The sequence below is a fragment of the Anguilla anguilla genome, chromosome 11 (genome assembly GCF_013347855.1).
Source record: "Anguilla anguilla isolate fAngAng1 chromosome 11, fAngAng1.pri, whole genome shotgun sequence".
NCBI lineage: Eukaryota > Metazoa > Chordata > Actinopteri > Anguilliformes > Anguillidae > Anguilla > Anguilla anguilla.
The window spans coordinates 32640056-32928413 of NC_049211.1; the positions used below are offsets into that span (position 1 = coordinate 32640056).

A 288358-nucleotide genomic window follows, 5' to 3' on the forward strand; every position below is an offset into this window, starting at 1 on the left:
AACAAACGTTTTGGCAGGAAGCTGTCTGCCCATCTGCACTCAAAAATGATCAGTGTTAAATCAACTCGAACAGATACCATATGCAATTTTTTATAGTCTGAAGTACCCTATGAGGGTTGCTTTTACATATTTTATCATGTAGGTTAGTCATTTTGCCTACTGTCCAGAGAGCATCCAGAATTGTATCATTGTGACATAGGTATAGGCCTCAGTTTAAAGCATGCCCGTTGGCTTCCATGTCAAGTCCTGACAACCTATTCAATGCTATTCAACTACGCATGTAGGCAAAGAAAAGGCCCATAGCACCTGCTCGTTAAGTTCAAATATCTGACTAAATATTCTTTTTTAAAGTGCTTTTCCCCGTTTTTCTCGTCAAATCACATTAATTGGCAGCACTCATTGTTGAAACCTATTGATTTTGGAGAAGGCAGTCAAGCATGCAGTCTCCTCTGAAACACAGCCACCACCATCACCACCGGTTCCCACAGACATGAGTCGGAGGAAGACAGTTACTGTAGGGCCAGATGTAATAAGCCTTTAGCGAGCTGTCTCAGGCACAGATATGACGCATTCTACCCAAGGAACATGCGTCTTATGTGTTAACAGGCATACGGGGCTGGAAGCGCTGTATGCTTAAAATCTACGTGAGTCAACGTGCGCTTCTCTTCTTAACACATAAGCATTTGCGGGAGGACACAAATAACAGGCAGAGATATTATATGTGTGGCTGATTATGTATTCTGTTGAATTCATTAAAGGTCATGCAATTAATGAGAATCGATTTTAGCATGAAATTTCTCTGCTTCCAAAGAGCAGGCGTATGTCAAGGCGCTAAACGGAGACAGGTATAGGCCTCAAAGATGCGCTAAGAAAATTACACACAGTAAAATGTGCAGTGTCAAATCAACTCTTACAGTGTACATATGGTCCTTCTCTGATTCAGAACCATATATGCTCTGTTTAGAGTTGAATTAACGCTGTACATTTTACTGTGCAGTATTTAATAATAATAATAATAATACATGTTATTTATAAAGAACTTTTCCCTTGCTCAGAGCACTGTGCAGCACTGCAGATACAGTGAAATGACCATAAACATAGGTAAAAACTAACATGGAGCAAGAAGAAATGTACACAAGTGTGACGTTAAATTCAGCGACAATGAATGGGTAAACACAGAAAAGACAATGAGTCTGCATTGTCGACCCATTTAAACAGATGAGTTCTTAGTTTCACCTTAAAGGTTTGTAAAGACCTGCCCTCCGTAGGAAGGGCGTTCCATATCCTGGGGACCGCAAAGCAAAAGGCCTGGTCACCCAATAAGTGGAGATTGGCAGAAGGGACAGTGAGTTTGTCAGAATCAGAAGCGCGTAGAGGGCAGGCCTTTTGGAAGTTGGCAGATATAGTTTGGGACGTTCTATTTCAACTCCCTCAGCAAAAAACCATCAAACGGTACCCTTAAGCAGCCACACCATAAATAAGGCTGTGCGGTGCTGAGTGTTTAAAAAATGTATTTATTAAATTAACCAATGCACAGCACTGGGAAATGATTGAAATACCACGTGGAACTGTAGTGACAATAACAAGTGCTTTTAGTTTTAAAGAATCAGTGGGCAGTTGCCAATAGTAAAAAATATAAGTAAATGCATCGATAGGCTTGTGCATTTAATAGCTTTTGTTCATCACAGCAAGAGAATGCCTTTTAACCTTTGAGAGGACATTGTTAGAAACAGAGCATGCTCAACTTGCATTACTAAAATACTATAAAACAAACAAACTAAATAACGACAAAAAATACCGTACTAACTTTAAATACTTGTCTGTCGGTTTGGGATCTGTAGGAGACAAAACATTTAGCGATATGTTTTTCTATAGGCTATGCTGATTGAAATCGATTGAATTTGAATTGCATTTAAAGAAAGAAGACATTGAAGACACGTACTTGAATTGATAGAACTTCCATTGATCTTCAAAAGTTACGGGCAAATCTGCACTTAATCCAGATCTTTGCATTATGGGTAGTAACCTGATTCTGCATTCTTGTGGGAAGAGGAAAACAAATCATGATAATGAAATGCAGATTGCAGAAGTAAAGAACTTCTTTCAACATACTGTAACAGGGGTATGGAAAATTTCTGTGCTAAAAATGTCTTTTTGCGGCACAACAATCAACAGCATGTACGGTAAAGTATCCTTTTTCATTTACTTTGGTGATCTAATTTCTGCCTATGCTCAGAGGAGTGTATATACACTGGAAATACAGTATTTCAGTATGAATACATCTTTGGTAGGGTAATTTTAACCCTACAGGGATACTACATGGGGTCCTGGTAGGCTCATATGAACTTGTTAGAGTTGATTTAACACAGAATTTTGCTATAAACATAAGATATGGTATATGTTAAGCAAGCAACATATATCCTTGCTAACATGACATCAGTCTATTTTAATGTAGATGCACACAAATACCTGCCCCCAGTTTGGCAAATTTAATGAATATTCATACTCATGAATAATAACAGTGGTCTCCTGTGTCAAATTGCCACGGCCATTTTGTTATCAATATTCTTACATTGCAAATGTGACGCTATTTTTTTGCCTGCATCGCATACATTTAGTGACAAATACACAAATTATGACTTCAACCATTAATAACAACAATCCACAATACACAACACGTTATAATACATAGTGAAGCACTCTTCTTCAGATAGTAAAACCATTTTTTGTTTTTAGTTTAGCTATACGTAAAAGACAAGCCACTTCACGCTCGATGAACCGTGCTCATATGAAAATGTTCATATTCATGTTCAAAAGATGTTCAAGCACGAAATATGACAACTTTATTTACGATTATGTTAATCAGCCCAATTACTTGTACAATTAGGGATGAAATTCCTAAATAGATCTCTGATATAGATAGAAATACCCTCAAAATAAAGCGAAGGGTTTTCACTTAAACCTCATATTCGCTGTTCGATCTCGAGAACAATGCGATACAGAAGAGCCAAAACAACAAAAATTGTGTCACTGTCCAAATACATACGGACTGCACTGTGCGTGTGTATGTGCACTTTCGTGCGTGCGTATGTGCGTGTCTCTGAGATATGTCTTCCTTTTAAGTCATCATCCGTATCTTTGATGAAGCTCAGCAGGGCTCTTTGAGCCCGGTTATGTGTAGCTTTAAGGAGTGAATAGGAAATCACCCTGAATAGAATGTTTTGCAGGAGGGGCTTGTGTTTATCTAAATTACCTCAGTCTGTTTCTCCCCCAGATGAAAACTCTTCTGATTTCCACTGGCTCAAAATTGCTCTTAATTGCTTGCGTCAATAGTACATAATTGACTGCTCTGATTTTTCAATACACTGAGCAATTATTATCCCGGTCCTGCACATATACTTACACAAGGAAATTAAAATGCTTTACCTGCTGGCTGCAATCGCCTTCGCTAAAATGTTTTTATGGAGAAATACAAGTGCTTAGGTATGGGCAAGGTTGTGTTTACTATAAGCCGAGTGGTAATAGCCATGCCATTTACCCCCCGAGACTGATGCACAGTGACAGAGTTTAGCACTGGAGTCAGAAAGATAATTCTGAGACGTGCTCTGGTCTTCAGATGTACTAAGCTTAGAGTGATTCGGTGAGTGGTGACTCATATTCTCTCTTGTCTCAGTTAAGTCATTTTAACAGCTGTAATGTGGATGGAATTGAAGATTAATATCCATACACAACAACATGTGCAGTGCTAAATCAACTGTGATAGAGTCAATATTTCTCTGATGGAGAACATTTTATCTCATTTGCACTTACGTAAATTCCCTTAATACTGAATTAGCATGGACATTTTACTGCATGTCATTTGTTTGCTTATCAGAAATATCTACATTCAGAAAGTCTTATTTTATACATTGTATTTCTTACATGTTATCTAGAAACAGTGCAGGTGTGCATTCACTGCTCAAGTAGCTTGAATGAGGGCACAGCAACTGTGGATTCGAACTTGCAGCCCTTCGGTTAGAAACCCGGTTCCTTGATCAGATCTACAGCGATGGTGGTGATAATGATGATGACAATAGTGTACTGGTACTGGTAAAAACAATAAGGTGATGATGATGATAGTTATGATTATGATCCTTATTATCTCTAGCTGTAAAAATTGATTTTATGTTTAAAAAAAGTGTATGCTGTGTACACTCATGTCACTCCGGATAAGAGCATGTGCTAAATGTTGAAATCTAATAATGATTATTATATTCATGGAAAAACTGAGCTGATGAAGATGTGGATGATGATTATGATCATGATGACGGTGGTGATGGTGAAGATGATTCTCATAGAGGTTGATTAAAGACAAATGGAAGAAGACAGGTGTAATAAAAATCAGACGTCCCACAATTTTTCCATTTTGCGAAGACTAATATGGAAAAGGCCTTTGACAGAGTCTGTATTCTTTATGTTTTGTAAAAGAACTCCTTGATTTCAATGGCAGATGCAGAAAATACAGTTGTACGAATCCAAACCTGTCCATCATGCATTGCGCCTAATAAAAATTCCTGGGCTGAAACATCACATGAGCCAGTGCTTGCTGCATTGGGGGGTGAGTGCATTCTTCAGTTCAGGCCAAAGGGATTATTTTGCAAATACTGCTCTTGCAAATTTGGGATGATGGATTAGTCACGGGACTCATTTGCCGTAGACTGATGTACAAGGAGACCAGTTAGAAGATATGGGTTCCTTTCTCTGAAAGATTTTTTTTTCAGTCGTGTATAGTTGCCTGAGTTCTACGGCACCTTAATCTTTGACAGGTGTTTGGGCTCCAACCAAATCGGCCTAAATTGTGATATGATATAAAACAGCCATGCACGCAGTGTAGGAATGTACATGCATAGCTTGGGTAATAAAGGGCTCTCCTTCAGTCAGACCCTGCAACTAAGAAACGGGAGACCGGGGTGGGGGGGGGGGGGGGTGGAAGGGGGTGGGGGCAGCCTGTTTTAATTGAAGGCCTGGAACTCTCCTGGTACCACCGAAAACAACATTCCATGTAATTGGATATTTTCCGACATCAAACGATCTGATAGAGTTTGTTAACATGTAGCTTGAGGCCTTCTCTCTCTACCAAACCTCCAATGCACCCCCCTAACAAACCCCCAGACAGATCCTCCTCCTCTTCCTCCTCCTCAAACCCCCCACCCTGCCACTCACCCCTATGCGGTTTACCAAATTTCAAAGTCTGATTGAAAAAAATGTCATTTTAGCATCGATCTGATTCTGCACAGCACCAGTGAGATCTGCACAATAAATCAACTGGACATGCTTCTTTGAGACCTTACAGCACGACAATGAGCCCAAACATACGCTAAAGCTAGGAGTTTTTCCAGGGCTAAAACTAGGAACGTTCTTGACTGGCAAATTCAATCACCCGACCTGATGCCCAGCGTCAGGCAATGCCTATGGGTTGCAGACTTCAGGCGGTCATCGAATGCAACGGATTTGCAACCAAGTAATAAATATGACAACTTTATTTATGATTATGTTAATTTGTCCAATCAGTCCAATTTTGTCTTCTAAAATGGGGCGGTAATTTCTACATGGATTTTTTAAATTAAAGCTGACAGTCCGCATTTCAACCTCATATACATTGTTTCATTTCAAATCCAATGTGCTGGAGTACTGAACCAAAACAACACAAATTGTGTCACCTTTCGAAATACGTATGGATATAAGACCAAATACTTATATCTACTATGGATGCACTGTAAATATAGATATCAGTATATAGTGATGAGGAGTGAAATTTTTTTAAATGAGAATATTAAAGATTTTTGTCTGGAGTGGGTAGTCTTTTTTTATTTGTAGGTATGAGACAAGGTTTCAATGAAAGACAAGTGTCTGGCATTCTCTTCACAGAGAAAATTGCTCTCAGATTGAGGCCAACATCATTTGTGCTGTGCATCATGGGATAGGATGGGAAAAATCACTTTAGTACATCGTGTTCCATAGCATCTGTGAGGCTCAGCCCCATTTGCCATGTGCACCATAATGGCTGCCGTAATGTGTATATGGAAACAGAACCTACAGCATCTGTGCAGCACAGTGCCCCTGGCGGCCATGTTTATCCTGCCGTTGGTCTAGAAGCTTCTCTGATGAAGCCCCCTTAGGTTTTGGGGAAGTAGCAGGTTTTTCGATAATTACCTGGGGATCGACGAAAACTCCCTCACTCTCATATGAAATCCTATGCTCCCAGTGTTTTTTCTCTGACAACTTTGGGTTTGTTTCCATGGTGACCATTTTATGGGCTCCTGAAATAAATGAAAATTCTTCGGTTTTTTGTTTTCCATCTCAAACATTTTTGTTTACATCTGTACAATGTAACAGAAAAAAGGCAAGATCAGAAAAAAATAAATTAAAGGGTTTTTTTGTTTCGTTTTTCTACAGGAGGACTTTTGATGCGCACAGAGCTTTCACTGTACAAAACCTGTGAAAACACAGTGCTGCCAGTCACATAACAAAGGCTCTAAGAGGACTGTCAACACATTGCTTTCCTCCGTGTTTTCTTAGCATTCAGTGTAGCCTGGACAACCACATTTTTAAAAAATCACACCCATCACACTCTCTAAGATTGTCAACTAAAGGCCTCCTCCCCATCCCAGCCACACCCCCACCATGCACCCTTAGACCTTCAACAAGAGGGGACTAAGTAGTCACAGCCAAGGCACCCATTTTATGGAATAATATCACAGATTGTATTAGGGCCTCTGACTTTGTGTTGTCTTATAATGTATAAAGATTTACATTTCTAAAACTTCTGTAAATGTTCTTCATTATATATATATACGAAAAGCCACTCTGAAGGCCAAGGTTAAAACAGCAATGCCCTACCTGGGTCATGGAATTTATATACTTTGACTGAATATTGATGATAAAATTGCACATTAATTAAAAACTAAAAATGTAACAGAAGTTCAGTTTTATAAGACGTGAGCATCTTTCCCAGCCTCATGTCTGTGCAAGCTTGGCTTTTGGGCTACGGTGTAAAAACAAGCAGCTGCTGACATCACATGCTTCAGAGGAGAGCACATGCTTATCTACACTCTCCCACATAGGCTGTGGAGACGACAGGAGATTGGGCATTCCACACTGGGGAGAAAATGGGGGGGAGAGGCATTAAAAATGTGTCCTTTGTAAAGACATTTCAAACATAGCTTTAAATACCAAGCACTGTAAGTTATGCTTAAAGTTTCAAATAGCCTCATCTGCTGAATAATCAGAGCCTCCTTGTTAGCATGGCTCAGTCTGGGAGAGCAAATCCTGGCAATCTGACTACAGGGAAGATTTTATTTTATTTTATTTTATTTTATTTTATTTTATTTTATTTTATTTTATTTTATTTTATTTTATTTTATTTAAACAACTCTCTCTCTCTTTCTGTCTCTCTCTCACACACAATCACATGCACACACACAGGCACACACACACACACAGCAAAACATGGTGAAAATCAGTATGACCACATCTCCCTGTGTCCAGCTATTCCGTCCATCCCAGGGGTGTCACCTAGCTCACAGGTTCAAATCCCATCAGTGAATGGTCATAGTACCTAAATATCTGACACCACAAATGGATAACGTGCAAGCTGAACGATAGTATAACAAATATTATATACACTACCGTATATTAGCTGTTTGTTTTTCTCCTCATTTATGACACATTTTAGGGTATTTTACAGACTCAACGGGCTGCTGTGTAGGAAGCTAAAAAAAGGAACCGAAAGTTCATTGTTAGAGCTTAAATATTTTTAGTGATATAGTGGTGAACTGAAGGCAGAAACTCAGCTAACAGAACATTTTTCAAGGAAACATCCAACAGGGAACATTCCATTCAAGGCCTCATTCAATTGTTAGATAACTTTATGATGCGAAGCTTCTACAAACGGTCTTGGAACATACTCATTGTTCAGAGGAAGTTCTGTCACAGTCACAGAAAAACGTTCCTGGTATACCAAATCTAAACTTGACTGGCAACTTCTCCTCGTGGTTATCGTTTAGTCATGAAAAAAGCATCGAGGAGGACGTGACGTTTTAGGCATGAGCAGAATGTGTCAAATGCATTTTAAGAATGTTCTGAATGAAAGCATTGGAATGGCAGATTGTTTAAGATGGCTAACATTCCTGATAAAATTAGCATAAATGGCCATCCACTGTTCAAGTTATTTTTGTTCAATATCAAGAAAGTTTCTTCTGACGTTCAATCAATGTTCAAAGAGCATCCAAGAAATTGGACAAATGTACACAGGCTGCACACTGTAAACCAAGAAGGTTCAGTTTGCTTGAATGGTTTAGGGAAACTTGAATTGTCTGAGTAGGGTAAGTTGATGTGTTCAAGTATTCACTGCTCTTTAACAAGCAAGTTAAACTTTTTATTACTCTTTTTAAATTGTTGAAAATACTCAGTTTGTTGATTAAAAGTGTATTTTGGTTTTACAGTGTGGTAACACTTACACATTCCTAACATTCTGGGAAAAGTTCACTGGGAATGTTGCTGTTGTCTGTGAGTCAGTGACACTACCGTCTCTAGGACTGATTACTCCCAGACAAAAGCGTGACACACAATGCAAATGAAAATTCCTGAGTTAAAAGTCAAGTAAGAAGCACACTGTGTTGAATCTGGACCTCTGCCAATCAGTGTGCACATGAAAAGGGAATATGTCTGTGGGCCATTATGTCTGTATGTTTCAGCTTCTTATGTGAGCTCTCAGTACATTCTTCTGTGCAACATGAATCAGTAGGTCCTTATGTACAGTGTCCATAGACCCTCATGCACAGAATCAGTAGATTTCTATGTATATTGTCAGTAGACCTTTGTGCACAGGATCAATAGATCCTTATGTACAGTGTCAGTATACCATTATGCACATAATCAGTAGATCCTAATGTACAGTGTCCTTAGACCCTCATGCACAGAATCAATAGATCCTGATATTTGGTGTCAGTTGACCCTCATTCGAAGAAACAGCAGATCTGTATGAATAGTGTCAGTAGATCCTCTAGCACAAAAATAAAATATCCTCATTTACAGTGTCAGTTGATCATTACTGTATACACAGAATCTATAGAATCGGAGGGCTTAAATCCCAGCACTGCACTGAAACCACTCATTCATTCAACATATATGCTCATTTGTTCAATGCTTCTAATTGAGGCTTACTAAGAGCAGTGATGTCAGAAAATCATCACCCATAACTGAGACTTACTAAGAGCGGTGATGTCAGAGCATCAGTGCTCGTAACTGAAGCATACCTAGAGTGGTGACATCAGAGGATGTCATAACTGAGGCTTACTTGGACAAGAGATGTCAGAGGATCAGTGCTTGTAACCAAGGCTTACTCAGAGCGGCAATGTCAGAGATTTGGCCTTCATAACCGAGACTTCCTCAAAATGCTAATGTCAGAAGATCGGCTCTTGTGTGAAAGTTTAGGCCACCGTAGCTCACATTTTAACTCCTGTCATTCATCCCTAATTGAGAGTCTTCAGAAAACACATCAGACTCCATCTCTGGATTCACTGAGACACTTGTAAACACAGCGAGAGTTTGTTTTGGAATTGTTATCCCACTGAAGACTTACACAAACAGAAGATGGCCTCGGTCTCAGTACACTGGAGATCCTTTAAATAAACACGTTGCTGAGATTTGAAACGAAAGCTTCTGGTCTGGATTGCATTTAGACCACATCAGGGGAACTGTAATTAAATTAGCATTGGATGAATATATTTTGATGGTGAATCCTACAAAAGTGAGTCACAAAAGTGACTTTGGGTAATTCAATACATATATTTGTTGTTTTTGCATAGTAACAACTGAGACTTATTTTCGACAAAGATTGTTGTAAATGAACTCCCTGTTTTCAGTGACCTGTAACAGAAAGATCAGTCAAATGAGTCTTGACTAGTAAGTTAAACATTTTTGGAAAGGACAAGAAATTTTTACAGAACTGCTTTAAATTCAATTGTTTGAAAAAGCAAACTAGTGAAACTAGTTTTTGGAGCCATAATTGATTAAAAATGTATAACTAATTTTCATTTTTTTATTGGTTCAACCTAATGATTCAGTTCTGTCATTATTTATTCACTTATTATTTACTAAAGGCTGATTAAGGCCTGGTTAAACCTTACATTTGTTTACTTCTGCCTGGAGAATTCAGTCACTTGTTTGGCTGGTATGTTGTGTGATATCCTTTATCAAACAGTGCAGCAAAGCGAAGTGGTCGAGATGGCGTGTAGGATTGAATCATGTCCTGTAAGTAGGTGAGGGCTGTCCTGTCGGCTGCAGTGTAGGCGAGGGCCAGGACTTTGAACCTGATCTTGGCAGTGACCGTTAGCCAGTGGAGTGACCTCAGCAGGGGAGTGATGTGACAGAACAGGAAACTTGAAGACAAGTAAGGCAGCAGCATTCTGAATCATCTGTAGTGGCTGTATGCTGTAAGCTGGCAGGCTTGCAAGGAGGGAGTTGCAGTAATCAAGATGGGAGGTCACCATAGCCTGGACAAGCAGCTGGGTGGAGTGCGTAGCCAGGTATGATCAAATCCTCCAGGATCAAATCCTGTTGTACAGGAGGAATCTGCAGGACCGCGATGTTTCCTTGATGTGTTCCTTGAGGTCCAGCTGGTCACCCAGGACCACCCCCAGGCTCTTTGCAGAGTGAGAGGCAGTCACTGTGTTGCCATCGATAGTGATTGTGGGCTCCCATAGTAAGGAGGTCTTGTAGGGGATGAACATCAGTTCAGTCTTGTTGAGGTTGAGCTTCAGGTGATGCCTGGCCATCCAACTTGAGATGGCAGCCAGGCAGGAAGATATTCTCTCATTGACCTGTAGGGCAGAGGGAGGGGAAAAGAAGAAGAGAAGAGAAGCCGTGTGAATTAATGACTGAACCAAGAGATTTAGTGTACAGCAGAGGCCCCAGCGCAGACCCCTGTGGGACTCCCGTAACAAGGGGGTGAGGAGCAGAGACAGTCCTCATCCAGGTAACCTGGATGATCCACAGAGGACCTGTGCACCAACTGCACATGAAGTCTGCTCGTATGCAATGACTGTGTAGCTCAGCCGACGGACTGCAGTGAGTCAATCAGCATTTGCGTGTAACCTTTTTACGGGCAAAAAGGTAAAAAGGTTACAGGCAATAAAACCTTTTAAAATTCACACACACTTGTAACTTTACATGTTCTGTGATTCCCAAAATTTGGGATTTTTGAAAAAACAACAACAACAAAAAAAAACCAAAAAAAAAAAACCAAATCAAACTCACTAATTTATTCCCATTAGTTCATTGTGTATTTAATGAACTGAATCCTGTAAAGGATTGAATCCAGACCACACTGATTAGTCTCTTTGAAATTAATTCCAGGCTTGTGAATCAGACAAGAGCCTCTATAAAAACAAAGCCATATGTTTATATTAATATGAATGCATCAATGTGTGCTGCGGGTTTGTTCAGGAACCCAAAAACATGGGAAAAATGAAAACAGGAATGGACTGTGAAATGGCAGATCACACAGATCATTAGAAGATCTTTGCTTAAAATATATTGTGTGGCTGTTTATTTTTCATTTTAATGTTTACCATCCAGTGAAGCCAGGTTGATTATAATTCCCAGTTCATTACCCAGGCACGTTCTGGCTTTAAAAAGAAGTGCTATTTTATGTTTCCATTTTTCATAATATTCCCCTTCCTTCTCTGGCAGCTGTGGCTTTTATTGTGGCAATAAAAAGGAAAAGTGTTTTTGTTCTGCTAATTGCCAAAGAGGTTCCATAATTAAAGGCTAATAAAGCTTTAGCAGTAATTAGTTTCTGTTGTGCAGTGGTAGTCCATCAATTGTTCTTTGATAATACAGATCATTAGCATTCAGCGGGCCTTGTTTTTTAGCACTGGGGGATGCTGGGAAGGGAGCGCCACTCAAGCACCACCACATTCCATTCCCATGAAGCCACGGAGCCTGGCCAGGAGTTAACCCTCCGCTGCCCTGGGCGCTGCCTCCGCCCATCGGGCCGACCCCGCTCCGGGGCTGGGGGGGGAAGCCCATCTGCGGCCCCCGTTTAGCGGGTTCACGCTCCGGCACCGTGCCCGCACTCCGGGTAATAAGCACTTTGATAGATGGTCGGCCCTGGTGGGGGCGGGGCTGGCAAGACCGCACATCACGGTGACAGTTCACTCCATATCCCAGGACTGTATTATTTATGTTTCTTAAAAGAGGTACAACAGCTCATTCTCACTCTCTCTTTCCCTCTCTCTTCAGCCTTCCCTCCATCTCCCCATCCTTCCTTCCTTTTACCTTATCCCCCTCCTCCCCCCCCTCTCTCTCTGCTCTCCTGCTTTCTCTCTTTCTCTTTATTTCTTTCTCTCGCACATACCCACACTGCCCGTTCCAAGAGCAAGGCTAGGATACATTTTATTTTTTCCAGTTTTGTTCAGGCCAAAAACAAGGTTCTGTTTGGGCACTGCTTCTAAGAGTCCAATGCACTGCTATAGAGTGAAATCCACTCTCAGAGAGTTCAACATTTGATTGTGTATATGAGCTCACTAGTTCTCAAGTGTGTCACCCACATTAAGCACTGCAGCTGAACACTTCACTGATTCAGCCAGTGCTACAGTTGAGGCCAAAAGTTTAAATACACCGAGGCTAAAGATATTCAAACTCAGTTTTTCAGAACTATGCTCATGTTCATGTTACTATAGATTTCTTTTGGCACATCAATTAGGGCATCTACTTTGTTCACATCAGAGGTAATTTCAAAACAATCGATTAGAGACAGATTTATTTCAGCTTTAATTCACTATATCAGAATTTCAGTTGGTCAAAAGTTTACATATGCCAAGTTGATTGTCTCTTTAAACGATCTGGAAGATTCCAGAAATTGATGTAATGATGTTTTAGAAGCTTCTGATTGGCAAATTGTCATAATTAGGAGTTAATTGGCACCTGTGGCTGTATTTAAGGGCCTGCCTTCAGAGCCACTGCCTCTTTGCCCTTGATACCATGGGTATCATGGGAGCCAAGACCTCAGAAAAACAATTATGGACCTCGACAAGTCCAGTTCCTCCTTAGGAGAAATTTCCAAACAACTGAAGGTACCACGAGCATCTGTACAAACAACTGTATTCAAATATAAAAATCTTGGGACCACAGAGACACTGCTTCCTTCGAGAAGGAGGCACAAATTAACTGCCAGGGCTGAACGAACTTTGGTCCGAAAGGTTCAACTGAACTGCAAGACAACAACAAAGGAACTGGTGAAGGAGTTGGAGGCATCAGGTACCAAAGTATCCACATCCACCATTAAAATAATCCTACATCACCATAGCCTGAAAGGCTGCTGTGCAAGGAAAAAGCCCCTACTCTAAGACTGGCATAAAAAAGCCAGAATGGAGTTTGCAGGTGATTACTAAGATGAAGACCTAGCTTTTTGGAGGAGTGCTCTCTGGTCAGATGAAACAAAATTTGAACTGTGGCCATAACGATCAGTGCTAGGTATGGAGGAAAAAGGATGAGGCTTTTAATCCGAAGAACACCATCCCAACTTTGAAGCATGGGGGTGGCAGCATCATGTTGTGGGGGTGTTTTGCTGGAAAAGGGACTGGTGCACTTCAGAAAATAGATGGCATCATGAGGAAGGAGTATTATCTAGAAACACTGAAGCAACACAGCGACAGAAGCTAAAAAGTTAAAATTTGGTTGCAACTGAGTCTTCCAGTAGGACAATGATCCTAAGCATACCTTCAAAATTGTAACAAAATGACTTAAAGACAACAAAGTGAATGTATTGGAGTGGCCATCACAAATCCCTCACTTGGGTCCAAGCCATAACTCCCCCTGTGACAACTAACACACCAAAACTGGACACATAAGATGTGGAGTAAGGTTTTATGGACCGAAGAATCTAAACTTGAGTTTTTCAGAAGCAAGAGAAGGCAAGGGAAGGCTTCTATGCCTTGGACCCATGTCTGCAACCATCAGTCAAGCATGGTTGAGGATGAGTGCAAGATGGTTTTGATTGAAGGCATCATGAATGCTGATAAATAAAAACAAATTTTAACATATCATGCAATACTCTCTAGACAACATTTTGTTGGGAGCAAATTCATTCTACAGCACGATAATGACCCCAAGCACACTGCCAAGACGGTCAAACTGCTGATGTTCTCAAAACAACAAACTGGCCAACCCTCCAGACCTCCACATCATTGAAAGTGCTCGGGATTACTTTGATCGAGAGATGCAGAAAATGCATCCAACTTCAAAGTCTGAACTTTGGAGGTGTTTACAAGAAGCACGGAAAAACATTTCTACAGATTTCTTCAGAAAACTGAAAGCAAGTCCCTTGAAAGAATGGAAGCTGTAATAAAGGCAAAGGGCGAGCACAAGAAATAAAGAAAGACCTGATATTGCACAAGGTTGTGGTGAAATTTGGTGTTAAATATATGCTTGCTACATTATTTTCTGACCCTGAAAAATACATAACATGCACTTAATAGCTGGTTTCACTGGAAAGTAAATAAAAGGAAGGGTGGTCTCTGACTTTTGCACAGTACTGTACATTCAGTAGATAAAATAAATCTTTTTCAAAACATTTCCACTGCAACATGTTTTTTTGTGGAAAAATCTTATATTATATATAAAAAATACTTCTTTTGCTGTGTTTCGGGAGCTCATGAGAGTGTGTCTCTGTAAAAAGTGGTGTACAAATTAATAAAATTGAAAGATCATATTCGATTTCCCGGCATGGGATGATCGAGAGGAGAATAACATCATTTAAAAAGCTGATGATAAAAAATAAATACAATAACTTAATTGCACTTACTTAGTTCCTGTTTATTGTAATTATGCTTGTTCATCAACTGTTGCCACGTTGCTGTTTCTGCTGTGACGTTTTTAATTTCTCCTGTCATGCTAGCACTTTAAGTCTCAGTGGATGCCAAATCAGTCAATGAATCAGGCAATGTCTCTCTCTTTCGAAATGTTCTAGAAATATACCACAATAAATAAAAAAAATAAAAAAATCATTATCTGCTGATCTTACATTGTAGCTGTGCATGTCTGGTGCAGGGGAACTTGACCTGTGCACACAAGAGTTGCAGGCTTAAATCCCAAATGAAACAAGCAGTTGGTCACTTGAATAAGTCTGTTAACCTAAAATTATACAGTGAATATCAGGCTTGCTTTTATTATTATTATTATTATTATTATTATTATTATTATTAATAGAATGTCTGTTAAGAATACAAGTAATACAATGTAAAAATCTCAAGACCTGGTTGGCTGTGATTTTTCAGGTTTCTTCACTTTAGTACGTCCTGAACCTTACATTGTAATTTCTTTTGAATTCCACACAAGAACTGAATGGAATAGAAGGTCTTTGCTGTCAGCTCTTGTGGACTTTTATTCACTGTTTGCTATGAATGTAAAGTGGCACATTAAAACACAACTGAACTCTGAACTGGACGGAGAAAGATAAACCATAAATGTCATACCGTTGAATACTGTTCACACACAGCCTGTTGAGTGTACATAATAAGAGTTAGACATAACCTACACTCTTTAACCTTCTCCTGATTGGTCTGAGATAAAATGAAAAATTGCTATTGCTAATCTGTGTTGGATTTATTTAAGTGAAGCCGGCTCAGTCCAACTGCATAATGCTTGATTGAATCTTTAGCAAATTATGGATCTACTGGAGCCTATTATTGAATTAACTGAAGGTATGTATATGCGCAGACTACTTTTATGTTTCCATTTCTGCCATTATTTGTTGGGCAGATGTGACGAAGACTTTATGACAGGAATGCAGAATTATCATCAAAGAGAAAGTACTGCATAGCTGAACAACTGCGGTTCACCCATAGGCAACACTGTAAAAAAAAGAAAAAATAGAAGAAGAAACATTTTATCGTAAAATGCAGGTTTTATTTATTTAGTTAGTTAGTTATTTATTTATTATTTTTTTTGCCGTGTAGCCTACTCTTACGCGCCATTAGGTTCACAACACCTGCATTTAAGGTGTTTTTTAATCAACATTTTCCTTTAATTACTGTAACCATCCAATGCCTTAGTGAATACGAGATGATGGTGTACTATTGAGTTGAACTGAATGAGTCGATACATTATAGATTATGCTTTCTGTCCGCTTCGTGCAAAAAAGTAGTCTTTATGCGGTATTGTGCTGTGATCACGTGATACACCACAAGCTGTTGTGACGCGAGACTCTATTCATAAAAGAAAATACACAATCTGCACAAAGAACTCTTGAACAGGGTGTCTGTTCGTGCAAACGTAGCCACTCTAAACGACTTTGTAACATGCCTATACACATTTGTTGTTTTTACATTCAGACCATTGGTGAATCTATCACCGAAAGTCACGCATTAAAATAATGAGATAACTATTGAACAAACGAGCCCCCTTAAGGCCTATCTTTTTCTTCCCTGTGAAATCATGTCATTACACGCTGGCGGAACTATCATATAAACAATATTCACTAAACAACAGCCACACAGCTCCTGTCAGCCTTATTGATATGTACCGAATGCTTTTATACTGTATAGCACTTAAGGGTTATTGCTGTGAAATATGACCTGTCCTGCTTTGAAAACTTATTTGCTGCAATTGATACCACCTGTCGGTGGTCGGTATATAGAACTGAAAATGATGAAAATGGGTTGCTATTATAAACATGAATTTCTTATACTAGAACAATGAAAATATGCTAGGCTACGAGTCTAATTTTATGTAAGGGAAACAGAACATTTGAGTCCGTTCAGAGTGAGGTTGCTTGCACACAAGCCATTTATTTGACATAACTTTTCCGTGTTCCCAAACAACTGAGAAAAAAGCCACAAGAACAGCGATGGCAAGACTTGCAATCTAACAAAAACATCTTATATGAAATAGTGCTCATGCATGCTTACATTATAGTGGGAACGCACGGTCCTCCGTTCAATCTGGCCCCAATTTACTTTGATCCGAACGCTGAGTATAAATTTAATTTAAGCACGCGAAGAACAGGGTGAGTTCGATTATCGCTAAATGGAGCCAGTCTTAATAAAAGCGTTTAAAAAATACATGTTTAATGAAACGCGTGGTAAATCAAGGAATTTGTCCATTAATTGTTTCCTTTAAAAAGAAAGCTTGCAGTCTTATTTGTATTGTATCACACCGAACAAACTTTTTGAACTGACTTTTTTTGTTTGTTTAATTCCACAAAACAATTAAAAAAGCATATACTGTCTTCACACGACAAAGCCTACATACACTAAGCTACACTACATTATCTCTGCTTTTATGAATTGTGTGTATATACGTCACAGCATTTAAAATTCCCCCATAAATACAATATGCACGACAGTGGCAGCTTTCTTTGGCGAACAACCCAGGTTTCTCGCATTTTTAGTAACAGCAGTACTAAATCCGTCAGGCTGAAACTGGCGCGATGCGCGGCTGTGTGCTATACCGCCATGCCTCGGCTAATCTCAAACGCACAGTAACAGAAACTAGAACTGTTGCCAAGGCAGCTACCTACGTCCCCTCCCCCAGAGTTCCCCTGTTCCCTCTATTATCAGTAGAGGTCCCATGGCATTTAGCACGAATGGGACAGTCCAGCTATGCTCTCCTCTGAACTGAACGCACGAGCAAACACTCCTGCATGAAAAAAAAACGAAGGGGGGGAGAGTAACCGCAGCAGGGGGATATAGAATCGAAAGGAACATAGGGAAAGCGTTAAAGTGATAGTTTTATTGCTACAAGAGGATCGCGAAAATTTCCATCTCTGGAAAGTGTTGTTGTCAGTTTTCATATTTTTTTCCTTATTTAAATGAACGAATTAGCTAATCTGAAGAAAATATCAAGAGAGTCTTGACGAGCATCACCAAAGCTAGTTGGTGCTGAAGTTAGACCGCGAACGGATGCGAGGAAAGGGTGCACTGCAAGACTCAACCCCCTTTTTCTTTCTCTCCCTGTTTCTTTTTTGTTCGCTTAAACAAAAGAGAGAGCGAGTCAGAGACACTGAACCTGCTTTCATGCCGTCAGTCTTGCAGACTCTGAGATGGATGTAAGGTTTTATCCAGCACCCCCTTCAAGCGTGGGTTCGTGTTCTTTACAAACTGATCCAAATTGCCTGAGCTCGTTGGACTATTACCGCTGTAACAAGGTAATTAGCATCACCGTTTGTGCTGTACACGTGCGAGTGTCCGAGTGTTTCACGTTTCCACGTTAAGTCGCATATCATTTTGTTGCTGTGCTAGTGTACCGAAAGAGTTGCTTAAACAAACTGTTATAAGAGGTGCGAGGTTTCAGTTGTGTTTTTTCAGTATTATCGCAAATATGCTATTGTTTCCTTACTTCATGTCGGAACCCAGTATGGGCTACACCGAGCACATCGTAGGCGCGCTTACCTCCAAATATGACAGACTTAAAATTCCTAAACTTTGTGGGATCTTATTGAAGGAATCCAAAACTGACAGGGCACAACTAACAGGTCACCACGGCCTCGTTTAAGTAGTTACCATGTCCAAGTTAGTAGGATTTGGGACTGTGGAACGTCCTGAAGCGGGAGAATAGTTTGTACATTAAAATGATTGTTTCTGAAACAGGAATATGGGACTGCAGTTTAGCACAATTTCGAAAGGTGGACAAGTATCGCTGTTATCCTCTTGTCTGGTTTCATTTGTTTGTTCATTTAAAAATTGTGATGATTAAACTCAGTAATTATATCAAATTGTAAAGACAAAGGACTGTTTTCATAATATGTTCTAGGTTTTTCTTGGCTGTTTCTTGGTTCAACTTTAAGCTACCGATTTACTCCAACGATGACGCGAGTTACAATACTGGAAAAAGAAGTGAAAGACCAAGAGAAAGCTAGTGCAATAATATCTCTAATTTGCCAAGTCAGGAGAACATCCCTTAAAATGACTTGCCAGCCAGAGCACAGTCTGAAAACAGAAAACTAGTTTTCTGGCGCACAGTACTTGTTTTCCAGTAGCGCATCCATGTTGCTTTTCCATACTGCTGCATTTATATATATTGCTAGATCGAATGTACTACCCCAGTAAAATGTTTGTGTTATAGAGCCAAACCATGCACGCGTCCTGGTCACCATATCGCATAGGCTTACTGTGCGTTAGCTGTCGCTGGTGATTTGAATATTTAAAGCATTTACAAGGCATGAAAGGGATCGTCATTATATCGGAACAATCCGGTTTGCATAAACGGGTATGTTCAAGAGCACACATGGAATAGGTTTCATGGTGGGGGAAAAATAATCTGTGGATAAAATGTGTTTAGAAGTCCTACTGAGCAATTTAAGAGGTTCGCGTTTATCAAATCAACGGAAACGTGTCAAAACATTAAATGAGATGCGCGTTATTTCCTCGCATATAATAAACTGGAATGGTTATAACAGGTTTTGACAAAGTAGTTCAAGGTAATCCAAATAAATCCAGATTGTTAACTGACGGTCGCTTAGTTTATGTTGTAATATCATGCGTTGTAGACGGCAAGAATCGGTTTTACTTTATACGTAGATACTTTTTCCCCCTGAGCGACAGCGCAGCTGGCTAATAGCACTAGCAGCGGTACCTTGTTTTTACTACACTTGCGGACTAACCGAGTGGTTGAATGGTGAAGTACAGGGTTACTTCATATATAGGGCTGTATTTTTGAGCAACATTACACAGAAATGTAAGTAAAATAATTATTTCTTGTCTTCTACTGTTGCCATGGCTTATTCCCGTATAATAAACGACGACCTTTGTTAAAGACACGCTGGGCTATAGCAAAATAACGTATCGTGAAGCTGCAGATAGCTAAATCGGCGTTGAATATTGAAGCTATTTCAGTTAACTTTCTTATAACGTTCACCTGTCTTATATTAAATAGTATTTCAAGCCCACGGCACGAAGACTGAATCAGTGTTTTGACATTGTTGAGCAAGCGTTCTGAAAAGCGCAAATGATGGACACTATACGTTTACGCGTAGAATGCGCCGCGGCTATTCTGGATTCCATCAGTCGGTATTGCAGGCGGTCCGCTCAGATCAATATCCACGTGAAGGGGTCTAAAGTATGTTTAGTTTTAGGGAAAACTGTGTGTCAAATATGAGATTTCAAGAAAGGAAAGTAAACTAAACGTAGTGAACGTGTGTAGATAATGGATAATCCCCAGAAATATTTTTTGCAAAATGCTGTCATTGTCGAAAATAATAGTTCCCGAAATTATCAGTATGTGTAGGCTACCCAGTATAGATTCCCGTGGAACAGTGAAAAAGATGACACCCGATAAAGATAAAAAATAAAATAAAAATAAGTGGGCTATTGGCCTTTGAGAAATCGTGGTTTTAGGACGTGGATGTGAATATCCGTTTTATCCTAATTATTTGATCATTCAAGAGACGGTTTTATACAGGATATCAGGTGTTTTGTGCTGTTAAACACGGTTGACTTTTTGGAACTTTTCAAAAAATGGGCACAGTCGTATTCAAAGTCGTATTTTAAAACTGAGTCTGTAGAAAAGGGCTCCAGACTTGAAGTGATTTTTTTAGACATAGGCTATAAACAAATCTGCTTGGCTATACATTTCAGTAAGATACTAAAGTGAACTGAAGTTTCCTTGCTCTGTGCAAATGCAAATTTCCACTATTCTTAACTGACATTCCATGACAGTCATTAGTAATTAATAATTTTAGGGGAAAAAAGATTTCTTTGTGTGAAATGTTCCGTTTGTGAAGTCTTTTGTGGACAGTAGTCACTGACGCCTGTCTAAAGACTGTTTATGATCTGTCGGACAGATGCTTGGGGTTTTTTCTTCATTATGGTGATAATTCTTTGGTCAATAACTGTAGAGCAACTGTAGTCTTCCTTGGCCTACCAGGCCCTTTGCAATTACTGAGCTCACCAGTACTTTCTTTCTTCTTAATGATGTTCCAAACAGTTGATCTTGGTAATCCTAAGGTTTGGCCTATGTCACTGACAGTTTTTTTCTTATTTCTCAGCCTCATAATGTCTTCCTCTCTTTCATTGGCACAGCTCTAGTCATTATGTTGAGAAATGCAAATAAGAGACTCAAAGCAACCGAAAGCCTAGAGTCGAGACTAGATACTGAAAGCTCTCTTATACCTGCACAAAGGAAACAAGTAAACACACCTAAGTAATCAGAAACACCTGTCAAGCCATTTGTCACAAACATTATGGTCCATTGAAATGGGGTGACTATGTTTAAAAAGTCATGTAATTTCTACATGGTGAAGCCAAAACATATAAAAATACCCTTTAATAAAAGCGGAGAATCTGCACTTTAACCAAATGTGAATTGTTTGATTATAAATCTAAAAGGGTGGAGTACAGAGCCAATAAAAATGACTTTGTCCAAAATATTATGGAGCTCACTGTACATATATATATATCAATGTTTGGGACAAATGTTTAATTAAGGTATCTTTGGGACACACACACACACACACACACACACACACACACACACACACAATCCCACCATCTCCTCTCTGTTTAAAATAGTCACTTTAAAGAAATGTTGGGTTCAGTTTGGATACTGTGCTCATGAAGAGCCCTTTCTAAGGACTGACAGGCTGTACATGCTGCTATGTGAAACTTTGTTTATTTATATTTCTGTCTAGTTTCCTGCCTTCGTCTGCGGAATATGGTGGTAATTGACATAAATGACACACAAGGCCTCAGGAGCTTGATCCATCAGTGCTTCAGCCCCCCCTCACCCTTTTGTACCAGCGGCTCATGCACTCTTTACTAACAAAGACACTGTCAAGTCAGTGCCGAAACAAAGATGTGGAGTAATTAGTTCTGCTGAACAAGTACTAAGTGACACGCACAGTGCACAGTGGTTTTAGTTTCCACGACCCCAGCGAAGTTAGTTGCATTGATAATGGGGAAGCTGAACTGCACATTACCTCAGGAAGCTTCAGGGCTCTTGGCAGAAACAACACTTGTATTTACGCATTTCCGTCCTTGTCACGGTGACTTTTCGATGGTATGTTATGAGCGGAAACCAGCGGGGGGCGCTGTCCTGTGCTGCACCTGCTGTGCGTGGTTTCAGTGTCTTTACCTTCAAAAATCTTGGGGTACATCACACTGGTGGATGGGTCAAGATGCACTGAAATGTGGGCGAAATGCCTGGTGTGTGATCGCTGTACTGTACACAGCAAGGTTCCTAGTGTTAAATCAACACTAACCCTGTCAAATCAGCACCAGTAGTGTTCATTGAATTAATTTGCATGTAGTATGGACAATGAAGGTTTATCTCACTGTTAGAACCACTTTATCAGTGTTGATTGTACACTGCATATGTTTAGCTGTCTATGAAAGACAACAGAACCCTTTTTTCAAGGTGCACATTTCCAATTACTCACAGAGTAACATGTTAAGTATGAAATCTCACAGAGTACATATGTGAGAAGTTTTTGATTTGGAATGATAGACCTGAGTTGATTGTCTGAGGTGCTTTCACAAATGTCTGCTAAAATAAAAAAGTATGATAAAGGTTGATTCTGAGGAGGGCAGAATTCGATTACAGTTTAACGTTCCAACAGCTGCAACGTCCCGCTAACACGTTCGCTGGCCCTCACGGCAAGGCCGCCGAAGATTTCGGGACGCCGCCGCGTTCGGGATCCGCCTCACAACGAGGCGACGCCGCCATCGCGTCGCGTCGCGGTATAGGCCGACGCCTGGGAACGCGAGGGCGCCGCGCCGGGGCGAGCGGAAAAAGAGGATCTAAAGAGGAGATCAGCCAAAACCCGGACCGGCGTTTGCGGGGAATTAATCGGACTGTGAAACAGGTGGCGGATCGTCCACACGATCCGCGCCGAAATTTACAGTTAATTAGGACGATTTTAGGAACCCCTGACGCACGGACTTGGCTCTGTGGCTCCGGAGGCCAACCTAACAGTTTCCTAGGAAGAGACCCGACGCCTCACATGTGGAGAACTCGGCCATAAATTTTAATGAGACTTTCAGTGCTGAGCCCCGTGAATCTTTTCTAGTTTTTTCTTTTTTTTTTTTTTTTTTTTAAAGAAGACATTACAGAATTATTCATCAGACGACGGCGAACGTTCCGGACGGGTCTTGAGAGGAGTCATTAAATCATATCGGCCTTCACAGGGATGCAAATGAGCGATCGGGACATCAGGATCATTGGGGTTCGTGTTAACAAGGTGTTTTGTGATGGCATTTAAAAAAAATTAAAAAAAAACATCTTAAAATCACTGTCAAATTAGGAATGCAACTGCAGATTAATTAAATGTAATCATTCAGCTGGGAGTCGATTGCTAAGCTCCTAAGAACGAAGGCTTGGCTCAGACTCCTTTAAAGTGAGAAGGATGCGGCCTTGTTTAAAATATACCCACCGCAGTCCTTTGGTTCTTTTCAATTCATGTTTGGCGAGGGTAGTAGCTACTGCCAAGGGTGTTGGTACCATGCGCTATTACAGAAAGATATAATGAACTGCGGGGATCTGCTGCGTGGAGTCACAGTTCCCATAGTGGTAACTAACAGTGTGGAACTCCACTGAGGACATGGGGTTTTCACACAGGGGGGCGTTTTGGCCTAATCTCCCAGAAGCCTGCTTGTTCAAGAGTGCGTCCTCCTCTTGCAGCCACGCTGAAGGCCATTTCTTATTAAATGCCTGTTTTTGGCAAGAGTGATATATTTGCTGAATGCGTAGCTAGTGCCAACGCCCTGGGCACTGTCAAATTCAGATTGTCTTCCGGCAACATAAGAAATAAGTCAAGCTTCAATAAGGTTGGCGCTGGGATAAATTAACAGTTTAAATCCTCCTTTAAACCCCTCCCGTATTCTCAGATGGTAAAAATGTGAGGTGTGAGACGAGTTTATCAACCCTGTGAAAGATTTCCTCACACACGCACACACACACACACACGGACACGTGCGGCCGTTTTTTGCCGTGTTTTGACAGGCGGTGCTGACCCGGCAGACCGGACGGTGCGCACAGGGCCTCTTTTTAAACGGCTTCCCCCTCGGGGGCTAATTGGATTACACTAATCAGGGTGGCAACAAAGGGCCCGGCCTTTAGGGCCGCACCGCGTCGCGCCTCGCGTACCGTGCCTTCTCGATGAAAACGCCGCGTATGCCAGCGCCTCCAGTTCTGCGGAAGCACCCGGAAGTCATTCGCCGCCATCAATTATTCATAAGAGGCCTGCAGCACCCAGACCCACGCAAGCAGGAGTGTTCCTCGCTTGATTCGCATCTCGGAGCTGTTTGGTCAATGCGCTTACAACCTTGATGGCTGCGGGTTCAAATCCCAGTGTAATTTTTCGGTAGCACCCTTGTGCATAAAAATGACCAGAAATAGATTCATTGTTTTGTGAAATATCCTGCCTATCTGTGCAGTGACACTGTGTGATGAGTCACTCTGAGCGAGAGTGTCCGCTAAGTGAATAAACACGCAGACAAACGAGCCCGTCTGTAAATATGAGACTAACGCTCGGCAGCGTGAAACGGTACAGGCGTTAAATGCAGAACGTGGTGGAACTGAACCTGACCCGGACCCGGTATCTTCTGACGTGCCGCCAAAGGGACGGAGCGAATGGAGAAAGGCGGCCATTTTATGGCGGCAAAAGTGTGGCTCTGTTTTTGGAAAAGATTTGGTTCTGTCTGCGTGTGTGTGTGTTGTGTGTGTGTGTGTGCGTGTGAGTGTGTGTGTACGTGTGCATATTTGTGCGTGCATGCATGTGTGTGTGTGTACATAGGTGTGTGTGTGTGTGTGTGTGTGTGTGTGTGTGGTCCATGGGCCTGGGTCGTGTCTGGAGTCGTCTGGTCCTGTTTACTGGCTCTCTGCATGAATCACACACCTCACAAAGAGCGGGGGATGTGATACTTTTTTCCTTTCACAGTCATGGCTAAATAAGCCGTAAAAAAACAAATGTCCGGCCTTGTAATCGCCATGAATGCTGTGCAGAACACCTAGAAGAGGCAGACTAGGTTAATAGCAGACTGGTGGGTCAGATAAAACAGGAGAGAACCCTCCCTACCTTAAACGAGTATGACTACCAGACAAACCGAAGCACTGTAATGTGAATGTCTTACTATCCAATGAGTGAGGGAAGGCCAATGAGGGGTTTCTTGTGGTGTAGCCTGTAAAGCACTGTCCACATGGTCATCGCCGTGACGTCAGCGGTTTGAATCTGGCCGTGTGGCCTTTCATGATTCTCTCCCTCTCTCCATGCACTGCATTCTTCCTGTCTCTCTACACTGTCCTGTCCAGTGAAGCAGAAAAAGCCCTAAAAATATACCTTAATGGAAGGCCAACGACACAAGCACATGTCTCGGGCCTGACCACAATGTGCATTGCACAAAGTAAAACATTTCCTCAAGCGCCATGTTTTTTTTTCAAGTCAACGCCGAGGCCAGCTTCCTTCCTTTTCTTCTCACAGAAGAAAAAGCTCATTTCATTTTTGAAGACAGTCGCCGCAAATGGGATTTTCCCCCACAGTATTCTGAAATAAAGCCAATCGAGGGCTCATCGGTGATTGGCTAATGAATCTGCCATTGTGCACACATACGCAACTCTCTGCTCTGTAGGCCTGTGCACACCGGGTAGCTATTTGCATGAATTTTCCCTCTCTGTACCCATGAGTGGATCTCCTGCAGGCTAAAGTAATCTCGGCGTGTGAGGTCATCTTGTTTGCTTATTGCCATCTTGTCATTTTATGCAGGGAGAGCAGCTGAAATGATTTCTCTGGCAGTTGAAATGGAAAACCTCAATTAACGGTCCCACTCAGTATAGCGTGAAAACCAACTGCGGTTGCACCACAGAGCTTAGCGTAACGGGGTAATAATTTTGGTCGAACTGTGGTAAAAAGTCATAATTCCCAATGTTTGAGCGGCTCATTACTCAAATGTGGTGTGCGGAGTAGAAAAAGCATTAAAATCAAGGTGTGTGTAGCAAAGGGCGTGGCGGTTTTGGGTCTGCAGAGAACCCGGAAGTTCATTAGCTGAAAGGTGTGGAGGTGGATGAGCACATGCAAACCTACTGCTAACGCGGGTAACCGAAGGCCCGGTGATCGAGCTGCATCACTTGAGTCCAGATCCCGTAAAGCACGGTTTAACACAGAGGTGGACGACGAGGGCCGCATCCGTTTCTGGTTTTCATGCCAGCCTCCGACTGCAATGATTTAATTAGCCCTAACATTTATGCCATCTGACACCTTAGCTACGTCTCTTGATAAGTGCACGAATGCCAGCTAAACAGTTCTTGTGTCCCTGTATGAAACGTTTTACTGTGACCTAAAATACGAGTGGACCGGTGTTGGTGTGTAGAGCAGATTAGCGTATTTAGCCAGCTTAATTGGCGGAAATAAGAACCTGCGCGCACGCCGGCCCTCCAGGACTGGAATTTCCCGCCCCTAGTTTAGCGCGATCCGCGGTCGGACGCGCGATTTCCAGCATCGATTCCGCAGAGAGCGGCGCACGGAGCGGAGCCAGCCTTCTCCTCGGGCCAAATCAGCGCCGCCATGCTCCCCCGCTGAGCTAAACACAGCCGGCATGCTCTCACAGTACGCCTTTACCCGCGGCTCTGAAACGATAAAGCCAGCTTACGCGCCGAATACGGATTCACCGTTACGATAACGCAGGAATAAAAAAGGGGTCTTGAAACGATGTTAGGTTTAACGTGGATGTGATGATTTTTCAGGCCGTGCGTGTAAACAATTAAATGTTTAGTGCTACAGTAATTAAACTAACTGTTTCCGTCGGAGTATGAACATGATTAGACGTACTTTGTGAGAGTAAAATGAATCAGGTTTAGCACGTGGCCTGTGCGCACATTTGTTTTGGAGTGGTGACCCAGGGCTGTGAAGCACGCCAGGGCTGTAGAGCGCACCGCGGCTGTGGCGGGTTTGGGGTGGATGGTAATTAAGTGTAAATTGTGGGCCCGGGGGGCTGGCGGAGCGTGCTCGTCTCAACCACGGCCAATCACACGTTCCGCTGACTGTGAAATCCCAGGAGGGCTATCGCTGCACTCTCTGGAAACCAATGGGGGACCGAGCGTAGCAGTGCGGGAAAGGGTCGTTTCTGGGGAGGAAAAGCAGGGAAAAGGCAGTTAGCCTATGCTAATAAAGCTTGAAACTTGTAAAGATTTTATGGAACTCCTTACACATAGTATCACTGGCATATGTATTTGTTTTTGTCGGCCTTAACTTCATGTCCCCCACACAATAAACTACTCAGCATTTAAATCAGTGCTTAGGTTTGACAGAGTAGATTTTACTCTTAATAGAGTACGTTTAATCCCTGTTGAACCTATATAAATTCTTCAAGAGTTAAATTAACCCTGAGGGTAGTACTGTGTATGTGTTTTAAACACAGCAACACATACACAGCTGAGGTAGACACAGCAACACATACACAGCTGAGGCAGACACAGCAACACATACACAACTGAGGCAGACACAGCAACACATATACAGCTGAGGCAGACACAGCAACACATACACAGCTGAGGCAGACACAGCAACACATACACAGCTGAGGCAGACACAGCAACACATACACAGCTGGGGCAGATGGACTGCTGCACCAGCTGAGCAAACGGGCGGAAGGTGCCCAGTTCGACCGGACGGGGGGGGGGGCTTTCTTGAGAGTGCCCTGCTGACCAAACTGTGCTACCTGGGTCATTTCACTCAAATGTTGCTCAAAAAGCTGAATTTGAGGGATTTGCTGATATGCTGCCTGTGAGGTGTGAATGTGAGAGATGTGCTGATATGCTGCTAATAAAGTGCTGATATTAGTCGAGTTTCTCACTGTGCCTGAAGTAGTGATGGCAACTGGCCAGAGAAGCAGGCTGGAGCTTTAAATGAGCTAAATGGCAGTTATTTCTGTGGTTCTCTGATGTGGCTCAGAAGACAGTGTACACGATTTGCACCTCGTACTGTCCGTCACTGCTAAAAAAGCACACAATGTATCACCTCTCATTAGCTGCACCTCGTACTGTCCGTCACTGCTAAAAAAACACACAATGTATCACCTCTCATTAGGTGCGATGATGAATTCTCAAGTTTTTTTAGGTTCCTCACTGTACTCACACATAAAACCCTGCGGGCGTTCGCTTTTGAGCAGAACCGAGATGCAGAACTGCAGGCAGGCCACAGACTATTTCTAAGGACAACCTCGGCGACACGGATGAATGGAGTCCAATGTGGGGTCTCATTAAATCGGCTTCAGTTCATTCACTGCCTGGTTACTTCACAAGACCCCCGCGCAACACATGCTGTTTGCACTGCAAGCTGGAGAAATACACCGGGAGTAGGACTGAACATCTGCATGCCATGTAATTACAGCTGCACTGAGCTGCATAGACTTGCGTGTGTGTGTGTGTGTGTGTGTGTGTGTGTGTGTGCATATAAAAATCATATATTGCTAGATTCAACCACCGTGTTTGAATTTGTTCACAATGAGCCTAGTCTGAAACAAGGTGCCCATATACTGAGCCATTGTGTTTGCGTTCATTCACTGATTGGCTTGTTTTCCCAGGCCTCTGCCAACCATCTGCTGTCAACTACTGCTGCAATATCCATTACAGCCAAAAAAAGCTGCATTAATGTATTAATTGAAAAGGCCAACCACTTAATATGAAGCCAGGATTTCAATGTAATCATTTCAGCAGTTACTATATTTTGAAAGATTATTCATGATTATTTATTTGTTTATTTATTTAGCCATTATTTACAGTAGCCATCCCCACGAGGTGTAAAATCACTTTTATAAGCCTGGAGAAAAGGAAGCTACATAAATATATGTACGATATCTGATAGTGAGTATAAATTAATGGCTCGGGTTATGTAAAAAAACAAAAACATTTCCATGCGTTGAAGTTACAGATTCGTAACACATAAGTTTGAGTGTACTCTGTAGTCAATAAAAATATAAAACTACTAGCATGTGTCATTTTTTCCCCCCAGTCCAACTCCTCTGACATGTGGTGCTAGATACATCTCCACATTTACTGGGAAAACACTAGCTGTTTCATTGATGTGTCTGTGAATCTCCCGATTGCTGGAATCTCAGATTCCTTTGCTGAAATCTCAGGTTCCATTGCTGAAATCTCAGATTCCACTGTGTGTTGGAATGCATTTCAAGATCAGAATGAATTTCTTTCATGTTATCAACAGAGATGCACCACATATCAAAGATCAATCAACCTTTGCCCTTAACATTGACTTAAAATTAAATGAAAAACATAAATTATATTAAAAAGTATTTTTCTGGGCGAGAAATTTGGTGTGTTAATTGTAGTAGTTGGTTTATTTAAATTGTGTCAGTGATGGAAAAAACAAAAAACACATTCCTTTAATAGTGCGGCTAAGGATGACATTTGAATGAATCCAGGGGAAAATGTTGATTGAATCCCAGAGAAATGTTGATTGAATCCCAGAGAAATGTTGATTGAATCGCGGAGAAATGTTGATTGAATCCTGGAGAAATGTTGATTGAATCCAGGCCATGGTCTCTCTGGGGAAGGGGGCAAGGTCAAACTGTCGGAGCTGCAATTGGTTGGAATAAGAGATGAAAAAAAAAAACATTTCCATATTTCCTCTCTCCTCTCAGAGGTGTTCCCTGTGTGTGCATGCATCACCCCCCCCCTCCCACCCCACCCCCCAAGCCTGCATTTGAAGGATGAAAAAGTTCGGAACATGGCATATTGGGGAGGCTGGAATGGAATTGCATGGAATTATGCTGGGGGAAAGGCTTCATCCATTGCACTGAAGTGCAAGAACTGTTACTATGAGAGAGGATGGGAGAGGTGGGGTTCTGAGCTATAAAATCTATCAGAGAGCGAGAGAGAAAAGGGGGGAGAGGGGGATAAGGTGGAAGAGTGTGAGTGGGGGTAAAAGGAGGAGAGAACAAAGAGGGTGTTGAGGTGTGGGGGTTTGTTATTAATTTCTCTATGTTTTAGTACATTCACTCATGCGAATAAATTATATTTGAATTTATATTTGAATTTGTGAGGGAGAGAGGAGGAAAAATAGAGATGATGAGAAAGAAATGAAAGGGGGAAATAGAAGGAAGGAGAGCAGGAGAGTGAGAGACTGAGAGAGGAGAGCGAGGAGGAACAGAGATGGGCCAGAGAGAAAGAAATGAGGAGAGAGCTTTTTAAAATATACAATTCAAAATGTGAGGACTGCATTCACTTTCTGACAGCAGTGTAGAGAGAGAGAGAAAGAGAGAGGGTGAGAAATAGTGAGTAGAAAGAGGCAGAGAGGGGGGAAGAGAGAGACAGAGAAAAAAGAGGGAGAGAGGAAGGAGGGAGCAAGAGAAAGAGAAAGAGGAAAGAGAGAGAAAAGAGAGAGCACTAATTAGTGTGACTGGCAGAGGGAGAGCTGTCTGTGTGAGCATGTTGTGGGGAATGGGACTGTGCTTTGAATGGGTGCAGGCATAATTAGGAGTGGGAGACTATTCCAGGAAGGCTTGCGGTAAATACAAATGGGATTCCTGGGGGTGGGGGGGGGGGGGGGGGGAGGGGTGGGAGATGGGGGGTGGGAGTATTGCTAGGGCTCTGATATAACCCTCAGCAAAGAAAGAAAAATAGAAAGAAAGCAGAAGGAAAAAAAATGATTTCACAGGAGCAGCCAACACCTGCTGCGGATGTCGCCAGTGGGTATTGCGCTAAGTGTTGATTGTATTTGTTAATAGTTTCGAGCACCAAGAAGTTAAAATCTTAAATTGCCAGGAATTAGCATATTATTAACCATCTGCCTCTGTTGAAAAAAAGAAAAATCTTTTTTTTTTATTTTTTTTTTTACCTTCACGATACCACCGCCATGCATAGCAACAACAGGAATAACAAGCTTTGGCTTAGCAGTAGCATCATTTCCTACTGTCATGCCTGGAAGCAATATGGCCCATATTTCCTGGGTCAGACTTTATGATAATGAGCTGCCATGATTGATCTGCACTAATTGACCTCTGACTACAAATTAAACTACTTCTATAATTACAGCGAGTATAAAGGTTAGGTGTGGGGTTGACTTAAAGGATGGGTTTAGGATTAAAAATAATAATAATAATAATAATAATAATTCCAAACCGTGTGGACCATCCATTCATTGGAACACTGCTTTAGCAGGGTGTGCCACCCAGCAGCTCCTAGTAGATCACTCATTTTCAGTGAATCTAATAAGTGACTGTAAACTGCAATTCATAGTAATAACACATGTATTTAAAATAGGGTAATACTGTGTGGTATTGGGATTGTGGTTCTGCCTGCTAAGTATGGTGTTTCCAAAGTGAATTAGATGATATTTGTTAGTTTATGACAATATCTGTTATATCCAGCTGTGAATTAGATCAGACTGTAAGCAGCACATAAAAGGATGTGATCAATGCTTCTTTGGACATGTATTAAATAAGTGAGACTTATCAATGCTAAAGTCAAGGACCTAATTTCATTTGGAACTGGCCTAGCATGGACACATACCAGGCAAAGACAATGGTGCAAACAAGCTATTTGGCAGTAGAGTGTCAGCGGTTTGACCTGTGGCTTGCGACTTTTCACACAGGTTCAGCCCTGTGAAGCCGTTCTCTCCCCTCCCAAGTGCACATCAACACGCGTTGCCTGATCTCTGAAATCAGACCACAAGGCCTGCCCTAACCCAAACTGAATTTAACTGCTCTTTTACTCTGCTCTTCCTGTTTTTCAGCCCTCATTTATGGAAAAGAATTTAAACAAGACAAATCGACAAATTTCAGCGAGACAAGCCATCTTGTCTCTTGTTGTATGTTGTATGCTGTATGTCGTATCTTCGAAAGAGAGAGAGAGAACTTTTTAAAGGATTCCTTTATATCTTTGAAATGACTTCAGGAAGAGTGGAGCACTAATGCCCAAGTTCATTTCATAATTATTTGAAAGTTGTCCTGCAAGAATTTCAGCCAGCTTTGAAGCAATAGCATGTGCACACATATTATTAAATATACTGTCTATACAAGCAGTAGTTTCTAGTGATACAGCAGTGTACAGCGTTGTGACTTTACAGTTCCTAGTGATTCAATAGTCTACAGCAGTGGGACTTTACAGCCCCTAGTGATTCAGTAGTTTATAGCGGTGTGACTTTACAGCCCCTAGTGATTCAGTAGTGTATAGCGGTGTGACTTTACAGTTCCTAGTGATTCAGTAGTCTACAGCGGTGTGACTTTACAGCTCCTAGTGATTCAGTAGTGTATAGCGGTGTGACTTTACAGCTCCAAGTGATTCAGTAGTGTATAGCGGTGTGACTTTACAGTTCCTAGTGATTCAGTAGTGTATAGCGGTGTGACTTTACAGTTCCTAGTGATTCAGTAGTCTACGGCGGTATGAGTTTACAGCCCCTAGTGATTCAATAGTCTACAGCAGTGCGACTACAGTTCCTAGTGATTCAGTAGTCTACAGCAGTGCGACTTTACAGCTCCTAGTGATTCAGTAGTCTACAGCAGTGTGACTTTACAGCTCCAAGTGATTCAGTAGTCTACAGCAGTGTGACTTTACATGCCCTAGTGATTCAGCAGTGCATGGCAGTGTGACTTTATCGCTCCAAAGCTTTACTGCTCAAGAAGCACTGAGTGATTTATCAGCCGTGCACACGACCAGCCCAATTCCGGGGGGCCATTTTTAAACCTCCAAACTCCCCGGGAAGGAGCCTAGCTGCCGCGCGCGTTCTGACGGGGGCTGCGGCTTAAGAAAAACCGCTGTTTACATTCATAACATGGCCGACATCCAAACGCGCGCAAGAGGCTGGTGGGCTGGTCTCCCCTCCCCTTTTCCCCTTTCCCAAAAAAAAAGAGTAAAAAAATCAGCAAAACTCAGCAGCTGGGCGCTTTTTACCCGTTTGCCCTCTCTTCAGCGGCCGAGGGGGGGGGCTGGGGGGGGGTGCGTGGCCACCGCACAACGGGGGCATTGTGCGATAAGCAGGCGCTGGAAACGGGATCCCTCCGGGTCCGCGGGCTGTGCGGGACAGCCGAATTTGCATCGACGGACGGATCAATCCGTGCTCCAGCGGGTTTGGGTCCATTTCCTTTAATCGCGCCGCAGCATTTGAGGGCCCCCTGTTGCTTTTCACAAAACAAACACCCGCTATTAGCTTTGCAAATAGCACACAGTCGAATTTCTTCATTTTACCCACCTTTTATTGTTGTTTTATTCAACTGGGTGTGCGTTAGTCTCTGAATCCATTTTAACATTTTATGTTTTGTCAATCGCTTGTAAAGCACTTTGAATTGCAATTTGATTTGTCTGAATATATAAATAAAGTTTGATTGATGATTGATTGATCTTAATGTCTCTCAAACTGAGTTTATGTGGGTCGGAGAAAGAGTGAAATGTCCTTTATCAGAGTAAAATGTGTTCTGTGAAAGTAAAATGGACTCTATCAGAGTGAAATGTGGCAGAGTTGCTGCACTGAGTACCGTACCAGTATTTTATGTAGGCTGGTGCAGTAAAAAGGTCCTTCCTGTCAGTATGGTGTTCATTTGTTTCTAACTTTAGCTGGAAGTGGTTAGCCGCTTAGCTTAAAATAGAAATCTTAAATTGTGTCTCTAGAATGGGGTTACTGTTGTTGGCTTGCATTGACATTCAATGTGGTGAAGATTTCTTGTCTTAAAGCCATAGTATATTTGACTCTAAAGGGCTCACAATATACTTAGTTGTCAAACTGCACACCTATTATGAAATGGCCACCGTCAGCTTGCTGCCAACAGGCAAACCAAAAAGGAGATAAGTGGAAAATGTATTTTCAGTTTATTTCTGCATAAGGGACTGCTAGAATACTTTCTTAAACAACACAACAGAGGTACTCCATGTTGCAGGTTTTGTGTATTTAGCCAACGATGAATAAGTCCCAAGGTTGGAAGAAGGGCAACCAAATTGGTTCCTGGTATGAAAAATAAAAGTTATGAGGAAAGACTTAAAAGGCTTAATCTCTTCAAGTTTAGTAACGAGACTCTGGGGTGATTTGTTTGAGGATTTTAAATTCATAAATGGTATTAACAAAGTGAACTACAAGAGATTCTTCAGGTTGAGTTCTGTCGGTAGAATGAGGGAGCATGGATGGAAATTAGCAAAAGGTAAACTTTGCATAGACATTAGGAAGTATTTTTTCACACAGAGAATAGTCATTGTGTGGAATCGCTTGCCATGTCAGGCAGAAACATGGGGGTTTTCAAGACCGGGCTTGATGTGGCTGTAGATACTATCTAGTCCGTAGGTAAACCGAGCACTAGGTACACTTTGGTGGTAGGAAAATGGTGAGCATTGTTGGGCTGAATGGCCTGTTCTTGTCATTATGCTATGTTAAGGCGATTCAAATAATCAAACCGTCATTGATCGGTTAATTATTTAAACACAGAAGAAACACCTAAATGTTGATTATTCACTCAGCACTGCTGACGTCTGACACAGCTTTAAGAAACAGCTGCCTTTTTCACTTTTTATTTGAAAGTAATGATAGTGCAGAGTCTACATTTAAGCCCATTTAGATTTGTAAGCATAATCCGATACTGAAGGGAGTTCAATCCTGTATGTTTAAGGTTTTCATAACTGGGAAAGAAGAGCCTGTTTTGAGCAGGGTAGGGTTTTAGATATCAGTCTGATCCAGGAGGCCCCCTGACCCCTCTCCAGATTCCAAGAACCAACCCCCTCCCCAGCTCCATTTAGGTGTGACAGTCAGCACCCTCCATACAGAGGCATGGCGTTTATGTGTAAAATGAGTGCGTGTGTGTATGTGTATGTGTGTGCGTTTGTGCGTGTGTGTCTGTTTGTGTGTGTGTGTGTGCATGTGTGGATGTGTGCGTGTGTGTCTGTGTGTGTGTGTGTGGGCTCGTGTGTGTGAGTGTGTCTATATGTGTGTGTGTGTGTGTGTGTGGACATTTGTGTGTATGTGTATGTGTATGTGCTTGTGCTTGTGCTTGTGTGTGTGTGTGTGTGTATGTGTGAACGTCTGTATGTGTGAGGATGTCTGTGTGCTTGTGTGTGTGTGTGTGTGTGTATGTGTGAAAGTCTGTGTGTGTGTGTGTGGATGTCTGTGTGCGTGTGTGTGTGTGTGTGTGTGGGTTTATGTGCTGTGTATTCTCTGAAACTGACCCATCTCGCAGTGCTGGGTTGAGGCCTGTCGCAGGCCTGCAGTATGTCTGATGTCTCTGTGACTTTTATCTCTTGCCCTGTCGGGCTGGAATGCGTATTTATTGGCTGTGACATAACAGACCCAGAGATAATGCCCTGAGTGAGGTGGTGCAGAATGAGTCTGTATGGAAAAGCCAGTGCATGTCCTGGCCTGGGCTGGTTTGGGCTGGTTTGGGCTGGGCTGGGCTGGGCTAGGATAAGCTGAGTTGGGCTGAGCTTGCCTGTGCTTGGCTGGGCTCAGCTGGGCTGGGCTTATTATGAGGCATACAGTCAAGGGAATGAATGGGTGAGTGAGTGAGTGAGTGCATGTGTACGTAGGTGCATGGCTGCATGGGCAGATGTACATGTTTGTATGTGTAAATGTGTGCACGTATGTGTGGCCTTTTGCATGCATGCATGCATGCATGAGTGTGTATGTGCGTATATGTATGTACACATGCATGTATGTATATGTGTATGTATGCATACGTGTTTTTTTGCATGTGTGTACAAGAATACCTGGTTGTGTGTATATTTTTGTTTGCAGCCTTGCGCGTATGCACAAATATACTTATGTATGTGCGGCTATATGCGTATATGCGCATGTTTGTGCGTGCGCGCGTGCATCTGCGCATACGTCTGCATGCACGCGCGTGCGTTTCACAGTAAAGCCGGCGTGAAAGGAAGAGGAAGGTTTCTGCTCTTCGGAGCGCGTCAGCACGCCACTCTGTACTGATGTGTAAAAGAAGCTGCGCACCTGACATTTGGCTTAATTAGGTCTGCTGAAATGGCACCGCCCCTTCAGAAACGACCATTCTCCGAAGGCGGCCTCTCGTAGCTCGAGTGAATTCCTGCTAATCTATCGCGGAGTTGTGAATATCAAAGCGAGCGATGATGGAAAAACACTTCCCCTGCCCAGGGCTTCGCTCGCTCACATAAACCATGTGACCAGAGAGAGACAGGGAGAGGTTGGGGGGGAGGGGAGGGGAGAGGGAGAGGGATAGGGAATGAGAGGGGGGAAGGGAGAGAGAGAGAGAGAAGGGGAGAGGGAGAGAGACAGACAAGGGGAGAGTGGCAGAAAGGGGAGAGTGTGGTGTAGAGAGAGAGAAACGGGGAGGGAGAAAGAGCGAGTAGAGTGGTTATAGGCTTAATTCATGCTGCAGCTCTGACTGCAAGTGCTTTGGGCTATAAAGAAAGACTGAGCAAGACTGAGACAGTGAAGGAGAGATGGAAAGAGAGAGAGCATGAAAGCATCTTATTTTACTTTCACATTAACGTTACGTTATTATTAACAGGCTATCTGTGCGCAGACTCAATCGTGTTGGCATTCATGCGAGTTAGTGGATTTCATTTTGAGCATGAGAGAGAGTGAGATAGAGAGAGAGAGTGACCGAGCAGGACAGATAGAGAGAGAGAGAGAGAGAGAGAGAGAGAGAGAGAGACCGAGCAGGCCAGATAGAGAGAGTGAGGGAGATGAGAGATGGCATAAAAGCAGGACTGAGCTAGAGAGCTGAGCTCTGAGAGTGAAACAAAGAAAGTGTGTTAGAGAGAGAAAAAAGCGGGGGCTGGAGGGGGAGAGGTTCTTGAAGGAAACATACAAAGAGCTCTTTCAGCGCTCTCGTCAGCCAGATTCGCAGTTAGACCTGAGAGGCTCCAGCACCAGCGCACCCACAATCCATCCACTAATGATAACCGGGACCCAAAAGGTGTCTTTGAACACATGGAGATGGCGCCCCCTGTGGCCGTTTGCTGCCTGGGCAAGTGTTTGGACTGGATTGCTTGCCCATGTCTTCGAGGCTTCCTGTCTTAACACTGCAATTTTAGCTCCTATTCTGTGCTGAGCTCCGTATTGGTGGGAGTCTGCTACGGACAGTGATGTCATCTGATGAGGTCATAATGAGAGCACTCCCTGCCCTGCCCCATATCCTGGACCTGGGTCTTTTGCATTTCAGACTTACTCCTGTCTCTTATTAGCAGTTAAACCATGTGGTTCAAACTCCTTCTGGTGTCCAAACCTCTACTGGTTTATGGACACTGTTTCACTCATATTGTATTACATGTAGGAAGTCGGCCTAACATTTTCAGAGCCTGTGACTCTTTGCTGTTGTTTGTATAATATAGTTAAATGCTCATTGGGGTACGTTTTGTTCTTGTGTATGACTTAGTTTCATGTTCAATAGGGTAGTTGACAATTTGTCAATCAAGTCTGCTCCTCATGCACTTGCTGCCTCTTGGGCCTACCATCTCTCTAGGGAAGTACTGCACTACAACCTCTGATCTTTACATTTGTGTTTGCATTGCAAGTCCTTTTGGATAAGTGCACCAACTACAGTGGCAACTAGAATGGAGCTGTTAGCCATCAACTTGTTTGAACCAATCAAAAGATTTTTCTCTCCACAGCACAACAAAATGATTGGTTGAAAACACAGAGCGGCTGATAGCATGTGTTGCTTGGTCATTTTTAGCTTTATGACACCTCACCGCCATTAAGAGTACCTGTATGACAGTTAGTCCATTTCAGATACACTTTGAAAACAGGGGCCACAGGTCCTCCCTCAGCTACGCTGCTGCTCAGTACTTTTCAAAAAGGCTTTTTCCTGCTCTGCACAAAGGTTTGTCTGATAGACAGTGGAGTTATGGGCTAGAGTTGGGTAATAAAAGATCCTTCAGGAATTTCAAGCCCGTGGGTGAGCTGCCGTGAAGCCGGCCGCAGCTGAGGGCCCTGTTTTAGCGTTGCGTTCGCGCTAGCTGCTATTTTAGCACTTTATTTTTTCACACTGGAGTCCCTCACTGCTTTCGTTGGTGGGCTAGCGTTTGGAATCAAACGTCGACTTCGGCGATCGCGAGTGAGAAAACGCACGGGTGAGCGAGCCGCATAAGTTCGAAACCACCTCTCTGGGCACCACCTCTCCTGGTCTAAACAGGGCACCACGCTGCTTCTCAGCTTCAAAAACACGCGATCAGAGAGAGACACATCGATGTTTAAAATAATAAACACGTGCTCGTGGACCACGCAAGACACGTGAAGCAAGGCCAAGCAGGCGATGTGGACGTTAGTGATGTGGAGCATCGACGATGTTTGTTTTTGTGGGTGTTATCCAAGTCTGTATGAACTCCACGCTGATGGTCCAAACCCAGGGGTAAAAAGAGTGTCTGACCTTGGAACATGGATGCGGTTTTTATCTATATTTGAAACTGTGCAATGTCCGTTTCACACAAGTAGAGCGCTGAGGTTATGTGGCTGAAATGTTGGCCTCTAAACAATACACAAATCAGGGATTCAGAATAAATGATGCATGGAGTTTTTAATGTTGTATGCTCTTTATGTATTGTAGTGGCATGAATTTGGACTGTCAGAATTGACTGCAAAAAGCTGCTTAATGGTGATGATGCTAATGAAGACTGCTAATGAATACTCAGAGAGCTAGAACAGGGGATTTCAGATTTGATCCTGGGGACAGACTCTCTATGTTGGTCTTCATTCCCACCACAATTACAACTGCAGAACAGTGATGAGCTGTTAATTGTCCTTAATTCGACTCTTTTTTGATTTGTGCCAGATTTATGTACATGAAACTCGCGGCACAGATTGTGGCCTGGTGAGGTTATGCTGGTGCGTATGCAATCTGCGTGAAATGAATGTGTTTACTAAGGCTACAGGTAATTACACAATCAGAAAATGGGACTGCCTTCTAATCACATTTTGCGCATTAAGCAGAGCTTAAAAAGCATGTTTCTTTCATGGTGGACAGAAGCAATTAAATACACCAATCCATCAATGTATTTACTTGTATAACTGCCCACTGATTATTTTAAACTTCAAGCACTTGTTATTGTCGCTACAGTTGTGCATGTTATTTCAGTCATTCCCCTTTGCTGAACATGAGATCTATTGGTTAATTTAATACATACATTTTCTGAACGCTCCACGATTTCTGTCTCTTTTTTCAATTTTCTGTGATTTTTAACAGCTTTGCCGCAACTGCTCCGTAACTTAAGCCAATATATTCTGCGCAAAACACCATTACTGCATGGCTGCCTCATCTGTACCGTTTGATTATTTCTTGCTTGGGGAGCTGAGATAGTGATTCTCTTCGAATTCATCTTCGAGGCCTGTACCTGTGTCTCCATCTTGCTTGCACCTTGATTCATGCCTGCGCTTTAGAGGCAGAGGAATCTCACACAAAATCTACGCTTTTTAATTGTGCATAGAACACATGGAATACATAATCGGCCACATTCATGATATCTCTGCCCGTTGTTTGCACGATCCTCCCTTAAATGCGTATGCGTTAAGGAGAGAAGCGCACCTTGCGATGACTCCAGTATACCACGCATCCTGTAGTTTCAGCCCCCGTGTGCCTGTTTGATACATAAGATGCGTGTTTCTGGGGCAGAATGCGTCATAGCCGTGTCTGAAAAAGGCTGAGTACATCTGGCCTTTTATGTCCATTGAAAGGTTATTTACCTTCATAAGACCACATTGTGTCAGAAATAGCTGCGTATGCCATGAAGAATAAATATTCAACATTGACATCCCAGGATTTTTAATCAGTCTGATCAACAAATGCTTTCATTTGCTGTAATGACCTGCATGACAAACTATTCATTTAGAAAGAATTTAATCATTTTTTGAATAGATTCAATTATGAACAGGCAAAATCACTTGGGTTCTAATTGCTGAAAGTGTGGTCACCTAGTCACTTAAACTAAACTGTTGCTAAAATTTTAATTTAAGAGTTTAATGGGCAAATGGAAATGAGTCAGAACTACATTATGTTGGAATAAGTCTAAATTAACACATAATTAAAACGAGTAGTCCAATTATTTGGAATAAGTAAAAAATTATGGTAGAACATAAACACGTTTTTCATCTTAATTGTTCAAGATATTGGCAGTGAAAAGACAGGCTTAACCAGAGGCCCCATGGACCGAGTGTGAAAACCACTGGTGTGGAATGCATCACGTCCTCTGGCGAAAGACATTAGCAGACCGCAGGGTAGCACAGTTGTCTTTTCTAGTGAGTTCCGAATCGGTGTGGGTGTCTCGCGCTGAAGCGTCTCAGTTAAAAATAGTTCCGGGCAGCGTTATCGCCGTTCCCTTCGTTGGATCCCAGACGGGATAAATGACACTTCTCGGAGCGCAGATCCGTTTTGGAGGGAGAGCTTGTCGGAGTGCGAGACAACAGCGTTTCATCATACGCTAATGACTCCAATGTTTCTTCGCCTCCGTCGTAATACGACCGCGGGCGCCGTCGCCCAGGAAGAGTGCGTTTCGAACCCGGCTCCACCCCCCCCAAGGACTGGAGAGCGGCTTCGGGGAAGCTTAGCTGCATGCTAAGTGAATGTTTGCGGTATTACAGGTCATGTAAAATTGAGTGAAACCCAACAGCGGCCTTCGAAAGATCGTAATGTTTTATTAAGTGAGGCGCATGATTCTAAGGTTACCCAGAGCTGGGCAGGTAATCTTGTATGGCCAGGTTATTAACAAATATTTTGGGGGTTTTCACCTCATGAAGGTTTTCAGAAAAGAATAAAATGCTCTATATCCATTATGAAGCATATACATTTGCCCCTTATGATGGTTTAGGTTTAGGGTTAGGGTTAGGCTTATCATGCTTGTCTCTTGTTCATTTGTTGCCATTTATCGTTGCTTTTCTAAACAATGCATCAACGGTGAAACGATCTGCTTGACTTGTCATTTTAGTGTAATTAAGACGGAAGTAGCCTATGTGGGCCTGAGTAATCCATTTTCAGTATTACCAGTTTGACTACCAGTTAAAAACGAAATATTTTCAAGGTAGGGTTTTAGCCACTTCACATGTAGATACACTGTCTATAAGGGTAGAGGCGTGCATCATTTTGACCAACACCTCTAGCAAACTGCACTTTTCGTTGCTGCTGTCTTTCGTTGTCGATGTGAGTTAAGTGTTGTTTTGCGGTGGAATTCCCCTTTGCATTCGCTGGTAAAATAGGCAGTCCAAGCAGAGGGAAGTGTAGTAATGAGAGATTCAGAGGAGAGCGGTGATGCTTCTAGGCCTCCAGGTTGTGTCACGGCGTGGGACTGAACCTGGAGCGCCGTGCAAACTCAGGGGATTACTAAGACTGCGTCACCTTGCCTTTTAATGATAGCAGTTAGCTGAACAAATTAAAAGCGCAAGATAAGGCTTTATGAGAGCTGCCCCACGTTGCGCTCTTTGTTAATGTGACATTTGGCCTTTTAAAATGCAGAGCAGACAGAATAATTAAAGTGTTACTGCTCTAAGCTCACAGCTTCTATAGTAACAAGCCCAACGGTGTATTTACTTGGCTCCCACTAAATAATAAGAAGGGAAAAGATTGTGTTTTGCAGAATCACATTTTAAATTCCCCTCACAAAGCCTTGGATTCTTCTAAGCTTTGACTTACAGCCAAATCCAAATATTGCTCTAATCAAAGCAAACACAACTCTTTTATTCATTTTGTTGATTGACAAACTTGCCCTGGTGTGATAACTGTTTTTCTTTTTTTTTTCCTATTGTGTGTATAATCTGGTAAAATGTGTTAATATGTTTTCCCTTCTGACAGAGTTAGAAATGGTCATGGTGAGTGTGATATAGCTTTTGAAAGGCAGGTCCATGTGGAAGACCAGGCAACCCAACCGCACAGCTGAGAGTAATTATGATATTTTAAACCCTTGACTGAGCCCGGTGAGCTGCTAATTGTCTCTGCTTCCAGTGTAAGGCCGGGGAGAATATGGGTTTAATGATGCGTGGTCGCGAAGGTGTCTCGTGAACGCGTCTGCTTTGGGCTCCGCCGTCGCGGCAGGCGCTACAACTCCAGCCTCGCGGCTCAGCGGCGACCCCTCGTCACCCGCTAATCCCGCCTATAAATTGCTTGTAAATAGATCAGGAGATTGAGGCAGTGTCATAGCCCTTAATTATCAGATTGGTGGCGGCACTCTCGACCCTGCCGTCCGTGCCTGTAAACTACAGCCCGCCCTACAGCTACACGCACACCGGTTTTTTTTCAAAATAAAAGCCTCCCTGCCAGCCCGTACCCCTCCTGCTTCCCTGCAGCTTTCGAAATGTACCGCATAATATTGTACATATTTTGAAGAGCTTTCAGTGGGTTGATGTCATAGGCTAGCTCCACCCACATAGACAAGATTCTTAACTGAAGCCGCAATTGCAAGGCCTTGATTTGGCTGTTTAGTCTTGTTGGGGGGTTGGATGGTATCTGATACACATTCTCTGTTCTGAGTGGTTGTGGTATAGGTATAAAAAAATGCTGCTGCCCTTTTTTTGTCCATAAAGAAACTTCTGTGCCCTCAGAACCCCCCCCCCCCACTCCACCCCACTGAAGCCAGGAGGAACTTGGTAAATAATAGCACGAGTTTGACAAACTGCGGAGAAGACATTAGTAACGCTCTCCCACGCTCTGTTTTGTGAGTTCGCTCTGAAACCCTCCCCATTTGTCTTGGCAATTTGGAGCTGGCACAGTTATTAATTGCCTGCTACAGCCGTTATGAAAACACGGCGATAAGACTTTAAATCAGTGTTGGGAAACAAAGTGCTAGCCCCAGCAGCTGCTGCAATCAGCACCCCGCACACCGCTGGCAGCGAACAGCGCGCAAATCCCGCCAAGCTCCCCGCGCCCAGTCAGCCCTCCGCAGCTCCTGGAGGCAGGCTGAGCCGCTAACACCTCGCTCCCGCGGCCGGGGACGCGGGGCGGCGCCTGGAGGCGGTTTAAATCTGAAGTGGCCCGCGCATCGAGCCCCATTCACTGCAGAAACACCGAGTGGAAAAACTCACAATGAGACAGGTGCTCAGAGACAAACGGCCACATTTTAAGATAAGCTCAAAAGCATAAAGCTGCGTGAGTAATGCACTACTGTTACTCACACGCACACAGACACACACGCACACACATGCACATAAACACACTACACACACACACACACACCGCAGCCTGGTTTCAGAGCTGACTGTTGTGTTATTCTTTGTCTTGCTACTTTTGTATGTTTTAAAAACACTTTAACTGAGTCTGCGACATTCAGACAGGAAACACAAGGAGACTGTCAGATATGAACCCCCCCCCCCCCCCCGGAAAAGGAGGCAGTTCCAACACCACACTTTCATTGTGTCATTCTAAGCGAAAGAGCTGTTCAATTAAAAAAGTGGAAAATACCATTATGGTGACCATAGACCATAGTGTTGGACTACAAGTGCAACAATATGGTCTACGGTCAAAATTTGGTCTAAATTAAGGCCAACCTACAGTAGAGGGAGTGAATATATCCCTTATTCTTCATAACTAAAATTCCTTTAATACCTGTGACACATGCATTGCATATATTTGTGACAGTAAATGGAGCATATAACTATTGCATGGGGAATTTATGAAATATTCTTTGACATGAATTAAAACTAGTTTTTTTTCCAGTTTTGACTCATATACAAACACAATGAGCTATATGCAATATTGTGGACATTTAACCACAACTGATGGTTTTTGTTTTTTTGTTAATTTCAGCAACAAATATAACTTGTATCATACTTGTGAAAGCACCAATAAGGATATATGCTACATGTGTTTGTGTGTATGGAATTCAGAGACAAAGTTCATTAGTGTTCAGTTCAGTCTACTGAGCGAAGAGGGTGCTGAGGAGGAGCACGTATCCGGAGGTCCACAGGAAGTGCGGACGTGTGCGAAGGCTGTTTTTGCTCTTTCAGTAGATGCTCTTGTGTCACACAAACGAGACGTGGCTGCTTTCCGGTGATGCGCTGCGACTTACCGCCGCCTGAGAAAGCCGAGCCGGGCCGCTCTCCGTGCGAATTAAACTTTGATGCGGCTCGCCTGCAACGCCGCCCTTCCGTGATTACAGCCATCATGTACTATCGATTTATTTGACCGGCCAGAGGAGCTAACAAAGCTGTCATGGCACGGATGTGTGAGCGCGCATTACGGCGCGGACGAGGCCTGCTGCATCCTTGCTTTGGAACAGCAACTGGTGGACATCAAGCTAGGACACAGCTTCCCTGGTTACATTAAGAGTAATAACAGACTGGATACAAACTACAGAAGCTGTTTTTTTTTCCATATTCTGTTGCGATGCATTGAAATTAGTGCTATTTTCCATTGAGTTTTACACCTGGAATGTGTAAGTGTTTTAGGGTAGAAAGTACACAGCATAGGATAGGATGTGTGCTGTGGTTTAGCTTCTGTAGGTAGCTGCAGTAGGGTACAAAGTGCTGTGCTTTAGCTGCAGTAGGATACAGAGTCTGATATGGTTTAGCTGCAGTAGGATACAGAGTCTGATATGGTTTAGCTGCAGTAGGATACAGAGTGTGCTGTGGTTTAGCTGCAGTAGGATACAGAGTGTGCTGTGGTTTAGCTGCAGTAGGATACAGAGTGTGCTGTGGTTTAGCTGCAGTAGGATACAGAGTGTGCTGTGGTTTAGCTGCAGTAGGATACAGAGTCTGATATGGTTTAGCTGCAGTAGGATACAGAGTCTGATATGGTTTAGCTGCAGTAGGATACAGAGTGTGCTGTGGTTTAGCTGCAGTAGGATACAGAGTGTGCTGTGGTTTAGCTGCAGTAGGATACAGAGTCTGATATGGTTTAGCTGCAGTAGGATACAGAGTCTGATATGGTTTAGCTGCAGTAGGATACAGAGTGTGCTGTGGTTTAGCTGCAGTAGGATACAGAGTGTGCTGTGGTTTAGCTGCAGTAGGATACAGAGTGTGCTGTGGTTTAGCTGCAGTACGATACAGAGTGTGCTGTGGTTTAGCTGCAGTAGGATACAGAGTGTGCTGTGGTTTAGCTGCAGTAGGATACAGAGTGTGCTGTGGTTTAGCTGCAGTAGGATACAGAGTGTGCTGTGGTTTAGCTGCAGTACGATACAGAGTGTGCTGTGGTTTAGCTGCAGTAGGATACAGAGTGTGCTGTGGTTTAGCTGCAGTAGGATACAGAGTGTGCTGTGGTTTAGCTGCAGTAGGATACAGAGTGTGCTGTGGTTTAGCTGCAGTAGGATACAGAGTGTGCTGTGGTTTAGCTGCAGTAGGATACAGAGTGTGCTGTGGTTTAGCTGCAGTAGGATACAGAGTGTGCTGTGGTTTAGCTGCAGTAGGATACAGAGTGTGCTGTGGTTTAGCTGCAGTAGGATACAGAGTGTGCTGTGGTTTAGCTGCAGTAGGATACAGAGTCTGATATGGTTTAGCTGCAGTAGGATACAGAGTGTGCTGTGGTTTAGCTGCAGTAGGATACAGAGTGTGCTGTGGTTTAGCTGCAGTAGGATACAGAGTGTGCTGTGGTTTAGCTGCAGTAGGATACAGAGTGTGCTGTGGTTTAGCTGCAGTAGGATACAGAGTGTGCTGTGGTTTAGCTGCAGTAGGATACAGAGTGTGCTGTGGTTTAGCTGCAGTAGGATACAGAGTGTGCTGTGGTTCAGCTGCAGTAGGATACAGAGTGTGCTGTGGTTTAGCTGCAGTAGGATACAGAGTGTGCTGTGGTTTAGCTGCAGTAGGATACAGAGTGTGCTGTGGTTTAGCTGCAGTAGGATACAGAGTGTGCTGTGGTTTAGCTGCAGTAGGATACAGAGTGTGCTGTGGTTTAGCTGCAGTAGGATACAGAGTGTGCTGTGGTTTAGCTGCAGTAGGATACAGAGTGTGCTGTGGTTTAGCTGCAGTAGGATACAGAGTGTGCTGTGGTTTAGCTGCAGTAGGATACAGAGTGTGCTGTGGTTTAGCTGCAGTAGGATACAGAGTGTGCGGTGGTTTAGCTGCAGTAGGATACAGAGTGTGCTGTGGTTTAGCTGCAGTAGGATACAGAGTGTGCTGTGGTTTAGCTGCAGTAGGATACAGAGTGTGCTGTGGTTTAGCTGCAGTAGGATACAGAGTGTGCTGTGGTTTAGCTGCAGTAGGATACAGAGTCTGATATGGTTTAGCTGCAGTAGGATACAGAGTGTGCTGTGGTTTAGCTGCAGTAGGATACAGAGTGTGCTGTGGTTTAGCTGCAGTAGGATACAGAGTCTGATATGGTTTAGCTGCAGTAGGATACAGAGTCTGATATGGTTTAGCTGCAGTAGGATACAGAGTGTGCTGTGGTTTAGCTGCAGTAGGATACAGAGTGTGCTGTGGTTTAGCTGCAGTAGGATACAGAGTGTGCTGTGGTTTAGCTGCAGTAGGATACAGAGTGTGCTGTGGTTTAGCTGCAGTACGATACAGAGTGTGCTGTGGTTTAGCTGCAGTACGATACAGAGTGTGCTGTGGTTTAGCTGCAGTAGGATACAGAGTGTGCTGTGGTTTAGCTGCAGTAGGATACAGAGTGTGCTGTGGTTTAGCTGCAGTAGGATACAGAGTGTGCTGTGGTTTAGCTGCAGTAGGATACAGAGTGTGCTGTGGTTTAGCTGCAGTAGGGTACAGAGTGTGCTGTGGTTTAGCTGCAGTAGGGTACAGAGTGTGCTGTGGTTTAGCTGCAGTAAGATAACTTACAGAGTGTATTGTGGTTTAGCTGCCACTGTCCTATTAGGTGAGTTTCACAAGTTAGCCCCTAACAACTACTGCAGGTATTGTTGACCACTGGTTTTTGATTCAGTGGCAGATGTGACATACGGCACTCTCTCGGAGCGAGGGGATGCGGCCGTGTTTGCTCAGGGCTCGGCACAGGGACACCAAAACAAACATGGCCGCCATTAAGGGCTCTGTTTGCCCTGCCGAAAGCAAAGAGGCTCCATGGCTGTGATGGATGAAGCTTCCGCTAACACCAGCTATGTTGCACTGTCTCAGAGACGGGTCAAATGCAAGCCACTTTCCAGTGAAGGGAGACGGGGGGGTTCACCTGTGTGGGTGGCACCAGGCAGCCATTTTCGGAGACCGCATCAGCTGAGATGGGGAGGGAGGAAGCTGCGCGGGGAAGAATTTGGTGGACAAGTTGAGAGAGCTGGTTAAACATGAAGCTATTTGTAAGGAAGTGATGTGAAGGCAAATCAAATATGAGGCTATTTGTCAGAATGTAAAGTGAAGTGGAGGCAAATCAAACGACTGCAGCAGCGCTTGTGATAAGCATATTTATATAAAGGCAAAGCAGACTTCACCATGTCTTTCAGAGGGTTTACATAAAGTGACTTTTCAAAGTTTCAGGGTGGTTTTACATGAGGAAAAGCCCAACTCTGTCGTGCCTTCAGGTGATGTAGTTTAAAAATGTGAAGTCCACTTAAAAATGAATTTTTATGAATTTAGTAGCAGTTTGTACAGGTGTCTTTGTATTGACCCCAGGCAGGTTTAGGCTTGTAGAAGCATTGCTTTCCCCCGTGTAAATGGTCTGTATTTATTCTGCTGTTTTTCTCTTGGCCTTCAGTTGGTTGCCCACTTGTACACAGTGGCTCCTAAACTTGTGACTGGCACAACGGTGTAGCCATGAATGAATGAACAAATTTCAATAAACTGAGGAAAACAAAGAAAGAAATGTCAACAAGAAAGCCTGATACCTGAGGACTTACAAAGCAAGTAAAGAATGAAAACTTTGAGGGGAAAAGGGACTGACCCGCAGGTAGTGTGATACTTTATTGAGGTCTTTGTCAAGATAGAAAATCAAATTCAGCTTTCACTGCAGTTGAATAAAACCCTTACTGAGGACAGATTCATCTGAACAGTAATGCAGTAATCAAACCCACCTCATCTGCAGGTATTAGAGTTGCATGGCTGCAGAATGAAACCAGACCCTATCAGCATGTGTGTGAGAGCAGGTGTGCGTGAAAATACAATTTTCGTACGTTGACATCTCTAACATATTATCTTTGCAGTTTTAATTTTTGTCGATGGTGTGGGAGCCTGAAAGGGTTTCAGTGTGTCAATGCGTCTGTCTTAACCACAGATTATTGTTGTTGTTTGCTTTTATAATTAGAATATGATGGAATTTGGGGGCGGGGGCTTTTCTGCTAAGCTCCTTAATTCACTGGCTGTAATCCAACTCTCCTGTGCCAAAGTGTAGTAAGGAAGGGGCAGGTCTTTTAGCACATATGCTTTAATGCATATTTAGTGTTGGGGGGGCATACACAGGTTTTAAGAGTCCTAGACCATTACAGCCACTGCATGATTCACACATTTAAAGCAGCGTTCCCACACAGTTCAATAGATATCAATTTCTTTACCTGTATCCGCATATATATGCAGATTTGCTTTATTTTTAAATGCAAAAATGATCAAAGTTTCCATCCATGCCAGTCTTAGGGGTGGGGGAGTGGCTTGCGGCGTTTGCGTGCAAATTTAAATCTTTTTATTTTGCGCATATGATCCTGCATCCAGTGGCAAGTGGGAGATAATTCTGGAAAGTCTGGAAACAGGAGAGCCCTGAACCCCTGGGCTAACCGTCTCAACAGCATGCGTTTCATTGGAAAGGAACACAGTGTTGACTTTGCTTTATGAGTACTCACTGTACTCTACTCCTGAAAGCAGAAGTTTCAATTGAAATAATTATTTAGATGAAGGGCGGGGGTTGCTATGTGTGTGACATTTCTGACCTGAACAGAAAACCGAACTGACAGGGAAGTTTGTTTGCTTTCTGTTAATCATTCCTTCTTTTGTTTCATGTTCTGACATCTTTCACCTTTTTCAAAGCTAAATGCCGTTATTCAAAGCTTCGGTTTGAATACTTAGGTTTGAACAACAGTGAAATTGTCTTACATTTAAAAACATTGCCAGGATTCAATTAATATTTGCCCTTATCTTAAAAATACTTAAGGACAAATGTTGATAGTCAAATCATTAAACGCATTCATTTCGTCCTTATTTCAAGTTCAGCAATCACCAAAATGAATGTTCAATAGAACTTTTAAAGGAAGAATTAAAGAACTGTTTTCAATTTTGAAAAAGTAACAGCAATTTTTTTAAAGACAAAATTAAGCACAAATATTGAATGAATTCATGCTTGTGTGTCGATAATGAAAGTGTACTTAAATGGCTAAGCAAGGAGCTGTTCATGTACTTCTTCCTGGAAATGTTCTGTGTTAGTTAAGGATTTTACTTTTTAGCATACACAGAGGGACCTGAGAGACCTGACAGAGTGCATAAACTGTTTATCTTTTTGCCCTAGTTATACACATACCCCGCAACGCTGACATGTTTACCAAATGGAGTTCCACATGAAAGTGGTTTTCTGTTCTCATATCTGTTGACGTAGCAGAATTCCTGCATGCTGTTTATCGTAGCGTGCCTTGATTTATAGAATTTGGCCAACAGAATCTAGAGTAAAAGCCAAAGGAGTAGGCACTATACTTAATGGAAATACGGAAAGTAGACAAAGACCATTGAAGACAAAGGCCATTTTATGTAGGTAGTGAAGCTGCAGACCTGATATAATTAATCAAAACAGAGGTTTGAGCCATGGAACTGTCTGTTATCTTCAATGGCAGGAAGTCGTAATTCATGCAGGAGAATGGTCTGAAAAATAAGTAAATATGGGGGACGTGTTAATTCTTGGACCGGGTATCGGGGCAGGCCACGTGCAGGAAGTGTGCTCATGCTGGTTTCGCATTGTTAACATTTGTAACATTTCCCCCGTCCTGCAGAGTTTTCCATCCTTTTTCAAAGGCAGAGACTTTTTAAATCTGTAGACCTCCCACCGGCTGAAGGTGCCTTCTTGGGGATGCTGGTCTCTCAACTCTTTTAAGCGGGGACTTAGGAACGCGTGGATTGGCTGCTTTTGGGTGTTTGTTTATTGCCTGACGGTGCTGGTTTGGAAGATGTGGTAATGAGTCTGGAGGGACAGCCTTTTGGCTCCCACCACTGTGCATGTCTAAATCATTTTTGATTGTTTTACTGAGCTCTCTGCTAACACGGTTGACTTGTCAATCCAACTCCATCACAGACACGGCCTAAGATCTGTTTCATTTTTTTATTATTAATCTAGCTTGGAGTAGTTTTTTTAAAAACATTTTTCATTCTGCATAATTTGGTCAGATTCTGTTTGTATACTCAGAATTAAGTGTGACTGCAATGTGCTTTGCCTTCAACTTCGATTTGAGAACATTTTAACGTTTTTTCGATATAATACTGTTTTGTTAATGTTTGTCGTTTTTCTCAGTGATACAAAACTCCATTGTGTGTAAGTAGAAAAGAAGAGTAATTCCATGCTTACATTTTAACTCAGATTAAAGCCAGCGTGCACTGTGGGCAGCGCCTATGGGCTTTGGTTCTTAGGTCGTGTTGAAACACGTCCATTTTCTTCAGAGGAGAGCTTCCAAAGTGAAAAGTGTGTGCCAGTTGGGTCAAAGAGGAAGTGGAGCACGCCCCCACACCCAGCATCTGTACTCTTATGATTTATAGAGCAGCGATGTACACATTGCCCAATTTGTGTACCGAACCAAGAGGGCATTATGCTGTTCTTCCCTTTTTCTGAAGTCACTCCCCTTTCACAAGTCACATGCAGTGCTACCATATTGACCAGAGGGTACTGGAGTGTGCGAACTGGGCGTGTCACCACCTGGACTTCCTCAAGCATTTGTGGAAGCATTTCTCGACACACCCGACCATATAAGTGACTAATATACCAAATGTGAGCCTTGGATTAGGCTGTTGGCCGAGCAAACAAACTGCAAAAACAGAAGGTGGTAGTCTGTGAAATGGGTGGAAAGAGAGTTTGTGTGTGATGAGTTTGTCTGAGTATGTGCGTGTGTGTGTGTATGTGTGTGTGTGTGTGCATGCGTGCATGTGGGTGTGTATATGTAAATGTGTGCAAGTGTATTTGTGTGTGTGTGAGAGAGTGTGTGCACGTTTGAGTGAGAGAGAGAGCGAGCGTGCGTGCGTGTGTGTTTGTATATGCGTATGCATGTGTGAAAAGTGTGTGTATGTGTGTGTGAGTGAGAGAGAGAGAGCGAGCGAGCGTGTGTGCCTGTATGCGTATGTGTGTATAAGTGTGCGCATGTGTGTATGTGCGTATGAGAGAGAGTGTGTGCATGTGTGAGTGAGAAAGTGTGTGTGTGTGTGTGCGTGTGTGCGTGTGTGTGTGAGTGAGAGAGAGAGCGAGCGTGCGTGCTTGTGTGGAGCTGATGGCCTGGTAGAGAATGTTTGATCAGAGTGTTTACCCAGGGAAGAGGAGGAAATCGATGTGCACTTTTTCGCTGGCTGTGATATTTTTTTTGTTTCCCTTGCTGTGGGAAGCTTTGGGCAGGCAGCCCAGCTGACTCTATAGGGACACAGACCTCTGAGATCCCATCCAGCTACCATTACCTCACCGAGGAGACAAAAAGCACACACGTCTGCCGGGGACATTTTAAGGTGAATGCTACGCTAATTGGGGATTATCACTTAATAGTTTTGGCTGGGGGTTGATTGAGAATAAACCCTTGTTTGTAACTATCCCAGGGTGCTTTGCATAATGGGATACGGGCTGAAATGGCAGAACTAAACAGCCGTGACAGAATACAAGGGACTCCCCACTCCCGACTGTCACAGATTGATTCAGTTATTAAACTAATCTGCTGTGATTAAAAATGCAAATGTCTCCAAATCACCGGTGAGTTTACATGTTTTTTATTTGAGCTGATTTAATTACACGGAAAATGAAACAGGGACGCGTGATTGAATTTTTCTGCCGATTGCCACACTTTAATGAATATTAATTTGTTCCCCACCGTAGGGGGAAACGTAGTTAGATTACTCTATTCAGAAGAATCCCAGGGCAAAATTGACGGAAACAGAAACAGAAAAAAAGATACATTTTCAAAAACTGCCGTGGATTTGCAGAAATTATCCTCTTGCGTTTTGAAAGAGTAAAGGATGCTTTCAGCCTGTTTACAATGAACAGTTAATTGATTGCGCATTTAATGGCCAGGCTACTGGCTCCATTATGACATCATCACTTTTCATATACACCCACCCGCTGTCTCTGTGATTCAAAGTTTACTTATCAAAGAACAATTGCTGGGGCCGAAAACAGGAAGTAGAGTCCAATTGGTAAATCTCTAGCGTCCTGCTAACAGTATAAAAAATCCCAGCATTTAAAACCACAGCCAGGGCCAAGACTGTCGAAACAGGAGGTGCTTTGCCCTTAATGTTCGTTTCTGACAAAACATTAAATGGAAAAAATTGTACTGGAATGGAAAAACCGCATCACTGGCTTTAATTCACGACACAAACTGAAAGACAAACTCTTACTGCCAGATGCATCATGGGAGGCCCTATTACTGTACATTAGGGCTCTCCAGCCCTGGTCCTGGTGGGCCGCAGGGTCTGCTGGGGTCCCCAACCCTGGTCCTGGAGAGCCACAGGGCCTGCTGTGGTCCCCAGCCTAGAACTGGTTGTGGACCACAGCACAATCTGCAGCTCTCCATGACTAGGTGATCCCTGATCCCTGATCCCTGATGTGGTGAGAGCCAGTGGGTGTGGTCAGCATACATTTGTATCAGAGGAGCGATTTTACTTCGTGATTTGCTGTCTTGTTTTTCGGCTCTTTTAAATGGTCTCTTTTGTCTTTTCCGTATATTTTTTTCTTTTACATAATTACGTTTAAAAAAAAAAAGTTTCATAATTAGTTTGCATTCCATTATATCTCACATTGAGTCATTAGGAGCATTTCCCCCGTGATCCTCAGTGCAGACCGTGCGGCGAAAGAAGCTGTGTGAGGTAATTATCTGTAATTTGCGGCTGCGTTGGCGCGGGGCCTTCTGTGAGCGTGCGTGTTAGCGTAGCCCTTTATTTCCGCTGTTTTAGAACGCGGTGCGAGCTGCGGATTTGCGACCGGCGCTGCTGCGAGCATTCCACTAATCTGCAGCTTCTCCCGGGATCTTGTTTTTTTTTCCCCTCGCGCGTAGCCGTAGCGCGGCTTCAAAAGTTCCAGCGTCGCTAACAAAGACCGGCTCTCCGGGGCTCCTGCAAAAATCCAGCGGGTTTCACACGCGGAGACGTAAACGAAAGCCCCGTCGACGCCTTCCTTCGGCGATTCCGCACGAATCGGCTCTTTTCTCGTTTGCCGCGCGCCGCTCGAAGTGAAAAAACACGTCCGTCTGTCAGTCAGTGGGCCCGATATATTTTTATTTGAATCGAATGGACGAGGCAGCGTGGTTCGTTGCCTTGAGCCTTCTAGCCACCCCCTTAGACATAACAGACCCTCGTCAGCTCCTTGCCTGCGTCTTAAATGGGTCATTCCGACAGTATCTCGCAGTGCAAACAACGGCCCCACTGTTCGCAAGCTATTAGATCTGGCCAGGTGGTTCCTTCTGAAAATAAATGCAATCCATCCTCGAGAACCAATTTTAAAGTGAACTTCTCGGAAAAATGTTTTCTTAGCGTCAATCCACCGGCATATACTGTATACTTAACGAGGGAAAGTGGCCAAGGCGGCAGATGTATGGGGATATTATCGTCTCAAAAAGAAATAAATAAATAGCATGAACATTCCACAAATAAAATGGGATTCACAAAAAAATTGTAACTTACAGTACAAATGAAATAATTGGCTGGCAAATCAATGTGAGTGACCCATAACTCCATAATTGGTCATGTTGATCGTAAGTTACAGTATTTTTAGTCAGCGCCTATCGAATGCTAATGGGATACAAATATAAGATGATATGGTTTCACTTTGGCTCTAGGTTTGAAGGCTTCATTCGTTGATCAAAGAGATAGCCATTAAAGCAATCTTCCCGACCGAGTGGTTGTCTTGTCAATACAACCCTGAAGTGAGCACATACATGCTGTGATTGGTTGAAGTAGTGGGGCCATTTTTTTTCTCAGTGAAAAAAATCTGTGGGTTTTTTCACGTCTTGCTCTGAGGATTGTGTCAAAAATCCACAAATAAATGCAAGCTATTCCACACACACCAGGCAATGTGTAAATGCACATCGAGCCATTTTCTGATTTGTTCATCAGTGCAAAAACATATTTGTGAACCAATTAGTTTTATTTATGAACAGTTCCATTTATTTGTGGATCAACTGCATTTATTTGCGGGTTAGCTACATTTATTTGTGGATCAGTTACATGTATTTCTGAACCAATTATTTTATGCGTAAGTTTTGAAAAAAAAAAATATGTGACTCATTTTATTTGTGGATTGTTCATACTATTATTTTTTTATTTTGAAACAATAATACCTTTATACATAGACCATGCAAATCTGCCAATGAACCTTGCAAAGTTGAGCGTGTGTAGCGTTGCACGTATAGCCTGTAATTCTGCGTGACTCAAATGTTAAATTCACATTCTGGCAGATGTATGGTAACACCTCCCACAGCACAGTCACTGCCCAGGGACGTGAGTTGACCTGTAACCACGGCCCTTATCCCTGGTCCTGGGGCGGGTTCTGCTGCTTTTTTAGCAATTTCAGGCTAGGGGAGCTAGGCGAGGTGAGGAGCTACCCGGGTAATCAATTGCTTTAATGACCAGTTACACTCTAAAGATTGAAAAAAGAAAAAAAACAGCAGACCGCTGCTCTTCAAGACCAGGGCTGCGGTCCAGGTTGCCATTGGCTGTCACAGATTTACGGCGAATTTGAAAAACGGCACTATTCAGAAACTAGCCATTTGAGAGAGGATGTCGTGGGGATCAGAAACACAGCTGGGCCAAATTTCTGAAGAAAGCAGAATTGGGGATAAAAAATGACGAAGGCTGATTTCTCACTGAAAGATGCAAGGGGACCGAGTGGATGATAAGAGGAGGAGGAGGAGGAGGAGAGTTTGGGGCTGTATGTATGGACCTGCTGCCTGACAAGCGCCTATTCAAATCAGTAAATGCCTGTTGGCACGCATTTCCTAATTCTACCCAATTACAGGCGCAGGACAGGCTAACAAGGCACAAATGCACTTTGCATTAACACGCACCTCTGTGATTAGCGGTAATCACGTCTCCCCATCAAACGGCGGGCTAATTAGTGTCATTTAATTATTGTTTGCTGGAAATGCCGAATGCTCGGAGTGAAAACGAAATGATTGCCCTTTTTTTCTCTCGCTGTTTTTCGATGTGCGGAAAGGAGAACGGACATTTCACGGAGACCAGTCGCCGGTGTGCTTTTTAAGATGAGGCCTGCAGATACATGACATTACATTGCAGATACATTGCAGGCCTGCAGATACTGTAGCAGCAGTGCGTGGCCACATCATGTAATGGCCTGTGCCCCGTGAATAGATACCGCAATCCTTTAATGTGAAAATATTTGTAATGTCAAAAACTTTTGACAGAGATTTATTTTATTTGTTTATTTATTTCGTTGCTTTGCTTGTGTCATGTAAGACCATTATGTTGGTATAGATCTGTTTCCTGTCTTCCAAAATGGGAAAAAAATGATATTTTGATGAGAGCATTGAACAAGGTGCAGATGTGTGGTGTAGTGGCCAGAGAGCTGGACACGTAACTGAGAGGTTGCAGGTTTGAGTCTCATGTGGGGCATTGCCACTGCACTCCTGACCCTAACCTGAATATCTTCAGTAAAATGACCTATAGTTATGTAGAACAAAAAAACATTTACCATGTGCGTTCACCTTTATTTCACAGAAGCTTCAGCTGTATGTAACATTGAGCTTCACAGCTGAAACTGAGACTCGGAGAAAACTGATCCACAGTCCATGTCCACAGTTAATCGGCAGCTGTCTAGACACTCGCTTCCCAGTATTTCCACACGTTGCCGTTGCTAATGTTGCAAATGTAATTAGCGCTGAATTTACGTCAATCTCTGCACACGCAGGAACGTGGTTCCAGTTATCTCATTCAGTTACCGAAGAGGCTGTTCTCTTCACTAATATATCCCTGTGCTGATATATGCCGCCATGCACATTTCAAAGAATTAAAAATAAAATGTAGGGCATTCAATTTACATTACAGGCACTTAGCAGTAAAGTTTTGTGTTCCCATGTTTATTGAAGCTTGTGTTTTTTAAAATTCGTAGTATCATCTACGTCACTGCATCAGACAGTCTGCAGCTAGCCGAATCACACCCTCCCCAGGACAGCCTCTGCAGGGCGGCCAAACTTTTGGCTGCCGCTGTTGCCACCGGCACAGCCAGGATCTGTCAACCGCCCACTGACTGACTTTTCAGACCAAATGGCTACGCACGGGATTACAGTACAGTACATCAAGGAGAAAAAAAACCCAGCCTGAAAGAAAATGACAGCTCTGCTGCCTCTTAATTCTATTTGATGATCTGGGTCTAAGTGATGTGCCTTTTCCCCCGTAAAACGAAGGTGGCAATATTGTCAGATTCCAGCCCGGTCGCCATGGGACAGATTTGAATTATCAACGCAAATTCCTAAAACGGTTCCTGCAAAGGGAGAGCAGGAGGATTTCTTTCAATTAATAACAGCATCTCAAACGCTTTATTTAATGTAGCCCTCGATGGTATATTTTACGCTCATTTCACCTTTAGGGAGAAAGAACAAACAGTTACTGTGCCAAGCTTTGTATATCATTATGTACATTTTAATGTGAAAAGAGAATTGTGGTGTGTGACGGGTGCCATGAAGCTAAATGCAGTACACAGGAAACTCATTGTGAAGCAAAGGAAAGTGCAATATCACACAGAGTCAGAGCGCAATAAGGGAGGGGGGCCATAATGCGATGATTTATTTGGGCCGCGCGATGAAAGAGGAAAAAAAGAGTTCGTTCCAAGAAGCCCCGGGGATTTTTCAGACCAAGGGGGTATGATACGGACATAAATAACGCAGAAATTATATAATAACTCTCCTTGTCAGGAGGTAAAAAAAAAAAAGAAAAGCTTCTGTGGTTCTCGTAAATGTACCAATGTAAAATGTACGTGTTTTACATATATTTCAAACACTGCCCTGTGTGGGCATGTTCTGTATGTTTCTGTAAATGCATAAATGTAAAAAAGATGCAGCTAGATGAAAGCGTATTGGGACGTTGTTGTTGGTTTGGCGCTGCGATCCAGCACATTGGAATGTGAAATCAAACAGTGAAAATGGGCTGTAATTGCTACACGGACCATCCGTTATGGATGCAAATATTCTCAAATTAAAGCCGACAGACTCAAATTAACCTCAAATTCTAATTAAATTTACTAGAATACAGAGCCAAAACAATAAAAATCTGTGTCACTGTCCTAATGCTTTTGCATTGAACTGTATGTGTGTAAGTGTAAGGTTTCAAACACTGCTGCTATTTCCAGAACATTGAGGAGCTCCTGTTTAGATTCTCATTTGGATAACGTTACAAAGAGAACGTTCCACAAACAGTGTGAGAACACTGTGAAGCAAACAAGGTCTGCACAATGTCCCTTCTGAGTTCCTTGAGCTGCCAGTCAAATCTCCAGCCAACCTGTCTTGCTAGACCAGGGGGTCAACGTTGTTTGAAGCACACCCCACCTTCCCCCATTTTTCAGATGGGTTGGGAAAATAAAAGCCATTGACGCTGGGTAGTGAACGTGAGGTAGCGTGACGTAGCTGCTGCTGGATATCAGTGAGGTCAGCGACATCGTCACAGGGAGGGCCTTGCTCCTCCTCCTCCTCCTCCTCTTTCTCTCCTCCTCCTCTGGCGTGAATAGCGCTCAGTCGGACAGGCTGCTCTTTTGGTCCGGGCCCAACTCCCCCGGGGTGCCCCGCCGCGCTCGTCTTTAACCCTCTTAAGCTTTAAGCGAGTTTCTTGCTCACCGCTTTTCCCTCATCGGGGGAAAGGGGGGCATCTGCTAACCAGCTGCACCCCAGTCCAGGTCATCAGACCTGGTATGATTGGCCGGTTTGCATTGATGACATCACAGCAGTACTTTAGGTGGTCCTGTTAGAAAGTGACACTAAAGGATGTCTTTAAGACGTAAAGTGGGGAAGAAGGAACCTCTCGCACCTTTAGCATGGGGGGAGGAGATTGATGTCATGTATTATTCAGCTAAAAAAAAAATCCCAACAGTCTGGTCTTGTAAACTTGTGGGAGCATCACTTCCAGAAGGACTGAACTTGGGTACGTTCTTTTGGAATCCACAAGCAGTGGGCACTTAAGTCTAAAGATGATTTTTGTTTAAAGCATTCATCATGTCACAAACCACAATATCAAAAAAACAAATAGGAAAAACGTAACCTTTTGAATTCACTGTCATTGCTGATTCTTCCTATTTATGTTTAAAAAAACAACTTCTTAAAGCTTAAAAAAATAATGACTTCAGTGGAAAAAAAGGGGAATTCTGAACTGGTCAGACAGAAGTTGGGGGGGACGGAAAGGGGGGATGTTACAAAAAAACCCCTCACAAAAAAAGCAAACATATTTTCAATCTGATGAGTTCAGCAAAGGTTGTGATGGAGAAATGGGGTTTGTTTAAGAGGCAAAAATGCAGAAGCCTAAATGTCAACGCCAGAATGGCAGGAAGCCTGTGAGAGACAAGGAAAAAGCTGTCAATGTTACTCTCGGGGAGACGGAGTATAAATAGGCCATTGAGCAAGAAAGCAGGAAATCAGCGGACTGCAGCTTCTAGTAGGAATTTCTCCTGGACTCTGTAGATAAGAGCCTTAACTCTTTCCTGTCAGGAAACGGGGCGCGAGGGAGCGTGCGTGACCCAGGTACGAGGTCGGGCTGGGGGGGGGGGTCCGGGGGAGGTCCAGGGTTCCCGCGGCTAAACGCTCAGGTTCTTCTCCGCGACTGACATTTAGGAATACGCCGTTTGATTTCAAAGTAACACGACTCTGGATCCATTTGCATGGAGTCCGTGGAAAGGTCGGTCATTGAGGGGCCCTGTGTCCTTCTCTCGGCTTCTGAGCATGGGCCTCACCAGCGCAGACGGGCACCCCAATGCACCCACCATCCAGGGGAGATCTTCAGACCGGGAAAGGCTCTGTCCAAAGACTGTTTTTTAGCTTCTGAGGATGGACCAAAGTGCTGGCTCTGCCCAAGAGAGAACACTTTTTTTGGCTCTCCTGCAACCAAATGTGGTCAAGTCTCTGCAAAGGGCTACTGCCAAACTAAAAAAGTGTACACATCTTAAAATAACCTTACACGCTCCTTTACAGAAAAATCCAAAAGGAGACATTAGAGACATTAAAGGTATGAGAAACTGCATAATCATACTTATTAAAGCTTTGGCTGCGATGTGGAGGCAGAGGCAGAACTTGGAGTCTTTACTGAATCAGTAAACCAGGATCGGCCATCTTTAAGCAAGACAGAAAACGTCAATTACCAAACCGATCATAGCCAAGTTTGAAAAAAAGTTCAAAGATTACTTGAAATCCTGAAAAAGACTTTAAGACCAAGAATAAAACTAAATTTTGGGGTTAAAAAAAAAAAAAAGACTGGTCAGTTTGCATTTGAAGTTGTACGTTTGGAGTCACATGGAGCACTACCCCTTAAGAGATCTATTATTAAAGGGAGGAACAGAGGAAAATGTGCTTGCTGTTCACACACTTTTAAGACCGAGGGTCGGCTAGTGATAAAACCCAAAGAAGCAACCGTATCTGTTTCCAGACAAATCTCCTTAAACTCCGCTTTGCTTAATTAAAGCAGAATTACTGTTTTGTTTAAAGCAGTGCCCTCGAAAAGTAAAGGTTCCTACGCGTGCAGTAACAGCATCCGTGCTTCAGACTTGATAGTGAAACAGATCACCGGGTTCGAGCAAAGCAGTAGCATAAAGCATATTTGATTTCATTGTGATTGATTTCATATTTTAAAAAATGTGGTTTTTTTTAACACTGGGGAACTGCTCAGGCGCTTGCTTGCAGAGAAGAGTAGCTTCTGTTTTGACATATCAAGTAATAAGCGTAGGAGGAAGTATCCACAGATTCTACGGATTCTATGAGGAAAATGAAAAAGATTAACTGAGGAGAAATGTTGTCTTTCTCTCAAATGAATTCCACCATTATTGCTGTAGCCAGGTTCATGGTTCTCGCCACCGTGTTTGGCTAACTTTGAGGGTGAAATGGCGGGTGAATTGTGGGCGGTGCACTGCGGAACCAGTCGGACACAGGGTACGGTGCAAAATGTCCCCATTAAACTGGAACAGTCTATTCAGAACCCCTGCCTTACAGTCTGTAACACCCCTCCCCCATCTTTAGAGTATACTGAGCACCATTTCAAACCTACATTTCCATCATTATATTTTTGTTGGGAGTTCATTGCGCAACAAACCAGAGACAGAGTCTTCTATAAGCAACCCAGGACAAGAAATAGTCAACAAATTTGTCTTTTAGAAAAACTTATGTGGTAATGCTGAGCAGTTCCCGAATGAGCAAATCTTCAAATGAATCTTTCAAATGAGTAAACTGACTCGAATCTGCACCGTCAAAGATTCATTCCTTTGGCTCTCCCCCCAAGCACTCACATATCCGGTTCCCACTCTTTCCCCGTCTCCTTATTGCACAAGTCCTGCATTTTAGTCACTTACACAGAGGCCAGTAGCTAGCTATCAGGCCAGCATCTGTGTGAATGTCAATAGGCGTACTGAAAAGCCAATCAGATAGCTGCAAATGAATGACATCGTGTGTACTTCAGTGTAGCCGAGTGGTGCATACTTACGTCAAGTGAGTCGTTGACGCCAGCGAACGAGCAGTGAAGGGCCGACGAACGAACAAGTGCCGGCGAATAAGAAGCTTGTGCGTGGGCACTCTTTGGCCAAGGCGCCCATTGGCTGGGCAATTTTTCATAATGCCAGCCAAAATATCCGTCAAAACGGACACAAATGCCACATTGAAGCATCAATCTAATTATATTTAAGTGCACACATTTTGGGCCGCCCACTATTGTATTCGGCCATATAATTTGGAAAGTGGCTACGCAACTGACTAGAAGTAGACAAATTATGGAAAGCCATAAAGGTCACAATTCGCCAGGCTTTCCCCCAGCACCTCAGTTCTTAAAATTTGTTGGGTGTTCTTCTTTCACAGCTGGCATAATTAAACGGTGTTTAATTATGCCCCCCCCCCCCCCCCCCCTCGCTGCAGACAGAGAGCCACGGTCGAGCAGTTTCCGTCGGTTGGGCCGTGAGACCTCATTCGGCGGGTGGCAGCCCTCCCGTGCGGAGGGGGTGGCCCGCCCCTTAACCCCGAACCGGCGACCCCGTGTTAATTTCATTTACGCTGTGGCCGCCCCCCCCCCCCCCCCCCCCCCCCCCCCCCCGCGCCTCCACCGTCGCCAGCCGCGGGAAAGGGAGCTTTTATTACATCAAAGCCAATAAATGAAAAGATGATGGGAGATGGAGTTTTTTTCCCCTTTTCTTAAACTGCAGACTTAATGTGGCCCTGTGGCAGTCCATTACACGGCTAATAAGAGCTGTCTACAGGCCACCGCCGGTGAGCAGCGGGTCTGCCGCTAACAGAACCTGACAGATTCATTAGGGGGCCGGCACTGCGAGACTCCTGGTGCTATGCCCCCCCGCCCCCCACACACACCCCCGCCTCCTCCGGTCACCGAGCCAGGCGTTCGTTCACACTCCAGCTCCCTGCCGGCCCTGGTTGCCGTGGGAATACGGTTCAGATAGGAGGAGGGCGGTTGGGATATCGTACAACGCGTGCATGATCCTGTGTGCTGTGCAGACGCACATGTATGCACGTGCGCGCACAAAGACACACACGCAAACACACACACGTACACACACATACACAATGCATATGTTTCATGGCATTGCTCAAACTGAAGTAAGGCTTGGCATGAAGCTTTGCCAACAGAGGTGACGTTTTGATCATGTTTTGTCTTGTAGACTCAATCATTCAAACCATGATTTTTTGTTTGACAGCAGATTTAGCACATGTTCTGTATTCCGCGTGGCACCTTGTAATTGAATATAATATTGCATAACCTGTGACACCTGGCACTAGGCTATGACTAATCAATGTCGTTCAACGTGTTGCTAAACGCGCGTGTTTACATAACAGACTAGCTGACATGCTTGGAGCACATGTCTGTGTAACAGACGTGACAGATCTTCTCTGCACACACACCTTCCGGCCTTGCAAGCAGACCACATGGCATTTGTGAAGGTGATATCAATAACCCCGCCCCCCCCACAAACACACACACACACACACACACACACTCATACACAAAACAGATACCGAATGTCAGGTTTCTGAGTGGAAAGGTCTCCGCGCGGCGTCTCCGGGAACAGAAGGAGAGGAGAACCCGGTCGAGCGCTTCGGGGACGCGGACGGCGGACTCGGTGGGACGGGCGAGGGTTACGCCGCGCGCTGACAGGTTTCGCCGCCGTTCGCTCGCGATTAGCCTGAGCGTCTCCCGCGAGAGCTGGACCGAGGGTCGGCTAACACAAGGCGCCCGTCACCTTCGTTTCCCTTTAAAAAATGATTTAAAAAAAACCCTCATGACCTCTTGCCAGCGTGTTCTGCTAATTTAATATCGCTGCATTTACATTCTGCCTGAGTAGAAACCGCTAGTGTTTCCCATTCAGGGTGACGCTACAGGCCCATTCAGGGTGATGCTACAGGCCCATTCAGGGTGATGCTACAGGCCCTCTCGCGTAGCCGTCTCTGTTAGCCGACACGCAGCGCTAACGGGCTTCTGATAGCCTGTTTGGCTCCGCTCTGGGTTTTTTTTTTTTACAGCACGCTTGTGTCGACACCATGCCCTGCTAAAGAGGCAGGCCCGGGGGGGGGCGCACCTCCCCGTGGGGGGCGCGGGGTGAAAGCTCCGGGAGAAGCGGAGCTGGAAGGGGCTTCCTCGCTAAACGCTCTTTATTCTCTCCGCGGGCTCCCGCGTCCCGGGGCGGCCGGCGGCTTGCGTCGCACGTCTGAGCGGTTTCCCTAACCGCCGGGTGTTTCTCAGCCGAGGCGAGGCGGATTTAAGCACCTCGCTCAGGGGCGCGCTGGCAATTCCCTACGTGGGATTCAATCCTGCAACACCCCCTTCCCCCCCCTCACGCACGCACACACACACATACACAACCGCTACTCCAGGCCGCAGCCCTCTCACAGTGTGTGTGGCGAGTGGAGATTTGGTGAAGGATCTTGTCTCTCTGGGATGGAAATGGCTCTCTGGGACAGGTATTAACCAGAACCCCAGCAGAACGGGCGGGGCGTGGTCACAAAAGCCACACCAAGAGCCGCGTGGAGAACCAGGGGTTTAACAAGAAACGCTCGCGCTGAAGCGTTCCTATTGGCCAGGCCGGCTGACCTATCCACCAGTGAGCTGTTCTCAAAGACCCACATCGCGTGGCTCTCCAGGACCAGTGCTAGGGATCCCAGCTCAAGGGGAGCAGCAGATTGGGAAAGGCTCCGGGATGCTGTTTTTGTAGTGGTCTCCACGGAGATGACACTGTCTCAACGCTCCGTACAGAAGGTGTGAGAGCGCAGTTTAGCAGCAGCTATTTTCGTGCCTCTGGGGGATCCCTGTGAGTGTTTTTGGGAGAGATTCGGACAGTTTATCACATAGATGCATTTTGCTGGTGTGTGTGTGTGTGTGTGTGTGTGAGAGAGAGAGAGAGAGAGAGAGAGTGGAGAGCCTCAGGCCTAGGACCCATTAGACTTCATTACTGCTCCTGAGTGCTGCAGCAGCCCTCATATGAGAATCTTAAAGCATGATCCTCTTTCCCTCCTAAACACACACACACACACGCATGATCATAAACACACACACGAACACATACACGCATACACCCACACATGTATGCACACACACAAACACACACCTGCACACACACTCATTCCTCGGTCTGTTGCACGTCCACGCGCTATCACCGTGACGACCGACCGGGAACGTTCACTCTCCTAACGAACGATACTCATGCACAGCCTCAGCTGTTCTCTCTTCGTACAGTAGCTGCCAGCTAGCCGACCGGGCTCTCCACTGCACACAACGGTCCCGGGCACCAGCCGCTGACATTGAACAAATCTGATGGGTTTGAATTGTGCATTCAGCAAGGATTCACTGAGAGAACAGATGGCAGTAGGAAGATGGAGGGGGCGGGGGTTGGGTGGGGGTGGGGTGGGAGATGTGTGTATGTAGAGGGGGGGGGCGGGGGAGTGTGTATAAGGGGGTTGGGAGGGGGGAGTCCCTTTTCAAAGATAAACCATGCAAATGGCGGATTATTTTTGCGCAGTTTTATTGCGGCGCTGAAGACATAATCCCTAAATCAGTTTGAAAAATGACAATAGCTTTTTTTCCATCCTCACAGATAAAACTCCAGCTCGATCGGAATTTCCAGCAGCCAGCTGTCTAGGAATGAAATCCGCTGACTTTGGCTGCATTTTAGCGGAGAAATGAATAACGTTTTTGAAAAAGGCCGCTTTTGTAACCGTCGTGACTCTTCTGCGATGGACCAAATCACGTGTAGTGGTAAAACAAAAGGGCTCAAAACGGCAAGTAAAACTGAAGAAAGGGCAAAGAGGGCCAACCTTATGTCTTTGGAAGACTGTATTTACAAAATGGAGTATACAAAAAGTATTGCAATGGTAATACCTTCTCGGTCTGAAGAAGTCTCTGGAAGAAATGCTGCTAGCACCATTTCCCTTGCTTTATTTGTTTGTGACTTGTATTTCACACCCCAGCACTCTGTAAGAGTTTGTATGCTCTATTTTGAAAATACCGTCGGTTGGCTCTCTTCTCCTTTCTTCATCTTATATGATGGAGAAAGGGAAGGTTGAGTTTAAGAGGAGCATGTTGGAGCACACTTTGAGATGGCAATTCTGGGAGGTTCATACCCACACCGAAGACAGAATATGGCCTCTTACATTGCACTGTGTTCCAACATAAGCACACACACTGATATTTTAATTACTGAGGAAAATAATCACAACGAGATGTTAGATACTCATAGTTTATGAATCACAGATGCACCCTTTTAAAAAAATTAATTCATAAAATTTTATTTATTTATTCATAATGCCTGCGTCCATGGCGATAATATCAATGGTAGTGATGATCAGGTTTGGTTTTCGAAAACAAGCATGGGGCGATATAGTGGCCATTCCTTGTGTGAACATCAGGCTTGAGTTTAACTGGTTGATCCATGGTGGGGTTAGAACCCAAATTAGGCAGTTTTCTTATTAGGCACATTTTGGGCCCCCACGTGCAGCACCTTTTGAAAAAGGATGGCCTTTCTGTTTCCCCCACCATGGATGACGCGCTAAACAATTCTCTTCGCCGTCAGTTGCTGATGTCAGCTGGATTCCCTTGTCCTGTGTGATTCCAGCCGACAGCCAAACACCACAGGACAAACACAGCCAACACCACCGCACATAGTCCCCTCCCCACTCCCTACAAACCAAATGCAAAATACATGCAAATAGATCGAGTAGATCCTGAACCTGTGTCTCACTCTCTAATCGTGTCACAAACACACACACACACACACACACATGCACACGTTCCCAAATGTGTGCATGTGTGCATCACACACGTTAAAATGTTCCCAATTAATGACAGTTGGGCTTGTGCGTACAGTCACAATGCCAGTCTTTTCCACAATTTTACTCTCATTAATATTTTAATTTTGCACATGTTTCATATAAAATCATCTTTTATCTGAATCCTGCATATGTCATATAGAAGTGATCTGCACATATAGGGTACGTATCCGCACACTGGTGCGCGCGTGTGTATGTGTCAAGATGGCTGATTAGAGCTGATTCTAGAGATTCCTGTTTGCACTGTTGCTATGGCTTCTGTCTTACTCTGCTATTTCCTGCTAATTGACCCGGTTCACTTACTCATGTTCTTAATTTTATCACTTACTCTGAATAAGACAAACCGCTAAGTGGCTGTGATGTAATATCTAAGCGTCACGGGCGCCATGTAGGGTAGAAACCGGAGCGCTCGAACGCGCGTGACCATGTCCCCTCGGGCGGCGCCTCCCGCTGGTAATGGCGGTGACCTGCGCTTACCCGCGCGCCGCTGATACCTGCCCCACACCCCCCAGTGGTCCAGGTTATTAATGCCTCCTCTGACCGAGCAAAATTCAATTTCCATAATTTGCATGACCATATCTCAGAGGGCCTCGTCAGCAGGTAGCAGGGAGACGAAATGCCCGGATATTTTGGGAACGGGCCAAAAAAATATAGGTGGCCTCTTTCATTGGCTGGTGGAACAGGACAGTAGGAGGAGACAGGAGTCAAAAATGAAAGACTTCGTCTGTATGGACGGACGCTTTTAAAATAGTTTTTTGTATGTACGAATGGCAACAAGTTACATCGGGTGAATATTAAAGTGAATAGCTACTTATTCACAGAGGAAATTCTGAAAATGTTTATTTCAGGAAACGAATGTTGAAGAGTGCAAATGTTTCTGAGCATTTTACACACTGATAATTTGCTGGCTTCCTGTGATCTCCGAAACTTAAAAATGTTTGCTGGAGGCGATTCAGAAGCTGTAAATAATTAAGTTGTTTTTAGCGCGAGAGCATTAGCGGCGGGGTGAGAGTGCTGTTATCGTTGCACAAAGTTTACCGGTCCCTCGGGGCTCCGCAGTTTAGAAAACAAGGAGGCGCCCGGCCCTTTTATTAGCTGCTCACCAGAGCAATTTAATTGTAGCAATGATGATTATCCATTAGAAAAAAGGCTTAAAACACTTGCATTTTTCCTTAATATGGTTCGGTGCTAATTGCCTGTGCTCTACAGTACATTTGCTTGCTGTTTGCCATTTGTACTTGCAGGGACATTCTACGCTTATATTAAGTGACTTTACCGGAGGCCTGTAATGTAAATGGAGGTTAAATGTGTGTGTCTATAATTCCACGGCCTTTTAAAATTCATTTTGAAATGTTAAAGTGGCGGTGCATTATGGAAATCTCTGTTTCGGTTCTTCTTTTTAACTGGGACCTTCATTTTGATACTGGCCTCCAGAATTTTAAAACAACAAAAACAGGAGACCTTTAAATCTTTACAAGAACTGGTGTCTGGCGCAATTTGAGGCAAAAAAAAGGTGATTAAGCGGTAAACACACACATGCTATCTTTTAGCGTCCTCTCCCAGAACTGCGCAACACGGAACAAGCACGGAACAGGGCATTGCGATTTCCCAGAATGCCCGTGGTACGGTGCTCCCAGGCTCCGAGCGGCGCGTCGTTCCTGTCGGAGCTGACGGACGCGGCGCTGAGGAGAGAGCCACACAGACGCGGCGGCCCCAGAAGCGTGCCGGTTGCGGCGCTTGGAGGCGGCGGGCTGGGGGGGGGGGGGTGAGGGGGGGGGCACAGTGGGTTTAATAGACGCGGTAATTTTCCTGATGGGAGATAATGAGGTCGTTTCATCCGCAGCTGGGGGAGGGACTGACGCTCCGGCGGCGGGGCTGGCGCTAAATGACTAGCCGAAGCTCCCGGGGCAGCCTGGCGCTGGCAGAGACATCTGCTCCGTGCCAGCGCCGAGTGCGCCGACCTGTTAAATATAGCGCGGCGGAGCGCTTGTTTACATTAGCCGCCGCCAGGCTAATTCATCACGGCTCCCGCGCCGCGCTATTTACGGCAGCGGGCAGCCGCTTACACAGCCGGGCCGCCATCCGGGGACCGAGGCGCCGCCAGTTACCCCCCCCCCGCCTCCCGCTCCTTTTCATTATTTTTATTTTATTTATCTTATTTTTTTACTTCTTCATCTCGTTCCATGCCGTACCTTTATCTGCCCGTCGTAACTGAGATCAGCGAGCGGTGATGCAGTTTATGTGCGGGATGAGGCCCGGAGACCTGCAGGAAGCCGGGTAATCTCAGGGGGATTCTGGGTAAAGGCGGGACGGCGGGCCCGAGCGGCGGCGGCGGCGCGGGGGGGGAAGCGTGCCGTGGCGGTGCACACCGACCGCTCGCAGCACGCGTGGAGTAGCGCGCGTGCGTGTGTTTGAGCGTGTGGTACATTACGTAACAAGCTCTCTTCGGATAAACGAAACACCTGCAAGTTAGGAATGAAAGCGCAGCATCACCGTCGCCATGGTGCACGAGGTTGCAGCATGCGACACACTATACTGAACAGCAGTGCGTTTCACCTGCATTGTTTTACCTGCATGCAGGTGGGGGAGGTGGGGGGAGGTCAGCAGCGTTTGAGTTCCTTTGTGAAGGCCTTTCCGGAAGAATCAAAACAACAAAACGACAGCGGGCTTTGTGAGTGCCGAGAGTGGGGGTAGGGGTGGTGGGTGGGAGTCAGGCGTGCGAGGGTGGCTGTTTCTCATTGTTGCTGAACCTGTCCTGTAGCTTAGCAGTCTGTCTGTAATCTGATTCCCCGGTCTGTGCGACTGACTTCTAGAAACCAGTGCTCTAGGACTCTGGCCAATTGTTTATCATGATAAAATGCATATCAAGATACAAGGTAGGTTGACATTGCAGTAGGTATCGCAATAGGCCACAATGTACAATACCAGTAGATGCCTGTAAATGGAGCAGGAGTGATGCTGTGCTTCATTTCAAACAAATGGCAACTAGGGCTGGGCAATATACTTTCCTTTCTTTTCATCTTTTCTCTCTTTAATTTTACCTGTTGCCATACTAAATATCCGAACTTCAGAGGCCGTGTGAAATGCTTCTGGAGAAAAAACGTTACCACTATTGGATGTTGATAAGACAGCCAATCAGCAGCAAGGTCATAAATCTTCAGTGTGATTATGGGATGTGTTTTTGTTATTCACATGGAAGCTGCAAGGCCTTGCTGCTGATTCGCTGTCCTATCAACACTCAATAGATAACAGTGGTAATGTTTTTTCTCAGAAAATATTTCACACAGCCTCTGAAATTTGGATGGCATGAGGTATAATTAAAGAAAATAAGATGAAAAGGAAGGCCACGCACCACACAGTGGTGATGATCGTTATTGCATTTGATAATTACCCTTGCAGTATATCGCCCAGCCCTAATGGCAATTATAAGAAAGACAATGAGGCGGGAAATAAAGGTGTGGTCCGCAGGCCGTGTCGGTGGAGGGGGGCGTGGCCTCTCAGAGAGTCCACGGCGATTGGCAGGTGCACACCTCCGCCATTCGCCGTCTCTGCAGAACTCGTGACCCAAAGCTCGGATCAACATGCCTCCCTTCAAGCCAAAGGCCAGTGCGAAACTGCCTTTTTTCCGAGGGAGGAGCCAAAGTGCATGTTGCCGTGGAGACTGAAGGCCCGCCCCTCTCTTCTCTCCCTCTCTCTGCAGAGCAGATACGGAGCCGGTGAGCGAGGCGTCAGCGTTCGGCTTCCTCCAGGCGCCAGTCCCGACGGGAAAAGACTGCTGTCAGCTGGGGTGAGCTGCACCTTAAACTCACTGAACTCTGAGCTCACTATGAGCACACTCTGAGCACACTCTGAGCTCACTATGAGCACACTCTGAGCTCACTCTGAGCACACTATGAGCACACTCTGAGCTCACTCTGAGCTCACTATGAGCACACTCTGAGCTCACTCTGAGCTCACTATGAGCACACTCTGAGCTCACTCTTAGCACACTCTGAGCTCACTATGAGCACACTCTGAGCTCACTCTGAGCACACTCTGAGCTCACTCTTAGCACACTCTGAGCTCACTCTGAGCACACTCTGAGCTCACTCTGAGCTCACTATGAGCTCACTCTGAGCACACTCTGAGCTCACTCTGAGCTCACTCTTAGCACACTCTGAGCACACTGAGCTCACTCTGAGCTCACTCTGAGCTCACTCTGAGCTCACTCTGAGCACACTCTGAGCACACTCTGAGCTCACTCTGAGCTCACTCTGAGCACACTCTGAGCTCACTCTGAGCTCACTATGAGGACACTCTGAGCACACTCTGAGCTCACTCTGAGCTCACTCTGAGCACACTCTGAGCACACTCTGAGCACACTCTGAGCTCACTCTGAGCTCACTCTGAGCACACTCTGAGCTCACTCTGAGCTCACTATGAGAACACTCTGAGCACACTATGAGCTCACTCTGAGCTCACTATGAGGACACTCTGAGCTCACTATGAGGACACTCTGAGCACACTCTGAGCACAATGCACAAATTCTGAGCACACTCTGAGCACAATGCACAAATTCTGAGCACACTCTGAGCACAATGCACAAATTCTGAGCACACTCTGAGCACACTCTGAGCAAACTCTGAGCACACTCTGAGCACACTCTGAGCTCACTATGAGCACACTCTGAGCACACTCTGAGCACAATGCACAAATTCTGAGCAGACTCTGAGCACACTCTAAGCAAACTCTGAGCACACTCTGAGCACAATGCACAAATTCTGAGCACACTCTGAGCTCACTCTGAGGACACTGCGCAAACCCTCACTAAACTCACTCACCACTTTTAGGAGGTGGGCCACATCCAGATTGGCCATCTGCTAACTTCCCATTTTGTCACATAGAATCTGTTTTTGGGACAGTATTGCTTATGTATGTGCTCAGAAGGGCATTATGTATAACTATTCCAACCTCACACCTTACCGAAGGCATGCAGTCTGTCCGCAGTCTTCCTTTCTTCTTAACTTTTGGTTACATATTTCTGGGTGAATTTTAAGGATTTTTGTATTACAGGTTCACTGAAATATCAACACAGCTATGCTTACGCTGTGCAAAGTTAATTACAGTGTAGAACCACGACTGAGATTGAATGAACCCTCCCAGCACACACAAGTACAGAAGGCCTACTGTAAAATGGCGGACAGCCAAACAGCCTTCAGACGCACTGCAGGCTGAGTACAGTCAAAAGGCATAACAGTTATATGCCTAAAAGCCTGCTGATATACGCTCATGGTTCTGCCTGCTCACTTATTCATTCTCGGGGGGGGGGGGGGGTCTGTGTAAATTCATCTGTCAGCCGTACCCTCTGAATCAAATCTGAATTGTGCAATACTGTCGGTCATGCTTTTTTTTTTTCAAAACTTTAATTACAATGGAGATTGTATTGATTGTATTTGAGACCACACACCCTGAGTCGTTCATCAAGTGGTGGGCTGCTAGCGAGGCACTTCCACAAGCCCATCTTGCTCCCGGAGCCAAAGACTCATCCGTTATCTAAAGTGAATATTACACCACTTTTCTGTGCAGAGGGTGCATACAAATCATCAAAACGAGCTGTGTGGGAGCCAGGAGCCAAGGCTAGCAAATGTGTCCTCCTGTGCGTTTGCTTAATATTTCATCTGCTGAGTAAGGCAGACGCTGGTAAATTTGGGTCTGCGCCTCGTAATGTGCGTAATGGCACCACCATGCGCGTGACGCGCTAATGCTAGCTATCGACGGAAGAGACAGAAAACACACTCTATGATCCAAATGCAGTACCGATACACGAGGGCCAGAGTTGTTAAAGGCTAGTTTGTTACAGGCCCTTTACCTGGTTGAGCTGTGTGTTTTTTATCGTGATTCTACACTTTCAGATCCCTTTTGAGAGTATATCCTGCAAAGAATAAACATGCTCATAAAAAGCAAGAAAGCGGAAGACGCGCGAAAGAGAGAACTGAAGACCTGTTTCCATTGTTGCGGTCGTAAATATCTGGCACGGCGCAGCTGAACTAACTTTCCTTCGGCGCGCCTCCTCCTCTTCTACACCGTGAAGGAAGGGAGACGGGGCGGCAGACCGCAGTACAGTACGCCAGTTACGCGCGGAGAGGAAACCAGAAGTTTTTCCACGGGGGTTTATCAGATGCTGCGGTGCGCAGGGGGGGGGGGGGGGGGGCGAGGCTCGCTAACCGGCAGTCACCTGGCGCGCTCCGTCTGCGCTCAGCGGCGCTCAGCGGTGTTCAGTGGTGTTCAGTTCAGTTAGCGCTGGCTCCCTCGCTGCGGCCAGGCCCCTTGGCCGGGCTGACCTCGCCTTCCTCTGCCCGCTCTCTTTCATTCTTTTGTTCCTCCGCCCGCCGAAGCCTTTCTTTTTTTCTTTTTTTTTGCGCGGAGACGTTCGCGGCCGCTTTGAAAGCCGGGGGGAGCGTGCCCGTGTCACTTCCTCTCGCCCGTGCCCGCGAGTGAAGAGAACCCGCGGTTGGCTTCGGTTGGTTAAACTGTAAAACCGGCCGCCCAGGTGTCCGCTCGCTGTGAAGGAGTCTTTTTTTTTGGGTGAGAGGTCGTTTGGGTGAATAGGTGGCTCGTCGCAGGTGCAGCTCAAACGTGACACCTTCTCAGATTACAGTGGGGGGGGGGGGGGGGGGGGGTGACCAACCCGTTTTCACAGTGAACCCTTTCAGGAACACTAAGCAAACAGACATGCTCATTGTGCACCAGCATTTGTAATGTAAAGCATTTCAGTACACTAGTTTGCCTGTTCATAAGGCAAGAAACCCCACCCTGAAGACACGGCACACCTTAAACTGTACACATCACATTGTACAGCTGTGCTTGCTGACACAAGTCAGGTTATGGACACTATTTGAGGATTACACAGCACTGTTGTAACCCCTCACATTCCAGGCAGAAACACATGACCTTCCCCCTTCAGAGCCAAAACTACACAGCTGCTCTGCATTTACACATCGAGTCAACCGTACCGAGTAATATCTACTGGATTACTCATCTTGAACAAAGCAGAGGTTCTATCCTGTGTAAGTTGCATCATTGGCAGGACTGCACTGTATGTTCTCACTGCTGTAATTAAAGCTTTGCTGTTGAGGTGCTTTTGGCAGAGAGTTTAAAATGGGGGCTGTCATCATATTTACTGGCATCTGGCAGACGCTCGTATGCAGAGTTACAGTGCAAACGCAAGTGCAAAGATCAGGGATCGAAGTTCAGTGATTCCCTAGAGGAGAAACATCATGTGAACACTACACTAACCCTTCTGAATTCGTTCTGACGTGCTTTAATGGAAACTGTGTTATTTAGGGGCATAATAACAGACTCCATTAGGCCTCGCCTTGACAGTGAAGATATTAATGTATTAATGTGCTCTCCATGGAAACAAAACTTTGTCCCGCTGCCCCCCCCCCTTCACTCAACCCTCCATTTTAAGAACTCCAAATCACTTTGTTTTTCATCTCAGTATGCATCTTTTCCAGTCTCTCTTTTTTGGTTTTGATATAGTACCTATGCTGAAAATGGGTGATTCGTGAAAATACCGGTTGTATATTACTCCAGTTTATTTATACTCTCATTGGATTTCACACACCTTCTCAGAAAACACCAGGTGGTGGAGCATTGCTCTCTGAAAACTTTGGGGAAACTTTTGCAAGCTTAAGTTTTGTCGGAGCTTGCGTCAGTTAAATCCTCTCCCCTCTTGAGAATTGCCTGATATGTTTTGCTGCTCCACTTTGTGGGGCTAGAGAGACTTAGCACGTCGAGAATGTGGCTCCACGGGCTAATGTCGTATTTTGGCACCATCAATCAACTCCGCATGCAAATGGTATCAGGGAGTATCTCAAAAGATTTTATTAGAAAAAGCTCCCTGTTATCGAACTGGGAGTTTTAGCCCGTCTGGTTGTCCGATTTCAGGATCAGCGAACGCTCGTAACACAAACAGACTTCCTAGAAAGAAACAAACAGACGGGGAAAAAAAACAACAACAATAAAGTGCCTTGGTAGCGAGAAAGCAGTACGTACAACAATCACTACTGCTAGCTGCGCTGCGCAGCATCACAGAGAGCTCAACCATCCAGGCAGGATTTGGCCAGGATTCCTTATCTAACCGTAGCAGATCCTCAGCTGTTGTGGCCGATGATTGCAGCTTTTACGTGCCCGTGTGCCGTGTGCATCGGAGCAATAAAAACGCTAGCAACAGCGCCATTGTTTGCTTAGGGACCGTCACTCTTTAGTTGCCCTGGTTCCTGTTCCTGCTTTTGGACAAAAACCCTGAAAAGCGCAGTGATAAGTTCTGCTCCCTCAGGATTGAGCAAGTTTTTATTGTTCCCGGTTTAAGTGAGAACCCGTTTAATTATGTAAAAATGACTGTGGAAAAGGCTGTGTGCCTGTGTGCCTGTGTGTGTGTGTGTGTGTGTGTGTGTGTATGCATGTGTGTGCGTGTGTGTGAGGGGAGGTGTGGTTTAGGGGATGGGGAAAGGTACTCAAACAGTCATAAATATTGCATGAATCCGATTCTGCACAGAATAACTGAAGTGCCTGTTAATTCCGCTCACTGAGAATGTTATTTTTAGAGGGCTGGCAGAGGCTTTTAAAGTTGCAAGGAATTCGTATTCTCCAGATATATTCCCTTACACCAACCGACACAAAGCTCAGACTCTCATGAAAGGATTCTTTAAAACTGCAACCTGCACAGCTCACTAATACTGTCAGAATCAGATATGCTCGGGCTTCCAAGACACTGTGATCAAATTGAAAGGTCAATGCACATCAGAAAGTACTTGCAGGGTTTCATTAAGAAGTAAAAAAATGCAAGCATTCACAAGCATATTAAGTATAGGTTTAAGCTATCAAACTGAAGCCGTCCGGCATTTCAAAAGCATATAAAATGGTTTTAAAACTTCTTTGGGATGGCAGTTTAGTCAAGCTCTCTAAAAGTATGTCGATGGAAGCAGCTGGGTGGGTGGCATATATTCTTCCTAGTTATATATAATGCACCTGGCTAATCAGAAACCCCTGTGAAGCCATTTGTCCCAAACATTATGGTGCCCTGAAATGGGGGATCTATGTGTAAAAAATGTTATAATTTCCTATATGGTGAAACCAAAATATATAAAAGTAGCCTCTTACAAAAGCTGAGAATATGGACTTCAACAACATGCAAACTGTTTGATTACAAATCTATAATTGTGGAATACAGAGCCAAATCAAGAAAAAATATGTCTTTATCCCAAACATTATGGAGGACAATGCAACTGGCTCTGAAAATTCATATTATGTTTTGCTCTTAAAAAAAATTTTCTCACAAGAACAATTTGGCGACTTCTATAATCATCAATATTACTTTGCCAAATTGCGTTGGTGTCGAAAAATAACAGAAGCCTGCATTCATCTGTACGCCGAAGTTGAGGACAAATTTAATTAATCCACCCAATAGTAAGTGGAAGAATAAATGCACAAGTACGCAAAGAATAGAATGCAGGAATCTTCGGAATGAAGCCAGAAACGTCCTCTGAGCTCCTCTTCGTTCCTAAAAGTATTTTCGGGCTTAGCCACGGCGCTAACTTTGACAGCCATCTTGAATTCCATCTCCTACGCTGACCCCTCTGGCACTTGATGGTATTTAAAGAACTCTTTGCAGGTGACACGGAACAACAGATTCCGCACAGTCTAATGCGGCGGATATTAAGGTCTCTTCCCCTTTCTCGACCGGTAGATCTGAATGTTTAATGAAAATAAACAGCCTGTCATAAAGCGAGCGGCTGATGTGTGTCTCGCGGTGGGTCTTCGTTATGGGGTAATTCCGCTCTAATGAGACGCGATTGTCACGACGGATGAGCGGGGCATTAAGAGCATGTTAATTAATCAAATCGCAAATTATTCAAATCCAGCCGACGGAGCCCTCCGTAGTAGGAAAGGAAAAATAAACAGCATCGCGGCTGAACGCTTCTGTCCGCACGCTCCCTTTACGAGGCACTCCAGGGCGGGGCGTTTCGACGGACGTGCCAATCAATCGAACCTGATGAGGTCACAAAGCTGTGATGTGATGTGACTGGCGTGTCCATCCAAACCCTGCACTATATCTGCATATAAAAATAACTTTTTTTAATATGAATATTTGTGCTTTTTTTTAATGAAGCCATTAAAAAAAACGTATAATATGATCATTTTGACAGGAATTACTTGTGAATTACAGTGAAATGTGCTACAATTGGACCAAGATGGCATAATAGGTGCAACATTGCTATGGCCCATGTTTTAGACTATTGTCAATGTACAAAAGCCTCTAATGAACATTCAGAACCCAAAGCGACAATCAAGATAAACGCTGTTAGCTACCCAGGTGGATAGCTAGTGAAACGCTATCTCAAACCTTTCACTTGGATCTAGAGGGGTAGTACTGTTTTTCAAGTTTCCTGCTTCCTTGCTTGTTTTTAACCTCATCTGTCTTGAATTAAGACTGATCTGGATTCCATCAATTTTTATTTTTAACTTTCACTCAAAGTTTCAAGGTTTAGTTTTTATCTTTGCTATCACAGTTTGGAAACTCCAGAAGTCATCAAAATTTACCCACTGGACTGTGTTTGAAAAGAACTTGCATTTGAAGATAATTTAAGTAAAATTTAAGAATTGTTGAGTAAGTCACATCTTAAATCCATACATCTATATGTATGTGTAGATGTATGTATGTATGCATATATACGTGTATGTATGTACAGTATGAATGTATGTATGTTTGTCTTTCTGAAAGTGAGACAGATTTTGTTTGAATCATGCTGTATTTTGCTTTACACAGAAAAAACCTGAACTGCAATGTCCCTTTTTATTTGCAGTACTTGGTTCTCCGATATCTACAAATAAAATAGAAGACAAACTAGGATGAAGCTGAGTGAGAGCCACAGAGAGAGAGAGAGAGCGAGAGGGAGAGGCAGAGAGAGAAAGAAAGAGAGACAGAATTGCATCTATCTATTAATGCGGCATACATATTGCATGAGCTCCAGCCCCACTAAGTAGATGGCATTACTTCCACTGTGCGAGTATATTATTTTTGAACTGTGTCTTGTTTATGGTGAGGCGTGACCTTGTTCCAGTCAGCCTCTCCCTCCATCACGGCCAATCTGGGAAATCTCCGGGCTGCGGTCCCCGCTGAACAATTATAATGTAAAGCAATCCAAATGGAGATGTTTGTAGAAAACAACATGTGTGTAATTAAGGCTTAATGAGCTGTTGTCCACGGTGGAATGCGCAATTAGATTTGTAATAGAAAACTCTGCCGGCATGCCAGGCCTGCTTACAAAGCAGAGCGGGTGAAAGATGTGTGTATATATATATATATATATATATATATATATGTACTTCTCTGTGGTGAGCGTGAAATAATGCCCATGCTGACAGCAGGCAGCCAGGGATGAGTTTGGCGGTTATACGGATGGGCCAGGAAGGGCCGGTATGCACCTAACGCAGAGCGGAGTAGGAGGGTTTAGAGTGGGTGTGCTCCCTGATGTAAATTCAGTACATCGCAATATCAAAATATTTTGTTATCGTGTATTTTTTTTTTTTTTAAAGCAAGTAGTACATTCTCTGTATATTTCCTTGGTTAAAAGGAATACGGTCTGGAGGAGAGGTGAGAGCTGCTTAGTCCCAGGTAGCGCCCTCTGCTCTGAGCTCACAACTGTAATCCAGTTGTGACTGTCGTACCTGTGTGAACGCAAACCGCCATCACGTTGAGAAAGGGAGAGGGAGAGAGAGAGAGAGAGAGAAAAAGGGAGAGACAGAGAGATGGACCGTGAAAGGGAAATTAACAGGTATGTGACACTGTCATTTTTTATAAGGGGGGGGGGGGGGGGGGGGCGTTTCCATCTGTGTTCAGAGTTAGCGGAAGCCTCATGAATAAATGGAGGCAGTAGCTTGGTTGTTCCTCCCCTTCAGGTGAACGGCGCCTCCACACCTCGCTAACCTCAAGAGCCAGAAAGGCTACCTGTGGAAGTATGTGGTTTGAGAGCCAAGACTTCCTGTCATAGGGACCCCACCTGACTAATTTAGAAAAAATAAAACAGCCACAGATTTGAAATGACAGGGAGGTCAACAGAAAAATAAACAGAGCATGAAATGGAGAGACAGGGAGAGAGAGGATAGACAAGTGAGAGAGTGAAAGAGAACAAGGTGTGGAAGAGAGAAAGGATGAGTGGGAGACAAAGAAAGAGAAGCAGTTGGAGATAAACCGATGGACAGGGAGCAAGAGAGCAAAATGAGACTTGAGAAAGTGGGATAGAAACAGGAATGAAGGAGAGGACTGAGAGATGGAAAAAGAGAAGGAACAGGGTGACAGGCACACAGGAAGAGATGTGGAGAAAGAGGGAGAGAATTGATTGCAAAGATGCCTGCCTGAGAAGGAGTTGCTTCTCCAAGAGACTGCCCTTGGAATCCACCCTTTGAGTGACACCATGATATAGCGCAAGGGCTTGTAACTGAGCTAATGGAAGGAGGGGGAGGCGTTTAGAGGCCTTTATATCAGCGGGGCTACTCCATGACAGGCCCACTGCGAGGAGCACGGCGCTTAAATAAATGAAACAGTCCACGTGTTGTCAGAGCCAGGGTCGTCGTGGCGGCCAGTGTAAAGGGTGGGTTTGGAAACAAAAGAAACTCCCTGTCAAAAGGCAGAACGTCCCTCTGCCCTTACAACCCCCCGAGATATGTGCTTACCGTACCCTGGAAACCGTGATTCCATAAAAGGGAACAACATTCTGGCCTGGCCTGGCTCGACTGGTCCACGTGAAAGCTTCGGTTTCTGTGTCCCGTATCCACGTACCCTTAAAAACCGAAAGGAACATTTAAGAGAGGGGAAAGGTTTCTTCATGCACTTTGTGTTTATCAAGACCAATGTGTCTGATAAATGATATTGTGTGAGGGAGGTGGTGGCCATTCATATTTAATCCTGTGTCTCAGTGCTTCTCAGTGGAAACTTCGGGCTTGATGAGGATGTAGCATTAGAGCAGAACTCTTTGGGTGTGGTGAGGGTGTAGCATTAGAATGAGCGAGCAGAACTATTTTGGTGTGATGCGGATGTTGAATTAAAAATGAGCTAGCGGAACTCTTTGGTTGTGCTGAGGATGTACCATTGTAATACGTGAAGAGAGCTCTTGGATCTCTCAGCTGTGTCAGTATACTCTGCCTCTGGTAGCTGTAGATCTCTTCCTCTTTATTACTGCAGTAATCTTATGGAATTTGCCAGTGTCTCTCTCTGGCCGTTTCGATTGAATGTATTTGCCTTTTAAGCACGACCAAGCCTCGCCCTTGCTCATCCATATTTATTTTTTATTTTTTACTCATCTTCTCTCGGCAGGGAAATTACTGTGTGACCATCCTCGAATTGCAGCCTGGGAAAATCAGTGGTTAGCAGAGTCCAGTGGAAAGAGCTGAGTGTTAGGAAGGACCTGTGTGCATACGCGTTTTCCTCCCAGCACTGTCTGTGCTCCTAAAGGCAAACCCTAAAACTCTCTCTGTCCCCCTGATTAAACGCTCTCCAATGTTAAAATGGCGGCAGTTGAAATTCGATGATTAACATGTGAATGCTTATCGCTGGGTGAGACTGAGGACCAGACACAAGGCAGGTGGACTTAAATCTGATGGATCAGGTGGACTTAAATTTGGTGGATCTGGTAGATTTAAATGTGCTGGAACAGGTGGATTTAAATCTGGCCGATCAAGTGGACTTAAATCTGGCAACCATTTCATGCTGCGCTTGGAAGGTTAGAAGTCTGTGTAAAAGTCTTGTGGTTAAAAGACTGTGATTGGTCAAGATGTCAGAGGTGGGAGGGGTCTGAGGTTCGGCATTGGAAGCGCCCTGATCCCTGCTCTCACACTGCTTCATTTCACTCAGAACAGCTGTGTTAAACATCAAACTGTTCTCTCCTCAGGAGGTGGGTGTTGCTGCCTGTAAGTTTTAATTTTTTGCTGTCTGTTGCTTTGAAGCAGCCTACTCTGTCACTTGTTTAATTGAACTGTGCTACAGTAATAAAGGTGAATGCTCATTTTGATGTACTTTTGTGGGGTTATTTTATTTCTTTTTTCTGTTTTTTTTATGCTGTTATCACTCATGCAGGGAGAGAGAGAAAAAGCAACAGAGACAGAGGAAGATAGAGAGGTATAGTGAGAAACTACGGAGCCTCAAATGTACGTCAGCTAGAAAAGTAACCTAGAGCAGACACAGACGAGCAGAACTGATTTGCTAGCATCATGAGTCTGTATGTCATTTAACAAAGTAATCTAGTATTTACGTATTTTAGACTTGTTCTTGGTTTGAGAGGCGATGTGGGCACGTCTAGCGATGGAACTTCTCACTTGACGTTGATAGCATTATGCTAATTCGCCTGCACACGGAACCAATGTATCTATGTTGGGCTAAATGTTCTGTTCTCGTCATTATGTCACATTATGTTATCATAGCCAAAAAACTTTTTGCCAGTCTATTGCAGGGCACACACACCATTCACTCACCATTCACTCGCACATACCTACGGGCAATTTAGAGTCTTTTAGGTCCTCGCGCAATACTGATATTCAAATTTTATCAAAATGTTTAATACATATGTTTAGGAAAAATCGGGAAGGGGGAGCCATATTTATGACAGCAAATCCAAAGCGACAGCGTCTTTGAGAACTTGTTCCCACAAGAAGCAGATGTCCTTCCCACAAGATTCAGATCTCGCACGCACAAGATACAGATGTTGTTCCCACAAGATAACATCTTGTGCGCACAAGATAAAAAAATAACATTTTAGAAACAGAGAGAGAGAGGTAGAGATAGTGTGGTTGAGAGATGAGAGAGGTAGAGAAATAGAGTTGGATACATAAGTAGAGAGTGAGGGAGACAGAAAGAGAGATTATAGGGAGGTAGAGAGAAAGAGAGGTAGATGGGGTAGAGAGAGAGGTGTGGAGAGATGGATTGAGAGGTAGAGAGAGATAGAGAGAGGAGTAGAGAGATGGATTGAGAGGTAGAGAGAGAGAACCCCATTGTGTTCTCTTGAGCTCATAACATGTGACCTTTGTGCTCTCACAGCTCAACCCTCAGCATGCTCTCATTATGAAGCCATTCAGATACACACACATTGTCTCTCTCACACGCACACACAGAGTACACACACACTACACACACACAGAGTACACACACTCACACACAAACACAGTACACACACACACACACACATTGTCTCTCTCACACGCACACACAGAATACACACACACTCTCTCTCACACGCACACACAGAGTACACACACACTGTACACACACATTCACACACAAACACAGTACACACACACAGAGTACACACACACACACACACACACATTGTCTCTCTCACACGCACACACACAATACACACACACTGTACACACACATTCACACACAAACACAGTACACACACACAGAGTACACACACTCACACACAAACACAGTACACACACACACACACACATTGTCTCTCTCACACGCACACACAGAGTACACACACACTGTACACACACATTCACACACAAACACAGTACACACACACAGAGTACACACACTCACACACAAACACAGTACACACACACACACAAACACAGTACACACACACACACTCACACATTGTCTCTCTCATACGCACACAGAGTACACATACACACTCATACACAAACACAGTACACACACACCCAGTCACACACAGTAAACACACACACACACACAAACAGCACATATTCACTCACACACAAACCCAGTACACACACACCCAGCCACACACAGTAAACACACACACACACAAACAGTACATATGCACTCACACAAACCCAGTACACACACACCCAGTCACACGCAGCACACACACACACAAATGCAGTACACACACACAGTACACACATACAGCCACCCACACGCAGTACACACACCCACGCACTACACACTTACGTGCACACACACAGACGCACACCCCACGCATTACTCCCGCGAAACACAAAAGCAACACGAGCATTCTGCAGTAGGCCACCTTTTTTTTTTTTTTTTTTTTTTTTTTTTTACAGCATTCCATCGTAGCTCTCAACTGAAGTGCTTTTATTTTACTCAGAATTCAGCACCGGAGTGTACACACGCCCCAGTGCAGGAAGACGAGGAGGAAGATGAGGAGCTGATTGCACAGAAATGTGAATCAGTAGAGTCTTTCTGATGAGCCAGCGAACAGGGGGCATGATAGGTTTGGATCCCACATTAGATTGTACTCGTGAAGCCTGCGTTTTTGGATGGCAGCAGTGCAATCAAAGCGTCGAGGGGGGGAGAGAGGGCTTCGCCTAACGACTTGGACTGATGACAAGTGGACCTCGTGATCAGAGCAGGACAACAAAAAAAAAACAAGCAAACAAACAAAAAAAAAAAGGAACGCGAATAAGAAAAGCTGGCAGAGATACGTTAGCATAAATAGCTGTTTTATTTAACGTTACGCATTATTTCTAATCAGCCTCTGAGCATTCATGCCAAACAAGACTCTGGAACACTGATTCCTAATGGCAATCATCTTTTTTTTTTTTTTTTTTTTTTCAAGCCTAATTTATATCTCGATTGTTTTAGAACGCAGGAATATTTTGCTCTCATTGCAAGCGCACTGCCTGGTTTTGGAATGTGACCGATATAATGCGTGTCTGTCTCTTTGGCGTGTGCAACAAATGATTCCAGAGACGCGCTAATGGCTCCTTATGAAAAATACATTCAAAAAAAGATGAAACAATAAAGTCTCATCCGTGAAACTTTGAAAAAAAGGAAGATTAGAAAAAAAAAGAGATGAGAAGGATGGGGACGAGCCAGACAGGGCGGTAGAATTTGACAACTGCGGTAATGGCTCCCCCCAAAATCACAGCGATGACAACTGACAAGCGAAAAAGGGAAGAGAGGCGGTTTTTATCAGGAAGCTGGATGGGGGAATTGATTAGTTAGCATTCAAAAAGGATATGATTGTCAAGGCAGGCACTTGACTTTCAAAGGCGAGGGACAAAAAGAAAGTTCAGATCTCGTGTTGTGGTTGCAGGGGGTGGGGGGAGGAGGAGGGGGGGAGTTGTGGGAGGGGCAGCGGAGGTGGGGATGACGGCTTTGTGAAGCGATGACATGTGAACGCGAAGCCTCGTTTGTGAAGCCTCGGTCTATTCGGTGTCAGTTGCTGAAGTGCTGGGTGGCTAATCAGTTTTGCACTTCGGTCTGCGCTGTGGTAGTTCTCTCAAAAAGGCGCCCCGAAAATGTGGATCTGCCAATTGTGTCCCTCCCCTCCCCCACCCTCCACTTCTGATCCGAGCCCGATGGGGCTCAAAGGTGTATTCTCTCATTTTGTTAGGCATTGGGCCTATGTTTACCTCTGTGATGAAGGGTCAGATTGGGTACGGGCCTGCTGCCAAACCGGAAGTTTACAATTAGTAGCATAACAACACTTCTGCCTGCTGTCAAGAACAGTGGTCAACAATGGTGCAAGGTTTCCTGTTTTTGTAGTGTTTAAACTCAGCTAGCAAATTAAAACAGCTGTATTTGGCAGTCAATGAGCAACAAACTTATTATTGTCACATTTAAGAAATGATCGACTGATAATCGGTGCACCGATATTTATTGGCTGATATCCAGCATTTTTAACATATTAGGTATCAGCCACTTAATATCGGTATTACCGATATCCCTGTACAAAAGTAAACCGCCAAAATGATACTCACTACTGGTCACAGAGTGAAACAGTGCAAGAGACGACTCTGAGCCACACACCTCGTTTTAACCATGCTGTCTGGCTGGCAGTTCAAGAGAGCTTGCCTTCTCCGCAACCGCACATTTCCTAAATAGTAGACCAAAAAAACCGCCACCCGCAGCTATTTATTTTCTACCCGTAACTAAGTCTAAAAACTATCCCAATTTGGCGTGAAAACTGCAAACCTGGCATCCCTGTATTCAATTTAAAAGTCATCGAGCCAGCTGCAAAAAGAGACAGTTGGATATGCAAATATGCAAAACAAAGCAAGAAGGGCAGTCTTGCTAGGTGTGTGACGTGACTTTGAACAACCACAAGCCTTCAGCGCCACGTTGTGGATATGAGTCAACTGTAGTGTCTTTAGTTTAGTTTACCCCATCTCCTTTTGTGGCTGGTTAAATGTCTTCCGGCTTGTTTTGCTTCAGATGGAGGTGTGCCAGAATGAAGACTACGTCAGCCTCCTGTTGCACTGTTAGTAGCTAGTATTTGTCATTATTATAATCTGGTAGCTGACTGGAAGGACAAACAATAAGTCTACTCTTGGAAGACCTAGCAAGAAGGCTACATTATAATAGTCGCGCGATGGTGGCTTCACATTGCAACTAGTGATGTCCATCACGCTTGTTATTTCCGCTTATCGGAATCTATCAGGATCTTCAAATTTGGCTAGAGCTTGTCCGGCAGGTTCAGATCGGGCTTCGATGGGCTCTGGGTTCTTTTCCAGCCCGATGCAGATCCTGTTAGTACCTCCAGGTGTCCCCTGAAGGGCAGTTCCTCTGCCCACCAGTTGTTTAGACTGTCTCTATGAGCAGCATTGGTTGCTGAGGGGCATGATTAATGCTGTCATCTAGCCGTCTTTATCGCTGCCCGCATGGCAGACATGCTGCTCTAGGACCCCCACACGCCCTCCTGTTGTGAAAAAAAGCTGGTCATTACCTAAGCCTGGCTGGTTTAATTACATCCTCTTACAGATTGGAATCACAGACACCAAAGGAGCAACTAAGGTGAACTAAGAGCCTGAGAGACAGTCATTAGATGTATGTGTTTTGCTCCCCTGGATTCATTTTTTTGTACCTTTTTTTTTTTACAGCAAATTTCTTTTTCACAAAATGTTTTTCTTATTTTTTTTTTCTAGTTTGACTTATTTCCTTTTTTGGCATGAATGGAAATGACCGGGGGTTTCTTTCCCCGAATCGGGTGAGCGGGTCAGTTTTCTGGTGGGCCGACCGCCTGCCGTCACTGCCTGGGACTGAAAGGAACGAGCCGATGCTCACGGATAGGTCAGCCGTCTGAAGCGGGTTCGTCAGGGTTAACCATCAGCCTTGCGATCGGTGGGATCGGTGGGGGTGGGGCTCTTCTGTTGAGAATGCGGAAGTGGGCGTTTTATTCGAGGGGAGATGGGAGATTTTTTTCACAGCTGGGACGGAACACATGGTCCAACATATGGTTGTGTTTGAGCTCCAGGATTTGCTGAAAATGTGTTATACAGTAAGGGAAGTTGCCAACTCCCCCCTGTCCCCCCATTTTTTGTTAATACCAGCATATGCACCCCCACCCCCCACCCCCGCCCACTCAAACCAGCACGTCAATGCACATTTTGGATTTTTAGCTGTGCCGTTTGGCTGCAGGGGCGCACCAGCTCTGGACTGGTCAGGTGTTGGGAACTTCTGTTAGAATAACAGCTTTGGTAAGGAGATGATCACAGAGAAGCTGGAGATTCTGGCCTCTCAATAGAATAATGGCAAAACGGATTTTCAGAGGGTCATACCAAAGCACTGTATCCGTGCGGAGGACTGCTTGGCAGAACACGGTATGATTCTGTGGGAACTTTGATTCAGGGGATCAAGGCTACGGCTCGTTACCATGTGCACGCTCAAGCTCGCATTTGCTGTAGCCAGTCTGGGCCAAGCGCGTGTGTGTGTGTGTGTGTGTGTGTCTGCTTCCTCACAACGTTTTCATTGCTTCCAGCCACAGATGAGCTTGTGATGTGCCTCAAGTATTGATAAATTGACAGTTTCTTAAAGGATTTTCTCTCCAGCTAAAGAACAAAAGGCATTGCAGATAGGTCACATTTTGGACTAGTATAGAGCAGAGTGCAGGCCTGGTGTGATTCCTTTGAATATGTTAACTTTCTTGTAGTTTGTAGTTCTTACGAAACTTCTTGAGTGTAGCGGTTGCGATATCTCAGAGAAATAACTTACTAGAACTGCAAAGTGCCCTTTTTCACCGAACATTAACTCCTTGTGTAATGCCCCCTTTTTAAGGGGCAAGCCTGCAACTGGCATACCAAAAATAAAATGGTTGCTATTCTTGTACCCTTTTGACAACAGGCATAATCCTGGTCCCTTCTGAAAGGTAACCCTTGGGAGTTTGTTTACTCTCTTACTACATTGGTAACTTTTAGTTCTTGAGGCATTAAGTGTGTAGCTTGTAGGTGGGCTAATTTTGTTTCAGCGAGTCTACACAAGCTGGGATAATTACATACCTGTGTACACAGGACTTTAGCCTGTAGCAAAGCGCACAACAATGACGATTCCTTCAGAGAACTGTAAAGTAAAGAATGGACATTCTATTGATGTTTCTCACATTTTTGGGACTAAAAATTACTATGGACTTTGGTCATTGGATCCTTGCTGTGAGGATACCGACTTTACCATGATTTGTGTTGTCTGTGGATTTCCAAAACTGGAATATCCAGGGATACTGTAGTTGGGCTAAATTACAGAGGCTATAATATATATTATAGTATGTGATCTACACAAGGTCTGGATCTTACTTTTTCACAGAAGTGGATTTTCATTTGTTCCTTCATGTTTAAATTCTGGTGCAGCTGCTCTTAGTCACAAGTGAAATTAAAATATACACTGTCTATTAGACATAGCCTTGTTTTATAAATGAAATTACAATAGTGAAGATTAATAGTGATTGTGTTTAATAGAGGCTGCAGAGTAGTGCTTATTAGATGGACCTTTGTTCTGTCGGTATTGGCTAAACCTTGTAAAGTGAGATTGAAATTCTCATTTGAATTTTATATGCGAATGAACTTTGATCTTTTTTCTTTCTGCGAGCGTACATTCTGTCCTTTTGATTATTATTTTCAACCAGTTTTCCTGAAGACAGTCTGCTAAATAATGATCCAACAGAATGATTTATAGGGGAAGGGATATGATTTATAAAAATTTACATCACAGGCATCTTCTTTCCCTCGGTAAGCAGGAAGCAGTAAATATAGTGAGATAAATGTGTCTGGGACAAGGTCCAAAGTTTTTTCAGAAAGGAGAAAAATCATGCTTTGAGGTATAGTGCAGGCCCTTATACAGCTTAAAGTATTTGAAATGGTGAAACTGTTCACTGTTGCTGTTATGTTGATTCCATTACTGATGCACTAATTGGCTTACAAATTGAGCCAATTGCGATGTGATTGCTGCCTAGGCGCTCAGATGTGCATCTTGTGTTTGGCGCACGCATTGGCTTGGCTTCAGCATAAACCACAAATACAGCCTGTTTCCCAGAGTGGCTCTCCTGTACGTGTTTCTCCTTATAAATAATAAAAGTTAAAAAATGGCTCTAAAACACAGACATGTTGACTTGCGCTCACAAACAGAATGGTGGCCATCTTGGGTTCTGTTGCATGATGGGAAATGGTGTTTCATTACAATGTGGTAAGGTTCAATGTGATCCAAATGAATACTCCCAGTAGCTGCAAGCTTCAGGCCATTGCCTTGAGGCCTCTCTGCTGGAAATAGTGCGGCTGGCTGGCGAGCGGCACTCGCTAACGTCTGCGCGCGTGTTTAGCTGCTTCCCCGCGCCCCGCGCCCCGCTGTGGGGTGGGGCGCAGGCCTCAGGCTGAAGGCCAGCGAGCCAGGTGGGCTGATCTGCGTTATCGGCCGTGACGGCTGAGCTTGTTTAACTCCGAAAGCCGGTGGTGTGGGAGGACCGCTGGTGCGCAGGCAGGCGGCGATCGATACGGGCAGCGTACGCCGACAGGAAGCATCGTCGATACCGGCTGCACCGCCCGCACGTGCGCGCTGCTGAGAGGTCGGGAGCTCACGCAAACCATCCCACTGCAGTAGGCAACAAACCCCTCCCCCCCCGGCGCCCTCCCCCACAGCCGGGACAAGAGAGACATTAGCGCCCGCGGCTGGGGTGCTGGGAAACACCCCACGCGTGCCAACAGCGTTTGTGGGCGGGGTTTTGCGCCGAGCCCTCAACGGTTTCCACCGATCCACCAGCGAGCGGTGGTGAGGAGGGGGGGCGGAGTTGCTCTTGTCAGGCCCACACACGCTGCCTTTCAGCTCAGAATAACTCCACCCCAACCCCCCCCCCCCCACCCGCCCTCCACGAGACCCCTTTCCTTTTCTGCGTGCCCCTGCCAGAGTGAGGATGTGGGGCCGCCAACCACAGGAGGGACATAAAGAACTCAGGAGGGGTTTGCGCTAAATTAAGCCGCTAATAAAGCAGCTTGAATCTTTTCAGTTATCCTCCTTTTTTAAAAATCCAGAAGAGAATCCAGAGGGTCATTTTTATTTCACAGGGTTTTTTTTCTGTAAGGTGGTTTTCTGTTTGTATTAGTATTTGATACAGCACTTCTGATGATTCCAGACAAAAAAAAAAGATATCGACATCCGTGTGTTGCAGTCGTATTCTTTTTGTCCGTTTTGAAGAGCCAGCGTGGCTAACGGACGAATCGAGACCTTCGGTATTCCCACGCGATATTCCCACACGGTATTCCCACACAATATTCCCACACGATATTCCCACATGGTATTCCCACACAGTATTTCCACACGGTATTCCCGTATGGTATTCCCACACAGTATTCCCACACGGTATTCCCGCATGGTATTCCCACGTGCTGTTCCCTGGTGTCCCGCCCTCTCCTCGGCCCGGCCCGGGGACGCTGGGGCGTGTAACACGCCGGGGTCAGCCTCAGGCGGGGCCGGGGCAAGTCTCGGGTCTGCGGCGATCATTAGCGTGCCCCCCCAGCTCCCCCCACCCCCCCACCCCCCCCGGCAACCCTCGCCGTTCCCGGCCTGCCCCGGCGATGACCCCCAGCGGCCGTCGCGAGCGAGGCGGAGAACCCGCGGCGTGAAAGCGATTAACCCGGGTTAACCCCCGGTCCCCGGGAGGCCCAAATTACCCCCCGTTTGTAGCGCGACTTGACCGTATCGGGCGATTAATTAGAAATACCATCGCCGGAGTAATCGTGATTGACTCCTCCGGGCAGCCGGAGTCGATTCGGTCTCTGGGCGAAACGCTCGGCTGTAACGACGCCCGGGACAAAATCAATAAATTAGGAGGCCGTGGCTTTCTGTCACGCGTTACACGGGATAGCCCTGATTCAGCGGGGGAGATAAAACACCGGCGAACGGCGTAAATGATAGCGGCTAACGCCGCCTTAAATTAATTATCCCTTTCGCTGCGGGTTCAATTGGGCCCTACATCAAGGTCCTCCCTTAGTTTAAAGCGTTCGGCTTCACCTGTCTGCTCAGATCAGCCCGAGAGACGCAGACGAGAGAGAAGCATCAAGTAAACCGTGATGATAACAATAATTCTGAAAACGTCACACATGCAGGCCCACTCAGTAGGGTGGCAAGGAGAGGAACGTGAGTGCATTCACAAAGACATTCGACCCACCAGAGCACAGTTTCAGGAACATTATGGAACGATCTTCTCATGGAAGCCAGCGATTGGATATTCCACACTGGCAGGACAGGGCGTGCCGTCACCTCCGCTGCTATGACAAGGCTCTGCCGATTCCTGCAGCCCTACGGCAGACCGTCTATCGCTCTGGTGTCTCCTAATAGAGCCCGCCAAGGCCAGGCAGCGTGCCACCGCTGGATATTCCTAAAGCTTTACTTTCAGGGGTGGGCCACAAAGCCAGGTACTGCATTACGGCCACGGGGGCTTTTATTTAAAAAATGGCTGTAAACCGAAGCAGATTTCAGCTTCTGCGCCCTGTCAATAGGTTTGCTTCCTACCGCAGTCTCGCATTGCAGGAAATGCGCGAAGCTGGCCGGTTCAAACACCTGTCCCCGAAGTCAGAAATCAGGCCCTTGATGGAGAGCGACAAGCCGTGATTTAGCGTGTACCGCTTGCGCAAACACCGCCACACCGGAACGGGGGGTGGGGGGGGGGGGGCTCGTTCTGCCTGTTTGCTTTTAACGGGTCAGCAGTGGCCGCTCCAGACCCAGATCGCTACAGTCGTAAGCCGTCCCACCTGCACTGCTAATGACTCAACTGAAGTAATTATCTCACGCGTGCAGTTTCAGCTGTCAATCACCTGCACGGCCCGGGATTGGCCGTGGGAAACGGCCACTACCGTGATCGGTAATTACTTACAATGTAAAAAAAAAAAATGACAACAACAACAGAATCTTCCATCTCCAGCTGCTCTTTAACTGCCAGGCTGCAGATATGAGTTTCTTTTGAAATGCAAACTGGGAAGGGAGCCTTGAATGCAGCCGTGCGCCCCCAGGAGAAATCAAACCTCCCCGGAGGCCAGCGGAGACCGAACTCCCCCCGCGAACCGGAGCCTTCAGTGAAAAAACCCCCCGTTCACTAACGCTGAGTGACAGGCCGGCTCCTTTACCCGTGACTCACCGAATGAAACAACCGGACCCATCTGCTTCCCATCAGCCGGGGCCCTGGGCCTCCACTCAGCCAGACCGCCACGTGATTGGTGCTTTGAGTTTGAGTGACTTATTAAAGCGAGCGTCGCGTCTGCCGGGTCACATGGTTTGTTCACATGGTATGACACTTAAAATGGACACTTGGACAATGTAGGGAACTTTGTTGTGGGGCTCTGGAACAGGCTACAGTTGTCTGGTTGTGCACGAGGTCTACTGTGACTGACAGGAACATGCTCTGACTGGACCTTGAATACATTCACTGATTAAAGACCAGAAGTGGCTTTGTGTGCATAATGTATGCGTGTGCATGTGTGTTTGTGTGCGCACGTGTTTGTGCGTGTGATGCATGTGCGTGGGTGTGCATGTGTGTGTGCGTGTACATGTGCGTGTGTGTGTGCGTGTGATACGTGTGGGAGTGTATGCGTGTGCCATGTGCGTGTGTGCGCATGTGATGTGCGTGTATGTGTGTACCCGCATGAGATGTGTGTGCGTGTGATGCATGTGTGTGTGTGTGATGCATGTGTGTGTGCGAGTGCAGGTAAATTCCTGTCGTTTTAGGTATCTTGCTTGCTTTTTCCCCTGCTGGTTTTCATTACAGTGGAGTTTCATGGATCCGATTTACCACTTTCTCCTGCTGCTAGATTGGGCTCATTTTGTTGAGGTAGACAGATCTCTCTCTCTCTGTCTCTCTCTCTCTCTCTCTCTTTACCCGTTCTCTCTGTCTCTGTCCATCAGATGCAGTACATATGAAAAGAAACACACAAGCATTGGTCAGAGCTGCAGTGGCCTGTTAACAGTAATAACATCAAGCGTGATTTACCTCATCTACACAATAAAAACCAGGGGTTCAAATCCCTGATGTTATCTGCAGTCTCTCACCAGTTGTGTTAAATGCCCACACACACACACACACACACACACACACACACAGGCACACACACACACACACAGGCACATACACACACACACACACACACACACACACACACACACACACACACAGGACGAGGTGGCACCGAATAGTGAATGGAAGCGACTGTCCCCTGCTCCTCAGCAGTGGAAGTGTAGTCACTGAACGCTGGTCTCCGCGGAACAGGAGAGTAACAACACTGCCCTTCGCTCACATTAGCATTCCCGTACACGCTTCCACAGATCAGTGCGTCTTCCTGTTGGGGGAATCCGTGACCCTGTGAATACACGCCTGTTTACACTGCGCCTCGACTCAACGAACTACTTTATTCTGGGTTCAGTAACCTCACCAGTGCCACATGTAACACTGCACCCCCAAACCCATCTGCTGCTTGAAGTGCTGCAATCTCATTGTGTTGTAGGCTTATGCACTGAGTACTGCTACGGTAGTTGCAATGATAGTAGTGGCTGTCCATTTTAAGACGTTCAAGAGTTTGATTCCTGGGACAGTGTGACTGGACACACCGATCACACAGTCCTGTTTTTACATCACCTTGTAACCTTGGTGCCCGTTAGACCCAGAGAAAACACACCCAGGGGATTTGTTTGAAATGCAAACGCCATCTTGACACAAACACAAAAAAGAATGAAGTTTCAGGAGTCACCGATGGGAATAAATACGAAATAAATTGCTTATCCCAATGTCGATGGAATTCTGTGGCTGTTTCTCCATATATAGGTCAGTTTATGCCAGGCAATAAGTCCAATTACAATCCTCAGCTGAAATGACAGTCCCCCCCCCCCCCACCCCCACCCCCCCGACTCCAGTGCCATCTCCACGGTTACGAGCTACGCACGGTTATATAACCTGAGCGTTTGCGGCCATGTTTTTCTCCTCTCTCGCACCACACCGTCTCCCTCTCTCTCTCTCTCTCTCTCTCTCTCTCTCTTTCGCAATGCCATTACGGACAGAGTGCCCAGCACGCTCTGCGGGATCCATTTATTTCCCATAGATAAGGAGAATGGAGGGAGAAGGAGGAAGTACGGCAAAAAACCTACGCACGATTCATTTCGTAAGCTGAGGCCGCCCCCCAGCCCCCCTCCTCCCTCCTCCCTCCTCCCTCCCCCACCCCCGCCCAAGGTCCTGGCTGACACGCCCCAGCACCCCTCGGAGTAGGCCGGGTGCATTAACACGCCATTAAGTAATAACTGTAGCGCTGCTCGCAGAGTAAACGTTTACTTAATCCAGATTGATTTATGCCCTATTTACGTCTGCCTCGCTTCACGTCCAACCTAAAAGGAAATTTCCCGACCGTCCAAAGGCCTCTTTTATTTGTTTCCACACCCCCCCCCCACCACATCCCCCCTCCCCCCGTCCTTTTTTTCTGCTGGCTGTTCTTTCGTTTGAGACGTTCGCACCCTATTGTCCTTTCCGCCCCAGCGTACCGCGATGGCGGCGCGTCAACGTCCTCTTTACGTCGCATCGCGGCGCCATTAGGCTACGAGGGGACGGCTCGGGGCGGGACTCGCGCGTGATTGGATGAACCCTCTCGATGATGCGTGGGGGGGGTGGGGGGGTGGGCGGGACCCGCGGTGCCGCCACGTGCCGTTCCAGATTACTCGCTCAGCGCCAGCTGCCTCTTTGCAAAACGCATTAGAGCGCCGCTCAGAGCTCTTATAGCCCCGGGGTAAACACAAATTACATCATTCTTGTCAGCCAATCAAATGAGGGCGACCCCGGCGACCCCGGAATGAGTCAGGCCTGGGATGATATACGACGTGGCTCAGAGGCCCTGATTTTAATCTGAGGTGACGTCTGATCAGATGAAGGTGACCCCTGACCTCCTTCAGGAGTGAAGTGCGCGTAGAGTGACTGAGAGAGAGAGAGACGGGCTGAGGAAAGGAGAGAGTAAGACTGAGGTGGAGGACGAGAGAGAGACACGTGGGGAGCGAGAGAGTCTGACACAGGGAGAGCAAGAGACAGCAAGAGAGAGAGAAAGTCTGACACAGGGAGAGCGAGAGAGCAAGAGAGAGAGAGAGAAAGTCTGACACAGGGAGAGTGAGAGAAAGTCTGACACAGGGAGAGCGAGAGAGAGCAAGAGAGAGAGAGAAAGTCTGACACAGGGAGAGCGAGAGAGCAAGAGAGAGGCTGACACAGTTCGAGAGACAGAGCCATTTTTAGGAGCACAGAAAGATGCTGCTCTGTTGATTCAGGCACATGGAGAGAGGGCCCTGTCTCGAAATTGAGGTTTGAAATGCTCATAATATTTATGCAGAGGCACACAGTGGTGTGAAGCACAGGGCAGACCCCTTAATGAACGCTGCGATGCTTCTCCTCCTCTCACAGTCCTGTGATGTGTACCAATGATTTAAACACGGTCCAACCCCCCCCCCCCCACACACCTCCTAGAACGGGACATTTTTGGCCCTGCAGATCTCCACAGGGAAAGATTCCAGCTCCAGCCTGATGAGGCACAGCAGATATTCCAAAAAATATTCACATATTCCGAGTTTGAATCCTTCACTCCTGTGAATCCGGAATTAAAGGTAAACGGCGCAGTAATTCACGTGGTGGCCTGGCAGTAATCCAGCATCTCAGCAGTAGCTTTCCTCTCCATTGATCTGACTTCAGAGCACAGCCGAGAGTAACATCGCTTCACCGAGAGGGGAGGCTGGGAACGTACCGCCACAGACCAAGCGTCGGGTCCTGAAAACATCGTCAGTCGATCGGACGCCCGGCGACAGAGTTCCGTGATGTCATTTCGCTCGGCTGAGTGCACTGGAATGCGCAGTTGTAATGTGCTGAATGCATTCAGATGGTTAGATCAGAGCTGTGTTTCAACGTCCCCTTGGATGCGCTGTTCCTGCAGAGTGTGTGACTGTTCAAGGGGTGTGGCTGGAAAAAACATTTATTTTTTTATGCTAAATATCCCTTTTGTTTACTCTTATTGTATCTACGGGCCACTCAAATGGCACATTTCACTACTGAGTGACTCATTGTGTTACGTGCACTGTGTGTTTTCTTAACCTTAACCTTAAAGCAAATTTCTCATCTAGATTGACTGCCTGACGGATTGATTGATGGTCTAGGATATTACACATGGTGAGAGCGTGCACATATTAGTGAGTCTCCCCTTGCTCCGCGGGTACGTGGGCATACATGCCCACGCTTCTTTGATGATATTTTTATTTTAACACAGACCTACCACTGTTAAAAAAATTACCTGACTTTTAGATTTAATAATACTATTCCACAGTCAGCATTTCACTGTGAAATGAGTGGTTCCCTGGATTTTACAGTAATATTTCACAATGCAGTCAGAATATTACTGGGAAATCAATGCAGGCTAGGCAATAATGCTGCAAAATATGGTGAAATTGGAATTTAACTGGACCATGCAGCATTATGGGATATGGCGGCTGTGGTTGAAAACTAGTGAAGCAGCACTGACAGCAAACTCGGGAGTCGACTACCAGACAGATACAGTCAGTATAAAGCAGTATTTTAAGTTTTATTTCAGTGTCCATATAGGTTTACTAATAGTGGTTTCCCCTTTATGACTGTTATATGTATAGCTATATTTTTCAGTCTTGTAACTTGTATGGTTGTGCTTTCACTTGTTTGGCTTTGTAGCTGGAGTGTGTTGTGTCAGATTGTGGAGGTAACTGCTAAGGTTAACTGCGTGTTAGGCTAGCTAAAATCATAAAGTAAATGAATGGATTAGCAAATTAATTATCTTTTAGGTCAATTAATTTGCAATAAGTTTGCATACGACTTAGCTTTGTAAGCACCCGATATCTGATATTAAAGTGCTAACATAAAACAATTTGGGAAGCAGGCACCGCATGATTTAATGTTATTTTGTACTGAAATTATTAGCCAACTTGTCAGTTCAACTGAGCGTTTTAAAACAATGTGTCTGAGGAGCCATGTTTATCAAGCTGTGTTGTTGTGTGATAAAATAAATGTGACGTCAGTCTCTCTTGGCTTTCCGTAATTTTCTTTGTTGTCGAAGGAAAGAGGCATTATTGCGTGTACCTAATGCGAAAATGTCTTCGAAGCTGAAGGCTTTTGTCTTATGCATTTTGTTTACAGGTGCTTCTTGGGCATCAACCCAGAGAGTTTGTGCTTTTCTGAGAAATCCAGTTGATTTCGAGTGGATTTTGAGTGTAGACATAATTTTCTGACTGGACTGTGTACCGTGATTACACTGGAGGTTTTATAGCTGCATAGTTGTTTATTCACTCCCTCTCCACCTTAGCTGAGGTGTGGTGAGCGTTCTGGTGCAAAATGGCTGCCGTTCATCACCCAGCTGGGTGTTAGACATTTGTGGTGGTTGAGAGGAGTCCCCCCCCTTCAGTGTATAGCACTGAGTGTCTGGAAAAGTGCTATATAAATCTAGTCCATCCATTAATATGTAACCAGCTTATTCCTGGTCAGGGTCCCGGGGCAGGCAGGAAGTGTTATATAAATGCAGTGTTTCATGAATTCATTCATTCATCAGAGGCTTTTAAATTGTTGTTTTTCCATTGTTGTTGAAAATCTTTACTGAAGGTTTCGGTGTTATTGCACTTGTAATTTACATTTAAAACGGATGTTTACATCGTTTTACATAATAAAAATATAAAAAAAGAAATTTTTGATAAATTTGTCAAGGTTTTCCAATGAAATTAAATTTTGGTAACAAAAAAATACCTTAATATGTAAAATGGATATTATCTTTGTTCTTATTTTAATTTACCCGATTACACTAACTATTTTTTACTGTAAATGTTACTGGCTACTGAGTTGCATTACATTTGCAGTTAATATGTGAAAATGCAGGTGATTACTGTAATTTAGAAACAGCTGATTACTGTAATTCTTCAGTAGCATGCCGCTATATCACAGTAATCCATGGTTGCTTACTGTGAAATCGCAGTATATGGTTGTCATTTGATTGTAATTTACTGTGAATATGATACAGTAAAATACTATCGGTTGGTTAACAGTAAATCATGTGAAGCTTAATGTAGAGGTACCGCAACTAGTAGCCAGTATTCTACTGTAAATATTTTCAGTCCGTTTTTTACGGCGGACTTCTTATCGCAGTACGCTTGCATTCAGGTCTGGAAGTGAGCAAGGGCGGTTCACAACCTCTTGTCGAAACAACCGCACTCAGGTCAGAGCTCCTGGTACTGTTGGCTGGTTACGCTGAGGTTAATTGAATCATTTAACAGTAGGCTAAAAGAACGCGTGACATTACTGTATGTGTCTGCCAAGTAGCTGCTGTATCCAAAGGTGAGTTATATTCAGCCTGCTCTCCTTTTTTTACAGCTGGGCAGCTGCTGCTGTGCCTCAGGTTAACTTCTGTCCGTGAGGCCTGAGATTTGAGCCAGCAACCCTATATTATCCTGTCCCAGTCCCCATTTCACCCTTCTTAAGCACTTCACTGGGCAATCTGTCAAACTACAGTGGCTCTATATTGACAGTATTATATGGAAATACTGTATATTTTCTGCCCTTGTGTTGGATTGTAGTATTATTCATTATTCATTATTAATGAATTATGCTTAGTAATTGTGCCTTTCACAATTTCAAGTGCTCTACAGTGAGGGAAGTTCACTTCAACCTGCTCCAATGTCTTTTTTTTTTTTTTTTTAAACATACCTGTTTTCACCCTTTTAACAGAAGTGAGTGTCAGAATTTGACTGGTCTACAGGGCACTGTTTACCAAATGACTTGTACACATTACACATGTAATGCTGGGTCTAAATATCAGCACTGGTGTATAATAAAAAAAAGAAACAATGTCATGCACAGCATCTTTATATGACGATAAATGTAATTGGTGCACCGAAGCCACAGATCATATATTCACATTTTCATGTGTGTACCTCACCTGACGAAGGCCTCCCTGGTCAAAATGCTGAGTCTCTTTGTGGTGCATATAGCTGCCTGTCAGGAAGAACAGACTGTGGGATATTTTCCCCCTTTTATCTACTGACTCCAGCTTGAACATTAGGCCCGCACTTCAACTCACAGAGAGAATGGAAGGTCAGCTTATCACATTAGGGGGGTTCGGGTTTCCCAAATTTGCAAATAGCATGAAAGGGTATAAATAATGCAAGCCTCGTTCGCTGGAAGGATGAGAACGTGACTTGAGGCGCAGGGTCGCTGTAACAGGAGATCACCTGTCAGAGCCAATCCTGAGGGGGGCTTTGTGATTGGCCCGTCTCTCCTGACGCGATTTGGCATAAAGAGGGGAGGTTCAGATGCCTATCGCAGGCTACTTCAGGGGTTTTGGGAGTCGGAGAATTTATGCCATTAAGGCAACGTAGTTAGAGGAATGCTGAATCAGAGTTACATGTAGAGGGAAATGTATTAGCAAACAGTTCTGGCGCTGCTGTGGATACTGAAATGAAGTGTGCTTTGGGTCCAGGGGAATGTGTAGCGTTTAGGACTGAAGGTTTGCCAGCAAATGAGATGACGTGCTCTCTAGCAACTTGAGGAGTCTTGCACATCAGAGTATCACATTTCCTCAGTATAACTGGACTTATAAGTAATATTTTATCTGCAATATTTTGCAGGAGATCATTTTACCAATATTTAGGTAAGATGAAGCGCTGATATGGGCTAATGTTGAAAATATTTTATAATGCCATTTATGACGAATACAAAACTTTGGGTTTTGATAGGCTTACAGTATATAAAACCTGCATTTCATGCCAAGTCTCTGGTCTTAATCTCTTAATCTTAATCTAGCTGTATATTATTCTGAAACCTACACTAGGATATCGTTAAAATCGTTCAAGCGACTTGTTTTCTTTTGTTTGTCAAAAGGAAAAGACACTGCTAGTCACAAATCCAAATCCTGTTTGTATAATTTCAGATAAATTTGAGTTTTCAGGTAAAAGTGGCACAGGGGAGGAAGGAGAGAGATGAGGGACAATGGTATTTATTAATTTTAACTCTGTTAAATCTGACGGAATATGCAGCCACATTTCCATGTGTTTCCATGTGTTCTATCTCCAAATGTAGGGGTGGGGGCCAACTGCTAAAATCACAGTTTCTGAGAGATCTGGAGTCCTACACAATCACCACTCGTGCCTGTCTGGGATGGGGAATGGAGAACTGTCTGCAAGGCCCCCATGCTAAAACTCCTTAAACACCCCCGTCCCCCACCCACCCAACCTAAAGTCAACACTGTAGGAGGAGGGCTCACAGTTTGGTCTTTAGGGTAATTTATGTAGGGTCATGCACTTGGTTAGGAATGTCACACACACGAACGGGCGAGGCACCCAGTGTCTGGCTTAGATAAACTATGAAAACATGAAGCAGAGGGAAAACATCTGAAAACCGTGGTCTGGGCAGGGCCTCAATCTTAACCAGGCCCCTTCGGTCAACAGATAAGTGAAAATTAGCCATGATGCTAATCTATCACTGTCCACAGTGCTGCATTTCGCCTCATGTTATACATTAGCACGTTGCCTTAGCACCGACATGCGCGCAGTGAGAATTTGCGGTTCCTTTCGCTAGCCGTACCGCTGAAGTGCACGACTGAGCCCCCCTCATGGTACGATCCATACAGCCGTTGATGCCAGGGTCGTGTGGATCACGGCATCTAATGCCCTCAAATCGTCCGGCTGTTATTTTCCATCATCAGGAGAGAAATACTAAAAAAAAAGTTAAGCTTAGACGGACGAAAGCGCCTTGAACTCTCCGCAACGCCGTTTTAAAGAAGACTTAAAGCGGAATAATCAGCACGCGCTTATTTTCCATTCTGCTACATTCGCGGTGCGGATTTAAGGGTCTGAGTAGTTTTGATATTTATATTACACTTTAAGGCATTATTGAATATGAGAACGTTGTATTTCCTTGCATGGAAGCCAAGGTCATGGCTGATTGAAATATAATAAAAGTGTAGACATCTGCTCCATTGCTGAGGAAAGTTCAATCTATTTTAATGCAACTGCGCTGTACACTCTGATGAATCTGGCAGAAGTACCCTTGTGGTTCAATTACAGTAAATCAAAACTGTATTCCCATTACCATAGCTTTAATGAGGACAGAAGGAGGGCAGAGAACAATGAGGTTTCACTTCACTTGTTTTGTTTTTTTTTTCAGTTTCCAACTCAATGGAGTTGGATCTTAAAGCCAATGACATATGCAAAAAAAAAAAAGAGAAATGAATTGTGGGATGTTTGTGAGCATGTGTGTGCGCGAGTACGCGTGTGTGTCATGTGATTACACTGGCTTCTGGGTCCCCATATCAGGCAAGACAACATAGGCTGCATATCTTTCATTATTTAGCATGATACATTTTTTTTTTTTTTTAATTTCATGAAATTGAATTGAAAATCAGAACTCATATTGTCTATGAGAGTTGTCTATAATTGTAAAAGCTTCTTCCATAGTGGGAAAGCGAGATGCAGATTTGCATTGAGGGCTTAATCGTGGGTTGTGGCAGCACTTGCATTGTTCAGCTGTGGATGACGGCAGGTATGTTGGGATATTGATTTGATTATGGATGCCACTTATTGACAGACTCTTTGCTGGCATCACATACATATTTGAGCCTTTATGGTACAACCTTAGCACAAATATGTGGGAACTCATCACACAATTTCCTCCCAGTTATCAAAAACATTTTAACATTGAGGTATTCTAATTCCTGTAGTTGTGGTGGTCGATTGCTGTAAATTACTGCCACCCCATACACACACAACACACATACACATACACACGTACACATTTAATTGTAAGTATGTGCACTTATTTTTAACTAAATCACGTGTTTTTGGAGCCCTGATAGAGAAACATATTCTTTTCTGGACCCAGCTCAGTCTACAATAATGTCACACTCTGCTTTTCATGGTTGGCAGAGCTCAATGTGGACATTAATGGGTTCAAGGAGGAGCAGAAATCACTATGCACTGTACAGATTATTGGGATCAGATTGTTGGGATTAAAGATCATGGGTTCTAATCCCGCTTGAACAACAGCAGCTACTCCAGGCGATAAATCCACCACCCAACTCAACATATTAGATCTCCAGACTTCACCTCTTTGTTGTGTTACCATCAAGGTCAGCTTAAAACCCCTTACATGGTTCCAATTTGCAGAGTGTTACCTTTAAGAGGACTTGATCTGAGTTCGGTATTAGGAACCCATTCTCCAATGAGGATGATCATCACTCAGCCAGCTGGGTCACTCTTCTGTAAATTCTTGCTAAGACAATCTTAAGACCAGCTTAGAAATGTCAAGCAGGGCTGAGCTGGTGTACCAGCCTAGTCAAGTTAGGATGAGGTGGTGTACCAGTCTAGTCAAGTTAGGATGAGCTGGTGTACCAGCCTAGTCAAGTTAGGATGAGCTGTTCTACCAACTACCAAGCTACCATGTTTCACAAACCCTGCTCTAGCTACCAGCTCCAGCTGGGCACCAACTACCAACTACCAAGCTACTGTGTTTCACAAACCTAGTTCTCGCTGGAAATGCTGGTCAGCAGCCACCAACATTAATTATTGTTTTTTTTTCCAGCAGGTCAATAAACTACCGCCAAACCTTCTTTTCTGGCCGGAACTGTCCGTCTGCATTTCGGGAAGAGCAGTTTAATTCATTTCGTCTGGCCTTTTGCTCCGGCTAATCCCTCAAACGAGGCTGAGCCGTCCTTCCTCCCGTCGAGTGCCCTCGACGGACGCGGCCTCTTCCGGCGGCGGCTCGGCGCACGCCGCGTTCATGACTGCGGACGGGCCTCCTTTACATTCCCGCTCGCGCCGAACGCTCGAGTGATCTTGATAACGCTCTGATCACGGTAATGTTTTAAAGCACAGGATTCTCTAAATCAGACACCCTCAAGAGCCGGTCTCAGAAAACCAGTTCAGATAAGAATGGGTTATTTCACTCGGAACTAATCTTACACTTGATGATCTCGCTGATGAAATGGCTGAAGTGATCTTTAAACTTTCGGGGGCGGCGAAGCCTACATGGCCGGTTATTTGTTTTCTTTAAAGGGGAATTACTCTTTAAAACACACATGGGCTTATTTTATTTCTAATTTTCTTCTAATGAATGTGTTGACCTTCATTTTTCGATTAGAATTTCGTTTTGTTAACATTTTACGATGTTTTGTTGCTTACCTTTACAAATTCAGAAAGTAGACCTGGGCAGCATATCATTGCGCGACTTCAACGCTATGCTTTTCTTCGAAGAAGAAGAAAAAACCGGAAACCGTACTATCTGGACTTGCGCAAAAAAAAAAAAATAGGTCCTTGTTTCTAACGTTAGACATAACGAAATAACTAATCGAAAAATGAAGGTCGACACATTCATTAGAAGGACAATATAAACAAAATAAGCCCATATGTGTTTGAAAGTGCAATTCCCCTTTACGTGTGCTTTTTTAAAATGTGTTTTAATGAATGAATGAACAGATTAATTTGTTCATTAATTAATAATGCATCCGGATTGGGACCTTTTTTATAACTGTATTTCTGCCTTGTGGTGGTGTTTTATTTAATTTATTTTTTTGCATAGAATGGCTTTAAAATAGAGGAGCTTGGTGGCTGATCCCACACAGTGTCTTACAGTAAAGTTAAATGGAGGAGAAGCATGTGGTACAAGAACATTATATCCTGCCCAACAAAGGCTGCTGTAGGTGATTCATTTAAGCTAGGAACTCTGGATCTTGTTTTTGTTCCAATGCTCTTCATAAGACGTACAGGGCCCTGTAACATTCAAATGCTGCTGCCTGTTTCAAGGTGTGTTTATTTACAACCTCTCTTTGATGATTATGCAGGAGACTTGTATTTGCTGAGCTTGGTGGAGGAATTGAATCAATGCATAATCGCATGAACACAGTTACAGCTTCCAATAATGCCAAGGCATTGTGGGACCTGTTCGGGGGAACTTCGCTGTAGAATCTGTTCGAGAAATATGCTCGGCTGAATGCATTTCAACAGATGCTAAGCGGCAATAGAAATGCTCACGTCTGCAACATCGAGCTAGCTGTTGCACTGTCGTCGGAGATAGCGGTTATGATTAAAGAGGCAGGGCCTTTAAATGGCCACACACATCCGAAAACCATGACAAATGCGCATTTCATTTATTTCATGACTAAGCATCACATTCTGCTATTCCAGTGCCAGGCAAGAATGTATTGCCTGCATTGTACCTGCTAATAAAATCACATTGTTACAAAAAATAGCTTGGAGATTTGAATTTCCCAGAGGAGACAGCCAGGGACCCCCTTCACACAATGCTTCTAGTGTTTACAACAGACAATTTAGTTTCCTTCCAACAATTATGAGGGAAATTGAATCTCAGGAAATGTTCATTTTCTCGTCCATTAGACCAAACAATAACAGATCCTTGAAAAGTTTAAAAAAAGCCACAATCTAGAAAATTAATCTTCACTATTTCAGACTGCAGACGCAAAGCAAATCAAACGGGACCAATTGAGTTTTCCATTTGTGCTAATGTGCAGGGCTGCTGCAAACAGACATGTAAGCTTTTTTTCTGAGCTCTACTTTTAAAATTAAATTTTCCTACTCTCTTTTTCTACATCTTTTTTTTTAGGTAATTTTCAAATTGATTCCTTTTAGGCGTATAATATAAAATAATAATTCATTTCAGTGGCTGTAGAAATGTAATTTCCTCCTGCTTGCATTATATTTGTTTTTCATCCTTTGTTTTTTAAAAGGAGTCAATAACACATTAGGTGCTGTGTTTATCACCGCAGAGTAGTTCCCACAGCACAGTAGTTGTGTGTACATCACACAGAGTTCCCACAGCACAGTAGTTGTGTGTACATCACACAGAGTTCCCACAGCACCGTAGTTGTATGTTTATCATAGAGTCCCCACAGCACAGTAGTCCCCACTATGGAAAGTCTGGCAGAGAGCGTATGCTCTCCTAAATCCAAAACTGGCCTGCAAATACGATTTGGCAAAAACGAATTTGGTAGAAAGAAAAAAAAAGAGTATGAAAAAATGGGATTTTATGAAAACAACTAAATTCTTCTTGGCAGAAGTAGCCTTCTGTTGGCATTAATGAGATAAGGCTCGGTCGATCTAAAGCTTGTTCCCTCTCTCCTTTTCCCTCCCCTATACACCCCCCCCCCCCCCCCCCCCCCCCCCCCCCCACACCCCCCTTGTAACTTCAAAAAGAAAACCCTGGCTCTTTATGAAGAATACTGGCATTGAATTATGGAATTTAATTTTGTATAATTCAGTCTTTCTTAAAATGCATTATATATTATTTGAGCATTAGCAACTGAACAACCATTAATGGCAAACCAATATCCCAGATGGTCCTTTGCGACGCTAGTCAAAAAAACCACCAGAACACACCGTTGAAATACATATTTATAAGACCAGCATGCTGCTCATTCCCGTTTTAATCTTTTACAGATAGCAGCGTTGAACGGTAAAGTATTTCCATTTAATAACGGTCAGTTGCGCATCGTGAAATGTTCCTTGTATTGGATTTTACAGCTATGAAACAAAGGGGGGGAAAGTGCCTTTCTTTCTATTCCGTTTCTCTCGGCTGTTTATGTGCTAAAAGTATTTGTTTGCAAGATAAATGGTTGTCCTGGTGAGGAGGATGACAGCCTACATGAAGATGATATTGAATTGATTTCTGAAATGTTGCAGAACGAGCTGCTTGATATATACCGCGAGACATGAATCATAAAAATTCTATTAAAAAGCTCCTGAATAGCTGACAGTGGAATATTATTTGTGATGATTAATTTGACTCAGTCATTATGAATGGAGTGAAGTCAGATTGCTTCTGACGAAATTGCTTTTCGCTCTCTCTGTTGAATACCTCCAGTATGCATTTTGAAAGCACAAAATCATATTTCTCATGGCAAACCCTTGTGCCGAGATGGCTGTGGGTGATAGCTAATAGAAACCATATTTAGTGTGTCCTCCTTTTTAGAGAATTTCATAGGATGCTTTGTTACAGCAGATGAATTTTCAATTTCTTTATTGTTGATTTTTTTTTAAATCAGGCATTTTTAAGTGTATTGTGTAATTTTAGACTGAACACCTACAGTGAGCTCACCCAATGCATGCTGGGATAGGCTCCAGTACCGCCCGTGTGCCTGACCAGGAATAAGCGGGTATATAATGGATGGAGGGATGGATGGATGGGTCGACAGTGAGCTCCGTGATGTTTGGGACGAAGACCTTTTTTTCTTCTGGATTTGGCTACTAATGTAAAATTACTCCATAATTTTACATTAGTAGTCAAACAGTTCTTGTGTGGTTGAAGTGCACATTCTCAGCTTATATTACAGTATTTGTATACAATTTGGTCTCACAATGTAGAAATGACAGCACTTTTTATACATAGTACCCCCCCTCCCCATTTAAAGTCAACATAATGTTTGGGACAAATGGCTTCACAGGTGTTTCTGCTTAGTCAGGTGTGTTCCATTGCTTTCTTAGCGCAGGTATAAGCGAGCTTTGAGCATCTAGTCTTGATTCTAGGCTTTTGATCGCCTTTGGGGTCTGTTATTGGCATGAACACCAGAATTACGCCAGTGAAAGTCAAGGAACCCATTTTGAGAAATAAGAGGAAAACAGTCAGGAAACACATGCCAGTCTGCAGGCTCACCAAAATCAACTGGTCACTATGGAGCTCACTGTATATAGCGTGCATGTCACCATGTCTATCATGCATATTATACTGCATATCCACAGTCTCTTGCAGTGATTCCCCTTTAAGTCGTATATGCACGCCGTACTGTACGTGAGTGACGAAGCCCCGCCCGCGATACGGTAAATCATTAATGCACCGAGGGAGAGGCTCCGGCTCTCCTCTCTGTCGCAGGCTGGGTTTTTTTGGTTAATTGCCCCCGCTTTCTCCGCTGCGCCGCTCCTGACATTACGATGCCCGGAGGGGAAAGTGAAAGTGCAGAAGTCTAAAGAGCTGCTTTTCCCTCAGGCAAGGCATCCAAAAGCAAATATCTGAGCTAAAATTTGCGAGCGGACCGGCTCATTTCATTCAGAACTTATTATTATTATTATTATTATTATTATTATTATTATTATTATTATTATTATTATTATATAATCTCTATTATAATATCTGTCAAAACGTAACTCTGCATTCGAAACTGTGTTTTCTCCCCTCAAAATGACATTTTGCAACCAAGTCACACACACAAGCCAGCAAATGAAAAGACAAAATGAATGCCAATTACACGGTGGTGTGATAATTGAAAGAGACTATTATGAAAATCCTAAGGTATCCGTATGCTTTTGCTTTTTCACTGTTGTAATGCACAGCTTGTGCACAGCAGCCAGTTGTTCCAAATTATTATTTTTGTGCCTCAATTAGAAAAAGAACAGAAACAGTGAGATTGTTTGTGCTGTTTTTTCCCCCTCCAAATTACAGCGCTGTAGGAATGTAAAACAAAATGTAAATTTAAAACAAAATTTTAAAAGAGAGAAATATACTGAGAGAGAAGTAAAAATACAAAAACAAAAAATAAAAGAAATCATTCTTTGTCCAGTTTCTGCAATTGACCAGGCCAGACAATTTCATTTATGTCACAAGATATTTTTTTTTCCGCGGCCTGGCAGTGGGGGAAATATCTTCTGTCATGACGGAGCCAGTATATCCCAACATGCCCCCTCCATTGCCTGGAGTAGGGGAATACTGTTGTGGGGGTTGTGGTTGCATATCTTCTGCTGAAAAACCACAAAAACTCCTCTGCTGGGTTAAGGAAAGGTGAATAAGGATACAAAAATTAAAAAATTTTACACAAATTAAAAATGTGTTTATGAGGTATGATTTAGACATGTGTATACATCTGTTTAAACGGGTCAATTGTAAGGCACATGTTATTACTGGGGTATTGAGTGTATCTGCCTCCCTGAAGTACAGAGTTATTCATCCTCTGAACCTTTCTTCCATTCCCTCTGTCCTTCCAGAACTACACGGGTCAGAGCGGCGGCAGCGGAGGCGGCGACGAGGACTACGAGATCCCGCCCATAACGCCCCCCAACCACCCGGACCCCTCCCTGCTGCACCTGATGGACCCCGAGACGGGCTACCTCTGCCACTCCCTGCCCCACAACGGCCTGATCAACCCCTACTCGTACCCGGAGCTGCCCGCCATCATGATGTCCAACATGCTGGGTCAGGAGGGCCACCTGCTGTCGGGGCAGATGCACTCGGTGAGTCCCGCTGGGTTATCCTGCTCGCGTACGTCCTCGCGAATCGTCGCGGTCGCGGCAGCCAGCCGTGTCTGCGATTCGCCCCCCCCCCGAAATCCTTCAAAATGATTGGCCAAAGGTAACAAAGTCAAAAACGCTAGCAGGAGTCCAAAAAAACTGCTCAAATGAAGGAGGGTGGGGTGGGAAAAAAACCCATTAGACGTCATCTGCCCTGGCACCGGCCCGCTCTGTTTCTGACAGTCTGGGAAATGAGATACCATGGCAGGCACAGGGCCCACGGTATGATGCGCTTCCCTCAGCCTGGTCCATCGCGCTGACTGCTGAAGAAGAAAGAGCACTGCAGGGGGAGAAGGCCCATGGGGGCGAGCTCAAAGGGACAGGGGGACACAGGTCTAGTCCCAGGGAGCTGCAGGCTTGAGTCCTGGGTGGGGCAATGCTTTGCAGGGACGGATCCAGTATTAGTCTTGCTGGGTGAGCGATGACATCAGCAGAATAAACTGATATAGGTGTTGATTTCCCCGTTGGCTGCCATAGTTGGTGCCTGCAGTTCCATGAGCAGCTCCAGGTATCCACTCTGTTATTGTAATGACAGAATGAGGCAGCAGGCTTTAAAACGGGTCACTGGCTGGTCTCCTGATTTAACACCGCTCTTTAACAGTTGAGGGAACCACCAGAAGACCCTGAGCTTGACCAGACTTGAGGCAGTGCGAGATGCTCTCCAGACAGCGTATGGCAGTCAGGAGCATGGCTGGGGTGAACGGCCTGTTCATCATCACATGCTGCTTCCTTATCATTAGGGCCCTACCAAATTCACTGAAACCTTTAGTCAAGTTCACGGATGCGGATTCTGTTCCATTTTCATGGAACTTATAAAAACAAGACATTTCACGGCAATGATTTTAATCGTATAGTCGCTTCACGAAACCCCATTCGAAGCAAGGTTAATACCACAGCAAGCTGACCTCAGTGGTTAAATGTCAGCATGGAGCATCCTGCGACAGTGCTACGCATCGTACCCTGTCGCTGAGATGACAAGTCTGCATGACCTGTCTGTATTCTGACACGGCCCTCTCTGCGTCCACAGAGCTGGTTGGGATTGACAGGCAGCATCACGCTGGTTTAGCAAGGTGTGGGAGACAGGCTTCAGTCAGTTCACAAAACGTTAGCATTGGCTGTAGTGTCTACTTCCTGTGCAACGTGTTTGTGGAGCGGTAACTCCAGCCTACAGTTTTTGTAAAATCTGAGAATGGCAGCAGTGAATGCGCCAAAATCCCCCGTCAAAATTACAGATTGAGCTGGGTCAAAAATGCGCTTGGGCTTTTAAGAAATTCAATCTGTTCTGCGTTACATTGCCACTTTACTCGTGTTGGTTGCGGTAATACAGTCTGAGCCATTTAGCTCGGCATTGTCTGAGCGGGTTTCGTGCACGTGTGTTTCAGCCCAAAAGAGCAGGTGCGCACCCCTGTCGGAGGCTTTGTGGATTAACACGTCGAGATTCAAACCAAGTGATCGACTCCATCAGATTATGGGCATTTATGGAAACGAATCAGACTCCCTCATTCAGCTGAGAACCAGACAGGAGACTGGACAGTTTCTGTGTTCAGGGAGCCAGTGTCAGCTCCTGTTAGATGAAGTCTGCATAAAACTCCTTATGAGCTGTGAGGTACTGTACAGCCTGAAACCACAAGTTCCATCTTGTGATAACTGCTTCAGGTGGAAGTGCTATTTTCCCCACTGTGTTCTCTGTCATTTCTGCAATGCTTTGCCAATAGAAGATTTTGTGATTGGGACAGCGCTTGAAGACTTTTTTGATGTTGCTCTTATCGACTCGATGGCTGCTCTCCACAGCTCACTAACCAGAGAAATAATGTTTGCGTTACAAGTGATATGAACCCAATTCAGCATAAGGCCCAGGAGTACAGATTTGAATGCCTTTGTCATATTGTCACATTGCCAGTAATGGAAGCAGATACGTTGCTAAAGTCTGCATCATAATTTTGTTACAGTTTTAATCATGGCTTGTGAAACGGTGCTGTAGTTTACAGCATGCTAGTAAACACAGTCGGCCAGAACTGCAAACGTCATCCTGAATAGGCTCGTCTGATTGGTTGGAAGAACTTCCCCACCAAAGCATTAGCGTTAGCCTATTAGCACAACTGCAAGTCGTGCTTTACATATTTGTGAACCCATTCTCCATATTTGCGACTCCAGTCTACATGTTTGCGACTTGCATTTTACATATTTGCGAATCCATTCTGCGTATTTGTTAAACCATTTACATATTAGTAAAACCCCATTTACAGATTTGTGAAGCCATTTACATGTTTGCGAAACTGCTTACATATTTGTGAAACCCCATTTGCAAATTTGTGAAACCATTTGCGTATTTGTGACTTTTGCTACAAAAATACCTCCGTGCTTGGCTGCATCTCTCCGCAGTTCGGCTGTGGAAGCCCTCTTTTTCTAAAATGAATTTCACTTTCCGGGTGCCGCTGAATCGTGATCTACCGAGACAGTGCAACTGCTCCGAAATAACTTTCCGCCACCAGCGCGTAGATTAATATTTCCAAACTCGCATGCTCTGTCGGCTCTTGCAGTTTTTTTTTTTTTTTGGTAGTATTTTTGCAAGCTCTCTTGAACGTTAGGCTACTTAGAGGCACCCACAGGTGTTGTGTTGTGCTGCTGTGCATGCGTGATCGATGAGCTACTTCCAAAAATGATTATAGGGAACACCTCTGATGCTCGTATCAAATCAATCAATATCTTAGACACACAAAAGCTGTTATTTGTTCAATCACATCAGCACAGCACATGGGAGAAGCCGAATTTCATGGGAAGAAACTGATTTCACAGTTCGTGACGTGATTTTCACGGCCGTGAATTTGGTAGGGCCGTACTTATCATGTCTATCATCCACATACTGAAGCTGATTACATAAACAAACATAACATGCATGCGTAGCACGGGTGAAAAATAATAATAGCAATGAGGTAAAGTAATGCTGCTTTGGCTCATTGATCAATTGTGTGTGTGTGCGTGTCTGTGCGTGTGTGTGAGACAGAGTATGTGTAAGTATAAAGCAAAATTACCCTTACTGAGAATATGGACTCCCTTCACTTCTCTAAATGGTATAGTATGTGTTAGTGCCACAGTAATTGTGTTATAATAGGACTGTCAGATTCCATTGAATAGGCAATAAAACTATTTAATTGTTAAAATTAAAGTTTGAATATGTCATTTTCATATGAGTGCAGTGAAAATGTAATGTGTTCCATAAAATCTTTCTTCCGAATGACCCTTTTTCCCCCCAACTGCTGCACAGCCAATCAGGTGTTAAATTAAGTAATAAAATTACCATAGCTAATAACAGTTTTTCTCAATTGTTTAGACACATTTCCGGAAACTATACCGCAATTCTGAATACCTCAAACTAGCTGAAACCAAAACTATTTTTGCTAAACTTCAAAAATGAAAAGTATTCAACGAATGAGGATGTACTCTCCTCCCAAAACAACGCCCAAATCATAAACAAGTCATAAGTCAACAAATGAATACCAATTACACATTGGTGTGGTAAATAAAAGACTCTATTATGAATTTCTTCGAGCATCAGTATGCATTTGAATTGTCTGTGTTGACTCTGGCAGTATATACTCATATGCCTCCTCCATTGCTTGGAGTGGGAGAACTTTGGGGTTGGGGTTGTGGTCCTTCTCCTCCTCTCATTCTTGCTCCTGCCTCCTGCAACGATACCAGCCATTGTTCTCCAACCCAGGAGAGCTCTCCTTTTGCCCTCTGATTGCTCACTGAATTATTAAAGCAACTAGTGTTTGACCTGTCAAGATTGGGTGTGTTCAGTCGATAATTGAAGTTTTTCATTTTTAATGGCAGTGTTTTCCGCGCGAACCCAATAGATTTGCTTCATGAAAATTGTGCCCAAAGAGGAGAGCTGTGTGAAGTGTTCTCGGAAAAGTGTTAAACGAGACTAAAATATGTGAAAACAAGTAAAATGTGCTTGTAGTTTTCAGCATACTATTTTTTTGTTTTGCAAATGTACTTGAAAGTTTTGCTCATTTCCATTGGGGTCATAGTACCAGCATAGTGTGTAAACATTTGAAAAACACTGTAATGTTCTGGAGCAAGAGTTGTATGAGACGAGTTTCATTTAAATGGAACCTAGATTCAGAACTGAACCCCATTTGAAAAGGTCTGCTCAATGATTGGAAATAGGTATATTCTGACAGTATGTGTGCTATTGTGACATCATAAAATAAAAAATAAAAAATCTGAATGGGACATTACAAAATGAGAAGAGGTAAACAGCAAAAATAGAGCTTAGCATTTTCTCTTTTTTTAGCATTCTGCCACTAGAGTTGAAGACAAGTAAATTTGCGCTTATCGCAATCCATTTCAAAGTCCATTTCTAGTCCATTATGGTTTTGTCAGACTGTCGTATATTTGACCATTCACAACCCTCTCGTGTTAGCTAAGAGCATGAGCATCAGGACAGCTCCTATTGGCTCTGGAGAGATTAGCCACTTCATATTCATGGTCATAACAAAAGCCAGATGCACAGAGATGGTACCTCAAATTTTAGCGAGGAGTCACTTCTGCATTGTGCTTATTGGTAGGTGTTTCATTTGGTCACAGCTGACCTCTGACATGAGTTAGAACTCTTTACGGGAGTGTGAGGTTTCCCGGATTCCAAAAGGGGTGGGGCAATCACATATTACCTGTCAAAACGGTTTCCTGAGTTACGTTATTTTTGATTGGTTTGTGTGACTCTGCAATTGACAGCCTGTGGAAGCTCCGCCCATGTGGGGTTCAGGAAACCTTCCGGAAAAGGGGGATTAAATAACATACATTTACTTCCTGCCTCATTTGGAGGGCAAACTTAGGTGCTAGCATCCTACACAGAGGAGGAAGAACTCCACAGCGAGTAAAGCTAGAACCTTCAAATGTAAGCAGTTTAAAAAAGAAAATTATGTCAGAAACCACATTTCTGTACCCTGAAAGTAATTATTTCATGCAATATGAAAAATGTTAACTACAGATTTTTCAGGCAACCGTTTCTTCTCCAATCTGATCCTTTAATCATAGAATTGACCAAAATAAATAATAGATTGCTTTGTGAATAATTCAACATCGTATACTTTCATCTCATTTAAATGTAACTTTGTATTATAAATATTCATGCTAAAAATGCTCACCCATTGTATAGCGTATATCTGTATTTAATTGGGTCTAATGCATTTTCTAGAAAAGTGCACCCACACAATTTGGGCCATAATTGTTTGGAAGGGTCTGGCTGTCGGACAGTGATAACAGACCATAATAACAAACATGTAAACAATGTGTGTGTGTGTGTGTGTGTACAAGTCAACAACAACATATGTGTGTGTGTGTGTGTGTGTGCATGTGTGAGTATGTGACAGAGTTTGTGGATTGTGTGACAGAGAGTGCATGTGTGCATGTTTGTGAGCAAGTGTCTGTTTAACTGAGACTGTGTGTACCAGGAGTACATGTGACAGAGAGTGTGTTTGTGTGTGTGTGTGTGGTGTGCATGTGCATGTCTGTGTGTGGCGAATGCATGAGTGTGTGCGTGCGTGCATGCATGCGTGCGTGTGTGTGTTTCTGTACAGTCTAACAAGAATGTGTGTGTGTGTTTGTGTGTGGTGCATGTGTGTGCGTGCGTACGTGTGTGTGCATGTGTGTGTTGTACGTGCATGTATGTGTGTATGAAAGTGTGTGTGTGTGTGTGTGTGTGTTATTTGCATGGCAGCATACATTCCTCCACAATTGCAAGGCAGTGGAGGGAGAAATTGGAATATTGATCGAGAGGCTGCAGCTACTTAAGAAATGTGTTCATTCAAAGCAGCCAATTTCTTTTCCATCACTCACTGGAGTAAGGCACGTGTGAGAGGCTCTTAGTTCATAAAAAGACCCAGCTGAAGCAATAGGCAGACATGCAATTAAAGAAAGCATTTTAAAATGCATGGGGTCTGTAGCTGTGTGATCCATAAAAATATTTATTTCAAGATTTTCATTTCAAACAGTGGCCACGCTCGACAACGGAGCTGAAATAGATTTGCACCTGACTGCTGTTCGCCGACTGGCTCGTTCAAGAGCAAGAGGCTTCCCTGAGAACATAAAGCAATCACGATGATACGCAGAAAACTGTGCGCGCGGGTGGGGGGGGTAGCTTTCTTCCAACAAGAGTGTAATTTGTGGGGGAGGGGGTCTTCCAACAAGAGTGTAATTTGTGCACAGCTCTAGAGTTCCCTCTCTCTGATGCCTAATGGAGACAGAGAGAGAGGGACAGAGAGAGAAAGAGGGAGAGAGAGAAAGAGAGAGAGAGAGAGAGAGCGAGATTGCTATTAAACCAACCAGCTAGTGTAACCGAATTGTCCCCACTTTGTTCGTTAGGGCTGCCTTAATCGCTTAAACTCATTGATAACTCACTCAGCTTTTACTAATGTTCATCGAGTTCTCCGTGGCGGTTAAGCTACAGCTGAGGGTTATTAATAGCGGGGCGTGTTGCATTGTAAATACGAAACCGTTGGCCGATGCAGATAAGCGTTGTCATAACGTTTAGGCCTTGCTCGCATTCATTATACAGACAATCTTGTTGGGGGGAATTACGGGCCCTGTTGAACGAAATGGATGCGTTTGGTCTCCTTTCTGTTCTGATGGAAGAGTGCCCTGCAAACCATTTTATTGGGAATGCTTCGTATTAAATTGATGAATTTATATTGCTTCCAGAGAGAAGGAAAAACTAAACGAGGGAGAAAATCCAATGCGCCTCTTATTTTTTTCATTCTCGGCGTAATAGACCAATAAAATCTCGGCAGAGAAAGAACTCTGTTTTTTAAACAGCTTTCTTTTCACCTTTGCAATTATTTATTTTCAAATAGTCCTTCAGGGTAATGTTCCATTTTCCTATCGCGTACGCTCTTTTCTCATAAATGAAGCATCATGGCGATAAATCATCGCACAAACAGAGACTTGTGCGAACCCTGAAAGGTCTAGAGATTTATGTAACACATTCATGTTTTCCACTTCCTCATTTTAGTACTCCTCTGGTGAGGCAAGGCTAATAAAAGCTGCTATTAATATTTCCTGTTGCCTAGCAACCAGAGGTAGCAAGTAATAGCTTACTCTGGGAAAAAAATAGATGACCGATAAGAAAAAATTCAATTCTTTTATTATCTCTAGGGAAAAGGGAGGGGGGGGGGGTTAATTTCGTTTTTTGGGATAGTCTGTAGCTCTGTACATTAAGTAGAGTAGTAGCGTAGAGAAGTATTTTCATAGAAATTGAAAGTTGTTTTTGATTGCATTGTGTTTAAAAAATACATTTTCATTTCTCATTAGCCTTTGGACTGAGTTTAAAAAACGAGGTTTGTTTTACATTTGTGTCCCATAAAATCGGTAGCATCATATTGGCATTGATAGTAAATGAACTGAGCAAACGATGGTTATGGTCCTTCATTTTTTGGTCTTTTCAATATCACAGTAAATTATAAAATGCATAGGTGGCTCAGCTTTATTCGCACGGAAGAAACATGTAAAATAAACGTGCCCAGACACGCTTGTAGCTTTTGTATTCCACCAACGCCCCGACACGCACGCCTCTCCGACAGAATATTCTGGAATGTAGCATATGGAAAAATATCGGGCTTTGAATGACTGTGCCCTTGGCTCGGGTACGAGACAACTGCCTATGACCGCAGTTTATCTCTGGGTTTCTGCTGTGTGTAAACGCAGCCGAAGTCTGTGCAGGCTCATTGTGTGGCAGGTGCATTGTGGGCGCCCGCGCACTGTCGCTCACGGTTCTTGCATTTGGGCAAAAATGGAAACAGACCTGCACAGTTAAACGTCCAGTGTGAAATCGACTCTTACAGAGTACATATGGTCCTGCTCAATGTTTTGGGGAGCAACTACTAAGGTCTGACAGAGAATCTGATTCCGTCCACAGATGAGGAAACAAGTGCTTGCCCAAAAATTAACCACAGGGCATGTTCACTCATTTATCTTTATGGGAGGCATCTTCACCTGCCATGTAGACGACAGGAGGATTTGTGATGTCCATGCTGCAGATAGGTCATTGGCCAAATCCTTTCATGTATATTCGCACTGAAGCAGCCAATCAGGGCGCTTTTAATTTTAGCTTCATTAGCACACAGAGATGGAATGTTCTGTTACAGACCGCTTTGCAGGACTGTAGAAATGTGTAGGCGGAGCCCCAGAAAATCCACCCTCTCTCCAGCTGGGATACTCCCGCTGTGCTGCACTTGCATCTGCTTGCCACAGCCGCCATCTACCTCCTTTAGTTTCCTCACTGCCACCTCAAACCAGGAAACCCTTCCCACTGGCAGAGTCTGACGAAGGACCATTTTACAAGAAATGACCCAATCAGAGATATTCTGTGTACGGAGATGCATAGGATTCATGGAGACAAATTTAGCCAGTCGGGTTTAAACTGTGAGTTCCTGTCTGTTTCAGAGCAGGCTGAAGGAACTGGAACAGCATGCATAAAGATAGGTAAGACAGGCTTTACTGAACCCCGTGGAGTAACCCATCATTACTCAGGAGCAGTGGGCAGCCACAGTGCAGTGCCCGGGGACCAACTCCAGTTCTGGAGTGACATAGCTCAGGAGGTAAGAGCAGTCTGGCAGTCGGAGGGTTGCTGGTTTGATCCCCCGCCCTGGGCGTGTCGAAGTGTCCCTGAGCAAGACACCTAACCCCTAATTGCTCCCAACGAGCTGATTGGTACCTTGCATGGCAGCCTTTCACCGTTGGTGTGTGAGTGTGCGTGTGAATGGGTGAATGACAGGCATCAATTGTAAAGCGCTTTGGATAAAAGCGCTATATAAATGCAAGTCCATTCTGTGGCAAGTGCCTTGGTCAAGGGCAGGGGTATACTTAACCTGGCATGCAATCTCCACGCCGAGAGGATCCGGCTGGCCGGGCCGGTGGTGCTGTGGCAACAGTATTAACCACTGACACCACTGTGCTGTCCAACATCTTTACGAAGAAAACGCAATGAAGAAACACATTCTTTTTGGGTTTTGTGGATGATTAAATGTAAAATTGAGAAAAATAAAGTATTTCTCAGAGCTTTTATGTGATTTGCATTTGGCAGCACTTTCTGGGTTAAATGAACCCACCATGGGCTTCACACGTCCTTTTGCTCTTCGACCAACATGGCGGCCTGGTGAACTGCCTCTGCCTACAGTTAAACCATCTCACACCAAACCCATCTACACAGGCTGACAGTGTCGTTTGTTGTTGTCACAATGATCCTGAAGGTGGGAGAGAGAGATAGAGAGAATTATGAGGCAGTCTAGATCTAGTTGGTTAGGGCATTATTTACACGGGGGGACCCTGCCTTTTTAAGATCCTGTCCCTTCTTTTTTGGAAAGGTATTCCCCTGCAGCGGCCTTGAAGAACGTGAGAGACACTTCCCTGGGGGTTCATCAAGATGTTTAAACATCAAAACGCTCAACGGGTGGAATTAGGGCGATTTTGTTGAGGAAGGGACTGCCGAGACATAAGTACAGCAGTCGGCCTCATTATCGGAGCCGCCTTGTGAAAACGCACACCAGCGTTTCTGGCTGCTGATGGCCTCGGCCAAACCACAGACTGTTAGGTTGCACTGATTTAAGTTCCGGTTTTGTGCAACCTGGGGGATTTGCCGGTTAGGATATTTCGCATGCGTACGGTCGACAGTGAAAAAGCAGCCATTTCCGAGAAATGATTGAACGCGCCGCGTCAAGATTGACAATCGACATTGGCTGGCTGCGGGTTTGCGTTTTCAGTGCAACTGAATCTTGCAAATGGATATGACATAAAGCCAAGATTACATTACAAAACATTAAAAAAAACGGTTTTATTCAAATGTGCTGAGGTTTCCGCCGTGGGTAACCTTCTCTGTCACCCTGGGAGAGGAAAGAGAACCGCTTAACGCTCAAATGCGTCAGGGAGACGCGCTGTCAGAAACGCAATACATTACCTCAGCCAATGGGGGAGAGAGAAAGAGAGAGAGAGCGACTAACGGCAACGGTAGGACTTAATGACTGTTTGCTGACCGCACTGTGGAGTTTTACCGTCTCAGCCCTGAACGTACAAGATGTCTCCCACGGTTGCAAGAAAGCCGTAACCGCAGCCGTGCTGAAATATTCCCGCAGCGGCGGAAATTAAAAGAAGCTCTTTTTTTTTTTCTCGCTTTCGGGTTCGGTCGGTTCAAACCTCTAAAGAGGCGGAATTAGAAATCATCATTTCAGCAGAACGATTCTTTTATACGAGGTGCGATTTGAAGCGGGCTCGTTAGGAACATGCTGAACCAGCAGTAACTGCCGTGAGAGAGAGAGAGAGAGAGAAAAAAAAACATTTGCACCTCTCTGAGGAAGCAGCAGACTGCTTTGAGTGAAAGGAATTAGACTATTAAATACATATTTCCTGGGCGAAAGCATTTTTCTCAAACCCTGCACAGGAGCTGCTCCTGAAAATGAGTAACCCAAATGTGGAAAGCAAAATGGCAGATCCATCAATACTGGCCTAAAGCACTGCCACATTTTAATTGCACCATTGCCCTTGAACAAAATAGGTATTAGAGAGGCCACCACTGTTTCTGTATAAATCAGCTATATGGTACAGGTGGAAGGGCTTTCTTTCCAAATGGGTTTTCGCATTGCAAAAAGACATATGCCTAGTGATGACATTTTATACATCAGAGAAAGAAAAATGGCACATTTTCTCAGGGGCGAAAGACTTTTCAGTTAAAGTGTTGCTAGGGCTCGTGACTGAATGTTACTGCCTAAATATACACACTTGTAAACAAGGATTTTTTTTTTTGTGAGGGTGTAACAGGTTAGCATAAATAGAAGGGCCACGAATGTGCATCACTGAATGACCTAACATTAAAAACAAATCCATATTCATTACACTTGATGAATATGCATGGCCGTTAATTTAAATTACCACTGGGAACTGTTGTTAGGACTGATGAATAATTTATGATGGCGCGGCCAAAGAGATTTGAAGTTCAACGTCACATTAACTGTCTTCCCGGAATTAGCGCAAGGGTAAACAATTAAATGTGGACAGTAGATTGTTAACTTGAACTGGCTCTTTCAGAGGCAATATTCACTCAACTACCGCAAGTGCATTAAGAGCAGTGCACTAAATAATGCACTGTTGAGAAGAGCTCAAAGTACACGCAGTGTCGACGTTTCAGTCTTCTCAGGCTGGAAACATACTTGAATTTTAGTGCGCTATGTATAGCTACGTGAAGTGGCTGCGTCTCGAACGACATTGTTCACATGCTCCGTCTGCTTTTTGTCCGACTGGACGTTTAAAAGGTATGTCCAGTCACGTCACCAGGCAGAAAATGTGTGCTGCCCCCGTGGTGTGCGTGGGTATTGCACCTTGCAGGCGCGTAGCGTTTATTTTTGAGGGCGTGCACAAAGGACGCTCAGAGAGACTGCAGGGTACGTATGACAGCCATCGTGCGTACGTGTTCCCGTTACTTCAGTAAAATATGTTTCCAGCCTTAAATGGTATCCGTGTGGCTGCAGGTTGGTTCATCCTGTTCCAGTGCATGGATGGGCCCCCCACAGGACCAAATGGGACTGTTACCCCATGGGGCACAGTTAGCTTTAGCAGTACCCAGGGAAGGTAAGGGATTCAGTCAATAGGGATGGCCATACCTCACCACTCCCCAGTGACCCCTTTACTCTGGCATTCATGATCAGATGTGTATGTTCATTCAGAAATGCCATTAATTGTACAGTTATTATGCCTGTCAGAGGAAAGGGGTGTGGCCTGCCTAGTGGGGGGTGTGGCCTGCCTAGTCACATCTTCTGGATGGAAACAGATACCAGGTCACAGAGGTGCTGTATGGGGAACACGGGGTAGGGGTGGGGGTGGGCGTGGCTTCATGGGAGAGAGGGAAGGCTCCGGTAGCAGTTGTGAGGGACCCTGTTTGTTTCATACGTGCAGCCAGAGAAAGACAAGCCGAGTCAAAGAGAAAGAGAGACTCAATCAATAAGAAAATCAAGGGAAAAGAGAAAAAAGGAAGAGATTCAACAAGAGTATGAGAGGGGAGGTTGAGAAATTGGGAGGGGAGCTTAACAAAATGGAGCAGAGAGAGTAGAGTAGAGGAGAGGAGCAGAAAATGAAGAGGGAGTGAGAAAGAGCTAGAGAGAGTGGGAGAGCAGGAGAGAGAGAAGGAGAATGAGGGAGGGAAGAGAAATAGAGAGAGTGAGGGAGCATGAGAGAGAGAGAGAGTGAGGGAGTTTGGGAGAGAGTGAGAGTGGGGAAGAGTAATAGAGAGAAAGTGAGGGAGCGTGAGAGAGAGAGAGTGAGGGAGTTTGAGAGAGAGTGAGAGTGGGGAAGAGTAATAGAGAGAGAGTGAGGGAGCGTGAGAGAGAGAGAGAGAGTGAGGGAGTTTGAGAGAGAGTGAGAGTGGGGAAGAGTAATAGAGAGAGAGTGAGGGAGCGTGAGAGAGAGAGAGTGAGAGTGAGGAAGAGTAATAGAGAGAGAGTGAGGGAGCGTGAGAGAGAGAGAGAGAGTGAGGGAGTTTGGGAGAGAGTGAGAGTGAGGAAGAGTAATAGAGAGGGAGTGATGGAGCGTGAGAGAGAGAGAGAGTGAGGGAGTTTGGGAGAGAGTGAGAGTGGGGAAGAGTAATAGAGAGAGAGTGAGGGAGCGTGAGAGTGGGGAAGAGAAATAGAGAGAGAGTGAGGGAGCGTGACAGAGAGAGAGATGGAGAGCGCGCACGCCCGATTCCTGTTTAAAATGTGTTGGCTGTTCCTTTGAAGGATCAGCAGCGAGCACTCAGCACAGCAGTAATTAAAGCTGCCGTGGCGGCGAGCCTGAGGGGATAATGTTGTATTATTATAGTCATTTGTTTCAATTAAATGCTCTGTGGTTTTACAATAGCAACTGTGAACCTGTGTGAGTAAGCTGCTGCTTCTCGACAAGATAGCGGCGGCGCGCTGGGGCAGGGCCGCTCGGGGCCGCTCAGGAGTCCCCCCCCCCGCCGCCGGGCCCCCCCCCGCCACGCCGCGCCGGCTCCGTTTGGCAGGCGCTGGGCCCGGCGGACTCATCCACGCGCCCCGCGATAACTCGACGCCGAAAATCTCCGGAGCGCCACGCGGCTTTATAACACAACAGCAGCGGGGGCATTCCTCCTACCCGCCGGGGCTGCTGCCGCTGCGTATCGCCGGGGCTGCTGCCGCTGCGTACGGAGACAACTCAACGAGCAAATGAAGAAACCCAGCCGCGTCTCCGCGACATGACGTGTCCCCCCCCCCCCAGCAGCAGCGCTGTGTGCCAGCCTCGCTGTCTCTAGGTATTCCCGCACACACGGGGGGTGGGGGCATCTCCTCACACGGGGGGGGGGCATCTCCTCACACGGGGAGGGGGGGGGGGGGGGGGGGGCGGTGGGGGCATCTCCTCACACGGGGGGTGTGGGTGCTGGGAGCGCCTCAGCTGGAAAACGGTGCTGATATCTACAGAAATACTCCTTCCCCACCACCCCCTGTGATTATGACCCGGAAGCCAAAGGCAGACCCCGTTACATCATCCCTGGCATTAAATATGTCACTGAGAAGTGGCTAAAGTCCGTGGTGACAGACCCCCCCCACCGGAGGGCGGAGCTAGGCGTTCGGTGGTTTAATGTTCACCGCGAGGCATGGCAGAGGGGAGGGGCTGGCGGTAAACCCAGCTTGGTATTTATTGGCTTTTTGGTTGTTACTGGGACACCAGAGCCAATCTGTGACAATGGAAACGCAGGGACAGCGCTTGGTCGGACACACAGACGGAGTGCAGAAAATATTCCTTGACTAAACGGGGTTGCAGGTGCACAGCCCCCCAAAATGAGTCACCTGCCATGTGCTTTGCCACTGAAAGCAATCATTGCTTTGGAATGCCGCTTGTTTAATTTGCGTGAGCTAAAACAATATCGTTCGTTGTAGCTTGGCCTCATTTTGGCCACGTCAATACTTTTAATGGCAGGCCTAGATGTGTGAATAACTTGCCATTTTTGTGCATTAAAAATGTGTTTTTGTTGACATATCGTTTATTTTTGTACTGTGTTTGTTGTGGGTAACTGATGATACTAATGCATATAAATGTATTAACCATGAGATAATTAAATCTAGAGAGAGACATGCATACAGCACATGCATACATACATGCAAACACACGTACATTCTTATATAAATACATAGGCAATGACAAATAAATGAAAGTGTTTGTCATGTTTTTAAATAGATTATGGTGTGTTTCTAATGGGTTATTGTATACATGATAGACCTACTAATTGTTTGTATGTTGGTTGATGGTCCTATGCCAAGCTATGCCAAGCTAACATTAATTTTAAAATGTGGTGTTTGCAAGGTTGCTATGATATCCTATTTAAAAAGTAGTTAGCACAAGAAACACTGTGTAAATAATGTATACATAGGAAAAACATCTAACTATGAAATATTGACACATGGTTTGCCAAAAAAAAGTATTGAACCTACATAGCCTAATTATGTGCAATATCTACCTATTCTGGCAGCTGTGGTCAGAAGATACAGAAGTTAATGTTCTTAATCGGTGAGAGATTGTGGTCATTTGGGTTATTTCTGTAGGAAACCCTGCGAAGTGCCAAACTCTAGATGCTGTATAGGTATGGGGCATACCACTCCGCCAAGACATAACTTACCATCCCAGTAAATGCAGATATGCTCCAGTTAAAACAGTGCTTTTGCTCAGTGCTTGGTACAAATAGAAGAACGTGCTGAATTTGCACGTTCGCACGTTTACACTGAAAATACAGTTTGGGGCAGTACATGTCGTTTTGTTTTAGCAACCTTTTCTCACCACAGTATTTCCTAAATTGCCTCACTAAGTGGATATTTAATTTTGTTCTGATTAATCTCTCACTTTTTTGTTCATCTTGAAATCGTAAGTGCACGGTTATCATGGTGTCATTATTTAAAGTGTGTCTTTTTAAATGAATCTGTTATAAAAGGAAGTGATCACATTTAAACATTTCCCCATTAACACAATTACACCTGATATTAATATTTTAAAAGATGGGATGAAAACACTGATCATGGCTTCCCATTATTCAATTTTTGGAATATATCTGCAGGTAAACTCACATTGCCTTTTAGTCTTTATTTTAGCTTCATGCTCAACATTGCACTGTATTTACATTAAGATCAACACAATGATTAACTGATACACTATGGTCCTCATTGGTGCAAAAGAAGGGGATTTGACTGTATGTATAATGATGTATCAAAAGGTATAAGATACTGACGACCTGTAAAAATCACTACGGTCATAACAGGCAAAATATACTCAAATATAATAATGGAAAAAATGCGACCAGCTGCAAAATCAAGGAAGCAATCTTTAACTTTCCTTTTTCGGAAAGCAATGAATAATACATCAAAATTAGACCCGACGTGAATATGTGTATGATAGGTGCTTTACTGCATCCGTGTCTATGTGGCTGCGCACGCGCCGGTCCGTGTGCACGCGTGGAGCACACGGGAGCGTGCTGGTGGTCAGTCCCGTGGGACGTGTTCCGTGTCGCGCCGAAATGTTCCTCAGACTATTAAATGAAACATTTGCGAGGGGAAAACAAGCGCTTCCAGGCTTGGCAATGGACCGAAACTCTACCTTTTTGCCACCTTTCAACCTGGACGAGCAATGCACCGGGGGAGTCTAACAAAGCAAGTTGCCTAGACATCAGCCTCCCCTTCCCCCTTCTGCAGATGACATCATCGAGCGATTACCATACAGTACCTATGGCAACCAACAACCATTCTAATATTCTTCCATAATGTTTGTAGAGCAGTCACATGGCCTGCTTTAGCTGAGAGCAGCAGCCAGAGACAGGGCTCTGAAAAGCTCAAACGTGGAGAAGCAAGCCTGCTGCCTCCTTGGGTGCTGTATGCGGCAAACTGGGAGTTTCGACACACTGGCTTGCTTTAACTTTAAGGTTGTCGAAGACGATGGAATTTGAGATTATGTCGATCCATGTCAAGGCTCAGAGTGAAAGCCTGCTAAAGGTTTTTGAAAATACGGGCAATGACCTGTCAGGATTTTTTGTTCTTTTCCCCCTCAGTTTTTATACTCTTTTCCTCCTCACACACACACACACACACACACACACACATGCAAAAAAAGGTCCTTTCTGGGATATCTATGGAGAAAATTAAGACCATAAAAGAGGAGGCAGCTTCAACCACAGCTGAGATGATTTGTGTTTCTTTAACATTTTCTCCAGTGTTACCTGCCTGGACTCCTTAGATCTGTTGATCAATGCTGCTGTCAGCATTTAAAAAAGCATTTAGATGAACAGAGAGTGCAGGAAAGGCAGAATTTAAACTAACCTCTCCATCAGAACGCCTGACAGGAGAGAAACTGAAGAGAATCAAAGCTGGCTGAAAAGCTATAAATGGTTCTCTTTCGATAAAGAGAACAGAACTGGGTCTCCTTGTTATTTATTCATTTCCTAAAATCTCCCCATACCTTAATCTTCAGAGCACTTTATTGCGGGAAATAAAACATCCCGGTCTGGTTCTTTTCCTCTCCCTCAGCTGCCTGTTTGTGTTGTTTGTGGAGAGACGTTATGGGCCCAGCTTAAAGGGTGAGGATTCTACCCCGAGGCTGTTGCTATGGAAATAGCCCGGTCTCTGGCAACGATAGGCCATTCATGTTTGATTAATTGGTTTTTCAGTGCTTCTTGGTTTGTGAAACCTCCACAAAAAAAGGGGGCTTCTCTGCACAAAATAGAAAATTAATGGATTTTTTTTTTTTTTTCCAAAGCCCACTTCAACGTGTTTGGAAATTGGAGCGATGGCGTTCTGAATTATTATTTAAATGTTGGGTGGGGGGGGGGGGGAGGGAAGGGGGAGGGTGAAATGTAGGGAGGAGGAATGCTTTTGTTCGATCGGGGGCCCTTTTGTTGTCGGCCACAGAGGCAGGGGAAAATGCGGCGCTCTGGAAAAAAAACGTAGCCGGTCGCGGTAGCAAAAAAAAAAAATTTCGGTTTTCTTTCGTAGCCTCTGCCGCCGCGTTTTTACACCGGCGACCCACTGGGGCCAATTAAAAAAAAAGCTGCGAACGCCGGTCCCCGCGCCGCGCAATCTTTTAGCGCTGTTTATTAAGATCAGGTCTGCGGGGGCCTCCCAGCCCCGTCTTGTTAGCGCGGTGTTAATCTAATTAGTTTTTTTACTCGCCGACGTTTCGCCAGATTAACGAATCGCCGGGCGCGGCTCGGCAATTTGCGCTGATTAGTTAGCTCTTCCGTTCGGCTCGTTAATGTAGCGGTCGCCGCGGAAAATACCCCCCCCCCCAACCCCCCCCCACCGCAAACCCCACCCCACCCCGAGCACGAAGGTGGGCTGTGCTGTGCTGTCGGGACCCAAACGTAAGAACTGATGGCAGTTTTTTATTTTATTAATAAGCGTGTAATTTAGCCGATGCGCGTTGACGCAAACGCCCCGGCAGCAGCCGAGAGGTCGGTGATGCCGGGCACGGCGGCGCTGGCGTGCGTCTCACTGCGACGCTGATGCCAACTCTCACAGGCTCAGCAGGGTTTACTTAAACCCTCTAATTTTGTTCTTTCGGTGTATAAAAAAAAAAAAAAAAACTTACAAACTGAATCGGTTTTTAAAAAATGGCTGGAAATGAAAGGTGCAGCTGATACGTTCTCCAAAAGGGGGCGTTCCTAAGTTGGCCTGCCACTCGTATCCCTCAGGGGGAAAGATTTCGGGAAGATGTTGCAAGGAAGTAGTAAAAAAATGGTGGATTGGGCTTGAAGTTCAGGAATTGATGAGGCTTATACAGTGTCGTCTCAGTGGAGGGTAGTGAGCTTTCATTTTGTTTTCACCTAGACTGAATTCATTCTGACACATCACCATGTATCCACCGCCTTCATTCCGCAGTCAGTGTAACAAAACTAAGGTGGATTTTGGGAGAGATAGATGTGCTGAGAGATGGTTTCAGCACCAGGGTTTGGGGGGTTCTATATTCCTTGTGCAGGACCGGTGGCATCCAGGAGTTGGGAGATCCCGTAAACCCATCACTCATAGGTCATGTGGGACTTTCCCCAAGGACAGAGTGGAATGCGTTTACTTTTTTCTGCGATTACATACAACTCTACGCTACCAGTTGTACGTACGGTGATCCTTGACCTGCTGTAGTTTGATGAACTCTCTACCTGTGTGGTTATGTATCCTCCTGGCACTTCAGCAGCAAAGTGTGCTGTTAGCCCCTGCATGCTAGACGCTAGAGTTGTTGGGTGCGCTGGTAAGGAACCGCGGGAGATCCAGGGTGTGCTGGTGAGAAAGTGTGTGAGTTCCAGAGTGTGCTGGTGAGATACCGGGGTGAAACTGGACGTGGGGTTCATCTCTTGCTCGTTTTTGTGTACGGAGCCTCATTTTATCACTTAAATTCTTTGTGTGTAGAAACATTGCTCCATTGCCTCCCTCTGTTTGATAAGCCCTGGGTTTTCACACCATTTGGTTTTCACAAAGACCAGAAGGGGACGCTGGGTACAGTTTGGTTCACCCAAAGGCCCACAGCTCTGTTCCCACCCCAAAACCCAAAATGCTTTGCTCTCCCGCCAAACAGAAAAATGAGACCCTCCCCCAAAACCCTCCCTCCGCAGGAGGTCACATGTTCTGCAGCGGCCAATTGGAGACGGGGAAAGTTTAGTAAAGCTCCTCTTCTTCTCTCACCCCAGATCCAGGAGATGGCTCGCCAAGATGGTCTGCATTTTGACTCCGCCCATCAGAGCCCCCTGATAAACCGATCACCTAGGATACTGGCCCATCACATGGGCGCTCTGTCCCAGCTGAGCTCTCAGATTGGCCTGCGAGGTGCCCCTCCCTACGGTTCCCCCTCACCTCCAGGAAGTAAATCAGCCACGCCCTCCCCCTCCGGCTCCACCCAGGAAGAGGAAACTGATTGCCATACCAAGGTACAAGAGTGGAAAGATTTTTCTTTTCTAAAAACGGGGAGGGGTGTGAGGGTCTGCAGTGTATGGCAAAAATACTATTTTGACCTACCAAGTGGCAATGTTGGTCCCGTCCAGGAGGTGGCGCCCAGGGCTTGGCCCCTTAACAAAAACAAACAAGGGGAAGCAGTGGACAATTAAGAGAGTTCAGCCAAATGAAACTGAATAAAGTAAATGCACCAAATTTGTAAAACGGACTTCACGCAGTTTGCTGCTCACTGTCAACAGAAACCTTCTTATTAATCCCAAAACTGAACCTTTTCACATTTTATATAAATATGAATCTCCACCCAGCATTCCTGCTGGTATGCAATCTGTGGAATATCCCCCTTTTCACAACATCAAAATACACAACCGTCTGCTCGACAATCACAGCATCTTGGCCATTCCCCTGTGACTAGTACGACCACACATCAGGGCAGGTTTCTTACAAATTTATATCCAAACGAGAGTTGGGAAACCTGCCTCCATCCTCTTCAGCCGGCTGTTGTTTAAGAGTTTCTTAGCTTCTGCGCGAAACAAAAACTGCCCAGCAAATCTGCCCGAAGCGTTTGCCAGTTCAAAAATGTGCAACTCGGCCTGTTTACCAAATAACTTGAGGGAGGAGCCATATTGGCTGCGCATAACTTGTGGAGAGGGTCGGCGTTTCGAGCTCTCCGAACTCGCCCTCCGCTCTTGGCCTCTCCCGTCTCACCGGGTGAATTTGGAACGCTTGTGCCAGGCCATGACGCTCCTTCCTGTTTCAGCAGCAAGAAAAAAAATGTGGGGGGGGGGGGGGGTGGGGTGTTATGGTGACGAGAGGGGTTTTCCTCTCTCCTTGTCTCACCGGACTGGGGAGTACGTCCAATCAGTCGGTTCCACAGCGAGGCGGGGCGCTGATTAGTTTGTGACATCTGACGTCCGCGGGGACGGCCCCGCGCGCGGACCTGATTGCGGGCGGCGTGCGCGCTCGACGCCGGCGCGTTGCGTAATATCGCCGGCGTGCGGATTATTCCGCCCCCAAACTCGTGGAGGAGGTTTTCTGGATTTCATCTGAGCACCTGCAATGCAGTGAGATAAATTGTCGGTACTGTTGCTCACCTCTTTCGCCACAGAGAGGCTGAACAGTGACACCTAGTGTTCACCTCTGTAAATTGTACATGCTCCTGAAATTCCTGATTGGTGATTTTGTTATTTTTAACAAACAACACTCTCAGGACACGTGGGACGTTGGGCATTCGCTTCTGTGCGTTGTTGGAGTGCACCTAACTACTGCGATGTCATTGTGCATCATGTTTTTGGTTTAGTGTTGTTTTTTTCCCCTCCAGAGGTTTGTTTCTCTCTCAGTGGATACAACAAATGAGTTCTTCCCGGTTCTGTTGCGTTTGCTTTTTCCTTCCAAACATGTCTGAAATCAAATTACTGGGTCCCTTCTTGACTGGAAGCTGCAGAATTTTTTTTCTTCTTTTTTTAATGACCACGTGGCCGTCAAGATAAATGTGGAGTTTAAGTAGAATCCACTTACAGAAACACACGGTACTTCAGGTCCTCTCTACCTGCTCTCCTAAACTACCAAATGCCCATACGTAGGAAAAGAGGTGTGCAAGCACTTTGTTTAGTCTTGTTATGTTGTCATGACATTATAGATTTTAACATGCCTTTGGGGATACGGCATTACGGTTGGATTACAGAAAAGCATTTATTATTCTGACTCATTTGAATTCAAGGAAAGTAACATTACAACACGTTGAATGTCTTCGTCAGAACACTATTATGTTACTGTTAGGTAGTGTTGTGTTGCAGCGAATGTGATCCGCGGTTAATTGCACAGTGATGTCACAGAGGACCTGTGTGCAAACCCTGGTTGGATGTCACCCAGCAACAGTGGTTGCATTGTGCTGGTAGTTGTAGTTCCCATAATGGCTGGCGTGTGTTTAATCAGCCCTGGATGCAGTGTCAACTGGATAGGCTGCCTCCCGGTATACCATTTCATTTGCCTGGACCCGTCTCTTATTCCAGTGCTTTGAATAACAGTGCGTTCTGCTAAATACTTGGAAGAAGGCAAGAATAAAAAGCTCCAGGAACCAGATGCTGATGAAAAGAAGCATCCACTCGAATTCACACGAGACCCAGAGCGCTTCTGCTAACAGGCTGACGTACTCTAGCTAACCAGATAAGAGCGCTTTCAAAAACCTTCGTAGCCTCGCTGATTTGATCAAATTGATTCGTACGACAAATCACTGTCCGCTCCGCAGCGCTCATTAAAACGCGACGTCAGGACGATGACGTCCGGTTCTCTCTTAATGCAGGGGTGGGCCCAACCGAGAGCCAGCCTATATATTTGGGCCAGAGAGTCAGTTTCTCTCGTTGCTACGGATCTATCAGCATCTACGTGCCAGAAGACCGCGATGTGCTTTCCCCGGAATGGTACACTTTCACAAAATGGTGTTTCTCGTCTCCTGACAGGCACCTCGCCGCGTAGCGTGCTGCAGGGGTATATAAATATAAATGATTATTCCCGCAGATTATTTCCCTTTTCAGTGCGTCATTCCATTAGCTTCCCACCAATTTATTCAGCTTTCACATCAAAGGGAGAATGAGCAGATGCCATTTCAAACACTTTTTGCCTCATTGCATAAAAGGGAAGATGATTATTTTTTAATGAAACCGCACACTCAAAAAAAAAGGAAAAAAAAAAAAGGAATAATATAACCGTGGTGTGAAATAGGAGGAAGTGGGGATGGAGGAGCTTCCTCTTTGCTGTGAAATAGCTTTTCATTAATTTTCTGTTTGGCAAAACCAAAGTAAATTTCCATTTGTATGTTTTTTTATTTTTTTTTTTAATTTCTCATACAGAACTCGCTGAAATTAATCAGCGCCAGGTTTTAATGAAGCATTCCAGAGATTTCTGCTGAGATTCTGTGTAGTTGTTTCACCCTGCACTAGATCTGCAGGCTTACTTAAAATATAAAATGTTGTTTTGTCTCTTCAGAGGAGATAAAGGACACATCAAGCTTTATAATTCCAATATAAATTATTTTGGATATAAATCCAATGAAGCAGGAATTGTATAACTTAAGAAACTACATTTTCTTGACACAGATGTTTTAACATTTTATGAACCTATTTGCTTTTTGTCATTGTATGTGGAAAGCTTAAAATATGGTCAAACTAAGCTTGGGGGTACTGTTTGGTGCAATCTGTAGAGTGGCCAGCTCTTAAATCATAAATGTGAGGGGAATTCACTTTATGGTATTAATACCATCTCTATCATTTAAAATACATCTTTCCATTGTCTTTTTTTAAAACTTTAAGCTCATAAAAGTAGCAGCCTTCTTTTTTGCACATTAGGCCTACGGTGGTATACGTAGGCCTTTATGACATCCAATTAATTTAATCCAATAAAGCCAATTCTTTAATAAATAGCAATTACAGAAATGAATGAGTGGTAATGACAAAAAGGAAAAAGTACTGTACTACTGTGCTCGTTCAGCATAGATTCACATGCATATTGAGATAAGTATTAATGTGCTGTGATGACTGAGAGGTCCCTGCAGTAGCTGAAGCACTGCCCCTAGTGTATGCAGAAATAGGCTGTGGACACTCTTACCAAAGCCAGACACACCTGGGACTGTGCAAACGCTCTCAAAACACACTCTCCCTGGGAAAGAACTGAAAGAGCTTGAGCTTGCAGGCAGGAAAGCATTTTAAAACCATCAATGCCTTGTCTTTACCAACCTGGAAGTGTCTCAATGTCAACTTCTGTGTAATCTTGTGTTAGTGGGGGTGGGGGGGGGGGCATCCCTCATATAACAAAAGTATATTTAGCATTTACTGAGCTTCAATATATAGCAATTTTCAATTTCTTGTTAATAGCTAAGATTTAAGAATGAATCACAATACATTACCATGTATGGTCTTAAATACACTGCATATCAGTAAATTTCACAATATATACTTATTTATGGGCTGGAATATATCTGATAATATATAGCAATATATGGTCTATGCATATATTGTTTCAGAATTTCTGACAATATATAACAATGTCTGGCCTGTGAATAAATTTTGTCAATATCTCCCATATAATGTCTATGAATATATTTGGACATAATGAAGAATATATGCAGGGTCCACCTATATATTATAAAGTATTATTAAATTATAATACATTATAATTTCCAGTATATGACTGAATTATTGTTGCATTACATTTATTTGGCAAGCGGTTTTATCCAAAGCGATGTACAATAAGTGCATACCGAAGGTCTTTGAAACAACTACAAAACATGGGTCCCACAAGGTGCAATACTCATTATGTAACAGTTATTCATAGCCATGAACACATTAAGTCCAGTTCACACAGTATGCATAGGCTAGGTCAGAGAATAATGTTAAGTCAAACTAGGAGGCAATGCAGCGAGCTACATCATCAAGATAACGATACAAGTGCAATACAAGTGCTGGATGGAGATACATGTGTAACATAAAAGTGCTACTGGAACACATTAGGATTCAAATGATTAGAGCAATCATTGATTGTGAGTGCCCTGCAGAGTAGCGATAGCTAGTCCAGGTACAATTTTTGAAAAGATGGATCTTCGGACCACGGTGGAAAATGGACAGTGACCGAGCGGTTCGTAGAGGAACGGGGAGTTCGTTCCACCACTGGGGAGCCAGGGTGGAGAAGGTCCGTGTTGCATTCGGGGTGCCCCGAGATGCATGGTCTTTCTCATTGAATCTGTTTCCTGAATACAATTCCAAATGTAAGGTTGCGTCGGGATGTGCAGAGGTACATGCTAACTTCACCTTGCAGAGGGAGCAAAGAGCTGCCAAACCACAGGTTCATCCCAAAAGGTGCCTGTCAACATCGCCGCGGACGACGATTTGCTTTTTCTCTCAGACATCTCTGTCCATAAAGGCCCCGCATAGAAAGCAGCGGGATTTGCGCGGATGCATTTTCTAAGAGCGAGCTCATCGCTGTACCTCTTCATTCATTATGATGGATGCATGTCTTTAAATCCCATTTCTAAGGAATGCAATTTTCTAGAGATGTCAATCCTAAATTGCATATTAAAAGTCTGAATAAGCAATAGATTTTGCCGAGTCCAGGTCCTTAGTCCCCCCACCCCCTCCTGAATCTGTGCTGATATGATTGTATTTTTCCATATAAACTTGGAGAGATGTATTTTGTTTTCACTGAATAGGAGATACATATTGTGATATTTTTGAAGGAGATCCTGGTTATCAAGGCCGGTAAATAATCCATTATTCATTTCTGTCATTTCTGTTTCTATATCCATTTTAAGGATCTCCTATCACTAGGGAATATAAGACCATGACGTTTTGCTAGTTTACGGGTGTGTTGGATTTCTCTAGCTTTACTTTTGCAACTAAAATCTCATCTAGATGTGTTAGCTATGGTGTATTCTGCATTGTTTCCAATGTGAGGAAATGTAGTTTTGTACACTGATTGTCATGATGGTGAAAGGTATTTCCAGCCCGCTAAATATGTCTGGCCTCCATTTTAGAAGACACCTTCATCGTAGACACAAAAGCCTGCCAGGGTATGAAAACTTTGTCAACGAGCATGACGCTTAGGCTGTTGTTGCATCGCGGTTACGTACATCGAGCTGCAGATTAATCGGGCCGGGACTCCGCCCACTTCAGTTCCGAAGCGGGTAAGATAGGACGATTCCACCTGCTCACAGAACAAATCAGATTACGGCGTTCACAGCGTTCTGCTGATGCATTCACAAAACCGAGAGGAAGAAAGACACCCCCGTTAATTAACGCACCAGGTGTGCTGTGAGTAAGCTTCAGTGCTTTAAAATCTGATTCTGTACTTGACAACAGATGAGGTAGATCTGTACGGTGCTGATTCGAAACAGGTTCTTCAGAAGATACTGCAGTCCAGCTTGCTTTGAGCTAGTGTTCGTACACAAACTGATTCAGTTTCCTGCACCTCAAAGGTACTTTATACTTTATAAATGAGTCGTCCTCACAAAAGGCATGGCACAGTTCTTAGGGTAGCTGACTCTAGCACCATATACAACCCCCCCCCCCCTCCAATAACACAGGGCAGGATTTGATCCCCACCATGGTGCCTGCTGAGCTGTGATTTCTTCCTTATCTGTCGTCTTCTCAACTTTCTACTCATCCTAATCAGAAACAATAGCGGGAGGACTGAGTATCGTGGTCGTTTTTTAACTACTATCTTCAATGAAGAGCGTGTTCCATTTCGGAAAGTAACAAAACAGCAAACAACTTTTTGCTGATTATATTTTAGGCAGTTCGTTGTTCATGCAAAACAATACATTTATAAAACGACTATTTTTATTGGACCAGTATGTCTGAGAACCACCTGTGTCTGTGTATATATTTTTCATGATCTGGATTTATATATGAAAATGTATGTACATACGGAGTGTAAATAGCAGAATGCGATTGACTCTCTAAATGCCTATATTATGGAATTTAATGCTGTCTCTCTCTGTGGTGAAAAGGTCACGCAACCACACATTTAATATTCATGCGAGCTGCGCTTTCAGATACTGAGGAAGAGTTGACCGTTTTTACAGAAATGAAAATGTCACTTGGTGTCTGCGTATCAGGGCAGTATGCGTGCAGGAATGCTTATTTTTGTTGAAGGCATTCACAACCGCTTTGAGGATATGTCCAGACTAGGGATTTCTCCATGAGGGGGGTCACTAAATGTTTGCACTGGACTCCAGCATTGAGATTGAGGGGGGGAAAAAACTGATGACTGTCAACAAATAGAAGTTACTCTCTAAGACACTGCCAGGAGTCTGTATTAACCTTGGGACTGAACACTGATGTTGACTAGGCAACCGCTCTGTTACGGAACAGATGTCTGGTTATTTTGCTAGCGCTAGCACTGAATTGCTGACCCGTTAAAAGAAGAATGCGAATAGAGATGCATCGCGGAACGCGTTCGTCGCGGTGCAACGTTTCCGTCCTATCGGGTGCTCGTTCGACGCCGCCGCGTAAACTCAGCCATCTTAAACCCCTGGTGTTTTCACGGTTTAAGCTGACTGTTGTAGCCCTGCGTGGTTCCAGAGAGTGGTTAGGCAGTGCGGCCTCCCTTTGTCTTCTTGTGCGGAGGTGTCTCCCACGGCGTCTGTCTGTCAACATATATCTCCCCTCTCCGCTTTAGGCCTCCAAACTCATTTTTGAGTGTCAAGTCGCGCCTGTCAATCCGTTGTAAACCTCTAAGCCTGTCTGTTTTGCTCTCTGCCAGTTTTGATTTGCTGCGGGGACCCTCGTGTGCAGAGGTGTAAACTTTTTTTTATCTCTCGCTAACTCGAGACAGGCGGCGCGTTTTGGTGGTGGGCAGAGGCCGCTGTTACATGGCTCTTAGAAGCTAGCGTTATCGCTTCGCTAGTTGTTGCAAGTTATTCGTTCCCAGAAGTCATTGCATGCGATGGACAACCATAACGCATGCTTAAGGTCGTTTCATAGAGTTAAGAAATGTTTTTCCTCAGTCTTACAAGAACCTTTGGCTTAAGAACAAGCTCCTTGAACCTGAGCAAAAAATATTTGGTGGTAGAGATGTGCCACTGTAGTCCATGCTTATGTTATTTACTCATACGTAGGACAAATTAAAACAAAGTTTAGAACAAAGCATTGTTTTTTATAAAGTAAATCATCAAATGTGATGCTTCCATTGCATTTGTCAAAGTAAGCGTGGCTGTGCTGTTATTTTCCTCCCTGTGGATGTATCTCAGGAGAGGAGACCTGAGACCACCCCGGTGTTAACGTCCATCTGTCTGTCCGTACGATCCACAGATGGCCGGGGAGAAGCGGCCCTCATCAGAGATGATGAAGAAGCCCAAGCCGCAGAAGAAGAAGAAGAAGAAGGACCCCAACGAGCCGCAGAAGCCCGTCTCCGCCTACGCGCTCTTCTTCAGGGACACCCAGGCCGCCATCAAGGGCCAGAACCCCAACGCCACCTTCGGGGACGTCTCCAAGATCGTGGCGTCCATGTGGGACAGCCTGGGGGAGGAGCAAAAGCAGGTGAGCCCCGCCCCTTTCGATTAACGCCTCGTTAAGCACTTTGCGTCGCCCCCTGATGACAAGGCTGTTCCCGTGGGGACTCTTGGGCGGCTGTGATTAATGCACAGCTGTGGAGGGTCTTTCCTGCACCGCGTCTTATGCATGTTCATTTCAGTGTTTTTTCTTACACACATTTACATTTTTTATTCAGCTCTGTTCACTGTAAACCTCCTCTAACTCAACAGCCATAGTTGGTTCAAAACTTACAGAAAGCTTTTGTGTGATGCCGACATCACACTGCACATCTCCTCCAAAGGACAGGAGGAGAACATCCTTGGTCATGTTACTCTGAACTTGATGCCACCACCGTGGTGGGCTTCAGTTTTTCCTTCAATGGCTCTCATGCCAGATTTAAGGGTATGAGGTGGTGTTCACGGAAATACGTTCAGTAGCTAAACTTAATAAGTGAATCTAGCTCGAGTGGGTTAATTTGGCCAGGGTTTGTGTCATTAGCATGGCCAGGATAGGGCAGCAGACTTTGAAAATGAGCCCCAGGTGTGCAGTGCGACAACAGCCGGGCCTTAGCAATGTGCCCATGGCCTTAGCAGTGTTGATTTGTGAATGCTTGGCGTCCATTGAAACAGTTCTTCGTTCAGTTCCTTCGTTCCTAAGTTAATGATTTTCACAGGTCTGCTATTGGGCCTCAAGAGTTTCACTCATTCGTGCACATTTCACAGACTTCCACAAATAACCCAATGTTTACTTAAATGTCTCTGCTAAACAGTTAAATGCACAGGAAACACATATTTCTCACCGTCAGTCTGCATTGTAGTTGTACCAGTATAATGCAGTTCAGCACCTTTGATGTATAAACAAATTTTCATGTACGTGTCATTTCTTCTCTGTATACTGATGTACTTTTTGTTTTTCACACATTTATAGGATGATGACAGATGGCAAAAATAGTTTTCTTCTTCATAGTCGTCAAGAATATGTAGACAGTCACCGAATGCTACTTGCTATAGACGTGCAAATACAATCTCTGCCTCCACCTAGAACTTTCTCTCCACGTTAGCCACTCTTTCTGTCTAGCAGCTAAAAAGAACAAGAAAGGTTAAAAGACATTAAATTACTTATGGAACAACTTTCTACTAAGGTAGTTTAAAAACAGTTTTTTTGGGAAATATTCCCCACAAAGGTTATCACATTGCTTCGTTTTTTTGGGAGGTGCTAGAGGAATGAGTTGCACATCTACACACATGAAATGGTTACAATAGCTGGATTGTACCTTAAGTTATTCACCGTGTTACATTTGTCGAGCTTTACATTTACTGTATAGCGTCTCTCCCCTATATCTTGCCAGCCTTTAGTCTTTCACAGCCCTGACACTCTAGTGCTTACACTACTGAATAAAATATGTTTTAGGCTTGTACTTCCATTAACAGCACTTCAATCTCCGCTTCAGAGAAGTTTTATTTTCATTTTATCTTTTATCAGCCATGCCTGCAATGGAATTCCAAGCTCCTTATATGATATTTTAGGGGCATAAATTTAGGCTAATCACACGTTCTGTAGATGCTCTTTGATTGGCATTTATCAATAGATGCAGGTGGATGCGGGGGGAAGAAAAAGCTGTATCTATAGCGTTTGATAAATCTGGCGGAATTTGTTCATTCGTTTCCGATTCCGTGTACAATTACACACGGTTTTACGAAAATATTGATAAATGAGACCCACCGACTGGATTATCGTAGAAGGAGAGTAGGTCCCTGGGCTCTCATTAAAATGCGTGATTTTATTTCCCTAATCCCTGCCAGAGAAAAGCTACAGTACAATGCCATGTGGGCTCACAGACTGCTAGAGGAGCTGAACAAGTGCCATAGCACAGACCAGTGCTACCACAGTGATAGGTAGATTGTCAATGAAGCATCTGTCATTTTGCAAAACGCAAAATGGAGGAACCTTTAGCCAGACTGAATCGAACCAAAATGCACTTTGTCATTAAGTTTGAATAACTCATTTAATTAAGAAAGTGCGTCTTCCTTGAAAGTTTCCTGCACAGCATATTAGCCCATTTGAGCGACTGTTCAGCTAACAGTCCATTTGACAAAATGAAGCAAACAGAAGCATAAGCCTGACCATTAAGCTACAGCTGATAGTTAAATACAAAGCGCATTCCTCATTGCTGGGAGATAGAATCCAGACCCTTGACTCAGTGATGAGGTTCAGCCCGCCCAGAGTCGATCATCCGAATTTGTCATCTTCCTGCGAGATTTCCCCGAAAACCTCTCTAAGCGGGAGCGTTTTGGAGAGCGGGCTGACTGTGTGCTCTTTCCTGAGCTGTCCATTCTCTCCTGACCTAGGCTGTGTCTTCACAGTGTCTCTCCTTCAACATGAAGACCCAATTTCCACACGTTTTATTTATATCAGTTGCCAGGGCGATTCAATCACGCAGAGAATGCAAGATTAGCAATCACCTCGCCCTTCAGTTCCCTCAAGGCCACATGTTAAGAGAATGGTCCAATCGGATTTCTTTTTTTTAATAATTAATTTAACTCCTTCAATGCCAGTGGTCAATACAAAGACCTCTGGAAGAGTAGGTTTGCAGGCTTCCCAATACAGAAAGTAAAATTTGTTCAACTTAATGGTGCAGTTAAGATAAACGCAGCATTCCACTCAAAATGGACTTGGATTCAGCAACAGCATTAAAGATATTTCCACTTTTACTGGAGAATAAAACTGTCCATTGCATTTGTGTTTCATCATTCTTGCACCTGTTTAGGTGTAGATGCGATACATCTTAACACTGTACCCCGACATCCCATAGTTCTCCTCTTTCGTAGCACCTGGAGTCAAGCAGTGTTGATATTTGCAAATGGCAGCTAATAAGTGGATGAAGGAATATGCAATAGGATGTTCAAGCTTGTGTGTTCTGTGTGTGTGTGTGTGTGTGGGGGGGGGGCTAGGCTGGGATGACTGAGGATGGGGGTGGGGCTGCAGGACCATAAGGCTTTGCAGATGGCAGGTGCAATCCCACCGTGAATGTGACAGGTCAGAGAAGGGGCAGGCTATATTTATACTGGGAGTTTTCCCATCTTCAAATGAGCCATGTGGGGGATGTCTGATAGAGCCTATGCCACTTTTATGAGATGAACTGCAGGCTTTCAAAGCCTTGTCCCAATTAGTCTTGTTTAACTCATGGACAGAGGTTCATCCAACAGCTTATGCAGCTGATGTTTCTATCCTTTCTGTAATTAGTGACCAACCATCCTTCTCACCGTTGCACAAATAAATCACCATAGCCTAGATTATTCAACCCGTGTCTTATTTTTCTTATTGTCTTTCTCCACAAAAAAATACAAATAAAAAAGATATATCAGGGGTGCCTCTGCTTAGCCAATAGGGGCTAGCGTGGATGCAGTCTTTTAGCCCTGAGCTAAAGCACCTGTTTCTACTTATCAAGGTTTTGACTGAAGGCCACAATTAGTTGAACCAGGTGTTTTTTACTGCTGGCACAGAACAAAGGCCTGCACTCACACAGAATTTACAGAGGGCCGGGCGCACCTGATGCATCTTTTCCAACACTATAAAGACGCAGAGCGCTTATCCGTCCAGGCCTTTCAGTGCTGATAAAAGGCGGACGGGTTTTGGAGCGTGAAAATCAGTGTAGCTAATGCAGCGTTCAGACCAGATGTGAGCTAGCTAAATGAGCTGCTTTTGTACAAATGTTCAGGGGGAAGTGAGTCGGGGAGTTATCACAGAGTCAGAAGTAACGGAGTCAACCCCCCCCCACCTCCCTCCTGGAGGGGCCTGGTGTTTATTGAAACCATCAGCATTCAACGTGAACGATACATCTGATTGGTGGGTTGCAGTAGATGAAAGAAGAACATTGAGATGTGATTTAATGCTACAGTGAAGGTCAGGCCTTCACATGCTGGTTGTGTGGATATCTTCGACCACTGAAACATACATATATATATATATATATATATTTTTTTTTTTTTTTTTTTTTTTTTTTTTAATATATATACAGTATATATAATATACATCTTTAATTGCCATTTGGTTTTGACACTTTTTCAGAAACAGTACAGTATATTGGATTTGATGAACGCTCCTTTTAATTGCAGAAATGTATATGCATGAGCCCTGGTCTCAGATTAAGCTCATTAGGACTAAGCACTAGCTGCATTTAATGAGAAACTTTTAAGGAGGCTTCCTTGACGCTTCATGAGAAAGACTCCATTTTCCAATTGACGAATGGTTGCTCGCAGGCTAAATTGGCGTGGTGGTGTTTTAGTACGAGCGTAAGCGCTCATTGAAAAATAGCTGCGGCGTTCGTTGTGATTTTATTTCCAACAGTGAGCTGAACCGTTAAATACCGGGAGGACAGCGGTGCCTCGGGAGATCGGCAATTATTTCGAAAAACAAAGACGTTTCCGCGCCGAGACGCTCTGATAAACGGTGTCGCCCACAGCGATTAGCGGCTCGTGGGATGTGTGGGGCTCCGGCTTCCTCTCTCTCTCTCTCTCTCTCTCTCTCTCTCTCCCTCCCTCTCCCTCTCTCTCTCTCTCTAACAGCCCTCGTTCTCTCCGGGGTTTCCGCCGTCGCTCTGGCGGGTCTCTCCAGTCGCCGCGGCTGGCTCTCGGATATTTCACCGCCGCGGTTCGCCGGCCGAACGCGTCCCCCGCGTCGAGCGGCGAGCTTCAAACGGGCCTCGCGGTCCCCGTTAACCGCTCAGATTTTCAATTACGCAGTCGTATTAGAAGCGCAGCTTTTTACGTGGGAGGCCTGGCCCACAATTCACGTCTCACGGTGTTTATGGAAGAGCAAAAGCTTTCCTTCTTTATGACCGGTTCCCCACGTGAGCTCTGTAACCCATCGACCATCTATTAAAATAAATATAAAGATGGGTGGGGGTTACAGGCTGTGTTTCGCTGACTCTGAGCGTGGGCCTTTTAAGGCATTCAGCTCCCTTTTCTAAAAGCGTACGTCACACAGAACATACTGTTCGGGTACATTCACAATTCATATATCAGTATGTCTCCATTTTTTCCTTGTTCTGTTTCTAAAGAATTATTTTTTGCATTCCTCGTTTTTACGTAGCCCGTTTTTACGTGAGCCATGTTCATTTTAACCATGTTGTGCATCTAATGCGTAATCATGGATTTATGGATTTATTCCCCCTCCCCCTACTATTATACGCATTTTTCACTGGGCAACGATGCCTTTAGCCGCTGTCTTTTGTTTCCTGGCTCAGAGAGAGAGAGAGGGGTTCGAGCTCCTTCCTTTGAAAGGAGAGGGGGAGGGGAGGGGTGGGGGGGGGGGTGAAGGCCGTTGATTTGCAGGTGCGGTGGAGGATGAGCTATTGAGATGAGTAAGGCTCTGTGCTCTAATGGGGGAATCGTGTCGAGAAGTCAGGAGCGGAGGCACTGGTTAACCCCTTCCTGCCCGAGGCATTTCCGCAGACCCCCGTGATGTCTGATGTACAGTAGCACCCCGGCCACTAGCTTAGCAGGGCTGGCTTTTTTTCAGGGGCTGTCCAGGACAGGGGTGCCAGGTTCTGTTCCCGGAGAGCCACAGGGTCCACTAGTGCTACCTACCGTCAGCTGAGTGTAGTGCTCAGTAATCTCTGTGTGCTGTGCTGCCGTTTGCATGTTTGCCGATATAGCTCGTAGTATTTGTGCCAAGCAGCTTGATGCGTTATTGTATAAATAAAAACAAATAAATAAATAAGCGAAACAAAGTGTAACCGCAGGGATCTGGTAAGGGTCCAACCCTGATCTCCTGTGGGAGAGGCTGCTGTGCCAACAACTACGCTACAGTAAATAAGCGAAACGTGCCATTTCTAAAAAGTAATGTCGCACTAAACAGATTTAATACTTTTTGACATGTTCATCAGTGTCTGTCTGCAGATTTACAAGGCTTCTCACCAGTTCATAGTGTGAGCAGTTTTTTTATAACTTAAAAACGTGTATAAGGTGTAGGCTGCATGTAATTTTGGGGAGCCGTGGAAATGGAAATTATTTACAAGCGTGCCTTGCTTGGGTCTGAAATTTTTGAGAACCTCGATGCATAGGTGTAAACATTTTCGTAGAGTAGACCTATACACATTCTTTGTTTTACATTTTAGATGGTGAATTTTTTTTTTTTTTCACTTCAGGGTTACACTAAACCTTTTGGCTCAATGACTGACAACATACCACACACACACGCACGCACACACACACACACGCACGCACGCACGCACGCACGCAAGGGATATCATGGGTGTTTAGAGGTATAAAATATTATATTTTGTATACTATATGCTAATGGAAGACATGCTGAAATTAGCTCGCTTTCCACCTACCTGTCACACTTCCTCTTCCACTGTCTCCCTCTCTACCTCCATCTCCTTGCTCTCCCCTTGCTACCTCTGGAAACAGCAGGTCTGGAAGATTGTAGAAAATAACTGCGTTAGCGATCCAGTTTACTAATCCATTGATTGAGGACCACTGATTGAAGTTTTCATCAGTGCATGATGCTCCCCGCACCCCCATCAACATGTCAAACATGTTTCACAATGTCACATGCTATATCTATCATTCAAAACCAGGCCTGCTCCTTGATGGCGGGCAATCTGATGTTAGCGTGAGGGCTGATCAATTAAATTTCCTGTCTTTTGTGACTTTTGGCAAATCCAAACATTTCACTTTAAATTCATTTAATATGACGCTAGTTGGTTGTCTAACAACTGTCAACCGGCAAGGAGAGTTCTACTAGCGCTACTAGACTTCTACATAGCTTACAAACATGTAAGCTACGCTGGAAACTCCCCAGCTACTATTGGTAGAGATCTAAAGCTGCCTGCATGCATACAAGGTTGTGCTCATTTTCATATTAATCAGACTTAATAGGTGGTTTCACTACCTGCTTCCAGCAGGAATAGCTAACGTCTTTGTTGCTAGCTTCCTTGCAGAAACTTACTGGGCCGTATTGGCTATAGGAAGCGATAAAATGAGAACTCACAACCGTGTTCAGCATCAAGTTGGAAAGGGCCTTAAAAATGGCAGGGGTTTTTCGCCCTTCTATTTTTTTTCAGATGTGTTTAATTCCCCTGGGATCTGGGTGTTTCCTTTTTTTTCTTCCTCTCCTGCGGAGAGACAGTGTCTCACCAGCGGGGCGGATTTTCCAGGGTTTAATTACCGTTTTCGCCGAGCCGGGAGAAAAAAAGATAGTCGGGCTTGCGCCAGCTCTCCTGCTCAAAGGGGCTCGTAAAAGAGGCCATTCCCTCGCACCCTCCCACCTTCGCGGTTCGCGGCACTGGAGATAAAGGTCGACAGAGAAGCCGCTGTCTCTTTTTACTTTTGGCCGCCTTCTTTGGAGTGGCAAGAGGGGGACACCCAGGTGGAGCTAGGGCTTCGTCACAGCACACCTGCCACCTGCCACCCCCTTACATACATGCATTACATTACTTCTAGTTGGCAGGCGCTTTTATCCAAAGTGACGTACAGTAAGTGCATAACGAAGGTCATTGGAACAACTACAAAACACAGGTCCGATAAGGTACAGTACTCATTATGTAGTTATTCATAGCCATGAACGCATTACGTCCAGTTCACTCAGTAAACATTAGACTCTGACCTAACCTATGCTAAGTCAAACTAGGAGGGATGACAAGCTACAACATCGAGATAATGATACAAAGTACAAAATAAGTGCTGTATGTATATCATGCTGTTGTTCGAATTTTTAGCTGCATTAAGCTTGAAACGAAAACAGCAGAGAGTAGTTCTGGAGTTCATTAAAGTAACCGTTACAGGCAGAGTAGATCTATTAATATTTAAACTATTTCAAGACTGTTAAGGGCTCAATTTTTATATGAAATTATGAATTGGTCTACTGTTTTATTTATGTACAAATATTTTTTTACTTCTCTGTTTTAAGGGGGAACTACATAGATGAAATGGTACAGAATAAAATCGTGGCAATCACAATGACCTTGCTTAAAATCCACCTCAACTCGAGACTTCCCTCTTTCATAGTGGAGGTTTCTTTTCCCATACGTTTTGCTAACCTAGGCCCAAATATACAGATGTGACTTGCCTTCACATTAAGTGAACAGAAAGGCAATTGATATGTAAGAAGTAATTATTTTAGGGCTTCGTCTTTTTTTATGTGTGTGTGTAATGTTTAATAAGTCCCCAGGAGAGAGGGAGGACAGAAACAGGCCCTGTTTTATTTTTCTCCCAGTTTTTAATGACCCCTCAGAACACTTTTAAAACAGAAAGGACCAGTCTGAGCCAAAAAAAGGGGTTGTAAGTTCTAAGCGACACCACTGCACTCATTTATACCAAAATTACACTACGCTGCCTGTGAGTGGTGGCCTCGGCTGTGCTAACTGAGCTACAGTATATGAATCCAAAAGGAGTCAAATGCACTCTATAATAGTAGCTTTAACTCAGCAACATGTTTTACTGTGCCTGTCATCCCATGTCCTCTGTTTCACTGATACTCTCTGTCTCTCTCTCACACACACACAGACATACATGCGCATCCGCAGACAGACACACAAACATATGTGTTCATACAAACACATGCTCACACACAAAAACATACATGCACACACACAAGCTCACAGATTCAGACACATGCACACATACACGGACACACACAAACAGATTCGCACACACACATGCACAAACATACATGCACACACACACAAGCACGCACACACAAAAACATACATGCACACAGACACACACACATATACACACACATACATGTGCACACACAGGCACACACAAGCACGCATGCACAAAAACAAGCATACACATACATGTATACACACACACACACCAATATGACCGCTGTCCTGTTTGCTTTCTCACAGGCGTACAAGAGGAAGACTGAAGCCGCTAAGAAGGAGTACCTAAAGGCCCTGGCAGCGTACAGAGCCAGCCTGGTTTCCAAGGTAACGTGCGCCTGTCTGATGCGTGCTCGGGGGTCAGTGTGGATATGGCAGTGATAAATTAGATGGAGAATTCTAGCTAATCTCGGGGGAGGGGCAGGCCCGGCGAGGACTGTGCCGTGACAGGACCATACCGAATTAAGCCCGCCCCCCTGCCCCCCCCCCACCACACACCCCACACCCCACACATGCAATTCTGAGCAGAAGGCAGGCTTTCTGTGAGAGCAGAAATTAACCTGTGCAAGGGGTTGCCTTTCAGGCAGCCAGGAGCTTTGCAAAACATGAGGCACGGGGGGGGGGGGGGGGGGGTTGCGGGTGCAGGGTAGCTCTGACGCAGGTCCTCTGAGACTCATGCTGTACTGTAAAAACAATACAACGTCCTCAAATGACTCCTGCGCAAATTCTCACCACATCCCCACCCACGCTTTTTTACTTTTAAAACCCCCCTTCTACCATTTCCTCCAAGACTTGGTCCCTTCAAATGCACCCCATGAACTGAGAAATCCTCTACATTTTGGGGGAGACCAAGCAGGGGCTCACTCTGGCAACCCCAAGCGAGTGTTTTCAATGCAGGACTCGGCTGCACTTTTTGCTTTCCGTGGAGACGGGGGACGGGGGACGGGGTTCAGTACCTCCTAAGTGTGTTTTCATTGGGGGGAAAGATTAAAACATTTAAATGAGGAAAGCATTTGCTTGTGACGCATCTATCAGCAGAAAGGCCAGGTTGCCAGTACGGCTACCCGTTAAACTTTTAGCCCATTTCTCCTCAAGCTGGAGTCCTTTTTGACTGGCAGTTCAATTGTTATTCGTTTTATATTGACAGCCTGAAGATCTTTGAAACCGATCATGTTCCCTTTACGTCAGTTGGTCTGCCCATTGTTACACATAGGATAAGAACCCAAGCTGTTATTACAGATTTAAAAGCATAGAGCTCATAGTACAGCAAAGTACTCTTTTCCTACTTTAAAAATTGCAGCGATGTCTAGCTGTAAAATTACAGTGATGTCTAGCACGCAAAGGTCCTGTATTGCATATCCTTCTGAAAAGAAGTGTTTCAATTTTTTTTGGGTCATAGTACAACTGTCTTGGATGACACAATGTTGCAGTGAAAACATTTTCAAAAATACTGTGTATTTTATTGAATGTCCCTCTTAGTGTAGGTTTCAGCATAGATTATAGAATATATGGTTCTTGAGATTTTGATCAGACTCTTGTCTCCTAGAGGGGATAAAAACAAGTTGCTGGATCTTAGGTGAATATTACCTTGTGCAGATTATTGGCTGGTTACGCTGCTGATTTCTTAAATATATAAAATAATAAATATGAAAAATATAATATATATATTATAATATTTTGCTTTAATGTATTAATGCTGACTAACCGCTAACAATAATTTAACATACTTTAAATGGCTTGCAATGCAGTTATTGTCCATTAAACATTCCTAACAGCACTGTATTCTAAATTCTGATTTACTGAAAGTTCCCGTTAATGCCATCCACACAGTAAAATGTCCAGTGTTCATTCAACTCTAACAGAGTACATATGAATCCAATATGGACCTTATCTACTCTGTAAGCAAAAAATTGTGCATGAATCCATGATTTCAAATAATTTTACCTTGTTTACAAAAATTCGCTTTCAGGAAAGATTTAGCAAATTGACAGAGGTGGAGCCTGAATTTCCTGGAGTTGGTTAACACTTAAATCAAGAGTATTTCTGAAGTAAAAAAAAAAAAAAAAAAGAAATGAAATAAAAGTGGAACTTTTACTAAAGAAAGCACACTAAAGAGGCTGGATTAATTAAATGAATTATGCACAATGTTCTCTGTAGATTCTGAATTTAGCAGGAGGCTTCCGTAATCTCCTTTTGCTTGGAAATGTGTTTGCAATTTTCCTCTTTCCTTAACAAATGCAAATTGCATTACCATACAGGACACCTCCTCCCCCCTCTCTCTCTTTCTCTCCCTCTCTCTCCCTCTCCCTCTCTCTCTCTCTTGCTCTCTCTCCCATGCCTCTCCCTTTTCTCTCCTCTCCCCCCCCTCCTCCTTTCTGCCCTCTCCCTCTCTCCATCTCATTTCTGCTCAGAAACGCAGCCCCGCAGAAGAAGAGCCGTGATTACAGCCTGAATGGCTCATTCAGCACCCAGTTCCTATGGAGCTGTTTATTAACAACTCGTCTCATCTGCCTTTTCACTTAATTAAATATTCAGTCAAATCCGCGATTCACATTTGAATTATGTCGAGGGTAAGTGGGAAACATTTGAAGCTCCGCGAGTAAAAAAAAAAAATAAATAACTGCCATGCTCGGTGGAAAATATTGGCTCTATAAATGAGAATTTTGAAACCCGAAGCAACTCGGTTGGCTGCTGTTTGTTTAGATTGTTTGGCAGGAGCTTCTTGCAGGAGCTCCGATATGAATCAACCTGGATTCAATCAATGTGGGAGTCAATGGAAACGAATCTGGATTCATTTAACGTGATAAGTGACTGGAAATCAGCCTGGATTCAATCAATAAATGTGGGCGGCGCCGCAAATCAAACTGAATTCAATCAGCGGGGAAGCGGCTGGAAATTAACCTGTGCTCCTGGATCTCTCTCTTTCTGGATGCAACCGATACGGCAGAAATGCACAAAAATGCGCTTGATTATCAAAAACAGTCAAAGCATGGCGTTCAAAGAAATCTGGCGAAGACAGGTTCGTCCCGTTCAAATTACCGGTTCCACCTCTGAAATTGTTTCACGCTGGAAAGTTTTACCGTGCTGGCGAGTTTGACCAGCGCGCCCGCCGATGTAGACATGTGCCATTCCATTCTTGGTTTCCGTTGTTGAGAGATCTCTCCTCCCTCTTTGCGGCCTGAAATGCTACCAGGTTACATGGATGCAGGAAAATGTACTGTCCGGCCCCTTTCTTTTGTCACCTAATTTGTTCTCATCCAATGAAGCCTCAGTTCTCCTCGAAAGATTGCAAACGCACTCCGCTAACATCCGCACTTTGGCAGTGGTACGTACTGATCACGGTCAAGCATGCTCCTTTATCAAAGAAACGCCACTGACAGATGGCGGGAACCGTCCTGATGGCTCATGGGAAAGGGCGAGGGAGGAGGGCGCCTTTTAGTACACGCACGGTGTAAGACGTGCGTAAGAGGCGCACGGAATGAGACGAGAGACGCACGGGAAGGAAGAATGGAATAATCTCAATATCCCCCCCCCCCCCCCCCCCCAAGCAAAATGGTGACTGATTCCACATAAAATATGGGTTCACAGGAAGTGGAAGGTGCTTCTGTCTCTTCTAGGTCTGCCTCCAAAAAGCTCTCGGGCCACATCTGTGTCTCCTACAGTGAATCTATAGAGCAGGTGAAAACAATATGGCGGAGTCCTCACCTAGTCAATCAAGTAGTGATTACAGATCAGTGTAATAGGGCAGGGCAAGAGTGAGGGAGGGGAGTGGAAGAGAGGGAGAGGGGGAGGGAGAGAGAGAGGGATGGAGGGGGCTGCTATTTCAGATACACCCAAGATGTGTCACTGAAAAGATTAAAGGTGGGGAGACTGTGGCCCTGTGTGGCAGCTGATTTTTAACCCATGTAAAAAAAACCCTCAGTACAGCTGAGCGTTTGATTCTTCGCCATGGAGCTTTCTGTAGTGTGATCACTCCTCTCTCTGTACCTCCCCCCGTCTGAACAAAGGGAAAAATGCACAAAGACAGCAGACTACCGCCTCTCATTTAAAGCAGAAATAAAATGTTTTTGGATGAAATTGTTGCAAATTCTTTTGCATCTCTAGATCAGTGGTAACCAACCCTGTTCCTGGAGACCTACCATCCTGCAGGTTTTCATTTCACCCCTAATTTGGCACACCTGACTGTACTAATTAGCAGCTCAACAAGCGCTCCAGCTGATGAATGAGGTGTGCTTTGTTAGTGCCTGAGTGAAAACCTACAGGGCAGCAGATCTCTAGGAACAGGGTTGACTCCCACTGCTCTGGATGAAACAACAACCAAAAATATGGTCCTTGTTGCTTGAACAGCAGCTACTGGATAGCACAATTTCAAGAAACTGCAATATTGTTTTTATTTCTGCAAGTTGGTATTTGGCCACAGACACATTAGCTTGATACACATATGTTAGCAATCAGTGAGTGGCAGTTTAACTCCAGTGATTTATGTGTGTGGCTCTGACTGTGCGGTCGTGTTGCGTGTGCTGTTCTTCCAGAGCTACAGCGACCCCGTGGAGTCCAAGAGCGTCCAAAGCAGCCAGGCGTCGCACATGATGGCCCCCAAAGCCGCCCTGTACAGCGTGCCCCCCCAGGCCTCCTCCCCCTATTTGGGCCCCGCCTCCTTCCCCCTGTCCGACCTGCAGAGCTTCGCCGGGCCCCAGCGCCACGCCCTCTCCCGGACCCTCAGCCAATCGCAGATGCTGCCCAGCATGAGCGCCTCCCCGCCGTCCTCCTTCCAGATCAGCCCGCCGCTCCACCGGCAGCTCTCCCTGCACCAGGGCTCCATCCTCAACCAGCCAATCCGCATGCAGCAGGTGCAGTCGCAGCCAATCATCTCCCACCAGATGGGGCTCCAAGCTTCTCTTCATTCACCTCCTCCTGGCCAGCAGGTTGGCGGCGGCCCCGCTAAGGGCAGCGTAGCCCTCCACTTGCTCAAATACATTGTTAGCATTTTTATTATCTTCATTATTAGCATTATTACTGCTGTTAGAAATGTGCTAAAAAAAAACTTTCATTATTATGACATTTTCATCAATGTATGAAGCATTACCCTAACATTATTTTCTTTAAGTTTGAAGAAATATGTCTGTTATTGCACTGGATATTTTGTGTGGCATTAGCACCTTCACACAATGAACTGGATGTTCATTGTGTGAAGGAGCTAATGAGACCAGCGGCTGATCTGAGATCAGCTCGTGCGTGGTGGGAATGCTGACTGAGTGGGCGGGGCTTATTCTCCGTTCCAGGGATTCCCTCACATCCAATCGGATTACCAGAACAGCTCGCAGTCTCCGGGGGCGTCCAACCCAGGAAGTGGACAGAACCCAGACTGGGACGGGGAGTACTGCAGTCGCGAATGCAGCGGAAACCTGTGCAGGTGAGTAGATACGGTAGTTTCCAGAGCACTGGTGGGGGAGATGGGGAGGGTTATTCCAGTTAGGCCCCCATTTTGCTGGCAGGTAATGTTAAGATGAAAATGTTCCTTCACATGCATTTATTTTTTCTGTCAGTGTAAGAGAGAAAAAATATTCCAGGCACTTCATATGCAAGCTCAGTCGTGTGTCAGCAATATTTAATAGGTTCAGGATGCAAGAACTAACAGTCTTTGAACAACGCTCACTTAAAATACGAGTAAATGATCCTCCGCAATACAAATGCCTTTTTAGCTGGAATATCAAAATTTAATTAACGTTCCTCCAATGCTTGCTGTCGCTTAAAAAATAATATTTAAGGGGCATCCTGGAAACATTTTGAATGTTCCTGAAAGCCCAAATTGATAGCGGGATTATTCCTGCATCACCACGGCAACGGATGAATGGCTTTCTTCTCCAAAGGACTGGTGCCATAGTTCAGGAGAGAGAGGCAGTTCTCATGGTTATACTCGGTTTTTGTTTTTTTTGCGTTCCCCAACACAGAACGAGCTGTGGCCAGTGTTACAGAGAACAAAATAACGGAAATATCTCACATGAAAGCAGATGTATTTATATCAAGTCATTTCCTCTGTAAAAGCATGTACAAGCAGAAAAACAGGACTGTTTCTTGAAATGTTTCCTTCCGGTTTAGGGGATAAAATGGTTCCTTGCTCTTGCTTGCAAAAAAATACATTGTTCGCTGAAAACCTGCAATGCTAGGTTACGAATGGTTGGACAATGTGTTTCAATGGATTTGGGACAGGGACATTATTGAGACAGGTTGCATATTGCTTTAATATTAAATCTGCATAACTCTCCAGGAAATAGAAATGTTGATTAGAATTGACGATTCCACCAATTGGGCAGGAAAAGCAGAAAGTAATGAGAATAAGAATAATAAAAAAATAATGATACATAATTCAAGATTCCTGACTTGACATTTCCTGCTCCTTTACAAGTTGACGGAAAGGAGTTTTAATCCCAGGGAATTCTGGGATGGTGTTCCATTTTTTGTTTGTTTGCTTTGTTCCTTCAGTTCCTGAGAACAGGGTGTCATTATTTAATAGCGAATGTAGATTATGTTAGCATCGTCCTTGCCTAGCTTCGATTAAATATTGTAATTGACATTTACGAACCGTCACTTCTCGGTTTATTGTGCACGTAACAAGTATCACCCTTTTTCCAATCAACCAGTCCCAGCCAGCGGCCCCTCTCTGATTCTGGTTCTGCTCAAGGTTTCTTCCTCTTACCAGCCAGGGAGTTTTTCTTTCCTTGTCACTGTTACCCTAGACCTGCTCTTGGGGGGTTCAGGCCCAGATCTCTGTAAAGCTGCTTTGTGACAATGGTCTTTGTAAAAAGCTCCACAAAAAATAAAATTAAATTGAATTGAATTGAATATTTCAACCCTTCCATGCCGACGTGTCTTGGGCACTCACGCTCCCGACGCTCTCTCTCTCTCTCTTTCTCTCCTCTCCTCTTTGTTCCCACAGCAGCGTGATAGGAAGGGACAAGCCACTCTACCTCACTTGAAGCTGAAGAACCTTGAATTGAAAGGACACCAGGGAGCTCGCAAACACCACCATTTTATCTCCTGTTTTTCCAGCGTTTTTTTTCTCTCGCTTTTTTTCTTTTAGGAAAAATTTCAAATGGATTCCATTCGGAAGTCCAGAAGACTACTAGGGAATTTTTTTTTTCTTTTCTTTTTTCAAGCACTTAGAAAATCCGGCGATTGTGTTGACCCTGGAAGTTAAAAAAAAAAAAAAAAATTATAAAACGTGGATCAGCTTCTTGGGGGTCATTCAGCTTTAATATATGAAGCCTCGATGGCTTTTCAGTGTTTTTTTCTGTTGTTTTGTTTCTCCTATGCCACAAGCTTTGCCATGAACAGTCCCAGTAAGGATGTCCATTATTGGTTGACATATGCCTTGATGATGATGACAAAACTGTGGGCTCTCAGAGTAGCAGCTCAGAGAATTTCTGCAGAGAATGGAGTACAAACGACAAACAAAAACAAAATAAGAACCGTAACTCAAACCCTTTTTTGTATCATAGAGGAGAACTGAAACGTTTTACCAATCTATCACAGTGTGATTGTAAATATCACTTCTATGAGAATAGAGAACATCTCAAACCCCAGACTTTTTTCCATCCGTTTTCATACTAAGCTGTAATTCCCCCTTGATTTTCATTTTGAAAATATTTTGCGTTTCGTGAATTTGAGCAATTTTTTTCATGGCAGATTTGGATTTTCACACACAAAATCTTGCATTAAAACTCTGCTCATCGGTTGTGTGTGTGTGTGTGTGTGCATGTGTGTTTGCGTGTGTGTGTGTGTACGTGTGCGTGTGTTGTTTTTTTCTCCCCACATTTAAAGAAATACAAAGACTTAAGATATACTGTCCTGACAGTCATTGAGGGTCTATAAAAGTCTCACCTTATAGTTCAGACAGTCTGCCCTGGCCAATCACACCACAGTGCATCTGTAAAGATTTTGCTCCCTTTTTTGTTTATTATCCAGTTTCATCACAGTCCACAAAACGACTTGTACAGGTGAATAAAAAAAAAATACTTAATGTGAAATGTAACTAAAGAAAAGCATAACAGTGGATTTATAGTTTTTGAGTAGTTTTACTAGGTGTTTTAGAATTGTGTTGAATTCATCTTTATAATTTTTGTGAAAAATAATAATGCATTTAATTTCAGAAGGCATACATTTTGCTATTCATTGTAGCACACTTGAGTTTTTGAAGAGCGGAGATTGGGGGTGGGGTAAGGGGGAGGGGGATATTTCAGTTGTGTACAAACCTGCCAAATGTTCTTCTTTTATTTGTAAAGCCAGTGATGAAAATCGGTCTGTTGTATTGCATTATAGTCTCTTTTTTTCCTTTGCAATATGCCCATCTTCTATTTAATTTTATTGACTGGTTTCCTATCTATTTATAAATGATATGAAGTAACTTTTTGGCTTGTTTTTATCATGGTGTGTATTTTTATTTTATTTTTGTTTGATTACCATTATTATTATTATAATTATTATTATAATAATTATTGTTACATCTCCTTGTCCAGTTCTTTTGTCACAATGCTTCTTTTATTTTGTCTGTAATAAAATGTTTTAAGTGGAATACCATGTCTGAACTTATTTCTGATTGTTTGAGGTGGCCAGGAGTGTGACCAACAAAGACCGTCAGTCACTTCAAACATTTTAACAAAGTTGTTAAACGCTGCCCTGAATCTCTCAGAACTTCACAAAACTGAATAATAACACAACAGTCAGCGACAGTTACTATGGATACTGGTAACCATGGAGATGACCTCCCGACCTAGACCTCTTGAGCCAGACAGAGGTTGCGTCTGAAACGGAAGGCAACATTTTCACTATTTTCGCTATTTTGCGCACACATCGTTCGTAGGCATGTCCCAAACCGAAATCATCAGAAAACGGGTCATTCCACTGTGCCTTATTTTACATGTTACATTTGAAGGCGGCATCAAGGTATCCTCCATCCACCACCTTTGGCTTCTTCCGTTGAAATAATGGCGGCTGAAAACAGCAAAGAGGTCATTGCGGTGGCAGCGGTTCTGCCATTTAGCATCTCCCAGGTTTCAGTGCATTCTGTCCTCTGGTGTCCTGATCCAAACTACTGTCAGGTTGAAATGAATTGAACTTTAGTGAAAACTCAGGTTATGCTCCTGCCCTGTAACAGTCAACTTACTTTTACTCTTTGAGTATAAAGGAAATAAAATTGAAAGGAAAGCTTGCACTAAAAAAAGGCCTTTCTAGTTTCCTTTAGACACAGTAAATCTCCCTAACAGGGAAACGCTAACACAAAAGGAAGGTATGCAAGTTGAGTTACGTAATGTGGTGTACTTGGTATAATGACGCAAGGCATTGTGAATAAGGGGGTGTGTTAAATAAGTACTGTAAAGCTTTCAGATTCTCCAAACAAAACTGCCTTCATCAGTCTGCTTTGCCAGATGGCATCACCAAATAGAGAACATGTGTTATTTTCCCCCAAGATTTATTTACAGGTATTACGTTCTTTTTCTTTTTAAAAAACCCTTCAATACATACCAAAAGATGAGAGCCACTAATGCTGGAGGAGTTTGTAGTCAGATCCCCAAACTAGCTCCTTCCATCTGGCAAACTAATATTTCCCCCACAAGCAGATGGTTGCATTTCTAAACCTACCCACTTTGTTAAGGTAAAAGAGAAGATTGACCTTCCCAGTTACATAAATGTACAAATTATGTTTTTTTTATTTTTTTTAAAGATTTTTAAAAGGATAAAAGATGCATTATTAAAAAAAAACTTCAATCAGCTTTGCATAACCTGCATAAAACATTCTCATTAACTCCGTTGCCAACCCAGTATTTTGACCTTGATGGCCAGTGATTGTCAGCAAGTTTCGAACTGCTCTTATCGGCCTGCAACGGAGCTTTTCATCCCTATCCATCAGAGCGCGGGAGCGCGGGTATACTCACTCTGTGGCGACGGCAATTAGCTGGGGCCGCCCGATATTAACCCTCATAAAAACCCCGCCTTGTTCTAATAGATGCGTGCATCACGAAGTCAACGACGACAGCTCGTGGAAAAAAAAATAAATATACACGGTTCCCTTTTTATTTTTTCTTATTTATTTTAAAAAAAATAAGGGTTCCATTCAAGCTGCATGTGAGGAGGATGAAAGGATAGATGGCGAATGCTGATATATTTAGAGTGTATAACGGGCGCGACATCTGTGCAATATTTATACCTCGGCTGTGCGCAACCTATTCAAATGTGGGTGAATAAGCAGCAGTGTTGTGGATGTTTTATTCATGTGCAGCTGGTGTCTTTCTCCCCGCTGTAAATTGGCAAACAGATCATTATTTAAGAATCGGGAGCTCCGAGCGGCTGCTCTGTCTCTCTCTCTTCCCTCTCTCCGCGACGTGACACACTGCCTCACATGAAAAATCCCGCTTGATTCCGCGAAATATGGAAGAGGTGGAGGGCCTCTACCGTTTGAAGGGATGGGTTGACAGGCCATTGTGGAGGGTGGCAGATTTAAGCAGCGCTTTCTTTGGGGTATCTCTGCTGCTGGGAGGGGGAGATGGAGGAGACACCTTCAAAAAAGCTGGCCTCTGTCTGACGGTGCCGCGTTTTCAGGCATGCCGTCGATGGCGGCGAGGAATGGTGCTGCTACGCGCTCGGTTTTTGTCTCCAGCCAAATTCGTTTGGGAGATGGTGGAGTTCAGGGATTAAGGCCCACCATGTTAGCAACTGAATGAAAATTTCTGCCATTTCCAATCAGAAGGACGTTGTCCGATGGCGGAGGACAGGTGTGCAATCCACAAACAACGCAAGATTTTGTAAGGCGTTTAGTGGGCGGGACCTGTGAAACCAGTCTGGGCAGATGGCTTGATGGACACAGAAGACTAACTCAAAAAACTATCATCCCATATCAAAATTGGAATGGAATGTGCTGGAATCCTGGAATCTCTGGTTAATAATCAGCTCAAATCATACCTATCGATGTTCTCTGTGCCTAGCGCTTACCAATCTGGATTTGGGCCTAAGCATAGCACTATTTTTGATATTTCTGTGGTTTTAAATTACATTAGATCTCGATAACAGAAAGTCCTGTGCCACTCTCTTTGCAGACCTATCTAAGGCTTTTGACACCATGGTCACTCTTTGCTTCTGGGTTGTCTGTCTCATGTTGGCCTCAACCTTCCTAGTTGTTTGTGTTTTGACCACTATCTCTCTGAGATGGTGATTTCCACTAAAGACGTTCCACACGGTTCAGTTTTTGGACCGGTACTGTTTACAATGTTTATTGTTGTTTCTTCTCTTGATTCATGTATTCCATTTTTATGCTGATGATACAATTTTACATTGTTCTGCAAAACTGTATAGTCAGTCATTGAAACACTGCAACTCTCCTTTAAATTATTTAGTTCTAAATTTTCCCGAAAATTTTGAACAAATTTAAACATTAACCTCCAAGTGACAAAACAGACAGAACTAGATTTTCCGTACAGAAATAAGTGCTGTTTTCCTAGGCTCCACAGAAAGAAAACAGTAGAATCACAATTTTTATCTGTTCTGGGTTATGGAGTTATAATCTATGGTCGAGCTGTTACTACCCTGAAGCCCTGTTTACCAATCAGCGCTAAGATTTGTCATCAGTGACAGCTATAACACACACCGTTGTCAATTGTATGAAGGTTTGGTGGCCGTCTCTATCAGTAAGAAGAGAGCATCATTTGTATGTATTTGTTTATAAAACATTATTGAATTAACAGCCACCACTAATCTTGTCCTTTTTAATCCAGCACACTAACAGTCATGGTATGAATTCTAAAACAGGCTTACCCTATATGTACAACCAGTGAGACTTGACCTTGGGGAAAATGACTTTAGTTATTATGCCCTGTACATTTGGAATAAGATGAAGAGCACTCTTAATCTAAAGTCATTACTGCTGCTTCACACATTCAAAACTGATCTCTGAGCTTTTTAAGTCTGAGTGTAATTGTTTTTAATTTCAGTTTGAATTTATTTTTAATGTAATTTAAAAAAAATTCATTTCAAACATGGTGCTGACTTCGGCATCAAAGCAAAGAGGTGGAAAAAAAGATCTGAATCCGAATAATAGTGGCCAAATTTGAGAGTAGAAAACATTCTGAGAGAATGCATTATTCGAGTGTTGCCGAATACAGTATTTTTATTTGACACCATCCATAGAGGTGCATGGGGCTGGTATCTCAATATTAACGCACAGCAATTCCACTCTGTAACAATATCAATAGTGTAAAACAATCACAAATGTCCAGCATTGCTTCATGAATTCTTGATTTTAGATTATTTTACTAAAATGAAGCTCTCAGGACTGTTTTTTATTTATTTATTTATTTATTTGCAAGGCTATTCCAGGACCAAGGAGTGAGAAAGTCAAGACTTCCTCCTCAGTTCCTTCTTTTAGTAACTGGAATTTAAACAAGGTTTGAGAGTGTAGATTATAAGACTTAAAGATATTATTGTACAAATATTTAATGGTAGAGTACCGAGAACACCTTTGCAAATGAAACTTCAAAAAGGGAAAAGGAAGATTGAAAGAGAACAACAAAAACCAGCAGTAGGGCTGGCCATCCAGGACCTGAGTTTGACAGCTATGCCTTATGAGTTTGCAGTTTGTACCCAGAATATAAACTGCCCACGGTCATGCTGGTTACTCATGCCCACGTAAAACTGGCCATGGTCATGCTGATTACTCATGCTGAAGAAAAACTGGCCACGGTCACGGTGATCACTTGTGCCCAGGTTAAACTGGTCATGGTCTTGGTGGTCTCTCATGCCCAGGTAAGCCTTATATTTCTGTGGCCCAGTGGAAATTCCTATTTTAATACTAATCAAATTTTAAAAAATCATTTTAAAGATCAGTTCTCTGTAGAGTTTCCCACACGCGAGTTTCAGCCAGAGTTTCAATCGATGAATTGCAAAGTTTTGAGCTGAGAGTACCATGCCTGTCAGCTTTTAAGATTCTCAGGACGGAAGGAAAGTTTGTTCTGGAAAAAAAAAGTTTTTAAAACAGTACATCTCATTTGGTGCCGTCAGCAAAAAAAGGGGACATTTGAAAAAAAAAACTGATACCGCAGAGATGGCAAAATAGCTTACCTCACTAAAACTCACAGTGAGGGCAGAGACTCTTGGTGTGTTCAGGGCCAGAGTTAACACAGGAATACTCTCCAGAACAGCAGATCTTAAAATTTGTTATTGGGGCCATCCTATGCATTCCGGTTATTTTTGCAGTCAATTTCTTGATGCATTAAGGCTGTTAAAAACATGTTTAAGTTCTTTCATTATCTTTAATAAACTTATGCAAAACCTTCATTTGAACTCTTTATTATCCACAAAAGTTTTTAGGTTCAAGGACCAAGTGTCCCCAGTTTCAGAAATTACTCACCGAGTTCAACTGTCATAATTTAACCAATGAAAAATGTAACCTCTATCTGAAGATGCCATGTGCACATTACAGAAAATAAAAGCATTTGTTGATCTGATTGATTGGGATATGAATATGAGATTGTTATTCTTCATGGAATACACAGCTACAGTGACCTCCAAAATGTTTGGGACAGAGACATTTTTTAAAAATCGCCTCAGGTACTCCAAGATCTGTGATCAAATAATTCACATATGACTGAAGTGGAGATTCCCAGCTTTTATGAAAGGGTATTTTTATACATTTCAGTTTCAATTTTTCAGCGCACCATAATGTTCGGGGAAAAATGGCTTCACAGGGGTTTCAGATTAGTCAGTTACTTCCTTAATGCAGGTATAAGAGAGCTTTGGGTATGCAGCCTTGATTCTAGGCTTCTGATTGTCTTTGGATTCTTTTACTACCGTCTGTCAATATGAGGACCAAAGTTGTGCCAGTAAATGTCAAAGAAGCCATTATGAGGCTGAGAAATAAACAATGAGCCAAACAATTGTCCAAACCTTAGACTTCCCAATGGTTTTGAACTTCATTAAGAAGAAGCACTGGTGAGCTCAGAAATCACAAAGGGCCTGGTAAGTGACTATAGAATTGTCACCATAATGAATAAAAACCCTCAAACACTTGTCAAACAAATCAGAAACACTCTTTAGGAGCCAGAAGTAGATGTGTTATAGACTGTCTGCAGAAAAGTTCACGAGCAGAACTACTGAGGCTACACTGCAAGACGTAAATTACTAGTTTGCCACAAATCAGGATGGCCAGGTTACAGCCTGTAAAGAAGTACCTAAAAGAGCCTGCAGAGTTCTGTAATAAGGTCTTGTGGACAGATGAGACCAAGATACACTTGTATCACAGTAATGACAAGGGCAAATTGTGGTGGCCAAAAGGATCTGTCCAAGAACCAAAGCACCCCCTCATCTGTGAAACATGGGTGTGCTATACATTGGGCATGTATGCCGGCCACAGGTACTGACTCAAATTTGGGTGCGTAGGCACGAAAGAGGGTGAGAACAGGATGCTACTTTTGCAAAAAAAAAAGAAGTAAACAAGGAATCCAACCACCACGGTTTAAAATGATCATTTGTGTCATGTGATCCAAGTTCACGGCTTTTCATTACACCGATTTTCTGTTTTCTTTCTTCATTGTGATTTTGTGAGTTTCAATCAGCTTCTGGGACTGGTTGTCAATGGTTGAAATACTTCTCCTACAACCAAAAGCAAGCACAGAATTCATCCCCCACCTCCCATCCCCTTGCAATATTTCCCCTCAAAAGCCCCCCACCCCAAGTCCTTTAGAGGCGCACAATTCTGTAAAAGCCGCCTAATTATTTTGTCTCTTTCTCCGTAATGAGTTACTCGTCGGGGGATGGAAAACGTGCAGGAAAGCGCTCGGAGTGTGTTCCCTGCGGAGGGGGTCCGCTCCTTAATGCGCGAGCGAAACGCGGCGTCCTGACCTGTGGAAAGGGCCCCCCGCTGGCCCCTAACAGGCAGGAAGTGCTCCTGTGACAGCCGAAACGCTCGCCTGATTTTCCCGCCCGGCTTTTATGTGTGTGTGTGTGTGTGTGTGTGTGTGGGGAGGGGGTGGGTTATTAACACGATCTGTTGCTTTTCTCCATCTTGTCCGCCATGTCGTTACCAGATCTGAAGCATATCCTGTCACGGCTGTTTTCAGAAATACTGTGGGCTCACACCCTTCCCCATCTATGCCTAGGCTCTGTTACACTGAAGTTAGATTAGAATCCATCATTTTCACTTCCTCTATGTGGAACATAAAAGGTCAAAGTCAGTACTCAGCTAGCACTGTGCTGTTTTCACTGGGCATGTGCAAAGACAAAGGCTAATTTTTGCCATTCGCTTTTTACTTTAACCAATATTTGTGGTGAAAGTCTTTTATTATTGAAGTCTTTCATTTTCATCCTATTCTGGTTCAACGAGCACAGGGGTCTATAACACTAGTTCTGGGGAGCTGCTGAGCTTGGTCTGTTCTTATTCCGCTCTTAATTGGCCTTTCATTACACTGTTAACTGATCATATGAGGTTAATTGTTTTTGAATGTGTTGCTTAATTTAAGATGTAAACAAAAGCAGCAGAACCTGTGGCTCTACAGGAACAGAGATGCAGAAACCTGGGATAGCATGTTGTCACGGCAACCATGAATCATAATCATATAACAGTTTGTGATGTCATGTGTCATGAGCTGTAATGTGCGGCATGTGTGAGTTTGTTTGTGTGTGCATACATTTGTGCAGAATGTTTTTGTTTGTGTGTGCATGTGATTGTGTGCGTGGATGTATGCTTGTGTGGTTGTATGCATGTACGTGTGTGTGTTCATTTGTATCTGTGGATTTTTAAACATTTATCATCTGAATCTAAGCACCTCTCTTTCCTTGTGTGACAACCAGCTTTGTCACCACATGGACAAATGCAGTTTCACCCTGACTCCTTGAACCTACAGCAATAACCAATTCCCCGTACATTCTATATCGGCTGTACAAAGTGGAACATCAGCCCAAACCATTTTATTCTTCTGCTGTTTCTTAACTGACATCTCATTTGTTTAAGCATGTCATGGACCCAGTTTTAATGGCTGCATAAACTGTAACATCTGGTTGGCTGAAAACCAAAAGAAACCCCACTCCCCACCTCTCTGCTCTCATAGGCTGTCTGTGATTGATCTGAAGCCCCCCCCTTCTCAGAACCGTACCTATGGTGCCTGCACATGAAGACTACTGTTACAATTCTATATGTTCAGTTGGAAAAATAACTTTGGGAACCCTTTGGAATTACCTAGTTTTCTGCATTAATTACACGTTAAATGTGGTCTGATCTTCATCTAAATCACAATAATAGAAAAACACATTAGGCTTAAACTAATAACACACAATCAATTGTATTTTCTTGTCTTTATTGAACACACCGTCTAAACATTCAAAGTTCAGGCCAGAGAAAGTATGTGAACCCTGGTAGGACCTCTTTAGCAGCAATAACCTCCAACAAATGTTTCCTACAGCTGCCGATCAAACTTGCACAATGGGCGAGAAGAATCTTAGACCACTCCTCCTAACAAAACAGTTTAAGTTCATTAATATTACATATCTTATCTTCATTAATACTACATAAACAGCCCTCTTCAGGTCATCCCACAGCATCTCAGTTGTGTTAAGGCCTGTACTCTGACTTGGCCATTTCAAAGCATTAGTTTTCTCCTGTCCTCACCACTGATTTACTCATGTGTTTTGGGTCACTGTTTTGTGGCATCACTGAACTTTTCGGCGGTGAACCACTACCATGATATTCTCCTGTAAAATTTCTTGATACAATTTTGAATTATTTGATTGCAAGCTGTTCAGGCCTTGAGGCAGCCCAAAACCATGATGCTCCCTCCACCATGCTTCAAAGTTGGGGTGAGGTTTTGATGTTGGTGAGCAGTGCATTTTCCCTCCAAACATAGCGTTGTGCATCTCTGCCAAAACGTTAAACCTCTGTCTCACCCGTCCATAGAACACTATCCCAGAAGTGTTGTGGAAGATCCTGCTGGTCTTTTGCAAACTTGGGACTTGAGACAAGCTTGTTTTTTTTGGAGAGCAATAGTTTTCTCTGTGGCGTCCTCCCAAGAATACCATTCTTGTTTAGTGTTTTTCTTAACAGTGGACACATGAACAGAGACTTTAGCAAATTCAACAGATTTCTTCAGGTCCTTTACTCTTACTTAATGGATGTTTTTGACCTGCTTCAGCACTGCACTCTGTGCTCTTGCTGTGATCTCCACAGGAAGCCCACTCCTAGGGAGAGTAGCAACAGCACTGTATTTCCTCCATTTGCAGACAACTTGTCTCATTGTGGACTGATGAACACCCAGGCCTTCAGACATGCTTTCATAGCATTGTTCAGATTTATGCATCACAGCAATTCTTCCAAGGGCCTCTGAAAACTGTTTTGTTCAGGGCATGGTTTGCATGAACAGATGTTTCTTGGAAACAGCAGACTCTGTCAGTAATCAAACCTTCGTGCCTTTTTTTATAGGGCAGGGCACATCCAACCCACACCTCCAATCTCATCTCATTGATTGGAACACCTGACTCAAATCACCTTTAGGAGTCATTAAATTAAGTCATTATCCTAAAGGTTCACATACACCAGCCTAGACTGTGAATAATGCATTCAGTATTGACAAGAAGAAGTACAATTATTGTTTATTATTAGTTCCTGGGTTTACTCCAACACGATACACTGGATAAAGACGACATTAGTGGCCCACTCTGGCAATGACTGCCTGCCCTACTTCTCCACAGACAGGAGGGGGCAAAATAGTGAAACCAAATGGGCAGGAAGAGAGGGTGAGGGTGGGTAAAGCCTGTGTATCTGCCTCTCATTTACTGTTTTAAGGTACTCTGAACCTGGTAACCCAAAACAGAGAGACCAGCTTATCGCTCTCTCTCTCAAATACAAAATTCACACATTTTAATCTAATATTTTTAAATATAAAAACTTATCTGTTATGTAGCCATATTAGCCAAATCCAGCATGAGATCTCCCTGTTTCACATTATAACATAGATGCAAATTACAACCAAGTTTCCATATTCATGAAGGATGTTGATGGGTGTAGATGTCGACTTATGAAGGAAAAACTTAAATTTTATTTGTACAAACTTTTCCTACTTTCTTAGTTTATAACTAAGCAGAGAGCATGAGTCCATAGAGCTGCTGAGCCTCTTTATAGATCAGCTCACAAGTGTGGCTGGTAAAAATACTCAAGTGCGCCAGCACGCTTAAGGTCCTCACAAGCTCCAAATGTTGAGCTGTTTTCTATGAGAAACAGGATGTGACTTCCAAAACACATAATATGTCGGGCAGTTTAATCCTAAATGTTGGCAAACAAAGCTCTTTTCAACTTTCAAAGAACCAAATCTGTTTCGCCCCAGCTTTACTTTCTAGGATGCAAGCTGAGAGATGAAAAGAGACAATGAATTTTTAGAAAAATTACAAAGACATTCTGAAACTCCAGCATCTCAGAGACACCAAAAAAACACATTAAAAAAAACAAAAGTATCTCAGATTTGGTTTCATTCAACTGCAAAATGCTTTGAGACATCCATCTATTTATATTTTGGAGGCAGCTAATGAGAGATGAAACACAATTGTAATCCAGGGTTTTAGCCTGAGATACAGCTGCATATCCTCAGCATAACAATGAAAGTAAATGTTGTGGTTTGGAATGGTATGACCTAGAGGAAGCATGTACAATTTTTTTTTAAGTATAGGACCTAAAATTGAGCCCTGTGGAACCCCACGTTATGTGCACTGCAGAGGACGATGCGTTACCTATGGTACCAAGGAAGGTTCAATTTTAAAATGGCTAGGAACTGAAGTTAGCAATTATAATAGCAGCAGAACTGAAGATGAATGCTAGGACCATAGGGCTTACAGCAGGAGTGAGAGGCATGAAGTTAGCCATGCTAACTGCTCACACTAAAATTACTCCTCCTCCACACAGTCAGATTACAATGATTTGGCTACTTTTCATGTAATTTACCAAAACAGATTTGTTGTGCATCACTTTTATGGTACATTGCATCATTACATTGGCCATAAACTGATCTTGAGGCCAATACCCACAAGTTATTTTCATGTTATTCAAGTTATTATCAGCCCATAACAATTCCAACCACAATATTATTATACATCCCAAAAACTACTTTTCTTATAGATGCTATGGCTCTGTCTCTTTCTGCTTGTCTTTTTTTTGTTCATTTTGGAGGAATTTAGATCTTTTATGAATACTCTACAGTATATAAATACAATATATTTGTGATATTATTATTATTATTACTATTATTATTATTATTATTATTACTACGGCTTAAATGCAAAGAAAAGAAAAATGGCCCACATTTATTATAGTATTTCATTCATTCACATCTGTAGTTATCAAGCCTCTAATGCACACACTATACAGTATGCCTAATGCATAAACAGTTTTTGACCTATTTTTGACCTCCCCAGTATATTCACACTGCAGAGGATTATGGGTAATGCACAGACGATTACGTGATCCTTATAAGGAGAGCGGGCTGGCACTGTAAATAAAATGCATAACGTTGTTTATGGGCTGGAGGCTGTGCTGTGTAATGGAACACATGAAAACCCAACTAAAGGCACCAACGCAATTAACTGCAATTAACCACATGCCGAAATGTTCATTTTCACAATCACGTTTTTTCACACCCAGTGCAATTTGCGATACTTTAGCCAGGGGTTACACAGCAGAAATGCATGGAGACCCTTTTTTGCTATTGCTTTATGAAATTAATATGAGCTGCTCACCAGTATGGATGTGTGTTTAAAAAAAATTAATCCCCTTGCCTAACTCAGTTAGGTTGATTGTTTTTCTGCTCCTCTGTTTGTTTTGGTATGGACCATCTGTCCACATGGGCTGTGCAGGATTAATAATATCATAGTGCATCATTACCGCCGGAGTCTTTAAAATTGGGCAGACAATATTGAAATGGCTCATTTCTTCATGTGCACCAGCATGGGAAACATTGCAGAGAAAATTATCCCGTTTCATTGCACATCACGGCTAACATACGACCAGCCAGCTTTTCCAGGACATTACCAAGGACGTCTACTACTAAGAGAAGAAAAAAACACTAAACAAACAGCAGTAATGCTGCAATATTTTATTGCCTAGCGAATGCTCTCATCCTGAGTGACTTGAAACCCATGCGGTATCCATTTTTACAGCTAGTTATTTCCTACAGCTATTCAGGCTGAGGCTCATGCTGAAGTGGGCAGGGGCCACAGCTGAACTCAAAGAATTCTGATTACCAGATAAAATGGACCCTATGGCCAGCTCCACCCCACCACTGCCACCCTCTATGATTATCACTGAGGTATGAATTAGAGCTGTATTCATATATAAAGAGGATTATGCATGCCGCTGTGGGTATGAGTGCATTTATTTGCAGGATGTGACGCAATCTATGGATAAGGGTACGATTTAGAGGCAGGGTACTACACTTACATCAGTTCCTTCTTTTGAATCTTGAACCCGGTGGGGTACTCGCAACAGAATGGGGCATCTCACCCCACCCCACCCCCCAGCTGCAATTCCAGCTCAGACACTGCTCAAAATTCAGGTCACAGCTGCCCCCTCCCCCTATCTGTAATATGCGTTCACTTTAAAATTCATAACAAGGGCTGCTGGGTAGCTCACTTGGTAAAAGTGCAGCTTGCAGCTCATGAGTAAGCACTACAGTCGCACATCGAATCCAGCTTGTGCCTGTGCCGACTGGCCAGCATAATTGGCTTTGAATCCCCCAAGGGTTATGAGGGAAGGATTCAGTCAGCATGGATAGCTGTGTTCATTGTTCAAGCGACCCCTGCTGGCCATCCAGGAGCCGTGGCTATCTCTCTGTGCACGCGTATGATTGGGTCCCCCCCCCCTGCCCTGCGTGTATGCAGCTTGAAACATTGAAACAGTTAGCCAACACCAGGTGTTTCAGAGGAGAACCGCGAGTTACGTCGGGGTGTTTATGAGCACGTTTGTGCATAGTTTCCGAACTGAAAATTCCAAATTTGGGTAGAATTGGAGATGCCAAATTTTTGATATTTTTAAATCATAGCTACACTCTACAGAAATGGTCTGATGGAATGGTTCTCAGAGAGTAAATGGTAAATGGACTGCATTTATATAGCGCTTTTATCCAAAGCGCTTAACAATTGATGCCTCTTATTCACCAGAGCAGTTAGGGGTTAGGTGTCTTGCTCAGGGACACTTCGACACGCCCAGGGCGGGGATCGAACCGGCAACCCTCCGACTGCCAGACACCCGCTCTTACCTCCTTAGCTATGTCTCCCCCAGAGTGAAATGTATGTAAAAATACATTTCACTCTGGCATGCTCAGTAACCTTAACCAGGCTGCTTAATATACACAACAAGATAATTCAGCCTGGCGTGAAATAACCAGCTGCAATTCTGCCTTCAGAAGGAGGTGTATGGGGGGGGGGGGGGGGGGGGAGTCTCATTCATGGGAGAAGATTTGGCCCAATGTATGGCCAAATCTGCTTGTCAATTTTAAGCGAACACAAGTCAGCTCTATTGCTGAGGCTCTTGATGAATTAATTGTTAGTGTTTTTAGTTAATATTGCCATCAGAATATTGGACAGCAGCGCTTAAACTGATGTTGCTTTGAGAGATTACTTGTTGGCTTTTTTTCAAAGCGAGTCTGAAAGTCGTCCTTAGACCAGATTAACGGCTCCAGTATTTGTTTCCCCCGCTGTGATAGTGAAGGTTAACCTTGATGTAGCGGGCACATGAAAGGCAGCAAAGGTCGCCAGGGTAACGGCAGCCTATCTCAGTGTGTGTGAGAGAGAGCGAGAGAAAGGAAATGGGGGCGGGGGGAGTGCATATTCTCATATGAATTCCACTGCTTCAATCAACAGCAGACGACAATGGGACTCTCTCTCTTTCTCTCTCTCTCTCTCTCTCTCGGGGCAGGGTCTGTAGAGGCAGGTGATGTTCTGAGGGGGCTGGTGGGTGGAATTTGCGTATCAATCACGTGTGCGTGATGTACCAACGTTTGTGCTATTGTGGGGGACTGATGGGGCCCTGTGACAAGCCGATGGGGAGGGGAGGCTGGACCTTCAATTTTAGCAAAGCAGTGTTGCCATTTGTTTTTATTTGTTTCTCTTGCAGGGGTGCCGGATGGTCTTGTGATTATATTTTGATCGTCACTTGTGGATTTCTGACAATAAAGGTGGATTTAAATACCAACTCTCTCTCTCTCTCTCTCTCTCTCTCTCTCAGGGTTCTAAGAAATTTAAATAGGCTTTTATCTGCATGATCAATTTAAGAACATAAAACCCTTTTCCACCCACTTCCATCATGCCCCACAAAATAAGAAATTATTCATTTTAAAAATCTTTTTTCCTCTGAACACCTTCCTTCCTGCACCCCAACCATTTTTGTTCCCTTTTCAATTTACATATCCTTTCTTTACCCTGTTTCTCTCTTACTCATTCTCTCCCCTTCCCTCTCTGCTGTACCACGTGCTGGCCTGTTTTTGACGTGAGGAAGCACACCTTTTAGTGAAAGATGGTTCTGCACCTGCAGCCAGGAATGAATTAGGTCACTGCAAGCCCTCAACCCTGCCAGTCAGTCATTCGCTCCTCCCAATGAACAATCCAGCCTCTGTTGCAGAAGTGACAGACATGGAGCCAGAGAGACCCCTGCTGTTCTTAAGCAGAACTGCATATTCAAACAAGGGAGAAACCAATCGTTCCACAGCAATAATCTCACAACTGAGATGTCCTCCTCTGGGAGTCCAATCAACAGATTCAGAGTTGCCAAGTCGGTTTTTAAAACATGACTTTGGGCTTCTTTTTATTCTGAAGTCACTCCAAAAAAATCTGAATTCATGAGTTGCAGTTTTTTGGGTTTATTTTATGAAAATCTGGCCGCTTATTTTGAGGTGTGACAAGCAACCTCTTTTATCATATTCATGGTTACGATGGCTTAATGGCATACTTTGAACCTTTTTTCAACCAACTTTTGGCCTTGTTTTGGTGTGCAGTTATGCCTAGTCTTTTGTTTACTTTTCATGTTAGAACATCAGATTACGTGGTAAAAGAAAAAAGTCTCTTCCTCACCATTATCTGTTCTCCCGTCTTTCAAACTGTCCAAGGCCTGTAGGGGGACAGATATGACAGAGTTATGACTGCCCCTTTAGAGAGAGATGGGGGAAAGGCAGGAGAAAGAAAAGCTTAGCCACATAACTGCAAAAACAATCCCATTAGTACAACATTATGGGGTAGCAATCAAGTGTAGTACAGTATATTTGTGAAGTGAGTGATCAATGAGTAGTATATGTAAGTGTATACGTAATAAAGTGTGTGTGTGTGTGTGTGTGTGTGTGTGTGTGAAGGAATGTGGAACTTGCTGTTCACTGCCACCATCTCACACCACAGTCCAGTATCTCTCCTACCCAGCATCAATGCTGAGTGGGCAGTTTTACATCACAAACTATGATATGTATTCAGAAAATGAAAACCCTATAATAACATAACATAATATTATGACAAGAACAGGCCATTCAGCCCATATTTTTATTTCCCACATGCAGAACTTTACATTTGGCTATATTAAATTTCATTTGCCAGGTTTCCGCCCACTTCTGGATTTTATTTCTTCTTGGATTACTTAATAGCTTCCAGACTATTAGCTGGGCCTCCCAGTTTTGTATCATCTGCAAATTTGACTAATGTACTTTCTATGTCACTGTCGAGGTCATTGATATAAATGAGGAAGAGCAGTGGTCCCAGCACTGATCCTTGTGGGACTCCACTTCTAACAGCTCCCTGCTCAGATAATATCCCTCCTACTACTCTTTGTGTTCTACCCTGTAGCCAGTTCCTAATCCAATCTGAAATTCATCCTCTAGCCTAATTCCCACTGTCTTCAGTTTACTAACAAGTCTCTCATGTGGTACCTTATCAAATGCCTTTTGATACCTTTTGGTACCTTATTTATTCTCCAGTTGTCCGGAGCCACCTGCACACTTTTAATTTGAGGGCTTGGTGTCTCTGTGTCGGCATTTTTGCGGACTAACATTAGCTGTAGTTTAGGCTATTATAAATTTATTCCAGCTAAATTTTGGGCTGTATTTTGTTCTGAGATATAATTAGAATATTGCCTAATACAAGTGTTTCTTCAGTCATTGCTGGTCATCAAAACTAGACAGATTTAAATTTAAATGTTAGTACGCAAAAATGCCGAGACAGAGACACCAAGCCCTCAAATTAAAAGTGTGCAGGTGGCTCCGGACAACTAGCAGCACAAACCGGAGAATAAATAAATAAGCAATAACGCACTTTTAACTACCAAAAGTTAAGCGTTAAATAAATAACACTGAAAAGAACTACCCGGAGTAGAATCCCTCTGGTTATAATCAACTAACTTGGCTAGCTATTTACTAAATAGCAATGACTGGAGGAACCCCTGTACTAGGAAATATTTTGTATATCTCAGAACAGACTACAACTGAAATTTACCCGGAATCAGATTATAGTATTATAATTAACTGCAGCTAAGTTTAGTATGTAAAAATAAGTACAAACTATCTAACTACTATAATATTTTGCTCGGGGGGGGGGGGGGGGGGGGGGGGGGGTCAAAAACCACAGAAAAAACCTGCGTTCACCAAGGCCGAGGCCGCGAGACCGAATTATCAAACGGCTAGTTTTGATAGCCGAGTGCTTAACGGAGGAAAAAAGTGGGAAAGCCAGATTTTTCACCTTAGGAGCAAAACCGTCCTACCTTACTTGTAATATGGGGGTTTTGTTTAAACAAAAAGCTCAAAATAATATCAAATACACACCTGGAAGTACAATACAATCCTACAACAAACTTTTTCAAACACTCCTCACTCTTTCCACCACAAACAGGAAGTGCGTGTCAGACACAAGCAATCGAGCAGGAGAGCCAGTAATCTGTGTGTATGCAGTTTTTTTAATGCACAAGCAACATTTTAACTTATTGTTTAGTGAGTTGTGGTGATGTCCAAATTGATGAGGAAAGCTGCTTTTGCTAGGTAGGCTTTTATAAAGCAAGTAGCCGACCACACAGACCAATCTGGTGTGTGCTTATTATAAATGCCTGTGGTCAGGTGACCGTCTCTTTCCCATTTATCACTTGGAGCATCCAGATGTCAAAACAGCAAGCAAACTGGCTGAATACATTTAACATTAACCACTGAATAAACTTTAAAAGTCAAACACAATTCATTTCTTAAATAAATATTAAACACAATTTAAAAGGTTTCCCCCAAAAGACACATATAGATGGTTTTGAACACCGGTGTCCTTAATCTCCAAATGCAAAGCCCTCTCCATGACCTCCCTGAGTACCAACCCTCTCGTTTTTGCTTTATATGCCATTCTGTAAACATATAACAGCAAAAAAGCACATTGTTTGTAATAGCTACTCAGAGGCAGTATTACTGCAACAGCTTTTAGACTTATAGATGGGGACATGTTTTTTTTTTTTTTTTTGGTCCCTACACAGTAAAATGTCCAGTAAAATTGAATTTTTTGATGAAAGGCTTCATTTTTATTAAGTCACCACCTAAGCCCAATTTTGAGCCAACTCAATCATACATCACAACAATATTGCTTGCACTGTACCAGATTAATTACATGAGCAATAGTGGCTTGATGTGTGCCATTTGAGTGTCTGGCAGTGATTAGTCAGAGTGACTATACAGGGGGGAGATAGAAGTTGGCATTTAGTCATCGGGATAATCTCATCACCACACATGTCCATATTCATGCACATCCATCTGTGTGTTTGTGTGTGTGCTTGTGTGTGTAACAAAAGCTGAAATGTATAGGCTGGAGAAAAAAAAAACTTTTTAGATTTTTTGGGTTTCTGTCAGAAAATGTCATTATTTCCTCGGTTACTGACAAGTTCAGCATAGCAGAGCAAGAGTTTTGTGCTAAATAATAAATGCTTGTGAAAGTAAATTTCAGGTTTATTCTAGGTGAGAGAAAATTACAGTCAAAATTACCCGGATATTACCTTCGCCAGGGAAATTGTTACTCTACTTCTTCTATCAATATCCAGATCAATGAAAACAACAGAGAGATGAATCATTACCAAATGCAAACCTGTTCTCTTTCTTTCTTGTGCCTTTTATGAATAAACCTATGGGATACCTTACATTTGGACATTAAATGCTAAACGAGAACAAGTGCCTAAAATATTGCCTTGTGTACCTCCAGCGGAGATTAATTATCCTGAAATGCGCTGACATTTTTCATCTCTGCGTCAGAGGAAAGAACCTGTGGCAGAAGTCACACTGTAATTTCCTCTTTCTTGGACATGTTAGCTGAGCAGAGGCAAGATGTGATCTTATCAAGCTGCAACGAATTAAATCCTGGCTAAGAAAACAAGCGGCAACCTCATGTGTCAGGAGAAAACTTTAAATAAAACACATTGCTGTGGAAGCACAATAATAAACGTGGAAAGGAAGATTCTTGTTTTAATTTCAGGGATTGTTACATTCATAAAATCCATCCATCTATCCATCCATCCATTATCTATACCCGCTTATCCTAGTCAGGGTCACGGATGGGGTGCTGGAGCCCATCCCAGCATGCATTGGCCAAGAGGCAGGAATACACCCTGGACAGGTTGCCAGTCCATCGCACGTTCATAAACTGATCATATAATTTACATGCATTCAGTACATATAAGGTACTTGTGTACCGTCGACAGTATATGATCACGCAAAACTAAACAAATGCAAAAATGATATATAATTATTCAAATATTAAACAATCATTGAAAACAATATTTTTCCCACAATGGCTATTTATAAGTATTATATATACAGGGCCACCTATTTGTCTCCACCATGTGACCTGAAGGATTTAAACTTGTATTTCAATGGTTATCCATCAGGGGTCCCCATAGGTTGCAATGCTATGCTAGAAATGACAATCCCTGTGAATAGAGCATTTGTGAGGGATAATAGGAAGGAAGATCATTCAGATACACAGGGGCTGGTCCATTTACTGGACTACCTGGAATTTAACTGGTAGCTAGTGGAGAGAACTGGACTGATGCGGGCTAATCTAGGCAGCAGTCTAGTATAATGGGTAAGGAACTGACCGTGTAACCTAAAGGCTACTGGTCTGATTCCTGGGTGAGACACTGATGTAATATCCTTGAGCAAGGTACTTAAACCTGCATTGTTTCAGTATACACCGATCAGCCACAACATTTAAACCACCTGCATTTTTCTGATTTAATATTTTATTTTCTCTGTTTGTAATCAAACAATTCACACATGGTCAAAGTGCAGACTCAGAGCTTTTATTAAAGGGTATTCTTATACATTTTGGTTTCACCATGTAGTAATTACAGCACTTTTTATACATAGTCCCCCATTTCAGTGTTTTAGACAAATTAACATAATGTCAAATAAAAGAGTCATGTTTGGTATTTGGTAGCATATCCTTTGCATGCCATGACTTCCTGAAGTCTGAGACCTTTCAAAATCATCAGAGTCTGGATATCTTATTGTCAGGTTGTCATACAAGCGATACAAAAACTCTTTACATTTGAATGGATCTCTATGGATTGGTGATGATTTATAGTTTTTGTGTTAATATAAAAGCAGTTAAAACAGACCGGCCAAATTTGGCCGAAAACACTAAAATAAGGGGGGGAGCAACGAACACTGGAGGAAGGTTAAGAAAACAATTATGGAAATATAGCTTCTATCAGAGAAGAGGAGTAGGCCATTGAGTACTTTGCCTAGGGCAGTTTCAGTGCTGTGATAAGGTCTAAAACCAGTCTGAAAAACTTCCAAGAAATTTCTGGAGACCAGGAATGAACAAAGTTGTTTCAAGGCAGCCTTTTGTAGTACTTTAGAAAGGAACAGAAAGTTCGACACCAATCATTGACAAATCATTTGTACCCAGGTTTGGCTTCTTAAGGCATATTGATGACATGCAATAGTAGTGTGCCAATCATTGCCAACAACTCCTGCAATAACAGTAGGAAAAGCGTCTAGAAGACATTTAGTGGATTTACGAGAGTTGACTCTATTCAATGGGATCAACTGGAACAAAGCAGACTACAGTAAGTAAGCCATCAGTCTTCTGAATTACTCTGCATCCTTCAGTTCAGAGAAGAGGACTGACCTTATAAGATCGGCAGTAGAAGAACTTTGAATCTTGTCCCTAATTTTTTAAAATTATTGTTTATCATTTTTTTATAATAATCAAAAGAATTATGTTATAATAATCAAACTAAATGTTACTGGAACACAGGGATCAACTAATGCATGTACCTTTGTCAGTTTTGCAACAGTGCTGAACAGATCCTGGGGACCGTTCCTGTTTTCCTCCATTAAGGTAGAGAAATATGAAGATATTGGTCCTTAACTTTGACTTACAAATAATTGCAAGCGTTACATGTTTGCTTCACAGACTCAGTTTGGTGAGTTTTAGTAAATGCTAAACTAATGAAACTATGAAGAAAAAAATAGTCTTACTTTTAAATTGTTCATAAATGCTTAGGACAAATGTTGACTGAACACTGGCACTGTGGATGTTTGCTGTTTATGTATGAGATAACTGCTATTGGATTCAATGATTTTATTCCTTCAACTTTTGTTGCTGTTTTGATTTGTGTGGGTTTATCAAGATTTACTGTGTTTGTCAAGATGCACATATTGTATCTCCTCATGGGCTACTGCTTCCATATGCAACAAATATATTGTGACAGATTGTGATACCCAGACAGGAAGTACAAGTGTTAAGCCGACAGGCTAAAAGGTGCATGCTCAGTGCTGATGATGCTCAATTTAAACGTCTGGCTTGGTGATTGAAGTATCGAACAGCAAATGAAAGCAAGCTCTTTTAAACAGCAGACACTTCCCCATGAGCGGTGGTATACAAGGTGCTTTGTTCAATCTTTCGACCCAAATCAACGAATAACCTGCTCAAATTGGTTATTGGTCATTCTTCATTCCACAGCAGTTATGATGAAAATGAAATGACGTTTCATTTAACCTTTTTCAAAAAAGTATCATCTGACACAAACTGACTTTTAGAACAAAAATACTTTAATCGTACATGGGTAACCTGCCAGGGCTACTGACAAATATCCTGATAGTTGACAGAGAAGCAAGAATTTTTATGCAGCTTCATTTACAAAATGTACAGTACAAACCATTGACGATAACATTCGATAATGCAGCTTATACAACCAAAGGCTTTACTTCATAATGACACCATGGCTTCAGAGACAGTATTTTCAAAAGCCAGAATAAGGCTAAAGGACTAAAAGATATTTCATCACCTGTAATATAGATAGAGGATTGTCCCAGTAAAATGCTGTTCCCTAGTGCTGACATTCATAAAAATCATTTACAGAACAAACAAAAAAAAGACATATATATATATATATATATATATATATATATATATATGGTTATTTGCATTTGTCTTAATTTTTAATTCAACTGTCATAGGATTGTGCATTAACAGCTACCATAACAGATTTGTGCAGTGCTGTTGCTTTTGTCGTGTTCCTGATATTTTATTTATTTATTTTGTGCTCTTGTACACATTATGTAGATGATGGCCTAGCCACTTGAGTAGGCTATAACAGCATAAGTCATATTATAGGTTACTTACATATCTGTGAAATATAAGTAACCTATAAGAGATATATAAGTAACCTGTGTAAGAGATATAAAAGTTACCCATATATGAGATGTGTGACCTGATTCCAATAGGTCACTTCAAGACCTGAAGGTCCTGTTTATTGAACGGTGCACTTGTGCATTCTAACAATGTCTTTCAGTTTATAATATTTTGCATCGTATGTAATTCTGCACCATATGCAAATATTAATATTTTAGTTGTCCTTACAGTTGTGTCCCCCTGGGCCCCTTGAAAAAGAGACCATGGTCTCAGTGTGTTTTTCCTGGTCAAATAAAGGTAATAAACGAATTTAATAAATAATAGAACAGGTGGCGATACATACTTCGGCCTGTATGTCAGAGCGTCTGGTTCAAATCATAATTTGAAATGTTTTTTTTAACACCAGCACTGACAAAAAAAAAAAAACGAACAAAAAAATGGACTGTATAACACGGATATACGAGCGGCACAGTTCACTTCAGTTTGATCTTCACGAGAGAATGTCACTCCTAATCAAGCACGCTGGCGGCGCCGTGATGGGCTACAAACTCACCAGACAGAAACGGCGGGAAGCAGAGGACTTTTACAGACACTTCACAGACACTTCACCACGACTTCAAGCGACACTCCAGCTAATAGCCGACCAGATGTACCTGCCTTTTAAGAGAGGGTTGACGTTAAGTTATTTCTAAGATTGGAAAAACTGTTTCTACCTCCAAATTGTCTGTTTCAAATTTCAGATTTCAAATGAATGTGACGCATTGCTTGTAGTGCTCAAAGAGGTAATAAACACTGAATCACGTTTTTTGAGTTCTAAAGCTGAGTGTACTGTCTCTGTTTGATACATCACATTAGTCCTATTGTTAAAAAAAGAAAACAGATCTAATTAATCCGTGCCACTGCATTTTGTGCAAAGCCAGCCCAATTCCTGGACAGTGATCTTTTTCTCTTTAGATTAGCTTAGCTAGAAACCCTTTTTAGTCTTTCCTTGTTCCATTCCAGTACTATTTTCTGTATCGTTCATTAGCTAACCTATGTATTTTAGTAGTCTGTGAGTAGTAGTTAGTAGTAGTAATATTTTTTATAGTTTGTTCATCATTAAGATTTAGGTAGACTCGTTTTTATAACTGCACATAGCTTCTCAGGTTGTAAAGTTAGTCTTTTCTAATTGTAGTGTTTTACAATTGTACTACTTTTTCAATAGCAGCAAGTAGGCCAAGTCTGGTTTTCTCATTTTGGCTGAGATAGCTAGCAAAGGGTTTCACTTGTTCCATCAGTGGCTGCCAGAGCACCACCAAGTAACTCACAAAATCATACCGTAATGATTGCTTCTGTAGTTGAATGTTCGAAGTTCAACTGTTCAATTATGGCCAGCTAGCTAATGCTTGTCTACTTTTCATAGTCATGGATAGCAATCAGGGAATGATACAGTTGGATCATTTGTCCACTCCGTAACTGCATAAGGACCGGACTCGAGTCCTATTTGGTTTATTTTGCAAAACAACTTTGCTGGTCTTCAGGAAACAACGATACAACATTATAATAAAATAGCCGACATTATAATAAAACAGCAATTACAGCTAGCCTGATCTATAGTGGGTCCCTACTCAGAACAGTGAGAAACATGGCATGGGACAGGGGTGGGATTTTTACCCGCCTTGCTGGGCCTTCCTACGTGCCTATGACACATTACTGATCAGTTCTATCGCCCCTCCCCCCTCTCTATACTCTCACTCTCAACCCCAACTCGCCTCTTTTTAAATTGTAAAGTGGGCGGAGACAGGCCAAAAGCTGGTGTTGCTGTATACTTTAAATGCACAGCTCATTAGCTCATCCCCCCTTTAGCCTTTAGCTCATTTTTAGCTCATTAGCCTTTTTTTCATTGGAAATTAAGGCAGATGTTGCAGCTGAACATTGTTGGTGTTAACTTTTCTGGACAAATGATAAACAGCTTGTTGCCTTGGGAACTGGTGCTACAAATATAAATACAACAAGTAGAATCTACACTACTGTACACCTGATACATACGTATTTGTACCTCAGCATAAAGATCTATAGGAATATCCCTTTTGGCCCTAAACTGTGTCCATTTTAAGTGCCTATAATTTAAAATAATTTGGGAGCGTCAGAATATTTGACATACTCTGTTGGAGTTGTGTATCTGCATAGCTCCCGAGACAGCTGGTGTTACTTTGTTTTTTCCCCCCGGAGAAGTCCATGACAACTTGAAACTGAACCCCAGGGAAAGTTTTTATTTGGACATACAGCACTGGGGACACAATGTAATTGTCCTTATAAGGCGGTTAAATAACGCTGGTTACTGCATGTCCAACCAAACACCTTTCCTGGGTTTCATTTTCAGCATACAAAACAAACCCTTTCAAGAGTGATAAATTACCGTTTGGCATGTCCAGCCAAAGTCTTCGCCTGGGTTTAATGTTCTCTTAGACCACTCTTGAAGCCTTTTCTTAGGCAAAAGAGAATAACGAACACAACAAATTGGCTACTGAGAAGGCTGAGCTAAAAATGAATTCCTCTGCATCCTCTATTTTTCAGTTAACCCTGTAAAAAAAAAAAAATCATGATGGTACTCCGGCTGACATCACATGAACAAAATGTAAACATGTCACTGAACCTAGGACACTGAAATACTCTTTTTTTGTCACTTTCTTTCCCTCTTTTGCAGCCGCTAAGGGGCTTCACGGTCCTCCGGAACAGACATGAAGATCTTCTGACAGAACATGGTGAAAATCTCTGTGGAGGCAAAGGGAACAGGGTGACATTAGACAACGGTTTACACAGCGTTGGAAACAAAAATAGTCCCATCCTCCAATACATCTATCAAATCAATCTGTGTGAGGAATACATAGCATAATAAGCATGTCAATTGATAAAGCAAATATGTGCATTTATTGTTTTATATTTCCCTTTTACACATTAGGAGATATTTATCCTGCAAGTATGTATAAAAAAAACCAAAACCAATATGCTGGGCAGCTTTAATCAGTCACTGTTGAATGTTTATTCGCCAACGAATTTTCCTAAAATGTTCACAGCACAACCAGCTTAAAATGCAAGACCCAAAAGCAAAATTACCGGTCCAGTACACTGATAAAACTGAAGTTTGCAGATTCGTGGTCTAAAATGACAGCTTGTCATTCTTGTGGCATTAACAGGGGTAAACAGTGTAAACTTCACAAATTTCACCCGTCAATATTTCTGTACATCCAGAAAAGGGAGTTAGCATGTGAACATCGTCCCTGGGGAACCAGTACTTGTGTGATTAGTTCCCTTAGCAGGACACCTTAGTCTTTACCTTAGTGGACTAACTATCTCTTGTGTCACGGTTTCGGGTGTTAACACCATTTCTTTTCCATTCTGCGTCATTATTTTGTTTATTATGGCCATTGGTTTTTTCCTGAGCATTTTCTTCAGTTATTATGGCCTTTTAGTTTTCTTCATTTCCTTGATCGAATTATACGCGTGCAAATCTCTTTTTACGATTTGCACCTGTTGGCGTTCTATTTAAACCCCTAGCAAACCGATACGCTTTACTTTAGTGTCAACTTGCGTTACACGAAAGCCGGTAACTTGGTGTGTTTTGGTAAGAGGTTTGCTTGTTCAGTACTAGATCAGTCCCTCTTCTGCGTCCTTTGACTTGCGCGAAGAGTTACTGCAGAACTGAACTTTGAGGTTATTGGATTGTGGGCTACAAAGTTAGCTCTACTATCTTTACCCAGTTCTCACATTACCATTCTTTTCAGACTGTTGTGTTTTGTTCTAGTATACTCAATACTCCTTAAGCCTTAGTTCTTTACCCTGTACTCGGGTCATTAAAGCTTTTTCTTTGGGATAGTCTCCCATGGGAGTATTGTTTTTCTTTTCGTTTATTTTTTCCCTATCCTTTTGTCTCTAACAAGACTTAGCGGTTATTCCACCCCAGGTGGATAAGTTAAAGTATCTTGCTCAGTCGCGTTTGGTCTCCCTAATTCCCCACTCCTTCACATCTTCTTGACCAGAGCAGTTGGCGAAGGCCATGGTTCATAAGACTTGTCAGTTTACTATGTTCTGCTGTGCGGACAGTGCGGGGGTCTCACCCAGGACTTTGCGCACGATGTGCGGCTTCTTCCACTTGTATCCCAGCAGGTAGAAGGGAATTCCCGTCAGGATGATGGTGCTTCCGACCAGACACTCGAAAGGGGCCGCCCAGAAGGACACCAGGATCATGAAGACGCAGCTCAAGACAAAGATGATCGGTATGGGCAGCCATATCTGGCAACCCAGGAAGAGGAAGTTTTAATCACCAAGCAGCTCCTTGATCACATGTCATTGTGACATCACAATCATTTTCCAGGGGTACAAGTGCACCAGTACAACACATAGTGCCTGTGTACACGGTAATGATTCAATTGTCCAGGATCATACTTTGGGATTGAAGTGTTATGTATCAAAATAAAAACTGTGTCTAAACATTAGTCTGCAGTAATAGTCTGAAGAAACTATCTGTTGTGGTGTGTGCCTGAAACATTATGTACTGTAGCTGGCAGGAAACCACAAACAATAAAGATTACAGTTGACATTTCACACTTTAACTACTAAAATGTGAGAATGCATGACATTGACCTGGCAACTTGGTGAATCCCCTCAAGGTGAGATGAGCCTACCTGTACATACACAGTAACAGCCTACCTGAGTCAACTTGAGTTGGCTTCGAAAGTGAAATGACAACTAGCCACCAAAATGGGTCCATCAAATTCAGCCTTTCAGCTCTCTCACCTTGATGGGCCTCCTCAGTTCAGGCTTTTTCCAGCGCAGCCAGAGCATGCCGGCGATCGCCATGCCGACGCACAGCCAGGTGAAGAAGCTGAACAGGTTTATGACAGAGAAGATGTCTTTGGAGCTGGCGTACAGCATGGACAGGAAGCACTGCAGAGGGGAGACAGGAAGTCACTGACCGTTCAGCAAATGTTAGACATCCAGTGTACATCTCTTTACTTTTCCCTTCACTGCATAGAACAAGCTGATTGCGATCTTTACAACCACACTGTTCATCTCCAACAGCAAGTTAAAGCAAAATTCACCCAGAACAGTAACACGTTATATTAAATAATTATTACCTTCCACATAATTAAAAATATAAACATAACATTTAACCCCCAACACATGACAAGTGTAATACTTTGCATGTCATTTTTATCAATTTTGTATCTGTTTCCTGATAATGTAGGCAGGAGAATTCCACACTCAGCTACATGTATTAATTCCAAAATTGTCTTTTCGTGTGGCTACTTATCCTTAGGCACTTATACTCTGTCAGTCAAATAATTCGGCCTGCCAATCATTTAAATTTTATCTTGAAAGGCAGCATGTGGAGCCGTTTACAAGTTTTCCTCACCTGAACCTCCTGTAGATATTTGAAGGAATTTGACAACATTACTGTTGTCATTGTCATTGTCATTGTCTATGCTGTCTGTGGGGTGCAAGACTTTCTGGAAATTGTACTACCACACCCAATCAGAAGGCCGGTTTTGCCAAACACAACCTGATTATTTTTAAAAGGTTTCTGAAAACTTCATAGCTTATCAAAATTAGTCACATTTGGTTAACTGCCCTCACAAGAAACCTGAAAAATAAACAAATGGATTGAAAAAAGAGCAGACATTTTTCCTGTCATGGTAATGGATTACTATTTTTGATAAGGAAACGTAACACCAGGAGAATCGCTGGTGTTAAATCACTCTAAGATAATTGATATGAGTCCAGCTGAAGCTGGGAGTGTACTTGTTGTGGAAATGAAATTTGGCTAGATCGTATGAGCTAAATCGTATAACCCTAGATCGTATAACCCTTAGTGCCTGACTTTCGGTGCGTGTCTGTGGTATCACTCCAGTTTGTTGGTTGCTCTCTAGCGGTTTCCTGTATTATGTTTTCCTACAGTGTAGTGTTTCATGTTTAGTTCTTTGTGTTCTCTCCTGTATGTTATTATGGTTCTCCGTATTAAAAGCGTTCTGTTTGTTGATTCCTCGTGTCCTGCGTTTCTCTGCACTTGGGTCCACTTTGCTCTACGAACTGACATGTTGTTTGCTGTAATTACAGTGTTGCCAAGGCTCAATCCATTAATTAGTCCTTCCAGCATCCCTTACAGAATTCTAAAATCGAGTAGGTTAAGCTGAAATGCATAGGTCCCCCTCTTTGTTTCCCTATGCCATACCAAAATATAAATAAAAGGCATGTTAAACCCTAAGAACTTCTAAAGAAGAGTGCCTTGGAATATGTTCTTTTTTTTGGTACTAAATAAAATAACTGCCTGTTAAGGGTTTATTAAATTCTTCTGTTCTTTTAAATTCAATAATATTATCCAATATCCTGATTGGTTGAGAACACTGCGGCACGCCAGCTAACCTTACTCAGAGTTATTACTTTAACAGTGTTCAGTGTTGGTACATTTGTAATATGTACGCTATTTTGACAAAATGCCAGTTCGTGCTGCTTACTACTGTACCAACTGTTCATGCTCGAACTCGAGGATACACCTTTGCAGGTAGCTAAATCCAGGACAGCGTGTGAAGTTATGCATTATGTCTCCTTAATAATTGTAAATAGTAGCTAACCACAAATCTAAAATTGTGGAGTACAGGGCCAAATCAAGAAAAATATATATATATCTTTGTCCCAGACATTACGGAGCTTACTGTAGCTTGACTGAGCAGATACAGTTTCAGGGACTATTTTCCTGTGCTCTTTTATGTTCTGTAACCCGCATATTCACCTTAACCTTTACTGGGAAAGTGCAGGTGGAGCAAATTTTAGCCAGAGCCCAAGGCAAAGCACTCAACAGCAGTCTTATGACTTGTATTTGAATGAGCCTCTGCTGATCCCGGAAGTGAAGAGCCCATGCATCCTGGCGATAACAGTGCTGACATGCACACAGATAAGGCAAACAGGGCATGCACACGGGCATGGGGCGAGGTGACGGAGGGTCATGTGACTCACGGTGAAGATGAGGGAGGGTACGGGGGTAAAGAGGTCGGTGTGGACCAGGCCCAATGCCGCAGGGAGCTGACCCTCTCTAGCGCCGGCGTAGAACAGCCTGCAGGGGGAGACACACACATGTACACACGCACACACACACACACACGCACACACACGCACATGTTCACACGTACACACACACGCGTCACACATAACCGCACATAAATTTATTGACATTAATCTCATGTCAAAGCCTTGAAAAAAGGTGTGTGGATTCTTTAGCCATCCAATGATCAATCACTAGTGCTGAAACATACTGAAAGCCAGCCAACACCGCGGGCCCCCAGGGCCCTGTTTCACGAAGTAAAAAGAGCTCCAACTGGTTTTACTCAGCACAGTTAGATGCATAACTCCGTAAATATGCTTTGCGAAATACCCCCCAGAACTGAAGTTAAACCTGCAGATACCATGGCCCTCCAAGACTGGAGTTACACCTGCAGGAACTGTGGCCCTCCAGGACTGAAGTTAAACCTACAGACACTGCAGCCCTTAATAAACGTATGGCATGTATGTTCAGGCGGGGGTAGGAGGTGACGGGGTATTGGTTGGAGTAGAGGTGGAGGTGAGGGTGGGGGTTGAGGTGAATGCAGTCTCACCGAGCGGAGGTGAACAGGCTCCCATTCACAGCGCCGAAGCAGGACAGCCCCACAAAAACCGGGATCAGCCAGGCCATGAATCCCAGGTGGTGCTCCCCAAATGTCTGAAAAGCATTCACAGGGATCTCTCAAACACAGTGTTTAAAATTTCCAAAAAAGCTGAAAAACATTCACATCTATCTCTCAAATGAAGCGTTTAAAAACCCCTCAAACACCTGAAAAACTGTATCTATAGTTTTTATATATCTATCTATATTTCACGTGGCATTTAAAACTTCCCACATGGCTGAAAACCATTTAAAACACCCAAAACTCCCCAAACTCCATCACATCAATCTCCCCACACCCCAAATGTCTGAAAAACATTCCCATCGATCTCTCAAATGTAGCATTTAAATCCCATGTGCTAACACAGCGTTTCACACCGTGGAGATACAATTAGAAAAAGGATTTTAGATGCGCTCATGTAATGAAGCCTGAATATGTATCACATTGATCCATTAATGCATTCTGCTGAAGTCTTCTGGTCAGGGAAATGGGGGGGGGTATATTTGTATACTATATACTAAAATATAGTATACAAATACAAAAATATTTGATTGCTTCTAAATAACTATTTACAATATGCCAATACAATTTAATACATCAAAATATATTCGATTTTCATCCCCCCCGCCCTCGACAGGCAGACTGTGAATCCTGTGCACGCCCCTGTGAAGGCAGATTCATAGGGAAAGATGAGCTTGCGTCAGCACCAGCCCATTTAGCAGCGTTTAGACCCGCGCTTCTCACCTCTCACTCCCCTGAGCCCTCCTTCCCGAAACGCTGACCGCTGCATTTCATATGCCCCAATACACAAACACACACACACACGCACACGCGCACATACACACATAAACATCTGCACACGCATGCACGCACACACACACATGCACATACACACATACAAACCTGCACACGCATGCACGTACACACTCACACACACTTGCTGTATCATAAACTGTAACACAACATAATTCTCTTGGCTCTTGGACAGGTTATAATTATAAATGAGAACTGGTAAAAATAAATAATTGTACTATGTTTGTAATAATAATTGTACTTTATATATACACACCTTAGTAACCTTAATATATATATATATATATAAACGTTGAACTAACATAAACTGTGTGGAACATCATTAAAAAGAAAGAGAGCACTGATGAGCTCAGAAATCACAAAGGGCCAGGTAGGCCAAGGAAGACCGCTACAGATAATGAATTAAGAATTCTCACCCTAATGAAGAAAAAACCCCAAACAGCTGCCTAACAGATCAGAAACACTCTTCAGGAGGCAGGGTTGAATGTGTCAGTGACTACTGTCCACCGAAGACTTCACTGATGATGTAACTGCTGATCGCAGCAGCAGCAGAATGCATTCTGAAATGTACTGAAGTATCTCATCTGATCAATGTCAACCAGATGTCTCCAAATTCATTGTATTCACCATAGAGGTCTTCATTGGCTTACCAGGCTGTGATTTCAGAGCTCACGGAGACTCTTTTTCTTCTTAAAGGTTTGGCCTGTGTCTCTGACTGTTTTATTTCTTATTTCTCAGCCTCATAATGGCTTCCTTGACTTTCATTGGCACAACTCTAGATCTCATGTTGACAAATGGCAATAACAGACTCCAAAAGCAATCAAAAGCCTAGAATCATGACTAGATACTGAAAGCTCTTTTACACTTGCAAGAAGGAAGCAATTGAACACACCTGACTAATCATGAACATCTGTGATGCCATTTGTCTCAAAGGTAATGATTTCCTGAAATGGGGGCACTATTTATAACACATGCTTTAATTTCTACATGGTGAAACCAGAATTTTTTCGTTTTAAATACCCATAAATAAAAACAGAGAATGTGCACTTCAACCACATGTGAATTCATTACAAATCTAAAATGGTGGGTACATATCCAAATCAATTTTAAAAAATGTCTTTGTCCCAAACATTATGGAGCTCACTGTATATAATTAAGTGTGTGTGTTTGTTTGACAGACAACTACTGCTACTAATGATAATAATGGCAACAGCAACAACTAATAATAATGATAATAATCATGATCATTATTATGATCATCATCATAGTAGTCATCAGTCCACTAATCCTCCTAATACATAGAAGCAGATGAAAGAGGCGTGCCTACCACAGCCACAGCCTCTGAGTCCACCATGACTTGTGGGGATATGGTGGTGAAGTAGGCCAAGTTGGTCAGCACGTACACCACCGTCACTATGGGCATTGAGATGATGATGGACAGCGGCAGGTTTCTGAAACAGAGGCAGAGTGTCTCGCATGATCCCTCCTGTAGGGGTCGCTCTTCGTCCCGCACACAAACTCTCCCCACCCTGTGAGTTTAAACCAGGAATCCCGCCCATAAACTCTCCCCACCCCCTAAAAACATGAAAATATTCCCATTTAAACAGTGATGTGTTCTTAAATGTTCTTTGAAATGTTTATTGTGGTTTTATTTCCATGTTAAAGTGAATGTATTACACCTCACTCACGTATTGACAGAAAAAACGGAAAATTAAAATGTGCTTGCTCTGGGTGAGTTTTGCATACCAGGGAAACACTTTGGTGTAAATGTGCAATTTGATGTAATTTCTTTCCGCTAAATAATTTGGAATGCCATAATCTTTTTAGGCCTTGATTCTGAATCTAGTTTTTACCAAAAGTATTTAGACTTTCCATGTATTTCAGCAATTATAGGAAAGTGTTTTACCTCTCTGGATTAATCATTTCCTCCGTCACATAATTCAAATAATTCCTGCAGGAAAAACAAAGAATTAAACCTGTGCTGGGACAACAGTCATTTCAATCATGTCCATCAAGTCCTTAACAGAATGCAAGGGTTTGCCGGAAACTTAATTTATTTAGTTGCTATTCTTTGGTTTTTAATACTTTTCTGAAAATAATAATACACATACACTATATGACCTAAACTATCTGGACACCCCTTGGTCTGGGGCTATTTTTCATGATTTGGGCTAGGCCACTTAGTTCCAGTGAAAGCAAATCTTAATGCTACAGCTTACAATCACATTCTTGGCGATTCTGTGCTTCCACAACAGTTTGGGGAAGGCCCTTTCCTGCTTCAGCAAGACAGTGCCCCCAGGCACACAGTGAGGTCCATATAGAACTGGTTTGTTAGAGAATGGTGTGGAAGAACTTGACTTGCCTGCACAGAGCCCTGACCTCATCGACATCTAACACCTTTTGGATCAGTTGGAAAGCCAACCGAGAGTCAGGCCTAATCGCCCAATCAGTGCCCAAGCTTACTAATGATCTTCTGGCTGAACAGAAACAAATCCCTGCAGCAATGCACCAACATCTAGTATAAAGCCTTCCCAGATGAGTGGAGATTGGTATAGCACCAAAACCTGGACCAACTCCATATTAATGCCCATAATGGATGAGATGTTAGATGTCAGGTGCCCACATACTTTCGGCCATGAAGTGTATAAGAACATATCATTTAAAAGAAGATATGCTGGCTCACCAGCCTCCGAAGGCGAACAGTCCACTGTAAAGAGCCAAGACCACGTTGCCCACTCCCATTTTGCTGCCTTGGAACGCCGTGTCTGGTTGCAGGTAAGGGATGTCACCTGTTCGAACAAAGAAGCAAAATAATTTTTTTTTAAATGTGCTTATGTAATTGTCTCAACCACATTACTGTTTTATTCACTGTTTATTGTCTTCATTCTGCTTTATTCCTTTATTTTATATTTATGGTGCAACACCTTTTGTGCACCATTCATACAGCTCTTTCCTTTTGCTCTACAAATAAAGTTGGCATTCATATTATAACTGGAAAGAATAGTCTCTGATCTAACCAACTGATGCAACAAACCATCTACACCTGCACACAGCAGAAACCCTGCCCATATTCTGATGCAGACTGAAGACTCATCACTTCAGATGAGTTCAGATCGCTTTGCTCCATGAATCCTCTGACCGCCTTTAAGTAACCTTCCTTTTTCTCTGCTGAGTGATTGTAATGTATGTACTATGTAGTCTGCATACAGTTAAGAGTACTGAATTTTCTGAAATGTCAGCAATCCCACAGAGACTAAGATGCAGGACGTATCTGAGATGTGCGCGTCCTCACTCGAGTTACGATATACAATTGCTCAAATTGGTGGTCTATGCTGAATTGCACTGAATATAATCAAATGAGTTTATCTGAAGCTCAAGGATCCTCTTAACTCAGTAATTCTATGAGACACACCTTCTTTTCAGTGAGCCTCCACCCAAAGCACACATCTTAACACGTCCTCGCGTAAAGCACCCAACACAGGATGCGCACGGGGGGGTGGGGGAATGCTTAACCGCCAAAATTTGAGTTGTGCGAGCAAGTCTCAGGGAAGCATCAGGCTCAGTGAGCCAAAAGCTTAGGAGAGTCATGAAATCATTTTCTCCTTCAAGTACTGCAGCACTCCCTGTCACTAATCAGGGAGAGGAGAGACTGCAGGTGTGTACAAAGCACAAGCAATTTATGGTCCAAACGTGTCACCATCGCAAATGGACATCCCTTTTTTAAACTGAGATCTGTCCATCCAATTCTATTTTTTTATATGTATAATTCATCTTTATCGCAGCATTTATATTCAGTACATCAGTGCGGTTCACAAACCAAAACACATGAGAGTAGGCTATACATTGAAAACAGACAGCATACGAAAAAAGTAGTACGCCATCACTTTTATAGCTATTAACCGTGCCTCTGCGTGACTGGCAAGGCCAGCCCTTTCAAAAGGCACGTCTGACGCAGCACTGAGGGGCACTGTGACGAGCGCGCAGCACAGTTGCCATGGCAACCGCGCGCAGAGAGCCAGCGGGGCGAGGTTTCCGCATCACGAAACACGTCGTCGCCACGGCACCCTTCTGCTCCCTCTGATTCACTCACCGAGGTTCTCGTACGCTCTTTAATAGGCACAGTGTTTAATCCCTGTTTACAGAGCACGTCTTCCCCTTTTCTTTTTTTTACAGTTATTCTGAAATGCTGCAGCATGTTGATCAACTGCGACCCATGTCAACCCGGCCAACTGCAGACCCACTGCTCGTTGAACGCAAGGTTTGTTACTATGGAGATAAGCAAGGGAATAGACATATTGCGGGTGGGGATTACATGGTTGACTATGCAGAAGAATACAATTTACCATTTGACTTCACAGTGTTGCGTAAATTCTCTCAAAAGGTTATTATTATTATTATTATTATTATTATTATTATTATTATTATTATTATTAACAATATGTTGTTTACAATATGATAGTACCTGCATGTGAATGCATTAAGATAAACTTATGATTCATACCAAGCAAAACATACTACGGTGGCTCTGAAGTGCAAAACACAAAAACAAAAAGAAAATGTAAAAAAGAAAAAGGAGCAGCCCTGAGGTGCAAAACACAAATACAAAAAGAAAATGCAAAAACAAAAAGGAGCAGCCCTGAGGTGCAAAACACAAACATACAAAAACTAGCAGCCCTAAGGTGCAGATGCAACATACAAAAACAAAAACCAGTAGCCCCGAAGTGCAAAACAGAAACATACAACAACAAGCAGCCCCGAGGTGCAGATGCAACATACAAAGTTTTTGTATGTTGCATCTGCTAGTTTCTGTATGTTTGTGTTTTGCACCTCAGGGCTGCTCCTTTTTGTTTTTGCATTTTCTTTTTGTATTTGTGTTTTTCACTTCAGGGCTGAAAGTTTTGTTTTTGCATTTTCTTTTTGTATTTGTGTTTTGCACTTCAGGGCTGCATGTTTTTGTTTTTGTATGTTGCATCTGCACCTCAGGACCACTCCTTTTTGTTTTTGTATGTTGCATCTGCACCTCTGGGCCGAAAGTTTTTGTTTTTGCGTTTTCTTTTTGTTTTTGTGTTTTGCACTTCAGAGCCACCCTAACATACAGATAAAAATGTTTTATATTTGAAAGCACCAAGTGCATTCTTCATATTGGAAATGTAGGCTGACTATAATTAGTCCGCAGCCTGCACAAAAACAAACGACTGACCCAGTTTGGAGAGGTGAGATCGAAACAAAAACAGACAAAATCACGAACTAGATCTGTTCTGGTTCCCTGAGTCTGAAAGGGTCGAGTGAAAACTGGCAATCTGGTTTGGGAAAATAGAAGACACCCTGTTAAACAGGCTTTCTGATTCCCTGCGTAAATACAAAACAGCTCCTTAGCCATAGCCCAGATCATGTGTTAATAAATGGATGCAAAAGAAACATCCAATCAGGCAGTCAATGCATTTCAAACTTGCTCAAGCAGAGTTAATGTCAATTATAGTGTCTATCTCTCGGAGGCAAAAGGAGAAGGAAACCAAATAACCCTGACAAACTGGTCCGACAGCTCAGCGTAGCCCAGAGCCAGCGTTTATCAGCGTTTACCTCAGTTACACTTCATCTGAACTCTTCTGGAGGAACTCTACTTTAGGGAAAGAAACACCTCTAAAATGTGGATGAACTTTAAAAAGTGCAGCACCAAGGAAAAAGGCCAAGGCACTCTGTCTCCAGGTGAAAAAATAGACATAAAACCTTTATTTTTAAAAAATACCATGTATTAACACTAGGTCTTCATCTAGACAATGGAAGAAGTCACTATGTATTCCACACTGAGGTAAAGCTTTTTGCAGGTCAAACCAAACACATTCCACAGCTCTCACTTGTTCATGCTCTTCAGGCCAGGTTAAGGAAGGAAGGATGTGACCTTAGAGCACAGGTGTAACCCTCACATTGCAACCCTCCAGCACTGGAGTTAAACCTGCAGACACTGCAGTCCTCCAGGACTGGAGTTAAACCTGCAGACACTGCGGCCCTCCAGGACTGGAGTTAAACCTGCAGACACAGCGGCCCTCCAGGACTGGAGTTAAACCTGCAGACACTGCGGCCCTCCAGGACTGTTCAGTGCGTGTGGAGGACCTACCTCGGGCGATCTCGATGAAGCCGAAGATGATGATGATGGTGAGGGCGATGAGCTTGGAGGCGGTGAAGAGGTCCTGCACTTTGGTGGCCGCTCTGACGCTGATGCAGTTCACGAAGGTCAGCAGGGCTGTGGGGGAGAAGGACGAAAAGGAGACCGAGTGCGGGCCAGTACGTCACAAATTGGGCTTTCAGAACAAGATAATTCTTGCTCCGAGGAGTTTTTAATTAAAATGTTTTCGCAACATTTAAATTTAAAACGGTCAAATCCACGGCTGAGACAGTTTGTGAAATGGGTTTTAATGCTGGCGTGTATGAGGCCTTTGTGTAACTACACCAGAGGAATGGTTACGTAGGTTACAGTACAATGGTTACTGGGCCTTCAGCCAGGACAGCCAAGGGGAACAACCCTACCCTTTGAAATAGCAGCCAAAGAATCTTTTAATGGGCACAGTCAATTGGGGGACCTCATCCAATAAGGACAAAAGAGTCTGGAGGGCATGGAAAGAAACAAGAGTCCCTGCCGCTCAGAAAAGCACCTTAATGGTCTAGAAAAGTTTATAAAGGTTTAATTAAGGTTAAGAAGATTAAGAAAAACTACACCTACAACAGCAGCAAAGACTCACTGAGACACAGGCAGGCGATGAGCTTGGCGGCGCTCTCTGGAACGCTGCATTCTGGGTAGAGGGGCTTGAGGAGGTAGGTGGCGAAGACCAGCGAGACGACGTACTGGGAGGACGGGCGGATGATCAGCATCTCCAGCCACAGCTTGAGGAAGGCGGCCAGCTCCCCGTAGACCTCCAGGATGTAGGTGTAGTCTCCGCCTGACTTGGCGATGGTGGTGCCCAGCTCGGCGTAGCAGAGGGCCCCCATGGTGGAGATGACGCCGCAGGCCGTCCAGACCACCAGCGACAGGCCGGCCGAGCCCACCTCCTTCACCACCCCGGTGGGCGTGATGAAGATGCCAGAGCCGATGATAGTGCCGATGATCATCCCCACGCCATTGAACAGAGTGATGCTCCTCTTCAGCTCCACCTTGTCCTTGCTGGCCTCGGGGGCCATGGCTTCCGCCTCGGTCACTTCTTCAGGCGTGGCATTAGCCACTGTGGGGGGCGGGGGCGGGGGGGGGGGGCGGGGTAGGCGAGGGGGATATGAGTTACCACAGATAAACTTAAACACAATATACCGACATTCATTCTGGTCTACATCAGTATGAAGACAAAGGAAGCTTTGTTGAAGTGTTGAATAATGGTAGGTATGATCAGGCAATGATGCCACCATGGAAACAGGGGGATGCAGTTACAGGCGGTTTGTTGGGTAGATTACTTGGGAAATGTAATCTGGTATTGATTAAAACTTAGATGACCAAAGATTTCATTATTGACATAATCTGCTGGATTACTCAAACAGTGTAATTTTTGGATTACTTCCAGCCACATTAGCCCAGTATATTTTAGAAGAAATGTCTTATCAATAAGCATTAATTTTTTCCTTGAATGTGTAGCTATACAGTACATCCTAGTCATCCTCCTGTGAGGTGTACATATGGTGTGTGTGTTTGTGTGTGTGTTTGTGTGATTGCATGCCTGTACTGTTAGTGTATGTACATGTGATGTGCTTTTGTGTGTTTGCATGTGTGTTTGCGTGTGTATGTACAATATTCAAAGTGGCTCAGTAGCTCTCATCAGTCAGTACACAAATACACTTAGCCTAGCTGACAACACTCAAAACTAAAAAATACTACTTTTCATCGCCAACTATAGCCTATAGAAATATATAAGTTCCAAATGAACTCCAAATGAAATTCATATCCCCCCTTTCTTCACACAAAACCAACCACCATCTGTTACTGACTTGACCATACCCAGGGTGCCCAAGGAGAGCCAAGCTTATCATTAAGACAGACAAGCTGTCAGGAAAGCAGAGAAATATTGGCGCCATAATTTACCTTTGTTATATCCTACCCTGTATTTTTCATTACAATATTGTGTCTTCAAATAAGAGTTAACTTTTGATTTGCAATTATCAAAGATATTCACGATAATGTACAGTCATCCAACATTAACGAGTGAGTCTGGACATGCTGAACGGACTGCAATTGTTATAATGTAAGCTTACGCTCTTGTTACATAATTTCTGAAGTGGGTGGAGTGTCGCCGTTTCCGCGGTTCAGCGCGCACACGTGTGCGTTCAGGCGTTTGGGTTTCCGGCTGTTTGCATATCTTTGTGGATAAACCAGAAGAGCATGCTAAACATGATAACCACACCTACCAATCACCTAGGGAAAGAGCCTGCCGTTTGCTTCGCACACCTGCTTTTTCGGTAGGACGTCACTAACTGTTAGACCGGAATTAGGCCCGTTCATGCTGGAAAGTGGAAAGTCGAGATATAGATGCATATATTCCATAAAACCATATGCCAGTTCTGTGCTTGCCTTTTAAACTGAATGGTTTTATAAACTTGCCATGATCTTGATGAATTAGCCTGTAATGCTAACTTTTGTGAAAGCTGCTTGCTTAGTTATCATTAACTGCGTTCTGCTAGCCATTCATTTCTGGCATTTTGTGTGTTGAGCACTGGATAAAACGTTAATCGACTGATATGAAATGGGCAATGCAGTGACAGCTATTAAATGACACCATCAATCTAGCTCTCTCTGTCTCTCTCTCGCTCGTTTCTCCAAACTTACATACAGCCCCTTTAACGAACACTATTAAAAATACAATACATGAATTCGATCCGTTTCAAAACTTTGTTACCCCATTTTTATGCAGTTGTTTCCAATATAACACACAGTAAACACTGGGCTTTTATCTTAGTAGCACGCATAGCTTTTCTGACATAAGGTGGCTTAATGGAGTAATTAATACCTGTAACCATGAAAAGCACGTCATTAAGAAAAAATAACGGATTGTTGAATTTTTTTAATTGCACTTGTGGTTCGAACGAACCAGTAGAGCACCGAGTTTGAATACCTATAGGGTCTATATGACGTAGCCTATATATTGTCATCCCTTTATTTCGGCTATGTTATTAAATAGCTGCTAAGCATGTACTAAAAGTCTATTTTAATGTTTTGGTGACGTTTAAGTCACACACCCAATGTTCATTGAAGAGGTTTATTCCAAAACAGAGCGGACATTTTTCATCTCTGTGATGACTGTTGGTTTTAAAATTTACACTGGTGCACATGCAGCCTATTCAATCAATCAAATTTTATTTGTATAGCGTATTTTACAGCAGTTGTCACAATACGATTTACAGACAACCCTGGCCTAAACCCCCACAGGAGTAAGCCTAAGGCAACAGTGACAAGGAAAAACTCCCTGTGGCAGATGGGAAGAAACCTTGGAAGGAACCAGGCTCAAGGGAGAAACCCATCCTCCTCTGGTCGGCTCAGGGTGCCGACTGGTGATCAACGTGTCAGTCAGTTAATTAATAAAGCTATTAATAGCTATTAATAAAAATACAGCCAACATAGGACAAGGTTGCTTATCAAATATATAGTGTAGGACTATGTTATGAATCTGTGGTGATATGGAGCAAATATGACTACCAGCAGTGCAACTGCACAACGGCGCGAAGAAATTCAGTTTCACGTCGAAAGTCTGCTACCATCACGCGCACTCCACGGCCTTTGTAAAATTGCTATAATCCACTAGCACAAGCGCCTATAGTTTGCGCCCTCCGCACCGCTTCTGTTACGCATACGCTCCGCGCCTGTTGTCATTCCGTCTTAATATCTGAATAAATTAAACGCCCAGGAGATGCCAGCGCTCACCTGTCTACCACAGGCGGGATGGAGACTGATGCAACAATCAGCCATGCTGTCGCAGCTGCTTCCTCTCTATCCCTCTCTCCTTTTCGCGGTCTCTCTTCTCTGCAGAACCGAGCTGAGCTCCGTGTAGCGTTACACACTGCAGCCTACCCCCCCCCCCCTACCATTGCAACACAGCCACATACCCTCGATCTTCTCCAGTTCCTTCTCCACCTTGTTGATGCTCTCCCTGCTCCGCGACTTCAGCTCCGCCATCCTGGGGGTTTGCCGTCTACGCAGCCGCCTTGGCTCGTCTCTTGGGGGAGAGAGGGAACAGATTCCTCTTGCACGTGTGTGTGTGTGTGAGAGAGAGAACGGACTGTCCTCGCAGAGAACCTCTTCTGTTTACTGTGACCCCCTGATGAAACGCTATTTATATGGCGGTAACTCGGTGATCATGCAAACGCTCTCATCCTCAGCCACATGGCAGATTTCCACGCGACGCGCTCCTTTCTTAGGGGTGCGCACATGTCCGTAGGAGGCAGACTGCTAGCAAGAGTGTGAGTGCGTGCGTGCGTGTGTGTAAGCGCCTAATCGTCTGTTCCAAATGGGACGCGTCGATCCTCTATCAAAATACAGAGCAGGGAGCTGTGGTACCCTCTGGTGGCTGACTGACAGAATTGCTTATCCTCGTTTGCCCCTCGAACCATTCATTGCAGGGATGTCCAATCTTATCCGAAAAGGGCCAGTGTGGGTGCACGTTTTTGTTTTAGCCCACAGAAGGTGTGAAGGACAAGCACATCCATAACGACAGACAGAAACGGATAAAGTATGCTACATGCACACATGTAGTCTACACTGAATATCTCCGCTCCCCTTTCTCTTATTAAAGGGACCACCCGCCAGGACATAATTCAAGATGCTGAGAAAGGGAAATTACGACCCTTCACATTGGTGTGGCGTTTGATAACGGTGTTCTAAAAAGGCTGTGGCCTTTGTTTATGAACACAATGGAGAAATGCACTATGGGATTTGATTGCTCCCTGGCTTCAACGTCTCCCCTTTGGAATGGGCGTTGTCTGTTCTTGGTGTCTAGAGAGGTGCTTTTCACGGTCGTTGATTGTATTTGCATTAAACCGAACGCCTTTGTTTCGAATCAAATGACTGACTGTTAAAGCCACATGCCTAAATACAGAGAACAGTGAACTGCTTTTTCAAGAAGGGAGACAGTAGAGGGAGAGATCTTGCAATCCCATTGTGCTCCATTGTGTTTAAAAATCAAGGCCATTGCCTTTTTGAAATGCACACAAAAGGAATTTGACACAGAAATTAAATGAGAAATGTACATTTTTCTACGGAAGCTTCCTTTTAAATCCAATTCAGCTGTAGGCAACCCAGTTAAAAATATGCAGTAAATCCACCAATTAGCATTTTACCTCTCAGGTAAACAGGCAATGTCAACGTGCATTATTTTAGCGAGTGATCTAACTAGCCACAAACACAAATCCCTTGGGATCTGTCAGGTCCCTGGCTCATCTCTGGATTCAGGAAGCAGCCATGCATTTAATGTCAGAAAGGTTCATCCTAAAAATATTTTGCCCTCAGACTGGCTCTGTAGCTCAGTCAAAACGGCAAATATGAACTTTACAGCTTCCACCTCTGCCCCCTTCACCCCTCTTTCTGGTTTGGCTTGTCCATGTCTCAGGAAGACTTGAGCACTGAGGCAAGAAGCAGAGTGGTGAGGTTTTTGACAATTAATATGGCCACAGTATGGTTCAACAGACACATATTTCTTTAAAGTTTCTCAATGAAACAAGTTGTCTGAAGTTCTCCCTGCTTGTAGACCATCAACTAATAGTAATGTCTGTGAGAGAGAAAGAGAGAGCGAGAGGGGGTGGACTACTGCTTGTATTTTTTCCATAGACTGCGTTGTTGCCGTTCTCGTTGTTAGTGTTAATCAGTTTAACCTTCAGGGTCCAAGTTGAACTATGCGGTTGTTCCCTGCACTTGGACCGGTACTTCTCTCTAGGGGTTTCGTCATACTTGTTCCTGGTTATGGTTATACACTTTGTTGTACGTCGCTCTGGATAAGAGCGTCTGCTAAATGCCTGTAATGTAATGGACAGAGAAGGAAGAGAAAGAGAAACAGTGAGGGAGAGAGGAGGGCAGAGAGGTTTCTGCAATACAAAGTGTGTCCACGAAGAAACGAGCAAGTATCCCAGTGCATACGGTAAAGGTTAACAAATCAAAGTTTATTACACGTTTATGTACAATCAACCTTCCAAGGCACACGTTGTCTTAAATTAGAATGTACAATGACAGATCTTTTTTTAAAATATATATTCATATAGCTCTGTTTTAACACTGTGTAGAAAAACCTTGTAACGTACGGTGGTTCCGAGGCAAACTTTACTGAGATATACTGGGTGGCACCTCCATCTCCCGGCTGTAAGCTCGAGGCTGTGGTTATTTCCATACGGGTTTTTTACGGGAGGGGGAAAAAAAGAGTTTTTAATAATACTCAATGAGACAGGAACTATTTAAATGTTTAAACAGAACGCAGAGCCTAAGCATCTCACTACAGCCCTTGTAACATTTTCAAAAATCAAACAAGAAAGGATAGTCGTTTGGATGCTTCAAACGCCAGCCTCCTGAAAGTGTAGCACGAAGCAGACTCCAAGCGCAAGTTAAAATCTTGGCCTGTTTTTGGCTTTAATGCAATTCGGTGCTCAAACTGCATTCAGTTCTCAACTCCCATTATTCTGGGTGCCTGTCCACGCAATAATTTTACAAGCGGCCAGATCGGAATTGTGTGTTTAGGCAAGCTAAGTCTTTCTTATTTCTGACACAAGTTTACTATCCGATGTATGGTGAGCGATGGCACTTGAAAACGCAAAACTGATCGTCCAGAATTGCATGGCCAGGTATTCTGGATGCGTTTCCAATTTAGGATCACATACGGATGTGGCCCAAATCAGAACTGCATTGGATATGTGAAAAAAATCTGCTGTGGTTCACATCAAAAGTGTGACCCACATTAGGTGGAAGTTGTTCATGGAGAATAGAACATGCCACTAGAGGGCACTGTCTTTTCCAAATATCCATTTCTTACATACAATACACTAAGTATTGCCAATCAAGCAGTGCGGTTTATCAGTATTTCTTCTGATTACTCCTACAGTCAGTATCAAGTATATTCTGCAAAATGTATGACAAATCAAGCATGTATTAGTGCATTGTGAAAAAAAATTAAAAACCCTTATAAAATAATGTTCAAAGCTTAAAGGGCCGATCATGTGCATGAATGACTTGTTGACATGTTTACAATATCCCTTTTACTGTGAATAATTAACTATGGAAAATAAAACAAAGAAGTTATGATGCAGAAAAATTTCTCCTGTTTAAAATACATGGAGGCTCTTTAATGAGATAAACACACCTGTAAATGTGTTCGGTGGACAGAGAGCTGTATGTGTGTAAATGTGTTTGACAGAGAGCTGTATGTGTATAAATGTGTTTGGTGGACAGAGAGCTATACGTGTGTAAATGTGTTTGGTGGACAGAGAGCTGTATGTGTGTAAATGTGTCTGACAGAGAGCTGTATGTGTATAAATGTGTTTGACAGAGAGCTGTATGTGTATAAATGTGTTTGACAGAGAGCTGTATGTGTGTAAATGTGTTTGACAGAGAGCTGTATGTGTGTAAATGTGTTTGGTGGACAGAGAGCTGTACGTGTGTAAATGTGCGCATCAGAAGGGCCTATGATGGCAAAACTGGCCACGGGGAAGCCAATCGTGCTTTCGAACCATCTGTCAAACTGGTTCTAATTAACGCGAGGCTTTCTGAATGCAAAGGGAATTAGTGTTGCTGCTCTGACTGGAAAAGGGGACAGTTTAACGTGCAGAGCTTAAAAAAGGGCAGACTCCCTCCTCACAGGCTGATCAGCTTCAGCTGTTTTTCAAGCAAGTTGTTAAGTTAGGCCAACAAAAGCAGAGTGGGCTGATCCTGGATCAGTTAATTGGGGCACAAAACAGCGAGACCGTAAACTGACAAACACAGAGGCGTCAAACTCAATACCTATGCTGTCGGTTTTTACTTGAATGCCTTCTAAATTAGTTTTCCCTTTCCATGGTAATATACTTCATTATGCCTCAGTGTATGTTTGCGCAGGTGTTCTGCTTACGCAAATGATTTACAGCAATGCATTATGGGAGTAAACGTGTAAACGTATGCATCCAGTTAACCTGTCAGACCTGGGCCCTGTTTCACAAAGCAGGATTATTGAGTTACTGTAGCTGCAATGACTATAAGCTGGAATCTGGAACATGGACTGAACTAAAAAGAGCTGTTCCGGGTTTTACTCATTGCAGTTATCCAGCTAACTTGGTAAATTACCAATGGTAATCTTGCCCAGGGGGATATACTACAAAGCAAGATTAACATACCCAGGGTTTCTTTGCATTAGCTGGCTTCACAAAACCTAACAACCGCAATTTGGCTTAATCAGTATGACAAAGGTGGTTGTCAACTTGCTAAGTGAACGCGGGCTTTCGTGGGTCACTCAAACTCTGTGCGCTTTCCCATAAAAGTAGCGGTGTTCACAAAAATGAGCCTATGGCAGAACAGCTTGGACTGTACTCGAGCAGCACATTCCTCACCTGAGGAAAAAAAAGACTGATATGGACAGCCTATAGGATGAATACAAAGAACAAAAAACAATCATAAAGTCAAAAAGTACCACTGCTGCTGCCAACAAAGCCAGGGACAACAGGGCTTATACTATGGCTTTGCTCATATTTTAATTTATTGGCTTTTATGATAGTCCATTTCTCATTTTATTTCCTAAAAGTTTGTCTCTGCCTTGTGCTAATTTCTTCATTTTACAACTGTATTTATTGTGTAATCTTACATCCTGTTGGTTGGTTTTATTTTGCTCTCATTCTTGTTCTAAAATGTGGAAGTACTGTGCATTGCATTTTATGTATGAAACAAATGAACAAATTATTAGGCCTATATTTTCAGCGTTGCAAACAGCATATAAAAATTTACCGGCGCGAGAAAGTGGAGCTCAATACAGTGTCTGCATCAGGGCTCGCTTCGCTCTGAGTTGGCAACGTGCACTCTTATTAATGGCTGAAGGTAAATAACTCCCTCACTAAATCAGTGGCGCTCGTAAAGATAATCGTACCTTAAAAGGATTGTGTCAGTCTCTAAAAACACTGTTTCCTTCTGAATGCTCTTCTCGCAATGATGGCTCATTCATCAACAAGAACCTCGTGTTCGCGTGTGTGTGACTTCACCAGCTAACTTAGCATAAACCTGCAGTTAGAGAGACATTTTACACCCATAGCCTACACCTCACGACCCTGTCAGGATTAAAATGCAAATGGACACCATCAAATCTGTATGTCTGAAATACCGTCGTCTTCTTGCAACTGCATGATTGATGACAAAAAGAACATGATACGTTTGGTCGTCTTGTTATGCGCGTTTGAAGGCTGACCAACTTCTCAGGGTGAAAATCCATTGTAGTTCTCCCTTTTGCAGTTGTTGAATAAAAACGAAATGCAATTGCATTTTAATTTGACATTTGACCAGGTAGTCCTCCACACCCGTTGACGTCGGTGCAGATTGTAAAACGGGCTTTATGAACATCTAGCATTTTTTTCTTAAAATGAGCTCAGAAGGTTCATGAATAAGCCTAACCTTGCTCCAGCTTATTTTGAATGATAATAAAAATCAGACGGACTTATAAAAATACTATCGCCGGCACCTATATTTAGAATTTCATCACTCAAAAACGCGTAGGCTAAAGGATCTGACAAAGTTAAAGTCTCAATTCTTAACCTCCCTCCCCCAACATGCTTACGAACTATTCATTAACCTACCAAACTCTTCCTGCTAAAAAAATATCGCTTACGTAAGGCAATACTTCACTCTTGCTCTCTCCATGATTCTGTGGGATTGGCTCATTGCTACAAACACCGCCCTTTTATGTGAATGTGCAGACAGCTTGAATGGGAAAGCCTGTGTTGGCAGAGCTAGTTTATATCCAACGTCGTGATACCCATTATCTGTGATTGCCATGGTTAGGATTTGTTGAGCCGGCTAAATTGGACTTGGGTTAAGTTGAGATGCTTTTGTGACAGAGCCTTGTTTCACAAAGCAGGATTACTGAGTTAGTTGAATAACTGAGCTCAAAAAAACCCAGAACCCTACCAGAACTGGAACATGGACGGGTTTTACTCAGCGCAGTTAACCAGCTAACTCAGTAGTCCTGCTTCATGAAATCCACCCCCCCCCCCCCCCCCCAGGTCAGCCAGGGAAACTGACTCGATTGAAAAAAATTAGCATAAATCCTGACCCTCTTCCCCCCCTCCTTAAAGAATTAGGTTTGGCCGCCCAGCACAGAGAGCACAGATGGTCATTTGCAGCATTTGTGGTACCTGTCATGTGACACTGACAGGAGCAGAGAGGATTGTGGGAAAGTTACAGCGCACCACGGCTCGGTTTGGTTTTTTAAAGCGAAGCCCCGCCCCCCTCCCGACTAAATCCAGGATCCACCGTCGGCCACTCGCGTCCCTCGCGGCTCCGGGGGGGGGTGTGGCGCTGCTGTCGTCACGCCAACAGGCCGAGGCGCTTGACCTTGGCGGACAGGAAAGAGTGGATGATGAAGACGATGGTCTTGGGGCAGGAGTGAAGGTCCAGTTGCTGTGATACGGGGGAAGAAACAGAGAAACAGTGAGGAGTGCGGAGAGGACCCTCAGATAAGGAGAAGGCTGCGCGCGCGTCTCTCTCCGACCCGGGAGAAGGCGGGACTCACGATCTCGGCCTCCGGCCCGCCGAAGTCCAGGAGCATCATGCGCACGCCGTCGTCGGACGACATGCGCAGCTTCTCGAAGGGCTGCCGCAGCAGCACCGTCCGCCGGGCGCCGCCGTCCTCAGTGAAGAGCGTGAAGCCGTCGTCGATGTGCACCCCCAGAGTGCAGTCCTTACCGTTCCACCTACAGGCTGCGGGAGAGAGACACAGAGTGAGAGAGAGAGAGAGAGAGAGAGGGAGAGACTGAGGGAGAGAGTGAGAGTGAGTGAGACAGGCTGAGAAAGAGAGAGAGAGAGACTGAGGGAGAGAGTGAGAGTGAGTGAGACAGGCTGAGAAAGAGAGAGAGAGACTGAGTGAGAGAGTGAGAGTGAGTGAGACAGACTGAGAAAGAGAGAGAGAGAGACTGAGAGAGAGAGAGACTGAGGGAGAGAGTGAGAGTGAGTGAGACAGACTGAGAAAGAGAGAGAGAGAGAGACTAAGAGAGAGTGAGAGACTGAGGGAGAGAGAGGAAACATACTAAAGGAGAGAGACATGCTCTCATGAAGGGACAAAGAAAACCTGACAGACAGGTGACATTCACACTCATTTGACATTCTCGTCCAGTTCAGCCCCATATAAACCTCTGGCACACTGGGTGATTGCAGGATAACTGCTGGTTTGGTGAAATCCGGATACAGCAATGTGACACTGCAGTGCACATGACGAGACAGCAGAGGGCGCCGTAGGCTCGCGTTTGGTTTCGCTCGTCAGAACGGCGCCTTTGACCTCCCCTGCGACTGCGCGTCTGAAGGGGTGGGAGCGGGGGGCGCGTCCCTACCTGTGGTCACCTCCTGAATGAGCTCGGCCGCTCCGTGGCAGCCGTCCACCAGCATGCGCGTCCAGGCGCTCAGCTCCTTGCTGGAGTCCACCTGGAACACGTGGGTCTCCACCCCCTGCCTGGTCCCGCTGCGCAGGGCGAAGCAGAGCTCCGAGTCCAGCACGGGGGAGCTCTTACCCGGCCCGGAGTGCACCAGCCTGGGGGGGGAGGGGGGGAGAGTGTGTGAATATCAGTGTGTGTTTGTGCGTGTGTGTGTGTGTGTGTGTGCGTGTGTGAGTGTGCATGTGTGTGTGTGTGCGCACGAATGTGAGTGTGTGTGTGTTAATATAAGAGTGTTTGTGTGCGTGAGTATGTGTGTGTGCACATGTGAGCGTGTGTGTGCGTGTGTGTGTGTGTGTGTGTGTGTGTGCGCGCGTGTGTGTGTGCATACCTGGTGGTGATGAGTGGGTAGGTGTGGTATGGCGTTTTGAGTGCCTCCTCGTTCTCAGGTAGGGTGTGGTAGAGCAACAGGTCTCTCTCTGTCAGCAGTGCCAAAACATGCTTCTCTGAGCCCTGCAAAGCCTGAGAAACAGAGACCTGCATGAGATCAACACACACACACACACACACACACACGAACACACACACACACACGCACGCACACACACACACACACACGAACACACACACACACGCACACACACACACACACACACACACACACACACACACACATACACATACACACACACACACACACATACACACACACACACACACACACACACACACACACACACATACACATACACACACACACACACACATACACATACATACACACGCACACACACACACACAAACACATGCAAACACAAACACTCCATCTGTTAAACATAAACACTCCAACCCTGCCCACCCCACACTAAATCACTGACAGTACACCCTGGGGTTCACTGTGTTTGAGTCCAGTATGACTCAAATGTAACATTATCATGCAAAAACATAAATCCAAATTAAATAAAACAAGCGGAAAGCTATTTCACTGGGCCGCTGTTCCGTCTCTGCTGAATTCCCTCCATGTTTGGCTGGAGTTTGGCTATCTGTCCCGGGTGCACATGCAGACCATTAACGGTCAAAAAGGAAACAATGAGAGCATTTAAACTTCCTCACCCCTCCATCCGAGCTTCACATTACACCCTGGCTGCAGATGGAATGGCCCAGTCCTTTGCCTCTTTTGAGAACTAACAGTATTTGTATCCGATTATGGTATCAGGATTTTATGAGTATGTTTCGCATAATATGCGAGTTCAACTTTGAACGAGTGTGCAGAGATAAATCCACAATCCACCACGGGGGCTGTGATCTCTCTGGTGATTCGCCCCAGAACTAAATTACCACGGAAACGGGGTAATCAAGCTGCATTTGAAATCAATATGCAGCCCTTTGATTTTTTTTAGAGGAAGTTAACATAACTCCATTTTATGAAATGGATAAAATTTAGGTGTCATCTGATTTCTATTTGTACACATGCATACGTTGGCCAGCGAAACACTATTAAAAAGGTACATTTTATAACTTAGGAAGACAAACCAAGCTACATTTGCAGTAGAAATGATGTGGTAACACACACATTGATCTGAGAGTGACACAAATACCTTTTACAAATCAAGATAACAAGTAGAAAATGTGTAAGTTTTGACGTTTTTACTTGACAAACAACTCAACAGCCCCCAGCTACGAGGAGACGAATTCTCTGGTGACTGCATCTTGCCGTGAAGTCGATAAATGTTACTTCTGATCCTGTTTTTCACAACACGTTCAACGGCAAAAATCCAGCGACGCCAAATGCGAGTACAAAGTCCTTGACTGAAGAGGGGATGCAAATCCATTTTGTTCTGATTTAAATAGTGGCACGGATTGTAATTCTTTTGATTTTCCAAAGTCCAATAGCTCTTCCACATAGAGTTCTCATACACAGGCCAGGCTTTTCATCACTGACCGTAGTGAAATGTGTAATAAAGTACATGCCAACTATCAACCCCCACAATACACAACCCCCCCCCCCCCCCCCCCCCCCCCCGTGTGGTTAGGGGTTCGATCCCCTGCCATGGCCCTTTCTGAACTGTGATGTCATCTCCATCTGTGCCCCTCTCTGGTTCCCCCGACTGAATGAAGCTGACAAACGGGGGGAGGATCATCCTTTTAAAAAACAAGGCGAAACATAGCTATCCCAATTACCCGAATCAAACCCTGACTGTACTGAGTCACCACCCCCCGAGTTCAATTTCCCAGATAAACTGGCACAAAAACGCTTTACCGGAAATGACAAACAGGGACATTTGGAAAGACCGAGTGTGAACCCCCCTTAAAACAATATGTGAGGTACAAAAAAACAAACACACACACAAAAAAAAGAAAAACACTCAAAACAGTGGTGAGAAAAACTGAAATCTCAGGGGGGAATGGCAGGGCATCAGCAGACAATTAGGCTAAATGGTAACAGGGAGGTAATGGAGATTCTACTGTAGTAAATAAGCATAGTGGTTGGGCAGATTATTGCCTGAGATATTAACTCAGCTGCTAAAGTGCACAGTCCAATAAAGAACTGTATATCTTAATATACAGCTCAGAAGATTTGAACAAAGGCTGTTTAAACTGCAAAGACACATTTATATCATCTTTAAAGGCTTTTTTAGGCTGTGGAAAGTTGTAAAAACGCTCTGTTCTGTGGAAACAGTAAAAGATATTCCACTGGCTGCAAGCACATCCATAAAACATTTCCCCACAGAAAAAAAGGTATGCAGTTGATCTGGACCCAATTGACAAATGTTCCTGTAAAAGCTGTGGCTTGTAGTAAAACTTTTTTTTAATGTTATAAAAATGTTGTTGAATGTTGTTGCAACCAAGTTACCGTGTTACACAACCTCGTTGCAGCATTCTAAAAAGTTACAGTAAGGTTTTGTAATGGCTAGGGACACAAACGATCCGAATCTTATAACCTTAGCACCGCCCACCCTGCGATGACACTGGATAGACAGTAGGGGGCGTGGCCTCTGTCCTCTAATGATGACCCACCTGATCGGTCAGCCAGCCAATGTGCTTGACCTCTTTGCCGCCCTGCATGCCTCTCAGCTCCTCCTTCACTCTGGGCAGGAGCGCGTTGGTGCCCGCCTGGATGGCATTGAACCACGACTGTGCCACGGCCGGGTCCTTCGCCCTCAGGAAGAGAGACGACTTTCTGTCTGCGGTCACAACCTCAATGTACCTGAAGAACGAAAGGTAGGGAGGGTGTGGTCGAAATGCGGTTAAACACATCTGTTATTGGTTTATTTTAAAAGTGCACGGCAGCACCAGCTTTTGGCCTGCCTCCGCCCACTTTGTAATTTTAAAAGATGTGAACTGGGGGTGAGAGTGAGAGCACAGAGGGGAGGGAGGAGGAGGGAGGGGTGGTAGAACCAGTCGGTAATGCATCACAAATGTGCTTGTCAAAAAAAAAGTTTTTCAAAAATCCTGCTTCTGTCACTTTTAGGGACCTACCATAGATCAAGCTAGCGGTCATTCCTATTATGATGTCAGTAAATTACTTTGAAGACCTAGCAAAGGTATTTTGGTAAAAATGAACCGAATAGGACTCCAGTCCTTATGTAGTCACAGAGTAGACGAGTGATGCAACTCTATCATTCCCTGACATCTATCCCTGAAGCCAAGCATGCACCACGAGCTTCCAAGACCTTCCCCGAGTTTCAATCCATAAAACCTCACCTCCAGCTGCCATACAGGGAAAGGTTTGACTCAAGTTATAAAACTGGTGGGAATGATATCATTTTGGAACAGGAATTTTCACTTTCAACTTACAAATGGAAACCTTCTGCCTGGCTAAGCAACCAAAAACTGCCCCGGGTTTCAAAATGCCAAAAATCAACTTAGAAAAAGCTTTTTTTATGTTTAGATTAGCACTTCTGGGAGCTTGTTTCTTCTACGGCATCATCTGTGAAGGTCAATTTCAGTTTCTCTGCTTGACAGTTGGCAAGTGACAGCAAACATGGAGGCAGAATAAATCTAATTGTGCTAATTGTGAAGAACGTTTTCTTAATATTCAATGGGAATACATGATTTAGTTTGATTGTGATAGTGATTGTACCAGACGCAGAGATTATAACAAGTTCCACCTGAGCCAGTTAAAGCCTGTTAGTACAGGAGTGTGGCTAAAAGAAGCTGCTCAATGTGATTCTTTATAAATGTGTCCATGCGCTCGCAGGTTCTGCATTTTTAAAGTGAAATGTTAGTTTTTCTTTTAACTTCACTCTTTTCTGTTTTTCTCCCTAATGTAGAATCTCCATTCAGGCTCACGCTGCAGTGCTCATCACATCCACTGCTGTGTCAGCTCCAAGCGTGCAGTCGAGCACCAGGGGTCACTGCTGCCCAATGAGACGCTCCTCTCCGGGCTGACTGAAGCCCTGCTGTTGCATGGGCCCCATCCTCATACTGGAATATGGAGCAGTGCCTTAACAGATACCAGACCATGTGGCCCATCCACACACTGTAACAGTGCCTTAACAGATACCAGACCATGGGCCCAATCCACACACTGGAACAGTGCCTTAACAGACACCAGACCATGAGGCCTATCCACACACTGGAGCAGAGCCTTAACAGACACCAGACCATGGGGCCTATCCACACACTGTAACAGTGCCTTAACAGATACCAGACCATGGGCCAATCCACACACTGTAACAGTGCCTTAACAGATACCAGAGCATGGGCCAATCCACACACTGTAACAGTGCCTTAACAGATACCAGGTCATGGGCCCCATCCACACACTGTAACAGTGCCTTAACAGATACCAGGTCATGGGCCCCATCCACACACTGGAGCAGTGCCTTAACAGACACCAGACCATGGGGCCCATCCACACACTGGAGCAGTGCCTTAACAGATACCAGACCATGTGGCCCATCCACACACTGGAGCAGTGCCTTAACAGATACCACACCATGGGGCTCATCCATGCACTGGAACAGTGCCTTAACAGATACCAGACCATGGGCCAATCCACACACTGTAACAGTGCCTTAACAGATACCAGAGCATGGGCCAATCCACACACTGTAACAGTGCCTTAACAGATACCAGGTCATGGGCCCCATCCACACACTGTAACAGTGCCTTAACAGATACCAGGTCATGGGCCCCATCCACACACTGGAGCAGTGCCTTAACAGACACCAGACCATGGGGCCTATCCACACACTGGAGCAGTGCCTTAACAGATACCAGAGCATGGGCCAATCCACACACTGTAACAGTGCCTTAACAGATACCAGGTCATGGGCCCCATCCACACACTGTAACAGTGCCTTAACAGATACCAGACCATGGGCCCAATCCACACACTGTAACAGTGCCTTAACTGATACCAGACTGTGGGGCCCATCCATGCACTATAACAGTGCTTTAACACCATGACCCACCCAGCAGCTGTTTGAATGCGTATATATTTCGCTGTCCATAATACAAAACAACCAGCATTTTGCCGAACGACTCCTTGGTTGAATTTCTGGTTTGAATACAGGAGAAATCGAATATCTGCGGTGACAGAAAGGTTCCATCGCCTAAGTACCAAACTCAGGGCCCTCCAATTAAAACAGCCTACCTGTGCTCTCCGTCGGGTGGGCAGGGCTTCCTGGCGACCTGGCACATTTTCAGAGGGATGGACTTGCCCTCTGCCATGGAGTTGGCCCCGCCCTGTTTGTGGGGTGACGCGGGCGGGGAGTCCCAAGGGGAGGGTGTTCCGGTGGAGGCGTTCCGAAAATAGGCCGACATCTCCTTGATGTACTTCACTGGAAAACAGGAGGGGAGGAAAACGTAAAGCGTAAAAACCATGGCAACTTCAATAACATTTTATTTACACACACACACACACCAACACATGCGCACACGCACAGCTCGGTCTGAAATCAACTGTAATAGAGCACTCGTACGTATTGTCCAAACTGGACATGTATAAGGACTGCTAGAGTTGAGTTAACACTGTTAGAGTTGACCAGTCCCTTTACACAGCTGAATGTATTATGAGAAGTGAGCACAGGTCAGCACTTCTCTTATGAAGAGCCCCGTCTGGGCTCGATCCCGCGACCGCACTCTTATCTGCTATGCAGCCATTACACATCCACATACCAGATCCTCTCCCACACATCCTGCTCATAAATCAAAACTACTGACCAACCTTTTAAACAAGGCTTTAATTGACCTTTGTTTTATTTTCATTTAGATTTCTACTCCTCTTTTTACTGTTTTTCATTATTCATTTAACTTAACTACTTTGTTTTTTTCTTTTATGTGTGGTGTATCCCTTCATGTTATGCTTGTTTTACTTCTGTGTAGCACTTCTTTGCGTTACTGATATTAATGAAAAGTGCTACTGTTATTATCAGGCTGTTGTTGCTACATACTGCTTGGTAACAGATCATTAGCATTTCTGACCCATTAAATGACATTACAGGCATTTAGCAGACGCTCTTATCCAGAGCGACTTCCACAACATTTACATAGCATTTGTTTTACATTGTATCCATTTATACAGCTGGACATATACTGAAGCAATGCAGGTGAAGTACCTTGCTCAAGGGTACAACGGCAGTGTCCTACCCAGGAATTGAACCTATAACCTTTCGGTTACAAGCCGAGTTCTTTACCCACTGAGCCACACTGCCGCCCCAGCCAGACTGCAGACAGTACGGGGGTGTAAGCTGAACTACAGGGGAACCGCTCTCCTCGGTGCGTCTGACAGCCAGGGAGCGGCAGGCTGGCGCGCAGATGGGGGCCCAGATGCCGGCGCTTTCAAACCCCGCTGCTCCCTCCGCGTGCCGTCTGCGCGCTCGCTCGCCCCCGGCCGCGCGGTAAAGGGCCCTCCGCCGCCCGCGTTCGCCCGCCGCTCGTCACAAACCCCGACGCGCGACTCGGACCGGGGGGACGTTAAGGCCGGTCACCCTCGGTGTCTCGGTCTTAACCGTCTTCTAATAACGGGGTGCGATTTCCCTGAAATCACAGAGCAGTTTTTCTTGCCATTTAAAAAACTGGAGATTGAAGCTACCGCTACCTTGCACAACCCCGCTGGGCCACGGGTGGGAAACTAATGAACCCAGCTAAGCTCGTTCACTGAGTTGCACTCGGTGTCCCAGAATGACCCTTGTCTTCCGCTAAGAGGGATCAACCAACACCTCCATGGCAACAACACATCAAATGCAATCTCAGCGGCGGCAGTCTATCAACACCACAGACTGGAGGTTAGAATTCCATCCATTATTGAAAAGGGAGTAAAAATGTATTCATTGCTGAAGAAAAAAAAGTTTTAAAGAAAAGTATAAATAGTAATTGTGTAGTAATTTTCCAAGTCACTAGCTATACAGAAAACCTTCTGTCATTCAAGGCTGCTCCATTGATCGATAGAGCTGACTGAAATCTTGCATGCCTACTTCACCCTTATACTTTCTCTCGCAAAGTTTTGGCTCCCAAGGCTGGATTTCAATTAGCCGCCATCATTTAAGTCATCTGACACTCTCTCAACATTCCTTGGCACATGAATGACAGACAGGGCTGTTCTTGTGTCCCTGTATGACACCTTTCACTGCGGTCTCATCTGCAACTGAAGCAAGTGAATTGGAGTGGATGTATAAAGCCAAAGAAGTAACCGAGTCAGGCTATAAAACAACTGAACAGAGACAGGGTAACTGGTGTAAAGAGAAACCTGCTCACATACGCACCAGTCCTCCAAATCCCCACTCCTGCTATTGACCCTGCACATGCATACAGGCCTCGGAGCTCATCTCAAGGGGTGTGTTCCAACCGCTTATTTTTTACCTCCTCGTTTTTACGGACCTTCCTCCGTCCTTGTGTCCTTTCCTCGGGTCCTTCGTTAGGTGGAGCTAAGGAGTGAGGAAAGGACACAAGGAAAGGATGGAAGGAGAAAAAAAAATTGATTGGAATGAGCCCCATATCTCTTGATGACTTCTTTCTGTATCTTGCTACTACAGGCCCCTCCCACAACTGATATCACACTTCAGATCTGTAAATACCTGCTCTGCATTGAGTTCTTGTTTTTAATCACCGAAGTGCCAACATCCTGTGAAAGATTGTGTTTCTTTTTATCTTCTTGCAAAACCCTGCACCCTTTTCAGGAAAATGCCTGCTGGTGCCTTAAGCGAAATGGCTGGAACATTCATTTAGTGCATTTATTGGATTCATGTGCCGACACATTGAGTCTCATTCACAAAAACTGTCATACATTCTCCTTTGTTCTTAATAAAAGTTCCTATGAAAAGTCAACGTAGGATTCATGAAACATGCGCATTCCTTTGATTTTATGCATATCCCAGGTGTATCAGATTTTAATTTTGAGAAATTTAAGGTTAAGATTAGATTTGCTTAATGTAGTTAAAATCAATAGCCTATTTAATATTAATATATTATGATATTAATATAATAGCAGTACTGATAAACAATTTGTTGTTACTAGGAGGTCTGTACCTACTCAAAATACTTAAATAATAAAGCATTCTAAACAGAAACACCTCATGTGTATGTGAACGCATGCTTCCAAACACAAACATTTTGATCATAGCAAAGAACAATCTCAAGGAAAAGATAAATGCTAAAATGCTTGTGGAAATGTTTGTAAGCTCAGTCAATGATCAAATATGATTATATGCATGTTTCATTAATAAGTCCCAGTGTGATTTGTGTTGTGTGTTCAATATTTTAAAATGATAAAATATTGGCTATATCTCTAAATATACCTTCAGAAAAATCCCAGTGTGATTATTCCTACAGAAATTTGATTAAGTGTCTAAAAACACATATCTGATTCATTTATTGACTGACTGGATTGATTTATTAGTAGAATGATTTATTGATTTGTTTGTTGATTGCTAGGTTGATTAGCTGATGATTGGTTGACTGACTGTTTGACAGACCAACTGGCTGATTGGTTTACTGATTTACTGATGGATTGACTGTCTTATCAAGTGATTGGTTGGCTGATTGATTGGCTTGTTGATTATAGACTTGATTGGTTGACTGATTTATTAATAATTGATTGCCTGTTTACTTTCTTTGTCGATTATAGATTATGACTGGGCGGTTAATAGGTCAACTGGTTGATTATCTGACAGCTTGGCTGATTGGTTGACTTTGAGAAATTGATGGGTGCTAAATGAAATCTATGGCCCAGTCCCAATTCACCTCCTAATCACTCCTACACGTTAACACTCATTTTTCACATTCACGACAGCCGCCATCTTGTAGGGTTGTCCCAGAACGGAGCGAGCCAAATTTTCAGCGATGAATAGTGGCTGTCCGGCCCTCCGACGTTCCCTCAATAATGAGGAAATTTATGTGCTGCCTTAAAAGCGAATGCTGACCCAGCAGGCATTGCATTGCTTAATGCAGTTGGCCGAGTCCTTAATGTACGGCAGAGCTAACAATATTTTAAATGCCATTTGACTGCCTTTTCAACAGACAGTTACCACGGTCAATTTCAAATGATGCAAATTTCGTCGAATAAACTGTACTGATAACGGCAATCAAAATGGCAGTAATCATTATTTGTAAAGTAAATGTAGCGGTTCAAAGTAGCTCGCTGTGTCCAGCCGTTAAGCGATATTCTTTTAAGTGGTGGTGATTTATAATTGATAATAATATGTTCTTTGCAAGCTCACCTCTGCGAATTCCGATTCGTCGGAGAAGGCAAAAGTGCGTCCCACACACCTGCTGCTTTTTCTGCTCCCTGTCGCCCTGACGACTGCCCTCGCTCGCTCACGAGCGGCCCTTACGTAAGCGACACTTATAATTAAGCGCAACTGGAAACAGAGGGGGAGTGATTAGGAGGTGAATTGGGACCGGGGGGGGGGGGGGGTAACGGTAAAAGCACACAGCTGTTCAGGACTCAACGAACAGGGCCGCTGCCGTCCTGGATTTAGAGGGATAATCTCCTTCGGATCCATTCACACTTCCCCTGCCTAACACCGCCACCTTCGGTTCCAGGACAGTGTCATCGGTGTGGCGGTGGGGTGGGTTAGGGGGAGGTGGGGGACTGGGGGGCTGGGGGGCAGGGGGGCTGGGGGGTGGTGTGATCCTGTGAGAATCTGTGCAAACCATGGGCTGGCAGACAGAGAGAGAGAGCTGGAGACTGATAAAAATAGACCAGGGAGTATGTGTCACTGGCAGGGCTTGGGTTTCGAGAGAGATGGAGAAAGAGAGAGACAGAGACAGAGAAAGAGAGAGAGAGAGAGAGAGAGATGCAGAGAGCTAGAGAGAGAGAAAGAGAGGGAGCGATGCAGACAGAGAGAGAGAAAGATAGAGAGAGAGGGGGTGGGGAGGGATGTGTTCCTGAGAGCCACAAATAGATACACACACTGGCACACACACACCAGAAACACTCACCCAAATGACATACATGCACCCAAACACATACACACACACACACACCTACACAGTACACACATGAACAAACATGCAGGTTCACACTAGAACACTGCTACCACTACTACAACTTCTACTAGTACTACGGCTACTACTACTACTAATAATAATAATAATAATAATGATAATAATAATAATAATAGTCTGCATAGGACAGTTAAACCCCAGAGCTGAGAGGAGAGGGCTCGTTATACAGAGAGGTCGAAGACCTGTGAAGAACAGTGTGTAGCAATGCATTACCAAGCCTGAGTTAACCGGCCTCAAGTTGAGTGTAATAAGACCTCAAATGTTTCCATGATAACCGCTCCCTGCCAGTCTTATTACAGAGGCTAAAATTAGCGCGAACGGCACTGTTATTACTGAGGTACGGCCAGCTGGTGCTAGCGGTGCTAGCGGTGCTGTGAGGTACTTCAGTGGGCCGAGACCCCAGCCACATCCCTGTCATTATTAAACAGCCCGACTCATAGCAAATCAGCCAACACACGCTGCTAACTCAAGTGCGCTACTTGTGTTAGGGCAAGGAACACAGAGGCACAGAGGTTTCTGTATTCACAACATGAATGCATCAGAGTCAGAAGTGGCCCCCCTTTTTTTAGGGAAAGCCTGCATATTCACCTGATTTCTTGTCAAATCAAAACAAAATGTGCAAATTAACAATAATGGTTCTATAAATATAATGGTATTATAAATATAATGGCGCATATATACGCATACACATAGACACACACACACACATATATGTATGTATATATATATATATATATATATATATATAATGTATAATTTAATCAATTGAATGTATCTACCAGCAAAGTTTAAAGGTCAAGAGCGCAGACTGCCCTTTGATTGGCCAGCCCTCATTAGCACACAACCATTGGTAGTGGGGGGGGAGCTTTAGCAATTAAGGCTTGAGCAGGCATGACTGCCCCCCCACCCCGCGGCCCCCGCAGCGTGCGGCCGTGCCCTGGCTTCCTTGTCGTCGTGGTAACAGTTGGCTTTGCCGCGCCGTGGCTGGAGAAGCTCTCTCTCTCTCTCCGCTCCGCCTGTGATCCCCATTAGCTGAGGAATGCGGGCACGCCTCGCTCGCCCGCCCGCCGCGGTGGCCTGGGAGACAAAAACGCGCGCGGAAGCCCCGCGGGGCTGGAGGAAGCGCGCAGTCCGCCAGGCTCTCTGTCCGTCTTTTCATATTTTCCTGCAGCGCGTTCCCAGAGATTTGTATATGTCCTTTCTGTTCATGGGATCTGTGGGCCATTGTACGCAACTGAAACGAATGTATGGATGACTGCGTCAACATGTACGTGTATCTGTAATGTACAACGCACAAATATATACGTACATACGAGAGACAGAAACAGAGGCACAAAGACATGTATTTGAGACCATGTCCAGGCTCCCATTAGAGACTAATTAAAACAGTAGCTTGGGAACTATTCTGAACAGGAGCACAAAGCACAGAAAACACTGCGGGGAGTGAAAAAAATCGACAGTGTAAACCGAGGGAGCTCAGCCAGGGGATTATGGGAAATGGCGCAGGTCCACTGGGGGGTCTGGTGCCCCGGCGGAAGGCTCTCACGCACATTTAATTAAAGCACGGGCGTCAGTCCTGTAGAAAAACACCGTTAAAGAGGTGAAACTATCAGTAAGGTTCAGGAGACAGCCAGTTAGCCCGGCAGACTTTCAGTGTGATTGCTTTGCACACGCAGTCCAATGGATTCATTAAACATCCGGCCAAGAGTTCAGCAGTTTATGACGCTTATGGCATTTTACCTGGTGGCTCAGCAACTCATTTCGCATAACAGCATCGCCCCAATGAAATCATAACATAATAAATTATTATTATTATTATTATTATTATTATTATTAATAATAATAATAATAATAATAATAATAATAATAATAATGACACCAATTATTATTGAACATTTAGTCAGACATCACAATAGTCAGAGAAGGAAAATGTCTTATGTATGCTTAACAAGATTCCACATTAATCCTTTCATTACTCACTTGTCGCACGGTGTTTGGAAATTCCATCTGGTATATGACAAATATTAGGGCTTTCACAGAGAGACAGACATCTCAGGTTTGGGCCTTGACTACATCACTGTCCAGCATGTTTGTGTGTGTGTGTAAGAGAGAGAGAGGGAGAGAGAGAGAGAGAGGAGGGGGGATGTGCGTGTGTCCCTTTTCCTAAGAAGCACAAACTGGAGAACACACAGCAGAAACACTCACCCAAATGAGATACACACAACCCAAACACACACACACATGCTGGAGAGAGAGAGATAGAGAGAGAGAGAGAGAGAGAAATTGTGTGTGTGTGTGTGACAGAGAGAGAGAGGGGAGGGGGGATGCCTGTGTGTCCCTTTTCGTAAGAAGCACACACACTGGCGCACACATACCAGAAATACTCATTCAAATGACATACACACACCCAAACACATACACACACAGTACACACGCAGAGAGAGAGAGAGAGAGAGTGTGTGTGTGTGTATGTATGTGTGCGTGTTGCCAATATCATATAAATTAAGAGCAATTAGCGCTGAATTAGCGGTCTCATGCTTGAATATTCCAGCGATTTCATACTGTTGCTCCCATTTCTCAGCCTTCAGAAGTAATCTCCCCCGCTGCAGAGAGCGGTGACACTCACAGCTTAGCCCTCCATTGTCGGCTAATCCCACACAAGTCTGACTAAAAAAGCAAAACGAGAGTCCTTGAAGGAGGATTTTTTTCCTCAGAACCCCAGAAAGACAGAAAAGGCCGCCGCACACAAAGTGAATGGATGAACACACGGCACGAACACCGACGCCAGCATTACGCCCGAGAGCATCCTTTAACAGCTTCCACGCGGGGACCGGATCAGTTATTCAAAAATAACCGCCACACATTCTTCAGTTACGCTTCACAAAAACGCATTAATAACATGCATTATGCGCGTGTGTAAACAAACTAGATATGCTCTTAAAAGAAAACACTTACGTTTTCTACTTCTTATTCTAGCTATAATTGCGCTGTTTTCCTAGAGAGGGAACTCCCATTAGGATAGCAATGCTATGTGACGATGGTGACCTGGAAACGGTCGCAATTTATGATGCATCGGCAACACGCAGACTTTTTTCTCAATGATCAAAGAGTGAAAAGTGTGTCAATGGCAGCCCGTGTTTGGCCCACAGTGAATAGCCCTGGCTTACACTGCAACACAAAGCTTTGAACCTGAAAAACACTCATACGGAAAACACACACTCTCTGTACCACAGACGTGCATATTTAATTAGACAGGTTGGCACGCATAAGCTTGTGAAGTCTTGCATATAAGCCTGTATTTTGCATGCTGAGGGAAAAACATTGGGGCTCCCATTAAAATGAATGGGGAATATCAGACTTTCGAAGGCAAAATAAAACTTCTCTTGATGGTGTTCAGAAAATAGATTATTGATTGTTACATTTTAATAAATATTTTCCCAAGATTTCCAGACCAAAACAATTATTGTCTCACAAACTACACATAAGGAAATTTATGATCACACAAAATTGACCAATGAGGTTTTCTTTGGTAGTTAAATCACCTTGGTATTTTACATTGAACACAATGGGCAACAAGCCCTCAACATACCCAGTAGAGGCTGTTTCCCTTTACTTCCTAGGCTTCACAGCCTGGCTCCTCCTCCTACCCTCTATGTTCTGTACCTGCAGCAGTCATACCACCATCACCATAACACCCCCACCACCATGTCTCACAGGTAAGGGCAGGGGGGAGGGGGGTGGGGTTGTGGTGTGCTTTGGATGTTGGGCAGTCCTTTTAACCTCCACACTTCGCTCTTGCCATCACTTTTTCCAGAACTCTGCGGTCTCTTTTAGGCACTTCTTAGCAAACTGTAACCTGGCCATTCTGTTTTTGCAGTTTGCTCCATGCAGTGTAGCCCCTGCTGTTCTGTTTGTGAGGTCTTCTGCAGACAGTAGTTACTGATGCATCCATGCCTGCCTCCTGAAGAGTGTTTCTGATCTGCCAGACAGGTATTTGGGTTTTTTTTCGTCATTATGGTGAGAATTATTTGGTAATCCACTGTAGAAGTCTTCCTTGGCCTACCAGGACCTTTGCAATTACTGAGCCCACCAGTGCTCTCTTTCTTCTTAATGATGTTCCAAACAATTGATGGTCTGGCCTATGTCTCTGTTTTTTTCTTATTTTCCAGCCTCATAATGGCTACACTGACACAACACCCGGCCTCATGTTGACAGACACCAGTAACAGACACCAAAGCTAATCAAAAGCACCGAATCAAGGCTAGGTACTGAAAGCTGTCTTATATCTACACTAAGGATGCAGCTGAACACACTGGACTAATTAGAAACACACGTGAAGCCATTTGTCCCAAATGTTATTGTGCCCTGAAATGGGGGTACTATGTATAAAAACTACTGTAATTTCTACATGGTGAAACAAAACGTATTTTAAAAAAAGTTGAGAATCTGCACTTTACCCACATGTGAATTGTTTCATTACAAATGTAAATTTGTGGATTACAGAGGTAAATCAAGAGGTCTTTGTCCCAAACTTTAAGGCGCTCACTGTTTATATATAATGTACATGTGTGTGGGTACCAAATTATTGATATCAAAATGATGCCAATTTACAACTGACCTCTTACCAGCATTTCACTGAAGCTAAACCAGCCATATTCCGAAGCCAATGCTGCTCATGCAGTTCATGCAGAATGCCACCTTCCACTGCCAGATGCATGACAGACATACGGGCTGCACTGACCGCATGTGGGGGTCCAACACCCTGTTAATACCTTTACACTGGTTTTCCATTTCTGTTCACAGCCTGTTTTTCGTTAAATTAGATTCTGCCAATTCAATTATAAGAACCACTGAAACAAGAGTACAGTTGGAAAAAATTTCATTGGATTCTTACTGATTCTTATTGGATTTCTTTTCATCTTTCTGGGCTTGAATAAGGAAGCCTCAGGGGCATTCTGGTTAAACAAATCAAGATTGATATTAATCCTTTCAAAATCAGCCAAGTAAAGGCACTCTGTCCAACCAAACATTTTCTCTCGGTTGCATTTTAATATTTTAAATGAAAGGGACTGTGTCAAAGATAACAATGAAGATAATATTAAATTGTACTGATATGTAAAACTGATAAACGACGACATTCTGGTGAACAGACCGTTTTCTTTTCCCAGAAATATAACCCATTTGTGAATTTCAGCACTGGGGAGTTTGAGTTTATTTGGAAACAGTATCCACTGTGGAAAAGCATCTGTAACCTGCCCAATCGAAAGAGGTCATAGGTCAGATGGATCTGTGCATGCCGGGTAACTGTGAAAGTCTGGTGTTTTCACATCCACAAGTTCAGTTTCCTTTCAGACGAATATCGGAGCACAAACGAGGGCCCAATCCCAAACACAGCCCTCGGGACTTTAACGGCCTAATTCTGGGTCAGTGGACAATGGCTTGAGGGGGACAGAAAGGGTGAAATGGAACAAGACTTCTGACATCACCCAACATGTGACAAGTTGCTCAGAGACGAAGACATAGCCTCAGATTTACATGACAGGAAGAGCTGTGTCATTCACTACCTTAAAGCCAGGCACGTAGGAACTGTAAATATAGCTAGGAGACACTGAAAATGAGTATTTCCGCTAAATAGAACAGCTTTGTAATACGTGAATTCTAATGACTTTTAAAAGGACATGAGAAGGGACGAGTGAGAAGAAAGGATATGTCCGATTTTTCAATCGCAGGTCCATGCAATGCGTAGCATCACCACCCGTACTTCCTACATCACTGACCTGAACTGAGTTTTGGGTAATTCCCTCAGGCAGCTAAAGGGTGCAGGCCGTCCAATATAGCCATGCCCTCATCTCTCTACTCTGCCATTCCTCACCCTTGTCTTCTCTCCTCTTCCTTTCTGTTGATGAAATGATATGGTGATGGTGTGATGAGAGTGGAATAGTAGCTGAGAGATGGAGAAAAAAAGATTTATAGTATCGAGGTGGAAGAGTGAAAGAGTGATGAACACCATGGTGAAAGTGAAAGAGTGATGAACACCATGGTGAAAGTGAAAGAGTGATGGACACCATGGTGAAAGTGAAAGAGTGATGAACACCATGGTGAAAGTGAAAGAGTGATGGACACCAGGGTGAAAGTGAAAGAGTGATGGACACCAGGGTGAAAGTGAAAGAGTGATGGACACCATGGTGAAAGTGAAAGAGTGATGGACACCATGGTGAAAGTGAAAGAGTGATGAACACCAGGGTGAAAGTGAAAGAGTGATGGACACCATGGTGAAAGTGAAAGAGTGATGAACACCATGGTGAAAGTGAAAGAGTGATGGACACCATGGTGAAAGTGAAAGAGTGATGGACACCATGGTGAAAGTGAAAGAGTGATGAACACCATGGTGAAAGTGAAAGAGTGATGGACACCAGGGTGAAAGTGAAAGAGTGATGAACACCAGGGTGAAAGTGAAAGAGTGATGGAACACCAGGGTGAAAGTGAAAGAGTGATGGACACCAGGGTGAAAGTGAAAGAGTGATGAACACCATTGTGAAAGTGAAAGAGTGATGAACACCATGGTGAAAGTGAAAGAGTGATGGACACCAGGGTGAAAGTGAAAGAGTGATGAACACCAGGGTGAAAGTGAAAGAGTGATGGAACACCAGGGTGAAAGTGAAAGAGTGATGGACACCAGGGTGAAAGTGAAAGAGTGATGAACACCATTGTGAAAGTGAAAGAGTGATGGACACCAGGGTGAAAGTGAAAGAGTGATGAACACCATGGTGAAAGTGAAAGAGTGATGGACACCAGGGTGAAAGTGAAAGAGTGATGGACACCATGGTGAAAGTGAAAGAGTAATGAAATCCAGGGCTAAGGAGTGATAGAGCAGCATGGTGACTGAGTGACACAGTTCGGGGGGTGCACATCCCCCAAGGGGACAGGCGAGAGGGCCCCGAAAACGTGGTCCCGGTCCAGGACGCGGGCTCAGGCAGAGGAGGGCGGCGGCAGCGGACTGGCAATGGAATTACCACCGCGGCGGAGTATCCGCTCCTCTTTATATCCGCTCCTCTTTATATCCGCTCCTCTTTATATCCGCTCCTCTTTATATCCGCTCCTCTTTATATCCGCTCCTTAATTAAGCGCTAAAAGCCCTGCGGCTACGCTCTCCTCCGCTCGGAGGCGTCTTAGGCGAGGCTAACGGCGATAAGCAGGCCGATCGACTCCGTAATATTTACCGCGGAAGCGCCGCGGGGGGGGGGGGGCGGCTCGAGCGGCGGGTCCTTCCGCCGACGACGCGGCGGGGATTATCCGCGAGCCTCTTTTATCCGCCGGGCTCAGGCTCCGCCCGCCTGCTCCGGGATGGGAGAGCCAGGCGGAGCGGAGCCGGGCCTCCCGGGACCGGCCTGTTTATTTCTGCCTCGGATGCCAGGAGGTAATGTGCACCCTGGCAGGACACCGTATTCCACCCCCCCACCCCCACTCCCCACTCCCCACACCCCCCCCCCCCCCCCCATCCCCCGCCCACCCGCCAGACGCAGAGAACAGACAGCCACTCGCCGGCATCACAGACACCGTCCGACAGTCGGGCCCGGCAGTCCAGCAGATGTGTCAGCGGTCCGAGGGAGGCCTATTTTCACCTGCCACTCGACCAAAGAGAAAAAGCAGGCTGTAGTACCCCCCCCCCCCCCACCCCACCACCCCACCGCCCCACAACCCCCACACCACTGCTGTATCCAGGCAGATCTGGGATCAGTCACGGTGGCTGAGGTCTAAATAACTTGCTAACAGCACGCTATCATCTGCAGTATCAGTGACTGAGTTTTGGCCAGGAGTTTTGGTGTCCTTTTTTGGGGGGGATGAGGGGTGGACGGGTGGGTCAGAGGTCATGGACGTCAGCCGTAGCGGCTGAAGGTCAGTCCGGTTTTAGCCGCTGCCGGGCCTGGTACGCTTTAGCTGAGCAGATGGCTAATGCACGTGAACTAGAAAAACACAACCTGACGTACACTCATGCATGTGCATTCACATACACACACGATTACACATGCCCACTAACACTCACACTACTATGCACAAACACACTTGGTATTACATTCACACACAGACACACACACACACACACACACAAACAGTATACACTCAGATATGAACACACTCACACTCAGGGAGTGTGTTTGAGTGTGTGTGTGTGTGCGTGTGCGTGTGTAATACTGTGTGTGAGTGAGTGTGCTTGGATCCGCCTGTATGTGTGACTGTGTTCATGTCTGAATGTATACTGTTTGTGCGTGTGTGTGTCTGTGTGAACGTTTGACAACTTTTGCCATTAAATAAATAATCATTTAAAAATTAGTCTTGTGTTTACCAAGTTTGCTTTGTCAAGTTTGTCTAATATAACATTTTTTCTAAAGATCTGAGACCAAATGAGTGACAAATATGCAATAATAGAAGGAATCAGGAACAGGGCAAATACTTCTTCACACCACTGTATGATAGCCTTTCAAATGGAATTACATTCAGGAATTTTGCAACATCCCAAAAAACTTCTCAAAATATATTAATATTTAATAAAGTGTTTCGCAGTATCTAACCCTAAAATACAAAATCATGGGTTTTGTGTTGTCTTATATCCAAGCATGCCATAAAATTTCCTTTTAATACTATTCCAAAATAATCATGATCTGTGGGCAACCACAGAATGCACGACTATATGTAGCTTTATCCATATAACATTTTGCACAGATTACAGCAGGCGGTACCATATCTGGGTCTTCCAATCCAAGTCGCATGCAATTTGTGAACGATCTTAAAAATGTGGCAAGCGCTGGAGCAATTCATCTTTATTTCGCATTCAGTGAAATCGTTTTCCATTCGTCTGCGCTTACTGCAGCTCCGAGGTCTAGCTCCCCAGAATACCTGCTGCCGCTGGTAGAATCCGTCTCCCCGGTTGGCAATTTTCCCAGAAGCCCCATTAGCGGCGGAGACAGATGCGAGACGCTGACGGTGCACGCGCCGGGCGGGCCGGCTGACCCGCCTCCGCCCTCCTCATCTCCGAACGCGCAAAAACAAACATCAAACGCGCATCCGCAGCGGGGCAGAGCGGAGAGCGGAGAGGCTTAGCCCTCAGACCCTTTTAGCCGAGCGCAAACCGGAATCCTTCGCCCGCTTTTACGTTTTTAACGCTTTTACGTTTTTCTTTTTTTAAATTTTTTTTTAAAAAGCGATTCGCCGCTTTCGTTCTTCGCGGAACCCGAGAGATAAAGAGCAAGGCGCCTTTTCCCAGACATCAGTTCAGCCAAACCGGGCAGAAGAAGACTCTGAGTCACAGGCGCGCATTTAGCCTTGACCTACAAACGCTGGAAATGTAGCGGTTCTGGGGTAATGCGAGTGCTGTATCTGCTAGCACTCTCCCTCTCAAATTTTACTGGCCTAGAACTCGAACCACAGACACACACTCATGCGCACAGACACATGCACGCATATGCACACACACATACACACACACGCACGCACATACACACACCGCCCCACACACACACACACATGCACGCACATACACACACACCCACACATACACACACACCCACACATGCACACACCGCCCCACACACATATTTACACACACATATACACATGCACGTACCTACACACACCTACACACTCACACAAACACACACATGCACGCACTATACACGCACACATACACACACACACATGCACACACACAATCACACACTCACACGCATACGCACACACGCGCACGCATATACACGCATATACACGTACACACATGCACACGTATACACACACACCCCCCCCACACATACACACACGTACATACTCGCGCACACACACACACTGATCGAACCGGTTGTAAAACTTGAATATCTTGGCTTCAGCATTGTCAGCCAAGCTAAAACGAGCAATTAAATCAAGAAAGACTTCGAATTGCCTGCACCCTTCAATAAAATCCTGAAGAGTAGCATAGATTTGCCTTCAGCATACAGATGCCTCCAAAGGAAAGCCACATTTCATTTCAGTCAGTTATTTTCCAAACTTTCAAGTGTCAGTACATGCCAGCGCTACGTCTCCAAGCTACTTGGGTCAAGCCACAGATCCTCAAAACGCTGGTACTGAAAAGATTTGCTATAAACCCTCAATGCAGCCGTCAGCTAAACATCAGGTTTGGGAGCACCGTTCGTCCCTGGGCTAAAATCCAAATATTCATGTACTGGGTACACGAACCAGACAGCTGTGAAAACAGCTCTTTCTCCATGAGGTAACTGAGCTGGCCTATTGAGTTTATACATTAAATAGGAATTCACTCTGCATCATGAACAAGCAGAATGATAGATTTTTCACATGTACTGGAAACACAAATGGGGATCCCTTTCCAAAAACATTAGCCATTCCTCCTGTTTTTAATTAAAGTTTTGTTTGCAAAGGACAAACGCAGCTCTGATTCGGGCTAAAACTCCACACCGGCGCCGCGAATCATTTAATCTTGGCAAAATCTGCAAAGATGCCGATTCGCAGTGAGCATAATTTTTAATAGGGTGATAAAAATGGCAGATCCTGTTCAAAGTACTCTAGGTAATCTAATCCCCTTGTGAGTACCGCTTGAAGCAGACAGCACATCATCTGAAGGAACTGCAGAGAAGGTTCTGGAAGTTTCAAGCAGGGGAAAGGGATCCAGACGGCTGTGAATGTAAGTAAACCCGGAGTACTCCGCACCTAGACACAATATTCATCACAGTTCGGTGGATTCGCTGATTCTTTTGCTAGACGAGCAGGGCGTGAGCTTGGGAGGCGAGGTTAGCCGTCAGGATCCGAACGGAGCACCGCTTCGCTTCGGGGGTCAGGCTGAGGACACACTTCCGTTCGGAAAGCTTGGCTCAGTCCCAGATCCAAAATAGTGAGGGATGAGAATAGCAAAAGGTTTCTGAAAAGGTCAGGAAGCACACAGAGTCATGGTCAGGAAATGCACACAGAGTCACAGTCAGGAAGCACAGAGTCATGGTCAGGATGCGCACACAGAGTCACAGCCAGGAAGCACAGAGTCATGGTCAGGAAGCGCACACAGAGTCACAGTCAGGAAGCACAGAGTCATGGTCAGGAAGCGCACACAGAGTCACAGTCAGGAAGTCACGATCATGGTTTTCATTGGAGTTTCCATTTTAGATCAAGAAGGGACTACAGTCATGACTCAAGAAGCCAAGTTAGCAAAAGCCATCCAACACAAACCCATTAGGTCACAGCGATAAGGCTAAAGCGATAAGGTTCTAAGTTTGTATTGGACTGTTAAATGTCACCTGTGTAGTCACACCACTAATCCCAAAAAAGAGGTGTCTCCCAGCTAAATTCCACATGGATGCTGGCTATCCTGACTTAGGGTCCTTAAGAGGTTGAACCAGCATCTACTGTCAACCTCAGATACTGAATTCTTTAAAAGTCTGCAGCATGCAGTATAATTGGCTATTTAATGAGCTTGGCAGAGAGGCCCCTCACTCTCCGGTACTGAAAGGCCCAGCAGGGTTAGAGAAGCCCTACACTGCCCCATACTGAAAGACCCAGCAGGGTTAGAGCAGCCCTACACTGCCCCGTACTGAAAGACCCAGCAGGGTTAGAGCAGCCCTACACTGCCCCATACTGAAAGACCCAGCAGGGTTAGAGCAGCCCTACACTGCCCCATACTGAAAGACCCAGCAGGGTTAGAGCAGCCCTACACTGCCCCATACTGAAAGACCCAGCAGGATTACAGTAGCCCTACACTGCCCCATACTGAAAGACCCAGCAGGGTTAGAGCAGCCCTACACTGCCCCATACTGAAAGACCCAGCAGGGTTAGAGAAGCCCTACACTGCCCCATACTGAAAGACCCAGCAGGGTTAGAGCAGCCCTACACTGCCCCATACTGAAAGACCCAGCAGGGTTAGAGAAGCCCTACACTGCCCCATACTGAAAGACCCAGCAGGGTTACAGTAGCCCTACACTGCCCCATACTGAAAGACCTGGCAGGGCAGTGCGGTGTGTTTGAGGCATAATCCCAGCCCTGACCCCTCGTCTCTCTGACAGTGGCTCAGCTCCTATTCTATCCCAGAGCAGCAGCAGAGATAATCCCCCAATCTGCCTTACAGACTGGTACCTCACACACATGCACACACACACACTCACACACACACACACGCACTCACACATTCACACACTCACACACTCACAACTACTCACACACACACACACACACACGTGCACACACTCACTCACAGACCAAAAATTCTACATTTACACTCTAATACATTACAAAATGAACTCATGTTTATTCATATGAATAATGAGATTCCAGATTTCACTGAAATAGTTTTCACTGGCTGGGTGATAATGGGTGAGTTTCTCTCCGTTCCTTTTTTGCTTTTAGTAAAAAGCCTTCTTTGTCTCTGAGCAATGTGACTGTAGCACACACACAAACGCACACGCACATGCACACACGATCTCTCTCGCTCACACACACCCAAATTTATTCACACCCTTGATTAAGATGAGTAATACGGATTCTTTCCAAGAAGAAACTATTCTTTTCCCTAAAACATCAGTCACAATTACTCACACCCCTAATGATTCTTTCAAATAAGATCTGTGCTGCGGCTTCCTGTTTCCCTGGGGTAAAAATGAGGTGAGGCACATATCGTCCGCCCATCACCATGGGGAATGGCAAAGAATGGAATGGGAATGGAGACAAAGGGTTATTTCTGTTGATTGTTATAAAAGCACTGGGAGAGCGGCAAACTTTCCTGGCAGAGGAAGCAAGTGCACCTTACCCCCGCACGGGGTGACAGAGGGGCGTTTTAGGAGGCAGAGAAGAATTCAGGGGCCACGGTCGGAGACCAGCAACGTCGGCTCCATCTCGGGAAACAGAAAGCCTCGAAATCTATCATCAGATGCCACTTCCATGCTAATAGGCATTTCTGGAATGGTTTCCAGACAAAGAAGCCTCTAACATCAGCGCAATCAATAAAAATAAGTGTCTGGAGTTTGCCGAAGCACGAGTATGCACGCACGCACGCACGCACGCGCTCACTCTCCCTCTCCCTGCGTTTCGCCCTCTTAAATAAAGAAAAATGCTAAAGATCCCACTCCGCCCAGTAGTTCCTTTGTCCCGTTCCAAATATCCTCCCACTTCGATAATTCCACCGCGAATCATAAATAGAAACCGTCCGCTCAGAAATGTTCTGATGAATAGGAGCGATTCACACGCTGCACCCTGCGTGCCAGACTGCTGCTGCTGCTGCTGCTGCTGCTGGAGGGCTAGGCTAGGCTAGCCTCCTCCTCCATCGCAGAGCCCGTAGCACCGCTCCCCCCCCGTTTAAACCGACAGCACAGCATCGCACTGAGGCTCCACTGCAGTCACAGAGCCGTTTAAATCCGGACGGTATTCACAAGTGCGTCCCTCGTCCGCTCGCCTTCAACGTTTCGAGTTTCGTACAGCGTGTCACAGGCCTACTGTCACGTGGGCGCGTACGTTATGTGACGTGTGCTTCTGCAGAATCGCAGCTCCTGACTGGTTTCTGTCTCTCATGGTCACTCTGATCTACCATGACTTCTGGTCAAAAGGAAGAGTTGAAGGCTCTTTAGCGGTTTTAATTCTCATTTTAAAAATAAATTTTTTTATTTATCAGCACCACTGCAGTAATGTGTACGGCAAAGTTAGCTTCTGTTTTGGCTTTTCACTATACACTGTATATGTGTAAATCAAAGTTCAATAAAATTCCATTACCAACACAAAGGGGTATTCATGCACAATACCTTCTGATAAAGACCTTGCTGTTCTCGTGCAATGTTACTATCATCATATTGCGGCAAACTAGTCAAGTCAATCCAAGTTTAAAAAACAAAAAACTTTCTGAAAAACCTTCTTCTGTTTGAAAACATAAGGCCAGGTCTCTGGCGTGATGAAACACTTCTTGGAGAGTTCGGTCAGTCTGCAGTTCATTTCTTGGAGACAAACGTGAAAATCAATGTGAATTCTCCTCTGTCCTCAGAGAAAAGTACAGTATGGACACACACACACACACACACATACACACACACACACACGTACACACACGCATACATACGTGCACACAGACACACACACACACACATTACATTACATTACAGGCATTTAGCAGACGCTCTTATCCAGAGCGACTTACACAACTTTTTACATAGCACTTTACATTGTATCCATTTATACAGCTGGATATATACTGAAGCAATGCAGGTTAAGTACCTTGCTCAAGGGTACAACGGCAGTGTCCTTACCCGGGAATCGAACCTGCGACCTTTCGGTTACAAGCGCAGTTCCTTACCCACTGTGCCACACTCCGTCCTACACACAGATGCACACACACACACGTACACACACACAGACACACACGCATACATACATGCACACAATCACACACACACACCACACTGATTTCCTGAACTACCAAATGACCTCTGACATCTATTCATACGAATAATAAGCATTCATGGCCGCGCCACATTCCTCTGAAATAGCTTTCATTGATTGGGCGATAATAGACGAGTTCCTCCGTTTCGCGCTTTCGGATCAATCTTCTCGCAAGTATAAGGAATGAATCAGCAACACGACTATCGCTCAGTTCGACAGACACCCATGACCAAAATAACACGCGTGCGGACCAAAATAGCTGAACAGGCGTTAGCGGGTGTAACGCGGCTGGGACGTCCCGGCAGAGGTCCGGCGGCGGCGCGGGCGCGGGCGGGGACGGCGAGGCCGCTCGTAGAAGCGCAGAGAGCGGAGAAGCAGCAGCCATTAGCCTCCGCAGGAGGACGGGAAACGCGACCAGGCCCATGATAAATAAAAGAAAGGAGATGAAAGGGCTTCTGACTCCGCGCTGGAGCGTTCGCTGGAGTGCTCCAATCTGTCAGCCCTCTGGGGGGGGGGGGGAATTATCTAATGCCTGCTGTCAACCCCCCCCCCACCACCACCCCCCACCCCCGACCCCCAGGCGCAGGAAACGCATCGATTACCGCGCGAGGAGCTGGGCCGTCTGACAGCGACGGTTTCCGGAGGGGGGGCGGGGGGTGGGGGTGGGGCCGTGCGGGAAGCGGACGGCGGGGGCTCGGCCGGTCTGCGGCTCGTCTCCGGCGGAGCTCTCGCCTTCCTTAAGCAGGCCTCGCGGCGCACACCGCTGACCCGACGCTCATCTGCGGCTCTGCGCGTTGACTCCGAACCGCGACTCCAGCTCGTCACAGCGCGGCCACCACGACCGCGTCCCGACCGCCCGGTCGACCCAGTTTCTCCGGAGCGCGGGCCGAAACTCCGAAAAAGGCCGACGGGGCCCACCGATCGGACCGTCCCGCTGCAGGAGGCCAGGCCCCGAAGCCTCGACTGCACTGAGCAGATAAACATATGAAAGGCTTCTTAAGGTCTTCTTCTTCTTCTTCTGCTTCATCCTCCCCCTTTTAAATGAGGGACCCAGAGAGGCCGTAGGAGGTTTGGGCACATCCCAGATACTGTCAGCGTTGGGGCTCCACGCACGAGAACCGCCCCTCACCCGCCCCCTGCCGCCACCGACACGCTTCGCTAAATAAAATCTCAAAACCAATCAAGCGCCGCTACCGGCCTCCTCTCCCTCGATTCTTCATCAGTGAACACATCCTCATCCTCCTCCTCCTCCTCTTCCTCCTCCTCCTCCTCCAGCTCCTGCTCCAGCCACCCCTCTGGGCAGGTTGGCTGGGACACACCGGAGGAGAACGAGGCAGTACTGGAGGGGGGGGGGGCGGGGGTGAGGGGGGTGGGTTAGAACCAAGCAGCGGGCTCCGGCAGAAAGCGGGTCGCGCGGATGATGTCACGCACAGGAACCCGCGAGGAGAGCCGCGCTCGTGGGCACGCCGCAGCGCCGCGGCCGGAGCCAAGACGAGGCCGCGAGCAGCCTTCTCTCCTTTCAATTTCCAAAAAAAAAAACTGTTCTCCTCCGAGGAAAGTACCGCGGGCTGCAGGAGTCCCGGTTTCCCGCGGTCCGTCCGTGGAGAACAGGCCGTGCTAGGCCGGGGGGGGGCCGGGGGGGGGGTATCTGTGGCTCTGTACCGCGTGTGGGATGCGTCGGTAAGCCGGGACACAGAGAGAATCGCTTTTTTGGCTCTATTTCTTTCATCCCCGCAAATCCGGGAGCCCTCTGGCTCTTCTCTCCCGAATTGCCAGGGCTGCACATCTGGGGTGTGCAGAGGCTTCTAGACTTTTCCGCTTCTCGCTCCACATAACGGCTAGGCAAAGCACCGGGCTCGGCTCCACCTCGGATAACGTTACACGCTGTGTGTGTGTGTGTGTGCGTGTGTGGCACCTCCTGACGATGCGGTGGGAACGCGGGTGAACTAAAGTGACCCCCGCCAGGACTCGTTGTCCAACCCAACCCAACCTCCCCTCCCCTCCCCCCCCCCCCCCCCCTCCAGAGCCTCACGCCTGTGCTCTGGAATTCCAGCAGAAATACCACAGAGATTCCCATGGGCTCCCTGACCTACTCGCACCCCGCCAGGATCAGGACATAACCTTCAAGAATGGTACGCCCCACCCTCCCACCCCCCCCCCATTTCTCAGAAATAATGGTGCGTTCCAAATCTGAACAGGGTCTTTCTTCCGTCCCTACCTTCGAGGGTGACCTCCTTGCCGGTCTTCTTCAGGGCCTGGACGGCTTCGTCGTGCGTGGCCTCGCGGAGGTTGTAGCCGTTGACCGAGAGGATGGCGTCCCCCACGTATAGCGCCCCCGTCTGGTCGGCCGCCAGCCCCTTGAAAATCTTGGAGATGAGAATGGGCATCTTGTTTTCCTTCCCTCCTACAGAGAAAATTCAAAAAGAAAGATGTTTTATTTTTTATATCTCCCCCAATATAACCTTCAGCTGAACATTCCACAGTAACCCCCCTTCCCCTTTGCGGTTTACGATATTGAATGTCACAGTCCCTCTAAATGAGAATTAAGGAGGTGTTTGTTTGGAGAGTGGAGGTGTGACCGGGCTGAAAAAATGCACTGAATTTTGTCAATATTTATCCTCCCAGCTAGTGCGTTTGTGCTAACAACTCCCGAGGCCAGGCCGGCCTGTGCAAATTTAAAAATAAAGGATCAGAATAGTCTGAAAGGATTTTATTTCGCGACTCCAGAACAACATTAGTTATGAGTCTGCTGCATTACACACAGGCCACATTGAAAAGGTGCACCAAAGCCAAACTTGTATGTGGGCTCACCATATATGTCCTTGGTACAGATGTCACTCCAGGGCACGACAGCTGCTTAAACAGTAATGTTTCTGCGGTTAACTTGACTCTGAGAAGAGTACATGTTACTCCGATAGAGTACATTTGATCCCTCTGGCCTCAAATAAACTCTGTTAGAATTAAATGAACACTGGGGAAATGTCCTGTGTTGAGCCAATAATGTCATGGCTTGGCACTACGCTCTTCCCACTGAGATAAGCTTCTGAGTTCCGGTAAGAGCCCCATAGCTTTGCTCCCAGTGTCCTAATTTATTTTTTCCCCATTATTTTGAAACCGGAGACAGGTGAGACCCGGGAAACAATTCTGTATCGCAGCCAATGAGGGGCCGAGCTCATTCACCCTACCCACGGCCCTCTGCGCTTTTAGTGACATCGTGGGTCAACTTGATCAATAAGTTCCTCAGCTTTGTCCATCTCTGTATGGTAATGTGACATTTTATGTTAGTTTCGCTTGAAATATTTCCGACAAGACACAGGTGTGACAGTGTAAAGTTACAAGAACAAATCTCACACCATGTATGAACCGGAGGAGTCCTTCTGAGAATCTTTGGCTTCTCATATTGATTTTTTAAAATGTAGGAGTTTCTCCCACCAACATTTTCCATCAGTTTCTGTAAAAGCAAAGCTGCCTTAACTCTCCCAAAATCTATGGGCAAAGTGCTGTGGTTTTCCATTGAAACCCTTCTGGAACTGACTGATTCTCAACCAAAACCGCAGGCTTGGGGTGAGAATTAGTTAAGCAAAGCAAAGGTAAAGATCAATTTGGTGGAGCCTTATGGTGTGTGTGTGTGTGTGTATATATATGTATATGGATCTTGGGCAGTTCCTTTTGGCCTCCATACTTTGCTCTTGCCATCACCCTGATAAAAGTCAATCATGGTCTCATCTGTCCTTAAGACCTTTTTGCAGAACTCTGCTGCTCTTTTAGGTACTTCTCAGCAAACTTCGGTCATTAGCTGCTGAGGTCTTCCTTGGTCTACCAGGCCCTTTGCGATGACTGAGTGCACCAGTGCTCTCTTTCTTCTTAATGTTCCAAACAATTGATTTTGGTAAGCCTAAGGTTTGGCCTGTGCCTCTGACCGTTTTTTCATATTTCTCAGCTTCATAATGGCTTCTTTGACATTTATTGGCACAACTCTGGTCTTCATGATGACAAACGACAATAACAGACTCCAAAGGCAATCAAAAGCCTAGAATCAAGACTAGACACTGAAAGCTACCATATACCTACATACAGGAAGGAAGTACACTAATCAGACTTATCAGAAACACCTAACATTATGGTAACATGAAAAAGGGGGGACTATGTATAAAAAGCACGGTAATTTCTACATAGTGAGCAAAATGTACAAAATACCATTTAATAAAAGCGGAATCTGCAAATAAAATGTCTTTCTCCTAAAAATGACGGAATTCACTGTGCACATATGCGTATATATATATATATATATATATATATACACACATAAGCTGTGTAAATATATATATATACATAAGCTGTGTAAAACACTCTTGATAACGGTGTCTCATTACACTGCCATCAGATCATCAGTCTAACATCGATGACATCACTTCCTGCCACTTCCTGGGGCAGTGCTTTTAATGGTCCCACGCATGGGCAGGCGTTATTACATAAACAGGCACGGAGACATTATGACTTACCCTATTATGACTTCACCCTGACCACAGAACCGTGAATTGTCGAAACAGCGCTCCAATTAGGGGCCTTGGGCAATCTTGGTACGATCATCAAGGTTAATAGAGACAGTACAAATGCTCAGAGGAATTAGCTAGAATTTTACAGTGTACTACTCTCAATGACCTGTGGCTATAACCATTAATGACCTGTTAATGAATCAACTTGCCCCCCCCCCCCCCCCCAAAAAAAAATTAAAATAAAATAAAGTGCATTTTTGTGTGCCCACCATGGGAGGATGGTGGATTTACGTCGACAGCAACCTGCGCCCTGTTTGCTCCCTCGACTGCCCCGGCCTGCGGGGATGTTTGCACGCTGAAATTCGTGGCGCGGAGGTCAGAGAGAAACGAGATGAGAATCTCGCAGGAACCGCGGCGAGCCCCGAGCGTCGGATGCCGCCGTTCGCCGCCGCCGCCGCTCTCTCTCCGTTCCGCTCTTCGCGTCGGGCGGCCTTCCAGTAATGACGGCGCCTGACCCCGCGGAGGGAAAGGTTAACGGAGCTGGAGGACGGTGGAGAAAACAGCACCGCCTGGCCCCCGGATTTACCGCCTGCTGGCGAATCGTTCCCTCGGCGACGGTCCCCGGGAGCTCGCCCAGTTAATTCTGCGATACGCCGGAGCCGCTGTTTCGCAAGGACCCCGCGGACCCCCCCGCGCTCTGGGAACCGCTCAGACGCTCGCTCTAACCGTCGGCCTTTCGGCACCCCTCCCCCCACTCCCTCGCGACTCTGAATGCCGAGCCGGGACGCACGGACAGGCACGCACAGACTAACCCCCCCCCCCCCCCAGCCGGACTGGCGTTGCCCCCCACCCCCCTCCCCTCCCCCCACTGCTTACGGAGAGTTCCGGAAGGCTCGTTCGCAGCAACTTGCTCTATGATTCGCACCTCGGCCACAGATCACCCGGCGCTCAACCAGAAAGCGTTGCAGGCCGAGCCATTATGCTAATTTATTTCTTGTTCAAGTTTAATGCCATATGGTGACACTCTTAATGACTGTATTTTGCATAGCGCTTGGTCAAGGACCGTGAAACACATATTATTAGCATCCCATTAGGGAAATCAGTCTCTTCCTCCAAGTGGGGGTGTGGAGAAACGGTAGTTATTGCGTCTCCACCTGAGGGACATTTTCTCTTTAAATATACTACTTTTAAAGAGCTGAATTGTGAAATGCAAGGCAAAATGGACACATCGGGGAATTCTGAGTTGCGTTGCCATATCCTTACAATGCGTTCTCTAGACAGGGTTCAAGCAAACACGTAAAACAGCACACATTTGTGGAAATTTAGGAAATCCATGCTTATATTTGGATAGCTAATTTATTAGATCTGCCTGCAGCAAGACATTTTAGAAACACAGAAAACACATTCAGGAATCTGAAGGAAAATAGTGTGTAGATCGGCAGGTAAAATGTTCCACTGATTGAGAGAGCCCTACAAAAACAATCTGGCAACCTGGAGATATATTTTTGTAGAGGAGGGGAGAGCATAGATTAGAATATTTGGTGGAAAACTGTGTTTTCAAAAAACCCTGTCTCTTACCTACAGTTCGCTGAAGCACTTAAAAAATAAAAAATCATAAATGGAAAAACTGCTTGTGGCCATTCATCCATTTCCAAACTGAAACGAATTACGTGTTGGTTGAGAGTATGTTACTTGATCTAATTATGGATGGGCACTCCGATGTGTTCCAAACCTTACGCTTGTGTTCTACCCAGAGTGTACAGCAGGTGCGGAACTAAAAGCGATCAAGTGCGCTCAACACTCAAGAACTCAAGAACGCAACAAGGCAAGAATGAAAGATTTCCCCGGAAGTTCTCTTCGTGTTCTTGGGATGACTAAGAAACTAAGTGCTCTTCGAAGCAAACTTTTCCATGCTCTCCCTTTCCAGTAGCCATTGCGTTTTTTCTGCTCTGTATTTAAGAATAAGAACGATTTACTCAGCCAAGAAAATGGCGACGCAAGGCAGAAGAATTTTGTGCACAAGCGTAATTATATTTTACTAACAGATTTTTGTAGTGTCAATGTGTCTGTAGTGTCATTCACAAAACATTTCTGATATTATTTGTACTTTTGTTCTTAAAAAATGTTCCTATGAAAAACCAATATGGGATTCTTGACGTGTGCAGACTTTACTTTTGTACATATCCCAGGTGTATGAGATGATGAATGCTGACGGTTTGTAAAAATTTATCCACAATCCTGTTGATGTGATTAGCATAAGGAGACAGGCATGAACAAATACAGATTTTTAAAAATGATGAATGCCAAAATGTTCCTGGAAATGTTCTTACACACAGTTGTGTGTCAAATGTGATTGTACACATTTCGTGAATGAGGCCCAAGGTGTTCCTTGCCAAGGTTAGAGGTCAATAGTCGTGACATCAGAGTACAAGTGCGTTTTGAATTGAACAGTTTATAAGCGTCCTTACACTCTTACACTTCTTACAAGAACACAAGAACATAGAACACAAGTATAAGGAGCTGGATCGTTTGACTCCATTCACTAAAAAGAGCCTTTCGTTTCGCTCTCATGAGGCTCTTCATTCAAGTATACTTCAGGGTTTTCGAAAAAATGTGGTTTCATGGTGCACTTACGTACTGCAAGTGTCAACGCATGCAACAGTGTATGGTGTTTGTGATATCTCTATCCTTTTATTTAGTGTAATATATAGGCCTATGTTTATTGTTTAATGTGGTATATTAATTATTAATTATTCACAGTATAATTAAATATGACTTGATCCCTTCTTCCTATGCCATACTTATGTGATAAGGAAATATGTCTACTACTACTCTTTTCCCATTTTAACGCCCATTATTAAGGAAACCAAAAATACGTAGCTCTCCATTCCACCCTGCATTCCGAGTCTTAGTTGAGCTCACACAAGCTCCATTTGTGAATGTGAAGGCAGAAGTATTGGAGTTTTAACCGTAGCACGGCTGTCTTTGTCGTCGCTGAAGAAAGGGAGAGCGCTGTAATGAACAATGTACGCCTTTGAATGTGTAACAGCGACCGAATTGCTTCCTTTGAACGGTGCCTGTGCATAAAGTTTATGTAGCAACCGCAGCGCTCACAATGCCATTGTCTGTCCGGCCACGTAACGTTAGCTAACGAGGAGGGGGGGGGAGACAGCCAAACTGAATGGATTGTTTACCGAAAAGAATCTGCTCAAAAAGAGCCATTCCATCGCCAGGTCCAATCAGAGCCGCTGTTTGTTAGCCTTCGGCCCGGTCCCATGCACACCTGATTCCAATCCAGTTAGATTCCAATCAGCCCAGTAGTGTGTCGGCTGGTCGTCCCCTCATACACAGGTAGAGACAGACGGGGCACCACTTCAGGCCCAAATGGGGCCCACCGGGTCACACCAGCGCAGGCGGAACCATGGAACCCTTCTGCCTAGCAACAGATCCGGAACCTTTGAACGTCACTGCTCCGTGTTCCTGCTCCCAAATTACACGGCGCGCATTCCACTTAAATAATGGAAAAGGGCCTTTAACATGGGAGGATATCAAACTTTTTTGCGCAATATGTGTAGACACTTGAGAAAATGGCTGGCACATCTGCACTTGTGGTGCTAAAAGGCAGTTAGATCTGGTTCCCTTCATTTGGCACCCCCGAAGAAAACCTCCTCCACTCTGCAATTTGATTCTAACCAGATTCTAATCGAATTCAAATACCTTTCAGTCACCAACATATGAGCACCATGCTAGAAATAGCAAGACCGTGATAGGTAATGATACACTGAATGAAATATACCGTAAATTGATTATAAAAGTAAGAAGACGCCCCCAAACTGTTACATTTCTCGGTGGGTACTTTCCCACTGTCAGCAACAGAACAAGTAATGCTGTTAACAAAGCACTTTCTTGCCATTCAATCGCCTGTAATTACCTGGATAACTACCATGTCAACACTGATTTGCCTGCACGCATTGTTCACAATGCTAAAAGTTTAATGGTCAGTTTAGTGTGTGTGCAGCCCTCTATTAAAACCATTCTTCTGTAACCACAGGCAAACGCGCCAGCTCCTTTGTGTAGAAGAGTTCTACGCAACTACAGACTCCTCGCTCACAGCTGGAGGTCTTATTTTCTCACCTGAAGGCATTCATGTGCTGACAAGAGAGGGAGGCCTCGAGACACTCTCAGTATAGGGTGAAGGAGCCACACGAGGTCAGCGGCTGACTTGTCTCAACCAATCAAAATCCTTTTTTTCCCCTCTTCCCAGCAAAACAGCATTGCTGGCAGCAAGCTACTGCTAACACGTGCTCCACACAGTCTGGGTTTCGCTAAAATATTCACTTTCACTTTCAGGAGAGTATACAGCATTACAATCGTGCAGACAGACAACAGAGTTAATATATCCAGTAGAGACAAAATGTACTCAATCGTTCAATGCATTCCATGCTGCGGTGCATTTGGGTTTGGTTGCTGTAGGGAGCTGTATGAAGAGGTGGCGCTTCGAGAAAGGATTCCCACATAGGTCCCCCTAAAATGACCCCGCTCTGACAGAGAACCCCTACCTCAATAAAGCAGTTAACTGCTGACACCTTTCATCCGACACCCACGACAATCTGTAGCCCCGATGCAGAGCCTGTTTAATATGTAACCGTATGATTAATTAGTTTTACCATAGCTTTTTAATTTTTAACGTAACTCAAATTTCGAGGCAGCCCTAGAGGATCATCTCACGGCATCCACTCTGAAAAACACCAAAACACCAAATACCAAATATGTAAACAAAAGATAATGACAATGGTTTTCCTTTCTATCTACGAGATTGCAGCCCACTCAAGTGTGACTGTTGATTTCCTTACCGGATGAAGTACTAGTGGAAAGATGCCTTATCTCGGTTTCCGTTCGTCAATGCTAAACCGCACACATATCAGCCCAGTTACAAAAACCAGGGGACCACGGATTGGCATTCTTCGTGAAGCTGGCAAACTCCAATGGTTACGCGAGGTATTGCAGTTTAGTAAGCCTCAGGTGCCAAAAAGCAAAATTCCCCATTTAAGTTAAAAGCCTGGCCAAATTGTACTATTTTGAACATTTATTTTAATTCTAAAATTTCTTCACACTGAACTAATTACTCTCCATGGACCGATTTTTCCCACAGAAGAAGATGTGATTTTTTCCATTCCATTTTGGTCTGCATGTACATGCTGACATGGGCACACCAGTACATTAAAGTGCACGAGGCTGTGTAAAGCATGGGGAGGGGGATTGAGCCAGAAGAGCCCTGAAGTTGCCTGCACTGAACCGATGCATCAGAATACGTTGAGTTTTCCACCCAGTAGAGAATGCATCCACCTTCAGAGTAATTACTGCTCTGATTATATTGTTACTTTGATATTATTATTATTATTATTATTATTATTATTATTATTATTATTAATAATAATAATGTTAATCATGATGTCTGCAATACCTTCGTGTTCTTGTTTCCTGAAAATAATGAAAATGAGCCAATATTGCATTTAGGTGACAAGCTCCTATTTTATAACTACATACTGTGTACATAGCCAATAACATAAAGCATGTTGTATGTTCATTTGAATAAAATAAGTTAAAAATATTGATCACATATTTTGCTTTCTTTCATGCACCACACAGGCTTTCAAGACAAAGCAAGTAGATAAATCCAAGTGAATTATATTTGTTTCTCCTGTCTGCAGCCAACTGTCACTTTTCAATGATGAATTTGATGCATTTTATTTGAGATCAGGGTAATGTTGTCTAAAGGAATTCACCACAGGCTAAGAATAGCTAGGAACCATATCATTTACGGCACCTGTTTACATTAGACTACAATGGAATTACCAAGTTACTGACCAGATGTCTATTTTGGAAGTCAGTTGTCTATCTTCTTTAAAACAGTACTGTAGCTAGCTAGCTACAATAACCCAGAATAGCTGATGAAGTGCATAACACTTCTTGACTAGCATACCCAGCGACAGACAAAGCTTTGAAACTGAGCTTTGGCTCAAAAGCGTGAGCTTGCCATGCTCACTCAGCGGTACAGGTCATTGCTCTGTTCTGTCTTTACCGTGATCCTTAACTTTGAAGTACCCATTGCCCATGCTCTGGTGCCAAAAAGACCCGTAGTCAAACATGGCAGCCTCTACGTAAGCTGAATCTGTCTCCAGTTCCTGTATATCATGTCAAAAATACATTTAACAAATAAACGTACACACTTAGCCCAGGACGCCTCCTCTCGGTTATTCTGAGTGGCATATCTTCCCTTTAAGGGAAATGCCTTTGGCACCAAATCGAAGTCAGCTTCATTCTGTTGTAGCCTGCTGTAGCGCCCCTCACCGCGACAGTTGACACTTCAGCTCGCGCTTGCGTTGCATTAAAAATTGCAGGTGAAACATTGTAGAACGCAACGGAGGCATGAAATCGACTTTGCTTACCTCGAGGTGTCTGCGTCCGCGTATTTATGTAGGGTATGTTTAGGCCCTTCGGGTGTCCCTTCAGCAAACCGATAACGCAGCGCGTGGCGTCTAGGCATCAGCACACTACTGTGCTTTTTATTTTTGGATTAAGTACTTAAATCCACAGTAGGATGAGTCGCAGAAAGAACAACTGTTCCTTTTACAGTAGATATATCCACCCTAAAATAGCCTTTTTATCTCCGTAGCCTACTCCCGGCCCCCCATTACATTCAGCACCCTTAAAATAATAGATTTTTTCTGATGAAAAAAATGTTTGCTTGTTTTCCTCGTGAGAACACTGGACTTTTTGCATGACGGGCAAAAATGCCATTTAATAACTGATAGCACAGATATAAGCTATATATATATATTAAAAAAATAGCCTACCCGCTAAAAATGTAGCATACGAAATAAACGAGAAGTCTATGCCTATATGACAGCCAAACTGTAAAGCAAAGCAACTTGTTTGATTTCGAAGTTGATTGTTAAATGGTTATTAAGAAAATATAACTTTTGTGTAGCCTATCGCATGATCAACAGTCGTGGGTTATAATGTGATTTGACATTTGGCTTCCTAAACACATGGGCGGAGTTCACAAAGTCAGAAGCTTGCCTAAATTAACTGGTTTTATCCTTATCCGTCAGGATTTCTTCATTTGAGGCATGCACAAGGAGAGTTTACAGTTCTAGTTATATTGTTATGTTACAGCGTGTTTTTGAAGCGGTCTCCTTAATTTGTGGATATTTATAACTTTGTGTAGGTTAATTTGAAAGTGCCACATAAAGCGGCAGACATTTAAGACGAACAGATTTCGTAACAAATTCACGTTTGTGGTTTCCTTGTTTGCTACTCACCTTTAATGCTAATTCCGAGTCCTCCAACGTCTTGCTTAGTAACTCGCACAGTGCGCTTGACGTTTGTTATAGATTCTGGGACCGGAGAACTAGATCCGAGGTTGGAAGGGTCCCCGTTCACTGCTCCGGCAGGACTCGGACTCTGGTTTGGTTTAACGGCTTCCGATGAGCTGTCGCTGGGGCTGACCGTCAAGGTTTCCTCGGTGAGACAAGCCAGCATACGGACCCAGCGATCCGCGGAGACTCGGAGCTCCAGCAGTCCACTTTTCTGCGCTTTCATCCCGGCAGCCATGTTCAACGCATTCCTGGGATGTCTGCACTCTGTACGGGTTGGCAGTCCTACACACAGATGAGGGTGGGAAAACTGAGATAGGCTACCACCAGAGACACGCCGGATCCTCCCTTTCGCTGCCTCTCGGTCGCACGTAGCAATGTGTGGTTAGAAGCGTCTTCTTTTCACACTTCTCTAGAAATAATTAGCTGGCAAACTAACACAACTTGTTTTCCGAGAGGTAGGCAATGGATGGAGATCCATAAAATTCGAATACTGCTGACAGGAGACGTGGTTAATTGTTGCGGAAACTTATCTGGACACAGGCCTATTTAAAATGAAAAAAATACGTTTGTAGCCTGCGGTAGCCTATGTCGTGTTTAACGCGTAGGCTTATTGTAATAAATCCAACCTTAATAAACGTATGATATAGGCCTATTAGCCTACTCAGCAGCCAGTCTGCTCTGGATTCACACATTTTCTACAATGAGTAGAACTCCGTTCTAAATGAGTTGGATTCGCTTAATTTTGGAAACCACAGACAGATGATCCCTACATAGGGGAGACCGAGTGTCGGTTGTGCCTTATTTCTTATTTTACGCGACTGTTAAGAGACCGCTTGCTCATGAAGGACAGCATTTTCAAATTAACAACTTAAGCACTTCTTATTAACTTTTGGTTATGTTCATTTAAATCAATCGCTGAAGTGAAAGTCAAATGCTGGCTTCAAACTGAATGAGTTCATAGGAATAGCTTACCCGTCCTCGGGGTCGGTTGTGCCTGTGTGTGGGGTCAGTTGCACCTCCGTAAAGTAAACAAAAAGACACAATATATGATTTATTAGCCTTCCGTTTTAAAAGCAGTGTACATGTTCAGACACATGTTTTCTTTGACCTCTACCAGTAAAGACAGTTGAATACAAAATCTAATGACAAATTTTTATTCAAAATACTAGGATGTCAGGTTTCAGTTCCCCCTAGCTGGCTTGCAGCTGGCTTCTCTGATCTGCAAACATCTTTGCCAGTCTCTTTCAAAGATGCTTCAAATAAAACTTTGTTACACATTAATATATTAAAAAAATAATTGTTTATTTATACCTTTAAGCCTACATAGTAGGCTAGACCTGTTGACTATGTAGGCTTAAAGGTATACTATGCAGGATTTTTTTTGCCTTGTGGTCCTGCGTTTACAATCAAAGAAGTCTCCTCCGTCTTCAACCTCAGGCCGACCTCCGAGTAGTGCAGAAATAGCTACTGTATGAATTAGAAAGATGTGTTAGTAAAAGCAACTGCACAAACTAAAGCGATGTGTCTCTAAATACAAATCAATCGAACTGCGATGTCGCAGGGATGTAGGGCCAGTGATCAAATGCTCTAAACACTGTGTCCTACCGATTAATTTGATTACATCATGCAGATGTCGCAGTGACCATCTGTGCTTACTGGGTAGTAGTTACTTAGCAAACAGCAGTTCCAAGCAGTTCCAAAACACACTCAAAATTATCAGCACGTTCCTACTTACAACCCTCAATCCTCACACAATAGACGGCATCTGATTCCCATCCAAAGTGGAAAAGGTTGATTGGTTGGTTTAGCTTATCATTAGGCGGTGTCTTAGCCCTCTCTAAAGCCCATTTCAGAGCATGATGTTTGGACATATTTAACCTGATCCAGGGGTCTCATGCATAGAATTGCATGGATTACATCCTAAATTTTATCATAGGACCAGTTACTACACCGTGTGTAGTGTATGCATAATTTATCAAATGTGCGTACGAATGAAAAATGTTTCATAAATCACACATACACATGTTTCACTTATAAATCACAAATATCCCCTAAAAGTGTGCACACGTAAGACTCCACCCAGCGAACCCCCTCAGTTATCCTTCTATGGTGGCTTCATAGGGAAGAGTCACTATATAAATGTTAGTTTTTGGATTTTGATCATTTACTCTGAAAATATTTAGCCTAGCACTATGAAATTTTACTTCGGTAGTCATTAGCCATTTAAATTACGTTCATAACTTTATCAAGTCGGATAAAATTTAAATTAAAGTACATGCGGTCTGTTACATTCATGTGGCCTAGTCGGTATAATTGTAACAGGGGGGTGGAATAATTGTGCTAGTAAATGAAAACGCCCTAATAATGAGCATATGGAGGTTTTTTTTCTGCACATACTAATGTTAATCGAGGAAATCCTCAGATTACATCCAAACACTGATGCGCAAGCAACTTCATAATTTACTGTGAAGTGAGTTGTGGTAACCTTCAAATCGATGAAGAAAGCTCATTTTGTTTGTTTCTGAACACCAGGTAAGCTTTTACAAAGCAAACAGCCTACCATAAATACCGATCTGGTGTGTGCTTATATTTAAATGCCTGTGAACAAGTGGCTGTCTCTTTCCCATTAATCACTTGATGCATCCAGAAGATGAGGCTATGTCAATGCAATCAAATGTTACATTAAACACATGATATTCTTTAATACATATTAAATACAATTTAAAATGCTTAAGGTCTCCCCAAATAGAAACTACATGCTGATGGTTTTTAACACGATCTAGTGTCCCTAATCTCCAAAACTGAAGCTCTCTCCATGATCTCGTTGAGTACCAGCCCTGGCGTTTTTTCTTTAGACCGCATTCTGTAAACATATAACCGCAAAATAGCACATTGTTTTTTTATTTATTTATTTTTATACTCCCATACTGAGTTGCTATACTTACTGTAGTATGCATATCCGCGCCAAAATGCAAATGAAAATGCCAATCGGTGCGTACATTCCGTTTCGATGTGCGCAAAGACCATTACATAATTCCAATGAAATTGCAAAGCCCACTTTGAGTTTTCCCATTTTCAAGTTAATGTATGCACTTCATCTGACAATTTTAAAATGTAAATGTAAAGTCCATTTCATATTCAATTTTTTCACGCTCTCTACGACACAGCGCTGTCATAATTTAAATGAAAGTGAAAAACCACACTTGAAATTGTAACCGCATTATCCATGGCAAAAATGAAATGATATTTCAATTGGCCATTCATCATTTCATTTTTATGTTTTTGTGGAACAAGCCTGACATAAATCAAATGCAATCGCATTGCTTCCGTTTGCATTATCAAGCGAGCGAAAACCCAGCCAAAATTCAAATCGAAATTACAATCCCCGCGAACCGAGCAACACACCGTGAGCGCGTTTTTTTTTGGACCAGGCAGATTTTCTTGCACATGAATGTCTGATACCGTTTAGAGCCATCCTGTCACAGCTTGCCAAGCAACATATTTAGTTTCGCTGGACACAGTACTGCTGATGGGTCAAACAATGGTGGTGTTCTTGCATACACCTCCATCAACAGGATTTCAATCTAGCATGACGTCAATCTAGCATGCAGAGAATTCTTCTTTACTCGCTTTTCTGCCATTATGTTTTACTGCAATACTACATTTATGATGCCACCATATAGGGATAATCCAGGGGGTTCAACGGGTTGGCCTTGTTGAAAATCTCCATCCCCACACAGCAAAATGCTCAACATATATTTATGTTTAAAAGTGTTCACATGAGTCCAAGAGAAAAACTCACATGTTCTCTATCAGAGTTGATTCAGCACTGAATGTTTTTACTCGGCACAATCTCAAATTGTATCCTATTTCACAAAGAGTACATCCTTTTAGGATATTTTACATTAAGTAATTACGATATTCGCCAATCATAGCTCATGTTTGGATGCTGTGTTTTCGAGGTTCATAAGTTCAAAACTCTCACATCCAGAATGATTGTAATTACTTTCGGATCAAGGGGAAGGAGAAAGTACATTAATGTTAATCAGCATTCCTCTTCAACCAGGTTCATTCCTTATCTTAAAGCCAGAGCCATGGCAGTGGGTGGAGATATAGGTGCAGCCAGTGAGTGAAATGTTGTGCTCTCTCTTTTTTTGCTGTATTCCACCCTTGTTGAGGGAGAGGGTGAGTTGGGGTTCATTTGGGGTTCATATGACGTGTTCGTTAGTAGTTGAAAGGAGAGGGCCGGGGTCCGATGGGACTGGCGTGGCTTCAGAGAACTCCCTCAGGGCGTGGGGCTAATGAACACAGCTTGGGTGATAATGAGCCTTTTTCAAAGTCTGTAGCGCACTCCCCCCCCCCCCCTCCGTCTTTTCCTCAGTTGCTCCACACTACTGATTGACTGGGGGGGGGGGGGGGGGGGGGGGGGTTCTGCCATATTGACTTTGCCTGTCCATTCTCTCTAGATCAGGTGAAGGACAGGAGGAAAGGTGTGGCTTTAGTATTTTTCAGAGACCGTTTAGAATTCGAGGGCAGCCATTGACTTGAGGGTCAGATAATATGAAGCCTCATCTATCCAGACCCTAAATAATCCTGAATCCTGTTCTATTATCTATTTTTATATTATATGCCCCCCTCCACAGAACCACACCGAAAGTGTGTTGAACATGCATGGCTCTGATAATACAAATGGATGTGGGTGAAAGTAAGCACCTTGTCTGGAACAAGGTACTTGATTGGACTGACCAGACTCTTGGTGCCCCCTGGTGGCATAGGTTTAGGCATGCGCCCTTTCCACAGCTCTCCAGAAACCTGCAGTTAATGATGGATAGGGACTCCAGTCTACCTAGGGCATGTAACCCAAAATGACATTAGCTTGTATTACCATCTAAATCCTTGTGGGGTGACCAGTACTGTTTTGTCGAACTAACTACACAAATTATACACTTAATGATGAACTGTGGCCCTCATAAAAGCAGTTATTTGACATAATACACCAGGTGAGAGGAAAGAATGTGACTTGGGAAGGATGGCAAACACAAAATGTCTTTGACATTTACAGACAGACAAAAAAAAAAAACTCCAAATGTGGTCTGAAATAAACAGAGAGAGAGAATCCTTCACCAGCGGAAAAAACAGAATTGAGTGGCAGCCCAATGTCATCTGAGATTTTACAGACGTATTTTTGAATGCAAACATTTCAGTTGTAAATTATGTGCATTTTTAAACTTGACAACACTGTCACTGGACTCGATTTCATGGGTTGATGAATATTATACTTCTGAACTAGCTGATTACAAATTACTGGCACACAAACAAGACACTCTGGAAGACAGAGGCAAAAAATAAATTCCATGTATTGTACAGAAGGCAGAATGATACTGGCCATTCCAACCAACTCCATGAATGCGGAAAAATGTATCTCCTCCTGTGGAACAGCACACTAAGCATCACCAAAGAGCGACTGGAGACTGTTAAACATGATCAAATATAATCAAAGTTTAAACCTTGCATTTTTATTTAATTTGAGATCATTTGTCTTAGCTTTTAAACTTTTATAAGCATAAATATTTAATTATTATAAGCAGTCTTACAAAAAGAAGACGGTCCAAGATAAACCAGTTTCCCTAGTGATGGGAGTTGAGGCTTCATGATACCAAAAGTGGGCGGGGCTACCACATGACATCAGAGACTGTGATTTGAAGCAACCATTGTGTTTTTCTGCAAGGACAAAAAGTGTGTGATTCCTTCATATGAGTCAGTGATTGACAGCTCTCTGTAGCTCCACCCTATCGTAGAGCTCACAAAGCCTCACTCTCCAAATGTTACCTCCAGCCAGGTAGCCAAGCATAGCGGAGACACCTCTGCCAGCCAAAGATAACAGGCGGCCTGTTGTCAAGGGCGACCATAGAATTACTTTCAGGGGAAGCAGCTTTTTTGGCTTTCACTGCTGGTCATTAAAGCGGGATAACCCACTTTCACCTGCAAGGGAGATGAACAGGTGAAAGAAAGGACAGCGGAAGCGCCGTCAAATTTAGCGGCGGACGGCTCTTCTGCGCCGGGCTGCGGACACTCAGAAGTGCGGTAACGAAGGAGCCAAAAAGGCAGGTGTGCGGTCGCCAAGGAAACAGAAGTCATTTGCTTTCGGCTCCTCCGCGTCTGCCGCGCCTCTTCGAAAGATGGCTTGTTGCAGCCTGTCGCAAGGCATGATGGGACATTCATTACCCTCTTGCCCGGTTGTGTCAGAGTTTTCTTGCTTCCTCATTGTGAGGCAACAGCAAAAAAACTCTTCATCTGGTTTGCATTTGTAGGGAACACCAGTAATGCGCTGATTCGGACGTGCAGCTGCTGAACGGGTTGATCTCCAGCTGTTCTCTCCCTTGTACTGATGCTGCTTTTTGGGTCAGCGGATTTCAGGAAAGCACACCTTCCTCAAAGAGAGGCAGCGGAGTCACTCTGGTCCCGCGTGTTCATGGTGTTAAAGCCAACGGCCGCTCAGCTGGAATGATGGATGGTCGGCGTGGAATGTGTCGGAGTTTGCTCCAATACGATCCCATTGAGCTGTCGTTTAATAGCTTTCTTTTTTTCTTCTTCTTATTCTTTTTCCAATTTCTGTTCAAATTTATGAGGAGGACAGAGGCCGGTTGGTCTCAAGAGGAGAGCTTGCTGAATGGCGATGAGGTTGATGATTTGTAGTGTGCATCCAAGCGACTTGGCACAGACCGTGTTAAGACTTTTTTATTCCAGACCTTGTGAGCGTAAGACATGATAGATGTGATAGTCTTGGAGGTGGCTGTGTGACTTTTATGAAAACAGGTATTCAGTATAGGCAAGTCTCTTGATACTACACTTGAATGTCTTATATTGGAAATATGTAGCTCTAAAGAAAGAATTATAGTGGTGATTTTTTTACAACCCATGCAGTCATTTTAATTTACTGTAGTTGCAGCTGATAATGAATAAAATTTAACTGCCAGTGATCTGGATCTGAGATTCTAGCGTGCATAATCCGCTTTGCAGTAGTTCAGAAAGGGATGGGAATGGGGTTATTATTGAAGAATATATTGATATGTATAATTTAGTTGTGTTAAATGATGGTAGACTAACCAGTTTTCAAATTGGTTCGGGTAAACTATACTGTATTGATTTAACTATTGCTTTGGTGAGTTTCACCAGGATTTGGGAGTGAGACGTTTTAGACAGGTGTACTATGGGTAGAGATAATTTTCCAATTTTGAGTAGGTTTGGTAGAACATTGGTTGAAGAGGCTGAGGCAAGGCCTGATCGGTTTGCTTATGCTCAAATGAATTGGCAAGAAATAAAAGACAGGATGTTAGATTCATTAAGAGATGTGGTTAGCTTTGGCTGTAATACTGGAATAATTTTCTTTGTGCAATGATATATAGGGTAGCAACAAATACTATTCAAAGGGGAAAAAAACTTTAGTATGCACAGAAAAAACCACCATACGCACATTATAGGGAGTTTTCATTTGCAGTTACAATTATTCCACCCCTCTATTCCACCCGTGTTACAATTATACCGACTAGGTTGTATAACATCGGACTGCTTGTACTTTGGCTTAAATTGTATCCGACTCAATTAAGTTATGAACGTAATTGAAACAGGTAAGGACTACTGACATGTCAAAGCTGTTTGAAGAAAAATTAAGGCTAAATATAAGTAAATGAGCAAAATCAAAAAACTGCTACATTTATACTGACTCTCTCCTACTGAATATGACAAATACTAACCATGACAGCTTTCATTTACATAACAATAATATGTCCCATACATTACGGTGCCCTGAAATGGCAGTGCTATCTATAAAGGTGCTTTAATTTTAATAAGTGCTTTTAAAGTGTATAAAAACACCCTTTAATGGAAGCTGAGAATCTGTATTTTAACCACATGTATATTGTTTTTATTACAAGTCTAAAATTATGGAGTACAGAGCCAAATCAAGATAAAATATGCCTTTATCCCAAACAATATGGGGCTTCATTTCATTTCCTACACACCTTTTTTGAAAATGCAAGTGATTTACGATTGTTAATATTTTTGAAAAGGAATGTTTGCACCCAAAATACATTGACTCGGAAATGTGCTACAGTACGAGGGTTACATTGACTTCATCTTAATTGTGTACTAATGTTCATTTGAACCATAGACCCATATCTTCTGAAATTCATCCCGGCAATGACTCCTTTAAAAATACCAGTGGATGTGTTCCTGTGGAGAGTGTCACATCACTGTGATGATGTTGTTACCCAGGCCATTCTTGGAAATGCTGTGTCCACCAAATGAGCTCTGTTTCTGTCACAGTGAGGTCTAGTGGTTAAGGTATGTTTAACAGCAAAGAGAATTGGTATGAAATTAGTGTATCAAGATAAACTCATCCCAACCTATATATAAAATAATGTAAACTCATGACAAGGTCTTTTAACATGAAGTATCACTATTTGGCAAGCGGGCACACAGTGACATAGCTTCAACTAATTATTGACATAGCCACTTTAAAATGTCAGGGTGAATAAGGGTTATGGCAGGTCAGCCATAGTGAGCCTTCTATGCAGGTTATGTCAGATCTGTCATGACACAAAGTGCAGAGTGTGTCATAACGACAGTGTGTTAAGAATGGACATGACACCTCATGACAGGCCTACCACTGCCGTTGATGTACAGTGTACCAGACGCATAGCCTACAGCTGCTCCCAGTCATTCAAAAAATGTGAGTCTGACATTCCTTCCTCTCACACAGTGTAGCCTATTACATTAACTAATTGCTTTTATAAGCTTTTCCCTAATTGTATAATTAGTCAGATCATTGCAACAATCTAATCCCTACAGTGAACCCAAGGGGATTTAGATCGTAATGCAAGTTGAAAACATTTTTGGTATAGATACACTGTGCTATAGATACACTGGTGTTCCTATTCATAACCTATACATACCTCCAATTTTCCTTGACATTTTTTTTCTCAACAGATAGTTATACAAAGTGAAGAAATGGCATGAAATGACAGGCTGGATATAATTATAAAATATGTCAGTCAGAAATAAATGTGTCAGTCATAAAGTTCATGACCTTTTGTTCCACATTTGCACATTTAGTAAAGAGTACACAATTATGCTTGACTTTCACAGTTACACATTTAATAAAGAGCATATAAGTAGGCTATGTTTGGCTTTCACAATTACACATTTAATAAAGACTACATAATTATGTCTGACTTGCACAGTTACTCATTTAATAAAGAGTACATAATTATGTCTGACTTGCAGTTACTCATTTAATAAAGAGTACATAATTATGTCTGACTTGCACAGGTATACAATGAAGACTACAAAGTTATGCTGACTTTCACAATTACACATTTAATAAAAAGTACATAATTATGCCTGACTTTCACACTTATACATTTAAAAAAAGAATACATTTTGTGTGACTTTCAGAATTTCACATTTAATAAAAAGAGTATATAATTGTCTGACTTTCACAGATACACATTTAATAGAGTACATAATTATGCCTGACTTTTACAATTACGCATGTATTTGGGGAAAAACAGAAAAGCATGTCACACTCTCACTCTTCCTGGGTTTATTTGACTTGATAACTCAAGAGAAAATGCCAAATATTCACACTTCACTTGTTTTTATCTGAATGCAAAAAGTGTTTGCAAAAAAAATACAAGAAAATGAATCGACGGATAAGAGAAAAGTTCTGTGAAGTTTCTTCAGACAAACAGTTCAATTTCAGTTGATTTGTTGTTCCTAGCATATTTTAAGGAACAAACTGATGGTTTTTAATAAAATTTAGAGATTGATAAATGGTGCACAGCTGTTCAAGCCTTTTTGCTTATTCAAATGTGAGAAGGGGCATAAATAAATTAGAAGCCTTTTTTCCATCTGGATTAGTTTAGTAAAAATATTCTGACCGTGGACACCTTAATAATTATTCTAAGTCCCCTGCCTGACTTCTTCTTTATCTAGACATCAGTCTGTCTCTCCCGATGCATTATAAATATGGCAGGTGGCGTCCACAGGAAATTTGTCTGGGTGCAACCTAATACGACGGAAAGCTTTAAGAATTAATTAGTGGAGATTCTGGAGTTCCCTTCCCTCGTGACGAATATGCCCATCGATCCTGTCCCGTGCAAGACAGGGGACAGTAGGGGTGGCCTGGTGATTAATTTCAGACAACCACACAGGCACTCCCTCCCCCCCCCCAAACCCCAGAGCCCCAGGCTTGCCATATGGGCCTGGGGTGGTGGCTGGCTGGGAGGGGGGGTGGGGGGGTACCAGGCTCTCAGCTGCAGCCTGGCTCAGACTGGGCAACATGTGGCCGGGGCACATGTGACTGTTAGCCAGCTCCACCTGTTCTCTGGTCAGATGGAAAGTGCTCCCCATCCCCGTACCTCTCTCTTCTGGAGCCCCCCCTGGGGTTGGGGGGGGGGGGGGGGGGGGGTTGTGTGTGTGTGTGGGAGGGGGGGAGGGGGTGCAGTTAGGCACAAGCCAAACTGCCCCCTTGCTCTGACCCTGTCAAGAACCTAATCACCATCAAAAGTGTCCCCCCATTACATGCACGCACACACACACACACACACACACTGCCAGCTGCTTAAAGGACCTATCAGTTAAACACTGAATGGGGCGTGTGTGTGTGTGCATGTGTGTATTAGGGGGACCCCATCTGGTCAAGCCTGACTTCCCCTTGCCTGTCTGGGGTCTGTCTCCTCGTGGCTTCAGCCTGGGGGAGGCAGTGACCCCTCCGCCGTGTCAGATTTAAAGGGCGGGGAGGCGGGCCGTTTTCATATGCATGAGGTGCGGGGGGGGGGGGGGGGGGCTTTGCTCCAGAGACTTACGGAGGCATCTGCTGTAAAACGCTCTGCTCCGTGGGGGAGATATTCGGCACCAGTCCACACTACAATCGCTTTTTCAAAATGGTTACCGCGGGGGTGAGGTCATGTGACGCACGGGACCCAATCAGAGGAGGCACACGCAAAGGCTTTTAACTCACAGATCCCTGTGCTAACAATATGGTATCTCTTGTCACTACTCTTAAGAGTATTGCCTGTCTTTATCTGTGGTACCTTTGCAATGATTAACCCATCCAGTTGCCCTTACATTTGGTTTCTCCTTGTCTGTACAGGACAGTCTTCTAAATGAATGTGACTGCATTGAGCTATAGCTCACTCACATTAAAAGAGACAGACTGCCCTCCACAGCAAAGATTATAAAACTCTCCCTCTCACCTCCACAGCCACAGAAATAATGAAGTAATCTTGCTGTAGGCAGCTCCAAAATGGGCCATTCTATATGCAGCGCGTTTGCCCAGCAGCAAATACACGATGCTACACATGCAGTCTCTGGACATTCTGCCTTCACTCAAGCAGGTAGGTAATCTGCAATCAAATAAAAATCAATGTTAAAAGAACAATAATAATTGTAGTAGTAGTAATAATAATAATGATAATAATAATAATAATAATAATAATAATAATAATAATAATAATAATAATAGTAATATATTCATATTATAATTTATTGTAGCTCTGGAAAAAACAGTTTTTTGTAGGTAGCAACCGCGTTTTGTTTTTCCCAAGATGTAATTGCAGGGGCCTAATGAACCCTGTTCGTCTGCAGTTTGTCTGGTTTGTTCGAGATGGAGCTCCAGCGGAGGGCTTCAGCCTCGTCTAACTTCTGCTTTTAAAGTTGTCCTCAGCTTTCCTTCTGCACATCACTAAGTAGGAGCTTTTTTCCACTGGTGTGTGGAGCATTTGGGCGAGGGGGAGGAAGGGCGGCCATTGTGTTCGAACATTGGCTGCTTTTTGTTAATACCCTGAAATCAGAAACCAGTTCAGACCCAAGAAACCAGGTGAGCTGAGTTTGTGTAATCAGCTGCATTAAACAGCCAGTTACTGTAAGTGCTGAATAAGAACAAAAACCAGCAGCACTGCAGGACCAGGACTGCGGGACCCCTGGCCTGTATGAATACTGCTATTAATCAGAACAGGAGTGATTTCCTGTTTTTTCCCCAAGATGGGGAAAGATATTTACTACTTCTATAATTACCATGTTTCGAACAGGGTTAGAAATCTCGAATCCCCTTAGCCCCACTCAACTCACTGAAAAATAGGAAGGATTTGCTTTTAACTGACCACATCAAGCGGCTCATATTCAGCTTAGAGAGACAGTTCACTTTCTGGAGTTTTTGACATTAGTTCAGTTTTACTGCATGTTTTTGATTGGCCCAGACTGTTTCCGGGTGATTAAGGATATTTTAGAGACTTACGCAGGATTCTGATGATTTGCCAACTTTACAGTGGTGGGTATCAGGGCATTCACTGGTTTATGGTCTACTCTAAAGTGAGTACATTTCAAGTAAGTCCAAGGCAGCTTGTATGGCGATGCTTTTGTCAGTATTGTCTGGGAGGTCATTGTGCTTTTGCCTGAGTGCAATCCATGTTCGGCAACATGCTCTTCCCTGTCCTACACAATGGAACCACCCCCCACGAACCACCTTTATAAATCTAAAGCAACTGTCCGTCCTTTTGACAGTGCTTCCAGGCGACACAGAAGAGGGGGTGGTGGACAAAATCAACTGTCCCAGTACATGCCAACTCCTCACACCCCCACCCCAAGTTAGGCCTTTCGCCTGAGCCTAGCTGTGCTTTTCTGGAGCTACCTGAGAGATCTGGCCTCAGCTAGATCTCTGGGGTGGGGTGGGGGGTGGTTGAGCTCTGTCCCCGCCATCGCAGCACAAAGGGGAGGGGGAGGGGGAGGGGGGCCCTGCAATGACAAACACAGTAGGTAATAGCCGCCGCTAGTGGCTGTTAATTTGTTATTGTAGCCCAGCAGCTGTGAAGCATGCTCCAGAGAGCAGGTGGCAGCCTTGGTGCCAGAGTGTGTGTGTGTGTGTGCGTGTGTGCGCGTGTGCATGGGGGAAAAGGTCAAGGGGGGGCAAAGGTGGGGGAGGGATGAGTTAATCTCAGGATCCAAATGTCCTTCTTGTAAAGAATAACACGACATGCTGGACGATCTCCAACGGAGCCATTAATTTTCAATGGGTCATTGTTTTTATGGAATTCGAAGCCAGTGGTGAGAGACCGAGGGTCATCCCATGCCAAACTCCTGCCTTGGGATGTAAAAAAAAAGCATGTTAACCACGCGCGTAGGTCCGACTTTCTGTACAGGCAGAAAAAAGCAATCATCCTTAACAAAGAAAATGTGATAGATGTTATAAATGTATGTTCAATTCACGTTATTTTCCTAATGTTATTCGCGTTTGGCTATTGACCGTCGGTTTCTCGTATGATGCAACTCAAGTTACATGGTAGTTTCGATAAAGAAAGACGTCAAGCCAGAAAGATAAGACGTCTGGACTCTTGAATTAACCTAGCTATAGCTTATCAGGGTAACAAGGGTGTCCATGTGTCAGCTGCACTTGAATGGGCCAGCTGGAAACGCATAGACAGGTGTTTTCTATTGCCTGCGGATAATGCAAATATTGCGTCTGGCTGGCATGTTTGTAAAAGATTATGATATTTTCTTCAGTTAAAGCCAAGTCAGTTTGTAATAATGTTATGGCCGGGATAACGTTATCGTTGGAAAACTTTCAACGTTATGATTAACCTGCTATTCAAACTTGCTGTTTTCTTGCTTAGTTTAATTTTATTTATTTATTTGCTATTTTTTTTATTCTGCAAAAATTATAGTTGTAAAGTAATATATCTTTTCAAACACACGGTCAATATTACTCTGCAATGCATTAGGTTGTAACCATGTAATACATAATGACCCTACGTTTTAATGAGCAGGATTGTGTCCTGTGGTTTAGTCATAAAATAGATGTGGCCAACCTTCAAACATCCGCGGTCAGTCCACGGTCAAACAATGTTTCTCCTCCTTTTGTTGGCAAGTCTTTCAGGGGGTTCCCGCCCCCAAAACACCTCCTTTTCAACTCCATCGGGGGGAGGGAGCGTATGCATTCTGCTCTCCGTTCCTGTCCTTAGGACATTCAGTCCAAATCGACGAATGAAACCCGCACAGAGCGCTGGTATAGTGTGAACGGCTTAGCGGCTGGTATCTTCTGAGAGCTAGCAGCACTATTCGCTTACTTCGAAGCAGCAAGATACGTAAAATGGTCGGGATCCCCGGCGCTTTTCAATGTAAGTTATTGCTTGTTTGCGATTTTTAAATGCGTGTGCTATGTCCGGACATACATGTTGATACATCTATTCGCTTCGGGCCGTGGTGGACGAGGATAAATGCATAATCGTAGCCGTTGTTCGCTGGTTGGCCAGAGCGTATCCACAGGCTAATTTTTGCTACAGACATAGGAGTTGTTGTGCTGTTGACGTGTTAAAATAGGCTTTGCTACTTTTGCTGATTAGATTGGGTATGAATTATGAACAATGTTGCATTCAATTTAATCGATCTGCGTTTGTGTAATGATGTTGGCTCCATAATAACAGTACGTTAGCTAGCCAACATCGACTGGTAGGCTACTGTGTCGCTGCAAGCCGATTATTTGTTACAATGCACTAGTATTGGGCCTGTCTTTCCAATGATCATAAGTAGTTTATCGCGCCTGTCTGTCAATCTGAACAGCTGCCCTCCCGGTCGTGTTTTTGCTGTATGTTTCTTGTTCACTGGCATCAGTCAGAACAGGCTAATTCGTCAAGTCTGCATTCTTGTGCTCCGTGAGGCTGTCACTTTTATGTGACAAGTTATGGCTCGTCATCCAATCTTACATTAGACGGTGATTAAGTACGAATGGTGTTTTGGCCAAATTTGCACAGTTCTAATGGTGCATGAATGGGAGAAGCGTCTCACTCGTGATTGCTGCTGTTCTCTTGTATTTCGATAATCTGACATTCTTTTGTCATGCAAATAGTCCCTATAGAAATTGGGCGAACACCCCTTTTGGAGAGGCCGTTTTCTTTCCTCCCCAGTCAATTTGAGATTAATCTGTAATCAGCCAAAGTTTCGCACCATCTGGAGTTTACAGCTTTGCAGGACAATAACACCAGGCTGCTTTTAAAGCTGACGACAGAGGGCTCCCGCTTGTCTAGTTGCCCTGCGGGGCAAAACACTGCAAAGCCTGCAGGGTGTCAGCCGCGCAAGGGCACGGTTGTGTCTGTTTAACTGAGGAGCATTTTAATTTGTCCCCAGTGACCATTCGCGAAACAAATGATACCGTTTGAGGTCGCTGACATTCGTCATTATTTAATTACAACCATCCAACACTTTTCACCAGAGTCCCCCCACCCTTACTGAAAGCAGCCCCCCCTCCACACACACACACACTCTCAATTCAATTCAATAATGCTTTATCGGCATGACTGCATATAAATAATATTGCCAAAGCAATTCACAAATTAACAATGACACATTAGACATAATTAATACATCCATCCATTATCTGTACCCACTTGTCCTGGGCAGGGTCGCAGGGGGTGCTGGAGCCAATCCCAGCGTGCATTGGGTGAGAGGCTGGAATACACCCTGGATAGGCTGCCAGTCTATCGCTGGGCACACACACCATTCCCTCACACACTCATATAATTAATACAGTGGAATTATATATATATAGGCTATATATATCTTTAAAGGGGAAAAAATAAATATCCAAAGACAAACCTCCAGACAGCCTATAGGTTGAATAACAAAGAGTAATACAGACAGTAATACGAACAGAAACTAACACTAGTGCTAACAATACAAATAACAGAGATGGTGCTTCCCTCATTTTGTGACAGGAGGCCACATATCTTGCTGCCAACACTACACATTCTGATTTCTCCCCCAATATACAGGGGAGTTTTTCTAGATTCCTGTAATTTTGGTGAAATGGTTCCATTTTTTTGAGAAGTTTTTCCTTATGTCCTGGTATTTTGTGCATTCTGTTTCCACTGCCCCCTCATCCCCTGATCTCAGTGGGAGCGCAGCCTGTCCTCTCTGGGCAGCCAGGTCTGCCTGTGATGGACTGTTTCTATGTTTCTATGCGGTTCTCTCTCTCTCTCTCTGTCTCTTTAGAATAGTGTTTGAATCACCATTAGCTGTAGTGATCAAATTGGCAATGAAATATTTGGTCTGTGATAGCCGCATTTTTTGGGGGTTGTGACACAATTTTACCATAGAAACATTTATATGTTGGGCTAGTAGATGAAGTCTGACATGTAGACTCTGTGCAGCACTTTTCTCTTTGGTGTTGTACTCCAGTATTGCTCTGATTTTATCTGATTCTTTTAAAAAAAAGTTTAACAACATTGGTCCTTCTGACCGAGTTCCAAGAAGATAAATATTCTAACCAGAAAATGAATGGTTTCATATTTATTTATGGATTAAATACATTTCTGGAAGAGAAAAAATACCCAATGGCCATATGAATTGCTGCTCCCCCCCCCCCCCCCCCCCCCCCTTCGTCATCCCTCTTTTGCGAGGGAAGACGTCGTCCAAAAACCTTCGGCCCTTTTTGAAGGGAGCAGGCTTACAAAGCGCCTGCCTGCAGGTTCGCATTAGCGCTAATTGCTTTCGGCTCCAGTCGGTCTTCCAGAGGCAGCCAGCGGGGGCCCAGGCGCCCCGTTGCTGGAGACGGCCGTCTGGAAGTCGCTCAAACCCCAGCGCGACTCCAGCCTGAGCCTGCCCCCCCGCCGCTAAACGCCTGCGCAAACGTTCGCCCGGGAGGCGCTAATAAGTGCAATAAGCTGTTAGCTGTGGGGCTAGCTGCGTCTCTCTCTCCGAGGCCGATGTTTACTTATTACGGAATGGGGCTGATTCATCGCGCGCGGAGGCTGAAGCGGCAGGAATGCTGCTCATCACTGACACAAAGCAGACCCTGACTGCTCCTGCCCCTTCTGAGAAATGATAAATGCCAGATCATGCGTGCAGGCTAGCTGTAATAATGGCCTGGGAGGTGTGGAGGAGTTGGAGAGAAATCACCAGTAATCACAGGGCTCCCTTTAGACTGTTAAGAAACAGATGCTCGTGCTACGGTAATTCATTTTGGGCTGTGTTTTCACTGTGTGTGGTCGTACAAGGATTGCTCAACGAATTCAAACATTTGAAAAGGGTGACTGTCTCTCCTTACCCTTTGAATAAAACTTTAAAGGTCGTTTTTTGGTTGTTTGTTAATTGACACATTATTTCTTTTCTCATTACATTACAGATATTTAACAGATGCTCTTATCCAGAGCGACTTACACAACTTTTACATTGCATCCATTTATACAGCTGGATATATACTGAAGCAATGTAGGTTAAGTACCTTGCTTAAGGATACAACGGCAGTGTCGTCCCTGGGAATCGAACCTGTGAGGTTACAAGACCAGTTCCTTACCCATTATGCTACACTGGGCATTCGAATTGATTCCCAACATGTATTACAGTGCTTCAAAGATTGAGATAGTATGCAAGGCATTAAATTTAGTCAATCAGATTATAACATTTCATAATGACAGGACTATAGCCCGAACCTCAAAACCTGAATTTGTCATAAACCTCAGCACCACGTGGGATGTCCAAAGAACCTGATCAGATGGCTGCTCCAAGACGCTGAATTTTAATGAAAAAAAGCAGCTGAATTTTAATGGAAAAAATAGCTTTAAAAAGTGTTACCTCGTGGAAAAATGTGTATTCATAGCCTTCATTTTGTGGGAAATTAGGCACAATCAAGGGAGCCCTGCTCTGAAACCGTGGTCTGGCCTGTCCTTGAACCTCGCTGTTACAAATAAGAAACCCATTTCCCCCCGCAGTTCGATAGGGGCCCTGCCTTTTAAATGTGAAGCCACAGGTTAAGCCGACCTGGGTAATGAGCATTTGGCATAGTTCCCTACACGTAAAGCGAGCGGAACATTAAGACCGAGGTCTTGCACTCGCCGCGGTGAAGTTGTTTAACCTTAAACGGCGGACGGCAGGTTATCTTTACGCGTCGCATTTCAGATGGGCCTTGAGTTTCAGTAAGGTTTCGACCCCTAGTTGGAAGTGTGCGTATGTGTGCGCACGTGTGCTCACCCTTGTGTTTCGCATTAAGTTGAGAGGCAACACGGAGCATTGACCGGCCATCGGGAGAAGGGAGAACTCTCTGACCGCGGGCCCCGCGCAGATGTTTCTCGCCGTCGTGTGCCGCGTTAAGGGCTTCGGAGAGACTGGATCCAGATGTGCGGGCCCCGGCTCTCGGAACCGGCCGCCAGCGGTCAGCGGGGGGAATCTGGAATCCGGAGGGCGGGTGCCATTTAGCGAGTCCGCACTCCGCGAGTGAAACGTCATTTCTCAGCCGCGCCGCTCGGGCCCGGGTGCGTTAACAGTGTGGGTTTGGCGAGCTCCTCTGTGGTCTCCCTTTAGGGTACGTGTGCCTTTATGAACGATGAGCTTGGCCTTAAACTTCTCTTTAATCAGGAGGCTGGACTTCATTTGTACCCTCTGTGCTTAAGGGAACTCACATATAAGAACTTGTGTGTACTTGATGGCCATGATTTAAAAATAAAAAAAAACATACATAGAAAATAAACCAAGCTTGCAAACATAGCATTCATCCTTGCGCAGGGCATCTGTCTGAAGATAACAGTAATGTTACATTGTGAAACTGAGCTCGCGTTGTTCCAGAACTTTCTCTGTTGTGCAACAGAGGTTGGGCCACTGACATCATTGTTTTTGCAAAACGGAAGCTTATTGGGTGAAGGTAGATCTCTTTTCTCCTGGAATTGGTTGTTGGGCATTTCAGGGATGGGGAGGGGTTACTCCTGAGTGTCAGGGTAGTCTCAGAGTGCTTTTTCCAATGTAAATGTGGAACAGATGTTCTCTTTATCCGAGGGTAAACAGGAACCTGCAAAGAACACAAGATGTGCCTGCAAATACTGTTTTTGCCCCTGCGTCATGTTCCAAGCACGGTGTTATACACAGTTGTTTTGTACTCAAGGTATCCATAATTTAGATAACAAATAGCACATTTTACAGCCATTTAAAAAAAATGTTATCCACTACAAAAGATTTCATGTTCTGTCATCTGGTTATTTCCATATGAGCTGAGATATGTAGACCAGGGGTGTAAATTTTACCTGGGGCCAAATTCTCACATAGTAAATACTCTTTAGGCTGGACCAGGATGGTATCCTTATCACCCCCTTGCCCCCCCCCCACCCCCACACACACAGTTGGTCCTACCTTAACTACGAGACACAGTTCAAACCCATCACTCTTCAGTGTATGCTTACATAACCTAAATTTCAGTTGGCCTTGATTTGTTGAATATTTACTTTTTTCTATCAATTTTACATAAATGTAATACAATGGAAGCAATGTACTGGAACATTTTAATTTTAATTCACATTTGATTTTGGAGAGGATTGGGTGAAGCCAGAGAAAACTTGCTAACGGGCTGGATTTGGCCCAGGGCTGCCAGTTGATGATGGCTAATGTAGACTTTTGAAAAGTAAGGTGACTCAGTAAATAAAGCAGAAATTAGCAAGGGCAAGCCAACATTTATAGTATCATCGGCTACTTGCAACAGTGTCGGCTTGACGTCCATGAATGACTGTATAGAGCAATTAGTGTAGTTATAGCTTGAATACATTTATAGTTTAGCCTCTGTTTTGAATATATATGCCCATTCTATGCAAACGTTTTTTTTTTTGGCAGTTGGTTTTCTCAGATTCACGGGAAGTTTGTGTTACACCGACCAGGGATTTACATGGATGGCTAGCTTCACTCCATAGTTCCTGGTACCTTTTTTTCTACCTCCCTGGAAGAGTAGCAAAATTTCACACTTCTGCGGATGATGGAAACGCATCCAGAACCCGTGGGCACGGTTTTACGGTATGGTACAGCGCGGTCCGGCACAGCACGGCAATGGAAAAGGGCCATAAGTAGAGTGCCGATTCTATTGCTGCTCCATGGATCCATGAGTCCTCATCGCCCCACTCATCCCCCCCCCCCCCCCACCAGGTGACTCAGATGTTCAGGAACATACTTAACGCTCCAGAGGACACACCTGCATAACGCAGGTGTGGCCCTCAACCCCGGGAAGACTGCAGCTGTTCCCCGCCTCGGGGAAGGAGGTTATTAATAGATCACGCGCCACAGCACGATAGCCCGCGTGAGCGGGGGTCCTTCCGGTCGGATTAAAGACTCCATGACATCGCAGGCCCTCTGACCGAAGGCCAGCGGGCTCGTATTTCTTTGCCCGCTTGCTCGGCGAGCGCTGTCTTTTTCTGCAGAAGGGAAACGATTATGGACTTTTCAATATTCTCCCCCTTTCGTCAGCTTTCTAGTAAAAGTGCGTACGCGTGCTCAAACTTGATGATTTCCTTCAACAGAAAAGCTGAGCCAGATGGCGTTCTGCAGTGAAATTCGAGGTTTTTCCAGTGTTCTAGGGGAGGCTGCAGAATGAGAGATGGTCTTGTGTTAGATGTGATGGACGTGCAGGAATAGCACCTGAGCACCATCGCTTGTTAGCAACTTATTTCAACATCTGTGGAGTAGACTATTCTGCTTGTGTTTGTGTGTGTGTGTGTGTGTGTGTGTCCCTCTCAGATACACACTACCACACACATAAACCCACACAAATAAACAAACACACACACACACAAACACACACATGGAAACTTACACACACACACACCCGCGTACACAGTCGCAGGCAACACAAATGAAATGTAATGAGAGTTGTTGCTGAGAGTTGGGCAGATGGGGGGGAAGACTAGTCCAGCCCATCTTAAACTAATCTCTCCCAGCAGGGCCTAGGAGCCAGACTCCATGGAGCCGTGGGCCGGGGGTCTGGAATGTCCCTGAATGTCCTCCTGGGAGGTGGGGCCTGTAGTTACGGGTGATACGGATCTGATTGACAGGAGGGGGCACTATAATGGCACTGAGATAGGGAGGTGGAAATGAACAGGGCGTCCTGTGTTTGGATGGGGTTGGGAGGGGGGTTGAATCATTGAATCACATTGTATTACAATAGAATATATAAATGTACAGTTTTTTTGTTTACAGTTTAATATACAATGCAGGTCACTACCTGTCGGCCACTTTATTTAATGCTGGGTCTGGAACTGTTGCTGAAATAAATCATATGAGTACTTATATTCTCTGGTTGCGGTGGTGTGTCACAGTGGATGTGTTTGCACACATGCCCACTGATCAGGTCTAGCCAGGTAAACCCAGGGAGAGGAGCTGGACCCAGAGGACAAGCTGAAGAATCACCTTCTGTCTTTTAGTCACTCCTGTGACAGCAGGTATTAATTAGGGCTACAAGTTTGTCTCCCCTTGCTTTCTCATACTTCAGTCCTCTGCCAGCTAGAGGTCACGATAACCTCGTTGTCAAGCCACTTTCCAAACAATTATCCCATTTGCACCACCTCGGTAATCTAAGTTGGTAAAGAAATTGTCACCAATTAGGCATAGATGATGATTGACAGCAATATTTATAAGTGACACACATGTTAAATTCAGTTTGATTACTTACTATGGTTCACAAGCCACAGTATTTTAAGATGTTTTACAGGGGCAAGTTAGGTTTTGTTAGAAGCTGTGGGAAATGGCAAAATTACAAATGAGAGCAGTTGTATAACATTTATCTTGCACGAAAAAGTTAAATTTAAAATATAATTTCACGATTCACCCATTTAACTAAGCATGGTCTTCAGTCTAGTCCATAAGTAGAATCAGGTGTCTGAGTGATGGGCTAAAACAAAAAAACCTGCTTTATATGGACACATTTTTCTTCTTATTCCAGTGATACTCAGTCCTTGTCCTGGAGAGCAACAGAGTCTGCTTTTTGTTTTTTTTCCCCCTGAAATGCGTAATAAACACAAAGTCACATTTTTTCAGTTCTCGGGCCAGATATCATGTCTCCATTTGATGCATCACAGTACTCCTGTAGTAAGACAAAAAAAAAAAGATCTAATTAAGCCGTGCCACCGCATTCTTTGCAAACAAAATAGAGCCATGCCCTGCCATGCACAAGGTGAAAAGTTTCGTTTCCTTTCGCCTGGAGCCCAGCCCACATCCGCAAGGTGGAAGTAGGTAAAAAAACCACTTCTCCGTAAGCAAGTCGAAGCCCCATCTCTGCCCCTCTTCCTTTTTAGTCTTTCCACTAGTTCCATTTTCTGTATTGTTCTTAAGCTCTATATTCAGTATTTTAGTAGTTAATTAGTAATATGCTAGTAGTAGTAGTATTTAATAGTTCATTGTTAAGATCAGATTAATTTCTTACATTCTGAAATCACTGCTATTAACTTGTGGCTCTCTCAGGCGTGCCTTAGTGCTGACTACTCTGATCCGGGCACTGTGCTCACCCATAGCTTGTCCCCCAGCCCTGGACCTGATACTGTTTTCTCCAGCTTCAACTCAGTTGACTCTGATCAAACCTCCAAACTCAATAGCTGCTGCATGCCCACATCCTGCCTTCTAGACCCCATGCCCACTGCCTTACTTACAGCCTGTCTCCCTCTGATCTGGCCTTCTATTGTCAATATAATTACACTTCATTATCCTCTGGCTTGGTACCTAATGACCTGAAAACCGCTTCCATTACCCCGATTCTGGAAAAAAAAAAAAAATAAAAATAAACGTCAGCCTTTATCCTGACTCACTGACAAACTACAGGCCTATTTCAAATTTGCCATTCCTGGCTGAAGCACTGGAACATGTAGTAGCATCTCAATTACCAAACCACATGCTGAACTGTAGCGTATATGAGCCGCTCCAGCCTGGCTTCCACATGAAGCGCAGCAGAGAATCTGCCCTGCTAAAGGTCCTTAATGATCTGCTTGTTGCCACTGACGCAGGTGCTTCCAGCATATTGGTTCTTTTAGGTCTTATTGCCACGTTTGACACAGTCACTGATGCTGGACGGTATGCAGCATGGCCTCTCCGTGGTACTTTATTAATATCTATGGTCCAAATATTGCCTGCCCAAGCAATGAGTAACTTCGTTCAAAATAATTAATTTCAAAAAGATTCCAGTAATGCCCACGACATTTATACCACCGTTGTGTCTAAGTGAGATGCAAGAGATTTCAGGAAGCAGTGTTCTATCTGATAGGATTGCCATGACAGAAGAATGAAAATGAGTAAAGTTTGACCTGATTTGTTAGCCAAACCTTCGACGTGTTGGAATGGCTCTAGCAGAAAGCAGCGGCCCTCTTTTGTGGCGTGTGGGACTCTGTAGATGACCCGGGTGGTCCGCGGCGCTTCACGGTCCCTGGCCGCCGTGTCTCGGGCCGCCACGCCCGTGGAAGGAAGGGGAAACGCTCGCGCTCAGCTGTGAAGCTGGATGTTCAAGGACAAGGGCTTGGGGGGGGGGGGGGGGTGGCCACACCTGACTGTGTAGGAATTCGGTATCATTTCAACCCTCCAGACGATAGATTACAATATCTCCCCTGTCCGGAACACAGACAGAGTACAGGGAGTGAAATAATGATTTTTTTTTCTCTCAGATGTGGTGTCTCTAAGATCTGCTTCCAGTAATCTGGAGTGGTCCCTAATTCCCCTCTTTATTTTTCTAAAAGGTTTAGTGTGTGTGTGTGCGTGTGTATTTGCGTGTGTGCGTGTGCGTGCGCGTGTGACTGGAGCCAGATGTACAGGCAACACAGCGATATCTAATTTTGCCCCCCCCCTTCCCCCATCCAAATGGTTACCAGCTGCACGGGAAGAACGTAAATGCCTTCCGTACCAGTCCTGGTATCGATTTCTCCTTTTGTTTCCATTTACCTTTTTTAGTAAGGGTAAAAGCTTTTAGGAATTTCCTTGGTGGCTATGAGCTCAAGCCTAAGCAGCACTGTGTTTGATGTTCAAACCTTCACTTATCAAAATGTTAATTCATTCTCTTCTCTTACTGTTTAAGTTTCAGTGTAATTACTAAATCAGTGCACCTATGCACTACTCACTTGGGTCTACATTCACAAAAAGACAGTAGAACCTTAGGTAAGGTGATGCCCTTATAACCCAATAGGCTTTACCCAAATGCCTTGTCATGGTAACGGTATCCGCGGTGACAGAAGCGACTTTCACGACATTTCCGTTGACCCAGAGCAGAATTTACAATTGATGTGAGAGACGACAGTTTAGAGGGATGAAATCATTGACAGTTGGTGTGGACAGGACAATTTCAATCCTGAGGGATTTTCCAAGTAGACAAAGAAATAGCCAGATGGGCAGATGGCTGCAGCAGCCATAGATGGGTCGTAGATGTTGATGATACTAATGATTCTGTATTGCATTTACAGTGTTTTCATCTCATGACCTTAAAAGTGATTTGCACTGAATGGTGGGAACTCATCGCAGCCTGCACCAATGTGTAACGCCCACCTGGGTGGTGTATGGCAGCCATTTTGTGGCAGAATGCTCAGTATATATTGAGCCTGGTTCCTCCAAAGGTTTCTTTGCCTTACCAGCCTGGCGAGTTTTTCCTTGCTGCAGTCACCATAGGCTTTCTTTTGTGTGGGTCTTAGGTTGGTGCTGCTATGAAGTGCTGTGCCACTTTACAAGTACATTTGATTAGATTTTGATTTGATTTGACCCAGAGTGGCATAATTAATCAGCCTGGTTCTCAAAAGCCCCTTAATTTATTCTATAACCATCATCCTCCCTTGACCTTTAAGACAAAGTCTTCTCCTTACATGAGCAATGGCGTCAAACAGCGAAACTCAGTATAATCAGTAGCGGGTTGGCATCAATCACAGCACCTAGTCAATGCATGTCAGCCATTTTTCCTTTTCATATCAAGCAAACAAAAATCATAAGCATTGCTTGACCATGACAAATAAAAATAAATGACCATTAAAAATTAAAAGCTGCCCATCATCACCAATCTGGCAAAGAGACCCCCCCCCAGATATCATTAATAAAAATCTTATACATTCAAATTCAGTCTTTAGCCATGCTGCCATCATACCCTTTCCAGCATCAGTGGAACCAGCCTCAATAATGTTGTTCTCTCCTGATCTATCAAATACATAGTTTGGCCAAGCCATACACATATAATTCTACTAACAATTCTTAGTCTTTGTGACAACATGGTACTTTGGCCCCACAAGGAAGGATGTAAAAGAAAAACCTTCACCCAACCTCTGAACCAACCAACTAGCAGTTTAAAAAGACCCCTCAATCAATCGCAGCCCAGGAAGAGACGATTCAAAGTCTCCTCCAGAACCCCAGAAAGAGCACTCTCTCCCCACTGCTGGGTTCAGGTGTGCCTCATGTCAGTTCATAGCTATGGCCTCATGAATAACTCTCCACTGCAGGTCAGCTGTATGCTTCTGTGTGGGATGTTTATACTGTGCCTGCCAGCATCCCCTCAGAGAGAAATCTGGCCCAAAAAACTCTGACTGCCTCAAGGTTTATTTAGTCTCTCAAAGACGCCAGGCGAGCCACTTTGACATTAGTGATGTATACGGCTTCCTTGGTGATGTCTTTAAAATTCTCCAACCGTGAGGTTCGGGAAGAAAGGATCTTGGAACATCACCTTGCTGTGCATCCCCTGAGGCAGCTGTAACACCAAATGGTGGACAATACCTCTGTTGTTCCTCTGGCACTGCCTAAGCTGTTCCTTTAGAGCCTACCTGAAGTTGCCAGGCAGAGCTGATTTGACCTCTTCGGATACTGAGAAGTATCAGCTGAGAAGCCTGTATGCCTGTCACCCCCTGAAGGACTGCAGTTTTCCTCCACCCCTCCCCGTCCGTCTCTTAGGTGGGCCAGCTATGGTCATCCTCTCTTCGCCAGATGGGCCTGCACACTTGCTGATTGTATTATCTTGACTTAAACCAGTAGATTATAGAACAAAGATATTCCTTTTCACGGTGAAGTCCCGCTGCCAAGCCTGTAGTATGGAACAGTAATAGGAAGTGAGGCCTGTTATCTCAACCCCCTGAAGGTCCAGTACAAACAGCTGCCGGTCACACCCCAGGTTCTCTTCCTTCCTCAGGAGAGCGCACGCAGGCTTGGTCCGAGTAAGTTCCACTCAGCGGAGGAGCCTCCGTGCTGCCTGCAGTCAGAAAGCATAGACCCAGCTCCTAGCATCCATCTGGCCCTGACCTCCTTCTTTAACCCGCAAAAACAAGATAACTGCACGTGTCCTGGACTGCCTTGAGCGGAAAAAATCCACCAGCCTCTTCCCGAATTTGATAAATTAAATATGTGGCTCCAGGACTATGAGTCTATGCTACAACATTGAGGCAGCCAGGTTAGTCGTGACCAAGACTTGTAGTTGCACTAATAGACAATTCAATTTAGACAACTGGGTAACTACCTTCTCCAGCACATTTCCCAATTCCTCTGTTTAAAATTTTCTGGGCCTAAAGACATGGCCAGGGCCTTTGTTCTCTTCTTTGCCCAGTGCACCCCTCCAGGCAGTTGTGGTGGCCTGGTGTTCTCTCACTGATCCTTGATAAAACCTTCACTTTTACCCCAGTTCACTTTAGCTGAGGAGGCTTGATCATATAAACTCAAATTCCTTCTCAAAGACACAATGTCCTCCTGCCCTGTAATAAAAACAGTTACAGCTGCATATGCATATTGTGCCACTTCATTTATACCTAAATTATGAAAATTAACTAAACTAGTATGGTAAATGGTACAAGTGTCATGTTTCATTTAAGCCATTTGTTCAAGTCTCTGTGATGAAGGCTTAAATGGAATACCCCCTAAATGGGCGGTGATTGGCCAGATTTGGCACCTGCACAAAGAGGTTATGCTGGTTTTACATCCAAGCGGTATCATCTTTATTGCACAAGCAAATTTTCCAAAATTCCCGACTTCTCTCTCTGTATCACTATTTGAAATTAATGACAGAACATTGGAAATTTAAACCTTTCTTGCTGGTGAAACCAGTGGCATAATGGGAACAGAAAGTTCACTTACCCATACTCCGCTCTCAATCAAGTGATTTACAAAATGTTTCTCCTTTGTGAAAACCACAACTGCTTTGTTCACCCTCGAAGCGGAAGCGATACTGGCGTACCCTACCTGTTCTCCTATCTCCAGAAAAAGGTCTGCTGTGGTTTGGCCGGCGTCAGGTACGCACCTGACCCCATGACAGGGCATAAGGGATAGTGCACCCCCGTTGGGATGAGATGCCATCCCAACACTCTACCACAAATCCGCCAAGCTAAAAGCACCATACCAAACGCAACAGTCCTAATTAACAACTATATGTAAATTAATGTATTCAACTTTTAGTGCTCAGCATAAATAGGAATAAACGAAAACAGGGAAAGAACTGTTAACAATCGCCCTTTCACCGTGAGCAACCTCCCGCGCACACAAACTCCCTGCATGCGGGGGGGGGGGGGGGTAGAGAAAAAGAAACGGTGAGTGAAAGGGGGGTAGAATCGGAGAAAAAGGTATATAAAATGAGAGACAGAAAGTGAGAGGGAAAGGAAAAGGGCAAAGAGAGAGAGGGGGGGGGGGTGGAACTGGTCTGCTTGAATATCCTGTTCCATCTGGGACCCATCTGTGTTTCTCTGGCTCAGGACAAGCTGCCTGGGTCTCTGCAGGGCCTCATGTGTGGGAAAGCAAACACATGGCTCACACATGAGGGAGGGAGAGAGGGAGGAAGGGAGAGAGAGGGAAAGAGAGAGATGGCTTGCATATGAGGGAGGGAGAGAGAGAGAGGGAAAGAGAGAGATGGTTCACACATGAGGGAGGGAGGGAGAGAGAGGGAAAGCGAGAGAGGGAGCAGGAGAGAAGGCAGAGGGACAGCAGTTAAAGCAGAGAAACTAAGGACTAGAACACAACACAGGAGGTGGGTGAGAAACAACCTTTGTGTGTGTGCTTCTGTGTGTGTTTATGTGTGTACACCTTTGTGAGACTGTGCCTGTTAGTCTGTGTATTTGTAAAATCATGCGTAAGTGTGTGTCTGTGTTTATGTCTAGCTTTATGTTCATGTGTATGTACTCATTTGGTTAATGTTTGACTCTCCGTTATAAAGAACCATGTATGTATAAATGGCTAAATGTTTGAGATGAAAAGGCCAAGTGTTTTTAGTGTGTTGTTGTCAGTCTGCTTGTTGTTTGGCTAAATTGGTTGCGCTCACACACAGCCTGTGACAGAAATTGCTCAGATTCAGCATGGTTCATGCAACAATATTTCTGAATGTGATCCCTCCACAGTTGACTGAAGTGCACCTGTATGTTAATGTGAGTACAGCAGTTAGATGATGGTGTTGTGTGTGTTTTTGAGTCATCGTGGAATTTGCAGATGTTTGTAAATATGCAAACAGCACAGAAAGAACCACCAATCAGGAGAAAGACACTGGGGGCAGGACAGGTCACTCGTAGCACTCAGGCGAAGCTGAACAAACCACAGGAAAGCTGTCACAATGGAACTACATCAGTCATCAAAGGTTATTTCTCCAACTAGTATTGGGGCCTTGACTCGGGCAATTAAAAAAACACATTTAACGGATGAAATCTTTGAGTTTTGAAAATATTTCAGAAAGTTTACCAGATAATTATTCAATTCCAAAACGTAAAGTATTGTACAAACGAGTACTCACAAGTGTGCAGGTTTAGAACATAGTACTCTTCCAGCGACCATTACAGTAAACGCTTCAGAAATAAAAGGCAGTGCTACAGAGAGCATTACAGGTAATACTACAGAGAGTAAAACAGGTAACCCTACCAAGTTGACTTTTGTTGACTTTTGCGTCCTGAAAAGATGCTCCGTTTTTCTGATTGGGCAAGCAGAGTGCGAGGGGTTCGGTCCACAAACACGGAGCACTGCATCTGCTTTAGGTTAGGAACCGGAAGAGCTGGATTAGCTGACCGGAGCCGTAGCACCAAACCGCCAACGCCTGACATCTGCTGTTCAGGGGCTCGTTTCAATCGAAAGCGATTTGCTCCCAGATTTCGGCGTCATTGTGCGCCGGCGTGTGCCCGGCGCGTGCCGTCTGAATGGGACCTTTGTGTTTCGGGGCTGTGGGGTGGAGGGGGGGGGGGGGAGGTTTGGATGGGGGTCAAGGTCTGTGCAGGGCACTAAGCGAACAGGAGGGTGCCGGGGGAGGGGTTTTGGCGGTAATGCCCTGAGCGGTGACCCTTTTGTCGGGGACAATGGCGGTGGGAGGCTTGTCGCTTGGTCTGGGTGGCGGGCGGCGTGTGCCTGCCGTGGTCTTGACCGTGATTGGACAGTGTGCTGAAAGCGAGCGGGCCCTCGCCGCCCGGGTTTTCTGAGTGAGAACTTGTCCTCTTCCTCCAGTTTCCCAGCTCTGTTACTCTTCTTCTGTTCCTTCCATCCTTCCATCCATCCATTTTCTAAACGGCTTCTTCCTGGATAGGGTCGCGGGGTGAGCGGCTGGAGCCTATCCCAGAATGCAGTGGGCAAGAGGCAGGAATACACTCAGGTTGCAAGCTTGTTCCATTTATTTATTTGTTCGTTTGTTTGCACCAGCACGGTTGTATCTGCAGACCGGTCCTGTCTCTACTCTGCCCTCTGCTGGTGAGAAGGGGTTGTACGTTCTCAGAAACAAGCCCAACTAGCAATCTTTGTCCTGCTCGGTTGGCTTGTGACTGCACAGCTGGAGTCTGCATACTGCAGGTCTTAAAATGACCACTGGGAGTCACTAGTAAGCAACTAGGCGTAGATTGTCTGACTGACTGAGACTCCACCCCTTTCCTTGGCCTTGTGGGGATGTGGACATGGGCAAACAGTGTTGCTCCTGGCTTTTTGTGCGGCGATTCCTCGTGGTTTCCTGGTGGGGATGTTAAAGGCAGACACAGGAGACTACGCTTCACACCCAGTGGGTGTGGCTTCTGTCTCCTGCCTGAACCATTGTCCCCTGACTTTCCTCCGGGTATGGCTTATCCATGTGATTGGGCGAGCCCCTCACCCATGACCCCAGAAAAATGGGCTTTGGTCCAAGGCAAACACCTCCCCTCTTCTCTTGTCAACACACGTTTAACCCCCACTGGTGTTGGGAGGGGGGCATTGGCGTGTGTGACATGGATTCAATAAGACAAAAATACCCCATGTAGTTGAAGTCCATTCACTTTCTTTTGTGCCATGAAAGGGGGAAGGATTCATAAGTTTGGGTTGGGCCACTCAGCAGCCCCTGTAAGGGTCAAAATGCCCCCCTCCCCCACTTTTTTGTTCTTGATGACAGCCCTTCCCCCACCTCTCCTTCCAGGAACTGTGCACTACATTCAAATGATCTCAGTTCATCAGTCAATCAGTCCAAACAGGTTTTTATGCTGTGATTTTTATAACAGGTTATCAGAAAATATTGTCAGCACTAAAAAAGGTGGTTGTTTGGAGTGAACAGAATAAAATATTACATAATTCCAATATGATATATATGTGTGTATACTAGAATTTTTAGTCCAATGAGTAAGTTTGTAATAAACCCTGAGTTTTGGTAAAAAAAAAGGGATATGTTTGTGTTTTAGTGAATGTTTTAAGTTTTAAGACGGGGGGTGGGGGGGTTGTCTGTTTTTGGTTTATGCAGATTGGAGCTTGCTGAATTTGCAAGGCACTCTTTGTCAGAACTTTTGTTGTGCCCTGAAAGCCTGTATCCTGAGCAGTGCATTCAAATGCAGTTCCATCGAGAAAGAGAAAGGGAGAAAGAAAGAGAAAGAGTAAGAGAAAGAAAGAGCACAGAATCTCTGTCAGACTGTTAAGGTGAATGATGCCAGGAGTGTAAAGGGAAAGTAGGTGTGTGTTCAGTACACACCCCTGTTGCTGGGATGTTTGCTGAAAGGGTGGAGGTTTGAGGATGGAGGCTGCAGTGATTGTTTTATGGAGGGGTTTAGGTATTAGGCTGTAAGACAGCAGTGATGGTTTGATAAGATGGAGGTTGCTCTGCTAAAAGGGCTTGATGATAAGATGGAGGTTTAGGAGGGGGTGGTAGGCCTAGGAATAGATGGGCAGTGTATTTTTGTGTGTGGAGTTACAAACAGGGACCAGGTGTGCCCTTGTTACCCTCTCTCTCTCTCTCTCTCTCTCTATCCATCTCTCCCTCCCTCCCCTGTACAGGTGACTATTACAGGCCCCAGCTGGCTGGCTGGGTCCTGCCTGATTGGATCCATATGGCTGAAAGGGTGTGTGAGTGAGAGCGAGTGTGTGTTTCTGTATCTGTGTATGTGTGTGTTTAGGCCTACCTACATTTGGAGAACACATGCTGGATTTTTCTATACCATACACACTATATTTTAATGTTTGTGACTACTATGTTTTTGCAATATCAGCATTTGGCACATTGAGTCCTACATTGTTTAACTTGCGTAAGCTGACTAGTGTTTATCTTCTTTCGATGAAACTTCATTTGAAAAAATGAAGCAATAAAGAATAGATCTCCTTTCTAAGAACGGAACTCTTCCATTTGTGCGCTTCCTGTTTTTGGCTTAAAAGTGGCCGGTTGCTAACGGGTACGAAAGGATCAGTTGGGGCGTGGTTGCCATTTGAGGTCGCGGAGCTTGGGTCACGGAGGTCACTGACCAGGAAGTGCCTTTTAGACGTGATGCGAGGAAGGCTGCGGGCACTTCATCACCCCGCTACGATGAAGACCTGCCTTTGACGAAGACCTGCCTTCGCTTCAAACGCACCCGCGCTCAGGACCGTGCCCCTTCTGAAAGGGTGGCGGAATCTGTCCGCGTCAGACCGCCGCTAATTCGCGATGAATATCCGATTAGACCCGGTGAGCACCGGGGGTAACTCTTCAAAGCACTTCAAAGCTGACCTTCTTAAACCGGCTGAGCGTAAGTCTGTAATTGGAGCCCCGTCCGTTTCAAGCTCTCTGTGCGACTGTAAACACTTGGAAATTGCTCTCGGTTAAGTGTTGTAGAAGCTGTTACGAGGGTCATAAAAGCCTGCTGCGCCTAACCAAACCCTTCTCTTTAGATTTGGGTTTTATTCTGCCCGTTTTATGTGTTAGATGCGGGCCCTGTCATGAAGAGTGTGAAGGCCGGCCAGATTCATTGGCTTTGCGCAGTTGCTTTGGTTTTTAATCCTGTTAGAGTTTGTGAATAATTGGGCTCATTACCGGATGGCGTTTCTGTTGTTGAGTCATTTTAAGTGCTGTTGGGTTTTCCATTTAGTCATTTAGCAGGTCTTATCCAACTTACGACTTACAAAAGTGCAAACGGAAAGGCTTTAGGCAACATGCAGAGATGATGCCAGTTTATCAGGGTCATGACCCGCGATAGTAGAATCAGTGAATAAACCTGACAGCATACCATTAAGTGCAAGTGTAAAGATCCTGTGCTGACATGCTTTTCTTGCATTTAAGCTGCAGAATAAATGTGCATGTGTATTTGTGTGCATACATGTCTGTATTTTCATGCATATGTGTCTGTATTTGTGTGCATACGTGTCTGTATTTGTGTGCATACGTGTCTGTATTTGTGTGCATACATGCCTGTATTTGTGTGCATACGTATTCGTATGTGTGCATACGTGCCTGTATTTGTGTGCATACGTACTTGTATTTGTGTGCATACGTGCCTCTATTTGTGTGCATACATGCCTGTATTTGTGTGCATACGTATTCGTATGTGTGCATACGTGCCTGTATTTGTGTGCATACGTACTTGTATTTGTGTGCATACGTGCCTCTATTTGTGTGCATACGTGCCTGTATTTGTGTGCATACGTACCTGTATTTGTGTGCATATGTGCCTGTATTTGTGTGCATACGTACTTGTATTTGTGTGCATACGTGCCTGTATTTGTGTGCATACGTACTTGTATTTGTGTGCATACGTGCCTGTATTTGTGTGCATACGTGCCTGTATTTGTGTGCATACGTGCACACGTTTGTGTTGAAATCTGTCTATCCGCAGCACTGGCTTTGCGTGCTCATGCTTCCTGTGGCCGTTCTGTGCACCAGATGCCTGCACAGCTGTGAATTTGCATGCTTGTTAAACCTGGAGAGCAGGAACACCTGGAACGCTGTAGCCTCTCAAACCCGGTTCCTAAAAACAGATTTGACCGTGCGCTGCTTTTACCGGCGGTCTGTAAGCGGCCAGCGCCATTCCCTCTTTATTGTTTATTAAATATTAAAGGCGTGTTTGAGCTCTGCGTTGGTGTTTACGGCATGCTCTAATGCAAATGCATCTGTGGTGTCATTGTGGGTATGTGTTGTTTTCATGTTGGAGTGCGTGTGTGTGCATATGTGGAACTGTGTATGGTGTGCTAATGTGTTGTTGGAATGTTTGTGTGTGTGAGTGCATATGTGGAACTGTATGTGTTTGTGTGTGTGTGAGTGAGAGTGTATGGTTGCAAGAGAGAGAGAGAGTCTGTGTGTGTACATGCAGATCTGTGTGTGTGTGTGTATGTGTGCTTGCGCACATGTGCTCTGTCCTCCTCGCTTTCCCACTTATTGGCCCCCTGCTGTGTAACCATGGTGAGCGTTCAATAACATGAAGGAGGGGAAATGAAATGTGTAGAGTCGGGTTTTCATGATTCATGTTTGTAAGGCTGCAGGCAATTAAGAGACTGACAACACATTTGTTTGCTTAAATTATTTAAAATTTAAAACGGTTAGTATAAGTTAATATAAGTTATTACAAGTACAAGGTATTAAAATGCCCATTTCTGTGGTCAAAGTCAGCCTTATTGCTATTTAGCCTACATAACGGAAACAAACTTTCCCTTGATAAATAAGTTTAGATAATTTAAAAAACGGTAGCACTGTGATATGAAAGTGTTGAAATTCAAGTGTTGTGTAGGCTCATATAGGAAAGTGGTTGGTGGGGCAGCAATTAAAGGAGAGGAGGGGGCCTCATGATAGAATTTTGGAAAGGGCCTCCATAGGCCACAGAACGATTCCCTACGATGCAGCATGTAAACCAGGGCTCAGCTGGGGGGGAGGTGGGGGGGGGGTACATCAACAGTTCTGCGCTGTTGGAATTCCCTCTGTCTGTGTGTGCGCGCGTATACATGCACATGTGTACAAGTATTTGTTCGTATGCTCCTGCAAGTGTAAAATGAACAGAGAACACTTCCTTGCCTGCACCTTGCCTATCTGTCCACTGCCAAATAAACTACATGCCTCCCCTGAGCATGATGGTTTATAAAGCCAGCAAATAATTCAGCCCTGTAAAACTGAACACCTGATAAAATAAGCATACCATCCATCTGCTGAACTGAAAAGATGGCAACAGTTAATGTCTGCAATTCTGCATGACTAAGGTTGAAAGAAAGAAAGAAAGAAAGAAAGAAAGAAAAGTTCATCATCAAGCATGGATGCATCTCATATGATCCCCCCAACTTCCTTCACTACTGTATGTCTGTTGCTTTCTTGTACAGTAGTTTAAAACATGAGCTGTTATAACAATTGCTTGCCATGCTTAATGTTTGAATTATTATCCTGTTGTAGCCATTTTGCGTGTTATTCATCATTTTAATGTGCAGTTACAGCAGTCATTCTCGGTTATTTACATACGTACGATTGTGTACGAGTGTGAATGTTATTTGTCTTAACGCCCGGTGTTTGTTAAGCCATGCTTTTACGTGAGGCTTGGCGACGGTTCAGTTCAACAGTTTTTAGCACTTACAACTTTGGAACATACACTTCAACCCACAGTGCAAAGTTTTTGGTCTTTTTTTTACTTGTTTTTTTTCCCCCAACGGTTTTGATCTTATTTTGAGGGAGTCGTGCTCCTCCGTGTTTGGAGAAAATTACACCGGATAATGGGGTTTTACGAGATGGAACTTGAATGGAAAAACAAGATGATTCTTTTATTATTACCGTGTTTTTTCTAGCGCGATGATTCCGCTCTCGCCGGAATGTCTTATTTTCCTGGGCAATCGTTGTGTTTTCGTGACGCACTGGCCTTTTCATTGTTAGTTTTTAAAAAAGAAAGAAAGAAAGAGGACTGGTGTCCTTTTGGATTCGCAAAGCTCGGAAATCAATCAAGAAGAGGGGTGGAAAAGGGGCTTTGCCTTGTTCATGGAGAAGTAGGTTTTTTTTAAACCTGCTTCTGCGTCACGGATGTGGGCTGGGCTCCAGACGAAACGAAACGTCACCTTTGGGTGGCAGTCCATGGCTCTTTTTTGCACAAAATGCGGTGACACAGCTTAGTTAGAATTTCATTTTATTCAGTTGATTCAATTATTATAGGACTAATGTGATGTATCAAATGGAGACATGATTCTTGGCTTTATTACTCAAAAAATGTGATTCAGTATTTACTAGCCTACACCTTTAAATTGTGCGATGGTTGAAAGTGCGGGGCACTGTTATGGTGTGATGGAAAGTACACATTTAAAGTGTTGTGAAGGCCTCTAGTATTAGTGCATACTTGTACTAATACTAGAGCCTTCCTGCCATTTGAGTTTTTTTTTTTTTGGATGAGGGTGTTGGGAAAGGTGTAAATCTTGCTTGGAGGTTGATGAGGGTGTTGGGTGTAGCCTATATTGTGTTTGAGGTGGGTGAGGTGTCTCAATTGCTGACTTTTTGTGGGATCAGGTCTGGTTTTGCCAAATTTTTCTTTCTGTTTCCTCTGTAAAGCATCTTTTTGACAGTGTCTCTGTTAAAAGTGCCATATAAATAAAATTTAATTGAATTTACCCATAATTCCACAGGCTACATTACATATGCCTTAGAAGCAGACATAGGAACCTTACCCTTTGGGTTTAAAACTGCACAGTTCTTTTCAGTCCTTTTTGGCACCACACGCACGAGTACATCTGGAACTTTCTCAAACTCACGCGCTAGCGACTGGGACGGTTTGGCGGGCAGATGGCAGCCGTTGGAGCTCTCACACACTGGTCTGGATTTGCAAGCTCCTGGCGAAGTGTGAATGGGCTCAGACGTGCAAACGGTAGCCTCGGCAGGGCGTCTTTGCATAGGCATCGATCCAGCCGCGAGTTCTGGACCGTAATTCCTGCGGTAGGCGCCAAAGTTCCCGGCACAGCCAGATGACTGAGTCCCACTCCACACACAGACAGGCCTGGCGTTCGTTTGGCCGTAGGAGGCTGACCTCTGGAAGCCTTTTCGATGTCGTGCGGCAACCAGCCCGCCCCCCCCCCCCCCCCCCCCCTCCCCCACTCATTCCCCGATGATTCATGCCACCTATTTTCACCCAATTGCGCACCTTATCCTATTTTATCCTATTTTCTGGACTCAACTCAGCTTTAATGGGTTTTTTTATGATTGCTCTTTTCAAATCTCCGTTGATGCAGTGACGTAAAAACCCTTTTCTGTTGCATTCACACCTGGCACGGAAGAGGTTGTGGTTTGCTGTTGTATTTGTGTTTTTTTGTTTTGTTTGGTTGTTTGACGTAGTTTTCCCAATTCCGCTTTCTTCTTTCAGACTGCGGAGAGAAGAAGAACCCTGCCATGCCCGGTTCCCCCGTGGAGGTCAAAGTTCACACCAGACCAGCGCAGTCCGCCATGCCGCCCCTGCCGTCCATCAATCCGAGCGGCCCCCACCCCGTCTCCTTCTCCTCCCCCTCTTGTGAGTTTTTGAATATCTCCCAGCATGCTTTTTGTCTGATCTGCTCCGAAACGTTTTGCCCACACCCACACTGGTTACCGAATCTAGCTTTACTGTGAAAAGCCCACACTGACCACACTGCTGCAGATAACAAGGTCCAATCCCAGAGTTAAGTGCTGGCCCAGCTTGCAATAAAACCGTGGTGAAAGACACATGAAGTGCAAAGTTGTGTTTGAATGAGTGAAATGTCACATGGTGTCAGGGGCATGGCAGTAGAGTCTACTACAGCAGTTTTAAGGGTGTATCACTGCCCACAAGTTGAACTTATCTCATTTTTTAAAACTAGGCTTGTTTCTCTTCTGCTTTTCCTTGCAGTGACCAACGGGATTAACCACTCCCCGCCTACCTTGAATGGTGTGCCCTCCCCACCCCAGCGCTATAGCAACGACCCCTCCTGCTCCTCCTCCTCCTCGCTGGCCAATCAGCAGCTCCCGGCGACCTGCGGCGCCCGGCAGCTGAGCAAGCTCAAGCGCTTCCTGACCACGCTGCAGCAGTTCGGCAACGACATCTCGTCCGAGATCGGGGAGAGCGTGCACGGTCTGGTGCTCGCGCTCGTGGTGAGCACTGGGTTTACTCTGTTTCAGAGTATGGGAGTTTATTCTGTTTCAGAGTATGGGAGTTTACTCTGTTTCAGAGTATCAGAGTTTACTCTGTTTCAGAGTATCAGAGTTTATTCTGTATCAGAGTATCAGAGTTTATTCTTTATCAGAGTATCAGAGTTTATTCTGTTTCAGAGTATCAGAGTTTACTCTGTTTCAGAGTATCAGAGTTTACTCTGTTTCAGAGTATCAGAGTTTACTCTGTTTCAGAGTATCAGAGTTTACTCTGTTTCAGAGTATCAGAGTTTATTCTGTTTCAGAGTATCAGAGTTTATTCTGTATCAGAGTATCAGAGTTTATTCTTTTTCAGAGTATCAGAGTTTATTCTGTTTCAGAGTATCAGAGTTTACTCTGTTTCAGAGTATCAGAGTTTATTCTTTATCAGAGTATTGGAGTTTACTCTGTTTCAGAGTATCAGAGTTTATTCTGTATCAGAGTATCAGAGTTTACTCTGTTTCAGAGTATCAGAGTTTATTCAGTATCAGAGTATGAGGGTTCACTGTTTCAGAGTATGAGGGTTCACTCTGTTTCAGAGTATTCTGTATCACAGTTTATTCTGTGTCAGATTATGGGAGTTTATTCTGTGTCGTATTAGCAGAGTTTATTGTGTATCAGAGTATGGGAGTTAATTGGGAGTTGACTATAATCTATAATAAACTACTCTCATTTATCAATTAAGTGCTGAGAAACATTGAATAGCAGCAAAGAAAACCAGCCCTCCAGCACTAGGGTTGCAGAACCCTGTTCTCTGTGTTAAGTAGTTTTTCCTCTTACAGTATATTTTTATCCGATTAAAACACAACTTGCTGGAAGCTCTTTGTCAAGCACCACTCTGCATAATTGGACAACGTGTTAAATTTATCTGTGCAAAATGTATTATTCTCTGAAAGTGGGTACCCTATCTGACAAGCACATAAACCTTAATAAAACCCATAGAGCCATTAGTAGCCCTGTAAAGTCTGCTCTGTCTGGCTCTTTTTAGTAATCATTAATGTTGAATCACTTAAGATTAGCACATTTTCAAGTGGCTGTAGGAAGACTGATTCGTGCTGCGGAATCATAAAGGGAGGGGAATCATTTACAACTTTCGGCTCTTCCTCACAGAACTCGACCATCACCATCGAGGAGTTCCACGCAAGGCTACAGGAAGCCACCAACTTCCCCCTGCGCCCTTTCGTCATCCCTTTCTTAAAGGTACCCCCTCTTTCTCTGACCGCTCTGTCTTCAATAGTGATGAGATTGATAGGCAGGCTACACAAACCCTAAAATAAACAGGGCTATCATGTCACTTGTGATTCCCTGGTTTGATCATTCACTGAATTTGTCTTTTGAACAGTCTATTGATATTATTTAGGCAAGCCAGTGATCAGGTCCATACATTGTGGTGCTTGTGAATCCTCCTAGCATTGCTTCTACGGCCAGATTTACCACCATAAAAGGTGTTCACCTTAGCAAATGCAATATTTCCACCAATTCCTAGTACCAATACAGTGGTTAATGTGTGCAAAAACCTTTTAATGGGTTCTACACATTTAGTAAATGTGCTCACTGTTCTTAGAGCTAAAGCTAAGCTATCAGCGACGGATGGACTCCCCTTCTGTAGCTTGGGTTCCCCCTGAGATTTGTTCCCAGTGGGGAGTTTTTTCTCACCACTGTTTGAGTGTTTTTCTTCCCACTGGGAAGATTTTTTTTTTACCTCAGTTGCTCATGGGAGTTCAGACCTGCATTTTGTCCAATTTTCTTTTGTATTTCCACTGTAAATCATCTTTGTCACGGTGTCTTTGTAAAAAAACGCTACACAAATTAAATTGAATAGAATTGGGGGAAAAAAATTTTCTTATTTAACCTTTATTTAACCAGGAAAAACCCCATTGAGATATACATCTCTTTTAGCCAAGTACATGCGCAAACCCCACTGCCGATTCAGGACAGTGTATGTGGCAGTAAAAAACGAATTTTAAAAAGCTTCGTTTAAAAATTTTAGTGAAGTTAACCAGACAATGACTGACCCATTCGGCCCTCCAAAATAGATCCCTGGCTGATTTTTAGGGGTCTGGGGGTGGTAGGGGATGTGGAGACCCCATGTTCCTGTCCCGTGTAGTGACCCCCGTCCTCCTGCCCCGCAGGCCAACCTTCCCCTCCTGCAGAGGGAGCTCCTGCACTGTGCCCGGGCCGCCAAGCAGACGCCCGCCCAGTACCTGTCCCAGCACGAGCACCTGCTCCTGAGCAGCACCATGGCCTCCCCGCCCAACTCCTCTGAGCTGCTGGAGCCCAGCGAGGCCGCCAAGAGACACACCCCTGACCGGTGAGGCTTCCTTCTGTTTGAAACACCACAACATCCATGTTATATTACCGCTAATGCTACTGCTACTGCTGTCTGCAGCCAATGCCAAGTGGCACACGCCTGACCGGTGAGGCTTCCTCCACTTAAAAACACCACAGCAGTCGTGTTATAATACCGCTAATGCTAATGCTACTGCTTCAGAGTGGCTTTACTAACCACACCTGGATCAAAAATGCGTTTCAAATATGAGAACACGTTAGATTAATTGACCCAGGTGGGGTGCTTCAGCCATTTTTTACCAGAGAGCAGAGAGTGATTTGCCTGTTACAATGTATAATGTGTAATGAGAGGAGTTATTATGCATAATGAGCGGAGTTGTAATGCATAATGAGTGGAGTTATAATGCATAATGTACAGAATTATAATGCATAATGAGTGTAGTTGTAATGGATAATTAGAGGTGAAGGATGTAATTTGCTTCTGGTTTTTTGTGGGCAGGGCCAAAGAGAACGGCTTTCGCCCGCGACCAGCCGGCACCCTGGAACCCCCTGCTAAACGCATCTGCACCATCAGCCCCGCCCCCCGGCACAGCCCCGCCCTGCCCCTCCCCCTGGGCGCTCAGCTCCACCCCACGCCCCCGCCCCTGCAGCATTACGCCCTGGAGGACATCGCCTTGCCTCACCTGCACTGTGACCTACAGCGCCCCCTGGAGTCCAGGGACCTCAAGGATAGGCCACGCCCAGGTACCCCCACGCCCCCCCCCCCCCAATTAGCACTACACAGTTTTTAACAGGAGAAACCCTGTGTGTGGCAAACCAAAAAGCGTGTGCATGCATATATGTGCGTGCATGTGTGTGTGTATGTGTGCGTGCATGCGTGTGTGTGTGAATGTGTGCTTGTCATGTGTGTATGCCTGTGTGTGTATGTGTGTGTATTAATAAAACTTTATGGTTTGACTCTGTGGCTTTGTGCATACGGTTCCCTGCTGCTCTCTCTCTAACGCTGTTTGATCTGCGTGGGAGCGCTGTGCCCAGGCCGTTTACACTTTCAAATAAAAACACTTATTAAGGCTTCAAAAGAGGCGTGGGTAAAAAGAGAGAGAGAGAGAGGCTACAGCATCCTGAGTGCAGCGCACAGTGTGTACGGTACACAAGCTGAGATAATGCCGTGGACGTGCTGGAGAACACCGCCGCTGCCACACTTAAACTCCGCTACTGAAAAGAGGGGTGGAATGGTGCCCATCAGTCAGCATGGTCGCGTACACAAATATGTGCCCTTTTTGGAAAATAACAACCAAAAAAAAAAGAACGTCAAGTATTTTAAAAAAATATTCCAATGTTTGAACATCATTTGTGTATTTGGCCATAGATTGTGAAGTGTTGGAAAGCTGGTTTCTGATCACAATGTTTAATTTTTATTATAGTATACTGTGGCGTATTACTTTTACGAAAGGTTTATTCAATTTAATGGAGTGGGGAAAGAAGTGGGTTTGGTTCTGCAGTTAGCGAGGAATGGATTGTTTTCATAGGCCCTGTGTGGCGTCAGACCCTGTTAGCCAGGCTGGGCAGTCGGGGGTGGGGGGGGGGGGGGGGGGTGGGGGGGTGCAGGGTTTGGAAGGGGTCCATGCCGCTGATGGAGCTCTGCGGTGACGGCTGTCCCGAAAGAGGACCTTCCCCACTCCTACCCCTTTCAGCTGGGGGAGGGGTTGGGGTGGGTGGGTTTTGGGGGGGGGTGGGTTGAGGTGATGACAGCTGGCTTCCAGATGTTGGCTGCCTAACATGTTTGAGAGCGTCTGTTTCTCATCAAACGCCCCCTTCCTTCCCCGCCCCGCCCCGTCCCGTCCCGGCCCGGAGCCCTAATGGAGACGGGGCTTCGCAGCAGGGGGTGGGGCGTCTCCGGGCCAACCCGGAGGGTCGCCGAGTACACCCTGGAACACATTTGCCTGTTCCGCTCAGTGATTTAGAGGGGGCCGGTCCGGGGAGACGGGACCGTTTGGAGATGGGGCGAGGGTGGCAGCGGTAAAGCCCTCACAGACATTTGCTAGAAAAGCCCAGACTCTGGTAGCGGGGCAACGGAGAGGAAGGAAACCAAAATGGCCTCCTCTCAGAGCTGGGAGCAGCTTTTCTTACCAGGGCTTTTTGTGTCCTCATATTGCAGCAGTTGTACTTTTAAAGGCTGCTCATTCATTAATCAGTGTTTATGATGGGTAGGGAATCGGCCTTGTGACCTAAAGGTTACAGGTTAGATTCCAAGGTAGGAACACTGCTGTTGCACCCTTGAGCAAGGTGCTTAACCTGAATGGCTTCAGTACACAGTCAAATGGAAAAGTTTTGAGACTGAAACAATTAGTGTTGTTTTGGCTCTGTACTCTAGTGCATTGGGTCTGAAACTGAACAATGAATATGATATGAAAGTGCAGACTGTGAGCTCAGATTTGAGGGTTATTGAGTCTGATTGATGGAGCGTGTCTCTGAAACGCATCAGTGGATTGTTTTCCCTTGATTCTTTAAATAAATATCTCAGAAGAAAAGTGCTGTCCTCAAGCCTCACAGTTCTATTTGCATCCATATCAGGGGATCTGGGTAGGAATGACTGCCCTTTTATCCTTTTAGTCACCCATTTTAGGGGACCAAAAGTAATTGGATAATTGGCTGCTCAGCTGTTTTCTTGGACAGCTGTGTATCGTTGCATCGTTAGTTCATGCACAAGAAAGCTAACAAAAGGTCTAAAGTTGATTCTAGGTGTGGCATTTGGAGTATATTGCTGTTGTCTTTTCACATGTGGACCAAGTAAGTGTCAATGACAGTAAAGCAGGTCACCATGAGGCCTGACTAAATCAATCCGACATGAAACAGATCAAGAACACTCTCCAGGATGTAGGCATACATGTATGAAAGACTACCATAAAGCGAGGACTATAACCTCAGAAGGTTCACTGTAAGATGCAAACCACTGGTAGGCCTCAAGAATGACCAAGTTAGAGTTTGCTAAAAAGTACTTTTAAAAAACTAGGGTACTGGGAAAAAAAATGTCTTATGGACAGATGAGGCTAGTATTAACCTGTACCAAAGTGAGGAAAGAGGAAAGTAGAGTAAGAAAGAAACTGCTCATGACCCCGACCCACCCCCCTCCCCCACCCCCACCCCCCCTCATCCGTGAAACATGTTGGAAGTAGCGCTATAGCTTGGGCATGTATGGCTGCCACTGGAACTGGCTCATTGTTTTCAATGCTGACGTGACTGCTGACGGCAGCAACTGGATGAAATCTGTAGCGTACAGGAACATCTTATCTGCTCAGATCCAACCAAATGCCTCAAAACTTTGAACAGCGCTTCTTGCAACAGGACAGTGACCCAAAACATACTCCTAAAGAAACCAAGGATTTTCTCATGGCCAAAAATTCAAATGTGCTTAACTCTTTCGTACTGAATCCAGTTGAACACGCGTTTCACTTGCTGAAGACGGCCTAGAAACTGAAGATGGCTGCAGTTCAGACCTGGCACAGCATCATCGGGGAAGATACCTAGTGTCTGGTGATGTGATGAGGCAGTCATCGAATGCAAAAGATCTGCCACCAAGTACAAAAAATGACTTCATTTCAGATTGTGTTAATGTGTCCAATTACTTTTGCTCCCCTAAAATAGGGGGACTGTTCCTAAAAAGGGCTGTAATTCTTACACGGATCATCTGATATGGATCCAAATACCCTGAAATTAAAGCTGACAGTCTGCTCTTCATTCTCATCCTCGTTGTTGTATTTCAACACCAATGTGCTGGAGTACTGAGCCAAAACAACAAAGATTGTGTCACTGTCCCAATGCTCTTAGATTGAACTGCATATCCAGCTGTATAAATGGATACTAATGCAAAAATAAAAATGCTGTGTAAGTCACTCTGGCTAAGAGAATCTGCTAAATGGTTGTAATGTGATTGTTTTCGATGAGTTGTGTCTGGGCGTACGATAAAGACTGGCTTTTGCCAGTGTGAGAAAATGCGTTTGTCTCAACCTTATTTCACCTCCCGGTCTTATCTCTCGTCAGTCCGCTCCGTCTGCCTTTATTATCATAAACGGGTCACCACTGCTTCCTTCCCCCTGCTAATCTGCGTGGAGACCAATCAGCTGAGCTCTTATTTGCATGACCAATCTTTCAGTCTCTCGCTTGCGTAACCAATCCTTTAGGCTTTTATTTGTCTGACCAATCATTTAAGCTTGCATGACCTGTGATTTATGCTTTTATTTGCATGACCGGCCATTTTGGCTCTTGCCGGTATGACAGCATGGGAACACAGGCTCAAGGCAAATGAATGGCCCACGGTGTAGACAGTTTTGGTGTGACCCAGTTTCTCATTGAACAGTGTGAGATCACAGTGCATACCAGGCATTACATACACATCAGTCTGGTCCCTGTGCTGTAGGTTTCCCTCTAAAGGAGCATCAAAGTAGTGTAATAGGTAGGGAACCTGGTTGGGGGTTGCAGGTTCGCTACCACATTAGAGCACTGCCGGATGTACACCTGTATAAATGGTTGTTAGGATAATAAAGAATACTAAAAGGATGCAAGCCATTTTTGTTGCTCTAGATAAGAGTGTTTTGCTGAACGCTGACGTGTAAATGTCACACACTTCTTATATATTTGCATCTCTTTACTCAGGAGCTAACAGGGGCTACCGAGAGGACCCGGTAGACCACAGGCTGACGGACAGGGAGTGGGCGGACGAATGGAGACACCTGGATCACGTAAGGCCTCCCCTCTCCCTCAGCCCTTAAACTGACCACTGAAATGTAATACAGTTCCCATCTGCCATTTTGTCAACATCCAGTCGGTGTCCGAAACAAAGACTTTGAAATGAACTATGGGAGTTTGAGGCCAGGAAAATGGCTACGCACACCGCCTTTTAAGAGAAACATTAAAAGATACGAACATCATATTGACACAATTTCTGACTCAATTGTTTAACAGAGCACATACATTTGCACATTGTATCAATGATTGATTTTGTGATCATAAAGATAATGAGGAGTGGGTGAGTGTGTGAATCCCTATGTGCATGTGCTTTTCCTGTTGAACCAGAACAGAGATTTTACAACCAATATGGTCAGGAGTCATTTCTCTACGTATTTTAAACCACTGTCCTATACAGCAGTGAATGATGAATATCCTGCTCTGGGCTGTGTTTATATTATGGTCTGTAGCTGAAGAAAGTACATCTCTCTGGTTTGTGGGAGAATTATTCCTTGCCGACCATCCCTTTGGCCCCTGGGGACCGGGGTGGGAGACCCCCTGGCGTTTCCCCGCTCCGACAGCATCCAGGGCGTGGCTGACGTGCGTAGCCCTGACCGTGACCCTCCCCCCAGGTGCTGAACTGCATCGTGGAGATGGTGGAGAAGACGCGGCGGTCGGTCAGCGTGCTGAGGCGGTGCCAGGAGTCGGACCGCGAGGAGCTCAACTACTGGAGGAGGCGCTCCAGCGAGCAGGAGGAGGCGCGGAAGAACGCGCCGCCCCTCCCCAAGGCCCCCAGCCCCCACGCCAGGGAGAACGCTCACGCGGGTAAGCTCCTCCAGCCTCAGAAACAGGAGCCACACCTGCAGCCGTTTCCATGAGAACGTAAACCCCTGTAAAGGTTCACAGCTGGACACACAGATTATGTATAACTTTCTCTCAAAGCAATCCATTGACTGTTTGCTTGATTGCTGCATCCAGCTATAGACGCTTCGCAGAGGGCTATGTTTTTCTTGCATATTATTTCATTTTATATTGTGATTTTCCAGCGAACAAAATTATTTGAATTAGTTCCAAACACTAATAAGATGTTCTTGTTTGCTGATATTAACACAGAATAGATGTTCCCTTTAAATGGTATTGTTTGGAGAGCGCACATTTGGTATTGTTGAAGAGACCCCTTATTGGCATCCTGGTAAAAGTATCATGTTTAAAGACTGTCCTCTAGTGGCCACTCAGTGCACGACAAGAGTCTTCCCCTTGAGTCTGGGGCCAGTGTGGGTTGGATGTGTTTGTGCGGTTCTCCCCAACCACTATTATGGTGACGTTCGTGTCTTTACAAGCAACGTGCTGAACTGTGGTGAATACTGCCAAAACAAGACCAGCTAAAACAACAGATTATGGTCCACAGTTTTTGTTATCAAATAAAACTGAGGGGCGCAGTTGAAATACAGTAATAATGGGATGTACAAAGTTTGCTGCGGGATGGGAAGGGGCTATGATTTTGGGTTTGGGTCAGAGATCAGGATTTGGGATGTTGTATCCCACCGGGAACGTGCGTGTTGCTCTCTAAGTGGGCCTTTCCTTTGCCGCCGCAGACCCCCAGAGAGAGCTGACCTCCCGAACCGGCCTGGGGTACGTCCCGGATGAGATCTGGAGGAAAGCCGGTAAGCAGTCAGTTCTGGTGAAGCACGGGGGGGGGGGTGACATCTGAAGCCAGAATCCGTTTCTGGTTTTCCTGTCAACTTTTGGAGATCTTATGTTGTTACTTAGATCTGTCAGTTTCGTAAATTGGCACACCCGCTCAAAGAATTCCGGCAGAGGTATAGCCGCTCTCCCGTCTTCGAGATCTACAGTGCAGCAGGACCACCCAAACGCAATCCGAGAAGCAGAAAGCCATTTCAGCTCAAAAGGAGAATTCTGGGCCCAGAGAGTCGTTTTCATTATTTATAGACACATTAGTCTCCGATCGTCACTGAGAGTGCAGTATGGGTTTAGAGTGGGCGCTAGGGAGGGTAAAGTCTGTCCATGATCATAACTGATAGTGCAGCATGGGTTTAGAGTGGGCACTAGAGAGAACAAAGTCTGTCCATGATCATCACTGAGAGTGGAGTATGGGCTTAGACTGGGCACTAGAGGGAGCAAAGTCTGTCGCGATGAAATTATGTCCCGTCACCGTAAATTAAGAGAGTAGTTTGCGCCGCAGCTTAAATAAAGGCGTGGCTGGTAGGATTTGCGCACAGCTATGGCGGATGAAGGCTGTGTGGTTGGTTGGTTGATGGTCTGTGAGAGGTCGTGACCCCTGCTCCGCCCCGTCCCGCAGAGGAGGCGGTGAACGAGGTGAAGCGGCAGGCGGTGGACGAGGTGCAGAAGGCGGTGGCAGACGCCGAGCAGAAGGCCTTCGAGATGATCGCCGCCGAGCGCGCCAAGATGGAGAAGACCCTCGCCGAAGCCAAGCAGCAGGCCGCCAAAGACGCCATCCAGGTCATCAACGAGCAGGAGGACTCCAGCGAGGTGAGGGCTTGGCACACACACACACACACACACACACGCACACTCACACAAACACACACACAAACACACACATGCACATATGCATGCAACACCATACATGAGCACATATGCACACCAGCATGCTCACACAAACACACATATACACACACACACGGATGCACACACGCACACATAACCACATGCACATACAGATCTATTGCTTCAGTTGTTGTACTACCATTGGAGATCTAATGGGACATTTATGACCAGGAGAGATTCATGACTAGTTACAGAGGAGCAAAGATGCCATAACCCCACCCCTCAGGCATCACACCCAGCCTATCAGAGGGCGGTACACTCAGCACTGAAAGACACACGTTAGACTGATTGACAGCCGGCTGCTCTGGTTGGAGTACAGCAGTAACCTCCCCGTGTCCCCGGTCCGCAGAGCTGCTGGAACTGCGGGCGCAAGGCCAGCGAGACGTGCAGCGGCTGCAACGCGGCGCGCTACTGCGGCTCCTTCTGCCAGCACAAGGACTGGGAGCGCCACCACCTCATCTGCAGGCCGGGCCTCCAGACCCAGCCCAAACCCCTCTCCGGCTCCGCCTCCGCCTCCAGGGCCACGCCCCCCGGCCCGGACCCCGCCCCCGGCTCCGCCCCCGCCCCCGAGAAGGCACCCTCCGCCTCCAGGTCCTCTACGCCGGCCTCGGCCACGCCCTCGGAGACCAACGGCCTCTGAGGCGTCCGTGGCCGTGGAAACAGGACATGCTTTACGAGCGGTTTGATTGGCCAGCTGGGGGCCGGGGGGGAGGAGGTATGACAGACGGACGGACCTTGTCTCCACCCACCCCTCTGTTCCCCGGGACAAGCATGTTTAAATGGAAATTTTCACTTTGTTAGCGTTCCTGAATTGAACATGCAAAACTGAATTTTCAGGCTTGAGCCAAAACACAGATATAGTTCATAGTTTAATACACATGACCTCTCTGTTGGCTTGTGTATATAATACAGAGGGAACACTGAGAAGAGAAGACTTGATGCATGTTCCCTTAATTATTGAGCAGACAAGAAAATTCAACAGTTGGCTTCTGTTTTGGCTTTAGGGAAATGTTTTGTGGTGTGTGTGTGTGTGGCTCTGTTGTCCCTTCCTGTTTATGTGCGGTTTACACTGTCGGCTGCTCTCTGATGTTTTTCTTCTCAAGTGTCGCTGCAGGCGGCAGTATAAAATAATTGTTCAGGCGACCAGGCAATTGTTTAACCAAAATTAATAAAATATTTCCTCATCCGTCACTGCATTTTGCCCTTGGCCACAGAAAGCCAACTCGTTACTGCTTGTATATGGCTTGTGTTGTGTTGAATCTCTTCCTGATACGTGAACCCACGAATGGTGCTGCTGGTCGCTGGCTTAAATGAGCCAATCAAATGGCTGAGCTCTCTGTAGCAAACGCTACGATTGGTCCATAATTGTGAGCCACCAATTACGCACTCCGCCCACCCCCTGGAGAAATCCTGTCCGATCACTACGTTCCACTAACCTGGTATTTAATGAAGGCACGCGTCCATTTCTATCTGGCCAATGCACTAGAGATTCTTTGCGGTCTGAAACTCAGTCAGAAGGTGCTTGTGTGGAACGGAACACAACGTAGGCTCATGCGTACATATGAACGGTGGAAACCATGTTAAGTACAAACCACGGAAGCTTTACCTTTGTATAGGCTTACGATTCTGTCAAAACCTCAGGACTATACTGTACATCGTCTACATCTATTAAATGCATGAGAAAATAATACGTTCTCCAATGTCATGTCTTCAGTTTAGCGCGTCGATGATTGTTAGCGACAGTATGTAATTTAAGAAGGGAAAACAGCGAAAGCTATGTTTAGTCTTTGACCTGGACGTCTGTAAGATCTCTCTGGCGACACCTGGTGGATGATTGTGTGTTTGCTTGTGTAGCTATTTGCTTCAGCAGGCCTGAGAGGACCGGCATGGAGTATATGGTCACATTTTCTAAACATGGTACAGACCATGTGTAACATACAGCTCTTTATTACAATGCTTCTAAAAGACATATGGGAGCTGACATGCGATTTTTGACAGACAAACCACGTGTTTTCAGGACAGTCTTTGGCTGAAAAACCAGGCCTTTTGCTGACCATAGGTCTGGCAAAGGAACTGAACTTTGTGTGTGTGCGTGTGTGTATGTGCACGTGCGTGTGTGTTGGGGTGGTCAACCTCTGACATTTTGTGCCTCTTTGGAAGTCAGGGGTTGTGTTGCTAGGAGATAACAGGACCCCCAGAGGGAATGAGATATGAAGATAAGCCAAGGTGCTGACTCACTGTGGTCCTTAAAGGATCCCACAACACTTACTGCAAACAGTAGGGGGTTCCCCCTGTGTCCTGGCCTATATCCCAAACAGCCCCTCTCAACCGACCACTTAATCATCCCCCAGTTTAATTGGCTGCCATTTGCTCTCTCTCTCTCCTCCTCAGCTGGGGCACGTTCAGTCTGAAAACGGTGTGCGCCGTTTTGCTACGGTTTCTGGGTTGAACGACATGTTTCCTCGAAGCGGTGTGAAACGGTGTGCAACGGGCTTTGAGCTTTGAGGTTTTCTCTCATTTGGTGGGTGTGTCAGAGGTGTTACCCAATCAGCAGCGACGTGTATATAAACCCCGCCGTATTAGAAAGGCCGTGCGCACAATGGATCCAACTGAAGTCCTTTACAAATGCGCCTACTGCAGCTTGGTGTATGCAACAATTGAAGACATTAGAGGACATGTTTGTCGTAAGTATTTTATAGTATTAAACGCGTATTTAAACCGATTTCATCAGGCTCCGAAAAGAACGCAAAGAATGGCCTTCTCAGCTGCCGTAGTTGCAACACTTAATACAAGAGGGTGTTCAACGCACCACCGTTTCCGTTTAAATAAACGTTTTGCTACGTTTCGTCGGGGCTGAACGCGCGCCCGATGTGGGGTGAGCGTTCTCTTGCAAAATGGCTGCTGTGCATCACCCAGGTGGGTGCTACACGTTGGTGGTAGTTGAGGAGAGTTTCCCCCTCATCACTGTAAAGTGCTTTGAGTTTGATAAAAGTGCAATATAAATGCAAGTTATTATTTTTTATTGCTGAGAATCCTGTGTGAAATATGGCATCCTGTCGTCTCATCGGATCGAGTCATGGTGGAAGGGCTGTATGTGCACACCCCAATAACTCAACAAGGGACTTTAGTCATTTAAGCATTATCTGTACAGTGTGTGTCATTGATTACACCCCTGGTTGAAGTTGAGCTCAAAATGCATCTGTTTAAATGGTCTTAGATGTCAGGTCTTGAAAAGTTCTCAGATTCTCAGATCTATACCGCTTATTTCCAGCAGATGGCGCACAGGATTTTTTCCAAAGAAAACCAAAGCTAATCGTCCCGTAGTGGGAAAAGTTTTGAAAGGATCCGGACGGTTCTAGTTCTGCATAAAAAAGTAGAATCGCTTCTGTTCAGGTTAATGACCTACAGGTCAGAGAGTCTGTGCAAAAGGGCGAGTTGAACATCGTTTCTGTCTGGTTTTAATGTGTTCTTTCCAAGCGTGCCTCTCCACAGTTTCATTCAGATGAGTCATACAGGGAAGCAGTGCCTGGGTATAGTGTGGAAGCATTACCACTAACAAGATCAAATTCACTAGGGGCACCATTCTCATCGACAAACTGAAACGGGCTGTTAGTTTTCAATGGATTCCGAGTCACCAATTACCTGAATGGATGAGACCAAGGAGAACATTTGAAGGAAACAGGAATAAAAATAGCTAGCGTGTGTATTGTATTCCATCCATCCTTATAGCTTATTATCTGTACCCCCTTATTCCAGGTCAGGGTTGCGGGGGGTGCTGGAGCCTGGTCATAAAGATGCTCATGGTCAGCTAAAGATGCTCAATTAGTATTAAGGAGCCTACTGTGTGCTAAGAATGCATTCTTATGCACATCCTTGCACAACCACCACCAGCCTGTACCGTTGATGCAAGGCAAGATGGGTCCATGAATTTATGTTGTCTGATGCCAAATTCTGACCCTAACATCTGCACGTCACAGCAGAAATCAAGATTCATCAGAGCTGGTGACATCTTTCCAATCTGCACTTGTGCAGTTTTGGTGATCACGTGCCCACTGTAGCCTCGTCTTACTGTTTTCAGCAGAAAGGAGTGGAACCCAGTGTGGTCTTCTGCTGCTGTAGCCCGTCCGTTTCAAGGTTCGAAGCGTCGTGCATTCAGAGATGCCCTTTCGGCGCACCGCTGTTGTAAACAGCTGTTATTTTGTTGCCTTTTTGCCAGCCTGAATGAGTCTGCCCATTTTCCACTGACCTCTCTCATGAACGAGGTGTTTTCTCCAGCAGAACCGCGGCTCATTGGATGTTTTTTTGTTTATCACACCGTTCGTTGTAAGCTCTAGAGACTGTGGTGTGTGAAATACCCAGAAGGGCTGCTGTTTCTGAGATGCTAGAACCACCTCTTCTGGCACTAACAATCATACCTCAGTCAAAGGCGCTTAGATCACAGGTCTTTCCCATTATAATGTTTTGTCAAAACATCGACTAAACCTCTTCACCATGTCTACATGCTTTATATATTCAGTTGCAGCCACATAATTTGGTGTTTAGGAGCAGGCCATTTGCATTAACAAGCAGGTGTATCTAAGTGGCCACTGAATATGTGCTACTGTTCTTTTAGTTCCCCAACACACTGTTCTGCCGACTTTATTATGACCTAAAATACTTAGATATGATCAGATGTTTGTCATGGCAGTTTGATATGACTGTGGAAAGCTGGCTAATGCGCTGTTAGCCATGAATTTGGTCCTTAAATGTAGATGAGGGTTTCAGGTGGGTGTTCAGACAACTTGCCCGTTCTTTTCAACATTTCGGATGGAGGATTATGAACATTGAGCTGCCAAAAAACTGCCTGATGTTAAGCCTAAGTATGGATATCCAGCCACACACAGGCATAAACATTTTAAACGCGTGTAGGCCTATCGGTGGCATCAGTTTGAATTATCAGTCCACAGCTGAAAGCAAAAGAGGCCGACTTAATAGTCCATTCGCTGTCCTTCCCCTGCTGTCGCCTGCAACCTTTTGCTCAGACTGCGAACGCACGAACACACTGTCCTGGAACAATGCTGCAGGAGACGGTGTAATTATCCCGCTCTGTCCGTATTGACGCGTGGATATTTTCGTCCTGGCCTTAAAGAGACCCTCTTGTTCTCGGGGAGCAAAGGAACATTCGCACAATCATTTGCTCTCTGTGAACAACTACGGAAAGTCCGCGTTTTCAGACCGGCTAAGAAAAGACCGGCCGGCCACGCGGCAGTTATTTTCGGTGTGGTTCGTTGTACCATTTCCTTCGAGGGACATGGGATGCGTGCTGCTTCTATTTGTTTTTTTTTTTTTAAACTTAATGACATAAACAATACAGACCAAAAAGTATTGGGCCGCCTGTGGGCTAAAAACAAATTTAGGCAGAAAATTCAGTTAGTATATGCACATTTATTGAATAATGAACCAGTATTCAAGTATAAACATGTTTTTCTCAGTTTCTACCTGCAATTACACAAAAAGATGAGTTCTGCTCAAAAATAATCTTAGTCACGACTTTCCTCGAAATAGCCTCCTTTGGCATTGATTACAATCAAAAAATTATTGGCAGTCTATCCATTCATTTTGCAAATGGGGTTGGGAGGGAGGGAGGGGTAATTAAATTCTGAAATCTTATCTGCTAAGTTTTTTTAAAACCATTGGCCAGGAATGTAAGTAAAATAGGCATTACAGCTGCAAGAAATCTGGCAAAGAGGAAGGTGTGCAGGGCCAAGTAAACATATTCTAGCAAGGTTATTCTCTGCGAAACGTTGCAAAGAAGTTTCAGATTTCCATGTGCAATGTTCATTACACACTCAGAAGGGTCCAGCTGATGAGCAGTAATGTCAACAGGAGAAGACCAGCAAGATCAAGAGGCAGAAAACAAATATCTTGTGGTGTGAAACCTAGCGACAGCTTCTCAGCTCGCCGCTGGTAGCAGGACAACTCCTCCATTTTTTAACACCGGTTTCTTTCTCTACTTTCTCTAAACTCCAAAAAGACTCACTCTCTCAGCAAGTGCTCCCAGTCTCAGTCCCATACTGTGGGGAGGAACACACCATTAAGCACCTGGGCTGATTAGTTAACACCACCCAGGTGTGTGTGTTCTCTCCACTAGTGGGCGTGGTTGAGACACTTCTGTTCCACCTAACCGAATGCTACGGAAACAAAGAAGTTGTTCAACGCCAAAAGCAGGAAAATCCTTGACTGGCCAAGTTATCTACTCAATCTGAATCCATGCATTTCATATGCTGAAGAGAAAACTTAAGGCCACTAGCCCCTGAAACAAGCAAGAGCAGATGATGGCTGTAGTACAGGTCTGGCAGGGCATGGCCAGAGAAGATACACCGCACCTGGTAATGTCTGTGGATCACAGACTTCAAGCAGTAATTGTATGCAAATAATATGCGACAAAGTACTAAACATGACTATTTTCATTTACGTAACATTAATATGTCCCAAACATTACGATGCCCTGAAACGGGGGTATATGTAGAAAAATGTGCTGTAATTTGATGGAACCAAAGAGCATGATGTGTACCCTTCAATAAAAGCTGAGGATTTGCGCTTTAACCACATGTGAATTATTTGATTACAAATATAAAGCTGTGGAGTACAGAGCCAAAATAAAAAACGTCGTAGCTGGTGGTCCAACGGAGAAGCGGATTGGTCTCGGCTGCGCCGGCTGGTGGAGAGAGCACACGCACCTGGGTTGTGTTAACTAATCAGCCCAGGTGCTTAAAAGTGTGCTGCTCTCCACAGTTCAGGGTCGAGGCTGGGCGCTAACACCGAGCGCGCAGTTTTGAGTTCCGGTTCGTTTTATTTTGAGCACTAAAAAAAAAAAAAAAAATAAAAGAAAGGAATCCTCAGCTGGGATGCTGGAGGAGCTGGACCTGGCTGGGAAGGTAGCTACAGAGCAGGGAACTGAAAAGTTGCTGCTCTGTTTTACTTTCTTCTGTCTTTGTTATTTTAGCTTGTTGTTTTAGTTTATTGTTTTTGCCCAGAACCCGTGAGGGGGAAGGGTGAAGGTGTCTGTTTATTTTATTTCGTGTTTTGTGGGTGCACTCTCTCTCTCCATGTGACAGAAAAGGGTGTTCCCCGGCACTGCCACATCTCCCTCCCCAGGGTGTCATGCTTGGTGTGTGACACATGTATTTGTCCCAAATATTATGGAGCTCACTGTATATATATATGTATGTAGATTCACAAGCAGCTCACTGAAATCAATAAAACAGGAAGGGCAATAAAATCATTGAACTGAACCTAGATGAAAATCTCATTGATCTAAATTATATCTAATGACATAATCATCAGATCTAATATTACTCATCATCTCTGGATGTTATCTTTAATAGAGCTGAACAGAATAAAGCTGACAGGTAGAGTGAACTTTTTTCCCCAGAGAACCATGGCACTTTTGATAATCTTTCCTGGAATCAAATTTTTCCCGTTTTAATATCCTCTCCTCAGAGATGATTTGCCGCAGGCGAATGAATTCCATTATTCGATTTGTCTCCTGGAAAGCTTCTTGCTCAGTCATTCTTATTTAGATCTATCCCACCCTATTTTTCATTATTTGTTAAGGTGCATATGTGTTTGAAAGTAATTACATTTCACAGGAAATGGAAGGTAAAGAAACCCCAATTAAACTGCGACCACCTGCCAGGATGAAGATTCACTGCACACAGCTGACAGCCTACTGGTGCCCTACAATCACATATTTTCACATCAAAGCAATTAAGCATTCACTAATTTAAA

The 288358-nt window shown here is 44.3% G+C and overlaps 4 protein-coding genes and 1 long non-coding RNA gene across 12 annotated transcripts; 2 read left to right on the forward strand and 3 right to left on the reverse strand.

Annotated features, from left to right (window-relative positions):
- The first annotated feature begins 17605 nt into the window (after positions 1–17605).
- On the forward strand, positions 17606–149550 carry LOC118207882 (TOX high mobility group box family member 2-like). 5 transcript variants are annotated; one of them, XM_035382041.1, is made up of 9 exons: positions 17606–18190; positions 69104–69190; positions 105632–105877; positions 124632–124868; positions 132693–132920; positions 141775–141855; positions 146061–146507; positions 146811–146941; positions 148466–149550. In XM_035382041.1, the coding sequence occupies exons 1-9, from the start codon at positions 18086–18088 to the stop codon at positions 148503–148505; spliced, it is 1602 nt and encodes a 533-aa protein (XP_035237932.1). In that variant the 5' UTR covers positions 17606–18085; the 3' UTR covers positions 148506–149550. The 5 variants fall into 5 exon arrangements, with proteins under 5 accessions (XP_035237932.1, XP_035237934.1, XP_035237933.1 ...); XM_035382042.1 differs by having other exon boundaries at positions 17609–18190; positions 146061–146453; XM_035382045.1 differs by lacking the exon at positions 17606–18190 and adding an exon at positions 19580–19719.
- LOC118207883 lies at positions 29097–166405 on the reverse strand. Its single transcript, XR_004761477.1, has 6 exons — positions 166341–166405; positions 164614–164650; positions 139252–139332; positions 124957–125006; positions 78126–78227; positions 29097–29563 (listed from the first exon to the last, which is right to left on the reverse strand). It is a non-coding gene; the product is annotated as an uncharacterized LOC118207883 (long non-coding RNA).
- A 6809-nt stretch (positions 166406–173214) lies between these two features.
- LOC118208495 (large neutral amino acids transporter small subunit 1-like) lies at positions 173215–190170 on the reverse strand. Of its 2 annotated transcripts, none has more exons than XM_035383227.1 (11): positions 189744–190170; positions 186407–186883; positions 185785–185910; positions 182353–182458; positions 181576–181620; positions 180997–181120; positions 178809–178912; positions 178174–178270; positions 175957–176106; positions 175278–175452; positions 173215–173934 (listed from the first exon to the last, which is right to left on the reverse strand). In XM_035383227.1, exons 1-11 carry the CDS (start codon positions 189811–189813, stop codon positions 173870–173872), a joined length of 1539 nt encoding a protein of 512 aa, XP_035239118.1. In that variant the 5' UTR covers positions 189814–190170; the 3' UTR covers positions 173215–173869. The 2 variants fall into 2 exon arrangements, with proteins under 2 accessions (XP_035239118.1, XP_035239119.1); XM_035383228.1 differs by lacking the exon at positions 189744–190170 and adding an exon at positions 189562–189700.
- Positions 190171–195848: 5678 nt separating this feature from the next.
- On the reverse strand, positions 195849–234947 carry LOC118207454 (alpha-1-syntrophin-like). The gene is made up of 9 exons (XM_035381064.1): positions 234928–234947; positions 233899–234237; positions 224296–224481; positions 202816–203002; positions 200232–200421; positions 197605–197735; positions 197175–197371; positions 196361–196548; positions 195849–196248 (listed from the first exon to the last, which is right to left on the reverse strand). Exons 2-9 carry the CDS (start codon positions 234188–234190, stop codon positions 196156–196158), a joined length of 1464 nt encoding a protein of 487 aa, XP_035236955.1. The 5' UTR covers positions 234191–234237; positions 234928–234947; the 3' UTR covers positions 195849–196155.
- Positions 234948–247831: 12884 nt separating this feature from the next.
- Positions 247832–281749, forward strand: LOC118207195 (protein CBFA2T2-like). Of its 3 annotated transcripts, none has more exons than XM_035380528.1 (11): positions 247832–248129; positions 270210–270353; positions 270708–270949; positions 272096–272185; positions 273118–273296; positions 273774–274018; positions 277928–278013; positions 278632–278824; positions 279595–279663; positions 280320–280510; positions 280938–281749. In XM_035380528.1, the coding sequence occupies exons 1-11, from the start codon at positions 248102–248104 to the stop codon at positions 281226–281228; spliced, it is 1758 nt and encodes a 585-aa protein (XP_035236419.1). In that variant the 5' UTR covers positions 247832–248101; the 3' UTR covers positions 281229–281749. The 3 variants fall into 3 exon arrangements, with proteins under 3 accessions (XP_035236419.1, XP_035236420.1, XP_035236421.1); XM_035380529.1 differs by lacking the exon at positions 247832–248129 and adding an exon at positions 261603–261703; XM_035380530.1 differs by lacking the exon at positions 247832–248129 and adding an exon at positions 268525–268851.
- The last annotated feature ends 6609 nt before the right edge of the window (positions 281750–288358 follow it).

What these genes read in the sequence shown, in the direction of transcription:
- LOC118207882 (XM_035382041.1), top strand. Translation starts at nt 18,086, where the DNA reads ATGGATGTAAGGTTTTATCCAGCACCCCCTTCAAGCGTGGGTTCGTGT. An exon ending in ACTATTACCGCTGTAACAAG is followed by an intron (nt 18,191 to 69,103) that starts GTAATTAGCATC and finishes CTCTCTCTGCAG; the next exon opens with AGCAGATACGGAGCCGGTGA. An exon ending in AAACTGATTGCCATACCAAG is followed by an intron (nt 124,869 to 132,692) that starts GTACAAGAGTGG and finishes TACGATCCACAG; the next exon opens with ATGGCCGGGGAGAAGCGGCC.
- LOC118208495 (XM_035383227.1), bottom strand. Translation starts at nt 189,813, where the DNA reads ATGGCGGAGCTGAAGTCGCGGAGCAGGGAGAGCATCAACAAGGTGGAG. An exon ending in GGAACTGGAGAAGATCGAGG is followed by an intron (nt 186,884 to 189,743) that starts GTATGTGGCTGT and finishes CGCCCCCCACAG; the next exon opens with TGGCTAATGCCACGCCTGAA. An exon ending in TACCCTCCCTCATCTTCACC is followed by an intron (nt 176,107 to 178,173) that starts GTGAGTCACATG and finishes TCCCCTCTGCAG; the next exon opens with TGCTTCCTGTCCATGCTGTA.
- LOC118207454 (XM_035381064.1), bottom strand. Translation starts at nt 234,190, where the DNA reads ATGGCTGCCGGGATGAAAGCGCAGAAAAGTGGACTGCTGGAGCTCCGA. An exon ending in CAAGGAGGTCACCCTCGAAG is followed by an intron (nt 203,003 to 224,295) that starts GTAGGGACGGAA and finishes CCTGTTTTCCAG; the next exon opens with TGAAGTACATCAAGGAGATG. An exon ending in CATTCAGGAGGTGACCACAG is followed by an intron (nt 196,549 to 197,174) that starts GTAGGGACGCGC and finishes TCTCTCCCGCAG; the next exon opens with CCTGTAGGTGGAACGGTAAG.
- LOC118207195 (XM_035380528.1), top strand. Translation starts at nt 248,102, where the DNA reads ATGGTCGGGATCCCCGGCGCTTTTCAAT. An exon ending in GTCTGGTGCTCGCGCTCGTG is followed by an intron (nt 270,950 to 272,095) that starts GTGAGCACTGGG and finishes TCTTCCTCACAG; the next exon opens with AACTCGACCATCACCATCGA. An exon ending in CAGGGAGAACGCTCACGCGG is followed by an intron (nt 278,825 to 279,594) that starts GTAAGCTCCTCC and finishes TTGCCGCCGCAG; the next exon opens with ACCCCCAGAGAGAGCTGACC.